Raw genomic sequence first — 288,358 nt, 5'->3', positions numbered from 1 at the left:
TCCCATGCTTACTATTCAACACTGTGTGGTATTTCAGATAGCAGTGTGTAACGCTAACACATTCAACATCACCAAGGCTCATTTCCTTTGCTCTAGTCTAATCACTCACCCAGGTTCGACATGCTCTTGGTCTCAAGTAGCTGTTAGGACATGTGCTCTTTTCTGCCTCTCTAAACTATAAGGAAAATGTGTCAGGCTGTTACAGTAATTATCACTTGCTCTACCCCAGTAGTAAATGTGCTTTGAAATTGCCAATCAAATATGGTTTTCTGCCTAGAATCACACCATGAGTCTGTGTGCACACAGGAATTGTTGTCAGAGATTTAATTTGTGTTGCTTTTGTTCTGTAAGACTTGCACTCGTAGGAAAGGGGCAGCTTGTTTTCTTGAACTGTGATGGTTAGCATTCAGCAGAAATCACTATCTCACAGATGCGAGGCAAATGCTAACACATTTGAAAACAACAGGGTAGATTTTCCTTCCACTCCTGCAATGGGTGAGGTAGTTCCTACATGTTTCAAAGACCAATTAACCCTTACCACATGTGCTCTTACATACATCTATGCAGTCTTCATGCAGTTGTGCAAGTGTCCATGCAGATCTCTCTTGCACCTGACAATACACAGTCTCCAGAAACACACTCTTAGCACACAGCCAGGTGCTTCTCCTGCACTCCCATGCTTAATATTCAGCACTGTGTGGTATTTTAGACAGCAGTGTGTAACTCTAACACATTCAACATTACCAAGGCTCATTTCCTTTGCTCTAGTCTAATCACTCACCCAAGTTCCACATGCTCTTGGTCTCAAGTAGCTGTTAGGACATGTGCTCTTTTCTGCCTCTCTAAACTATAAGGAAAAGGTGTCAGGCTGTTACAGTAATTATCACTTGCTCTACCACGGTAGTAAATGTGCTTTGAAATTGCCAATCAAATATCGTTTTCTGCCTAGAATCACACCATGAGTCTGTGTGCACACAGGAATTGTTGTCAGAGATTTAATTAGTGTTGCTCTTGTTCTGTAAGACTTGCACTCGTAGGAAAGGAGCAGCTTGTTTTCTTGAACTGTGATGGTTAGCATGCAACACACATCACCATCTCACAGATGAGAGGCAAATGCTAACACATTTGAAAACAACAGGGTAGATTTTCCTTCCACTCCTGCAATGGGTGAGGTAGTTCCTACATGTTCAAAAGCCCAATTAACCCTTACCACATGTGCTCTTACATACATGTATGCAGTCTTCATGCAGTTGTGCAAGTGTCCATGCAGATCTCTCTTGCACCTGATAATACACAGTCTCCAGAAACACACTCTTAGCACACAGCCAGGTGCTTCTCCTGCACTCCCATGCTTACTATTCAGCACTGTGTGGTATTTCCGATAGTATTGTGTAATGCTAACTCATTCAACATCACCAAGGCTCATTTCCTTTGCTCTAGTCTAATCACTCACCCAGGTTCCACATGCTCTTGGTCTCAAGTAGCTGTTAGGACATGTGCTCTTTTCTGCCTCTCTAAACTATAAGGAAAATGTGTCAGGCTGTTACACTAATTATCACTTGCTCTACCACAGTAGTAAATGTGCTTTGAAATTGCCAATCAAATATCGTTTTCTGCCTAGAATCACACCATGAGTCTGTGTGCACACAGGAATTGTTGTCAGAGATTTAATTTGTTTTGCTCTTGTTCTGTAAGACTTGCACTCGTAGGAAAGGGGCAGCTTGTTTTCTTGAACTGTGATGGTTAGCATGCAGCACACATCACCATCTCACAGATGAGAGGCAAATGCCAACACATTTGAAAACAACAGGGTAGATTTTCCTTCCACTCCTGCAATGGGTGAGGTAGTTCCTACATGTTCAAAAGCCCAATTAACCCTTACCACATGTGCTCTTACATACATGTATGCAGTCTTCATGCAGTTGTGCAAGTGTCCATGCAGATCTCTCTTGCACCTGACAATACACAGTCTCCAGAAACACACTCTTAGCACACAGCCAGGTGCTTCTCCTGCACTCCCATGCTTACTATTCAACACTGTGTGGTATTTCAGATAGCATTGTGTAACGCTAACACATTCAACATCACCAAGGCTCATTTCCTTTGCTCTAGTCTAATCATTCACCCAGGTTCCACATGCTCTTGGTCTCAAGTAGCTGTTAGGACATGTGCTCTTTTCTGCCTCTCTAAACTATAAGGAAAACGTGTCAGGCTGTTACAGTAATTATCACTTGCTCTACCACAGTAGTAAATGTGCTTTGAAATTGCCAATCAAATATTGTTTTCTGCCTAGAATCACACCATGAGTCTGTGTGCACTCAGGAATTGTTGTCAGAGATTTAATTTGTGTTGCTCTTGTTCTGTAAGACTTGCACTCGTAGGAAAGGGGCAGCTTGTTTTCTTGAACTGTGATGGTTAGCATGCAGCACACATCACCATCTCACAGATGAGAGGCAAATGCTAACACATTTGAAAACAACAGGGTAGATTTTCCTTCCACTCCTGCAATGGGTGAGGTAGTTCCTACATGTTCAAAAGCCCAATTAACCCTTACAACATGTGCTTTTACATATATGTATGCAGTCTTCATGCAGTTGTGCAAGTGTCCATGCAGATCTCTCTTGCACCTGACAATACACAGTCTCCAAAAACACACTCTTAGCACACAGCCAGGTGCTTCTCCTGCACTCCCATGCTTACTATTCAGCACTGTGTGGTATTTCAGATAGCAGTGTGTAACGCTAACACATTCAACATCACCAAGGCTCATTTCCTTTGCTCTAGTCTAATCACTCACCCAGGTTCCACATGCTCTTGGTCTCAAGTAGCTGTTAGGACATGTGCTCTTTTCTGCCTCTCTAAACTATAAGGAAAATGTGTCAGGCTGTTACAGTATTTATCACTTGCTCTACCCCAGCAGTAAATGTGCTTTGAAATTGCCAATCAAATATGGTTTTCTGCCTAGAATCACACCATGAGTCTGTGTGCACACAGGAATTGTTGTCAGAGATTTAATTTGTGTTGCTTTTGTTCTGTAAGACTTGCACTCGTAGGATAGGGGCAGCTTGTTTTCTTGAACTGTGATGGTTAGCATTCAGCAGAAATCACTATCTCACAGATGCGAGGCAAATGCTAACACATTTGAAAACAACAGGGTAGATTTTCCTTCCACTCCTGCAATGGGTGAGGTAGTTCCTATGTGTTTCAAAGACCAATTAACCCTTACCACATGTGCTCTTACATACATCTATGCAGTCTTCATGCAGTTGTGCAAGTGTCCATGCAGATCTCTCTTGCACCTGACAATACACAGTCTCCAGAAACACACTCTTAGCACACAGCCAGGTGCTTCTCCTGCACTCCCATGCTTACTATTCAGCACTGTGTGGTATTTTAGACAGCAGTGTGTAACTCTAACACATTCAACATTACCAAGGCACATTTCCTTTGCTCTAGTCTAATCACTCACCCAAGTTCCACATGCTCTTGGTCTCAAGTAGCTGTTAGGACATGTGCTCTTTTCTGCCTCTCTAAACTATAAGGAAAAGGTGTCAGGCTGTTACAGTAATTATCACTTGCTCTACCACGGTAGTAAATGTGCTTTGAAATTGCCAATCAAATATCGTTTTCTGCCTAGAATCACACCATGAGTCTGTGTGCACACAGGAATTGTTGTCAGAGATTTAATTAGTGTTGCTCTTGTTCTGTAAGACTTGCACTCGTAGGAAAGGGGCAGCTTGTTTTCTGGAACTGTGATGGTTAGCATGCAGCACACATCACCATCTCACAGATGAGAGGCAAATGCTAACACATTTGAAAACAACAGGGTAGATTTTCCTTCCACTCCTGCAATGGGTGAGGTAGTTCCTACATGTTCAAAAGCCCAATTAACCCTTACCACATGTGCTCTTACATACATGTATGCAGTCTTCATGCAGTTGTGCAAGTGTCCATGCAGATCTCTCTTGCACCTGATAATACACAGTCTCCAGAAACACACTCTTAGCACACAGCCAGGTGCTTCTCCTGCACTCCCATGCTTACTATTCAGCACTGTGTGGTATTTCCGATAGTATTGTGTAACGCTAACTCATTCAACATCACCAAGGCTCATTTCCTTTGCTCTAGTCTAATCACTCACCCAGGTTCCACATGCTCTTGGTCTCAAGTAGCTGTTAGGACATGTGCTCTTTTCTGCCTCTCTAAACTATAAGGAAAATGTGTCAGGCTGTTACAGTAATTATCACTTGCTCTACCCCAGTAGTAAATGTGCTTTGAAATTGCCAATCAAATATGGTTTTCTGCCTAGAATCACACCATGAGTCTGTGTGCACACAGGAATTGTTGTCAGAGATTTAATTTGTGTTGCTTTTGTTCTGTAAGACTTGCACTCGTAGGAAAGGGGCAGCTTGTTTTCTTGAACTGTGATGGTTAGCATTCAGCAGAAATCACTATCTCACAGATGCGAGGCAAATGCTAACACATTTGAAAACAACAGGGTAGATTTTCCTTCCACTCCTGCAATGGGTGAGGTAGTTCCTACATGTTCAAAAGCCCAATTAACCCTTACCACATGTGCTCTTACATACATGTATGCAGTCTTCATGCAGTTGTGCAAGTGTCCATGCAGATCTCTCTTGCACCTGACAATACACAGTCTCCAGAAACACACTCTTAGCACACAGCCAGGTGCTTCTCCTGCACTCCCATGCTTACTATTCAGCACTGTGTGGTATTTCCGATAGCATTGTGTAACGCTAACTCATTCAACATCACCAAGGCTCATTTCCTTTGCTCTAGTCTAATCACTCACCCAGGTTCCACATGCTCTTGGTCTCAAGTAGCTGTTAGGACATGTGCTATTTTCTGCCTCTCTAAACTATAAGGAAAATGTGTCAGGCTGTTACAGTAATTATCACTTGCTCTACCATAGTAGTAAATGTGCTTTGAAATTGCCAATCAAATATCGTTTTCTGCCTAGAATCACACCATGAGTCTGTGTGCACACAGGAATTGTTGTCAGAGATTTAATTTGTGTTGCTCTTGTTCTGTAAGACTTGCACTCGTAGGAAAGGGGCAGCTTGTTTTCTTGAACTGTGATGGTTAGCATGCAGCACACATCACCATCTCACAGATGAGAGGCAAATGCTAACACATTTGAAAACAACAGGGTAGATTTTCCTACCACTCCTGCAATGGGTGAGGTAGTTCCTACATGTTCAAAAGCCCAATTAACCCTTACCACATGTGCTCTTACATACATGTATGCAGTCTTCATGCAGTTGTGCAAGTGTCCATGCAGATCTCTCTTGCACCTGACAATACACAGTCTCCAAAAACACACTCTTAGCACACAGCCAGGTGCTTCTCCTGCACTCCCATGCTTACTGTTCAGCACTGTGTGGTATTTTAGACAGCAGTGTGTAACTCTAACACATTCAACATTACCTAGGCGCATTTCCTTTGCTCTAGTCTAATCACTCACCCAGGTTCCACATGCTCTTGGTCTCAAGTAGCTGTTAGGACATGTGCTCTTTTCTGCCTCTCTAAACTATAAGGAAAAGGTGTCAGGCTGTTACAGTAATTATCACTTGCTCTACCACGGTAGTAAATGTGCTTTGAAATTGCCAATCAAATATCGTTTTCTGCCTAGAATCACACCATGAGTCTGTGTGCACACAGGAATTGTTGTCAGAGATTTAATTAGTGTTGCTCTTGTTCTGTAAGACTTGCACTCGTAGGAAAGGGGCAGCTTGTTTTCTTGAACTGTGATGGTTAGCATTCAGCAGAAATCACTATCTCACAGATGCGAGGCAAATGCTAACACATTTGAAAACAACAGGGTAGATTTTCCTTCCACTCCTGCAAGGGGTGAGGTAGTTCCTACATGTTCCAAAGACCAATTAACCCTTACCACATGTGCTCTTACATATATCTATGCAGTCTTCATGCAGTTGTGCAAGTGTCCATGCAGATCTCTCTTGCACCTGACAATACACAGTCTCCAGAAACACACTCTTAGCACACAGCCAGGTGCTTCTCCTGCACTCCCATGCTTACTATTCAGCACTGTGTGGTATTTTAGACAGCAGTGTGTAACTCTAACACATTCAACATTACCAAGGCTCATTTCCTTTGCTCTAGTCTAATCACTCACCCAAGTTCCACATGCTCTTGGTCTCAAGTAGCTGTTAGGACATGTGCACTTTTTTGCCTCTCTAAACTATAAGGAAAAGGTGTCAGGCTGTTACAGTAATTATCACTTGCTCTACCACGGTAGTAAATGTGCTTTGAAATTGCCAATCAAATATTGTTTTCTGCCTAGAATCACACCATGAGTCTGTGTGCACTCAGGAATTGTTGTCAGAGATTTAATTCGTGTTGCTCTTGTTCTGTAAGACTTGCACTCGTAGGAAAGGGGCAGCTTGTTTTCTTGAACTGTGATGGTTAGCATGCAGCACACATCACCATCTCACAGATGAGAGGCAAATGCTAACACATTTGAAAACAACAGGGTAGATTTTCCTTCCACTCCTGCAATGGGTGAGGTAGTTCCTACATGTTCAAAAGCCCAATTAACCCTTACAACATGTGCTTTTACATATATGTATGCAGTCTTCATGCAGTTGTGCAAGTGTCCATGCAGATCTCTCTTGCACCTGACAATACACAGTCTCCAAAAACACACTCTTAGCACACAGCCAGGTGCTTCTCCTGCACTCCCATGCTTACTATTCAGCACTGTGTGGTATTTCCGATAGTATTCTGTAACGCTAACTCATTCAACATCACCAAGGCTCATTTCCTTTGCTCTAGTCTAATCACTCACCCAGGTTCCACATGCTCTTGGTCTCAAGTAGCTGTTAGGACATGTGCTCTTTTCTGCCTCTCTAAACTATAAGGAAAATGTGTCAGGCTGTTACAGTAATTATCACTTGCTCTACCACAGTAGTAAATGTGCTTTGAAATTGCCAATCAAATATCGTTTTCTGCCTAGAATCACACCATGAGTCTGTGTGCACACAGGAATTGTTGTCAGAGATTTAATTTGTTTTGCTCTTGTTCTGTAAGACTTGCACTCGTAGGAAAGGGGCAGCTTGTTTTCTTGAACTGTGATGGTTAGCATTCAGCAGAAATCACTATCTCACAGATGCGAGGCAAATGCTAACACATTTGAAAACAACAGGGTAGATTTTTCTACCACTCCTGCAATGGGTGAGGTAGTTCCTACATGTTCAAAAGCCCAATTAACCTTTACCACATGTGCTCTTACATACATGTATGCAGTTTCATGCAGTTGTGCAAGTGTCCATGCAGATCTCTCTTGCACCTGACAATACACAGTCTCCAGAAACACACTCTTAGCACACAGCCAGGTGCTTCTCCTGCACTCCCATGCTTACTATTCAGCACTGTGTGGTATTTCAGATAGCAGTGTGTAACGCTAACACATTCAACATCACCAAGGCTCATTTCCTTTGCTCTAGTCTAATCACTCACCCAGGTTCCACATGCTCTTGGTCTCAAGTAGATGTTAGGACATGTGCTCTTTTCTGCCTCTCTAAACTATAAGGAAAATGTGTCAGGCCGTTACAGTAATTATCACTTGCTCTACCACAGTAGTAAATGTGCTTTGAAATTGCCAATCAAATATCGTTTTCTGCCTAGAATCACACCATGAGTCTGTGTGCACACAGGAATTGTTGTCAGAGATTTAATTCCTGTTGCTCTTGTTCTGTAAGACTTGCACTCGTAGGAAAGGGGCAGCTTGTTTTCTTGAACTGTGATGGTTAGCATGCAGCACACATCACCATCTCACAGATGAGAGGCAAATGCCAACACATTTGAAAACAACAGGGTAGATTTTCCTTCCACTCCTGCAATGGGTGAGGTAGTTCCTACATGTTCAAAAGCCCAATTAACCCTTACCACATGTGCTCTTACATACATGTATGCAGTCTTCATGCAGTTGTGCAAGTGTCCATGCAGATCTCTCTTGCACCTGACAATACACAGTCTCCAGAAACACACTCTTAGCACACAGCCAGGTGCTTCTCCTGCACTCTCATGCTTACTATTCAACACTGTGTGGTATTTCAGATAGCATTGTGTAACGCTAACCCATTCAACATCACCAAGGCTCATTTCCTTTGCTCTAGTCTAATCACTCACCCAGGTTCCACATGCTCTTGGTCTCAAGTAGCTGTTAGGACATGTGCTCTTTTCTGCCTCTCTAAACTATAAGGAAAACGTGTCAGGCTGTTACAGTAATTATCACTTGCTCTACCACAGTAGTAAATGTGCTTTGAAATTGCCAATCAAATATTGTTTTCTGCCTAGAATCACACCATGAGTCTGTGTGCACTCAGGAATTGTTGTCAGAGATTTAATTTGTGTTGCTCTTGTTCTGTAAGACTTGCACTCGTAGGAAAGGGGCAGCTTGTTTTCTTGAACTGTGATGGTTAGCATGCAGCACACATCACCATCCCACAGATGAGAGGCAAATGCTAACACATTTGAAAACAACAGGGTAGATTGTCCTTCCACTCCTGCAATGGGTGAGGTAGTTCCTACATGTTCAAAAGCCCAATTAACCCTTACCACATGTGCTTTTACATATATGTATGCAGTCTTCATGCAGTTGTGCAAGTGTCCATGCAGATCTCTCTTGCACCTGACAATACACAGTCTCCAAAAACACACTCTTAGCACACAGCCAGGTGCTTCTCCTGCACTCCCATGCTTACTATTCAGCACTGTGTGGTATTTCAGATAGCAGTGTGTAACGCTAACACATTCAACATCACCAAGGCTCATTTCCTTTGCTCTAGTCTAATCACTCACCCAGGTTCCACATGCTCTTGGTCTCAAGTAGCTGTTAGGACATGTGCTCTTTTCTGCCTCTCTAAACTATAAGGAAAATATGTCAGGCTGTTACAGTAATTATCACTTGCTATACCACAGTAGTAAATGTGCTTTGAAATTGCCAATCAAATATCGTTTTCTGCCTAGAATCACACCATGAGTCTGTGTGCACACAGGAATTGTTGTCAGAGATTTAATTTGTGTTGCTTTTGTTCTGTAAGACTTGCACTCGTAGGAAAGGGGCAGCTTGTTTTCTTGAACTGTGATGGTTAGCATGCAGCACACATCACCATCTCACAGATGAGAGGCAAATGCTAACACATTTGAAAACAACAGGGTAGATTTTCCTTCCACTCCTGCAATGGGTGAGGTAGTTCCTACATGTTCAAAAGCCCAATTAACCCTTACCACATGTGCTCTTACATACATGTATGCAGTTTCATGCAGTTGTGCAAGTGTCCATGCAGATCTCTCTTGCACCTGACAATACACAGTCTCCAGAAACACACTCTTAGCACACAGCCAGGTGCTTCTCCTGCACTCCCATGCTTACTATTCAGCACTGTGTGGTATTTCAGATAGCAGTGTGTAACGCTAACACATTCAACATCACCAAGGCTCATTTCCTTTGCTCTAGTCTAATCACTCACCCAGGTTCCACATGCTCTTGGGCTCAAGTAGCTGTTAGGACATGTGCTCTTTTCTGCCTCTCTAAACTATAAGGAAAACGTGTCAGGCTGTTACAGTAATTATCACTTGCTCTACCACAGTAGTAAATGTGCTTTGAAATTGCCAATCAAATATTGTTTTCTGCCTAGAATCACACCATGAGTCTGTGTGCACTCAGGAATTGTTGTCAGAGATTTAATTTGTGTTGCTCTTGTTCTGTAAGACTTGCACTCGTAGGAAAGGGGCAGCTTGTTTTCTTGAACTGTGATGGTTAGCATGCAGCACACATCACCATCTCACAGATGAGAGGCAAATGTTAACACATTTGAAAACAACAGGGTAGATTTTCCTTCCACTCCTGCAATGGGTGAGGTAGTTCCTACATGTTCAAAAGCCCAATTAACCCTTACCACATGTGCTTTTACATATATGTATGCAGTCTTCATGCAGTTGTGCAAGTGTCCATGCAGATCTCTCTTGCACCTGACAATACACAGTCTCCAAAAACACACTCTTAGCACACAGCCAGGTGCTTCTCCTGCACTCCCATGCTTACTATTCAGCACTGTGTGGTATTTCAGATAGCAGTGTGTAACGCTAACACATTCAACATCACCAAGGCTCATTTCCTTTGCTCTAGTCTAATCACTCACCTAGGTTCCACATGCTCTTGGTCTCAAGTAGCTGTTAGGACATGTGCTCTTTTATGCCTCTCTAAACTATAAGGAAAATGTGTCAGGCTGTTACAGTAATTATCACTTGCTCTACCACATTAGTAAATGTGCTTTGAAATTGCCAATCAAATATCGTTTTCTGCCTAGAATCACACCATGAGTCTGTGTGCACACAGGAATTGTTGTCAGAGATTTAATTTGTGTTGCTCTTGTTCTGTAAGACTTGCACTCGTAGGTAAGGGGCAGCTTGTTTTCTTGAACTGTGATGGTTAGCATTCAGCAGAAATCACTATCTCACAGATGCGAGGCAAATGCTAAGACATTTGAAAACAACAGGGTAGATTTTCCTTCCACTCCTGCAATGGGTGAGGTAGTTCCTACGTGTTCAAATGCCCAATTAACCCTTACCACATGTGCTTTTACATATATGTATGCAGTCTTCATGCAGTTGTGCAAGTGTCCATGCAGATCTCTCTTGCACCTGACAATACACAGTCTCCAAAAACACACTCTTAGCACACAGCCAGGTGCTTCTCCTGCACTCCCATGCTTACTATTCAGCACTGTGTGGTATTTCAGATAGCAGTGTGTAACGCTAACACATTCAACATCACCAAGGCTCATTTCCTTTGCTCTAGTCTAATCACTCACCCAGGTTCCACATGCTCTTGGTCTCAAGTAGCTGTTAGGACATGTGCTCTTTTCTGCCTCTCTAAACTATAAGGAAAATATGTCAGGCTGTTACAGTAATTATCACTTGCTATACCACAGTAGTAAATGTGCTTTGAAATTGCCAATCAAATATCGTTTTCTGCCTAGAATCACACCATGAGTCTGTGTGCACACAGGAATTGTTGTCAGAGATTTAATTTGTGTTGCTTTTGTTCTGTAAGACTTGCACTCGTAGGAAAGGGGCAGCTTGTTTTCTTGAACTGTGATGGTTAGCATGCAGCACACATCACCATCTCACAGATGAGAGGCAAATGCTAACACATTTGAAAACAACAGGGTAGATTTTCCTTCCACTCCTGCAATGGGTGAGGTAGTTCCTACATGTTCAAAAGCCCAATTAACCCTTACCACATGTGCTCTTACATACATGTATGCAGTTTCATGCAGTTGTGCAAGTGTCCATGCAGATCTCTCTTGCACCTGACAATACACAGTCTCCAGAAACACACTCTTAGCACACAGCCAGGTGCTTCTCCTGCACTCCCATGCTTACTATTCAGCACTGTGTGGTATTTCAGATAGCAGTGTGTAACGCTAACACATTCAACATCACCAAGGCTCATTTCCTTTGCTCTAGTCTAATCACTCACCCAGGTTCCACATGCTCTTGGGCTCAAGTAGCTGTTAGGACATGTGCTCTTTTCTGCCTCTCTAAACTATAAGGAAAACGTGTCAGGCTGTTACAGTAATTATCACTTGCTCTACCACAGTAGTAAATGTGCTTTGAAATTGCCAATCAAATATTGTTTTCTGCCTAGAATCACACCATGAGTCTGTGTGCACTCAGGAATTGTTGTCAGAGATTTAATTTGTGTTGCTCTTGTTCTGTAAGACTTGCACTCGTAGGAAAGGGGCAGCTTGTTTTCTTGAACTGTGATGGTTAGCATGCAGCACACATCACCATCTCACAGATGAGAGGCAAATGTTAACACATTTGAAAACAACAGGGTAGATTTTCCTTCCACTCCTGCAATGGGTGAGGTAGTTCCTACATGTTCAAAAGCCCAATTAACCCTTACCACATGTGCTTTTACATATATGTATGCAGTCTTCATGCAGTTGTGCAAGTGTCCATGCAGATCTCTCTTGTACCTGACAATACACAGTCTCCAAAAACACACTCTTAGCACACAGCCAGGTGCTTCTCCTGCACTCCCATGCTTACTATTCAGCACTGTGTGGTATTTCAGATAGCAGTGTGTAACGCTAACACATTCAACATCACCAAGGCTCATTTCCTTTGCTCTAGTCTAATCACTCACCTAGGTTCCACATGCTCTTGGTCTCAAGTAGCTGTTAGGACATGTGCTCTTTTATGCCTCTCTAAACTATAAGGAAAATGTGTCAGGCTGTTACAGTAATTATCACTTGCTCTACCACATTAGTAAATGTGCTTTGAAATTGCCAATCAAATATCGTTTTCTGCCTAGAATCACACCATGAGTCTGTGTGCACACAGGAATTGTTGTCAGAGATTTAATTTGTGTTGCTCTTGTTCTGTAAGACTTGCACTCGTAGGTAAGGGGCAGCTTGTTTTCTTGAACTGTGATGGTTAGCATTCAGCAGAAATCACTATCTCACAGATGCGAGGCAAATGCTAAGACATTTGAAAACAACAGGGTAGATTTTCCTTCCACTCCTGCAATGGGTGAGGTAGTTCCTACGTGTTCAAATGCCCAATTAACCCTTACCACATGTGCTCTTACATACATGTATGCAGTCTTCATGCAGTTGTGCAAGTGTCCATGCAGATCTCTCTTGCACCTGACAATACACAGTCTCCAGAAACACACTCTTAGCACACAGCCAGGTGCTTCTCCTGCACTCCCATGCTTACTATTCAGCACTGTGTGGTATTTCAGATAGCAGTGTGTAACGCTCACACATTCAACATCACCAAGGCTCATTTCCTTTGCTCTAGTCTAATCACTCACCCAGGTTCCACATGCTCTTGGTCTCAAGTAGCTGTTAGAACATGCGCTCTTTTCTGCCTCTCTAAACTATAAGGAAAATGTGTCAGGCTGTTACAGTAATTATCACTTGCTCTACCACAGTAGTAAAATATGCTTTGAAATTGCCAATCAAATATCGTTTTCTGCCTAGAATCACACCATGAGTCTGTGTGCACACAGGAATTGTTGTCACAGATTTAATTTGTGTTGCTCTTGTTCTGTAAGACTTGCACTCGTAGGAAAGGGGCAGCTTGTTTTCTTGAACTGTGATGGTTAGCATGCAGCACACATCACCATCTCACAGATGAGATGCAAATGCCAACACATTTGAAAACAACAGGGTAGATTTTCCTTCCACTCCTGCAATTGGTGAGGTAGTTCCTCCATGCTCAAAAGCCCAATTAACCCTTACCACATGTGCTCTTACATACATGTATGCAATCTTCATGCAGTTGTGCAAGTGTCCATGCAGATCTCTCTTGCACCTAACAATACACAGTCTCCAGAAACACACTCTTAGCACACAGCCAGGTGCTTCTCCTGCACTCCCATGCTTACTATTCAACACTGTGTGGTATTTCAGATAGCATTGTGTAACGCTAACACATTCAACATCACCAAGGCTCATTTCCTTTGCTCTAGTCTAATCACTCACCCAGGTTCCACATGCTCTTGGTCTCAAGTAGCTGTTAGGACATGTGCTCTTTTCTGCCTCTCTAAACTATAAGGAAAATGTGTCAGGCTGTTACAGTAATTATCACTTGCTCTACCACAGTAGTAAATGTGCTTTGAAATTGCCAATCAAATATCGTTTTCTGCCTAGAATCACACCATGAGTCTGTGTGCACACAGGAATTGTTGTCAGAGATTTAATTTGTGTTGCTCTTGTTCTGTAAGACTTGCACTCGTAGGTAAGGGGCAGCTTGTTTTCTTGAACTGTGATGGTTAGCATTCAGCAGAAATCACTATCTCACAGATGCGAGGCAAATGCTAAGACATTTGAAAACAACAGGGTAGATTTTCCTTCCACTCCTGCAATGGGTGAGGTAGTTCCTACGTGTTCAAATGCCCAATTAACCCTTACCACATGTGCTCTTACATACATGTATGCAGTCTTCATGCAGTTGTGCAAGTGTCCATGCAGATCTCTCTTGCACCTGACAATACACAGTCTCCAGAAACACACTCTTAGCACACAGCCAGGTGCTTCTCCTGCACTCCCATGCTTACTATTCAGCACTGTGTGGTATTTCAGATAGCAGTGTGTAACGCTCACACATTCAACATCACCAAGGCTCATTTCCTTTGCTCTAGTCTAATCACTCACCCAGGTTCCACATGCTCTTGGTCTCAAGTAGCTGTTAGAACATGCGCTCTTTTCTGCCTCTCTAAACTATAAGGAAAATGTGTCAGGCTGTTACAGTAATTATCACTTGCTCTACCACAGTAGTAAAATATGCTTTGAAATTGCCAATCAAATATCGTTTTCTGCCTAGAATCACACCATGAGTCTGTGTGCACACAGGAATTGTTGTCACAGATTTAATTTGTGTTGCTCTTGTTCTGTAAGACTTGCACTCGTAGGAAAGGGGCAGCTTGTTTTCTTGAACTGTGATGGTTAGCATGCAGCACACATCACCATCTCACAGATGAGATGCAAATGCCAACACATTTGAAAACAACAGGGTAGATTTTCCTTCCACTCCTGCAATTGGTGAGGTAGTTCCTCCATGCTCAAAAGCCCAATTAACCCTTACCACATGTGCTCTTACATACATGTATGCAATCTTCATGCAGTTGTGCAAGTGTCCATGCAGATCTCTCTTGCACCTAACAATACACAGTCTCCAGAAACACACTCTTAGCACACAGCCAGGTGCTTCTCCTGCACTCCCATGCTTACTATTCAACACTGTGTGGTATTTCAGATAGCATTGTGTAACGCTAACACATTCAACATCACCAAGGCTCATTTCCTTTGCTCTAGTCTAATCACTCACCCAGGTTCCACATGCTCTTGGTCTCAAGTAGCTGTTAGGACATGTGCTCTTTTCTGCCTCTCTAAACTATAAGGAAAATGTGTCAGGCTGTTACAGTAATTATCACTTGCTCTACCACAGTAGTAAATGTGCTTTGAAATTGCCAATCAAATATCGTTTTCTGCCTAGAATCACACCATGAGTCTGTGTGCACACAGGAATTGTTGTCAGAGATTTAATTTGTGTTGCTTTTGTTCTGTAAGACTTGCACTCGTAGGAAAGGGGCAGCTTGTTTTCTTGAACTGTGATGGTTAGCATGCAGCACACATCACCATCTCACAGATGAGAGGCAAATGCTAACACATTTGAAAACAACAGGGTAGATATTGCTTCCACTCCTGCAATGGGTGAGGTAGTTCCTACATGTTCAAAAGCCCAATTAACCCTTACCACATGTGCTCTTACATACATGTATGCAGTTTCATGCAGTTGTGCAAGTGTCCATGCAGATCTCTCTTGCACCTGACAATACACAGTCTCCAGAAACACACTCTTAGCACACAGCCAGGTGCTTCTCCTGCACTCCCATGCTTACTATTCAGCACTGTGTGGTATTTCAGATAGCATTGTGTAACGCTAACACATTCAACATCACCAAGGCTCATTTCCTTTGCTCTAGTCTAATCACTCCCCCAGGTTCCACATGCTCTTGGTCTCAAGTAGCTGTTAGGATATGTGCTCTTTTCTGCCTCTCTAAACTATAAGGAAAATGTGTCAGGCTGTTACAGTAATTATCACTTGCTCTACCACATTAGTAAATGTGCTTTGAAATTGCCAATCAAATATCGTTTTCTGCCTAGAATCACACCATGAGTCTGTGTGCACACAGGAATTGTTGTCAGAGATTTAATTTGTGTTGCTCTTGTTCTGTAAGACTTGCACTCGTAGGAAAGGGGCAGCTTGTTTTCTTGAACTGTGATGGTTAGCATGCAGCACACATCACCATCTCACAGATGCGAGGCAAATGCTAACACATTTGAAAACAACAGGGTAGATTTTCCTTCCACTCCTGCAATGGGCGAGGTAGTTCCTACATGTTCAAAAGCCCAATTAACCCTTACCACATGTGCTCTTACATACATGTATGCAGTTTCATGCAGTTGTGCAAGTGTCCATGCAGATCTCTCTTGCACCTGACAATACACAGTCTCCAGAAACACACTCTTAGCACACAGCCAGGTGCTTCTCCTGCACTCCCATGCTTTCTATTCAGCACTGTGTGGTATTTCAGATAGCATTGTGTAACGCTAACACATTCAACATCACCAAGGCTCATTTCCTTTGCTCTAGTGTAATCACTCACCCAGGTTCCACATGCTCTTGGTCTCAAGTAGCTGTTAGGACATGTGCTCTTTTCTGCCTCTCTAAACTATAAGGAAAATGTGTCAGGCTGTTACAGTAATTATCACTTGCTCTACCACAGTAGTAAATGTGCTTTTAAATTGCCAATCAAATATCGTTTTCTGCCTAGAATCACACCATGAGTCTGTGTGCACACAGGAATTGTTGTCAGAGATTTAATTCCTGTTGCTCTTGTTCTGTAAGACTTGCACTCGTAGGAAAGGGGCAGCTTGTTTTCTTGAACTGTGATGGTTAGCATGCAGCACACATCACCATCTCACAGATGAGAGGCAAATGCCAACACATTTGAAAACAACAGGGTAGATTTTCCTTCCACTCCTGCAATGGGTGAGGTAGTTCCTACATGTTCAAAAGCCCAATTAACACTTACCACATGTGCTCTTACACACATGTATGCAGTCTTCATGCAGTTGTGCAAGTGTCCATGCAGATCTCTCTTGCACCTGACAATACACAGTCTCCAGAAACACACTCTTAGCACACAGCCAGGTGCTTCTCCTGCACTCCCATGCTTACTATTCAACACTGTGTGGTATTTCAGATAGCATTGTGTAACGCTAACACATTCAACATCACCAAGGCTCATTTCCTTTGTTCTAGTCTAATCACTCACCCAGGTTCCACATGCTCTTGGTCTCAAGTAGCTGTTAGGACATGTGCTCTTTTCTGCCTCTCTAAACTATAAGGAAAATGTGTCAGGCTGTTACAGTAATTATCACTTGCTCTACCACAGTAGTAAATGTGCTTTGAAATTGCCAATCAAATATTGTTTTCTGCCTAGAATCACACCATGAGTCTGTGTGCACTCAGGAAATGTTGTCAGAGATTTAATTTGTGTTGCTCTTGTTCTGTAAGACTTGCACTCGTAGGAAAGGGGCAGCTTGTTTTCTTGAACTGTGATGGTTAGCATGCAGCACACATCACCATCTCACAGATGAGAGGCAAATGCTAACACATTTGAAAACAACAGGGTAGATTTTCCTTCCACTCCTGCAATGGGTGAGGTAGTTCCTACATGTTCAAATGCCCAATTAACCCTTACCACATGTGCTTTTACATATATGTATGCAGTCTTCATGCAGTTGTGCAAGTGTCCATGCAGATCTCTCTTGCACCTGACAATACACAGTCTCCAAAAACACACTCTTAGCACACAGCCAGGTGCTTCTCCTGCACTCCCATGCTTACTATTCAGCACTGTGTGGTATTTCAGATAGCAGTGTGTAACGCTAACACATTCAACATCACCAAGGCTCATTTCCTTTGCTCTAGTCTAATCACTCACCCAGGTTCCACATGCTCTTGGTCTCAAGTAGCTGTTAGGACATGTGCTCTTTTCTGCCTCTCTAAACTATAAGGAAAATATGTCAGGCTGTTACAGTAATTATCACTTGCTATACCACAGTAGTAAATGTGCTTTGAAATTGCCAATCAAATATCGTTTTCTGCCTAGAATCACACCATGAGTCTGTGTGCACACAGGAATTGTTGTCAGAGATTTAATTTGTGTTGCTTTTGTTCTGTAAGACTTGCACTCGTAGGAAAGGGGCAGCTTGTTTTCTTGAACTGTGATGGTTAGCATGCAGCACACATCACCATCTCACAGATGAGAGGCAAATGCTAACACATTTGAAAACAACAGGGTAGATTTTCCTTCCACTCCTGCAATGGGTGAGGTAGTTCCTACATGTTCAAAAGCCCAATTAACCCTTACCACATGTGCTCTTACATACATGTATGCAGTTTCATGCAGTTGTGCAAGTGTCCATGCAGATCTCTCTTGCACCTGACAATACACAGTCTCCAGAAACACACTCTTAGCACACAGCCAGGTGCTTCTCCTGCACTCCCATGCTTACTATTCAGCACTGTGTGGTATTTCAGATAGCAGTGTGTAACGCTAACACATTCAACATCACCAAGGCTCATTTCCTTTGCTCTAGTCTAATCACTCACCCAGGTTCCACATGCTCTTGGGCTCAAGTAGCTGTTAGGACATGTGCTCTTTTCTGCCTCTCTAAACTATAAGGAAAACGTGTCAGGCTGTTACAGTAATTATCACTTGCTCTACCACAGTAGTAAATGTGCTTTGAAATTGCCAATCAAATATTGTTTTCTGCCTAGAATCACACCATGAGTCTGTGTGCACTCAGGAATTGTTGTCAGAGATTTAATTTGTGTTGCTCTTGTTCTGTAAGACTTGCACTCGTAGGAAAGGGGCAGCTTGTTTTCTTGAACTGTGATGGTTAGCATGCAGCACACATCACCATCTCACAGATGAGAGGCAAATGTTAACACATTTGAAAACAACAGGGTAGATTTTCCTTCCACTCCTGCAATGGGTGAGGTAGTTCCTACATGTTCAAAAGCCCAATTAACCCTTACCACATGTGCTTTTACATATATGTATGTAGTCTTCATGCAGTTGTGCAAGTGTCCATGCAGATCTCTCTTGCACCTGACAATACACAGTCTCCAAAAACACACTCTTAGCACACAGCCAGGTGCTTCTCCTGCACTCCCATGCTTACTATTCAGCACTGTGTGGTATTTCAGATAGCAGTGTGTAACGCTAACACATTCAACATCACCAAGGCTCATTTCCTTTGCTCTAGTCTAATCACTCACCTAGGTTCCACATGCTCTTGGTCTCAAGTAGCTGTTAGGACATGTGCTCTTTTATGCCTCTCTAAACTATAAGGAAAATGTGTCAGGCTGTTACAGTAATTATCACTTGCTCTACCACATTAGTAAATGTGCTTTGAAATTGCCAATCAAATATCGTTTTCTGCCTAGAATCACACCATGAGTCTGTGTGCACACAGGAATTGTTGTCAGAGATTTAATTTGTGTTGCTCTTGTTCTGTAAGACTTGCACTCGTAGGTAAGGGGCAGCTTGTTTTCTTGAACTGTGATGGTTAGCATTCAGCAGAAATCACTATCTCACAGATGCGAGGCAAATGCTAAGACATTTGAAAACAACAGGGTAGATTTTCCTTCCACTCCTGCAATGGATGAGGTAGTTCCTACGTGTTCAAATGCCCAATTAACCCTTACCACATGTGCTCTTACATACATGTATGCAGTCTTCATGCAGTTGTGCAAGTGTCCATGCAGATCTCTCTTGCACCTGAGAATACACAGTCTCCAGAAACACACTCTTAGCACACAGCCAGGTGCTTCTCCTGCACTCCCATGCTTACTATTCAGCACTGTGTGGTATTTCAGATAGCAGTGTGTAACGCTAACACATTCAACATCACCAAGGCTCATTTCCTTTGCTCTAGTCTAATCACTCACCCAGGTTCCACATGCTCTTGGTCTCAAGTAGCTGTTAGGACATGTGCTCTTTTCTGCCTCTCTAAACTATAAGGAAAATGTGTCAGGCTGTTACTGTAATTATCACTTGCTATACCACAGTAGTAAATGTGCTTTGAAATTGCCAATCAAATATCGTTTTCTGCCTAGAATCACACCATGAGTCTGTGTGCACACAGGAATTGTTGTCACAGATTTAATTTGTGTTGCTCTTGTTCTGTAAGACTTGCACTCGTAGGAAAGGGGCAGCTTGTTTTCTTGAACTGTGATGGTTAGCATGCAGCACACATCACCATCTCACAGATGAGATGCAAATGCCAACACATTTGAAAACAACAGGGTAGATTTTCCTTCCACTCCTGCAATTGGTGAGGTAGTTCCTCCATGCTCAAAAGCCCAATTAACCCTTACCACATGTGCTCTTACATACATGTATGCAATCTTCATGCAGTTGTGCAAGTGTCCATGCAGATCTCTCTTGCACCTAACAATACACAGTCTCCAGAAACACACTCTTAGCACACAGCCAGGTGCTTCTCCTGCACTCCCATGCTTACTATTCAACACTGTGTGGTATTTCAGATAGCATTGTGTAACGCTAACACATTCAACATCACCAAGGCTCATTTCCTTTGCTCTAGTCTAATCACTCACCCAGGTTCCACATGCTCTTGGTCTCAAGTAGCTGTTAGGACATGTGCTCTTTTCTGCCTCTCTAAACTATAAGGAAAATGTGTCAGGCTGTTACAGTAATTATCACTTGCTCTACCACAGTAGTAAATGTGCTTTGAAATTGCCAATCAAATATCGTTTTCTGCCTAGAATCACACCATGAGTCTGTGTGCACACAGGAATTGTTGTCAGAGATTTAATTTGTGTTGCTCTTGTTCTGTAAGACTTGCACTCGTAGGTAAGGGGCAGCTTGTTTTCTTGAACTGTGATGGTTAGCATTCAGCAGAAATCACTATCTCACAGATGCGAGGCAAATGCTAAGACATTTGAAAACAACAGGGTAGATTTTCCTTCCACTCCTGCAATGGGTGAGGTAGTTCCTACGTGTTCAAATGCCCAATTAACCCTTACCACATGTGCTCTTACATACATGTATGCAGTCTTCATGCAGTTGTGCAAGTGTCCATGCAGATCTCTCTTGCACCTGACAATACACAGTCTCCAGAAACACACTCTTAGCACACAGCCAGGTGCTTCTCCTGCACTCCCATGCTTACTATTCAGCACTGTGTGGTATTTCAGATAGCAGTGTGTAACGCTCACACATTCAACATCACCAAGGCTCATTTCCTTTGCTCTAGTCTAATCACTCACCCAGGTTCCACATGCTCTTGGTCTCAAGTAGCTGTTAGAACATGCGCTCTTTTCTGCCTCTCTAAACTATAAGGAAAATGTGTCAGGCTGTTACAGTAATTATCACTTGCTCTACCACAGTAGTAAAATATGCTTTGAAATTGCCAATCAAATATCGTTTTCTGCCTAGAATCACACCATGAGTCTGTGTGCACACAGGAATTGTTGTCACAGATTTAATTTGTGTTGCTCTTGTTCTGTAAGACTTGCACTCGTAGGAAAGGGGCAGCTTGTTTTCTTGAACTGTGATGGTTAGCATGTAGCACACATCACCATCTCACAGATGAGATGCAAATGCCAACACATTTGAAAACAACAGGGTAGATTTTCCTTCCACTCCTGCAATTGGTGAGGTAGTTCCTCCATGCTCAAAAGCCCAATTAACCCTTACCACATGTGCTCTTACATACATGTATGCAATCTTCATGCAGTTGTGCAAGTGTCCATGCAGATCTCTCTTGCACCTAACAATACACAGTCTCCAGAAACACACTCTTAGCACACAGCCAGGTGCTTCTCCTGCACTCCCATGCTTACTATTCAACACTGTGTGGTATTTCAGATAGCATTGTGTAACGCTAACACATTCAACATCACCAAGGCTCATTTCCTTTGCTCTAGTCTAATCACTCACCCAGGTTCCACATGCTCTTGGTCTCAAGTAGCTGTTAGGACATGTGCTCTTTTCTGCCTCTCTAAACTATAAGGAAAATGTGTCAGGCTGTTACAGTAATTATCACTTGCTCTACCACAGTAGTAAATGTGCTTTGAAATTGCCAATCAAATATCGTTTTCTGCCTAGAATCACACCATGAGTCTGTGTGCACACAGGAATTGTTGTCAGAGATTTAATTTGTGTTGCTTTTGTTCTGTAAGACTTGCACTCGTAGGAAAGGGGCAGCTTGTTTTCTTGAACTGTGATGGTTAGCATGCAGCACACATCACCATCTCACAGATGAGAGGCAAATGCTAACACATTTGAAAACAACAGGGTAGATATTGCTTCCACTCCTGCAATGGGTGAGGTAGTTCCTACATGTTCAAAAGCCCAATTAACCCTTACCACATGTGCTCTTACATACATGTATGCAGTTTCATGCAGTTGTGCAAGTGTCCATGCAGATCTCTCTTGCACCTGACAATACACAGTCTCCAGAAACACACTCTTAGCACACAGCCAGGTGCTTCTCCTGCACTCCCATGCTTACTATTCAGCACTGTGTGGTATTTCAGATAGCATTGTGTAACGCTAACACATTCAACATCACCAAGGCTCATTTCCTTTGCTCTAGTCTAATCACTCCCCCAGGTTCCACATGCTCTTGGTCTCAAGTAGCTGTTAGGATATGTGCTCTTTTCTGCCTCTCTAAACTATAAGGAAAATGTGTCAGGCTGTTACAGTAATTATCACTTGCTCTACCACATTAGTAAATGTGCTTTGAAATTGCCAATCAAATATCGTTTTCTGCCTAGAATCACACCATGAGTCTGTGTGCACACAGGAATTGTTGTCAGAGATTTAATTTGTGTTGCTCTTGTTCTGTAAGACTTGCACTCGTAGGAAAGGGGCAGCTTGTTTTCTTGAACTGTGATGGTTAGCATGCAGCACACATCACCATCTCACAGATGCGAGGCAAATGCTAACACATTTGAAAACAACAGGGTAGATTTTCCTTCCACTCCTGCAATGGGCGAGGTAGTTCCTACATGTTCAAAAGCCCAATTAACCCTTACCACATGTGCTCTTACATACATGTATGCAGTTTCATGCAGTTGTGCAAGTGTCCATGCAGATCTCTCTTGCACCTGACAATACACAGTCTCCAGAAACACACTCTTAGCACACAGCCAGGTGCTTCTCCTGCACTCCCATGCTTTCTATTCAGCACTGTGTGGTATTTCAGATAGCATTGTGTAACGCTAACACATTCAACATCACCAAGGCTCATTTCCTTTGCTCTAGTGTAATCACTCACCCAGGTTCCACATGCTCTTGGTCTCAAGTAGCTGTTAGGACATGTGCTCTTTTCTGCCTCTCTAAACTATAAGGAAAATGTGTCAGGCTGTTACAGTAATTATCACTTGCTCTACCACAGTAGTAAATGTGCTTTTAAATTGCCAATCAAATATCGTTTTCTGCCTAGAATCACACCATGAGTCTGTGTGCACACAGGAATTGTTGTCAGAGATTTAATTCCTGTTGCTCTTGTTCTGTAAGACTTGCACTCGTAGGAAAGGGGCAGCTTGTTTTCTTGAACTGTGATGGTTAGCATGCAGCACACATCACCATCTCACAGATGAGAGGCAAATGCCAACACATTTGAAAACAACAGGGTAGATTTTCCTTCCACTCCTGCAATGGGTGAGGTAGTTCCTACATGTTCAAAAGCCCAATTAACCCTTACCACATGTGCTCTTACACACATGTATGCAGTCTTCATGCAGTTGTGCAAGTGTCCATGCAGATCTCTCTTGCACCTGACAATACACAGTCTCCAGAAACACACTCTTAGCACACAGCCAGGTGCTTCTCCTGCACTCCCATGCTTACTATTCAACACTGTGTGGTATTTCAGATAGCATTGTGTAACGCTAACACATTCAACATCACCAAGGCTCATTTCCTTTGTTCTAGTATAATCACTCACCCAGGTTCCACATGCTCTTGGTCTCAAGTAGCTGTTAGGACATGTGCTCTTTTCTGCCTCTCTAAACTATAAGGAAAATTTGTCAGGCTGTTACAGTAATTATCACTTGCTCTACCACAGTAGTAAATGTGCTTTGAAATTGCCAATCAAATATTGTTTTCTGCCTAGAATCACACCATGAGTCTGTGTGCACTCAGGAAATGTTGTCAGAGATTTAATTTGTGTTGCTCTTGTTCTGTAAGACTTGCACTCGTAGGAAAGGGGCAGCTTGTTTTCTTGAACTGTGATGGTTAGCATGCAGCACACATCACCATCTCACAGATGAGAGGCAAATGCTAACACATTTGAAAACAACAGGGTAGATTTTCCTTCCACTCCTGCAATGGGTGAGGTAGTTCCTACATGTTCAAAAGCCCAATTAACCCTTACCACATGTGCTTTTACATATATGTATGCAGTCTTCATGCAGTTGTGCAAGTGTCCATGCAGATCTCTCTTGCACCTGACAATACACAGTCTCCAAAAACACACTCTTAGCACACAGCCAGGTGCTTCTCCTGCACTCCCATGCTTGCTATTCAGCACTGTGTGGTATTTCAGATAGCAGTGTGTAACGCTAACACATTCAACATCACCAAGGCTCATTTCCTTTGCTCTAGTCTAATCACTCACCCAGGTTCCACATGCTCTTGGTCTCAAGTAGCTGTTAGGACATGTGCTCTTTTCTGTCTCTCTAAACTATAAGGAAAATGTGTCAGGCTGTCACAGTAATTATCACTTGCTCTACCACATTAGTAAATGTGCTTTGAAATTGCCAATCAAATATCGTTTTCTGCCTAGAATCACACCATGAGTCTGTGTGCACACAGGAATTGTTGTCAGAGATGTAATTTGTGTTGCTCTTGTTCTGTAAGACTTGCACTCGTAGGAAAGGGGCAGCTTGTTTTCTTGAACTGTGATGGTTAGCATTCAGCAGAAATCACTATCTCACAGATGCGAGGCAAATGCTAAGACATTTGAAAACAACAGGGTAGATTTTCCTTCCACTCCTGCAATGGGTGAGGTTGTTCCTACGTGTTCAAATGCCCAATTAACCCTTACCACATGTGCTCTTACATACATGTATGCAGGCTTCATGCAGTTGTGCAAGTGTCCATGCAGATCTCTCTTGCACCTGACAATACACAGTCTCAAGAAACACACTCTTAGCACACAGCCAGGTGCTTCTCCTGCACTCCCATGCTTACTATTCAGCACTGTGTGGTATTTCAGATAGCAGCGTGTAACGCTCACACATTCAACATCACCAAGGCTCATTTCCTTTGCTCTAGTCTAATCACTCACCCAGGTTCCACATGCTCTTGGTCTCAAGTAGCTGTTAGGACATGTGCTCTTTTCTGCCTCTCTAAACTATAAGGAAAATGTGTCAGGCTGTTACAGTAATTATCACTTGCTCTACCCCAGTAGTAAATGTGCTTTGAAATTGCCAATCAAATATGGTTTTCTGCCTAGAATCACACCATGAGTCTGTGTGCACACAGGAATTGTTGTCAGAGATTTAATTTGTGTTGCTTTTGTTCTGTAAGACTTGCACTCGTAGGAAAGGGGCAGCTTGTTTTCTTGAACTGTGATGGTTAGCATTCAGCAGAAATCACTATCTCACAGATGCGAGGCAAATGCTAACACATTTGAAAACAACAGGGTAGATTTTCCTTCCACTCCTGCAATGGGTGAGGTAGTTCCTACATGTCCCAAAGACCAATTAACCCTTACCACATGTGCTCTTACATACATCTATGCAGTCTTCATGCAGTTGTGCAAGTGTCCATGCAGATCTCTCTTGCACCTGACAATACACAGTCTCCAGAAACACACTCTTAGCACACAGCCAGGTGCTTCTCCTGCACTCCCATGCTTACTATTCAGCACTGTGTGGTATTTCAGACAGCAGTGTGTAACTCTAACACATTCAACATTACCAAGGCTCAGTTCCTTTGCTCTAGTCTAATCACTCACCCAGGTTCCACATGCTCTTGGTCTCAAGTAGCTGTTAGGACATATGCTCTTTTCTGCCTCTCTAAACTATAAGGAAAAGGTGTCAGGCTGTTACAGTAATTATCACTTGCTCTACCACGGTAGTAAATGTGCTTTGAAATTGCCAATCAAATATCGTTTTCTGCCTAGAATCACACCACGAGTCTGTGTGCACACAGGAATTGTTGTCAGAGATTTAATTAGTGTTGCTCTTGTTCTGTAAGACTTGCACTCGTAGGAAAGGGGCAGCTTGTTTTCTTGAACTGTGATGGTTAGCATGCAGCACACATCACCATCTCACAGATGAGAGGCAAATGCTAACACATTTCAAAACAACAGGGTAGATTTTCCTTCCACTCCTGCAATGGGTGAGGTAGTTCCTACATGTTCAAAAGCCCAATTAACCCTTACCACATGTGCTCTTACATACATGTATGCAGTCTTCATGCAGTTGTGCAAGTGTCCATGCAGATCTCTCTTGCACCTGACAATACACAGTCTCCAGAAACACACTCTTAGCACACAGCCAGGTGCTTCTCCTGCACTCCCATGCTTACTATTCAGCACTGTGTGGTATTTTAGACAGCAGTGTGTAACTCTAACACATTCAACATTACCAAGGCTCATTTCCTTTGCTCTAGTCTAATCACTCACCCAAGTTCCACATGCTCTTGGTCTCAAGTAGCTGTTAGGACATGTGCTCTTTTCTGCCTCTCTAAACTATAAGGAAAAGGTGTCAGGCTGTTACAGTAATTATCACTTGCTCTACCACGGTAGTAAATGTGCTTTGAAATTGCCAATCAAATATCGTTTTCTGCCTAGAATCACACCATGAGTCTGTGTGCACACAGGAATTGTTGTCAGAGATTTAATTTGTGTTGCTCTTGTTCTGTAAGACTTGCACTCGTAGGTAAGGGGCAGCTTGTTTTCTTGAACTGTGATGGTTAGCATTCAGCAGAAATCACTATCTCACAGATGCGAGGCAAATGCTAAGACATTTGAAAACAACAGGGTAGATTTTCCTTCCACTCCTGCAATGGGTGAGGTAGTTCCTACGTGTTCAAATGCCCAATTAACCCTTACCACATGTGCTCTTACATACATGTATGCAGTCTTCATGCAGTTGTGCAAGTGTCCATGCAGATCTCTCTTGCACCTGACAATACACAGTCTCCAAAAACACACTCTTAGCACACAGCCAGGTGCTTCTCCTGCACTCCCATGCTTACTGTTCAGCACTGTGTGGTATTTTAGACAGCAGTGTGTAACTCTAACACATTTAACATTACCAAGGCTCATTTCCTTTGCTCTAGTCTAATCACTCACCCAGGTTCCACATGCTCTTGGTCTCAAGTAGCTGTTAGGACATGTGCTCTTTTCTGCCTCTCTAAACTATAAGGAAAATGTGTCAGGCTGTTACAGTAATTATCACTTGCTCTACCACAGTAGTAAATGTGCTTTTAAATTGCCAATCAAATATCGTTTTCTGCCTAGAATCACACCATGAGTCTGTGTGCACACAGGAATTGTTGTCAGAGATTTAATTCCTGTTGCTCTTGTTCTGTAAGACTTGCACTCGTAGGAAAGGGGCAGCTTGTTTTCTTGAACTGTGATGGTTAGCATGCAGCACACATCACCATCTCACAGATGAGAGGCAAATGCCAACACATTTGAAAACAACAGGGTAGATTTTCCTTCCACTCCTGCAATGGGTGAGGTAGTTCCTACATGTTCAAAAGCCCAATTAACCCTTACCACATGTGCTCTTACATACATGTATGCAGTCTTCATGCAGTTGTGCAAGTGTCCATGCAGATCTCTCTTGCACCTGACAATACACAGTCTCCAGAAACACACTCTTAGCACACAGCCAGGTGCTTCTCCTGCACTCCCATGCTTACTATTCAACACTGTGTGGTATTTCAGATAGCATTGTGTAACGCTAACACATTCAACATCACCAAGGCTCATTTCCTTTGCTCTAGTCTAATCACTCACCCAAGTTCCACATGCTCTTGGTCTCAAGTAGCTGTTAGGACATGTGCTCTTTTCTGCCTCTCTAAACTATAAGGAAAACGTGTCAGGCTGTTACAGTAATTATCACTTGCTCTACCACAGTAGTAAATGTGCTTTGAAATTGCCAATCAAATATTTTTTTCTGCCTAGAATCACACCATGAGTCTGTGTGCTCTCAGGAATTGTTGTCAGAGATTTAATTTGTGTTGCTCTTGTTCTGTAAGACTTGCACTCGTAGGAAAGGGGCAGCTTGTTTTCTTGAACTGTGATGGTTAGCATGCAGCACACATCACCATCTCACAGATGAGAGGCAAATGCTAACACATTTGAAAACAACAGGGTAGATTTTCCTTCCACTCCTGCAATGGGTGAGGTAGTTCCTACATGTTCCAAAGACCAATTAACCCTTACCACATGTGCTCTTACATACATCTATGCAGTCTTCATGCAGTTGTGCAAGTGTCCATGCAGATCTCTCTTGCACCTGACAATACACAGTCTCCAGAAACACACTCTTAGCACACAGCCAGGTGCTTCTCCTGCACTCCCATGCTTACTATTCAGCACTGTGTGGTATTTTAGACAGCAGTGTGTAACTCTAACACATTCAACATCACCAAGGCTCATTTCCTTTGCTCTAGTCTAATCACTCACCCAAGTTCCACATGCTCTTGGTCTCAAGTAGCTGTTAGGACATGTGCTCTTTTCTGCCTCTCTAAACTATAAGGAAAAGGTGTCAGGCTGTTACAGTAATTATCACTTGCTCTACCACGGTAGTAAATGTGCTTTGAAATTGCCAATCAAATATCGTTTTCTGCCTAGAATCACACCATGAGTCTGTGTGCACACAGGAATTGTTGTCAGAGATTTAATTAGTGTTGCTCTTGTTCTGTAAGACTTGCACTGGTAGGAAAGGGGCAGCTTGTTTTCTTGAACTGTGATGGTTAGCATGCAGCACACATCACCATCTCACAGATGAGAGGCAAATGCTAACACATTTGAAAACAACAGGGTAGATTTTCCTTCCACTCCTGCAATGGGTGAGGTAGTTCCTACATGTTCAAAATCCCAATTAACCCTTACCACATGTGCTCTTACATACATGTATGCAGTCTTCATGCAGTTGTGCAAGTGTCCATGCAGATCTCTCTTGCACCTGACAATACACAGTCTCCAGAAACACACTCTTAGCACACAGCCAGGTGCTTCTCCTGCACTCCCATGCTTACTATTCAGCACTGTGTGGTATTTCCGATAGTATTGTGTAACGCTAACTCATTCAACATCACCAAGGCTCATTTCCTTTGCTCTAGTCTAATCACTCACCCAGGTTCCACATGCTCTTGGTCTCAAGTAGCTGTTAGGACATGTGCTCTTTTCTGCCTCTCTAAACTATAAGGAAAATGTGTCAGGCTGTTACAGTAATTATCACTTGCTCTACCACAGTAGTAAATGTGCTTTGAAATTGCCAATCAAATATCGTTTTCTGCCTAGAATCACACCATGAGTCTGTGTGCACACAGGAATTGTTGTCAGAGATTTAATTTGTTTTGCTCTTGTTCTGTAAGACTTGCACTCGTAGGAAAGGGGCAGCTTGTTTTCTTGAACTGTGATGGTTAGCATTCAGCAGAAATCACTATCTCACAGATGCGAGGCAAATGCTAACACATTTGAAAACAACAGGGTAGATTTTTCTACCACTTCTGCAATGGGTGAGGTAGTTCCTACATGTTCAAAAGCCCAATTAACCCTTACCACATGTGCTCTTACATACATGTATGCAGTTTCATGCAGTTGTGCAAGTGTCCATGCAGATCTCTCTTGCACCTGACAATACACAGTCTCCAGAAACACACTCTTAGCACACAGCCAGGTGCTTCTCCTGCACTCCCATGCTTACTATTCAGCACTGTGTGGTATTTCAGATAGCAGTGTGTAACGCTAACACATTCAACATCACCAAGGCTCATTTCCTTTGCTCTAGTCTAATCACTCACCCAGGTTCCACATGCTCTTGGTCTCAAGTAGCTGTTAGGACATGTGCTCTTTTCTGCCTCTCTAAACTATAAGGAAAATGTGTCAGGCTGTTACAGTAATTATCACTTGCTCTACCACAGAAGTAAATGTGCTTTTAAATTGCCAATCAAATATCGTTTTCTGCCTAGAATCACACCATGAGTCTGTGTGCACACAGGAATTGTTGTCAGAGATTTAATTCCTGTTGCTCTTGTTCTGTAAGACTTGCACTCGTAGGAAAGGGGCAGCTTGTTTTCTTGAACTGTGATGGTTAGCATGCAGCACACATCACCATCTCACAGATGAGAGGCAAATGCCAACACATTTGAAAACAACAGGGTAGATTTTCCTTCCACTCCTGCAATGGGTGAGGTAGTTCCTACATGTTCAAAAGCCCAATTAACCCTTACCACATGTGCTCTTACATACATGTATGCAGTCTTCATGCAGTTGTGCAAGTGTCCATGCAGATCTCTCTTGCACCTGACAATACACAGTCTCCAGAAACACACTCTTAGCACACAGCCAGGTGCTTCTCCTGCACTCCCATGCTTACTATTCAACACTGTGTGGTATTTCAGATAGCATTGTGTAACGCTAACCCATTCAACATCACCAAGGCTCATTTCCTTTGCTCTAGTCTAATCACTCACCCAGGTTCCACATGCTCTTGGTCTCAAGTAGCTGTTAGGACATGTGCTCTTTTCTGCCTCTCTAAACTATAAGGAAAACGTGTCAGGCTGTTACAGTAATTATCACTTGCTCTACCACAGTAGTAAATGTGCTTTGAAATTGCCAATCAAATATTGTTTTCTGCCTAGAATCACACCATGAGTCTGTGTGCACTCAGGAATTGTTGTCAGAGATTTAATTTGTGTTGCTCTTGTTCTGTAAGACTTGCACTCGTAGGAAAGGGGCAGCTTGTTTTCTTGAACTGTGATGGTTAGCATGCAGCACACATCACCATCTCACAGATGAGAGGCAAATGCTAACACATTTGAAAACAACAGGGTAGATTGTCCTTCCACTCCTGCAATGGGTGAGGTAGTTCCTACACGTTCAAAAGCCCAATTAACCCTTACCAAATGTGCTTTTACATATATGTATGCAGTCTTCATGCAGTTGTGCAAGTGTCCATGCAGATCTCTCTTGCACCTGACAATACACAGTCTCCAAAAACACACTCTTAGCACACAGCCAGGTGCTTCTCCTGCACTCCCATGCTTACTATTCAGCACTGTGTGGTATTTCAGATAGCAGTGTGTAACGCTAACACATTCAACATCACCAAGGTTCATTTCCTTTGCTCTAGTCTAATCACTCACCCAGGTTCCACATGCTCTTGGTCTCAAGTAGCTGTTAGGACATGTGCTCTTTTCTGCCTCTCTAAACTATAAGGAAAATGTGTCAGGCTGTTACAGTAATTATCACTTGCTCTACCCCAGTAGTAAATGTGCGTTGAAATTGCCAATCAAATATGGTTTTCTGCCTAGAATCACACCATGAGTCTGTGTGCACACAGGAATTGTTGTCAGAGATTTAATTTGTGTTGCTTTTGTTCTGTAAGACTTGCACTCGTAGGAAAGGGGCAGCTTGTTTTCTTGAACTGTGATGGTTAGCATTCAGCAGAAATCACTATCTCACAGATGCGAGGCAAATGCTAACACATTTGAAAACAACAGGGTAGATTTTCCTTCCACTCCTGCAATGGGTGAGGTAGTTCCTACATGTTCCAAAGACCAATTAACCCTTACCACATGTGCTCTTACATACATCTATGCAGTCTTCATGCAGTTGTGCAAGTGTCCATGCAGATCTCTCTTGCACCTGACAATACACAGTCTCCAGAAACACATTCTTAGCACACAGCCAGGTGCTTCTCCTGCACTCCCATGCTTACTATTCAGCACTGGGTGGTATTTTAGACAGCAGTGTGTAACTCTAACACATTCAACATTACCAAGGCTCATTTCCTTTGCTCTAGTCTAAACACTCACCCAGGTTCCACATGCTCTTGGTCTCAAGTAGCTGTTAGGACATGTGCTCTTTTCTGCCTCTCTAAACTATAAGGAAAAGGTGTCAGGCTGTTACAGTAATTATCACTTGCTCTACCACGGTAGTAAATGTGCTTTGAAATTGCCAATCAAATATCGTTTTCTGCCTAGAATCACACCATGAGTCTGTGTGCACACAGGCATTGTTGTCAGAGATTTAATTAGTGTTGCTCTTGTTCTGTAAGACTTGCACTCGTAGGAAAGGGGCAGCTTGTTTTCTTGAACTGTGATGGTTAGCATGCAGCACACATCACCATCTCACAGATGAGAGGCAAATGCTAACACATTTGAAAACAACAGGGTAGATTTTCCTTCCACTCCTGCAATGGGTGAGGTAGTTCCTACATGTTCAAAAGCCCAATTAACCCTTACCACATGTGCTCTTACATACATGTATGCAGTCTTCATGCAGTTGTGCAAGTGTCCATGCAGATCTCTCTTGCACCTGAGAATACACAGTCTCCAGAAACACACTCTTAGCACACAGCCAGGTGCTTCTCCTGCACTCCCATGCTTACTATTCAGCACTGTGTGGTATTTCAGATAGCAGTGTGTAACGCTAACACATTTAACATCACCAAGGCTCATTTCCTTTGCTCTAGTCTAATCACTCACCCAGGTTCCACATGCTCTTGGTCTCAAGTAGCTGTTAGGACATGTGCTCTTTTCTGCCTCTCTAAACTATAAGGAAAATGTGTCAGGCTGTTACAGTAATTATCACTTGCTATACCACAGTAGTAAATGTGCTTTGAAATTGCCAATCAAATATCGTTTTCTGCCTAGAATCACACCATGAGTCTGTGTGCACACAGGAATTGCTGTCAGAGATTTAATTTGTGTTGCTTTTGTTCTGTAAGACTTGCACTCGTAGGAAAGGGGCAGCTTGTTTTCTTGAACTGTGATGGTTAGCATGCAGCACACATCACCATCTCACAGATGAGAGGCAAATGCTAACACATTTGAAAACAACAGGGTAGATTTTCCTTCCACTCCTGCAATGGGTGAGGTAGTTCCTACATGTTCAAAAGCCCAATTAACCCTTACCACATGTGCTCTTACATACATGTATGCAGTCTTCATGCAGTTGTGCAAGTGTCCATGCAGATCTCTCTTGCACCTGAGAATACACAGTCTCCAGAAACACACTCTTAGCACACAGCCAGGTGCTTCTCCTGCACTCCCATGCTTACTATTCAGCACTGTGTGGTATTTCAGATAGCAGTGTGTAACGCTAACACATTTAACATCACCAAGGCTCATTTCCTTTGCTCTAGTCTAATCACTCACCCAGGTTCCACATGCTCTTGGTCTCAAGTAGCTGTTAGGACATGTGCTCTTTTCTGCCTCTCTAAACTATAAGGAAAATGTGTCAGGCTGTTACAGTAATTATCACTTGCTATACCACAGTAGTAAATGTGCTTTGAAATTGCCAATCAAATATCGTTTTCTGCCTAGAATCACACCATGAGTCTGTGTGCACACAGGAATTGCTGTCAGAGATTTAATTTGTGTTGCTTTTGTTCTGTAAGACTTGCACTCGTAGGAAAGGGGCAGCTTGTTTTCTTGAACTGTGATGGTTAGCATGCAGCACACATCACCATCTCACAGATGAGAGGCAAATGCTAACACATTTGAAAACAACAGGGTAGATTTTCCTTCCACTCCTGCAATGGGTGAGGTAGTTCCTACATGTTCAAAAGCCCAATTAACCCTTACCACATGTGCTCTTACATACATGTATGCAGTTTCATGCAGTTGTGCAAGTGTCCATGCAGATCTCTCTTGCACCTGACAATACACAGTCTCCAGAAACACACTCTTAGCACACAGCCAGGTGCTTTTCCTGCACTCCCATGCTTACTATTCAGCACTGTGTGGTATTTCAGATAGCAGTGTGTAACGCTAACACATTCAACATCACCAAGGCTCATATCCTTTGCTCTAGTCTAATCACTCACCCAGGTTCCACATGCTCTTGGTCTCAAGTAGCTGTTAGGACATGTGCTCTTTTCTGCCTCTCTAAACTATAAGGAAAACGTGTCAGGCTGTTACAGTAATTATCACTTGCTCTACCACAGTAGTAAATGTGCTTTGAAATTGCCAATCAAATATTGTTTTCTGCCTAGAATCACACCATGAGTCTGTGTGCACTCAGGAATTGTTGTCAGAGATTTAATTTGTGTTGCTCTTGTTCTGTAAGACTTGCACTCGTAGGAAAGGGGCAGCTTGTTTTCTTGAACTGTGATGGTTAGCATGCAGCACACATCACCATCTCACAGATGAGAGGCAAATGTTAACACATTTGAAAACAACAGGGTAGATTTTCCTTCCACTCCTGCAATGGGTGAGGTAGTTCCTACATGTTCAAAAGCCCAATTAACCCTTACCACATGTGCTTTTACATATATGTATGCAGTCTTCATGCAGTTGTGCAAGTGTCCATGCAGATCTCTCTTGCACCTGACAATACACAGTCTCCAAAAACACACTCTTAGCACACAGCCAGGTGCTTCTCCTGCACTCCCATGCTTACTATTCAGCACTGTGTGGTATTTCAGATAGCAGTGTGTAACGCTAACACATTCAACATCACCAAGGCTCATTTCCTTTGCTCTAGTCTAATCACTCACCCAGGTTCCACATGCTCTAGGTCTCAAGTAGCTGTTAGGACATGTGCTCTTTTATGCCTCTCTAAACTATAAGGAAAATGTGTCAGGCTGTTACAGTAATTATCACTTGCTCTACCACATTAGTAAATGTGCTTTGAAATTGCCAATCAAATATCGTTTTCTGCCTTGAATCACACCATGAGTCTGTGTGCACACAGGAATTGTTGTCAGAGATTTAATTTGTGTTGCTCTTGTTCTGTAAGACTTGCACTCGTAGGTAAGGGGCAGCTTGTTTTCTTGAACTGTGATGGTTAGCATTCAGCAGAAATCACTATCTCACAGATGCGAGGCAAATGCTAAGACATTTGAAAACAACAGGGTAGATTTTCCTTCCACTCCTGCAATGGGTGAGGTAGTTCCTACGTGTTCAAATGCCCAATTAACCCTTACCACATGTGCTCTTACATACATGTATGCAGTCTTCATGCAGTTGTGCAAGTGTCCATGCAGATCTCTCTTGCACCTGACAATACACAGTCTCCAGAAACACACTCTTAGCACACAGCCAGGTGCTTCTCCTGCACTCCCATGCTTACTATTCAGCACTGTGTGGTATTTTAGATAGCAGTGTGTAACGCTCACACATTCAACATCACCAAGGCTCATTTCCTTTGCTCTAGTCTAATCACTCACCTAGGTTCCACATGCTCTTGGTCTCAAGTAGCTGTTAGGACATGCGCTCTTTTCTGCCTCTCTAAACTATAAGGAAAATGTGTCAGGCTGTTACAGTAATTATCACTTGCTCTACCACAGTAGTAAAATATGCTTTGAAATTGCCAATCAAATATCGTTTTCTGCCTAGAATCACACCATGAGTCTGTGTGCACACAGGAATTGTTGTCACAGATTTAATTCGTGTTGCTCTTGTTCTGTAAGACTTGCACTCGTAGGAAAGGGGCAGCTTGTTTTCTTGAACTGTGATGGTTAGCATGCAGCACACATCACCATCTCACAGATGAGATGCAAATGCCAACACATTTGAAAACAACAGGGTAGATTTTCCTTCCACTCCTGCAATTGGTGAGGTAGTTCCTCCATGTTCAAAAGCCCAATTAACCCTTACCACATGTGCTCTTACATACATGTATGCAATCTTCATGCAGTTGTGCAAGTGTCCATGCAGATCTCTCTTGCACCTAACAATACACAGTCTCCAGAAACACACTCTTAGCACACAGCCAGGTGCTTCTCCTGCACTCCCATGCTTACTATTCAACACTGTGTGGTATTTCAGATAGCATTGTGTAACGCTAACACATTCAACATCACCAAGGCTCATTTCTTTTGCTCTAGTCTAATCACTCACCCAGGTTCCACATGCTCTTGGTCTCAAGTGGCTGTTAGGACATGTGCTCTTTTCTGCCTCTCTAAACTATAAGGAAAATGTGTCAGGCTGTTACAGTAATTATCACTTGCTCTACCACAGTAGTAAATGTGCTTTGAAATTGCCAATCAAATATCGTTTTCTGCCTAGAATCACACCATGAGTCTGTGTGCACACAGGAATTGTTGTCAGAGATTTAATTTGTGTTGCTTTTGTTCTGTAAGACTTGCACTCGTAGGAAAGGGGCAGCTTGTTTTCTTGAACTGTGATGGTTAGCATGCAGCACACATCACCATCTCACAGATGAGAGGCAAATGCTAACACATTTGAAAACAACAGGGTAGATATTGCTTCCACTCCTGCAATGGGTGAGGTAGTTCCTACATGTTCAAAAGCCCAATTAACCCTTACCACATGTGCTCTTACATACATGTATGCAGTTTCATGCAGTTGTGCAAGTGTCCATGCAGATCTATCTTGCACCTGACAATACACAGTCTCCAGAAACACACTCTTAGCACACAGCCAGGTGCTTCTCCTGCACTCCCATGCTTACTATTCAGCACTGTGTGGTATTTCAGATAGCATTGTGTAACGCTAACACATTCAACATCACCAAGGCTCATTTCCTTTGCTCTAGTCTAATCACTCACCCAGGTTCCACATGCTCTTGGTCTCAAGTAGCTGTTAGGACATGTGCTCTTTTCTGCCTCTCTAAACTATAAGGAAAATGTGTCAGGCTGTTACAGTAATTATCACTTGCTCTACCACAGTAGTAAATGTGCTTTTAAATTGCCAATCAAATATCGTTTTCTGCCTAGAATCACACCATGAGTCTGTGTGCACACAGGAATTGTTGTCAGAGATTTAATTCCTGTTGCTCTTGTTCTGTAAGACTTGCACTCGTAGGAAAGGGGCAGCTTGTTTTCTTGAACTGTGATGGTTAGCATGCAGCACACATCACCATCTCACAGATGAGAGGCAAATGCCAACACATTTGAAAACAACAGGGTAGATTTTCCTTCCACTCCTGCAATGGGTGAGGTAGTTCTTACATGTTCAAAAGCCCAATTAACCCTTACCACATGTGCTCTTACATACATGTATGCAGTCTTCATGCAGTTGTGCAAGTGTCCATGCAGATCTCTCTTGCACCTGACAATACACAGTCTCCAGAAACACACTCTTAGCACACAGCCAGGTGCTTCTCCTGCACTCCCATGCTTACTATTCAACACTGTGTGGTATTTCAGATAGCATTGTGTAACGCTAACACATTCAACATCACCAAGGCTCATTTCCTTTGCTCTAGTCTAATCACTCACCCAGGTTCCACATGCTCTTGGTCTCAAGTAGCTGTTAGGACATGTGCTCTTTTCTGCCTCTCTAAACTATAAGGAAAATGTGTCAGGCTGTTACAGTAATTATCACTTGCTCTACCACAGTAGTAAATGTGCTTTGAAATTGCCAATCAAAAATTGTTTTCTGCCTAGAATCACACCATGAGTCTGTGTGCACTCGGTAATTGTTGTCAGAGATTTAATTCGTGTTGCTCTTGTTCTGTAAGACTTGCACTCGTAGGAAAGGGGCAGCTTGTTTTCTTGAACTGTGATGGTTAGCATGCAGCACACATCACCATCTCACAGATGAGAGGCAAATGCTAACACATTTGAAAACAACAGGGTAGATTTTCCTTCCACTCCTGCAATGGGTGGGGTAGTTCCTACATGTTCAAAAGCCCAATTAACCCTTACCACATGTGCTTTTACATATATGTATGCAGTCTTCATGCAGTTGTGCAAGTGTCCATGCAGATCTCTCTTGCACCTGACAATACACAGTCTACAAAAAAACACTCTTAACACAAAGCCAGGTGCTTCTCCTGCACTCCCATGCTTACTATTCAGCACTGTGTGGTATTTCAGATAGCAGTGTGTAACGCTAACACATTCAACATCACCAAGGCTCATTTCCTTTGCTCTAGTCTAATCACTCACCCAGGTTCCACATGCTCTTGGTCTCAAGTAGCTGTTAGGACATGTGCTCTTTTCTGCCTCTCTAAACTATAAGGAAAATGTGTCAGGCTGTTACAGTAATTATCACTTGCTCTACCACATTAGTAAATGTGCTTTGAAATTGCCAATCAAATATCGTTTTCTGCCTAGAATCACACCATGAGTCTGTGTGCACACAGGAATTGTTGTCAGAGATTTAATTTGTGTTGCTCTTGTTCTGTAAGACTTGCACTCGTAGGAAAGGGGCAGCTTGTTTTCTTGAACTGTGATGGTTAGCATTCAGCAGAAATCACTATCTCACAGATGCGAGGCAAATGCTAACACATTTGAAAACAACAGGGTAGATTTTTCTACCACTCCTGCAATGGGTGAGGTAGTTCCTACGTGTTCAAAAGCCCAATTAACCCTTACCACATGTGCTCTTACATACATGTATGCAGTCTTCATGCAGTTGTGCAAGTGTCCATGCAGATCTCTCTTGCACCTGAGAATACACAGTCTCCAGAAATACACTCTTAGCTCACAGCCAGGTGCTTCTCCTGCACTCCCATGCTTACTATTCAGCACTGTGTGGTATTTCAGATAGCAGTGTGTAACGCTAACACATTCAACATCACCAAGGCTCATTTCCATTGCTCTAGTCTAATCACTCACCCAGGTTCCACATGCTCTTGGTCTCAAGTAGCTGTTAGGACATGTGCTCTTTTCTGCCTCTCTAAACTATAAGAAAAATGTGTCAGGCTGTTACAGTAATTATCACTTGCTCTACCACAGTAGTAAATGTGCTTTGAAATTGCCAATCAAATATCGTTTTCTGCCTAGAATCACACCATGAGTCTGTGTGCACACAGGAATTGTTGTCAGAGATTTAATTTGTGTTGCTTTTGTTCTGTAAGACTTGCACTCGTAGGAAAGGAGCAGCTTGTTTTCTTGAACTGTGATGGTTAGCATGCAGCACACATCACCATCTCACAGATGAGAGGCAAATGCTAACACATTTGAAAACAACAGGGTAGATTTTCCTTCCACTCCTGCAATGGGTGAGGTAGTTCCTACATGTTCAAAAGCCCAATTAACCCTTACCACATGTGCTCTTACATACATGTATGCAGTTTCATGCAGTTGTGCAAGTGTCCATGCAGATCTCTCTTGCACCTGACAATACACAGTCTCCAGAAACACACTCTTAGCACACAGCCAGGTGCTTCTCCTGCACTCCCATGCTTTCTATTCAGCACTGTGTGGTATTTCAGATAGCATTGTGTAACGCTAACACATTCAACATCACCAAGGCTCATTTCCTTTGCTCTAGTCTAATCACTCATCCAGGTTCCACATGCTCTTGGTCTCAAGTAGCTGTTAGGACATGTGCTCTTTTCTGCCTCTCTAAACTATAAGGAAAATGTGTCAGGCTGTTACAGTAATTATCACTTGCTCTACCACAGTAGTAAATGTGCTTTTAAATTGCCAATCAAATATCGTTTTCTGCCTAGAATCACACCATGAGTCTGTGTGCACACAGGAATTGTTGTCAGAGATTTAATTCCTGTTGCTCTTGTTCTGTAAGACTTGCACTCGTAGGAAAGGGGCAGCTTGTTTTCTTGAACTGTGATGGTTAGCATGCAGCACACATCACCATCTCACAGATGAGAGGCAAATGCCAACACATTTGAAAACAACAGGGTAGATTTTCCTTCCACTCCTGCAATGGGTGAGGTAGTTCCTACATGTTCAAAAGCCCAATTAACCCTTACCACATGTGCTCTTACACACATGTATGCAGTCTTCATGCAGTTGTGCAAGTGTCCATGCAGATCTCTCTTGCACCTGACAATACACAGTCTCCAGAAACACACTCTTAGCACACAGCCAGGTGCTTCTCCTGCACTCCCATGCTTACTATTCAACACTGTGTGGTATTTCAGATAGCATTGTGTAAAGCTAACACATTCAACATCACCAAGGCTCATTTCCTTTGCTCTAGTCTAATCACTCACCCAGGTTCCACATGCTCTTGGTCTCAAGTAGCTGTTAGGACATGTGCTCTTTTCTGCCTCTCTAAACTATAAGGAAAATGTGTCAGGCTGTTACAGTAATTATCACTTGCTCTACCACAGTAGTAAATGTGCTTTGAAATTGCCAATCAAATATTGTTTTCTGCCTAGAATCACACCATGAGTCTGTGTGCACTCAGGAATTGTTGTCAGAGATTTAATTTGTGTTGCTCTTGTTCTGTAAGACTTGCACTCGTAGGAAAGGGGCAGCTTGTTTTCTTGAACTGTGATGGTTAGCATGCAGCACACATCACCATCTCACAGATGAGAGGCAAATGCTAACACATTTGAAAACAACAGGGTAGATTTTCCTTCCACTCCTGCAATGGGTGAGGTAGTTCCTACATGTTCAAAAGCCCAATTAACCCTTACCACATGTGCTTTTACATATATGTATGCAGTCTTCATGCAGTTGTGCAAGTGTCCATGCAGATCTCTCTTCCACCTGACAATACACAGTCTCCAAAAACACACTCTTAGCACACAGCCAGGTGCTTCTCCTGCACTCCCATGCTTGCTATTCAGCACTGTGTGGTATTTCAGATAGCAGTGTGTAACGCTAACACATTCAACATCACCAAGGCTCATTTCCTTTGCTCTAGTCTAATCACTCACCCAGGTTCCACATGCTCTTGGTCTCAAGTAGCTGTTAGGACATGTGCTCTTTTCTGCCTCTCTAAACTATAAGGAAAATGTGTCAGGCTGTTACAGTAATTATCACTTGCTCTACCACATTAGTAAATGTGCTTTGAAATTGCCAATCAAATATCGTTTTCTGCCTAGAATCAAACCATGAGTCTGTGTGCACACAGGAATTGTTGTCAGAGATGTAATTTGTGTTGCTCTTGTTCTGTAAGACTTGCACTCGTAGGAAAGGGGCAGCTTGTTTTCTTGAACTGTGATGGTTAGCATTCAGCAGAAATCACTATCTCACAGATGCGAGGCAAATGCTAAGACATTTGAAAACAACAGGGTAGATTTTCCTTCCACTCCTGCAATGGGTGAGGTTGTTCCTACGTGTTCAAATGCCCAATTAACCCTTACCACATGTGCTCTTACATACATGTATGCAGTCTTCATGCAGTTGTGCAAGTGTCCATGCAGATCTCTCTTGCACCTGACAATACACAGTCTCAAGAAACACACTCTTAGCACACAGCCAGGTGCTTCTCCTGCACTCCCATGCTTACTATTCAGCACTGTGTGGTATTTCAGATAGCAGTGTGTAACGCTCACACATTCAACATCACCAAGGCTCATTTCCTTTGCTCTAGTCTAATCACTCACCCAGGTTCCACATGCTCTTGGTCTCAAGTAGCTGTTAGGACATGTGCTCTTTTCTGCCTCTCTAAACTATAAGGAAAATGTGTCAGGCTGTTACAGTAATTATCACTTGCTCTACCCCAGTAGTAAATGTGCTTTGAAATTGCCAATCAAATATGGTTTTCTGCCTAGAATCACACCATGAGTCTGTGTGCACACAGGAATTGTTGTCAGAGATTTAATTTGTGTTGCTTTTGTTCTGTAAGACTTGCACTCGTAGGAAAGGGGCAGCTTGTTTTCTTGAACTGTGATGGTTAGCATTCAGCAGAAATCTCTATCTCACAGATGCGAGGCAAATGCTAACACATTTGAAAACAACAGGGTAGATTTTCCTTCCACTCCTGCAATGGGTGAGGTAGTTCCTACATGTTCCAAAGACCAATTAACCCTTACCACATGTGCTCTTACATACATCTATGCAGTCTTCATTCAGTTGTGCAAGTGTCCATGCAGATCTCTCTTGCACCTGACAATACACAGTCTCCAGAAACACACTCTTAGCACACAGCCAGGTGCTTCTCCTGCACTCCCATGCTTACTATTCAGCACTGTGTGGTATTTCAGACAGCAGTGTGTAACTCTAACACATTCAACATTACCAAGGCTCATTTCCTTTGCTCTAGTCCAATCACTCACCCAGGTTCCACATGCTCTTGGTCTCAAGTAGCTGTTAGGACATGTGCTCTTTTCTGCCTCTCTAAACTATAAGGAAAAGGTGTCAGGCTGTTACAGTAATTATCACTTGCTCTACCACGGTAGTAAATGTGCTTTGAAATTGCCAATCAAATATCGTTTTCTGCCTAGAATCACACCACGAGTCTGTGTGCACACAGGAATTGTTGTCAGAGATTTAATTAGTGTTGCTCTTGTTCTGTAAGACTTGCACTCGTAGGAAAGGGGCAGCTTGTTTTCTTGAACTGTGATGGTTAGCATGCAGCACACATCACCATCTCACAGATGAGAGGCAAATGCTAACACATTTGAAAACAACAGGGTAGATTTTCCTTCCACTCCTGCAATGGGTGAGGTAGTTCCTACATGTTCCAAAGACCAATTAACCCTTACCACATGTGCTCCTATATACATCTATGCAGTCTTCATGCAGTTGTGCAAGTGTCCATGCAGATCTCTCTTGCACCTGACAATACACAGTCTCCAGAAACACACTCTTAGCACACAGCCAGGTGCTTCTCCTGCACTCCCATGCTTACTATTCAGCACTGTGTGGTATTTTAGACAGCAGTGTGTAACTCTAACACATTCAACATTACCAAGGCTCATTTCCTTTGCTCTAGTCTAATCACTCACCCAAGTTCCACATGCTCTTGGTCTCAAGTAGCTGTTAGGACATGTGCTCTTTTCTGCCTCTCTAAACTATAAGGAAAATGTGTCAGGCTGTTACAGTAATTATCACTTGCTCTACCACGGTAGTAAATGTGCTTTGAAATTGCCAATCAAATATCGTTTTCTGCCTAGAATCACACCATGAGTCTGTGTGCACACAGGAATTGTTGTCAGAGATTTAATTTGTTTTGCTCTTGTTCTGTAAGACTTGCACTCGTAGGAAAGGGGCAGCTTGTTTTCTTGAACTGTGATGGTTAGCATTCAGCAGAAATCACTATCTCACAGATGCGAGGCAAATGCTAACACATTTGAAAACAACAGGGTAGATTTTTCTACCACTCCTGCAATGGGTGAGGTAGTTCCTACATGTTCAAAAGCCCAATTAACCCTTACCACATGTGCTCTTACATACATGTATGCAGTCTTCATGCAGTTGTGCAAGTGTCCATGCAGATCTCTCTTGCACCTGAGAATACACAGTCTCCAGAAACACACTCTTAGCACACAGCCAGGTGCTTCTCCTGCACTCCCATGCTTACTATTCAGCACTGTGTGGTATTTCAGATAGCAGTGTGTAACGCTAACACATTCAACATCACCAAGGCTCATTTCCTTTGCTCTAGTCTAATCACTCACCCAGGTTCCACATGCTCTTGGTCTCAAGTAGCTGTTAGGACATGTGCTCTTTTCTGCCTCTCTAAACTATAAGGAAAATGTGTCAGGCTGTTACTGTAATTATCACTTGCTATACCACAGTAGTAAATGTGCTTTGAAATTGCCAATCAAATATCGTTTTCTGCCTAGAATCACACCATGAGTCTGTGTGCACACAGGAATTGTTGTCAGAGATTTAATTTGTGTTGCTTTTGTTCTGTAAGACTTGCACTCGTAGGAAAGGGGCAGCTTGTTTTCTTGAACTGTGATGGTTAGCATGCAGCACACATCACCATCTCACAGATGAGAGGCAAATGCTAACACATTTGAAAACAACAGGGTAGATTTTCCTTCCACTCCTGCAATGGGTGAGGTAGTTCCTACATGTTCAAAAGCCCAATTAACCCTTACCACATGTGCTCTTACATACATGTATGCAGTTTCATGCAGTTGTGCAAGTGTCCATGCAGATCTCTCTTGCACCTGACAATACACAGTCTCCAGAAACACACTCTTAGCACACAGCCAGGTGCTTCTCCTGCACTCCCATGCTTACTATTCAGCACTGTGTGGTATTTCAGATAGCAGTGTGTAACGCTAACACATTCAACATCACCAAGGCTCATTTCCTTTGCTCTAGTCTAATCACTCACCCAGGTTCCACATGCTCTTGGTCTCAAGTAGCTGTTAGGACATGTGCTCTTTTCTGCCTCTCTAAACTATAAGGAAAATGTGTCAGGCTGTTACAGTAATTATCACTTGCTCTACCACAGAAGTAAATGTGCTTTTAAATTGCCAATCAAATATCGTTTTCTGCCTAGAATCACACCATGAGTCTGTGTGCACACAGGAATTGTTGTCAGAGATTTAATTCCTGTTGCTCTTGTTCTGTAAGACTTGCACTCGTAGGAAAGGGGCAGCTTGTTTTCTTGAACTGTGATGGTTAGCATGCAGCACACATCACCATCTCACAGATGAGAGGCAAATGCCAACACATTTGAAAACAACAGGGTAGATTTTCCTTCCACTCCTGCAATGGGTGAGGTAGTTCCTACATGTTCAAAAGCCCAATTAACCCTTACCACATGTGCTCTTACATACATGTATGCAGTCTTCATGCAGTTGTGCAAGTGTCCATGCAGATCTCTCTTGCACCTGACAATACACAGTCTCCAGAAACACACTCTTAGCACACAGCCAGGTGCTTCTCCTGCACTCCCATGCTTACTATTCAACACTGTGTGGTATTTCAGATAGCATTGTGTAACGCTAACACATTCAACATCACCAAGGCTCATTTCCTTTGCTCTAGTCTAATCACTCACCCAGGTTCCACATGCTCTTGGTCTCAAGTAGCTGTTAGGACATGTGCTCTTTTCTGCCTCTCTAAACTATAAGGAAAACGTGTCAGGCTGTTACAGTAATTATCACTTGCTCTACCACAGTAGTAAATGTGCTTTGAAATTGCCAATCAAATATTGTTTTCTGCCTAGAATCACACCATGAGTCTGTGTGCACTCAGGAATTGTTGTCAGAGATTTAGTTTGTGTTGCTCTTGTTCTGTAAGACTTGCACTCGTAGGAAAGGGGCAGCTTGTTTTCTTGAACTGTGATGGTTAGCATGCAGCACACATCACCATCTCACAGATGAGAGGCAAATGCTAACAAATTTGAAAACAACAGGGTAGATTTTCCTTCCACTCCTGCAATGGGTGAGGTAGTTCCTACATGTTCAAAAGCCCAATTAACCCTTACCACATGTGCTTTTACATATATGTATGCAGTCTTCATGTAGTTGTGCAAGTGTCCATGCAGATCTCTCTTGCACCTGACAATACACAGTCTCCAAAAACACACTCTTAGCACACAGCCAGGTGCTTCTCCTGCACTCCCATGCTTACTATTCAGCACTGTGTGGTATTTCAGATAGCAGTGTGTAACGCTAACACATTCAACATCACCAAGGCTCATTTCCTTTGCTCTAGTCTAATCACTCACCCAGGTTCCACATGCTCTTGGTCTCAAGTAGCTGTTAGGACATGTGCTCTTTTCTGCCTCTCTAAACTATAAGGAAAATGAGTCAGGCTGTTACAGTAATTATCACTTGCTCTACCCCAGTAGTAAATGTGCTTTGAAATTGCCAATCAAATATGGTTTTCTGCCTAGAATCACACCATGAGTCTGTGTGCACACAGGAATTGTTGTCAGAGATTTAATTTGTGTTGCTTTTGTTCTGTAAGACTTGCACTCGTAGGAAAGGGGCAGCTTGTTTTCTTGAACTGTGATGGTTAGCATTCAGCAGAAATCACTATCTCACAGATGCGAGGCAAATGCTAACACATTTGAAAACAACAGGGTAGATTTTCCTTCCACTCCTGCAATGGGTGAGGTAGTTCCTACATGTTCCAAAGACCAATTAACCCTTACCATATGTGCTCTTACATACATCTATGCAGTCTTCATGCAGTTGTGCAAGTGTCCATGCAGATCTCTCTTGCACCTGACAATACACAGTCTCCAGAAACACACTCTTAGCACACAGCCAGGTGCTTCTCCTGCACTCCCATGCTTACTATTCAGCACTGTGTGGTATTTCAGATAGCATTGTGTAACGCTAACACATTCAACATCACCAAGGCTCATTTCCTTTGCTCTAGTCTAATCACTCACCCAGGTTCCACATGCTCTTGGTCTCAAGTAGCTGTTAGGACATGTGCTCTTTTCTGCCTCTCTAAACTATAAGGAAAATGTGTCAGGCTGTTACAGTAATTATCACTTGCTCTACCACAGAAGTAAATGTGCTTTTAAATTGCCAATCAAATATCGTTTTCTGCCTAGAATCACACCATGAGTCTGTGTGCACACAGGAATTGTTGTCAGAGATTTAATTCCTGTTGCTCTTGTTCTGTAAGACTTGCACTCGTAGGAAAGGGGCAGCTTGTTTTCTTGAACTGTGATGGTTAGCATGCAGCACACATCACCATCTCACAGATGAGAGGCAAATGCCAACACATTTGAAAACAACAGGGTAGATTTTCCTTCCACTCCTGCAATGGGTGAGGTAGTTCCTACATGTTCAAAAGCCCAATTAACCCTTACCACATGTGCTCTTACATACATGTATGCAGTCTTCATGCAGTTGTGCAAGTGTCCATGCAGATCTCTCTTGCACCTGACAATACACAGTCTCCAGAAACACACTCTTAGCACACAGCCAGGTGCTTCTCCTGCACTCCCATGCTTACTATTCAACACTGTGTGGTATTTCAGATAGCATTGTGTAACGCTAACACATTCAACATCACCAAGGCTCATTTCCTTTGCTCTAGTCTAATCACTCACCCAGGTTCCACATGCTCTTGGTCTCAAGTAGCTGTTAGGACATGTGCTCTTTTCTGCCTCTCTAAACTATAAGGAAAACGTGTCAGGCTGTTACAGTAATTATCACTTGCTCTACCACAGTAGTAAATGTGCTTTGAAATTGCCAATCAAATATTGTTTTCTGCCTAGAATCACACCATGAGTCTGTGTGCACTCAGGAATTGTTGTCAGAGATTTAGTTTGTGTTGCTCTTGTTCTGTAAGACTTGCACTCGTAGGAAAGGGGCAGCTTGTTTTCTTGAACTGTGATGGTTAGCATGCAGCACACATCACCATCTCACAGATGAGAGGCAAATGCTAACAAATTTGAAAACAACAGGGTAGATTTTCCTTCCACTCCTGCAATGGGTGAGGTAGTTCCTACATGTTCAAAAGCCCAATTAACCCTTACCACATGTGCTTTTACATATATGTATGTAGTCTTCATGCAGTTGTGCAAGTGTCCATGCAGATCTCTCTTGCACCTGACAATACACAGTCTCCAAAAACACACTCTTAGCACACAGCCAGGTGCTTCTCCTGCACTCCCATGCTTACTATTCAGCACTGTGTGGTATTTCAGATAGCAGTGTGTAACGCTAACACATTCAACATCACCAAGGCTCATTTCCTTTGCTCTAGTCTAATCACTCACCCAGGTTCCACATGCTCTTGGTCTCAAGTAGCTGTTAGGACATGTGCTCTTTTCTGCCTCTCTAAACTATAAGGAAAATGTGTCAGGCTGTTACAGTAATTATCACTTGCTCTACCCCAGTAGTAAATGTGCTTTGAAATTGCCAATCAAATATGGTTTTCTGCCTAGAATCACACCATGAGTCTGTGTGCACACAGGAATTGTTGTCAGAGATTTAATTTGTGTTGCTTTTGTTCTGTAAGACTTGCACTCGTAGGAAAGGGGCAGCTTGTTTTCTTGAACTGTGATGGTTAGCATTCAGCAGAAATCACTATCTCACAGATGCGAGGCAAATGCTAACACATTTGAAAACAACAGGGTAGATTTTCCTTCCACTCCTGCAATGGGTGAGGTAGTTCCTACATGTTCCAAAGACCAATTAACCCTTACCATATGTGCTCTTACATACATCTATGCAGTCTTCATGCAGTTGTGCAAGTGTCCATGCAGATCTCTCTTGCACCTGACAATACACAGTCTCCAGAAACACACTCTTAGCACACAGCCAGGTGCTTCTCCTGCACTCCCATGCTTACTATTCAGCACTGTGTGGTATTTTAGACAGCAGTGTGTAACTCTAACACATTCAACATTACCAAGGCTCATTTGCTTTGCTCTAGTCTAATCACTCACCCAGGTTCCACATGCTCTTGGTCTCAAGTAGCTGTTAGGACATGTGCTCTTTTCTGCCTCTCTAAACTATAAGGAAAAGGTGTCAGGCTGTTACAGTAATTATCACTTGCTCTACCACGGTAGTAAATGTGCTTTGAAATTGCCAATCAAATATCGTTTTCTGCCTAGAATCACACCATGAGTCTGTGTGCACACAGGAATTGTTGTCAGAGATTTAATTAGTGTTGCTCTTGTTCTGTAAGACTTGCACTCGTAGGAAAGGGGCAGCTTGTTTTCTTGAACTGTGATGGTTAGCATGCAGCACACATCACCATCTCACAGATGAGAGGCAAATGCTAACACATTTGAAAACAACAGGGTAGATTTTCCTTCCACTCCTGCAATGGGTGAGGTAGTTCCTACATGTTCAAAAGCCCAATTAACCCTTACCACATGTGCTCTTACATACATGTATGCAGTCTTCATGCAGTTGTACAAGTGTCCATGCAGATCTCTCTTGCACCTGACAATACACAGTCTCCAGAAACACACTCTTAGCACACAGCCAGGTGCTTCTCCTGCACTCCCATGCTTACTATTCAACACTGTGTGGTATTTCAGATAGCATTGTGTAACGCTAACACATTCAACATCACCAAGGCTCATTTCCTTTGCTCTAGTCTAATCACTCACCCAGGTTCCACATGCTCTTGGTCTCAAGTAGCTGTTAGGACATGTGCTCTTTTCTGCCTCTCTAAACTATAAGGAAAACGTGTCAGGCTGTTACAGTAATTATCACTTGCTCTACCACAGTAGTAAATGTGCTTTGAAATTGCCAATCAAATACTGTTTTCTGCCTAGAATCACACCATGAGTCTGTGTGCACTCAGGAATTGTTGTCAGAGATTTAATTTGTGTTGCTCTTGTTCTGTAAGACTTGCACTCGTAGGAAAGGGGCAGCTTGTTTTCTTGAACTGTGATGGTTAGCATGCAGCACACATCACCATCTCACAGATGAGAGGCAAATGCTAACACATTTGAAAACAACAGGGTAGATTTTCCTTCCACTCCTGCAATGGGTGAGGTAGTTCCTACATGTTCAAAAGCCCAATTAACCCTTACCACATGTGCTTTTACATATATGTATGCAGTCTTCATGCAGTTGTGCAAGTGTCCATGCAGATCTCTCTTGCACCTGACAATACACAGTCTCCAAAAACACACTCTTAGCACACAGCCAGGTGCTTCTCCTGCACTCCCATGCTTACTATTCAGCACTGTGTGGTATTTCAGATAGCAGTGTGTAACGCTAACACATTCAACATCACCAAGGCTCATTTCCTTTGCTCTAGTCCAATCACTCACCCAGGTTCCACATGCTCTTGGTCTCAAGTAGCTGTTAGGACATGTGCTCTTTTATGCCTCTCTAAACTATAAGGAAAATGTTTCAGGCTGTTACAGTAATTATCACTTGCTCTACCACATTAGTAAATGTGCTTTGAAATTGCCAATCAAATATCGTTTTCTGCCTAGAATCACACCATGAGTCTGTGTGCACACAGGAATTGTTGTCAGAGATTTAATTTCTGTTGCTCTTGTTCTGTAAGACTTGCACTCGTAGGTAAGGGGCAGCTTGTTTTCTTGAACTGTGATGGTTAGCATTCAGCAGAAATCACTATCTCACAGATGCGAGGCAAATGCTAAGACATTTGAAAACAACAGGGTAGATTTTCCTTCCACTCCTGCAATGGGTGAGGTAGTTCCTACGTGTTCAAATGCCCAATTAACCCTTACCACATGTGCTCTTACATACATGTATGCAGTCTTCATGCAGTTGTGCAAGTGTCCATGCAGATCTCTCTTGCACCTGACAATACACAGTCTCCAGAAACACACTCTTAGCACACAGCCAGGTGCTTCTCCTGCACTCCCATGCTTACTATTCAGCACTGTGTGGTATTTCAGATAGCAGTGTGTAACGCTCACACATTCAACATCACCAAGGCTCATTTCCTTTGCTCTAGTCTAATCACTCACCCAGGTTCCACATGCTCTTGGTCTCAAGTAGCTGTTAGGACATGCGCTCTTTTCTGCCTCTCTAAACTATAAGGAAAATGTGTCAGGCTGTTACAGTAATTATCACTTGCTCTACCACAGTAGTAAAATATGCTTTGAAATTGCCAATCAAATATCGTTTTCTGCCTAGAATCACACCATGAGTCTGTGTGCACACAGGAATTGTTGTCACAGATTTAATTCGTGTTGCTCTTGTTCTGTAAGACTTGCACTCGTAGGAAAGGGGCAGCTTGTTTTCTTGAACTGTGATGGTTAGCATGCAGCACACATCACCATCTCACAGATGAGATGCAAATGCCAACACATTTGAAAACAACAGGGTAGATTTTCCTTCCACTCCTGCAATTGGTGAGGTAGTTCCTCCATGTTCAAAAGCCCAATTAACCCTTACCACATGTGCTCTTACATACATGTATGCAATCTTCATGCAGTTGTGCAAGTGTCCATGCAGATCTCTCTTGCACCTAACAATACACAGTCTCCAGAAACACACTCTTAGCACGCAGGCAGGTGCTTCTCCTGCACTCCCATGCTTACTATTCAGCACTGTGTGGTATTTCAGATAGCAGTGTGTAACACTAACACATTCAACATCACCAAGGCTCATTTCCTTTGCTCTAGTCTAATCACTCACCCAGGTTCCACATGCTCTTGGTCTCAAGTAGCTGTTAGGACATGTGCTCTTTTCTGCCTCTCTAAACTATAAGGAAAATGTGTCAGGCTGTTACAGTAATTATCACTTGCTCTACCACAGTAGTAAATGTGCTTTGAAATTGCCAATCAAATATCGATTTCTGCCTAGAATCACACCATGAGTCTGTGTGCACACAGGAATTGTTGTCAGAGATTTAATTTGTGTTGCTCTTGTTCTGTAAGACTTGCACTCGTAGGAAAGGGGCAGCTTCTTTTCTTGAACTGTGATGGTTAGCATGCAGCACACATCACCATCTCACAGATGAGAGGCAAATGCTAACACATTTGAAAACAACAGGGTAGATTTTCCTTCCACTCCTGCAATGGGTGAGGTAGTTCCTACATGTTCAAAAGCCCAATTAACCCTTACCACATGTGCTCTTACATACATGTATGCAGTCTTCATGCAGTTGTGCAAGTGTCCATGCAGATCTCTCTTGCACCTGACAATACACAGTCTCCAGAAACACACTCTTAGCACACAGCCAGGTGCTTCTCCTGCACTCCCATGCTTACTATTCAGCACTGTGTGGTATTTCCGATAGCATTGTGTAACGCTAACACATTCAACATCACCAAGGCTCATTTCCTTTGCTCTAGTCTAATCACTCACCCAGGTTCCACATGCTCTTGGTCTCAAGTAGCTGTTAGGACATGTGCTCTTTTCTGCCTCTCTAAACTATAAGGAAAATGTGTCAGGCTGTTACAGTAATTATCACTTGCTCTACCACAGTAGTAAATGTGCTTTGAAATTGCCAATCAAATATCGTTTTCTGCCTAGAAGCACACCATGAGTCTGTGTGCACACAGGAATTGTTGTCAGAGATTTAATTTGTGTTGCTTTTGTTCTGTAAGACTTGCACTCGTAGGAAAGGGGCAGCTTGTTTTCTTGAACTGTGATGGTTAGCATTCAGCAAAAATCACTATCTCACAGATGTGAGGCAAATGCTAACACATTTGAAAACAACAGGGTAGATTTTCATACCACTCCTGCAATGGGTGAGGTAGTTCCTACATGTTCAAAAGCCCAATTAACCCTTACCACATGTGCTCTTACATACATGTATGCAGTCTTCATGCAGTTGTGCAAGTGTCCATGCAGGTCTCTCTTGCACCTGACAATACACAGTCTCCAAAAACACACTCTTAGCACACAGCCAGGTGCTTCTCCTGCACTCCCATGCTTACTATTCAGCACTGTGTGGTATTTCAGACAGCAGTGTGTAACTCTAACACATTCAACATCACCAAGTCTCATTTCCTTTGCTCTAGTCTAATCACTCACCCAGGTTCCACATGCTCTTGGTCTCAAGTAGCTGTTAGGACATGTGCTCTTTTCTGCCTCTCTAAACTATAAGGAAAATGTGTCAGGCTGTTACAGTAATTATCACTTGCTCTACCACAGTAGTAAATGTGCTTTGAAATTGCCAATCAAATATCGTTTTCTGCCTAGAATCACACCATGAGTCTGTGTGCACACAGGAATTGTTGTCAGAGATTTAATTTGTGTTGCTCTTGTTCTGTAAGACTTGCACTCGTAGGAAAGGGGCAGCTTGTTTTCTTGAACTGTGATGATTAGCATGCAGCACACATCACCATCTCACAGATGAGAGGCAAATGCTAACACATTTGAAAACAACAGGGTAGATTTTCCTTCCACTCCTGCAATGGGTGAGGTAGTTCCTACATGTTCAAAAGCCCAATTAACCCTTACCACATGTGCTCTTACATACATGTATGCAGTCTTCATGCAGTTGTGCAAGTGTCCATGCAGATCTCTCTTGCACCTGACAATACACAGTCTCCAGAAACATACTCTTAGCACACAGCCAGGTGCTTCTCCTGCACTCCCATGCTTACTATTCAGCACTGTGTGGTATTTCCGATAGCATTGTGTAACGCTAACACATTCAACATCACCAAGGCTCATTTCCTTTGCTCTAGTCTAATCACTCACCCAGGTTCCACATGCTCTTGGTCTCAAGTAGCTGTTAGGACATGTGCTCTTTTCTGCCTCTCTAAACTATAAGGAAAATGTGTCAGGCTGTTACAGTAATTATCACTTGCTCTACCACAGTAGTAAATGTGCTTTGAAATTGCCAATCAAATATTGTTTTCTGCCTAGAAGCACACCATGAGTCTGTGTGCACACAGGAATTGTTGTCAGAGATTTAATTCGTGTTGCTTTTGTTCTGTAAGACTTGCACTCGTAGGAAAGGGGCAGCTTGTTTTCTTGAACTGTGATGGTTAGCATTCAGCAAAAATCACTATCTCACAGATGTGAGGCAAATGCTAACACATTTGAAAACAACAGGGTAGATTTTCCTACCACTCCTGCAATGGGTGAGGTAGTTCCTACATGTTCAAAAGCCCAATTAACCCTTACCACATGTGCTCTTACATACATGTATGCAGTCTTCATGCAGTTGTGCAAGTGTCCATGCAGATCTCTCTTGCACCTGACAATACACAGTCTCCAAAAACACACTCTTAGCACACAGCCAGGTGCTTCTCCTGCACTCCCATGCTTACTATTCAGCACTGTGTGGTATTTCAGACAGCAGTGTGTAACTCTAACACATTCAACATCACCAAGGCTCATTTCCTTTGCTCTAGTCTAATCACTCACCCAGGTTCCACATGCTCTTGGTCTCAAGTAGCTGTTAGGACATGTGCTCTTTTCTGCCTCTCTAAACTATAAGGAAAATGAGTCAGGCTGTTACAGTAATTATCACTTGCTCTACCCCAGTAGTAAATGTGCTTTGAAATTGCCAATCAAATATGGTTTTCTGCCTAGAATCACACCATGAGTCTGTGTGCACACAGGAATTGTTGTCAGAGATTTAATTTGTGTTGCTTTTGTTCTGTAAGACTTGCACTCGTAGGAAAGGGGCAGCTTGTTTTCTTGAACTGTGATGGTTAGCATTCAGCAGAAATCACTATCTCACAGATGCGAGGCAAATGCTAACACATTTGAAAACAACAGGGTAGATTTTCCTTCCACTCCTGCAATGGGTGAGGTAGTTCCTACATGTTCCAAAGACCAATTAACCCTTACCATATGTGCTCTTACATACATCTATGCAGTCTTCATGCAGTTGTGCAAGTGTCCATGCAGATCTCTCTTGCACCTGACAATACACAGTCTCCAGAAACACACTCTTAGCACACAGCCAGGTGCTTCTCCTGCACTCCCATGCTTACTATTCAGCACTGTGTGGTATTTCAGATAGCATTGTGTAACGCTAACACATTCAACATCACCAAGGCTCATTTCCTTTGCTCTAGTCTAATCACTCACCCAGGTTCCACATGCTCTTGGTCTCAAGTAGCTGTTAGGACATGTGCTCTTTTCTGCCTCTCTAAACTATAAGGAAAATGTGTCAGGCTGTTACAGTAATTATCACTTGCTCTACCACAGAAGTAAATGTGCTTTTAAATTGCCAATCAAATATCGTTTTCTGCCTAGAATCACACCATGAGTCTGTGTGCACACAGGAATTGTTGTCAGAGATTTAATTCCTGTTGCTCTTGTTCTGTAAGACTTGCACTCGTAGGAAAGGGGCAGCTTGTTTTCTTGAACTGTGATGGTTAGCATGCAGCACACATCACCATCTCACAGATGAGAGGCAAATGCCAACACATTTGAAAACAACAGGGTAGATTTTCCTTCCACTCCTGCAATGGGTGAGGTAGTTCCTACATGTTCAAAAGCCCAATTAACCCTTACCACATGTGCTCTTACATACATGTATGCAGTCTTCATGCAGTTGTGCAAGTGTCCATGCAGATCTCTCTTGCACCTGACAATACACAGTCTCCAGAAACACACTCTTAGCACACAGCCAGGTGCTTCTCCTGCACTCCCATGCTTACTATTCAACACTGTGTGGTATTTCAGATAGCATTGTGTAACGCTAACACATTCAACATCACCAAGGCTCATTTCCTTTGCTCTAGTCTAATCACTCACCCAGGTTCCACATGCTCTTGGTCTCAAGTAGCTGTTAGGACATGTGCTCTTTTCTGCCTCTCTAAACTATAAGGAAAACGTGTCAGGCTGTTACAGTAATTATCACTTGCTCTACCACAGTAGTAAATGTGCTTTGAAATTGCCAATCAAATATTGTTTTCTGCCTAGAATCACACCATGAGTCTGTGTGCACTCAGGAATTGTTGTCAGAGATTTAGTTTGTGTTGCTCTTGTTCTGTAAGACTTGCACTCGTAGGAAAGGGGCAGCTTGTTTTCTTGAACTGTGATGGTTAGCATGCAGCACACATCACCATCTCACAGATGAGAGGCAAATGCTAACAAATTTGAAAACAACAGGGTAGATTTTCCTTCCACTCCTGCAATGGGTGAGGTAGTTCCTACATGTTCAAAAGCCCAATTAACCCTTACCACATGTGCTTTTACATATATGTATGTAGTCTTCATGCAGTTGTGCAAGTGTCCATGCAGATCTCTCTTGCACCTGACAATACACAGTCTCCAAAAACACACTCTTAGCACACAGCCAGGTGCTTCTCCTGCACTCCCATGCTTACTATTCAGCACTGTGTGGTATTTCAGATAGCAGTGTGTAACGCTAACACATTCAACATCACCAAGGCTCATTTCCTTTGCTCTAGTCTAATCACTCACCCAGGTTCCACATGCTCTTGGTCTCAAGTAGCTGTTAGGACATGTGCTCTTTTCTGCCTCTCTAAACTATAAGGAAAATGTGTCAGGCTGTTACAGTAATTATCACTTGCTCTACCCCAGTAGTAAATGTGCTTTGAAATTGCCAATCAAATATGGTTTTCTGCCTAGAATCACACCATGAGTCTGTGTGCACACAGGAATTGTTGTCAGAGATTTAATTTGTGTTGCTTTTGTTCTGTAAGACTTGCACTCGTAGGAAAGGGGCAGCTTGTTTTCTTGAACTGTGATGGTTAGCATTCAGCAGAAATCACTATCTCACAGATGCGAGGCAAATGCTAACACATTTGAAAACAACAGGGTAGATTTTCCTTCCACTCCTGCAATGGGTGAGGTAGTTCCTACATGTTCCAAAGACCAATTAACCCTTACCATATGTGCTCTTACATACATCTATGCAGTCTTCATGCAGTTGTGCAAGTGTCCATGCAGATCTCTCTTGCACCTGACAATACACAGTCTCCAGAAACACACTCTTAGCACACAGCCAGGTGCTTCTCCTGCACTCCCATGCTTACTATTCAGCACTGTGTGGTATTTTAGACAGCAGTGTGTAACTCTAACACATTCAACATTACCAAGGCTCATTTGCTTTGCTCTAGTCTAATCACTCACCCAGGTTCCACATGCTCTTGGTCTCAAGTAGCTGTTAGGACATGTGCTCTTTTCTGCCTCTCTAAACTATAAGGAAAAGGTGTCAGGCTGTTACAGTAATTATCACTTGCTCTACCACGGTAGTAAATGTGCTTTGAAATTGCCAATCAAATATCGTTTTCTGCCTAGAATCACACCATGAGTCTGTGTGCACACAGGAATTGTTGTCAGAGATTTAATTAGTGTTGCTCTTGTTCTGTAAGACTTGCACTCGTAGGAAAGGGGCAGCTTGTTTTCTTGAACTGTGATGGTTAGCATGCAGCACACATCACCATCTCACAGATGAGAGGCAAATGCTAACACATTTGAAAACAACAGGGTAGATTTTCCTTCCACTCCTGCAATGGGTGAGGTAGTTCCTACATGTTCAAAAGCCCAATTAACCCTTACCACATGTGCTCTTACATACATGTATGCAGTCTTCATGCAGTTGTACAAGTGTCCATGCAGATCTCTCTTGCACCTGACAATACACAGTCTCCAGAAACACACTCTTAGCACACAGCCAGGTGCTTCTCCTGCACTCCCATGCTTACTATTCAACACTGTGTGGTATTTCAGATAGCATTGTGTAACGCTAACACATTCAACATCACCAAGGCTCATTTCCTTTGCTCTAGTCTAATCACTCACCCAGGTTCCACATGCTCTTGGTCTCAAGTAGCTGTTAGGACATGTGCTCTTTTCTGCCTCTCTAAACTATAAGGAAAACGTGTCAGGCTGTTACAGTAATTATCACTTGCTCTACCACAGTAGTAAATGTGCTTTGAAATTGCCAATCAAATACTGTTTTCTGCCTAGAATCACACCATGAGTCTGTGTGCACTCAGGAATTGTTGTCAGAGATTTAATTTGTGTTGCTCTTGTTCTGTAAGACTTGCACTCGTAGGAAAGGGGCAGCTTGTTTTCTTGAACTGTGATGGTTAGCATGCAGCACACATCACCATCTCACAGATGAGAGGCAAATGCTAACACATTTGAAAACAACAGGGTAGATTTTCCTTCCACTCCTGCAATGGGTGAGGTAGTTCCTACATGTTCAAAAGCCCAATTAACCCTTACCACATGTGCTTTTACATATATGTATGCAGTCTTCATGCAGTTGTGCAAGTGTCCATGCAGATCTCTCTTGCACCTGACAATACACAGTCTCCAAAAACACACTCTTAGCACACAGCCAGGTGCTTCTCCTGCACTCCCATGCTTACTATTCAGCACTGTGTGGTATTTCAGATAGCAGTGTGTAACGCTAACACATTCAACATCACCAAGGCTCATTTCCTTTGCTCTAGTCCAATCACTCACCCAGGTTCCACATGCTCTTGGTCTCAAGTAGCTGTTAGGACATGTGCTCTTTTATGCCTCTCTAAACTATAAGGAAAATGTTTCAGGCTGTTACAGTAATTATCACTTGCTCTACCACATTAGTAAATGTGCTTTGAAATTGCCAATCAAATATCGTTTTCTGCCTAGAATCACACCATGAGTCTGTGTGCACACAGGAATTGTTGTCAGAGATTTAATTTCTGTTGCTCTTGTTCTGTAAGACTTGCACTCGTAGGTAAGGGGCAGCTTGTTTTCTTGAACTGTGATGGTTAGCATTCAGCAGAAATCACTATCTCACAGATGCGAGGCAAATGCTAAGACATTTGAAAACAACAGGGTAGATTTTCCTTCCACTCCTGCAATGGGTGAGGTAGTTCCTACGTGTTCAAATGCCCAATTAACCCTTACCACATGTGCTCTTACATACATGTATGCAGTCTTCATGCAGTTGTGCAAGTGTCCATGCAGATCTCTCTTGCACCTGACAATACACAGTCTCCAGAAACACACTCTTAGCACACAGCCAGGTGCTTCTCCTGCACTCCCATGCTTACTATTCAGCACTGTGTGGTATTTCAGATAGCAGTGTGTAACGCTCACACATTCAACATCACCAAGGCTCATTTCCTTTGCTCTAGTCTAATCACTCACCCAGGTTCCACATGCTCTTGGTCTCAAGTAGCTGTTAGGACATGCGCTCTTTTCTGCCTCTCTAAACTATAAGGAAAATGTGTCAGGCTGTTACAGTAATTATCACTTGCTCTACCACAGTAGTAAAATATGCTTTGAAATTGCCAATCAAATATCGTTTTCTGCCTAGAATCACACCATGAGTCTGTGTGCACACAGGAATTGTTGTCACAGATTTAATTCGTGTTGCTCTTGTTCTGTAAGACTTGCACTCGTAGGAAAGGGGCAGCTTGTTTTCTTGAACTGTGATGGTTAGCATGCAGCACACATCACCATCTCACAGATGAGATGCAAATGCCAACACATTTGAAAACAACAGGGTAGATTTTCCTTCCACTCCTGCAATTGGTGAGGTAGTTCCTCCATGTTCAAAAGCCCAATTAACCCTTACCACATGTGCTCTTACATACATGTATGCAATCTTCATGCAGTTGTGCAAGTGTCCATGCAGATCTCTCTTGCACCTAACAATACACAGTCTCCAGAAACACACTCTTAGCACGCAGGCAGGTGCTTCTCCTGCACTCCCATGCTTACTATTCAGCACTGTGTGGTATTTCAGATAGCAGTGTGTAACACTAACACATTCAACATCACCAAGGCTCATTTCCTTTGCTCTAGTCTAATCACTCACCCAGGTTCCACATGCTCTTGGTCTCAAGTAGCTGTTAGGACATGTGCTCTTTTCTGCCTCTCTAAACTATAAGGAAAATGTGTCAGGCTGTTACAGTAATTATCACTTGCTCTACCACAGTAGTAAATGTGCTTTGAAATTGCCAATCAAATATCGATTTCTGCCTAGAATCACACCATGAGTCTGTGTGCACACAGGAATTGTTGTCAGAGATTTAATTTGTGTTGCTCTTGTTCTGTAAGACTTGCACTCGTAGGAAAGGGGCAGCTTCTTTTCTTGAACTGTGATGGTTAGCATGCAGCACACATCACCATCTCACAGATGAGAGGCAAATGCTAACACATTTGAAAACAACAGGGTAGATTTTCCTTCCACTCCTGCAATGGGTGAGGTAGTTCCTACATGTTCAAAAGCCCAATTAACCCTTACCACATGTGCTCTTACATACATGTATGCAGTCTTCATGCAGTTGTGCAAGTGTCCATGCAGATCTCTCTTGCACCTGACAATACACAGTCTCCAGAAACACACTCTTAGCACACAGCCAGGTGCTTCTCCTGCACTCCCATGCTTACTATTCAGCACTGTGTGGTATTTCCGATAGCATTGTGTAACGCTAACACATTCAACATCACCAAGGCTCATTTCCTTTGCTCTAGTCTAATCACTCACCCAGGTTCCACATGCTCTTGGTCTCAAGTAGCTGTTAGGACATGTGCTCTTTTCTGCCTCTCTAAACTATAAGGAAAATGTGTCAGGCTGTTACAGTAATTATCACTTGCTCTACCACAGTAGTAAATGTGCTTTGAAATTGCCAATCAAATATCGTTTTCTGCCTAGAAGCACACCATGAGTCTGTGTGCACACAGGAATTGTTGTCAGAGATTTAATTTGTGTTGCTTTTGTTCTGTAAGACTTGCACTCGTAGGAAAGGGGCAGCTTGTTTTCTTGAACTGTGATGGTTAGCATTCAGCAAAAATCACTATCTCACAGATGTGAGGCAAATGCTAACACATTTGAAAACAACAGGGTAGATTTTCATACCACTCCTGCAATGGGTGAGGTAGTTCCTACATGTTCAAAAGCCCAATTAACCCTTACCACATGTGCTCTTACATACATGTATGCAGTCTTCATGCAGTTGTGCAAGTGTCCATGCAGGTCTCTCTTGCACCTGACAATACACAGTCTCCAAAAACACACTCTTAGCACACAGCCAGGTGCTTCTCCTGCACTCCCATGCTTACTATTCAGCACTGTGTGGTATTTCAGACAGCAGTGTGTAACTCTAACACATTCAACATCACCAAGTCTCATTTCCTTTGCTCTAGTCTAATCACTCACCCAGGTTCCACATGCTCTTGGTCTCAAGTAGCTGTTAGGACATGTGCTCTTTTCTGCCTCTCTAAACTATAAGGAAAATGTGTCAGGCTGTTACAGTAATTATCACTTGCTCTACCACAGTAGTAAATGTGCTTTGAAATTGCCAATCAAATATCGTTTTCTGCCTAGAATCACACCATGAGTCTGTGTGCACACAGGAATTGTTGTCAGAGATTTAATTTGTGTTGCTCTTGTTCTGTAAGACTTGCACTCGTAGGAAAGGGGCAGCTTGTTTTCTTGAACTGTGATGATTAGCATGCAGCACACATCACCATCTCACAGATGAGAGGCAAATGCTAACACATTTGAAAACAACAGGGTAGATTTTCCTTCCACTCCTGCAATGGGTGAGGTAGTTCCTACATGTTCAAAAGCCCAATTAACCCTTACCACATGTGCTCTTACATACATGTATGCAGTCTTCATGCAGTTGTGCAAGTGTCCATGCAGATCTCTCTTGCACCTGACAATACACAGTCTCCAGAAACATACTCTTAGCACACAGCCAGGTGCTTCTCCTGCACTCCCATGCTTACTATTCAGCACTGTGTGGTATTTCCGATAGCATTGTGTAACGCTAACACATTCAACATCACCAAGGCTCATTTCCTTTGCTCTAGTCTAATCACTCACCCAGGTTCCACATGCTCTTGGTCTCAAGTAGCTGTTAGGACATGTGCTCTTTTCTGCCTCTCTAAACTATAAGGAAAATGTGTCAGGCTGTTACAGTAATTATCACTTGCTCTACCACAGTAGTAAATGTGCTTTGAAATTGCCAATCAAATATTGTTTTCTGCCTAGAAGCACACCATGAGTCTGTGTGCACACAGGAATTGTTGTCAGAGATTTAATTCGTGTTGCTTTTGTTCTGTAAGACTTGCACTCGTAGGAAAGGGGCAGCTTGTTTTCTTGAACTGTGATGGTTAGCATTCAGCAAAAATCACTATCTCACAGATGTGAGGCAAATGCTAACACATTTGAAAACAACAGGGTAGATTTTCCTACCACTCCTGCAATGGGTGAGGTAGTTCCTACATGTTCAAAAGCCCAATTAACCCTTACCACATGTGCTCTTACATACATGTATGCAGTCTTCATGCAGTTGTGCAAGTGTCCATGCAGATCTCTCTTGCACCTGACAATACACAGTCTCCAAAAACACACTCTTAGCACACAGCCAGGTGCTTCTCCTGCACTCCCATGCTTACTATTCAGCACTGTGTGGTATTTCAGACAGCAGTGTGTAACTCTAACACATTCAACATCACCAAGGCTCATTTCCTTTGCTCTAGTCTAATCACTCACCCAGGTTCCACATGCTCTTGGTCTCAAGTAGCTGTTAGGACATGTGCTCTTTTCTGCCTCTCTAAACTATAAGGAAAATGTGTCAGGCTGTTACAGTAATTATCACTTGCTCTACCACAGTAGTAAATGTGCTTTGAAATTGCCAATCAAATATCGTTTTCTGCCTAGAATCACACCATGAGTCTGTGTGCACACAGGAATTGTTGTCAGAGATTTAATTTGTGTTGCTCTTGTTCTGTAAGACTTGCACTCGTAGGAAAGGGGCAGCTTGTTTTCTTGAACTGTGATGATTAGCATGCAGCACACATCACCATCTCACAGATGAGAGGCAAATGCTAACACATTTGAAAACAACAGGGTAGATTTTCCTTCCACTCCTGCAATGGGTGAGGTAGTTCCTACATGTTCAAAAGCCCAATTAACCCTTACCACATGTGCTCTTACATACATGTATGCAGTCTTCATGCAGTTGTGCAAGTGCCCATGCAGATCTCTCTTGCACCTGACAATACACAGTCTCCAGAAACACACTCTTAGCACACAGCCAGGTGCTTCTCCTGTACTCCCATGCTTACTATTCAGCACTGTGTGGTATTTCCGATAGCATTGTGTAACGCTAACACATTCAACATCACCAAGGCTCATTTCCTTTGCTCTAGTCTAATCACTCACCCAGGTTCCACATGCTCTTGGTCTCAAGTAGCTGTTAGGACATGTGCTCTTTTCTGCCTCTCTAAACTATAAGGAAAATGTGTCAGGCTGTTACAGTAATTATCACTTGCTCTACCACAGTAGTAAATGTGCTTTGAAATTGCCAATCAAATATCGTTTTCTGCCTAGAAGCACACCATGAGTCTGTGTGCACACAGGAATTGTTGTCAGAGATTTAATTCGTGTTGCTTTTGTTCTGTAAGACTTGCACTCGTAGGAAAGGGGCAGCTTGTTTTCTTGAACTGTGATGGTTAGCATTCAGCAGAAATCACTATCTCACAGATGTGAGGCAAATGCTAACACATTTGAAAACAACAGGGTAGATTTTCCTTCCACTCCTGCAATGGGTGAGGTAGTTCCTACATGTTCAAAAGCCCAATTAACCCTTACCACATGTGCTCTTACATACATGTATGCAGTCTTCATGCAGTTGTGCAAGTGTCCATGCAGATCTCTCTTGCACCTGACAATACACAGTCTCCAGAAACACACTCTTAGCACACAGCCAGGTGCTTCTCCTGCACTCCCATGCTTACTATTCAGCACTGTGTGGTATTTCAGACAGCAGTGTGTAACTCTAACACATTCAACATCACCAAGGCTCATTTCCTTTGCTCTAGTCTAATCACTCACCCAGGTTCCACATGCTCTTGGTCTCAAGTAGCTGTTAGGACATGTGCTCTTTTCTGCCTCTCTAAACTATAAGGAAAATGTGTCAGGCTGTTACAGTAATTATCACTTGCTCTACCACAGTAGTAAATGTGCTTTGAAATTGCCAATCAAATATCGTTTTCTGCCTAGAATCACACCATGAGTCTGTGTGCACACAGGAATTGTTGTCAGAGATTTAATTTGTGTTGCTCTTGTTCTGTAAGACTTGCACTCGTAGGAAAGGGGCAGCTTGTTTTCTTGAACTGTGATGATTAGCATGCAGCACACATCACCATCTCACAGATGAGAGGCAAATGCTAACACATTTGAAAACAACAGGGTAGATTTTCCTTCCACTCCTGCAATGGGTGAGGTAGTTCCTACATGTTCAAAACCCAATTAACCCTTACCACATGTGCTCTTACATACATGTATGCAGTCTTCATGCAGTTGTGCAAGTGTCCATGCAGATCTCTCTTGCACCTGACAATACACAGTCTCCAGAAACACACTCTTAGCACACAGCCAGGTGCTTCTCCTGCACTCCCATGCTTACTATTCAGCACTGTGTGGTATTTCCGATAGCATTGTGTAACGCTAACACATTCAACATCACCAAGGCTCATTTCCTTTGCTCTAGTCTAATCCCTCACCCAGGTTCCACATGCTCTTGGTCTCAAGTAGCTGTTAGGACATGTGCTCTTTTCTGCCTCTCTAAACTATAAGGAAAATGTGTCAGGCTGTTACAGTAATTATCACTTGCTCTACCACAGTAGTAAATGTGCTTTGAAATTGCCAATCAAATATCGTTTTCTGCCTAGAAGCACACCATGAGTCTGTGTGCACACAGGAATTGTTGTCAGAGATTTAATTCGTGTTGCTTTTGTTCTGTAAGACTTGCACTCGTAGGAAAGGGGCAGCTTGTTTTCTTGAACTGTGATGGTTAGCATTCAGCAGAAATCACTATCTCACAGATGTGAGGCAAATGCTAACACATTTGAAAACAACAGGGTAGATTTTCCTACCACTCCTGCAATGGGTGAGGTAGTTCCTACATGTTCAAAAGCCCAATTAACCCTTACCACATGTGCTCTTACATACATGTATGCAGTCTTCATGCAGTTGTGCAAGTGTCCATGCAGATCTCTCTTGCACCTGACAATACACAGTCTCCAGAAACACACTCTTAGCACACAGCCAGGTGCTTCTCCTGCACTCCCATGCTTACTATTCAACACTGTGTGGTATTTCAGATAGCATTGTGTAACGCTAACACATTCAACATCACCAAGGCTCATTTCCTTTGCTCTAGTCTAATCACTCACCCAGGTTCCACATGCTCTTGGTCTCAAGTAGCTGTTAGGACATGTGCTCTTTTCTGCCTCTCTAAACTATAAGGAAAACGTGTCAGGCTGTTACAGTAATTATCACTTGCTCTACCACAGTAGTAAATGTGCTTTGAAATTGCCAATCAAATATTGTTTTCTGCCTAGAATCACACCATGAGTCTGTGTGCACTCAGGAATTGTTGTCAGAGATTTAATTTGTGTTGCTCTTGTTCTGTAAGACTTGCACTCGTAGGAAAGGGGCAGCTTGTTTTCTTGAACTGTGATGGTTAGCATGCAGCACACATCCCCATCTCACAGATGAGAGGCAAATGCTAACACATTTGAAAACAACAGGGTAGATTTTCCTTCCACTCCTGCAATGGGTGAGGTAGTTCCTCCATGTTCAAAAGCCCAATTAACCCTTACCACATGTGCTCTTACATACATGTATGCAATCTTCATGCAGTTGTGCAAGTGTCCATGCAGATCTCTCTTGCACCTAACAATACACAGTCTCCAGAAACACACTCTTAGCACACAGGCAGGTGCTTCTCCTGCACTCCCATGCTTACTATTCAGCACTGTGTGGTATTTCAGATAGCAGTGTGTAACACTAACACATTCAACATCACCAAGGCTCATTTCCTTTGCTCTAGTCTAATCACTCACCCAGGTTCCACATGCTCTTGGTCTCAAGTAGCTGTTAGGACATGTGCTCTTTTCTGCCTCTCTAAACTATAAGGAAAATGTGTCAGGCTGTTACAGTAATTATCACTTGCTCTACCACAGTAGTAAATGTGCTTTGAAATTGCCAATCAAATATCGATTTCTGCCTAGAATCACACCATGAGTCTGTGTGCACATAGGAATTGTTGTCAGAGATTTAATTTGTGTTGCTCTTGTTCTGTAAGACTTGCACTCGTAGGAAAGGGGCAGCTTCTTTTCTTGAACTGTGATGGTTAGCATGCAGCACACATCACCATCTCACAGATGAGAGGCAAATGCTAACACATTTGAAAACAACAGGGTAGATTTTCCTTCCACTCCTGCAATGGGTGAGGTAGTTCCTACATGTTCAAAAGCCCAATTAACCCTTACCACATGTGCTCTTACATACATGTATGCAGTCTTCATGCAGTTGTGCAAGTGTCCATGCAGATCTCTCTTGCACCTGACAATACACAGTCTCCGGAAACACACTCTTAGCACACAGCCAGGTGCTTCTCCTGCACTCCCATGCTTACTATTCAGCACTGTGTGGTATTTCCGATAGCATTGTGTAACGCTAACACATTCAACATCACCAAGGCTCATTTCCTTTGCTCTAGTCTAATCACTCACCCAGGTTCCACATGCTCTTGGTCTCAAGTAGCTGTTAGGACATGTGCTCTTTTCTGCCTCTCTAAACTATAAGGAAAATGTGTCAGGCTGTTACAGTAATTATCACTTGCTCTACCACAGTAGTAAATGTGCTTTGAAATTGCCAATCAAATATCGTTTTCTGCCTAGAAGCACACCATGAGTCTGTGTGCACACAGGAATTGTTGTCAGAGATTTAATTCGTGTTGCTTTTGTTCTGTAAGACTTGCACTCGTAGGAAAGGGGCAGCTTGTTTTCTTGAACTGTGATGGTTAGCATTCAGCAGAAATCACTATCTCACAGATGTGAGGCAAATGCTAACACATTTGAAAACAACAGGGTAGATTTTCCTACCACTCCTGCAATGGGTGAGGTAGTTCCTACATGTTCAAAAGCCCAATTAACCCTTACCACATGTGCTCTTACATACATGTATGCAGTCTTCATGCAGTTGTGCAAGTGTCCATGCAGATCTCTCTTGCACCTGACAATACACAGTCTCCAAAAACACACTCTTAGCACACAGCCAGGTGCTTCTCCTGCACTCCCATGCTTACTATTCAGCACTGTGTGGTATTTCAGACAGCAGTGTGTAACTCTAACACATTCAACATCACCAAGGCTCATTTCCTTTGCTCTAGTCTAATCACTCACCCAGGTTCCACATGCTCTTGGTCTCAAGTAGCTGTTAGGACATGTGCTCTTTTCTGCCTCTCTAAACTATAAGGAAAATGTGTCAGGCTGTTACAGTAAGTATCACTTGCTATACCACAGTAGTAAATGTGCTTTGAAATTGCCAATCAAATATCGTTTTCTGCTTAGAATCACACCATGAGTCTGTGTGCACACAGGAATTGTTGTCAGAGATTTAATTTGTGTTGCTTTTGTTCTGTAAGACTTGCACTCGTAGGAAAGGGGCATCTTGTTTTCTTGAACTGTGATGGTTAGCATGCAGCACACATCACATCTCACAGATGAGAGGCAAATGCTAACACATTTGAAAACAACAGGGTAGATTTTCCTTCCACTCCTGCAATGGGTGAGGTAGTTCCTACATGTTCAAAAGCCCAATTAACCCTTACCACATGTGCTCTTACATACATGTATGCAGTTTCATGCAGTTGTGCAAGTGTCCATGCAGATCTCTCTTGCACCTGACAATACACAGTCTCCAGAAACACACTCTTAGCACACAGCCAGGTGCTTCTCCTGCACTCCCATGCTTACTATTCAGCACTGTGTGGTATTTCAGATAGCAGTGTGTAACGCTAACACATTCAACATCACCAAGGCTCATTTCCTTTGCTCTAGTCTAATCACTCACCCAGGTTCCACATGCTCTTGGTCTCAAGTAGCTGTTAGGACATGTGCTCTTTTCTGCCTCTCTAAACTATAAGGAAAATGTGTCAGGCTGTTACAGTAATTATCACTTGCTCTACCACAGTAGTAAATGTGCTTTTAAATTGCCAATCAAATATCGTTTTCTGCCTAGAATCACACCATGAGTCTGTGTGCACACAGGAATTGTTGTCAGAGATTTAATTCCTGTTGCTCTTGTTCTGTAAGACTTGCACTCGTAGGAAAGGGGCAGCTTGTTTTCTTGAACTGTGATGGTTAGCATGCAGCACACATCACCATCTCACAGATGAGAGGCAAATGCCAACCCATTTGAAAACAACAGGGTAGATTTTCCTTCCACTCCTGCAATGGGTGAGGTAGTTCCTACTTGTTCAAAAGCCCAATTAACCCTTACCACATGTGCTCTTACATACATGTATGCAGTCTTCATGCAGTTGTGCAAGTGTCCATGCAGATCTCTCTTGCACCTGACAATACACAGTCTCCAGAAACACACTCTTAGCACACAGCCAGGTGCTTCTCCTGCACTCCCATGCTTACTATTCAACACTGTGTGGTATTTCAGATAGCATTGTGTAACGCTAACACATTCAACATCACCAAGGCTCATTTCCTTTGCTCTAGTCTAATCACTCACCCAGGTTCCACATGCTCTTGGTCTCAAGTAGCTGTTAGGACATGTGCTCTTTTCTGCCTCTCTAAACTATAAGGAAAACGTGTCAGGCTGTTACAGTAATTATCACTTGCTCTACCACAGTAGTAAATGTGCTTTGAAATTGCCAATCAAATATTGTTTTCTGCCTAGAATCACACCATGAGTCTGTGTGCACTCAGGAATTGTTGTCAGAGATTTAATTCGTGTTGCTCTTGTTCTGTAAGACTTGCACTCGTAGGAAAGGGGCAGCTTGTTTTCTTGAACTGTGATGGTTAGCATGCAGCACACATCACCATCTCACAGATGAGAGGCAAATGCTAACACATTTGAAAACAACAGGGTAGATTTTCCTTCCACTCCTGCAATGGGTGAGGTAGTTCCTACATGTTCAAAAGCCCAATTAACCCTTACCACATGTGCTTTTACATATATGTATGCAGTCTTCATGCAGTTGTGCAAGTGTCCATGCAGATCTCTCTTGCACCTGACAATACACAATCTCCAAAAACACACTCTTAGCACACAGCCAGGTGCTTCTCCTGCACTCCCATGCTTACTATGCTTCTCCTGCACTCCCATGCTTACTATTCAGCACTGTGTGGTATTTCAGATAGCAGTGTGTAACGCTAACACATTCAACATCACCAAGGCTCATTTCCTTTGCTCTAGTCTAATCACTCACCCAGGTTCCACATGCTCTTGGTCTCAAGTAGCTGTTAGGGCATGTGCTCTTTTCTGCCTCTCTAAACTATAAGGAAAATGTGTCAGGCTGTTACAGTAATTATCACTTGCTCTACCACATTAGTAAATGTGATTTGAAATTGCCAATCAAATATCGTTTTCTGCCTAGAATCACACCATGAGTCTGTGTGCACACAGGAATTGTTGTCAGGGATTTAATTTGTTTTGCTCTTGTTCTGTAAGACTTGCACTCGTAGGAAAGGGGCAGCTTGTTTTCTTGAACTTTGATGGTTAGCATTCAGCAGAAATCACTATCTCACAGATGCGAGGCAAATGCTAACACATTTGAAAACAACAGGGTAGATTTTTCTACCACTCCTGCAATGGGTGAGGTAGTTCCTACATGTTCAAAAGCCCAATTAACCCTTACCACATGTGCTCTTACATACATGTATGCAGTCTTCATGCAGTTGTGCAAGTGTCCATGCAGATCTCTCTTGCACCTGAGAATACACAGTCTCCAGAAACACACTCTTAGCACACAGCCAGGTGCTTCTCCTGCACTCCCATGCTTACTATTCAGCACTGTGTGGTATTTCAGATAGCAGTGTGTAACGCTAACACATTCAACATCACCAAGGCTCATTTCCATTGCTCTAGTCTAATCACTCACCCAGGTTCCACATGCTCTTGGTCTCAAGTAGCTGTTAGGACATGTGCTCTTTTCTGCCTCTCTAAACTATAAGGAAAATGTGTCAGGCTGTTACAGTAATTATCACTTGCTATACCACAGTAGTAAATGTGCTTTCAAATTGCCAATCAAATATCGTTTTCTGCCTAGAATCACACCATGAGTCTGTGTGCACACAGGAATTGTTGTCAGAGATTTAATTTGTGTTGCTTTTGTTCTGTAAGACTTGCACTCGTAGGAAAGGGGCAGCTTGTTTTCTTGAACTGTGATGGTTAGCATGCAGCACACATAACCATCTCACAGATGAGAGGCAAATGCTAACACATTTGAAAACAACAGGGTAGATTTTCCTTCCACTCCTGCAATGGGTGAGGTAGTTCCTACATGTTCAAAAGCCCAATTAACCCTTACCACATGTGCTCTTACATACATGTATGCAGTTTCATGCAGTTGTGCAAGTGTCCATGCAGATCTCTCTTGCACCTGACAATACACAGTCTCCAGAAACACACTCTTAGCACACAGCCAGGTGCTTCTCCTGCACTCCCATGCTTACTATTCAGCACTGTGTGGTATTTCAGATAGCAGTGTGTAACGCTAACACATTCAATATCACCAAGGCTCATTTCTTTTGCTCTAGTCTAATCACTCACCCAGGTTCCACATGCTCTTGGTCTCAAGTAGCTGTTAGGACATGTGCTCTTTTCTGCCTCTCTAAACTATAAGGAAAATGTGTCAGGCTGTTACAGTAATTATCACTTGCTCTACCACAGTAGTAAATGTGCTTTGAAATTGCCAATCAAATATTGTTTTCTGCCTAGAATCACACCATGAGTCTGTGTGCACTCAGGAAATGTTGTCAGAGATTTAATTTGTGTTGCTCTTGTTCTGTAAGACTTGCACTCGTAGGAAAGGGGCAGCTTGTTTTCTTGAACTGTGATGGTTAGCATGCAGCACACATCACCATCTCATAGATGAGAGGCAAATGCTAACACATTTGAAAACAACAGGGTAGATTTTCCTTCCACTCCTGCAATGGGTGAGGTAGTTCCTACATGTTCAAAAGCCCAATTAACCCTTACCACATGTGCTTTTACATATATGTATGCAGTCTTCATGCAGTTGTGCAAGTGTCCATGCAGATCTCTCTTGCACCTGACAATGCACAGTCTCCAAAAACACACTCTTAGCACACAGCCAGGTGCTTCTCCTGCACTCCCATGCTTACTATTCAGCACTGTGTGGTATTTCAGATAGCAGTGTGTAACGCTAACACATTCAACATCACCAGGCTCATTTCTTTTGCTCTAGTCTAATCACTCACCCAGGTTCCACATGCTCTTGGTCTCAAGTAGCTGTTAGGATATGTGCTCTTTTCTGCCTCTCTAAACTATAAGGAAAATGTGTCAGGCTGTTACAGTAATTATCACTTGCTCTACCACAGTAGTAAATGTGCTTTTAAATTGCCAATCAAATATCGTTTTCTGCCTAGAATCACACCATGAGTCTGTGTGCACACAGTAATTGTTGTCAGAGATTTAATTCCTGTTGCTCTTGTTCTGTAAGACTTGCACTCGTAGGAAAGGGGCAGCTTGTTTTCTTGAACTGTGATGGTTAGCATGCAGCACACATCACCATCTCACAGATGAGAGGCAAATGCCAACCCATTTGAAAACAACAGGGTAGATTTTCCTTCCACTCCTGCAATGGGTGAGGTAGTTCCTACATGTTCAAAAGCCCAATTAACCCTTACCACATTTGCTCTTACATACATGAATGCAGTCTTCATGCAGTTGTGCAAGTGTCCATGCAGATCTCTCTTGCACCTGACAATACACAGTCTCCAAAAACACACTCTTAGCACACAGCCAGGTGCTTCTCCTGCACTCCCATGCTTACTATTCAACACTGTGTGGTATTTCAGATAGCATTGTGTAACGCTAACACATTCAACATCACCAAGGCTCATTTCCTTTGCTCTAGTCTAATCACTCACCCAGGTTCCACATGCCCTTGGTCTCAAGTAGCTGTTAGGACATGTGCTCTTTTCTGCCTCTCTAAACTATAAGGAAAACGTGTCAGGCTGTTACAGTAATTATCACGTGCTCTACCACAGTAGTAAACGTGCTTTGAAATTGCCAATCAAATATTGTTTTCTGCCTAGAATCACACCATGAGTCTGTGTGCACTCAGGAATTGTTGTCAGAGATTTAATTCGTGTTGCTCTTGTTCTGTAAGACTTGCACTCGTAGGAAAGGGGCAGCTTGTTTTCTTGAACTGTGATGGTTAGCATGCAGCACACATCACCATCTCACAGATGAGAGGCAAATGCTAACACATTTGAAAACAACAGGGTAGATTTTCCTTCCACTCCTGCAATGGGTGAGGTAGTTCCTACATGTTCAAAAGCCCAATTAACCCTTACCACATGTGCTTTTACATATATGTATGCAGTCTTCATGCAGTTGTGCAAGTGTCCATGCAGATCTCTCTTGCACCTGACAATACACAGTCTCCAAAAACACACTCTTAGCACACAGCCAGGTGCTTCTCCTGCACTCCCATGCTTACTATTCAGCACTGTGTGGTATTTCAGATAGCAGTGTGTAACGCTAACACATTCAACATCACCAAGGCTCATTTCCTTTGCTCTAGTCTAATCACTCACCCAGGTTCCACATGCTCTTGGTCTCAAGTAGCTGTTAGGACATGTGCTCTTTTCTGCCTCTCTAAACTATAAGGAAAATGTGTCAGGCTGTTACAGTAATTATCACTTGCTCTACCACAGTAGTAAATGTGCTTTGAAATTGCCAATCAAATATCGTTTTCTGCCTAGAAGCACACCATGAGTCTGTGTGCACACAGGAATTGTTGTCAGAGATTTAATTTGTGTTGCTTTTGTTCTGTAAGACTTGCACTCGTAGGAAAGGGGCAGCTTGTTTTCTTGAACTGTGATGGTTAGCATTCAGCAGAAATCACTATCTCACAGATGTGAGGCAAATGCTAACACATTTGAAAACAACAGGGTAGATTTTCCTACCACTCCTGCAATGGGTGAGGTAGTTCCTACATGTTCAAAAGCCCAATTAACCCTTACCACATGTGCTCTTACATACATGTATGCAGTCTTCATGCAGTTGTGCAAGTGTCCATGCAGATCTCTCTTGCACCTGACAATACACAGTCTCCAGAAACACACTCTTAGCACACAGCCAGGTGCTTCTCCTGCACTCCCATGCTTACTATTCAACACTGTGTGGTATTTCAGATAGCATTGTGTAACGCTAACACATTCAACATCACCAAGGCTCATTTCCTTTGCTCTAGTCTAATCACTCACCCAGGTTCCACATGCTCTTGGTCTCAAGTAGCTGTTAGGACATGTGCTCTTTTCTGCATCTCTAAACTATAAGGAAAAAGTGTCAGGCTGTTACAGTAATTATCACTTGCTCTACCACAGTAGTAAATGTGCTTTGAAATTGCCAATCAAATATTGTTTTCTGCCTAGAATCACACCATGAGTCTGTGTGCACTCAGGAATTGTTGTCAGAGATTTAATTTGTGTTGCTCTTGTTCTGTAAGACTTGCACTCGTAGGAAAGGGGCAGCTTGTTTTCTTGAACTGTGATGGTTAGCATGCAGCACACATCCCCATCTCACAGATGAGAGGCAAATGCTAACACATTTGAAAACAACAGGGTAGATTTTCCTTCCACTCCTGCAATGGGTGAGGTAGTTCCTCCATGTTCAAAAGCCCAATTAACCCTTACCACATGTGCTCTTACATACATGTATGCAATCTTCATGCAGTTGTGCAAGTGTCCATGCAGATCTCTCTTGCACCTAACAATACACAGTCTCCAGAAACACACTCTTAGCACACAGGCAGGTGCTTCTCCTGCACTCCCATGCTTACTATTCAGCGCTGTGTGGTATTTCAGATAGCAGTGTGTAACACTAACACATTCAACATCACCAAGGCTCATTTCCTTTGCTCTAGTCTAATCACTCACCCAGGTTCCACATGCTCTTGGTCTCAAGTAGCTGTTAGGACATGTGCTCTTTTCTGCCTCTCTAAACTATAAGGAAAATGTGTCAGGCTGTTACAGTAATTATCACTTGCTCTACCACAGTAGTAAATGTGCTTTGAAATTGCCAATCAAATATCGATTTCTGCCTAGAATCACACCATGAGTCTGTGTGCACACAGGAATTGTTGTCAGAGATTTAATTTGTGTTGCTCTTGTTCTGTAAGACTTGCACTCGTAGGAAAGGGGCAGCTTCTTTTCTTGAACTGTGATGGTTAGCATGCAGCACACATCACCATCTCACAGATGAGAGGCAAATGCTAACACATTTGAAAACAACAGGGTAGATTTTCCTTCCACTCCTGCAATGGGTGAGGTAGTTCCTACATGTTCAAAAGCCCAATTAATCCTTACCACATGTGCTCTTACATACATGTATGCAGTCTTCATGCAGTTGTGCAAGTGTCCATGCAGATCTCTCTTGCACCTGACAATACACAGTCTCCAGAAACACACTCTTAGCACACAGCCAGGTGCTTCTCCTGCACTCCCATGCTTACTATTCAGCACTGTGTGGTATTTCCGATAGCATTGTGTAACGCTAACACATTCAACATCACCAAGGCTCATTTCCTTTGCTTTAGTCTAATCACTCACCCAGGTTCCACATGCTCTTGGTCTCAAGTAGCTGTTAGGACATGTGCTCTTTTCTGCCTCTCTAAACTATAAGGAAAATGTGTCAGGCTGTTACAGTAATTATCACTTGCTCTACCACAGTAGTAAATGTGCTTTGAAATTGCCAATCAAATATCGTTTTCTGCCTAGAAGCACACCATGAGTCTGTGTGCACACAGGAATTTTTGTCAGAGATTTAATTTGTGTTGCTTTTGTTCTGTAAGACTTGCACTCGTAGGAAAGGGGCAGCTTGTTTTCTTGAACTGTGATGGTTAGCATTCAGCAGAAATCACTATCTCACAGATGTGAGGCAAATGCTAACACATTTGAAAACAACAGGGTAGATTTTCCTACCACTCCTGCAATGGGTGAGGTAGTTCCTACATGTTCAAAAGCCCAATTAACCCTTACCACATGTGCTCTTACATACATGTATGCAGTCTTCATGCAGTTGTGCAAGTGTCCATGTAGATCTCTCTTGCACCTGACAATACACAGTCTCCAAAAACACATGCTTAGCACACAGCCAGGTGCTTCTCCTGCACTCCCATGCTTACTATTCAGCACTGTGTGGTATTTCAGACAGCAGTGTGTAACTCTAACACATTCAACATCACCAAGGCTCATTTCCTTTGCTCTAGTCTAATCACTCACCCAGGTTCCACATGCTCTTGGTCTCAAGTAGCTGTTAGGACATGTGCTCTTTTCTGACTCTCTAAACTATAAGGAAAATGTGTCAGGCTGTTACAGTAATTATCACTTGCTCTACCACAGTAGTAAATGTGCTTTGAAATTGCCAATCAAATATCGTTTTCTGCCTAGAATCACACCATGAGTCTGTGTGCACACAGGAATTGTTGTCAGAGATTTAATTTGTGTTGCTCTTGTTCTGTAAGACTTGCACTCATAGGAAAGGGGCAGCTTGTTTTCTTGAACTGTGATGATTAGCATGCAGCACACATCACCATCTCACAGATGAGAGGCAAATGCTAACACATTTGAAAACAACAGGGTAGATTTTCCTTCCACTCCTGCAATGGGTGAGGTAGTTCCTACATGTTCAAAAGCCCAATTAACCCTTACCACATGTGCTCTTACATACATGTATGCAGTCTTCATGCAGTTGTGCAAGTGTCCATGCAGATCTCTCTTGCACCTGACAATACACAGTCTCCGGAAACACACTCTTAGCACACAGCCAGGTGCTTCTCCTGCACTCCCATGCTTACTATTCAGCACTGTGTGGTATTTCCGATAGCATTGTGTAACGCTAACACATTCAACATCACCAAGGCTCATTTCCTTTGCTCTAGTCTAATCACTCACCCAGGTTCCACATGCTCTTGGTCTCAAGTAGCTGTTAGGACATGTGCTCTTTTCTGCCTCTCTAAACTATAAGGAAAATGTGTCAGGCTGTTACAGTAATTATCACTTGCTCTACCACAGTAGTAAATGTGCTTTGAAATTGCCAATCAAATATCGTTTTCTGCCTAGAAGCACACCATGAGTCTGTGTGCACACAGGAATTGTTGTCAGAGATTTAATTCGTGTTGCTTTTGTTCTGTAAGACTTGCACTCGTAGGAAAGGGGCAGCTTGTTTTCTTGAACTGTGATGGTTAGCATTCAGCAGAAATCACTATCTCACAGATGTGAGGCAAATGCTAACACATTTGAAAACAACAGGGTAGATTTTCCTACCACTCCTGCAATGGGTGAGGTAGTTCCTACATGTTCAAAAGCCCAATTAACCCTTACCACATGTGCTCTTACATACATGTATGCAGTCTTCATGCAGTTGTGCAAGTGTCCATGCAGATCTCTCTTGCACCTGACAATACACAGTCTCCAAAAACACACTCTTAGCACACAGCCAGGTGCTTCTCCTGCACTCCCATGCTTACTATTCAGCACTGTGTGGTATTTCAGACAGCAGTGTGTAACTCTAACACATTCAACATCACCAAGGCTCATTTCCTTTGCTCTAGTCTAATCACTCACCCAGGTTCCACATGCTCTTGGTCTCAAGTAGCTGTTAGGACATGTGCTCTTTTCTGCCTCTCTAAACTATAAGGAAAATGTGTCAGGCTGTTACAGTAAGTATCACTTGCTATACCACAGTAGTAAATGTGCTTTGAAATTGCCAATCAAATATCGTTTTCTGCTTAGAATCACACCATGAGTCTGTGTGCACACAGGAATTGTTGTCAGAGATTTAATTTGTGTTGCTTTTGTTCTGTAAGACTTGCACTCGTAGGAAAGGGGCAGCTTGTTTTCTTGAACTGTGATGGTTAGCATGCAGCACACATCACATCTCACAGATGAGAGGCAAATGCTAACACATTTGAAAACAACAGGGTAGATTTTCCTTCCACTCCTGCAATGGGTGAGGTCGTTCCTACATGTTCAAAAGCCCAATTAACCCTTACCACATGTGCTCTTACATACATGTATGCAGTTTCATGCAGTTGTGCAAGTGTCCATGCAGATCTCTCTTGAACCTGACAATACACAGTCTCCAGAAACACACTCTTAGCACACAGCCAGGTGCTTCTCCTGCACTCCCATGCTTACTATTCAGCACTGTGTGGTATTTCAGATAGCAGTGTGTAACGCTAACACATTCAACATCACCAAGGCTCATTTCCTTTGCTCTAGTCTAATCACTCACCCAGGTTCCACATGCTCTTGGTCTCAAGTAGCTGTTAGGACATGTGCTCTTTTCTGCCTCTCTAAACTATAAGGAAAATGTGTCAGGCTGTTACAGTAATTATCACTTGCTCTACCACAGTAGTAAATGTGCTTTTAAATTGCCAATCAAATATCGTTTTCTGCCTAGAATCACACCATGAGTCTGTGTGCACACAGGAATTGTTGTCAGAGATTTAATTCCTGTTGCTCTTGTTCTGTAAGACTTGCACTCGTAGGAAAGGGGCAGCTTGTTTTCTTGAACTGTGATGGTTAGCATGCAGCACACATCACCATCTCACAGATGAGAGGCAAATGCCAACCCATTTGAAAACAACAGGGTAGATTTTCCTTCCACTCCTGCAATGGGTGAGGTAGTTCCTACTTGTTCAAAAGCCCAATTAACCCTTACCACATGTGCTCTTACATACATGTATGCAGTCTTCATGCAGTTGTGCAAGTGTCCATGCAGATCTCTCTTGCACCTGACAATACACAGTCTCCAGAAACACACTCTTAGCACACAGCCAGGTGCTTCTCCTGCACTCCCATGCTTACTATTCAACACTGTGTGGTATTTCAGATAGCATTGTGTAACGCTAACACATTCAACATCACCAAGGCTCATTTCCTTTGCTCTAGTCTAATCACTCACCCAGGTTCCACATGCTCTTGGTCTCAAGTAGCTGTTAGGACATGTGCTCTTTTCTGCCTCTCTAAACTATAAGGAAAACGTGTCAGGCTGTTACAGTAATTATCACTTGCTCTACCACAGTAGTAAATGTGCTTTGAAATTGCCAATCAAATATTGTTTTCTGCCTAGAATCACACCATGAGTCTGTGTGCACTCAGGAATTGTTGTCAGAGATTTAATTCATGTTGCTCTTGTTCTGTAAGACTTGCACTCGTAGGAAAGGGGCAGCTTGTTTTCTTGAACTGTGATGGTTAGCATGCAGCACACATCACCATCTCACAGATGAGAGGCAAATGCTAACACATTTGAAAACAACAGGGTAGATTTTCCTTCCACTCCTGCAATGGGTGAGGTAGTTCCTACATGTTCAAAAGCCCAATTAACCCTTACCACATGTGCTTTTACATATATGTATGCAGTCTTCATGCAGTTGTGCAAGTGTCCATGCAGATCTCTCTTGCACCTGACAATACACAATCTCCAAAAACACACTCTTAGCACACAGCCAGGTGCTTCTCCTGCACTCCCATGCTTACTATGCTTCTCCTGCACTCCCATGCTTACTATTCAGCACTGTGTGGTATTTCAGATAGCAGTGTGTAACGCTAACACATTCAACATCACCAAGGCTCATTTCCTTTGCTCTAGTCTAATCACTCACCCAGGTTCCACATGCTCTTGGTCTCAAGTAGCTGTTAAGGCATGTGCTCTTTTCTGCCTCTCTAAACTATAAGGAAAATGTGTCAGGCTGTTACAGTAATTATCACTTGCTCTACCACATTAGTAAATGTGATTTGAAATTGCCAATCAAATATCGTTTTCTGCCTAGAATCACACCATGAGTCTGTGTGCACACAGGAATTGTTGTCAGAGATTTAATTTGTTTTGCTCTTGTTCTGTAAGACTTGCACTCGTAGGAAAGGGGCAGCTTGTTTTCTTGAACTTTGATGGTTAGCATTCAGCAGAAATCACTATCTCATAGATGAGAGGCAAATGCTAACACATTTGAAAACAACAGGGTAGATTTTCCTTCCACTCCTGCAATGGGTGAGGTAGTTCCTACATGTTCAAAAGCCCAATTAACCCTTACCACATGTGCTTTTACATATATGTATGCAGTCTTCATGCAGTTGTGCAAGTGTCCATGCAGATCTCTCTTGCACCTGACAATGCACAGTCTCCAAAAACACACTCTTAGCACACAGCCAGGTGCTTCTCCTGCACTCCCATGCTTACTATTCAGCACTGTGTGGTATTTCAGATAGCAGTGTGTAACGCTAACACATTCAACATCACCAGGCTCATTTCCTTTGCTCTAGTCTAATCACTCACCCAGGTTCCACATGCTCTTGGTCTCAAGTAGCTGTTAGGATATGTGCTCTTTTCTGCCTCTCTAAACTATAAGGAAAATGTGTCAGGCTGTTACAGTAATTATCACTTGCTCTACCACAGTAGTAAATGTGCTTTTAAATTGCCAATCAAATATCGTTTTCTGCCTAGAATCACACCATGAGTCTGTGTGCACACAGTAATTGTTGTCAGAGATTTAATTCCTGTTGCTCTTGTTCTGTAAGACTTGCACTCGTAGGAAAGGGGCAGCTTGTTTTCTTGAACTGTGATGGTTAGCATGCAGCACACATCACCATCTCACAGATGAGAGGCAAATGCCAACCCATTTGAAAACAACAGGGTAGATTTTCCTTCCACTCCTGCAATGGGTGAGGTAGTTCCTACATGTTCAAAAGCCCAATTAACCCTTACCACATTTGCTCTTACATACATGAATGCAGTCTTCATGCAGTTGTGCAAGTGTCCATGCAGATCTCTCTTGCACCTGACAATACACAGTCTCCAGAAACACACTCTTAGCACACAGCCAGGTGCTTCTCCTGCACTCCCATGCTTACTATTCAACACTGTGTGGTATTTCAGATAGCATTGTGTAACGCTAACACATTCAACATCACCAAGGCTCATTTCCTTTGCTCTAGTCTAATCACTCACCCAGGTTCCACATGCCCTTGGTCTCAAGTAGCTGTTAGGACATGTGCTCTTTTCTGCCTCTCTAAACTATAAGGAAAACGTGTCAGGCTGTTACAGTAATTATCACGTGCTCTACCACAGTAGTAAACGTGCTTTGAAATTGCCAATCAAATATTGTTTTCTGCCTAGAATCACACCATGAGTCTGTGTGCACTCAGGAATTGTTGTCAGAGATTTAATTCGTGTTGCTCTTGTTCTGTAAGACTTGCACTCGTAGGAAAGGGGCAGCTTGTTTTCTTGAACTGTGATGGTTAGCATGCAGCACACATCACCATCTCACAGATGAGAGGCAAATGCTAACACATTTGAAAACAACAGGGTAGATTTTCCTTCCACTCCTGCAATGGGTGAGGTAGTTCCTACATGTTCAAAAGCCCAATTAACCCTTATCACATGTGCTTTTACATATATGTATGCAGTCTTCATGCAGTTGTGCAAGTGTCCATGCAGATCTCTCTTGCACCTGACAATACACAGTCTCCAAAAACACACTCTTAGCACACAGCCAGGTGCTTCTCCTGCACTCCCATGCTTACTATTCAGCACTGTGTGGTATTTCAGATAGCAGTGTGTAACGCTAACACATTCAACATCACCAAGGCTCATTTCCTTTGCTCTAGACTAATCACTCACCCAGGTTCCACATGCTCTTGGTCTCAAGTAGCTGTTAGGACATGTGCTCTTTTCTGCCTCTCTAAACTATAAGGAAAATGTGTCAGGCTGTTACAGTAATTATCACTTGCTCTACCACATTAGTAAATGTGCTTTGAAATTGCCAATCAAATATCGTTTTCTGCCTAGAATCACACCATGAGTCTGTGTGCACACAGGAATTGTTGTCAGAGATTTAATTTGTGTTGCTCTTGTTCTGTAAGACTTGCACTCGTAGGAAAGGGGCAGCTTGTTTTCTTGAACTGTGATGGTTAGCATTCAGCAGGAATCACTATCTCACAGATGCGAGGCAAATGCTAAGACATTTGAAAACAACAGGGTAGATTTTCCTTCCACTCCTGCAATGGGTGAGGTAGTTCCTACGTGTTCAAATGCCCAATTAACCCTTACCACATGTGCTCTTACATACATGTATGCAGTCTTCATGCAGTTGTGCAAGTGTCCATGCAGATCTTTCTTGCACCTGACAATACACAGTCTCCAGAAACACACTCTTAGCACACAGCCAGGTGCTTCTCCTGCACTCCCATGCTTACTATTCAGCACTGTGTGGTATTTCAGATAGCAGTGTGTAACGCTCACACATTCAACATCACCAAGGCTCATTTACTTTGCTCTAGTCTAATCACTCACCCAGGTTCCACATGCTCCTGGTCTCAAGTAGCTGTTAGGACATGCGCTCTTTTCTGCCTCTCTAAACTATAAGGAAAATGTGTCAGGCTGTTACAGTAATTATCACTTGCTCTACCACAGTAGTAAAATCTGCTTTGAAATTGCCAATCAAATATCGTTTTCTGCCTAGAATCACACCATGAGTCTGTGTGCACACAGGAATTGTTGTCAGAGATTTAATTTGTGTTGCTCTTGTTCTGTAAGACTTGCACTCTTAGGAAAGGGGCAGCTTGTTTTCTTGAACTGTGATGGTTAGCATGCAGCACACATCACCATCTCACAGATGAGATGCAAATGCCAACACATTTGAAAACAACAGGGTAGATTTTCCTTCCACTCCTGCAATTGGTGAGGTAGTTCCTCCATGTTCAAAAGCCCAATTAACCCTTACCACATGTGCTCTTACATACATGTATGCAATCTTCATGCAGTTGTGCAAGTGTCCATGCAGATTTCTCTTGCACCTAACAATACACAGTCTCCAGAAACACACTCTTAGCACACAGCCAGGTGCTTCTCCTGCACTCCCATGCTTACTGTTCAGCACTGTGTGGTATTTCAGACAGCAGTGTGTAACGCTAACACATTCAACATCACCAAGGCTCATTTCCTTTGCTCTAGTCTAATCACTCACCCAGGTTCCACATGCTCTTGGTCTCAAGTAGCTGTTAGGACATGTGCTCTTTTCTGCCTCTCTAAACTATAAGGAAAATGTGTCAGGCTGTTACAGTAATTATCACTTGCTCTACCCCAGTGGTAAATGTGCTTTGAAATTGTCAATCAAATATCGTTTTCTGCCTAGAATCACACCATGAGTCTGTGTGCACACAGGAATTGTTGTCAGAGATTTAATTTGTGTTGCTTTTGTTCTGTAAGACTTGCATTTGTAGGAAAGGGGCAGCTTGTTTTCTTGAACTGTGATGGTTAGCATTCAGCAGAAATCACTATCTCACAGATGCGAGGCAAATGCTAACACATTTGAAAACAACAGGGTAGATTTTCCTTCCACTCCTGCAATGGGTAAGGTAGTTCCTACATGTGCAAAAGCCCAATTAACCTTTACTACATGTGCTCTTACATACATCTATGCAGTCTTCATGCAGTTGAGCAAGTGTCCATGCAGATCTCTCTTGCACCTGACAATACACAGTCTCCAGAAACACACTCTTAGCACACAGCCAGGTGCTTCTCCTGCACTCCCATGCTTACTATTCAGCACTGTGTGGTATTTCAGACAGCAGTGTGTAACTCTAACACATTCAACATCACCAAGTCTCATTTCCTTTGCTCTAGTCTAATCACTCACCCAGGTTCCACATGCTCTTGGTCTCAAGTAGCTGTTAGGACATGTGCTCTTTTCTGCCTCTCTAAACTATAAGGAAAATGTGTCAGGCTGTTACAGTAATTATCACTTGCTCTACCACAGTAGTAAATGTGCTTTGAAATTGCCAATCAAATATGGTTTTCTGCCTAGAATAACACCATGAGTCTGTGTGCACACAGGAATTGTTGTCAGAGATTTAATTTGTGTTGCTTTTGTTCTGTAAGACTTGCACTCGTAGGAAAGGGACAGCTTGTTTTCTTGAACTGTGATGGTTAGCATTCAGCAGAAATCACTATCTCACAGATGCGAGGCAAATGCTAAGACATTTGAAAACAACAGGGTAGATTTTCCTTCCACTCCTGCAATGGGTGAGGTAGTTCCTACATGTTCCAAAGCCCAATTAACCCTTACTACATGTGCTCTTACATACATCTATACAGTCTTCATGCAGTTGTGCAAGTGTCCATGCAGATCTCTCTTGCACCTGACAATACACAGTCTCCAGAAACACACTCTTAGCACACAGCCAGGTGTTTCTCCTGCACTCCCATGCTTACTATTCAGCACTGTGTGGTATTTCCGATAGCATTGTGTAACGCTAACACATTCAACATCACCAAGGCTCATTTCCTTTGCTCTAGTCTAATCACTCACCCAGGTTTCACATGCTCTTGGTCTCAAGTAGCTGTTAGGACATGTGCTCTTTTCTGCCTCTCTAAACTATAAGGAAAATGTGTCAGGCTGTTACAGTAATTATCACTTGCTCTACCACAGTAGTAAATGTGCTTTGAAATTGCCAATAAAATATCGTTTTCTGCCTAGAAGCTCACCATGAGTCTGTGTGCACACAGGAATTGTTGTCAGAGATTTAATTCTTGTTGCTTTTGTTCTGTAAGACTTGCACTCGTAGGAAAGGGGCAGCTTGTTTTCTTGAACTGTGATGGTTAGCATTCAGCAGAAATCACTATCTCACAGATGTGAGGCAAATGCTAACACATTTGAATACAACAGGGTAGATTTTCCTACCACTCCTGCAATGGGTGAGGTAGTTCCTACATGTTCAAAAGCCCAGTTAACCCTTACCACATGTGCTCTTACATACATGTATGCAGTCTTCATGCAGTTGTGCAAGTGTCCATGCAGATCTCTCTTGCACCTGACAATACACAGTCTCCAAAAACACACTCTTAGCACACAGCCAGGTGCTTCTCCTGCACTCCCATGCTTACTATTCAGCACTGTGTGATATTTCAGATAGCAGTGTGTAACGCTAACACCTTCAACATCACCAAGGCTCATTTCCTTTGCTCTAGTCTAATCACTCACCCAGGTTCCACATGCTCTTGGTCTCAAGTAGCTGTTAGGACATGTGCTCTTTTCTGCCTCTCTAAACTATAAGGAAAATGTGTCAGGCTGTTACAGTAATTATCACTTGCTCTACCACAGTAGTAAATGGGCTTTGAAATTGCCAATCAAATATCGTTTTCTGCCTAGAATCACACCATGAGTCTGTGTGCACACAGGAATTGTTGTCAGAGATTTAATTTGTGTTGCTCTTGTTCTGTAAGACTTGCACTCGTAGGAAAGGGGCAGCTTGTTTTCTTGAACTGTGATGGTTAGCATGCAGCACACATCACCATCTCACAGATGAGATGCAAATGCCAACACATTTGAAAAAAACAGGGTAGATTTTCCTTCCACTCCTGCAATTGGTGAGGTAGTTCCTCCATGTTCAAAAGCCCAATTAACCCTTACCACATGTGCTCTTACATACATGTATGCAATCTTCATGCAGTTGTGCAAGTGTCCATGCAGATCTCTCTTGCATCTAACAGTACACAGTCTACAGAAACACACTCTTAGCACACAGCCAGGTGCTTCTCCTGCACTCCCATGCTTACTGTTCAGCACTGTGTGATATTTCAGATAGCAGTGTGTAACACTAACACATTCAACATCACCAAGGCTCATTTCCTTTGCTCTAGTCTAATCACTCACCCAGGTTCCACATGCTCTTGGTCTCAAGTAGCTGTTAGGACATGTGCTCTTTTCTGCCTCTCTAAACTATAAGGAAAATGTGTCAGGCTGTTACAGTAATTATCACTTGCTCTACCCCAGTAGTAAATGTGCTTTGAAATTGTCAATCAAATATCGTTTTCTGCCTAGAATCACACCATGAGTCTGTGTGCACACAGGAATTGTTGTCAGAGATTTAATTTGTGTTGCTTTTGTTCTGTAAGACTTGCATTTGTAGGAAAGGGGCAGCTTGTTTTCTTGAACTGTGATGGTTAGCATGCAGCACACATCACCATCTCACAGATGAGAGGCAAATGCCAACACATTTGAAAACAACAGGGTAGATTTTCCTTCCACTCCTGCAATGGGTGAGGTAGTTCCTACATGTTCAAAAGCCCAATTAACCTTTACCACATGTGCACTTACATATATCTATGCAGTCTTCATGCAGTTGTGCAAGTGTCCATGCAGATCTCTCTTGCACCTGACAATACACAGTCTCCAGAAACACACTCTTAGCACACAGCCAGGTGCTTCTCCTGCACTCCCATGCTTACTATCCAGCACTGTGTGGTATTTCAGACAGCAGTGTGTAACTCTAACACATTCAACATCACCAAGTCTCATTTCCTTTGCTCTAGTCTAATCACTCACCCAGGTTCCACATGCTCTTGGTCTCAAGTAGCTGTTAGGACATGTGCTCTTTTCTGCCTCTCTAAACTATAAGGAAAATGTGTCAGGCTGTTACAGTAATTCTCACTTGCTCTACCACAGTAGTAAATGTGCTTTGAAATTGCCAATCAAATATCGTTTTCTGCCTAGAATCACACCATGAGTCTGTGTGCACACAGGAATTGTTGTCAGAGATTTAATTTCGGTTGCTCTTGTTCTGTAAGACTTGCACTCGTAGGAAAGGGGCAGCTTGTTTTCTTGAACTGTGATGGTTAGCATGCAGCACACATCACCATCTCACAGATGAGAAGCAAATGCTAACACATTTGAAAACAACAGGGTAGATTTTCCTTCCACTCCTGCAATGGGTGAGGTAGTTCCTACATGTTCAAAAGCCCAATTAACCCTTACCACATGTGCTCTTACATACATGTATGCAGTCTTCATGCAGTTGTGCAAGTGTCCATGCAGATCTCTCTTGCACCTGACAATACACAGTCTCCAGAAAAACACTCTTAGCACACAGCCAGGTGCTTCTCCTGCACTCCCATGCTTACTATTCAGCACTGTGTGGTATTTCAGACAGCAGTGTGTAACTCTAACACATTCAACATCACCAAGTCGCATTTCCTTTGCTCTAGTCTAATCACTCACCCAGGTTCCACATGCTCTTGGTCTCAAGTAGCTGTTAGGACATGTGCTCTTTTCTGCCTCTCTAAACTATAAGGAAAATGTGTCAGGCTGTTACAGTAATTATCACTTGCTCTACCACAGTAGTAAATGTGCTTTGAAATTGCCAATCAAATATGGTTTTCTGCCTAGAATCACACCATGAGTCTGTGTGCACACAGGAATTGTTGTCAGAGATTTAATTTGTGTTGCTTTTGTTCTGTAAGACTTGCACTCGTAGGAAAGGGACAGCTTGTTTTCTTGAACTGTGATGGTTAGCATTCAGCAGAAATCACTATCTCACAGATGCGAGGCAAATGCTAAGACATTTGAAAACAACAGGGTAGATTTTCCTTCCACTCCTGCAATGGGTGAGGTAGTTCCTACATGTTCCAAAGCCCAATTAACCCTTACCACATGTGCTCTTACATACATCTATGCAGTCTTCATGCAGTTGTGCAAGTGTCCATGCAGATCTCTCTTGCACCTGACAATACACAGTCTCCAGAAACACACTCTTAGCACACAGCCAGGTGCTTCTCCTGCACTCCCATGCTTACTATTCAGCACTGTGTGGTATTTCGGACAGCAGTGTGTAACTCTAACACATTCAACATTACCAAGGCTCATTTCCTTTGCTCTAGTCTAATCACTCACTCAGGTTCCACATGCTCTTGGTCTCAAGTAGCTGTTAGGGCATGTGCTCTTTTCTGCCTCTCTAAACTATAAGGAAAAGGTGTCAGGCTGTTAAAGTAATTATCACTTGCTCTACCACAGTAGTAAATGTGCTTTGAAATTGCCAATCAAATATCGTTTTCTGCCTAGAATCACACCATGAGTCTGTGTGCACACAGGAATTGTTGTCAGAGATTTAATTTGTGTTGCTCTTGTTCTGTAAGACTTGCACTCGTAGGAAAGGGGCAGCTTGTTTTCTTGAACTGTGATGGTTAGCATGCAGCACACATCACCATCTCACAGATGAGAGGCAAATGCTAACACATTTGAAAACAACAGGGTAGATTTTCCTTCCACTCCTGCAATGGGTGAGGTAGTTCCTACATGTTCAAAAGCCCAATTAACCCTTACCACATGTGCTCTTACATACATGTATGCAGTCTTCATGCAGTTGTGCAAGTGTCCATGCAGATCTTTCTTGCACCTGACAATACACAGTCTCCAGAAACACACACTTAGCACACAGCCAGGTGCTTCTCCTGCACTCCCATGCTTACTATTCAGCACTGTGTGGTATTTCCGATAGCATTGTGTAACGCTAACACATTCAACATCACCAAGGCTCATTTCCTTTGCTCTAGTCTAATCACTCACCCAGGTTCCACATGCTCTTGGTCTCAAGTAGCTGTTAGGACATGTGCTCTTTTCTGCCTCTCTAAACTATAAGGAAAATGTGTCAGGCTGTTACAGTAATTATCACTTGCTCTACCACAGTAGTAAATGTGCTTTGAAATTGCCAATCAAATATCGTTTTCTGCCTAGAAGCACACCATGAGTCTGTGTGCACACAGGAATTGTTGTCAGAGATTTAATTTGTGTTGCTTTTGTTCTGTAAGACTTGCACTCGTAGGAAAGGGGCAGCTTGTTTTCTTGAACTGTGATGGTTAGCATTCAGCAGAAATCAGTATCTCACAGATGTGAGGCAAATGCTAACACATTTGAAAACAACAGGGTAGATTTTCCTACCACTCCTGCAATGGGTGAGGTAGTTCCTACATGTTCAAAAGCCCAATTATCCCTTACCACATGTGCTCTTACATACATGTATGCAGTCTTCATGCAGTTGTGCACGTGTCCATGCAGATCTCTCTTGCACCTGACAATACACAGTCTCCAAAAACACACTCTTAGCACACAGCCAGGTGCTTCTCCTGCACTCCCATGCTTACTATTCAGCACTGTGTGGTATTTCAGATAGCAGTGTGTAACGCTAACACATTCAACATCACCAAGGCTCATTTCCTTTGCTCTAGTCTAATCACTCACCCAGGTTCCACATGCTCTTGGTCTCAGGTAGCTGTTAGGACATGTGCTCTTTTCTTCCTCTCTAAACTATAAGGAAAATGTGTCAGGCTGTTACAGTAATTATCACTTGCTCTACCACAGTAGTAAATGTGCTTTGAAATTGCCAATCAAATATCGTTTTCTGCCTAGAATCACACCATGAGTCTGTGTGCACACAGGAATTGTTGTCAGAGATTTAATTTGTGTTGCTCTTGTTCTGTAAGACTTGCACTCGTAGGAAAGGGGCAGCTTGTTTTCTTGAACTGTGATGGTTAGTATGCAGCACACATCACCATCTCACAGATGAGAGGCAAATGCTAACACATTTGAAAACAACAGGGTAGATTTTCCTTCCACTCCTGCAATGGGTGAGGTAGTTCCTACATGTTCAAAAGCCCAATTAACCCTTACCACATGTGCTCTTAAATACATGTATGCAGTCTTCATGCAATTGTGCAAGTGTCCATGCAGATCTCTCTTGCACCTGACAATACACAGTCTCCAGAAACACACTCTTAGCACACAGCCAGGTGCTTCTCCTGCACTCCCATGCTTACTATTCAGCACTGTGTGGTATTTCCGATAGCATTGTGTAACGCTAACACATTCAACAACACCAAGGCTCATTTCCTTTGCTCTAGTCTAATCACTCACCCAGGTTCCACATGCTCTTGGTCTCAAGTAGCTGTTAGGACATGTGCTCTTTTCTGCCTCTCTAAACTATAAGGAAAATGTGTCAGGCTGTTACAGTAATTATCACTTGCTCTACCACAGTAGTAAATGTGCTTTGAAATTGCCAATCAAATATCGTTTTCTGCCTAGAAGCACACCATGAGTCTGTGTGCACACAGGAATTGTTGTCAGAGATTTAATTCGTGTTGCTTTTGTTCTGTAAGACTTGCACTCGTAGGAAAGGGGCAGCTTGTTTTCTTGAACTGTGATGGTTAGCATTCAGCAGAAATCACTATCTCACAGGTGTGAGGCAAATGCTAACACATTTGAAAACAACAGGGTAGATTTTCCTACCACTCCTGCAATGTGTGAGGTAGTTCCTACATGTTCAAAAGCCCAATTAACCCTTACCACATGTGCTCTTACATACATGTATGCAGTCTTCATGCAGTTGTGCATGTGTCCATGCAGATCTCTCTTGCACCTGACAATACACAGTCTCCAAAAACACACTCTTAGCACACAGCCAGATGCTTCTCCTGCACTCCCATGCTTACTATTCAGCACTGTGTGATATTTCAGATAGCAGTGTGTAACGCTAACACCTTCAACATCACCAAGGCTCATTTCCTTTGCTCTAGTCTAATCACTCACCCAGGTTCCACATGCTCTTGGTCTCAAGTAGCTGTTAGGACATGTGCTCTTTTCTGCCTCTCTAAACTATAAGGAAAATGTGTCAGGCTGTTACAGTAATTATCACTTGCTCTACCACAGTAGTAAATGTGCTTTGAAATTGCCAATCAAATATCGTTTTCTGCCTAGAATCACACCATGAGTCTGTGTGCACACAGGAATTGTTGTCAGAGATTTAATTTGTGTTGCTCTTGTTCTGTAAGACTTGCACTCGTAGGAAAGGGGCAGCTTGTTTTCTTGAACTGTGATGGTTAGCATGCAGCACACATCACCATCTCACAGATGAGAGGCAAATGCTAATACATTGGAAAACAACAGGGTAGATTTTCGTTCCACTCCTGCAATGGGTGAGGTAGTTCCTACATGTTCAAAAGCCCAATTAACCCTTACCATATGTGCTCTTACATACATGTATGCAGTCTTCATGCAGTTGTGCAAGTGTCCATGCAGATCTCTCTTGCACCTGACAATACACAGTATCCAAAACACACTCTTAGCACACAGCCAGGTGCTTCTCCTGCACTCCCATGCTTACTATTCAGCACTGTGTGGTATTTCAGATAGCAGTGTGTAACGCTAACACATTCAACATCACCAAGGGTCATTTCCTTTGCTCTAGTCTAATCACTCACTCAGGTTCCACATGCTCTTGGTCTCAAGTAGCTGTTAGGACATGTGCTCTTTTCTGCCTCTCTAAACTATAAGGAAAAGGTGTCAGGCTGTTAAAGTAATTATCACTTGCTCTACCACAGTAGTAAATGTGCTTTGAAATTGCCAATCAAATATCGTTTTCTGCCTAGAATCACACCATGAGTCTGTGTGCACACAGGAATTGTTGTCAGAGATTTAATTTGTGTTGCTCTTGTTCTGTAAGACTTGCACTCGTAGGAAAGGGGCAGCTTGTTTTCTTGAACTGTGATGGTTAGCATGCAGCACACATCACCATCTCACAGATGAGAGGCAAATGCTAACACATTTGAAAACAACAGGGTAGATTTTCCTTCCACTCCTGCAATGGGTGAGGTAGTTCCTACATGTTCAAAAGCCCAATTAACCCTTACCACATGTGCTCTTACATACATGTATGCAGTCTTCATGCAGTTGTGCAAGTGTCCATGCAGATCTCTCTTGCACCTGACAATACACAGTCTCCAGAAACACACACTTAGCACACAGCCAGGTGCTTCTCCTGCACTCCCATGCTTACTATTCAGCACTGTGTGGTATTTCCGATAGCATTGTGTAACGCTAACACATTCAACATCACCAAGGCTCATTTCCTTTGCTCTAGTCTAATCACTCACCCAGGTTCCACATGCTCTTGGTCTCAAGTAGCTGTTAGGACATGTGCTCTTTTCTGCCTCTCTAAACTATAAAGAAAATGTGTCAGGCTGTTACAGTAATTATCACTTGCTCTACCACAGTAGTAAATGTGCTTTGAAATTGCCAATCAAATATCGTTTTCTGCCTAGAAGCACACCATGAGTCTGTGTGCACACAGGAATTGTTGTCAGAGATTTAATTTGTGTTGCTTTTGTTCTGTAAGACTTGCACTCGTAGGAAAGGGGCAGCTTGTTTTCTTGAACTGTGATGGTTAGCATTCAGCAGAAATCAGTATCTCACAGATGTGAGGCAAATGCTAACACATTTGAAAACAACAGGGTAGATTTTCCTACTACTCCTGCAATGGGTGAGGTAGTTCCTACATGTTCAAAAGCCCAATTAACCCTTACCACATGTGCTCTTACATACATGTATGCAGTCTTCATGCAGTTGTGCACGTGTCCATGCAGATCTCTCTTGCACCTGACAATACACAGTCTCCAAAAACACACTCTTAGCACACAGCCAGGTGCTTCTCCTGCACTCCCATGCTTACTATTCAGCACTGTGTGTTATTTCAGATAGCAGTGTGTAACGCTAACACATTCAACATCACCAAGGCTCATTTCCTTTGCTCTAGTCTAATCACTCACCCAGGTTCCACATGCTCTTGGTCTCAGGTAGCTGTTAGGACATGTTCTCTTTTCTGCCTCTCTAAACTATAAGGAAAATGTGTCAGGCTGTTACAGTAATTATCACTTGCTCTACCACAGTAGTAAATGTGCTTTGAAATTGCCAATCAAATATCGTTTTCTGCCTAGAATCACACCATGAGTCTGTGTGCACACAGGAATTGTTGTCAGAGATTTAATTTGTGTTGCTCTTGTTCTGTAAGACTTGCACTCGTAGGAAAGGGGCAGCTTGTTTTCTTGAACTGTGATGGTTAGTATGCAGCACACATCACCATCTCACAGATGAGAGGCAAATGCTAACACATTTGAAAACAACAGGGTAGATTTTCCTTCCACTCCTGCAATGGGTGAGGTAGTTCCTACATGTTCAAAAGCCCAATTAACCCTTACCACATGTGCTCTTAAATACATGTATGCAGTCTTCATGCAATTGGCAAGTGTCCATGCAGATCTCTCTTGCACCTGACAATACACAGTCTCCAGAAACACACTCTTAGCACACAGCCAGGTGCTTCTCCTGCACTCCCATGCTTACTATTCAGCACTGTGTGGTATTTCCGATAGCATTGTGTAACGCTAACACATTCAACATCACCAAGGCTCATTTCCTTTGCTCTAGTCTAATCACTCACCCAGGTTCCACATGCTCTTGGTCTCAAGTAGCTGTTAGGACATGTGCTCTTTTCTGCCTCTCTAAACTATAAGGAAAATGTGTCAGTCTGTTATAGTAATTATCACTTGCTCTACCACAGTAGTAAATGTGCTTTGAAATTGCCAATCAAATATCGTTTTCTGCCTAGAAGCACACCATGAGTCTGTGTGCACACAGGAATTGTTGTCAGAGATTTAATTCGTGTTGCTTTTGTTCTGTAAGACTTGCACTCGTAGGAAAGGGGCAGCTTGTTTTCTTGAACTGTGATGGTTAGCATTCAGCAGAAATCACTATCGCACAGGTGTGAGGCAAATGCTAACACATTTGAAAACAACAGGGTAGATTTTCCTACCACTCCTGCAATGTGTGAGGTAGTTCCTACATGTTCAAAAGCCCAATTAACCCTTACCACATGTGCTCTTACATACATGTATGCAGTCTTCATGCAGTTGTGCATGTGTCCATGCAGATCTCTCTTGCACCTGACAATACACAGTCTCCAAAAACACACTCTTAGCACACAGCCAGATGCTTCTCCTGCACTCCCATGCTTACTATTCAGCACTGTGTGATATTTCAGATAGCAGTGTGTAACGCTAACACCTTCAACATCACCAAGGCTCATTTCCTTTGCTCTAGTCTAATCACTCACCCAGGTTCCACATGCTCTTGGTCTCAAGTAGCTGTTAGGACATGTGCTCTTTTCTGCCTCTCTAAACTATAAGGAAAATGTGTCAGGCTGTTGCAGTAATTATCACTTGCTCTACCACAGTAGTAAATGTGCTTTGAAATTGCCAATCAAATATCGTTTTCTGCCTAGAATCACACCATGAGTCTGTGTGCACACAGGAATTGTTGTCAGAGATTTAATTTGTGTTGCTCTTGTTCTGTAAGACTTGCACTCGTAGGAAAGGGGCAGCTTGTTTTCTTGAACTGTGATGGTTAGCATGCAGCACACATCACCATCTCACAGATGAGAGGCAAATGCTAATACATTGGAAAACAACAGGGTAGATTTTCCTTCCACTCCTGCAATGGGTGAGGTAGTTCCTACATGTTCAAAAGCCCAATTAACCCTTACCATATGTGCTCTTACATACATGTATGCAGTCTTCATGCAGTTGTGCAAGTGTCCATGCAGATCTCTCTTGCACCTGACAATACACAGTATCCAAAAACACACTCTTAGCACACAGCCAGGTGCTTCTCCTGCACTCCCATGCTTACTATTCAGCACTGTGTGGTATTTCAGATAGCAGTGTGTAACGCTAACACATTCAACATCACCAAGGGTCATTAACTTTGCTCTAGTCTAATTACTCACCCAGGTTCCACATGCTCTTGGTCTCAAGTAGCTGTTAGGACATGTGCTCTTTTCTGCCTCTCTAAACTATAAGGAAAATGTGTCAGGCTGTTACAGTAATTCTCACTTGCTCTACCACAGTAGTAAATGTGCTTTGAAATTGCCAATCAAATATCGTTTTCTGCCTAGAATCACACCATGAGTCTGTGTGCACACAGGAATTGTTGTCAGAGATTTAATTTCGGTTGCTCTTGTTCTGTAAGACTTGCACTCGTAGGAAAGGGGCAGCTTGTTTTCTTGAACTGTGATGGTTAGCATGCAGCACACATCACCATCTCACAGATGAGAGGCAAATGCTAACACATTTGAAAACAACAGGGTAGATTTTCCTTCCACTCCTGCAATGGGTGAGGTAGTTCCTACATGTTCAAAAGCCCAATTAACCCTTACCACATGTGCTCTTACATACATGTATGCAGTCTTCATGCAGTTGTGCAAGTGTCCATGCAGATCTCTCTTGCACCTGACAATACACAGTCTCCAGAAACACACTCTTAGCACACAGCCAGGTGCTTCTCCTGCACTCCCATGCTTACTATTCAGCACTGTGTGGTATTTCAGATAGCAGTGTGTAACGCTAACACCTTCAACATCACCAAGGCTCATTTCCTTTGCTCTAGTCTAATCACTCACCCAGGTTCCACATGCTCTTGGTCTCAAGTAGCTGTTAGGACATGTGCTCTTTTCTGCCTCTCTAAACTATAAGGAAAATGTGTCAGGCTGTTACAGTAATTATCACTTGCTCTACAACAGTAGTAAATGTGCTTTGAAATTGCCAATCAAATATCGTTTTTTGCCTAGAATCACACCATGAGTCTGTGTGCACACAGGAATTGTTGTCAGAGATTTAATTTGTGTTGCTCTTGTTCTGTAAGACTTGCACTCGTAGGAAAGGGGCAGCTTGTTTTCTTGAACTGTGATGGTTAGCATGCAGCACACATCGCCATCTCACAGATGAGAGGCAAATGCTCATACATTGGAAAACAACAGGGTAGATTTTCCTTCCACTCCTGCAATGGGTGAGGTAGTTCCTACATGTTCCAAAGCCCAATTAACCCTTACCACATGTGCTCTTACATACATGTATGCAGTCTTCATGCAGTTGTGCAAGTGTCCATGCAGATCTCTCTTGCACCTGACAATACACAGTCTCCAGAAACACACTCTTAGCACACAGCCAGGTGCTTCTCCTGCACTCCCATGCTTACTATTCAGCACTGTGTGGTATTTCAGATAGCAGTGTGTAACGCTAACACATTCAACATCACCAAGGCTCATTAACTTTGCTCTAGTCTAATCACTCACCCAGGTTCCACATGCTCTTGGTCTCAAGTAGCTGTTAGGACATGTGCTCTTTTCTGCCTCTCTAAACTATACGGAAAATGTGTCAGGCTGTTACAGTAATTCTCATTTGCTCTACCACAGTAGTAAATGTGCTTTGAAATTGCCAATCAAATATCGTTTTCTGCCTAGAATCACACCATGAGTCTGTGTGCACACAGGAATTGTTGTCAGAGATTTTATTTTGGTTGCTCTTGTTCTGTAAGACTTGCACTCGTAGGAAAGGGGCAGCTTGTTTTCTTGAACTGTGATGGTTAGCATGCAGCACACATCACCATCTCACAGATGAGAGGCAAATGCTAACACATTTGAAAACAACAGGGTAGATTTTCCTTCCACTCCTGCAATGGGTGAGGTAGTTCCTACATGTTCAAAAGCCCAATTAACCCTTACCACATGTGCTCTTACATACATGTATGCAGTCTTCATGCAGTTGTGCAAGTGTCCATGCAGATCTCTCTTGCACCTGACAATACACAGTCTCCCGAAACACACTCTTAGCACACAGCCAGGTGCTTCTCCTGCACTCCCATGCTTACTATTCAGCACTGTGTGGTATTTCAGATAGCAGTGTGTAACGCTAACACATTCAACATCACCAAGGCTTATTTCCTTTCCTCTAGTCTAATCACTCACCCAGGTTCCACATGCTCTTGGTCTCAAGTAGCTGTTAGGACATGTGCTCTTTTCTGCCTCTCTAAACTATAAGGAAAATTTTCAGGCTGTTACAGTAACTATCACTTGCTCTACCACAGTAGTAAATGTGCTTTGAAATTGCCAATCAAATATCGTTTTCTGCCTAGAAGCACACCATGAGTCTGTGTGCACACAGGAATTGTTGTCAGAGATTTAATTTGTGTTGCTTTTGTTCTGTAAGACTTGCACTCGTAGGAAAGGGGCAGCTTGTTTTCTTGAACTGTGATGGTTAGCATTCAGCAGAAATCACTATCTCACAGATGCGAGGCAAATGCTAACACATTTGAAAACAACAGGGTAGATTTTCCTTCCACTCCTGCAATGGGTGAGGTAGTTCCTACATGTTCAAAAGCCCAATTAACCCTTACCACATGTGCTCTTACATACATGTATGCAGTCTTCATGCAGTTGTGCAAGTGTCCATGCAGATCTCTCTTGCACCTGACAATACACATTCTCCAGAAACACACTCTTAACACACAGCCAGGTGCTTCTCCTGCACTCCCATGCTTACTATTCAGCACTGTGTGGTATTTCATATAGCAGTGTGTAACGCTAACACATTCAACATCACCAAGGCTCATTTCCTTTGCTCTAGTTTAATCACTCACCCAGGTTCCACATGCTCTTGGTCTCAAGTAGCTGTTAGGACATGTGCTCTTTTCTGCCTCTCTAAACTATAAGGAAAATGTGTCAGGCTGTTACAGTAATTATCACTTGCTCTACCACAGTAGTAAATGTGCTTTGAAATTGCCAATCAAATATCGTTTTCTGCCTAGAAGCACACCATGAGTCTGTGTGCACACAGGAATTGTTGTCAGAGATTTAATTCGTGTTGCTTTTGTTCTGTAAGACTTGCACTCGTAGGAAAGGGGCAGCTTGTTTTCTTGAACTGTGATGGTTAGCATTCAGCAGAAATCACTATCTCACAGATGTGAGGCAAATGCTAACACATTTGAAAACAACAGGGTAGATTTTCCTACCACTCCTGCAATGGGTGAGGTAGTTCCTACATGTTCAAAAGCCCAATTAACCCTTACCACATGTGCTCTTACATACATGTATGCAGTCTTCATGCAGTTGTGCACGTGTCCATGCAGATCTCTCTTGCACCTGACAATACACAGTCTCCAAAAACACACTCTTAGCACACAGCCAGGTGCTTCTCCTGCACTCCCATGCTTACTATTCAGCACTGTGTGGTATTTCAGATAGCAGTGTGTAACGCTAACACATTCAACATCACCAAGGCTCATTTCGTTTGCTCTAGTCTAATCACTCACCCAGGTTCCACATGCCCTTGGTCTCAAGTAGCTGTTAGGACATGTGCTCTTTTCTGCCTCTCTAAACTATAAGGAAAACGTGTCAGGCTGTTACAGTAATTATCACGTGCTCTACCACAGTAGTAAATGTGCTTTGAAATTGCCAATCAAATATTGTTTTCTGCCTAGAATCACACCATGAGTCTGTGTGCACTCAGGAATTGTTGTCAGAGATTTAATTCGTGTTGCTCTTGTTCTGTAGGACTTGCACTCGTAGGAAAGGGGCAGCTTGTTTTCTTGAACTGTGATGGTTAGCATGCAGCACACATCACCATCTCACAGATGAGAGGCAAATGCTAATACATTGGAAAACAACAGGGTAGATTTTCCTTCCACTCCTGCAATGGGTGAGGTAGTTCCTACATGTTCAAAAGCCCAATTAACCCTTACCATATGTGCTCTTACATACATGTATGCAGTCTTCATGCAGTTGTGCAAGTGTCCATGCAGATCTCTCTTGCACCTGACAATACACAGTATCCAAAAACACACTCTTAGCACACAGCCAGGTGCTTCTCCTGCACTCCCATGCTTACTATTCAGCACTGTGTGGTATTTCAGATAGCAGTGTGTAACGCTAACACATTCAACATCACCAAGGGTCATTAACTTTGCTCTAGTCTAATTACTCACCCAGGTTCCACATGCTCTTGGTCTCAAGTAGCTGTTAGGACATGTGCTCTTTTCTGCCTCTCTAAACTATAAGGAAAATGTGTCAGGCTGTTACAGTAATTCTCACTTGCTCTACCACAGTAGTAAATGTGCTTTGAAATTGCCAATCAAATATCGTTTTCTGCCTAGAATCACACCATGAGTCTGTGTGCACACAGGAATTGTTGTCAGAGATTTAATTTCGGTTGCTCTTGTTCTGTAAGACTTGCACTCGTAGGAAAGGGGCAGCTTGTTTTCTTGAACTGTGATGGTTAGCATGCAGCACACATCACCATCTCACAGATGAGAGGCAAATGCTAACACATTTGAAAACAACAGGGTAGATTTTCCTTCCACTCCTTCAATGGGTGAGGTAGTTCCTACATGTTCAAAAGCCCAATTAACCCTTACCACATGTGCTCTTACATACATGTATGCAGTCTTCATGCAGTTGTGCAAGTGTCCATGCAGATCTCTCTTGCACCTGACAATACACAGTCTCCAGAAACACACTCTTAGCACACAGCCAGGTGCTTCTCCTGCACTCCCATGCTTACTATTCAGCACTGTGTGGTATTTCAGATAGCAGTGTGTAACGCTAACACCTTCAACATCACCAAGGCTCATTTCCTTTGCTCTAGTCTAATCACTCACCCAGGTTCCACATGCTCTTGGTCTCAAGTAGCTGTTAGGACATGTGCTCTTTTCTGCCTCTCTAAACTATAAGGAAAATGTGTCAGGCTGTTACAGTAATTATCACTTGCTCTACCACAGTAGTAAATGTGCTTTGAAATTGCCAATCAAATATCGTTTTTTGCCTAGAATCACACCATGAGTCTGTGTGCACACAGGAATTGTTGTCAGAGATTTAATTTGTGTTGCTCTTGTTCTGTAAGACTTGCACTCGTAGGAAAGGGGCAGCTTGTTTTCTTGAACTGTGATGGTTAGCATGCAGCACACATCGCCATCTCACAGATGAGAGGCAAATGCTCATACATTGGAAAACAACAGGGTAGATTTTCCTTCCACTCCTGCAATGGGTGAGGTAGTTCCTACATGTTCCAAAGCCCAATTAACCCTTACCACATGTGCTCTTACATACATGTATGCAGTCTTCATGCAGTTGTGCAAGTGTCCATGCAGATCTCTTTTGCACCTGACAATACACAGTCTCCAGAAACACACTCTTAGCACACAGCCAGGTGCTTCTCCTGCACTCCCATGCTTACTATTCAGCACTGTGTGGTATTTCAGATAGCAGTGTGTAACGCTAACACATTCAACATCACCAAGGCTCATTAACTTTGCTCTAGTCTAATCACTCACCCAGGTTCCACATGCTCTTGGTCTCAAGTAGCTGTTAGGACATGTGCTCTTTTCTGCCTCTCTAAACTATACGGAAAATGTGTCAGGCTGTTACAGTAATTCTCATTTGCTCTACCACAGTAGTAAATGTGCTTTGAAATTGCCAATCAAATATCGTTTTCTGCCTAGAATCACACCATGAGTCTGTGTGCACACAGGAATTGTTGTCAGAGATTTTATTTTGGTTGCTCTTGTTCTGTAAGACTTGCACTCGTAGGAAAGGGGCAGCTTGTTTTCTTGAACTGTGATGGTTAGCATGCAGCACACATCACCATCTCACAGATGAGAGGCAAATGCTAACACATTTGAAAACAACAGGGTAGATTTTCCTTCCACTCCTGCAATGGGTGAGGTAGTTCCTACATGTTCAAAAGCCCAATTAACCCTTACCACATGTGCTCTTACATACATGTATGCAGTCTTCATGCAGTTGTGCAAGTGTCCATGCAGATCTCTCTTGCACCTGACAATACACAGTCTCCCGAAACACACTCTTAGCACACAGCCAGGTGCTTCTCCTGCACTCCCATGCTTACTATTCAGCACTGTGTGGTATTTCAGATAGCAGTGTGTAACGCTAACACATTCAACATCACCAAGGCTCATTTCCTTTCCTCTAGTCTAATCACTCACCCAGGTTCCACATGCTCTTGGTCTCAAGTAGCTGTTAGGACATGTGCTCTTTTCTGCCTCTCTAAACTATAAGGAACATTTTCAGGCTGTTACAGTAACTATCACTTGCTCTACCACAGTAGTAAATGTGCTTTGAAATTGCCAATCAAATATCGTTTTCTGCCTAGAAGCACACCATGAGTCTGTGTGCACACAGGAATTGTTGTCAGAGATTTAATTTGTGTTGCTTTTGTTCTGTAAGACTTGCACTCGTAGGAAAGGGGCAGCTTGTTTTCTTGAACTGTGATGGTTAGCATTCAGCAGAAATCACTATCTCACAGATGCGAGGCAAATGCTAACACATTTGAAAACAACAGGGTAGATTTTCCTTCCACTCCTGCAATGGGTGAGGTAGTTCCTACATGTTCAAAAGCCCAATTAACCCTTACCACATGTGCTCTTACATACATGTATGCAGTCTTCATGCAGTTGTGCAAGTGTCCATGCAGATCTCTCTTGCACCTGACAATACACAGTCTCCAGAAACACACTCTTAGCACACAGCCAGGTGCTTCTCCTGCACTCCCATGCTTACTATTCAGCACTGTGTGGTATTTCATATAGCAGTGTGTAACGCTAACACATTCAACATCACCAAGGCTCATTTCCTTTGCTCTAGTCTAATCACTCACCCAGGTTCCACATGCTCTTGGTCTCAAGTAGCTGTTAGGACATGTGCTCTTTTCTGCCTCTCTAAACTATAAGGAAAATGTGTCAGGCTGTTACAGTAATTATCACTTGCTCTACCACAGTAGTAAATGTGCTTTGAAATTGCCAATCAAATATCGTTTTCTGCCTAGAAGCACACCATGAGTCTGTGTGCACACAGGAATTGTTGTCAGAGATTTAATTCGTGTTGCTTTTGTTCTGTAAGACTTGCACTCGTAGGAAAGGGGCAGCTTGTTTTCTTGAACTGTGATGGTTAGCATTCAGCAGAAATCACTATCTCACAGATGTGAGGCAAATGCTAACACATTTGAAAACAACAGGGTAGATTTTCCTACCACTCCTGCAATGGGTGAGGTAGTTCCTACATGTTCAAAAGCCCAATTAACCCTTACCACATGTGCTCTTACATACATGTATGCAGTCTTCATGCAGTTGTGCACGTGTCCATGCAGATCTCTCTTGCACCTGACAATACACAGTCTCCAAAAACACACTCTTAGCACACAGCCAGGTGCTTCTCCTGCACTCCCATGCTTACTATTCAGCACTGTGTGGTATTTCAGATAGCAGTGTGTAACGCTAACACATTCAACATCACCAAGGCTCATTTCCTTTGCTCTAGTCTAATCACTCACCCAGGTTCCACATGCCCTTGGTCTCAAGTAGCTGTTAGGACATGTGCTCTTTTCTGCCTCTCTAAACTATAAGGAAAACGTGTCAGGCTGTTACAGTAATTATCACGTGCTCTACCACAGTAGTAAATGTGCTTTGAAATTGCCAATCAAATATTGTTTTCTGCCTAGAATCACACCATGAGTCTGTGTGCACTCAGGAATTGTTGTCAGAGATTTAATTCGTGTTGCTCTTGTTCTGTAGGACTTGCACTCGTAGGAAAGGGGCAGCTTGTTTTCTTGAACTGTGATGGTTAGCATGCAGCACACATCACCATCTCACAGATGAGAGGCAAATGCTAACACATTTGAAAACAACAGGGTAGATTTTCCTTCCACTCCTGCAATGGGTGAGGTAGTTCCTACATGTTCAAAAGCCCAATTAACCCTTACCACATGTGCTTTTACATATATGTATGCAGTCTTCATGCAGTTGTGCAAGTGTCCATGCAGATCTTTCTTGCACCTGACAATACACAGTCTCCAGAAACACACTCTTAGCACACAGCCAGGTGCTTCTCCTGCACTCCCATGCTTACTATTCAGCACTGTGTGGTATTTCAGATAGCAGTGTGTAACGCTCACACATTCAACATCACCAAGGCTCATTTACTTTGCTCTAGTCTAATCACTCACCCAGGTTCCACATGCTCCTGGTCTCAAGTAGCTGTTAGGACATGCGCTCTTTTCTGCCTCTCTAAACTATAAGGAAAATGTGTCAGGCTGTTGCAGTAATTATCACTTGCTCTACCACAGTAGTAAAATCTGCTTTGAAATTGCCAATCAAATATCGTTTTCTGCCTAGAATCACACCATGAGTCTGTGTGCACACAGGAATTGTTGTCAGAGATTTAATTCGTGTTGCTCTTGTTCTGTAAGACTTGCACTCTTAGGAAAGGGGCAGCTTGTTTTCTTGAACTGTGATGGTTAGCATGCAGCACACATCACCATCTCACAGATGAGATGCAAATGCCAACACATTTGAAAACAACAGGGTAGATTTTCCTTCCACTCCTGCAATTGGTGAGGTAGTTCCTCCATGTTCAAAAGCCCAATTAACCCTTACCACATGTGCTCTTACATACATGTATGCAATCTTCATGCAGTTGTGCAAGTGTCCATGCAGATCTCTCTTGCACCTAACAATACACAGTCTCCAGAAACACACTCTTAGCACACAGCCAGGTGCTACTCCTGCACTCCCATGCTTACTGTTCAGCACTGTGTGGTATTTCAGATAGCAGTGTGTAACGCTAACACATTCAACATCACCAAGGCTCATTTCCTTTGCTCTAGTCTAATCACCCACCCAGGTTCCACATGCTCTTGGTCTCAAGTAGCTGTTAGGACATGTGCTCTTTTCTGCCTCTCTAAACTATAAGGAAAATGTGTCAGGCTGTTACAGTAATTATCACTTGCTCTACCCCAGTGGTAAATGTGCTTTGAAATTGTCAATCAAATATCGTTTTCTGCCTAGAATCACACCATGAGTCTGTGTGCACACAGGAATTGTTGTCAGAGATTTAATTTGTGTTGCTTTTGTTCTGTAACACTTGCATTTGTAGGAAAGGGGCAGCTTGTTTTCTTGAACTGTGATGGTTAGCATTCAGCAGAAATCACTATCTCACAGATGCGAGGCAAATGCTAACACATTTGAAAACAACAGGGTAGATTTTCCTTCCACTCCTGCAATGGGTGAGGTAGTTCCTACATGTGCAAAAGCCCAATTAACCTTTACTACATGTGCTCTGACATACATCTATGCAGTCTTCATGCAGTTGAGCAAGTGTCCTTGCAGATCTCTCTTGCACCTGACAATACACAGTCTCCAGAAACACACTCTTAGCACACAGCCAGGTGCTTCTCCTGCACTCCCATGCTTACTATTCAGCACTGTGTGGTATTTCAGACAGCAGTGTGTAACTCTAACACATTCAACATCACCAAGTCTCATTTCCTTTGCTCTAGTCTAATCACTCACCCAGGTTCCACATGCTCTTGGTCTCAAGTAGCTGTTAGGACATGTGCTCTTTTCTGCCTCTCTAAACTATAAGGAAAATGTGTCAGGCTGTTACAGTAATTATCACTTGCTCTACCACAGTAGTAAATGTGCTTTGAAATTGCCAATCAAATATGGTTTTCTGCCTAGATTCACACCATGAGTCTGTGTGCACACAGGAACTGTTGTCAGAGATTTAATTTGTGTTGCTTTTGTTCTGTAAGACTTGCACTCGTAGGAAAGGGACAGCTTGTTTTCTTGAACTGTGATGGTTAGCATTCAGCAGAAATCACTATCTCACAGATGCGAGGCAAATGCTAAGACATTTGAAAACAACAGGGTAGATTTTCCTTCCACTCCTGCAATGGGTGAGGTAGTTCCTACATGTTCCAAAGCCCAATTAACCCTTACTACATGTGCTCTTACATACATCTATACAGTCTTTATGCAGTTGTGCAAGTGTCCATGCAGATCTCTCTTGCACCTGACAATACACAGTCTCCAGAAACACACTCTTAGCCTACAGCCAGGTGCTTCTCCTGCACTCCCATGCTTACTATTCAGCACTGTGTGGTATTTCAGACAGCAGTGTGTAACTCTAACACATTCAACATTACCAAGGCTCATTTCCTTTGCTCTAGTCTAATCACTCACTCAGGTTCCACATGCTCTTGGTCTCAAGTAGCTGTTAGGACATGTGCTCTTTTCTGCCTCTCTAAACTATAAGGAAAAGGTGTCAGGCTGTTACAGTAATTATCACTTGCTCTACCACAGTAGTAAATGTGCTTTGAAATTGCCAATCAAATATCGTTTTCTGCCTAGAATCACACCATGAGTCTGTGTGCACACAGGAATTGTTGTCAGAGATTTAATTTGTGTTGCTCTTGTTCTGTAAGACTTGCACTCGTAGGAAAGGGGCAGCTTGTTTTCTTGAACTGTGATGGTTAGCATGCAGCACACATCACCATCTCACAGATGAGAGGCAAATGCTAACACATTTGAAAACAACAGGGTAGATTTTCCTTCCACTCCTGCAATGGGTGAGGTAGTTCCTACATGTTCAAAAGCCCAATTAACCCTTACCACATGTGCTCTTACATACATGTATGCAGTCTTCATGCAGTTGTGCAAGTGTCCATGCAGATCTCTCTTGCACCTGACAATACACAGTATCCAGAAACACACTCTTAGCACACAGCCAGGTGTTTCTCCTGCACTCCCATGCTTACTATTCAGCACTGTGTGGTATTTCCGATAGCATTGTGTAACGCTAACACATTCAACATCACCAAGGCTCATTTCCTTTGCTCTAGTCTAATCACTCACCCAGGTTTCACATGCTCTTGGTCTCAAGTAGCTGTTAGGACATGTGCTCTTTTCTGCCTCTCTAAACTATAAGGAAAATGTGTCAGGCTGTTACAGTAATTATCACTTGCTCTACCACAGTAGTAAATGTGCTTTGAAATTGCCAATAAAATATCGTTTTCTGCCTAGAAGCTCACCATGAGTCTGTGTGCACACAGGAATTGTTGTCAGAGATTTAATTCGTGTTGCTTTTGTTATGTAAGACTTGCACTCGTAGGAAAGGGGCAGCTTGTTTTCTTGAACTGTGATGGTTAGCATTCAGCAGAAATCACTATCTCACAGAAGTGAGGCAAATGCTAACACATTTGAATACAACAGGGTAGATTTTCCTACCACTCCTGCAATGGGTGAGGTAGTTCCTACATGTTCAAAAGCCCAGTTAACCCTTACCACATGTGCTCTTACATACATGTATGCAGTCTTCATGCAGTTGTGCAAGTGTCCATGCAGATCTCTCTTGCACCTGACAATACACAGTCTCCAAAAACACACTCTTAGCACACAGCCAGGTGCTTCTCCTGCACTCCCATGCTTACTATTCAGCACTGTGTGATATTTCAGATAGCAGTGTGTAACGCTAACACCTTCAACATCACCAAGGCTCATTTCCTTTGCTCTAGTCTAATCACTCACCCAGGTTCCACATGCTCTTGGTCTCAAGTAGCTGTTAGGACATGTGCTCTTTTCTGCCTCTCTAAACTATAAGGAAAATGTGTCAGGCTGTTACAGTAATTATCACTTGCTCTACCACAGTAGTAAATGGGCTTTGAAATTGCCAATCAAATATCGTTTTCTGCCTAGAATCACACCATGAGTCTGTGTGCACACAGGAATTGTTGTCAGAGATTTAATTCGTGTTGCTCTTGTTCTGTAAGACTTGCACTCTTAGGAAAGGGGCAGCTTGTTTTCTTGAACTGTGATGGTTAGCATGCAGCACACATCACCATCTCACAGATGAGATGCAAATGCCAACACATTTGAAAACAACAGGGTAGATTTTCCTTCCACTCCTGCAATTGGTGAGGTAGTTCCTCCATGTTCAAAAGCCCAATTAACCCTTACCACATGTGCTCTTACATACATGTATGCAATCTTCATGCAGTTGTGCAAGTGTCCATGCAGATCTCTCTTGCACCTAACAATACACAGTCTCCAGAAACACACTCTTAGCACACAGCCAGGTGCTACTCCTGCACTCCCATGCTTACTGTTCAGCACTGTGTGGTATTTCAGATAGCAGTGTGTAACGCTAACACATTCAACATCACCAAGGCTCATTTCCTTTGCTCTAGTCTAATCACCCACCCAGGTTCCACATGCTCTTGGTCTCAAGTAGCTGTTAGGACATGTGCTCTTTTCTGCCTCTCTAAACTATAAGGAAAATGTGTCAGGCTGTTACAGTAATTATCACTTGCTCTACCCCAGTGGTAAATGTGCTTTGAAATTGTCAATCAAATATCGTTTTCTGCCTAGAATCACACCATGAGTCTGTGTGCACACAGGAATTGTTGTCAGAGATTTAATTTGTGTTGCTTTTGTTCTGTAACACTTGCATTTGTAGGAAAGGGGCAGCTTGTTTTCTTGAACTGTGATGGTTAGCATTCAGCAGAAATCACTATCTCACAGATGCGAGGCAAATGCTAACACATTTGAAAACAACAGGGTAGATTTTCCTTCCACTCCTGCAATGGGTGAGGTAGTTCCTACATGTGCAAAAGCCCAATTAACCTTTACTACATGTGCTCTGACATACATCTATGCAGTCTTCATGCAGTTGAGCAAGTGTCCTTGCAGATCTCTCTTGCACCTGACAATACACAGTCTCCAGAAACACACTCTTAGCACACAGCCAGGTGCTTCTCCTGCACTCCCATGCTTACTATTCAGCACTGTGTGGTATTTCAGACAGCAGTGTGTAACTCTAACACATTCAACATCACCAAGTCTCATTTCCTTTGCTCTAGTCTAATCACTCACCCAGGTTCCACATGCTCTTGGTCTCAAGTAGCTGTTAGGACATGTGCTCTTTTCTGCCTCTCTAAACTATAAGGAAAATGTGTCAGGCTGTTACAGTAATTATCACTTGCTCTACCACAGTAGTAAATGTGCTTTGAAATTGCCAATCAAATATGGTTTTCTGCCTAGATTCACACCATGAGTCTGTGTGCACACAGGAACTGTTGTCAGAGATTTAATTTGTGTTGCTTTTGTTCTGTAAGACTTGCACTCGTAGGAAAGGGACAGCTTGTTTTCTTGAACTGTGATGGTTAGCATTCAGCAGAAATCACTATCTCACAGATGCGAGGCAAATGCTAAGACATTTGAAAACAACAGGGTAGATTTTCCTTCCACTCCTGCAATGGGTGAGGTAGTTCCTACATGTTCCAAAGCCCAATTAACCCTTACTACATGTGCTCTTACATACATCTATACAGTCTTTATGCAGTTGTGCAAGTGTCCATGCAGATCTCTCTTGCACCTGACAATACACAGTCTCCAGAAACACACTCTTAGCCTACAGCCAGGTGCTTCTCCTGCACTCCCATGCTTACTATTCAGCACTGTGTGGTATTTCAGACAGCAGTGTGTAACTCTAACACATTCAACATTACCAAGGCTCATTTCCTTTGCTCTAGTCTAATCACTCACTCAGGTTCCACATGCTCTTGGTCTCAAGTAGCTGTTAGGACATGTGCTCTTTTCTGCCTCTCTAAACTATAAGGAAAAGGTGTCAGGCTGTTACAGTAATTATCACTTGCTCTACCACAGTAGTAAATGTGCTTTGAAATTGCCAATCAAATATCGTTTTCTGCCTAGAATCACACCATGAGTCTGTGTGCACACAGGAATTGTTGTCAGAGATTTAATTTGTGTTGCTCTTGTTCTGTAAGACTTGCACTCGTAGGAAAGGGGCAGCTTGTTTTCTTGAACTGTGATGGTTAGCATGCAGCACACATCACCATCTCACAGATGAGAGGCAAATGCTAACACATTTGAAAACAACAGGGTAGATTTTCCTTCCACTCCTGCAATGGGTGAGGTAGTTCCTACATGTTCAAAAGCCCAATTAACCCTTACCACATGTGCTCTTACATACATGTATGCAGTCTTCATGCAGTTGTGCAAGTGTCCATGCAGATCTCTCTTGCACCTGACAATACACAGTATCCAGAAACACACTCTTAGCACACAGCCAGGTGTTTCTCCTGCACTCCCATGCTTACTATTCAGCACTGTGTGGTATTTCCGATAGCATTGTGTAACGCTAACACATTCAACATCACCAAGGCTCATTTCCTTTGCTCTAGTCTAATCACTCACCCAGGTTTCACATGCTCTTGGTCTCAAGTAGCTGTTAGGACATGTGCTCTTTTCTGCCTCTCTAAACTATAAGGAAAATGTGTCAGGCTGTTACAGTAATTATCACTTGCTCTACCACAGTAGTAAATGTGCTTTGAAATTGCCAATAAAATATCGTTTTCTGCCTAGAAGCTCACCATGAGTCTGTGTGCACACAGGAATTGTTGTCAGAGATTTAATTCGTGTTGCTTTTGTTATGTAAGACTTGCACTCGTAGGAAAGGGGCAGCTTGTTTTCTTGAACTGTGATGGTTAGCATTCAGCAGAAATCACTATCTCACAGAAGTGAGGCAAATGCTAACACATTTGAATACAACAGGGTAGATTTTCCTACCACTCCTGCAATGGGTGAGGTAGTTCCTACATGTTCAAAAGCCCAGTTAACCCTTACCACATGTGCTCTTACATACATGTATGCAGTCTTCATGCAGTTGTGCAAGTGTCCATGCAGATCTCTCTTGCACCTGACAATACACAGTCTCCAAAAACACACTCTTAGCACACAGCCAGGTGCTTCTCCTGCACTCCCATGCTTACTATTCAGCACTGTGTGATATTTCAGATAGCAGTGTGTAACGCTAACACCTTCAACATCACCAAGGCTCATTTCCTTTGCTCTAGTCTAATCACTCACCCAGGTTCCACATGCTCTTGGTCTCAAGTAGCTGTTAGGACATGTGCTCTTTTCTGCCTCTCTAAACTATAAGGAAAATGTGTCAGGCTGTTACAGTAATTATCACTTGCTCTACCACAGTAGTAAATGGGCTTTGAAATTGCCAATCAAATATCGTTTTCTGCCTAGAATCACACCATGAGTCTGTGTGCACACAGGAATTGTTGTCAGAGATTTAATTCGTGTTGCTCTTGTTCTGTAAGACTTGCACTCGTAGGAAAGGGGCAGCTTGTTTTCTTGAACTGTGATGGTTAGCATGCAGCACACATCACCATCTCACAGATGAGATGCAAATGCCAACACATTTGAAAACAACAGGGTAGATTTTCCTTCCACTCCTGCAATGGGTGAGGTAGTTCCTACATGTTCAAAAGCCCAATTAACCCTTACCACATGTGCTTATACATATATGTATGCAGTCTTCATGCAGTTGTGCAAGTGTCCATGCAGATCTCTCTTGCATCTAACAATACACAGTCTACAGAAACACACTCTTAGCACACAGCCAGGTGCTTCTCCTGCACTCCCATGCTTACTGTTCAGCACTGTGTGGTATTTCAGATAGCAGTGTGTAACACTAACACATTCAACATCACCAAGGCTCATTTCCTTTGCTCTAGTCTAATCACTCACCCAGGTTCCACATGCTCTTGGTCTCAAGTAGCTGTTAGGACATGTGCTCTTTTCTGCCTCTCTAAACTATAAGGAAAATGTGTCAGGCTGTTACAGTAATTATCACTTGCTCTACCCCAGTAGTAAATGTGCTTTGAAATTGTCAATCAAATATCGTTTTCTGCCTATAATCACACCATGAGTCTGTGTGCACACAGGAATTGTTGTCAGAGATTTAATTTGTGTTGCTCTTGTTCTGTAAGACTTGCACTCGTAGGAAAGGGGCAGCTTGTTTTCTTGAACTGTGATGGTTAGCATGCAGCACACATCGCCATCTCACAGATGAGAGGCAAATGCTCATACATTGGAAAACAACAGGGTAGATTTTCCTTCCACTCCTGCAATGGGTGAGGTAGTTCCTACATGTTTCAAAGCCCAATTAACCCTTACCACATGTGCTCTTACATACATGTATGCAGTCTTCATGCAGTTGTGCAAGTGTCCATGCAGATCTCTCTTGCACCTGACAATACACAGTCTCCAGAAACACACTCTTAGCACACAGCCAGGTGCTTCTCCTGCACTCCCATGCTTACTATTCAGCACTGTGTGGTATTTCAGATAGCAGTGTGTAACGCTAACACATTCAACATCACCAAGGCTCATTAACTTTGCTCTAGTCTAATCACTCACCCAGGTTCCACATGCTCTTGGTCTCAAGTAGCTGTTAGGACATGTGCTCTTTTCTGCCTCTCTAAACTATAAGGAAAATGTGTCAGGCTGTTACAGTAATTATCACTTGCTCTACCACAGTAGTAAATGTGCTTTGAAATTGCCAATCAAATATCGTTTTCTGCCTAGAATCACACCATGAGTCTGTGTGCACACAGGAATTGTTGTCAGAGATTTAATTTGTGTTGCTCTTGTTCTGTAAGACTTGCACTCGTAGGAAAGGGGCAGCTTGTTTTCTTGAACTGTGATGGTTAGCATGCAGCACACATCGCCATCTCACAGATGAGAGGCAAATGCTCATACATTGGAAAACAACAGGGTAGATTTTCCTTCCACTCCTGCAATGGGTGAGGTAGTTCCTACATGTTCCAAAGCCCAATTAACCCTTACCACATGTGCTCTTACATACATGTATGCAGTCTTCATGCAGTTGTGCAAGTGTCCATGCAGATCTCTCTTGCACCTGACAATACACAGTCTCCAGAAACACACTCTTAGCACACAGCCAGGTGCTTCTCCTGCACTCCCATGCTTACTATTCAGCACTGTGTGGTATTTCAGATAGCAGTGTGTAACGCTAACACATTCAACATCACCAAGGCTCATTAACTTTGCTCTAGTCTAATCACTCACCCAGGTTCCACATGCTCTTGGTCTCAAGTAGCTGTTAGGACATGTGCTCTTTTCTGCCTCTCTAAACTATAAGGAAAATGTGTCAGGCTCTTACAGTAATTCTCACTTGCTCTACCACAGTAGTAAATGTGCTTTGAAATTGCCAATCAAATATCGTTTTCTGCCTAGAATCACACCATGAGTCTGTGTGCACACAGGAATTGTTGTCAGAGATTTTATTTTGGTTGCTCTTGTTCTGTAAGACTTGCACTCGTAGGAAAGGGGCAGCTTGTTTTCTTGAACTGTGATGGTTAGCATGCAGCACACATCACCATCTCACAGATGAGAGGCAAATGCTAACACATTTGAAAACAACAGGGTAGATTTTCCTTCCACTCCTGCAATGGGTGAGGTAGTTCCTACATGTTCAAAAGCCCAATTAACCCTTACCACATGTGCTCTTACATACATGTATGCAGTCTTCATGCAGTTGTGCAAGTTTCCATGCAGATCTCTCTTGCACCTGACAATACACAGTCTCCAGAAACACACTCTTAGCACACAGCCAGGTGCTTCTCCTGCACTCCCATGCTTACTATTCAGCACTGTGTGGTATTTCAGATAGCAGTGTGTAACGCTAACACATTCAACATCACCAAGGCTCATTTCCTTTCCTCTAGTCTAATCACTCACCCAGGTTCCACATGCTCTTGGTCTCAAGTAGCTGTTAGGACATGTGCTCTTTTCTGCCTCTCTAAACTATAAGGAAAATTTTCAGGCTGTTACAGTAACTATCACTTGCTCCACCACAGTAGTAAATGTGCTTTGAAATTGCCAATCAAATATCGTTTTCTGCCTAGAAGCACACCATGAGTCTGTGTGCACACAGGAATTGTTGTCAGAGATTTAATTTGTGTTGCTTTTGTTCTGTAAGACTTGCACTCGTAGGAAAGGGGCAGCTTGTTTTCTTGAACTGTGATGGTTAGCATTCAGCAGAAATCACTATCTCACAGATGCGAGGCAAATGCTAACACATTTGAAAACAACAGGGTAGATTTTCCTTCCACTCCTGCAATGGGTGAGGTAGTTCCTACATGTTCAAAAGCCCAATTAACCCTTACCACATGTGCTCTTACATACATGTATGCAGTCTTCATGCAGTTGTGCAAGTGTCCATGCAGATCTCTCTTGCACCTGACAATACACAGTCTCCAGAAACACACTCTTAGCACACAGCCAGGTGCTTCTCCTGCACTCCCATGCTTACTATTCAGCACTGTGTTGTATTTCATATAGCAGTGTGTAACGCTAACACATTCAACATCACCAAGGCTCATTTCCTTTGCTCTAGTCTAATCACTCACCCAGGTTCCACATGCTCTTGGTCTCAAGTAGCTGTTAGGACATGTGCTCTTTTCTGCCTCTCTAAACTATAAGGAAAATGTGTCAGGCTGTTACAGTAATTATCACTTGCTCTACCACAGTAGTAAATGTGCTTTGAAATTGCCAATCAAATATCGTTTTCTGCCTAGAATCACACCATGAGTCTGTGTGCACACAGGAATTGTTGTCAGAGATTTAATTTGTGTTGCTTTTGTTCTGTAAGACTTGCACTCGTAGGAAAGGGGCAGCTTGTTTTCTTGAACTGTGATGGTTAGCATTCAGCAGAAATCACTATCTCACAGATGTGAGGCAAATGCTAACACATTTGAAAACAACAGGGTAGATTTTCCTACCACTCCTGCAATGGGTGAGGTAGTTCCTACATGTTCAAAAGCCCAATTAACCCTTACCACATGTGCTCTTACATACATTTATGCAGTCTTCATGCAGTTGTGCAAGTGTCCATGCAGATCTCTCTTGCACCTGACAATACACAGTCTCCAAAAACACACTCTTAGCACACAGCCAGGTGCTTCTCCTGCACTCCCATGCTTACTATTCAGCACTGTGTGGTATTTCAGATAGCAGTGTGTAACGCTAACACCTTCAACATCACCAAGGCTCATTTCCTTTGCTCTAGTCTAATCACTCACCCAGGTTCCACATGCTCTTGGTCTCAAGTAGCTGTTAGGACATGTGCTCTTTTCTGCCTCTCTAAACTATAAGGAACATTTTCAGGCTGTTACAGTAATTATCACTTGCTCTGCCACAGTAGTAAATGTGCTTTGAAATTACCAATCAAATATCGTTTTCTGCCTAGAAGCACACCATGAGTCTGTGTGCACACAGGAATTGTTGTCAGAGATTTAATTCGTGTTGCTTTTGTTCTGTAAGACTTGCACTCGTAGGAAAGGGGCAGCTTGTTTCCTTGAACTGTGATGGTTAGCATTCATCAGAAATCACTATCTCACAGATGCAAGGCAAATGCTAACACATTTGAAAAAAACAGGGTAGATTTTCCTTCCACTCCTGCAATGGGTGAGGTAGTTCCTACATGTTAAAAAGCCCAATTAACCCTTACCACATGTGCTCTTACATACATGTATGCAGTCTTCATGCAGTTGTGCAAGTGTCCATGCAGATCTCTCTTGCACCTGACAATACACAGTCTCCAGAAACACACTCTTAGCACACAGCCAGGTGCTTCTCCTGCACTCCCATGCTTACTATTCAGCACTGTGTGGTGTTTCAGATAGCAGTGTGTAACGCTAACACATTCAACATCACCAAGGCTCATTTCCTTTGCTCTAGTCTAATCACTCACCCAGGTTCCAAATGCTCTTGGTCTCAAGTAGCTGTTAGGACATGTGCTCTTTTCTGCCTCTCTAAACTATAAGGAAAATTTTCAGGCTGTTACAGTAATTATCACTTGCTCTACCACAGTAGTAAATGTGCTTTGAAATTGCCAATCAAATATCGTTTTCTGCCTAGAAGCACACCATGAGTCTGTGTGCACACAGGAATTGTTGTCAGAGATTTAATTCGTGTTGCTTTTGTTCTGTAAGACTTGCACTCGTAGGAAAGGGGCACCTTGTTTTCTTGAACTGTGATGGTTAGCATTCAGCAGAAATCACTATCTCACAGATGTGAGGCAAATGCTAACACATTTAAAAACAACAGGGTAGATTTTCCTACCACTCCTGCAATGGGTGAGGTAGTTCCTACCTGTTCAAAAGCCCAATTAACCCTTACCACATGTGCTCTTACATACATTTATGCAGTCTTCATGCAGTTGTGCAAGTGTCCATGCAGATCTCTCTTGCACCTGACAATACACAGTCTCCAAAAACACACTCTTAGCACACAGCCAGGTGCTTCTCCTGCACTCCCATGCTTACTATTCAGCACTGTGTGGTATTTCAGATAGCAGTGTGTAACGCTAATACCTTCAACATCACCAAGGCTCATTTCCTTTGTTCTAGTCTAATCACTCACCCAGGTTCCACATGCTCTTGGTCTCAAGTAGCTGTTAGGACATGTGCTCTTTTCTGCCTCTCTAAACTATAAGGAAAATGTGTCAGGCTGTTACAGTAATTATCACTTGCTCTACCACAGTAGTAAATGTGCTTTGAAATTGCCAATCAAATATCGTTTTCTGCCTTGAATCACACCATGAGTCTGTGTGCACACAGGAATTGTTGTCAGAGATTTAATTTGTGTTGCTTTTGTTCTGTAAGACTTGCACTCGTAGGAAAGGGGCAGCTTGTTTTCTTGAACTGTGATGGTTACCATTCAGCAGAAATCACTATCTCACAGATGCGAGGCAAATGCTAACACATTTGAAAACAACAGGGTAGATTTTCCTTCCACTCCTGCAATGGGTGAGGTAGTTCCTACATGTTCAAAAGCCCAATTAACCCTTACCACATGTGCTCTTACATACATGTATGCAGTCTTCATGCAGTTGTGCAAGTGTCCATGCAGATCTCTCTTGCACCTGACAATACACAGTTTCCAGAAACACACTCTTAGCACACAGCCAGGTGCTTCTCCTGCACTCCCATGCTTACTATTCAGCACTGTGTGGTATTTCAGACAGCAGTGTGTAACTCTAACACATTCAACATCACCAAGGCTCATTTCCTTTGCTCTAGTCTAATCAATCACCCAGGTTTCACATGCTCTTGGTCTCAAGTAGCTGTTAGGACATGTGTTCTTTTCTGCCTCTCTAAACTATAAGGAAAATGTGTCAGGCTGTTACCGTAATTATCACTTGGTCTACCACAGTAGTAAATGTGCTTTGAAATTGCCAATCAAATATCGTTTTCTGCCTAGAATCACACCATGAGTCTGTGTGCACACAGGAATTGTTGTCAGAGATTTAATTTGTGTTGCTCTTGTTCTGTAAGACTTGCACTCGTAGGAAAGGGGCAGCTTGTTTTCTTGAACTGTGATGGTTAGCATGCAGCACACATCACCATCTCACAGATGAGAGGCAAATGCTAACACATTTGAAAACAACAGGGTAGATTTTCCTTCCACTCCTGCAATAGGTGAGGTAGTTCCTACATGTTCAAAAGCCCAATTAACCCTTACCACATGTGCTCTTACATACATGTATGCAGTCTTCATGCAGTTGTGCAAGTGTCCATGCAGATCTCTCTTGCACCTGACAATACACAGTCTCCAGAAACACACTCTTAGCACACAGCCAGGTGCTTCTCCTGCACTCCCATGCTTACTATTCAGCACTGTGTGGTATTTCAGATAGCAGTGTGTAATGCTAACACCTTCAACATCACCAAGGCTCATTTCCTTTGCTCTAGTCTAATCACTCACCCAGGTTCCACATGCTCTTGGTCTCAAGTAGCTGTTAGGACATGTGCTCTTTTCTGCCTCTCCAAACTATAAGGAAAATGTGTCAGGCTGTTACAGTAATTATCACTTGCTCTACCACAGTAGTAAATGTGCTTTGAAATTGCCAATCAAATATCGTTTTTTGCCTAGAATCACACCATGAGTCTGTGTGCACACAGGAATTGTTGTCAGAGATTTAATTTGTGTTGCTCTTGTTCTGTAAGACTTGCACTCGTAGGAAAGGGGCAGCTTGTTTTCTTGAACTGTGATGGTTAGCATGCAGCACACATCGCCATCTCACAGATGAGAGGCAAATGCTCATACATTGGAAAACAACAGGGTAGATTTTCCTTCCACTCCTGCAATGGGTGAGGTAGTTCCTACATGTTCCAAAGCCCAATTAACCCTTACCACATGTGCTCTTACATACATGTATGCAGTCTTCATGCAGTTGTGCAAGTGTCCATGCAGATCTCTCTTGCACCTGACAATACACAGTCTCCAGAAACACACTCTTAGCACACAGCCAGGTGCTTCTCCTGCACTCCCATGCTTACTATTCAGCACTGTGTGGTATTTCAGATAGCAGTGTGTAACGCTAACACATTCAACATCACCAAGGCTCATTAACTTTGCTCTAGTCTAATCACTCACCCAGGTTCCACATGCTCTTGGTCTCAAGTAGCTGTTAGGACATGTGCTCTTTTCTGCCTCTCTAAACTATAAGGAAAATGTGTCAGGCTGTTACAGTAATTCTCACTTGCTCTACCACAGTAGTAAATGTGCTTTGAAATTGCCAATCAAATATCGTTTTCTGCCTAGAATCAAACCATGAGTCTGTGTGCACACAGGAATTGTTGTCAGAGATTTTATTTTGGTTGCTCTTGTTCTGTAAGACTTGCACTCGTAGGAAAGGGGCAGCTTGTTTTCTTGAACTGTGATGGTTAGCATGCAGCACACATCACCATCTCACAGATGAGAGGCAAATGCTAACACATTTGAAAACAACAGGGTAGATTTTCCTTCCACTCCTGCAATGGGTGAGGTAGTTCCTACATGTTCAAAAGCCCAATTAACCCTTACCACATGTGCTCTTACATACATGTATGCAGTCTTCATGCAGTTGTGCAAGTGTCCATGCAGATCTCTCTTGCACCTGACAATACACAGTCTCCAGAAACACACTCTTAGCACACAGCCAGGTGCTTCTCCTGCACTCCCATGCTTACTATTCAGCACTGTGTGGTATTTCAGATAGCAGTGTGTAACGCTAACACATTCAACATCACCAAGGCTCATTTCCTTTCCTCTAGTCTAATCGCTCACCCAGGTTCCACATGCTCTTGGTCTCAAGTAGCTGTTAGGACATGTGCTCTTTTCTGCCTCTCTAAACTATAAGGAAAATTTTCAGGCTGTTACAGTAACTATCACTTGCTCTACCACAGTAGTAAATGTGCTTTGAAATTGCCAATCAAATATCGTTTTCTGCCTAGAAGCACACCATGAGTCTGTGTGCACACAGGAATTGTTGTCAGAGATTTAATTTGTGTTGCTTTTGTTCTGTAAGACTTGCACTCGTAGGAAAGGGGCAGCTTGTTTTCTTGAACTGTGTTGGTTAGCATTCAGCAGAAATCACTATCTCACAGATGCGAGGCAAATGCTAACAAATTTGAAAACAACAGGGTAGATTTTCCTTCCACTCCTGCAATGGGTGAGGTAGTTCCTACATGTTCAAAAGCCCAATTAACCCTTACCACATGTGCTCTTACATACATTTATGCAGTCTTCATGCAGTTGTGCAAGTGTCCATGCAGATCTCTCTTGCACCTGACAATACACAGTCTCCAAAAACACACTCTTAGCACACAGCCAGGTGCTTCTCCTGCACTCCCATGCTTACTATTCAGCACTGTGTGGTATTTCAGATAGCAGTGTGTAACGCTAATACCTTCAACATCACCAAGGCTCATTTCCTTTGTTCTAGTCTAATCACTCACCCAGGTTCCACATGCTCTTGGCCTCAAGTAGCTGTTAGGACATGTGCTCTTTTCTGCCTCTCTAAACTATAAGGAAAATGTGTCAGGCTGTTACAGTAATTATCACTTGCTCTACCACAGTAGTAAATGTGCTTTGAAATTGCCAATCAAATATCGTTTTCTGCCTTGAATCACACCATGAGTCTGTGTGCACACAGGAATTGTTGTCAGAGATTTAATTTGTGTTGCTTTTGTTCTGTAAGACTTGCACTCGTAGGAAAGGGGCAGCTTGTTTTCTTGAACTGTGATGGTTACCATTCAGCAGAAATCACTATCTCACAGATGCGAGGCAAATGCTAACACATTTGAAAACAACAGGGTAGATTTTCCTTCCACTCCTGCAATGGGTGAGGTAGTTCCTACATGTTCAAAAGCCCAATTAACCCTTACCACATGTGCTCTTACATACATGTATGCAGTCTTCATGCAGTTGTGCAAGTGTCCATGCAGATCTCTCTTGCACCTGACAATACACAGTTTCCAGAAACACACTCTTAGCACACAGCCAGGTGCTTCTCCTGCACTCCCATGCTTACTATTCAGCACTGTGTGGTATTTCAGACAGCAGTGTGTAACTCTAACACATTCAACATCACCAAGGCTCATTTCCTTTGCTCTAGTCTAATCACTCACCCAGGTTTCACATGCTCTTGGTCTCAAGTAGCTGTTAGGACATGTGTTCTTTTCTGCCTCTCTAAACTATAAGGAAAATGTGTCAGGCTGTTACCGTAATTATCACTTGCTCTACCACAGTAGTAAATGTGCTTTGAAATTGCCAATCAAATATCGTTTTCTGCCTAGAATCACACCATGAGTCTGTGTGCACACAGGAATTGTTGTCAGAGATTTAATTTGTGTTGCTCTTGTTCTGTAAGACTTGCACTCGTAGGAAAGGGGCAGCTTGTTTTCTTGAACTGTGATGGTTAGCATGCAGCACACATCACCATCTCACAGATGAGAGGCAAATGCTAACACATTTGAAAACAACAGGGTAGATTTTCCTTCCACTCCTGCAATAGGTGAGGTAGTTCCTACATGTTCAAAAGCCCAATTAACCCTTACCACATGTGCTCTTACATACATGTATGCAGTCTTCATGCAGTTGTGCAAGTGTCCATGCAGATCTCTCTTGCACCTGACAATACACAGTCTCCAGAAACACACTCTTAGCACACAGCCAGGTGCTTCTCCTGCACTCCCATGCTTACTATTCAGCACTGTGTGGTATTTTAGATAGCAGTGTGTAACGCTAACACATTCAACATCACCAAGGCTCATTTCCTTTGCTCTAGTCTAATCACTCACCCAGGTTCCACATGCTCTTGGTCTCAAGTAGCTGTTAGGACATGTGCTCTTTTCTGCCTCTCTAAACTATAAGGAAAATGTGTCAGGCTGTTACAGTAATTATCACTTGCTCTACCACAGTAGTAAATGTGCTTTGAAATTGCCAATCAAATATCGTTTTCTGCCTATAATCACACCATGAGTCTGTGTGCACACAGGAATTGTTGTCAGAGATTTAATTTGTGTTGCTTTTGTTCTGTAAGACTTGCGATCGTAGGAAAGGGGCAGCTTGTTTTCTTGAACTGTGATGGTTAGCATTCAGCAGAAATCACTATCTCACAGATGCGAGGCAAATGCTAACACATTTGAAAACAACAGGGTAGATTTTCCTTCCACTCCTGCAATGGGTGAGGTAGTTCCTACATGTTCAAAAGCCCAATTAACCCTTACCACATGTGCTCTTACATACATGTATGCAGTCTTCATGCAGTTGTGCAAGTGTCCATGCAGATCTCTCTTGCACCTGACAATACACAGTCTCCAGAAACACACTCTTAGCACACAGCCAGGTGCTTCTCCTGCACTCCCATGCTTACTATTCAGCACTGTGTGGTATTTCAGACAGCAGTGTGTAACTCTAACACATTCAACATCACCAAGGCTCATTTACTTTGCTCTAGTCTAATCACTCACCCAGGTTCCACATGCTCTTGGTCTCAAGTAGCTGTTAGGACATGTGCTCTTTTCTGCCTCTCTAAACTATAAGGAAAATGTGTCAGGCTGTTATAGTAATTATCACTTGCTCTACCACAGTAGTAAATGTGCTTTGAAATTGCCAATCAAATATCGTTTTCTGCCTAGAAGCAAACCATGAGTCTGTGTGCACACAGGAATTGTTGTCAGAGATTTAATTTGTGTTGCTTTTGTTCTGTAAGACTTGCACTCGTAGGAAAGGGGCAACTTGTTTTCTTGAACTGTGATGGTTAGCATTCAGCAGAAATCACTATCTTACAGATGTAAGGCAAATGCTAACACATTTGAAAACAACAGGGTAGATTTTCCCACCACTCCTGCAATGGGTGAGGTAGTTCCTACATGTTCAAAAGCCCAATTAACCCTTACCACATGCGCTCTTACATACATGTATGCAGTCTTCATGCAGTTGTGCAAGTGTCAATGCAGATCTCTCTTGCACCTGACAATACACAGTCTCTAGAAACACACTCTTAGCACACAGCCAGATGCTTCTCCTGCACTCCCATGCTTACTATTCAGCACTGTGTGGTATTTCAGATAGCAGTGTGTAACGCTAACACATTCAACATCACTAAGGCTCATTTCCTTTGCTCTAGTCTAATCACTCACCCAGGTTCCACATGCTCTTGGTCTCAAGTAGCTGTTAGGACATGTTCTCTTTTCTGCCTCTCTAAACTATAAGGAAAATGTGTCAGGCTGTTATAGTAATTATCACTTGCTCTACTACAGTGGTAAATGTGCTTTGAAATTGCCAATCAAATATCGTTTTCTGCCTAGAAGCACACCATGAGTCTGTGTGCACACAGGAATTGGTGTCAGAGATTTAATTTGTGTTGCTTTTGTTCTGTAAGACTTGCACCCGTAGGAAAGGGGCAGCTTGTTTTCTTGAACTGTGATGGTTAGCATTCAGCAGAAATCACTATCTTACAGATGTAAGGCAAATGCTAACACATTTGAAAACAACAGGGTAGATTTTTCTACCACTCCTGCAGTGGGTGAGGTAGTTCCTACATGTTCAAAAGCCCAATTAACCCTTACCACATGTGCTCTTACATACATGTATGCAGTCTTCATGCAGTTGTGCAAGTGTCCATGCAGATCTCTCTTGCACCTGACAATACACAGTCTCCAGAAACACACTCTTAGCACACAGCCAGGTGCTTCTCCTGCACTCCCATGCTTACTATTCAGCACTGTGTGGTATTTCAGACAGCAGTGTGTAACTCTAACACATTCAACATCACCAAGGCTCATTTCCTTTGCTCTAGTCTAATCACTCACCCAGGTTCCACATGCTCTTGGTCTCAAGTAGCTGTTAGGACATGTGCTCTTTTCTGCCTCTCTAAACTATAAGGAAAATGTGTCAGGCTGTTACAGTAATTATCACTTGCTCTACCACAGTAGTAAATGTGCTTTGAAATTGCCAATCAAATATCATTTTCTGCCTAGAATCACACCATGAGTCTGTGTGCACACAGGAATTGTTGTCAGAGATTTAATTTGTGTTGCTTTTGTTCTGTAAGACTTTCACTCGTAGGAAAGGGGCAGCTTGTTTTCTTGAACTGTGATGGTTAGCATTCAGCAGAAATCACTATCTCACAGATGCGAGGCAAATGCTAACACATTTGAAAACAACAGGGTAGATTTTCCTTCCACTCCTGCAATGGGTGAGGTAGTTCCTACATGTTCAAAAGCCCAATTAACCCTTACCACATGTGCTCTTACATACATCTATGCAGTCTTCATGCAGTTGTGCGAGTGTCCATGCAGATCTCTCTTGCACCTGACAATACACAGTCTCCAGAAACACACTCTTAGCACACAGCCAGGTGCTTCTCCTGCACTCCCATGCTTACTATTCAGCACTGTGTAGTATTTCAGACAGCAGTGTGTAACTCTAACACATTCAACATCACCAAGGCTCATTTCCTTTGCTCTAGTCTAATCACTCACCCAGGTTCCACATGCTCTTGGTCTCAAGTAGCTGTTAGGACATGTGCTCTTTTCTGCCTCTCTAAACTATAAGGAAAATGTGTCAGGCTGTTATGGTAATTATCACTTGCTCTACCACAGTAGTAAATGTGCTTTGAAATTGCCAATCAAATATCGTTTTCTGCCTAGAAGCAAACCATGAGTCTGTGTGCACACATGAATTGTTGTCAGAGATTTAATTTGTGTTGCTTTTGTTCTGTAAGACTTGCACTCGTAGGAAAGAGGCAGCTTGTTTTCTTGAACTGTGATGGTTAGCATTCAGCAGAAATCACTATCTTACAGATGTAAGGCAAATGCTAACACATTTGAAAACAACAGGGTAGATTTTCCTACCACTCCTGCAATGGGTGAGGTAGTTCCTACATGTTCAAAAGCCCAATTAACCCTTACCACATGTGCTCTTACATACATGTATGCAGTCTTCATGCAGTTGTGCAAGTGTCCATGCAGATCTCTCTAGCACCTGACAATACACAGTCTCCAAAAACACACTCTTAGCACACAGCCAGGTGCTCACTCCCATGCTTACTATTCAGCACTGTGTGGTATTTCAGATAGTAGTGTGTAACGCTAACACATTCAACATCACCAAGGCTCATTTCCTTTGCTCTAGTCTAATCACTCACCCAGGTTCCACATGCTCTTGGTCTCAAGTAGCTGTTAGGACATGTGCTCTTTTCTGCCTCTCTAAACTATAAGGAAAATGTGTCAGGCTGTTACAGTAATTATCACTTGCTCTACCACAGTAGTAAATGTGCTTTGAAATTGCCAATCAAATATCGTTTTCTGCCTAGAATCACACCATGAGTCTGTGTGCACACAGGAATTGTTGTCAGAGATTTAATTCGTGTTGCTTTTGTTCTGTAAGACTTGCACTCGTAGAAAAGGGGCAGCTTGTTTTCTTGAACTGTGATGGTTAGCATTCAGCAGAAATCACTATCTCACAGATGCGAGGCAAATGCTAACACATTTGAAAACAACAGGGTAGATTTTCCTTCCACTCCTGCAATGGGTGAGGTAGTTCCTACATGTTCAAAAGCCCAATTAACCCTTACCACATGTGCTCTTACATACATGTATGCAGTCTTCATGCAGTTGTGCAAGTGTCCATGCAGATCTCTCTTGCACCTGACAATACACAGTCTCTAGAAACACACTCTTAGCACACAGCCAGATGCTTCTCCTGCACTCCCATGCTTACTATTCAGCACTGTGTGGTATTTCAGATAGCAGTGTGTAACGCTAACACATTCAACATCACTAAGGCTCATTTCCTTTGCTCTAGTCTAATCACTCACCCAGGTTCCACATGCTCTTGGTCTCAAGTAGCTGTTAGGACATGTACTCTTTTCTGCCTCTCTAAACTATAAGGAAAATGTGTCAGGCTGTTACAGTAATTATCACTTGCTCTACCACAGTAGTAAATGTGCTTTGAAATTGCCAATCAAATATCGTTTTCTGCCTAGAAACACACCATGAGTCTGTGTGCACACAGGAATTGTTGTTAGAGATTTAATTTGTGTTGCTCTTGTTCTTTAAGACTTGCACTCTTAGGAAAGGGCCAGCTTGTTTTCTTGAACTCTGATGGTTAGCATTCATCAGAAATCACTATCTCACAGATGCGAGGCAAATGCTCATACATTTGAAAACAACAGGGTAGATTTTCCTTCCACTCCTGCAATGGGTGAGGTAGTTCCTACATGTTCAAAAGCCCAATTAACCCTTACGACATGTGCTCTTACATACACGTATGCAGTCTTCATGCAGTTGTGCAAGTGTCCATGCAGATCTCTCTTGCACCTGACAATACACAGTCTCCAGAAACACACTCTTAGCACACAGCCAGGTGCTTCTCCTGCACTCCCATGCTTACTATTCAGCACTGTGTGGTATTTCAGATAGCAGTGTTTAACGCTAACACATTCAACATCACCAAGGCTCATTTCCTTTGCTCTAGTCTAATCACTCACCCAGGTTCCACATGCTCTTGGTCTCAAGTAGCTGTTAGGACATGTGCTCTTTTCTGCCTCTCTAAACTATAAGGAAAATGTGTCAGGCTGTTACAGTAATTATCACTTGCTCTACCACAGTAGTAAATGTGCTTTGAAATTGCCAATCAAATATCGTTTTCTGCCTAGAATCACACCATGAGTCTGTGTGCACACAGGAATTGTTGTCAGAGATTTAATTTGTGTTGCTTTTGTTCTGTAAGACTTGCACTCGTAGGAAAGGGGCAGCTTGTTTTCTTGAACTGTGATGGTTAGCATTCAGCAGAAATCACTATCTCACAGATGCGAGGCAAATGCTAACACATTTGAAAACAACAGGGTAGATTTTCCTTCCACTCCTGCAATGGTTGAGGTAGTTCCTACATGTTCAAAAGCCCAATTAACCCTTACCACATGTTCTCTTACATACATCTATGCAGTCTTCATGCAGTTGTGCGAGTGTCCATGCAGATCTCTCTTGCACCTGACAATACACAGTCTCCAGAAACACACTCTTAGCACACAGCCAGGTGCTTCTCCTGCACTCCTATGCTTACTATTCAGCACTGTGTGGTATTTCAGACAGCAGTGTGTAACTCTAACACATTCAACATCACCAAGGCTCATTTCCTTTGCTCTAGTCTAATCACTCACCCAGGTTCCACATGCTCTTGGTCTCAAGTAGCTGTTAGGACATGTGCTCTTTTCTGCCTCTCTAAACTATAAGGAAAATGTGTCAGGCTGTTACAGTAATTATCACTTGCTCTGCCACAGTAGTAAATGTGCTTTGAAATTGCCAATCAAATATCGTTTTCTGCCTAGAATCACACCATGAGTCTGTGTGCACACAGGAATTGTTGTCAGAGATTTAATTTGTGTTGCTTTTGTTCTGTAAGACTTGCGCTCGTAGGAAAGGGGCAGCTTGTTTTCTTGAACTGTGATGGTTAGCATTCAGCAGAAATCACTATCTCACAGATGCGAGGCAAATGCTAACACATTTGAAAACAACAGGGTAGATTTTCCTTCCACTCCTGCAATGGGTGAGGTAGTTCCTACATGTTCAAAAGCCCAATTAACCCTTACCACATGTGCTCTTACATACATCTATGCAGTCTTCATGCAGTTGTGCAAGTGTCGATGCAGATCTCTCTTGCACCTGACAATACACAGTCTCCAGAAATACACTCTTAGCACACAGCCAGGTGCTTCTCCTGCGCTCCCATGCTTACTATTCAGCACTGTGTGGTATTTCGGACAGCAGTGTGTAACTCTAACACATTCAACATCACCAAGGCTCATTTCCTTTGCTCTAGTCTAATCACTCACCCAGGTTCCACATGCTCTTGGTCTCAAGTAGCTGTTAGGACATGTGCTCTTTTCTGCCTCTCTAAACTATAAGGAAAATGTGTCAGGCTGTTATAGTAATTATCACTTGCTCTACCACAGTAGTAAATGTGCTTTGAAATTGCCAATCAAATATCGTTTTCTGCCTAGAAGCACACCATGAGTCTGTGTGCACACAGGAATTGTTGTCAGAGATTTAATTTGTGTTGCTTTTGTTCTGTAAGACTTGCGATCGTAGGAAAGGGGCAGCTTGTTTTCTTGAACTGTGATGGTTAGCATTCAGCAGAAATCACTATCTCACAGATGCGAGGCAAATGCTAACACATTTGAAAACAACAGGGTAGATTTTCCTACCACTCCTGCAGTGGGTGAGGTAGTTCCTACATGTTCAAAAGCTCAATTAACCCTTACCACATGTGCTCTTACATACATGTATGCAGTCTTCATGCAGTTGTGCAAGTGTCCATGCAGATCTCTCTAGCACCTGACAATACACAGTCTCCAGAAACACACTCTTAGCACACAGCCAGGTGCTTCTCCTGCACTCCCATGCTTACTATTCAGCACTGTGTGGTATTTCAGATAGTAGTGTGTAACTCTAACACATTCAACATCACCAAGGCTCATTTCCTTTGCTCTAGTCTAATCACTCACCCAGGTTCCACATGCTCTTGGTCTCAAGTAGCTGTTAGGACATGTGCTCTTTTCTGCCTCTCTAAACTATAAGGAAAATGTGTCAGGCTGTTACAGTAATTATCACTTGCTCTACCACAGTAGTAAATGTGCTTTGAAATTGCCAATCAAATATCGTTTTCTGCCTAGAATCACACCATGAGTCTGTGTGCACACAGGAATTGTTGTCAGAGATTTAATTCGTGTTGCTTTTGTTCTGTAAGACTTGCACTCGTAGGAAAGGGGCAGCTTGTTTTCTTGAACTGTGATGGTTAGCATTCAGCAGAAATCACTATCTCACAGATGCGAGGCAAATGCTAACACATTTGAAAACAACAGGGTAGATTTTCCTTCCACTCCTGCAATGGGTGAGGTAGTTCCTACATGTTCAAAAGCCCAATTAACCCTTACCACATGTGCTCTTACATACATCTATGCAGTCTTCATGCAGTTGTGCGAGTTTCCATGCAGATTTCTCTTGCACCTGACAATACACAGTCTCCAGAAACACACTCTTAGCACACAGCCAGGTGCTTCTCCTGCACTCCTATGCTTACTATTCAGCACTGTGTGGTATTTCAGACAGCAGTGTGTAACTCTAACACATTCAACATCACCAAGGCTCATTTCCTTTGCTCTAGTCTAATCACTCACCCAGGTTCCACATGCTCTTGGTCTCAAGTAGCTGTTAGGACATGTGCTCTTTTCTGCCTCTCTAAACTATAAGGAAAATGTGTCAGGCTGTTACAGTAATTATCACTTGCTCTGCCACAGTAGTAAATGTGCTTTGAAATTGCCAATCAAATATCGTTTTCTGCCTAGAATCACACCATGAGTCTGTGTGCACACAGGAATTGTTGTCAGAGATTTAATTTGTGTTGCTTTTGTTCTGTAAGGCTTGCGCTCGTAGGAAAGGGGCAGCTTGTTTTCTTGAACTGTGATGGTTAGCATTCAGCAGAAATCACTATCTCACAGATGCGAGGCAAATGCTAACACATTTGAAAACAACAGGGTAGATTTTCCTTCCACTCCTGCAATGGGTGAGGTAGTTCCTACATGTTCAAAAGCCCAATTAACCCTCACCACATGTGCTCTTACATACATGTATGCAGTCTTCATGCAGTTGTGCAAGTGTCCATGCAGATCTCTCTTGCACCTGACAATACACAGTCTCCAGAAACACACTCTTAGCACACAGCCAGGTGCTTCTCCTGCACTCCCATGCTTACTATTCAGCACTGTGGGGTATTTTAGATAGCAGTGTGTAACGCTAACACATTCAACATCACCAAGGCTCATTTCCTTTGCTCTAGTCTAATCACTCACCCAGGTTCCACATGCTCTTGGTCTCAAGTAGCTGTTAGGACATGTGCTCTTTTCTGCCTCTCTAAACTATAAGGAAAATGTGTCAGGCTGTTACAGTAATTATCACTTGCTCTACCACAGTAGTAAATGTGCTTTGAAATTGCCAATCAAATATCGTTTTCTGCCTATAATCACACCATGAGTCTGTGTGCACACAGGAATTGTTGTCAGAGATTTAATTTGTGTTGCTTTTGTTCTGTAAGACTTGCGATCGTAGGAAAGGGGCAGCTTGTTTTCTTGAACTGTGATGGTTAGCATTCAGCAGAAATCACTATCTCACAGATGCGAGGCAAATGCTAACACATTTGAAAACAACAGGGTAGATTTTCCTTCCACTCCTGCAATGGGTGAGGTAGTTCCTACATGTTCAAAAGCCCAATTAACCCTTACCACATGTGCTCTTACATACATGTATGCAGTCTTCATGCAGTTGTGCAAGTGTCCATGCAGATCTCTCTTGCACCTGACAATACACAGTCTCCAGAAACACACTCTTAGCACACAGCCAGGTGCTTCTCCTGCACTCCCATGCTTACTATTCAGCACTGTGTGGTATTTCAGACAGCAGTGTGTAACTCTAACACATTCAACATCACCAAGGCTCATTTACTTTGCTCTAGTCTAATCACTCACCCAGGTTCCACATGCTCTTGGTCTCAAGTAGCTGTTAGGACATGTGCTCTTTTCTGCCTCTCTAAACTATAAGGAAAATGTGTCAGGCTGTTATAGTAATTATCACTTGCTCTACCACAGTAGTAAATGTGCTTTGAAATTGCCAATCAAATATCGTTTTCTGCCTAGAAGCAAACCATGAGTCTGTGTGCACACAGGAATTGTTGTCAGAGATTTAATTTGTGTTGCTTTTGTTCTGTAAGACTTGCACTCGTAGGAAAGGGGCAACTTGTTTTCTTGAACTGTGATGGTTAGCATTCAGCAGAAATCACTATCTTACAGATGTAAGGCAAATGCTAACACATTTGAAAACAACAGGGTAGATTTTCCTACCACTCCTGCAATGGGTGAGGTAGTTCCTACATGTTCAAAAGCCCAATTAACCCTTACCACATGCGCTCTTACATACATGTATGCAGTCTTCATGCAGTTGTGCAAGTGTCAATGCAGATCTCTCTTGCACCTGACAATACACAGTCTCTAGAAACACACTCTTAGCACACAGCCAGATGCTTCTCCTGCACTCCCATGCTTACTATTCAGCACTGTGTGGTATTTCAGATAGCAGTGTGTAACGCTAACACATTCAACATCACTAAGGCTCATTTCCTTTGCTCTAGTCTAATCACTCACCCAGGTTCCACATGCTCTTGGTCTCAAGTAGCTGTTAGGACATGTTCTCTTTTCTGCCTCTCTAAACTATAAGGAAAATGTGTCAGGCTGTTATAGTAATTATCACTTGCTCTACTACAGTGGTAAATGTGCTTTGAAATTGCCAATCAAATATCGTTTTCTGCCTAGAAGCACACCATGAGTCTGTGTGCACACAGGAATTGGTGTCAGAGATTTAATTTGTGTTGCTTTTGTTCTGTAAGACTTGCACCCGTAGGAAAGGGGCAGCTTGTTTTCTTGAACTGTGATGGTTAGCATTCAGCAGAAATCACTATCTTACAGATGTAAGGCAAATGCTAACACATTTGAAAACACCAGGGTAGATTTTTCTACCACTCCTGCAGTGGGTGAGGTAGTTCCTACATGTTCAAAAGCCCAATTAACCCTTACCACATGTGCTCTTACATACATGTATGCAGTCTTCATGCAGTTGTGCAAGTGTCCATGCAGATCTCTCTAGCACCTGACAATACACAGTCTCCAAAAACACACTCTTAGCACACAGCCAGGTGCTCACTCCCATGCTTACTATTCAGCACTGTGTGGTATTTCAGATAGCAGTGTGTAACGCTAACACATTCAACATCACTAAGGCTCATTTCCTTTGCTCTAGTCTAATCACTCACGCAGGTTCCACATGCTCTTGGTCTCAAGTAGCTGTTAGGACATGTGCTCTTTTCTGCCTCTCTAAACTATAAGGAAATTGTGTCAGGCTGTTACAGTAATTATCACTTGCTCTACCACAGTAGTAAATGTGCTTTGAAATTGCCAATCAAATATCGTTTTCTGCCTAGAATCACACCATGAGTCTGTGTGCACACAGGAATTGTTGTCAGAGATGTAATTTGTGTTGCTTTTGTTCTGTAAGACTTGCACTCGTAGGAAAGGGGCAGCTTGTTTTCTTTAACTGTGATGGTTAGCATTCAGCAGAAATCACTATCTCACAGATGCGAGGCAAATGCTAACACATTTGAAAACAACAGGGTAGATTTTCCTTCCACTCCTGCAATGGGTGAGGTAGTTCCTACATGTTCAAAAGCCCAATTAACCCTTACCACATGTGCTCTTACATACATCTATGCAGTCTTCATGCAGTTGTGCGAGTGTCCATGCAGATCTCTCTTGCACCTGACAATACACAGTCTCCAGAAACACACTATTAGCACACAGCCAGGTGCTTCTCCTGCACTCCCATGCTTACTATTCAGCACTGTGTGGTATTTCAGACAGCAGTGTGTAACTCTAACACATTCAACATCACCAAGGCTCATTTCCTTTGCTCTAGTCTAATCACTCACCCAGGTTCCACATGCTCTTGGTCTCAAGTAGCTGTTAGGACATGTGCTCTTTTCTGCCTCTCTAAACTATAAGGAAAATGTGTCAGGCTGTTATAGTAATTATCACTTGCTCTACCACAGTAGTAAATGTGCTTTGAAATTGCCAATCAAATATCGTTTTCTGCCTAGAAGCAAACCATGAGTCTGTGTGCACACAGGAATTGTTGTCAGAGATTTAATTTGTGTTGCTTTTGTTCTGTAAGACTTGCACTCGTAGGAAAGGGGCAGCTTGTTTTCTTGAACTGTGATGGTTAGCATTCAGCAGAAATCACTATCTTACAGATGTAAGGCAAATGCTAACACATTTGAAAACAACAGGGTAGATTTTCCTACCACTCCTGCAATGGGTGAGGTAGTTCCTACATGTTCAAAAGCCCAATTAACCCTTACCACATGTGCTCTTACATACATGTATGCAGTCTTCATGCAGTTGTGCAAGTGTCCATGCAGATCTCTCTTGCACCTGACAATACACAGTCTCTAGAAACACACTCTTAGCACACAGCCAGATGCTTCTCCTGCACTCCCATGCTTACTATTCAGCACTGTGTGGTATTTCAGATAGCAGTGTGTAACGCTAACACATTCAACATCACTAAGGCTCATTTCCTTTGCTCTAGTCTAATCACTCACCCAGGTTCCACATGCTCTTGGTCTCAAGTAGCTGTTAGGACATGTGCTCTTTTCTGCCTCTCTAAACTATAAGGAAAATGTGTCAGGCTGTTACAGTAATTATCACTTGCTCTACCACAGTAGTAAATGTGCTTTGAAATTGCCAATCAAATATCGTTTTCTGCCTAGAATCACACCATGAGTCTGTGTGCACACAGGAATTGTTGTCAGATTTAATTTGTGTTGCTTTTGTTCTGTAAGACTTGCACTCGTAGGAAAGGGGCAGCTTGTTTTCTTGAACTGTGATGGTTAGCATTCAGCAGAAATCACTATCTCACAGATGCGAGGCAAATGCTAACACATTTGAAAACAACAGGGTAGATTTTCCTTCCACTCCTGCAATGGTTGAGGTAGTTCCTACATGTTCAAAAGCCCAATTAACCCTTACCACATGTGCTCTTACATACATCTATGCAGTCTTCATGCAGTTGTGCGAGTGTCCATGCAGATCTCTCTTGCACCTGACAATACACAGTCTCCAGAAACACACTCTTAGCACACAGCCAGGTGCTTCTCCTGCACTCCTATGCTTACTATTCAGCACTGTGTGGTATTTCAGACAGCAGTGGGTAACTCTAACACATTCAACATCACCAAGGCTCATTTCCTTTGCTCTAGTCTAATCACTCACCCAGGTTCCACATGCTCTTGGTCTCAAGTAGCTGTTAGGACATGTGCTCTTTTCTGCCTCTCTAAACTATAATGAAAATGTGTCAGGCTGTTACAGTAATTATCACTTGCTCTGCCACAGTAGTAAATGTGCTTTGAAATTGCCAATCAAATATCGTTTTCTGCCTAGAATCACACCATGAGTCTGTGTGCACACAGGAATTGTTGTCAGACATTTAATTTGTGTTGCTTTTGTTCTGTAAGGCTTGAGCTCGTAGGAAAGGGGCAGCTTGTTTTCTTGAACTGTGATGGTTAGCATTCAGCAGAAATCACTATCTCACAGATGTGAGGCAAATGCTAACACATTTGAAAACAACAGGGTAGATTTTCCTTCCACTCCTGCAATGGGTGAGGTAGTTCCTACATGTTCAAAAGCCCAATTAACCCTTACCACATGTGCTCTTACATACATCTATGCAGTCTTCATGCAGTTGTGCAAGTGTCCATGCAGATCTCTCTTGCACCTGACAATACACAGTCTCCAGAAACACACTCTTAGCACACAGCCAGGTGCTTCTCCTGCGCTCCCATGCTTACTATTCAGCACTGTGTGGTATTTCAGACAGCAGTGTGTAACTCTAACACATTCAACATCACCAAGGCTCATTTCCTTTGCTCTAGTCTAATCACTCACCCAGGTTCCACATGTTCTTGGTCTCAAGTAGCTGTTAGGACATGTGCTCTTTTCTGCCTCTCTAAACTATAAGGAAAATGTGTCAGGCTGTTATAGTAATTATCACTTGCTCTACTACAGTAGTAAATGTGCTTTGAAATTGCCAATCAAATATCGTTTTCTGCCTAGAAGCACACCATGAGTCTGTGTGCACACAGGAATTGGTGTCAGAGATTTAATTTGTGTTGCTTTTGTTCTGTAAGACTTGCACTCGTAGGAAAGGGGCAGCTTGTTTTCTTGAACTGTGATGGTTAGCATTCAGCAGAAATCACTATCTTACAGATGTAAGGCAAATGCTAACACATTTGAAAACACAAGGGTAGATTTTTCTACCACACCTGCAGTGGGTGAGGTAGTTCCTACATGTTCAAAAGCCCAATTAACCCTTACCACATGTGCTCTTACATACATGTATGCAGTCTTCATGCAGTTGTGCAAGTGTCCATGCAGATCTCTCTAGCACCTGACAATACACAGTCTCCAAAAACACACTCTTAGCACACAGCCAGGTGCTCACTCCCATGCTTACTATTCAGCACTGTGTGGTATTTCAGATAGTAGTGTGTAATGCTAACACATTCAACATCACCAAGGCTCATTTCCTTTGCTCTAGTCTAATCACTCACCCAGGTTCTACATGCTCTTGGTCTCAAGTAGCTGTTAGGACATGTGCTCTTTTCTGCCTCTCTAAACTATAAGGAAAATGTGTCAGGCTGTTACAGTAATTATCACTTGCTCTACCACAGTAGTAAATGTGCTTTGAAATTGCCAATCAAATATCGTTTTCTGCCTAGAATCACACCATGAGTCTGTGTGCACACAGGAATTGTTGTCAGAGATTTAATTCGTGTTGCTTTTGTTCTGTAAGACTTGCACTCGTAGAAAAGGGGCAGCTTGTTTTCTTGAACTGTGATGGTTAGCATTCAGCAGAAATCACTATCTCACAGATGCGAGGCAAATGCTAACACATTTGAAAACAACAGGGTAGATTTTCCTTCCACTCCTGCAATGGGTGAGGTAGTTCCTACATGTTCAAAAGCCCAATTAACCCTTACCACATGTGCTCTTACATACATGTATGCAGTCTTCATGCAGTTGTGCAAGTGTCCATGCAGATCTCTCTTGCACCTGACAATACACAGTCTCCAGAAACACACTCTTAGCACACAGCCAGGTGCTTCTCCTGCACTCCCATGCTTACTATTCAGCACTGTGTGGTATTTCAGATAGCAGTGTGTAACGCTAACACATTCAACATCACTAAGGCTCATTTCCTTTGCTCTAGTCTAATCACTCACGCAGGTTCCACATGCTCTTGGTCTCAAGTAGCTGTTAGGACATGTGCTCTTTTCTGCCTCTCTTAACTATAAGGAAAATGTGTCAGGCTGTTACAGTAATTATCACTTGCTCTACCACAGTAGTAAATGTGCTTTGAAATTGCCAATCAAATATCGTTTTCTGCCTAGAATCACACCATGAGTCTGTGTGCACACAGGAATTGTTGTCAGAGATGTAATTTGTGTTGCTTTTGTTCTGTAAGACTTGCACTCGTAGGAAAGGGGCAGCTTGTTTTCTTGAACTGTGATGGTTAGCATTCAGCAGAAATCACTATCTCACAGATGCGAGGCAAATGCTAACACATTTGAAAACAACAGGTTAGATTTTCCTTCCACTCCTGCAATTGTTGAGGTAGTTCCTACATGTTCAAAAGCCCAATTAACCCTCACCACATGTGCTCTTACATACATGTATGCAGTCTTCATGCAGTTGTGCAAGTGTCCATGCAGATCTCTCTTGCACCTGACAATACACAGTCTCCAGAAACACACTCTTAGCACACAGCCAGGTGCTTCTCCTGCACTCCCATGCTTACTATTCAGCATTGTGTGGTATTTCAGATAGCAGTGTGTAACGCTAACACATTCAACATCACCAAGGCTCATTTCCTTTGCTCTAGTCTAATCACTCACCCAGGTTCCACATGCTCTTGGTCTCAAGTAGCTGTTAGGACATGTGCTCTTTTCTGCCTCTCTAAACTATAAGGAAAATGTGTCAGGCTGTTACAGTAATTATCACTTGCTCTACCACAGTAGTAAATGTGCTTTGAAATTGCCAATCAAATATCGTTTTCTGCCTAGAATCACACCATGAGTCTGTGTGCACACAGGAATTATTGTCAGAGATTTAATTATGTGTTGCTTTTGTTCTGTAAGACTTGCACTCGTAGGAAAGGGGCAGCTTGTTTTCTTGAACTGTGATGGTTAGCATTCAGCAGAAATCACTATCTCACAGATGCGAGGCAAATGCTAACACATTTGAAAACAACAGGGTAGATTTTCCTTCCACTCCAGCAATGGGTGAGGTAGTTCCTACATGTTCAAAAGCCCAATTAACCCTTACCACATGTGCTCTTACATACATCTATGCAGTCTTCATGCAGTTGTGCGAGTGACCATGCAGATCTCTCTTGCACCTGACAATACACAGTCTCCAGAAACACACTCTTAGCACACAGCCAGGTGCTTCTCCTGCACTCCCATGCTTACTATTCAGCACTGTGTGATATTTCAGACAGCAGTGTGTAACTCTAACACATTCAACATCACCAAGGCTCATTTCCTTTGCTCTAGTCTAATCACTCACCCAGGTTCCACATGCTCTTGGTCTCAAGTAGCTGTTAGGACATGTGCTCTTTTCTGCCTCTCTAAACTATAAGGAAAATGTGTCAGGCTGTTACAGTAATTATCACTTGCTCTGCTACAGTAGTAAATGTGCTTTGAAATTGCCAATCAAATATCGTTTTCTGCCGAGAATCACACCATGAGTCTGTGTGCACACAGGAATTGGTGTCAGAGATTTAATTTGTGTTGCTTTTGTTCTGTAAGACTTGCGATCGTAGGAAAGGGGCAGCTTGTTTTCTTGAACTGTGATGGTTAGCATTCAGCAGAAATCACTATCTTACAGATGTAAGGCAAATGCTAACACATTTGAAAACAACAGGGTAGATTTTCCTACCACTCCTGCAATGGGTGAGGTAGTTCCTACATGTTCAAAAGCCTTATTAACCCTTACCACATGTGCTCTTACATACATGTATGCAGTCTTCATGCAGTTGTGCAAGTGTCCATGCAGATCTCTCTAGCACATGACAATACACAGTCTCCAAAAACACACTCTTAGCACACAGCCAGGTGCTCACTCCCATGCTTACTTTTCAGCACTGTGTGGTATTTCAGATAGTAGTGTGTAACGCTAACACATTCAACATCACCAAGGCTCATTTCCTTTGCTCTAGTCTAATCACTCACCCAGGTTCCACATGCTCTTGGTCTCAAGTAGCTGTTAGGACATGTGCTCTTTTCTGCCTCTCTAAACTATAAGGAAAATGTGTCAGGCTGTTACAGTAATTATCACTTGCTCTACCACAGTAGTAAATGTGCTTTGAAATTGCCAATCAAATATCGTTTTCTGCCTAGAATCACACCATGAGTCTGTGTGCACACAGGAATTGTTGTCAGAGATTTAATTTGTGTTGCTTTTGTTCTGTAAGACTTGCACTCGTAGAAAAGGGTCAGCTTGTTTTCTTGAACTGTGATGGTTAGCATTCAGCAGAAATCACTATCTCACAGATGCGAGGCAAATGCTAACACATTTGAAAACAACAGGGTAGATTTTCCTTCCACTCCTGCAATGGGTGAGGTAGTTCCTACATGTTCAAAAGCCCAATTAACCCTTACCACATGTGCTCTTACATACATGTATGCAGTCTTCATGCAGTTGTGCAAGTGTCCATGCAGATCTCTCTTGCACCTGACAATACACAGTCTCTAGAAACACACTCTTAGCACACAGCCAGATGCTTCTCCTGCACTCCCATGCTTACTATTCAGCACTGTGTGGTATTTCAGATAGCAGTGTGTAACGCTAACACATTCAACATCACTAAGGCTCATTTCCTTTGCTCTAGTCTAATCACTCACCCAGGTTCCACATGCTCTTGGTCTCAAGTAGCTGTTAGGACATGTGCTCTTTTCTGCCTCTCTAAACTATAAGGAAAATGTGTCAGGCTGTTACAGTAATTATCACTTGCTCTACCACAGTAGTAAATGTGCTTTGAAATTGCCAATCAAATATCGTTTTCTGCCTAGAAACACACCATGAGTCTGTGTGCACACAGGAATTGTTGTCAGAGATTTAATTTGTGTTGCTCTTGTTCTGTAAGTCTTGCACTCGTAGGAAAGGGGCAGCTTGTTTTCTTGAACTCTGATGGTTAGCATTCATCAGAAATCACTATCTCACAGATGCGAGGCAAATGCTCATACATTTGAAAACAACAGGGTAGATTTTCCTTCCACTCCTGCAATGGGTGAGGTAGTTCCTACATGTTCAAAAGCCCAATTAACCCTTACGACATGTGCTCTTACATACATGTATGCAGTCTTCATGCAGTTGTGCAAGTGTCCATGCAGATCTCTCTTGCACCTGACAATACACAGTCTCGAGAAACACACTCTTAGCACACAGCCAGGTGCTTCTCCTGCACTCCCATGCTTACTATTCAGCACTGTGTGGTATTTCAGATAGCAGTGTGTAACGCTAACACATTCAACATCACCAAGGCTCATTTCCTTTGCTCTAGTCTAATCACTCACCCAGGTTCCACATGCTCTTGGTCTCAAATAGCTGTTAGGACATGTGCTCTTTTCTGCCTCTCTAAACTATAAGGAAAATGTGTCAGGCTGTTACAGTAGTTATCACTTGCTCTACCACAGTAGTAAATGTGCTTTGAAATTGCCAATCAAATATCGTTTTCTGCCTAGAATCACACCATGAGTCTGTGTGCACACAGGAATTGTTGTCAGAGATTTAATTTGTGTTGCTTTTGTTCTGTAAGACTTGCACTCGTAGGAAAGGGGCAGCTTGTTTTCTTGAACTGTGATGGTTAGCATTCAGCAGAAATCACTATCTCACTGATGCGAGGCAAATGCTAACACATTTGAAAACAACAGGGTAGATTTTCCTTCCACTCCTGCAATGGGTGAGGTAGTTCCTACATGTTCAAAAGCCCAATTAACCCTTACCACATGTGCTCTTACATACATCTATGCAGTCTTCATGCAGTTGTGCGAGTGTCCATGCAGATCTCTCTTGCACCTGACAATACACAGTCTCCAGAAACACACTCTTAGCACACAGCTAGGTGCTTCTCCTGCACTCCTATGCTTACTATTCAGCACTGTGTGGTATTTCAGACAGCAGTGTGTAACTCTAACACATTCAACATCACCAAGGCTCATTTCCTTTGCTCTAGTCTAATCACTCACCCAGGTTCCACATGCTCTTGGTCTCAAGTAGCTGTTAGGACATGTGCTCTTTTCTGCCTCTCTAAACTATAAGGAAAATGTGTCAGGCTGTTACAATAATTATCACTTGCTCTGCCACAGTAGTAAATGTGCTTTGAAATTGCCAATCAAATATCGTTTTCTGCCTAGAATCACACCATGAGTCTGTGTGCACACAGGAATTGTTGTCAGAGATTTAATTTGTGTTGCTTTTGTTCTGTAAGACTTGCGCTCGTAGGAAAGGGGCAGCTTGTTTTCTTGAACTGTGATGGTTAGCATTCAGCAGAAATCACTATCTCACATATGCGAGGCAAATGCTAACACATTTGAAAACAACAGGGTAGATTTTCCTTCCACTCCTGCAATGGGTGAGGTAGTTCCTACATGTTCAAAAGCCCAATTAACCCTTACCACATGTGCTCTTACATACATGTATGCAGTCTTCATGCAGTTGTGCAAGTGTCCATGCAGATCTCTCTTGCACCTGACAATACACAGTCTCCAGAAACACACTCTTAGCACACAGCCAGGTGCTTCTCCTGCACTCCCATGCTTACTATTCAGCATTGTGTGGTATTTCAGATAGCAGTGTGTAACGCTAACACATTCAACATCACCAAGGCTCATTTCCTTTGCTCTAGTCTAATCACTCACCCAGGTTCCACATGCTCTTGGTCTCAAGTAGCTGTTAGGACATGTGCTCTTTTCTGCCTCTCTAAACTATAAGGAAAATGTGTCAGGCTGTTACAGTAATTATCACTTGCTCTACCACAGTAGTAAATGTGCTTTGAAATTGCCAATCAAATATCGTTTTCTGCCTAGAATCACACCATGAGTCTGTGTGCACACAGGAATTATTGTCAGAGATTTAATTATGTGTTGCTTTTGTTCTGTAAGACTTGCACTCGTAGGAAAGGGGCAGCTTGTTTTCTTGAACTGTGATGGTTAGCATTCAGCAGAAATCACTATCTCACAGATGCGAGGCAAATGCTAACACATTTGAAAACAACAGGGTAGATTTTCCTTCCACTCCAGCAATGGGTGAGGTAGTTCCTACATGTTCAAAAGCCCAATTAACCCTTACCACATGTGCTCTTACATACATCTATGCAGTCTTCATGCAGTTGTGCGAGTGACCATGCAGATCTCTCTTGCACCTGACAATACACAGTCTCCAGAAACACACTCTTAGCACACAGCCAGGTGCTTCTCCTGCACTCCCATGCTTACTATTCAGCACTGTGTGATATTTCAGACAGCAGTGTGTAACTCTAACACATTCAACATCACCAAGGCTCATTTCCTTTGCTCTAGTCTAATCACTCACCCAGGTTCCACATGCTCTTGGTCTCAAGTAGCTGTTAGGACATGTGCTCTTTTCTGCCTCTCTAAACTATAAGGAAAATGTGTCAGGCTGTTACAGTAATTATCACTTGCTCTGCTACAGTAGTAAATGTGCTTTGAAATTGCCAATCAAATATCGTTTTCTGCCGAGAATCACACCATGAGTCTGTGTGCACACAGGAATTGGTGTCAGAGATTTAATTTGTGTTGCTTTTGTTCTGTAAGACTTGCGATCGTAGGAAAGGGGCAGCTTGTTTTCTTGAACTGTGATGGTTAGCATTCAGCAGAAATCACTATCTTACAGATGTAAGGCAAATGCTAACACATTTGAAAACAACAGGGTAGATTTTCCTACCACTCCTGCAATGGGTGAGGTAGTTCCTACATGTTCAAAAGCCTTATTAACCCTTACCACATGTGCTCTTACATACATGTATGCAGTCTTCATGCAGTTGTGCAAGTGTCCATGCAGATCTCTCTAGCACATGACAATACACAGTCTCCAAAAACACACTCTTAGCACACAGCCAGGTGCTCACTCCCATGCTTACTATTCAGCACTGTGTGGTATTTCAGATAGTAGTGTGTAACGCTAACACATTCAACATCACCAAGGCTCATTTCCTTTGCTCTAGTCTAATCACTCACCCAGGTTCCACATGCTCTTGGTCTCAAGTAGCTGTTAGGACATGTGCTCTTTTCTGCCTCTCTAAACTATAAGGAAAATGTGTCAGGCTGTTACAGTAATTATCACTTGCTCTACCACAGTAGTAAATGTGCTTTGAAATTGCCAATCAAATATCGTTTTCTGCCTAGAATCACACCATGAGTCTGTGTGCACACAGGAATTGTTGTCAGAGATTTAATTTGTGTTGCTTTTGTTCTGTAAGACTTGCACTCGTAGAAAAGGGTCAGCTTGTTTTCTTGAACTGTGAAGGTTAGCATTCAGCAGAAATCACTATCTCACAGATGCGAGGCAAATGCTAACACATTTGAAAACAACAGGGTAGATTTTCCTTCCACTCCTGCAATGGGTGAGGTAGTTCCTACATGTTCAAAAGCCCAATTAACCCTTACCACATGTGCTCTTACATACATGTATGCAGTCTTCATGCAGTTGTGCAAGTGTCCATGCAGATCTCTCTTGCACCTGACAATACACAGTCTCTAGAAACACACTCTTAGCACACAGCCAGATGCTTCTCCTGCACTCCCATGCTTACTATTCAGCACTGTGTGGTATTTCAGATAGCAGTGTGTAACGCTAACACATTCAACATCACTAAGGCTCATTTCCTTTGCTCTAGTCTAATCACTCACCCAGGTTCCACATGCTCTTGGTCTCAAGTAGCTGTTAGGACATGTGCTCTTTTCTGCCTCTCTAAACTATAAGGAAAATGTGTCAGGCTGTTACAGTAATTATCACTTGCTCTACCACAGTAGTAAATGTGCTTTGAAATTGCCAATCAAATATCGTTTTCTGCCTAGAAACACACCATGAGTCTGTGTGCACACAGGAATTGTTGTCAGAGATTTAATTTGTGTTGCTCTTGTTCTGTAAGTCTTGCACTCGTAGGAAAGGGGCAGCTTGTTTTCTTGAACTCTGATGGTTAGCATTCATCAGAAATCACTATCTCACAGATGCGAGGCAAATGCTCATACATTTGAAAACAACAGGGTAGATTTTCCTTCCACTCCTGCAATGGGTGAGGTAGTTCCTACATGTTCAAAAGCCCAATTAACCCTTACGACATGTGCTCTTACATACATGTATGCAGTCTTCATGCAGTTGTGCAAGTGTCCATGCAGATCTCTCTTGCACCTGACAATACACAGTCTCGAGAAACACACTCTTAGCACACAGCCAGGTGCTTCTCCTGCACTCCCATGCTTACTATTCAGCACTGTGTGGTATTTCAGATAGCAGTGTGTAACGCTAACACATTCAACATCACCAAGGCTCATTTCCTTTGCTCTAGTCTAATCACTCACCCAGGTTCCACATGCTCTTGGTCTCAAATAGCTGTTAGGACATGTGCTCTTTTCTGCCTCTCTAAACTATAAGGAAAATGTGTCAGGCTGTTACAGTAGTTATCACTTGCTCTACCACAGTAGTAAATGTGCTTTGAAATTGCCAATCAAATATCGTTTTCTGCCTAGAATCACACCATGAGTCTGTGTGCACACAGGAATTGTTGTCAGAGATTTAATTTGTGTTGCTTTTGTTCTGTAAGACTTGCACTCGTAGGAAAGGGGCAGCTTGTTTTCTTGAACTGTGATGGTTAGCATTCAGCAGAAATCACTATCTCACTGATGCGAGGCAAATGCTAACACATTTGAAAACAACAGGGTAGATTTTCCTTCCACTCCTGCAATGGGTGAGGTAGTTCCTACATGTTCAAAAGCCCAATTAACCCTTACCACATGTGCTCTTACATACATCTATGCAGTCTTCATGCAGTTGTGCGAGTGTCCATGCAGATCTCTCTTGCACCTGACAATACACAGTCTCCAGAAACACACTCTTAGCACACAGCTAGGTGCTTCTCCTGCACTCCTATGCTTACTATTCAGCACTGTGTGGTATTTCAGACAGCAGTGTGTAACTCTAACACATTCAACATCACCAAGGCTCATTTCCTTTGCTCTAGTCTAATCACTCACCCAGGTTCCACATGCTCTTGGTCTCAAGTAGCTGTTAGGACATGTGCTCTTTTCTGCCTCTCTAAACTATAAGGAAAATGTGTCAGGCTGTTACAATAATTATCACTTGCTCTGCCACAGTAGTAAATGTGCTTTGAAATTGCCAATCAAATATCGTTTTCTGCCTAGAATCACACCATGAGTCTGTGTGCACACAGGAATTGTTGTCAGAGATTTAATTTGTGTTGCTTTTGTTCTGTAAGACTTGCGCTCGTAGGAAAGGGGCAGCTTGTTTTCTTGAACTGTGATGGTTAGCATTCAGCAGAAATCACTATCTCACATATGCGAGGCAAATGCTAACACATTTGAAAACAACAGGGTAGATTTTCCTTCCACTCCTGCAATGGGTGAGGTAGTTCCTACATGTTCAAAAGACCAATTAACCCTTACCACATGTGCTCTTACATACATCTATGCAGTCTTCATGCAGTTGTGCAAGTGTCCATGCAGATCTCTCTTGCACCTGACAATACACAGTCTCCAGAAACACACTCTTAGCACACAGCCAGGTGCTTCTCCTGCACTCCCATGCTTACTATTCAGCACTGTGTGGTATTTCAGACAGCAGTGTGTAACTCTAACACATTCAACATCACCAAGGCTCATTTCCTTTGCTCTAGTCTAATCACTCACCCAGGTTCCACATGCTCTTGGTCTCAAGTAGCTGTTAGGACATGTGCTCTTTTCTGCCCCTCTAAACTATAAGGAAAATGTGTCAGGCTGTTATATTAATTATGACTTGCTCTACCACAGTAGTAAATGTGCTTTGAAATTGCCAATCAAATATCGTTTTCTGCCTAGAAGCACACCATGAGTCTGTGTGCACACAGGAATTGTTGTCAGAGATTTAATTTGTGTTGCTTTTGTTCTGTAAGACTTGTACTCGTAGGAAAGGGGCAGCTTGTTTTCTTGAACTGTGATGGTTAGCATTCAGCAGAAATCACTATCTTACAGATGTAAGGCAAATGCTAACACATTTGAAAACAACAGGGTAGATTTTCCTACCACTCCTGCAGTGGGTGAGGTAGTTCCTACATGTTCAAAAGCCCAATTAACCCTTACCACATGTGCTCTTACATACATGTATGCAGTCTTCATGCAGTTGTGCAAGTGTCCATGCAGATCTCTCTAGCACCTGACAATACACAGTCTCCAAAAACACACTCTTAGCACACAGCCAGGTGCTCACTCCCATGCTTACTATTCAGCACTGTGTGGTATTTCAGATAGTAGTGTGTAATGCTAACACATTCAACATCACCAAGGCTCATTTCCTTTGCTCTAGTCTAATCACTCACCCAGGTTCCACATGCTCTTGGTCTCAAGTAGCTGTTAGGACATGTGCTCTTTTCTGCCTCTCTAAACTATAAGGAAAATGTGTCAGGCTGTTACAGTAATTATCACTTGCTCTACCACAGTAGTAAATGTGCTTTGAAATTGCCAATCAAATATCGTTTTCTGCCTAGAATCACACCATGAGTCTGTGTGCACCCAGGAATTGTTGTCAGAGACTTAATTTGTGTTGCTTTTGTTCTGTAAGACTTGCACTCGTAGAAAAGGGGCAGCTTGTTTTCTTGAACTGTGATGGTTAGCATTCAGCAGAAATCACTATCTCACAGATGCGAGGCAAATGCTAACACATTTGAAAACAACAGGGTAGATTTTCCTTCCACTCCTGCAATGGGTGAGGTAGTTCCTACATGTTCAAAAGCCCAATAAACCCTTACCACATGTGCTCTTACATACATGTATGCAGTCTTCATGCAGTTGTGCAAGTGTCCATGCAGATCTCTCTTGCACCTGACAATACACAGTCTCCAGAAACACACTCTTAGCACACAGCCAGGTGCTTCTCCTGCACTCCCATGCTTACTATTCAGCACTGTGTGGTATTTCAGATAGCAGTGTGTAACGCTAACACATTCAACATCACTAAGGCTCATTTCCTTTGCTCTAGTCTAATCACTCACCCAGGTTCCACATGCTCTTGGTCTCAAGTAGCTGTTAGGACATGTGCTCTTTTCTGCCTCTCTAAACTATAAGGAAAATGTGTCAGGCTGTTACAGTAATTATCACTTGCTCTACCACAGTAGTAAATGTGCTTTGAAATTGCCAATCAAATATCGTTTTCTGCCTAGAATCACACCATGAGTCTGTGTGCACACAGGAATTGTTGTCAGAGATTTAATTTGTGTTGCTTTTGTTCTGTAAGACTTGCACTCGTAGGAAAGGGGCAGCTTGTTTTCTTGAACTGTGATGGTTAGCATTCAGCAGAAATCACTATCTCACAGATGCGAGGCAAATGCTAACACATTTGAAAACAACAGGGTAGATTTTCCTTCCACTCCTGCAATTGTTGAGGTAGTTCCTACATGTTCAAAAGCCCAATTAACCCTCACCACATGTGCTCTTACATACATGTATGCAGTCTTCATGCAGTTGTGCAAGTGTCCATGCAGATCTCTCTTGCACCTGACAATACACAGTCTCCAGAAACACACTCTTAGCACACAGCCAGGTGCTTCTCCTGCACTCCCATGCTTACTATTCAGCACTGTGTGGTATTTCAGATAGCAGTGTGTAACGCTAACACATTCAACATCACCAAGGCTCATTTCCTTTGCTCTAGTCTAATCACTCACCCAGGTTCCACATGCTCTTGGTCTCAAGTAGCTGTTAGGACATGTGCTCTTTTCTGCCTCTCTAAACTATAAGGAAAATGTGTCAGGCTGTTACAGTAATTATCACTTGCTCTACCACAGTAGTAAATGTGCTTTGAAATTGCCAATCAAATATCGTTTTCTGCCTAGAATCACACCATGAGTCTGTGTGCACACAGGAATTGTTGTCAGAGATTTAATTTGTGTTGCTTTTGTTCTGTAAGACTTGCACTCGTAGGAAAGGGGCAGCTTGTTTTCTTGAACTGTGATGGTTAGCATTCAGCAGAAATCACTATCTCACAGATGCAAGGCAAATGCTAACACATTTGAAAACAACAGGGTAGATTTTCCTTCCACTCCTGCAATGGGTGAGGTAGTTCCTACATGTTCAAAAGCCCAATTAACCCTTACCACATGTGCTCTTACATACATCTATGCAGTCTTCATGCAGTTGTGCGAGTGACCATGCAGCTCTCTCTTGCACCTGACAATACACAGTCTCCAGAAACACACTCTTAGCACACAGCCAGGTGCTTCTCCTGCACTCCCATGCTTACTATTCAGCACTGTGTGGTATTTCAGACAGCAGTGTGTAACTCTAACACATTCAACATCACCAAGGCTCATTTCCTTTGCTCTAGTCTAATCACTCACCCAGGTTCCACATGCTCTTGGTCTCAAGTAGCTGTTAGGACATGTGCTCTTTTCTGCCTCTCTAAACTATAAGGAAAATGTGTCAGGCTGTTACAGTAATTATCACTTGCTCTGCTACAGTAGTAAATGTGCTTTGAAATTGCCAATCAAATATCGTTTTCTGCCGAGAATCACACCATGAGTCTGTGTGCACACAGGAATTGGTGTCAGAAATTTAATTTGTGTTGCTTTTGTTCTGTAAGACTTGCGATCGTAGGAAAGGGGCAGCTTGTTTTCTTGAACTGTGATGGTTAGCATTCAGCAGAAATCACTATCTTACAGATGTAAGGCAAATGCTAACACATTTGAAAACAACAGGGTAGATTTTCCTACCACTCCTGCAATGGGTGAGGTAGTTCCTACATGTTCAAAAGCCCAATTAACCCTTACCACATGTGCTCTTACATACATGTATGCAGTCTTCATGCAGTTGTGCAAGTGTCCATGCAGATCTCTCTAGCACCTGACAATACACAGTCTCCAAAAACACACTCTTAGCACACAGCCAGGTGCTCACTCCCATGCTTACTATTCAGCACTGTGTGGTATTTCAGATAGTAGTGTGTAACGCTAACACATTCAACATCACCAAGGCTCATTTCCTTTGCTCTAGTCTAATCACTCACCCAGGTTCCACATGCTCTTGGTCTCAAGTAGCTGTTAGGACATGTGCTCTTTTCTGCCTCTCTAAACTATAAGGAAAATGTGTCAGGCTGTTACAGTAATTATCACTTGCTCTACCACAGTAGTAAATGTGCTTTGAAATTGCCAATCAAATATCGTTTTCTGCCTAGAATCACACCATGAGTCTGTGTGCACACAGGAATTGTTGTCAGAGATTTAATTTGTGTTGCTTTTGTTCTGTAAGACTTGCACTCGTAGAAAAGGGGCAGCTTGTTTTCTTGAACTGTGATGGTTAGCATTCAGCAGAAATCACTATCTCACAGATGCGAGGCAAATGCTAACACATTTGAAAACAACAGGGTAGATTTTCCTTCCACTCCTGCAATGGGTGAGGTAGTTCCTACATGTTCAAAAGCCCAATTAACCCTTACCACATGTGCTCTTACATACATGTATGCAGTCTTCATGCAGTTGTGCAAGTGTCCATGCAGATCTCTCTTGCACCTGACAATACACAGTCTCTAGAAACACACTCTTAGCACACAGCCAGATGCTTCTCCTGCACTCCCATGCTTACTATTCAGCACTGTGTGGTATTTCAGATAGCAGTGTGTAACGCTAACACATTCAACATCACTAAGGCTCATTTCCTTTGCTCTAGTCTAATCACTCACCCAGGTTCCACATGCTCTTGGTCTCAAGTAGCTGTTAGGACATGTGCTCTTTTCTGCCTCTCTAAACTATAAGGAAAATGTGTCAGGCTGTTACAGTAATTATCACTTGCTCTACCACAGTAGTAAATGTGCTTTGAAATTGCCAATCAAATATCGTTTTCTGCCTAGAAACACACCATGAGTCTGTGTGCACACAGGAATTGTTGTCAGAGATTTAATTTGTGTTGCTCTTGTTCTGTAAGACTTGCGCTCGTAGGAAAGGGGCAGCTTGTTTTCTTGAACTGTGATGGTTAGCATTCAGCAGAAATCACTATCTCACATATGCGAGGCAAATGCTAACACATTTGAAAACAACAGGGTAGATTTTCCTTCCACTCCTGCAATGGGTGAGGTAGTTCCTACATGTTCAAAAGCCCAATTAACCCTTACCACATGTGCTCTTACATACATCTATGCAGTCTTCATGCAGTTGTGCAAGTGTCCATGCAGATCTCTCTTGCACCTGACAATACACAGTCTCCAGAAACACACTCTTAGCACACAGCCAGGTGCTTCTCCTGCACTCCCATGCTTACTATTCAGCACTGTGTGGTATTTCAGACAGCAGTGTGTAACTCTAACACATTCAACATCACCAAGGCTCATTTCCTTTGCTCTAGTCTAATCACTCACCCAGGTTCCACATGCTCTTGGTCTCAAGTAGCTGTTAGGACATGTGCTCTTTTCTGCCTCTCTAAACTATAAGGAAAATGTGTCAGGCTGTTATAGTAATTATCACTTGCTCTACCACAGTAGTAAATGTGCTTTGAAATTGCCAATCAAATATCGTTTTCTGCCTAGAAGCACACCATGAGTCTGTGTGCACACAGGAATTGTTGTCAGAGATTTAATTTGTGTTGCTTTTGTTCTGTAAGACTTGCACTCGTAGGAAAGGGGCAGCTTGTTTTCTTGAACTGTGATGGTTAGCATTCAGCAGAAATCACTATCTTACAGATGTAAGGCAAATGCTAACACATTTGAAAACAACAGGGTAGATTTTCCTACCACTCCTGCAGTGGGTGAGGTAGTTCCTACATGTTCAAAAGCCCAATTAACCCTTACCACATGTGCTCTTACATACATGTATGCAGTCTTCATGCAGTTGTGCAAGTGTCCATGCAGATCTCTCTAGCACCTGACAATACACAGTCTCCAAAAACACACTCTTAGCACACAGCCAGGTGCTCACTCCCATGCTTACTATTCAGCACTGTGTGGTATTTCAGATAGTAGTGTGTAATGCTAACACATTCAACATCACCAAGGCTCATTTCCTTTGCTCTAGTCTAATCACTCACCCAGGTTCCACATGCTCTTGGTCTCAAGTAGCTGTTAGGACATGTGCTCTTTTCTGCCTCTCTAAACTATAAGGAAAATGTGTCAGGCTGTTACAGTAATTATCACTTGCTCTACCACAGTAGTAAATGTGCTTTGAAATTGCCAATCAAATATCGTTTTCTGCCTAGAATCACACCATGAGTCTGTGTGCACACAGGAATTGTTGTCAGAGATTTAATTTGTGTTGCTTTTGTTCTGTAAGACTTGCACTCGTAGAAAAGGGGCAGCTTGTTTTCTTGAACTGTGATGGTTAGCATTCAGCAGAAATCACTATCTCACAGATGCGAGGCAAATGCTAACACATTTGAAAACAACAGGGTAGATTTTCCTTCCACTCCTGCAATGGGTGAGGTAGTTCCTACATGTTCAAAAGCCCAATTAACCCTTACCACATGTGCTCTTACATACATGTATGCAGTCTTCATGCAGTTGTGCAAGTGTCCATGCAGATCTCTCTTGCACCTGACAATACACAGTCTCCAGAAACACACTCTTAGCACACAGCCAGGTGCTTCTCCTGCACTCCCATGCTTACTATTCAGCACTGTGTGGTATTTCAGATAGCAGTGTGTAACGCTAACACATTCAACATCACTAAGGCTCATTTCCTTTGCTCTAGTCTAATCACTCACCCAGGTTCCACATGCTCTTGGTCTCAAGTAGCTGTTAGGACATGTGCTCTTTTCTGCCTCTCTAAACTATAGGGAAAATGTGTCAGGCTGTTACAGTAATTATCACTTGCTCTACCACAGTAGTAAATGTGCTTTGAAATTGCCAATCAAATATCGTTTTCTGCCTAGAATCACACCATGAGTCTGTGTGCACACAGGAATTGTTGTCAGAGATTTAATTTGTGTTGCTTTTGTTCTGTAAGACTTGCACTCGTAGGAAAGGGGCAGCTTGTTTTCTTGAACTGTGATGGTTAGCATTCAGCAGAAATCACTATCTCACAGATGCGAGGCAAATGCTAACACATTTGAAAACAACAGGGTAGATTTTCCTTCCACTCCTGCAATTGTTGAGGTAGTTCCTACATGTTCAAAAGCCCAATTAACCCTCACCACATGTGCTCTTACATACATGTATGCAGTCTTCATGCAGTTGTGCAAGTGTCCATGCAGATCTCTCTTGCACCTGACAATACACAGTCTCCAGAAACACACTCTTAGCACACAGCCAGGTGCTTCTCCTGCACTCCCATGCTTACTATTCAGCACTGTGTGGTATTTCAGATAGCAGTGTGTAACGCTAACACATTCAACATCACCAAGGCTCATTTCCTTTGCTCTAGTCTAATCACTCACCCAGGTTCCACATGCTCTTGGTCTCAAGTAGCTGTTAGGACATGTGCTCTTTTCTGCCTCTCTAAACTATAAGGAAAATGTGTCAGGCTGTTACAGTAATTATCACTTGCTCTACCACAGTAGTAAATGTGCTTTGAAATTGCCAATCAAATATCGTTTTCTGCCTAGAATCACACCATGAGTCTGTGTGCACACAGGAATTGTTGTCAGAGATTTAATTTGTGTTGCTTTTGTTCTGTAAGACTTGCACTCGTAGGAAAGGGGCAGCTTGTTTTCTTGAACTGTGATGGTTAGCATTCAGCAGAAATCACTATCTCACAGATGCGAGGCAAATGCTAACACATTTGAAAACAACAGGGTAGATTTTCCTTCCACTCCTGCAATGGGTGAGGTAGTTCCTACATGTTCAAAAGCCCAATTAACCCTTACCACATGTGCTCTTACATACATCTATGCAGTCTTCATGCAGTTGTGCGAGTGACCATGCAGCTCTCTCTTGCACCTGACAATACACAGTCTCCAGAAACACACTCTTAGCACACAGCCAGGTGCTTCTCCTGCACTTCCATGCTTACTATTCAGCACTGTGTGGTATTTCAGACAGCAGTGTGTAACTCTAACACATTCAACATCACCAAGGCTCATTTCCTTTGCTCTAGTCTAATCACTCACCCAGGTTCCACATGCTCTTGGTCTCAAGTAGCTGTTAGGACATGTGCTCTTTTCTGCCTCTCTAAACTATAAGGAAAATGTGTCAGGCTGTTACAGTAATTATCACTTGCTCTGCTACAGTAGTAAATGTGCTTTGAAATTGCCAATCAAATATCGTTTTCTGCCGAGAATCACACCATGAGTCTGTGTGCACACAGGAATTGGTGTCAGAAATTTAATTTGTGTTGCTTTTGTTCTGTAAGATTTGCGATCGTAGGAAAGGGGCAGCTTGTTTTCTTGAACTGTGATGGTTAGCATTCAGCAGAAATCACTATCTTACAGATGTAAGGCAAATGCTAACACATTTGAAAACAACAGGGTAGATTTTCCTACCACTCCTGCAATGGGTGAGGTAGTTCCTACATGTTCAAAAGCCCAATTAACCCTTTCCACATGTGCTCTTACATACATGTATGCAGTCTTCATGCAGTTGTGCAAGTGTCCATGCAGATCTCTCTAGCACCTGACAATACACAGTCTCCAAAAACACACTCTTAGCACACAGCCAGGTGCTCACTCCCATGCTTACTATTCAGCACTGTGTGGTATTTCAGATAGTAGTGTGTAACGCTAACACATTCAACATCACCAAGGCTCATTTCCTTTGCTCCAGTCTAATCACTCACCCAGGTTCCACATGCTCTTGGTCTCAAGTAGCTGTTAGGACATGTGCTCTTTTCTGCCTCTCTAAACTATAAGGAAAATGTGTCAGGCTGTTACAGTAATTATCACTTGCTCTACCACAGTAGTAAATGTGCTTTGAAATTGCCAATCAAATATCGTTTTCTGCCTAGAATCACACCATGAGTCTGTGTGCACACAGGAATTGTTGTCAGAGATTTAATTTGTGTTGCTTTTGTTCTGTAAGACTTGCACTCGTAGAAAAGGGGCAGCGTGTTTTCTTGAACTGTGATGGTTAGCATTCAGCAGAAATCACTATCTCACAGATGCGAGGCAAATGCTAACACATTTGAAAACAACAGGGTAGATTTTCCTTCCACTCCTGCAATGGGTGAGGTAGTTCCTACATGTTCAAAAGCCCAATTAACCCTTACCACATGTGCTCTTACATACATGTATGCAGTCTTCATGCAGTTGTGCAAGTGTCCATGCAGATCTCTCTTGCACCTGACAATACACAGTCTCTAGAAACACACTCTTAGCACACAGCCAGATGCTTCTCCTGCACTCCCATGCTTACTATTCAGCACTGTGTGGTATTTCAGATAGCAGTGTGTAACGCTAACACATTCAACATCACTAAGGCTCATTTCCTTTGCTCTAGTCTAATCACTCACCCAGGTTCCACATGCTCTTGGTCTCAAGTAGCTGTTAGGACATGTGCTCTTTTCTGCCTCTCTAAACTATAAGGAAAATGTGTCAGGCTGTTACAGTAATTATCACTTGCTCTACCACAGTAGTAAATGTGCTTTGAAATTGCCAATCAAATATCGTTTTCTGCCTAGAATCACACCATGAGTCTGTGTGCACACAGGAATTGTTGTCAGAGATTTAATTTGTGTTGCTTTTGTTCTGTAAGACTTGCACTCGTAGGAAAGGGGCAGCTTGTTTTCTTGAACTGTGATGGTTAGCATTCAGCAGAAATCACTATCTCACAGATGCGAGGCAAATGCTAACACATTTGAAAACAACAGGGTAGATTGTCCTTCCACTCCTGCAATGGGTGAGGTAGTTCCTACATGTTCAAAAGCCCAATTAACCCTTACGACATGTGCTCTTACATGCATGTATGCAGTCTTCATGCAGTTGTGCAAGTGTCCATGCAGATCTCTCTTGCACCTGACAATACACAGTCTCCAGAAACACACTCTTAGCACACAGCCAGGTGCTTCTCCTGCACTCCCATGCTTACTATTCAGCACTGTGTGGTATTTCAGATAGCAGTGTGTAACGCTAACACATTCAACATCACCAAGGCTCATTTCCTTTGCTCTAGTCTAATCACTCACCCAGGTTCCACATGCTCTTGGTCTCAAGTAGCTGTTAGGACATGTGCTCTTTTCTGCCTCTCTAAACTATAAGGAAAATGTGTCAGGCTGTTACAGTAATTATCACTTGCTCTACCACAGTAGTAAATGTGCTTTGAAATTGCCAATCAAATATCGTTTTCTGCCTAGAATCACACCATGAGTCTGTGTGCACACAGGAATTGTTGTCAGAGATTTAATTTGTGTTGCTTTTGTTCTGTAAGACTTGCACTCGTAGGAAAGGGGCAGCTTGTTTTCTTGAACTGTGATGGTTAGCATTCAGCAGAAATCACTATCTCACAGATGCGAGGCAAATGCTAACACATTTGAAAACAACAGGGTAGATTTTCCTTCCACTCCTGCAATGGGTGAGGTAGTTCCTACATGTTCAAAAGCCCAATTAACCCTTACCACATGTGCTCTTACATACATCTATGCAGTCTTCATGCAGTTGTGCGAGTGACCATGCAGCTCTCTCTTGCACCTGACAATACACAGTCTCCAGAAACACACTCTTAGCACACAGCCAGGTGCTTCTCCTGCACTCCCATGCTTACTATTCAGCACTGTGTGGTATTTCAGACAGCAGTGTGTAACTCTAACACATTCAACATCACCAAGGCTCATTTCCTTTGCTCTAGTCTAATCACTCACCCAGGTTCCACATGCTCTTGGTCTCAAGTAGCTGTTAGGACATGTGCTCTTTTCTGCCTCTCTAAACTATAAGGAAAATGTGTCAGGCTGTTACAGTAATTATCACTTGCTCTGCTACAGTAGTAAATGTGCTTTGAAATTGCCAATCAAATATCGTTTTCTGCCGAGAATCACACCATGAGTCTGTGTGCACACAGGAATTGGTGTCAGAAATTTAATTTGTGTTGCTTTTGTTCTGTAAGATTTGCGATCGTAGGAAAGGGGCAGCTTGTTTTCTTGAACTGTGATGGTTAGCATTCAGCAGAAATCACTATCTTACAGATGTAAGGCAAATGCTAACACATTTGAAAACAACAGGGTAGATTTTCCTACCACTCCTGCAATGGGTGAGGTAGTTCCTACATGTTCAAAAGCCCAATTAACCCTTACCACATGTGCTCTTACATACATGTATGCAGTCTTCATGCAGTTGTGCAAGTGTCCATGCAGATCTCTCTAGCACCTGACAATACACAGTCTCCAAAAACACACTCTTAGCACACAGCCAGGTGCTCACTCCCATGCTTACTATTCAGCACTGTGTGGTATTTCAGATAGTAGTGTGTAACGCTAACACATTCAACATCACCAAGGCTCATTTCCTTTGCTCTAGTCTAATCACTCACCCAGGTTCCACATGCTCTTGGTCTCAAGTAGCTGTTAGGACATGTGCTCTTTTCTGCCAATCTAAACTATAAGGAAAATGTGTCAGGCTGTTACAGTAATTATCACTTGCTCTACCACAGTAGTAAATGTGCTTTGAAATTGCCAATCAAATATCGTTTTCTGCCTAGAATCACACCATGAGTCTGTGTGCACACAGGAATTGTTGTCAGAGATTTAATTTGTGTTGCTTTTGTTCTGTAAGACTTGCACTCGTAGAAAAGGGGCAGCGTGTTTTCTTGAACTGTGATGGTTAGCATTCAGCAGAAATCACTATCTCACAGATGCGAGGCAAATGCTAACACATTTGAAAACAACAGGGTAGATTTTCCTTCCACTCCTGCAATGGGTGAGGTAGTTCCTACATGTTCAAAAGCCCAATTAACCCTTACCACATGTGCTCTTACATACATGTATGCAGTCTTCATGCAGTTGTGCAAGTGTCCATGCAGATCTCTCTTGCACCTGACAATACACAGTCTCTAGAAACACACTCTTAGCACACAGCCAGATGCTTCTCCTGCACTCCCATGCTTACTATTCAGCACTGTGTGGTATTTCAGATAGCAGTGTGTAACGCTAACACATTCAACATCACTAAGGCTCATTTCCTTTGCTCTAGTCTAATCACTCACCCAGGTTCCACATGCTCTTGGTCTCAAGTAGCTGTTAGGACATGTGCTCTTTTCTGCCTCTCTAAACTATAAGGAAAATGTGTCAGGCTGTTACAGTAATTATCACTTGCTCTACCACAGTAGTAAATGTGCTTTGAAATTGCCAATCAAATATCGTTTTCTGCCTAGAATCACACCATGAGTCTGTGTGCACACAGGAATTGTTGTCAGAGATTTAATTTGTGTTGCTTTTGTTCTGTAAGACTTGCACTCGTAGGAAAGGGGCAGCTTGTTTTCTTGAACTGTGATGGTTAGCATTCAGCAGAAATCACTATCTCACAGATGCGAGGCAAATGCTAACACATTTGAAAACAACAGGGTAGATTGTCCTTCCACTCCTGCAATGGGTGAGGTAGTTCCTACATGTTCAAAAGCCCAATTAACCCTTACGACATGTGCTCTTACATGCATGTATGCAGTCTTCATGCAGTTGTGCAAGTGTCCATGCAGATCTCTCTTGCACCTGACAATACACAGTCTCCAGAAACACACTCTTAGCACACAGCCAGGTGCTTCTCCTGCACTCCCATGCTTACTATTCAGCACTGTGTGGTATTTCAGATAGCAGTGTGTAACGCTAACACATTCAACATCACCAAGGCTCATTTCCTTTGCTCTAGTCTAATCACTCACCCAGGTTCCACATGCTCTTGGTCTCAAGTAGCTGTTAGGACATGTGCTCTTTTCTGCCTCTCTAAACTATAAGGAAAATGTGTCAGGCTGTTACAGTAATTATCACTTGCTCTACCACAGTAGTAAATGTGCTTTGAAATTGCCAATCAAATATCGTTTTCTGCCTAGAATCACACCATGAGTCTGTGTGCACACAGGAATTGTTGTCAGGGATTTAATTTGTGTTGCTTTTGTTCTGTAAGACTTGCACTCGTAGGAAAGGGGCAGCTTGTTTTCTTGAACTGTGATGGTTAGCATTCAGCAGAAATCACTATCTCACAGATGCGAGGCAAATGCTAACACATTTGAAAACAACAGGGTAGATTTTCCTTCCACTCCTGCAATGGGTGAGGTAGTTCCTACATGTTCAAAAGCCCAATTAACCCTTACCACATGTGCTCTTACATACATCTATGCAGTCTTCATGCAGTTGTGCGAGTGTCCATGCAGATCTCTCTTGCACCTGACAATACACAGTCTCCAGAAACACACTCTTAGCACACAGCCAGGTGCTTCTCCTGCACTCCTATGCTTACTATTCAGCACTGTGTGGTATTTCAGATAGCAGTGTGTAACGCTAACACATTCAACATCACTAAGGCTCATTTCCTTTGCTCTAGTCTAATCACTCACCCAGGTTCCACATGCTCTTGGTCTCAAGTAGCTGTTAGGACATGTGCTCTTTTCTGCCTCTCTAAACTATAAGGAAAATGTGTCAGGCTGTTACAGTAATTATCACTTGCTCTACCACAGTAGTAAATGTGCTTTGAAATTGCCAATCAAATATCGTTTTCTGCCTAGAATCACACCATGAGTCTGTGTGCACACAGGAATTGTTGTTTGAGATTTAATTTGTGTTGCTTTTGTTCTGTAAGACTTGCACTCGTAGGAAAGGGGCAGCTTGTTTTCTTGAACTGTGATGGTTAGCATTCAGCAGAAATCACTATCTCACAGATGCGAGGCAAATGCTAACACATTTGAAAACAACAGGGTAGATTTTCCTTCCACTCCTGCAATTGTTGAGGTAGTTCCTACATGTTCAAAAGCCCAATTAACCCTCACCACATGTGCTCTTACATACATGTATGCAGTCTTCATGCAGTTGTGCAAGTATCCATGCAGATCTCTCTTGCACCTGACAATACACAGTCTCCAGAAACACACTCTTAGCACACAGCCAGGTGCTTCTCCTGCACTCCCACGCTTACTATTCAGCACTGTGTGGTATTTCAGATAGCAGTGTGTAACGCTAACACATTCAACATCACCAAGGCTCATTTCCTTTGCTCTAGTCTAATCACTCACCCAGGTTCCACATGCTCTTGGTCTCAAGTAGCTGTTAGGACATGTGCTCTTTTCTGCCTCTCTAAACTATAAGGAAAATGTGTCAGGCTGTTACAGTAATTATCACTTGCTCTACCACAGTAGTAAATGTGCTTTGAATTTGCCAATCAAATATCGTTTTCTGCCTAGAATCACACCATGAGTCTGTGTGCACACAGGAATTGTTGTCAGAGATTTAATTTGTGTTGCTTTTGTTCTGTAAGACTTGCACTCGTAGGAAAGGGGCAGCTTGTTTTCTTGAACTGTGATGGTTAGCATTCAGCAGAAATCACTATCTCACAGATGCGAGGCAAATGCTAACACATTTGAAAACAACAGGGTAGATTTTCCTTCCACTCCTGCAATGGGTGAGGTAGTTCCTACATGTTCAAAAGCCCAATTAACCCTTACCACATGTGCTCTTACATACATCTATGCAGTCTTCATGTAGTTGTGCGAGTGTCCATGCAGATCTCTCTTGCACCTGACAATACACAGTCTCCAGAAACACACTCTTAGCACACAGCCAGGTGCTTCTCCTGCACTCCCATGCTTACTTATTAGCACTGTGTGGTATTTCAGACAGCAGTGTGTAACTCTAACACATTCAACATCACCAAGGCTCATTTCCTTTGCTCTAGTCTAATCACTCACCCAGGTTCCACATGCTCTTGGTCTCAAGTAGCTGTTAGGACATGTGCTCTTTTCTGCCTCTCTAAACTATAAGGAAAATGTGTCAGGCTGTTACAGTAATTATCACTTGCTCTGCCACCGTAGTAAATGTGCTTTGAAATTGCCAATCAAATATCGTTTTCCGCCGAGAATCACACCATGAGTCTGTGTGCACACAGGAATTGTTGTCAGAGATTTAATTTGTGTTGCTTTTGTTCTGTAAGACTTGCGATCGTAGGAAAGGGGCAGCTTGTTTTCTTGAACTGTGATGGTTAGCATTCAGCAGAAATCACTATCTCACAGATGCGAGGCAAATGCTAACACATTTGAAAACAACAGGGTAGATTTTCCTTCCACTCCTGCAATGGGTGAGGTAGTTCCTACATGTTCAAAAGCCCAATTAACCCTTACCACATGTGCTCTTACATACATCTATGCAGTCTTCATGCAGTTGTGCAAGTGTCCATGCAGATCTCTCTTGCACCTGACAATACACAGTCTCCAGAAACACACTCTTAGCACACAGCCAGGTGCTTCTCCTGCACTCCCATGCTTACTATTCAGCACTGTGTGGTATTTCAGACAGCAGTGTGTAACTCTAACACATTCAACATCACCAAGGCTCATTTCCTTTGCTCTAGTCTAATCACTCACCCAGGTTCCACATGCTCTTGGTCTCAAGTAGCTGTTAGGACATGTGCTCTTTTCTGCCTCTCTAAACTATAAGGAAAATGTGTCAGGCTGTTACAGTAATTATCACTTGCTCTACCACAGTAGTAAATGTGCTTTGAAATTGCCAATCAAATATCGTTTTCTGCCTAGAATCACACCATGAGTCTGTGTGCACACAGGAATTGTTGTCAGAGATTTAATTTGTGTTGCTTTTGTTCTGTAAGACTTTCACTCGTAGGAAAGGGGCAGCTTGTTTTCTTGAACTGTGATGGTTAGCATTCAGCAGAAATCACTATCTCACAGATGCGAGGCAAATGCTAACACATTTGAAAACAACAGGGTAGATTTTCCTTCCACTCCTGCAATTGTTGAGGTAGTTCCTACATGTTCAAAAGCCCAATTAACCCTCACCACATGTGCTCTTACATACATGTATGCAGTCTTCATGCAGTTGTGCAAGTATCCATGCAGATCTCTCTTGCACCTGACAATACACAGTCTCCAGAAACACACTCTTAGCACACAGCCAGGTGCTTCTCCTGCACTCCCACGCTTACTATTCAGCACTGTGTGGTATTTCAGATAGCAGTGTGTAACGCTAACACATTCAACATCACCAAGGCTCATTTCCTTTGCTCTAGTCTAATCACTCACCCAGGTTCCACATGCTCTTGGTCTCAAGTAGCTGTTAGGACATGTGCTCTTTTCTGCCTCTCTAAACTATAAGGAAAATGTGTCAGGCTGTTACAGTAATTATCACTTGCTCTACCACAGTAGTAAATGTGCTTTGAATTTGCCAATCAAATATCGTTTTCTGCCTAGAATCACACCATGAGTCTGTGTGCACACAGGAATTGTTGTCAGAGATTTAATTTGTGTTGCTTTTGTTCTGTAAGACTTGCACTCGTAGGAAAGGGGCAGCTTGTTTTCTTGAACTGTGATGGTTAGCATTCAGCAGAAATCACTATCTCACAGATGCGAGGCAAATGCTAACACATTTGAAAACAACAGGGTAGATTTTCCTTCCACTCCTGCAATGGGTGAGGTAGTTCCTACATGTTCAAAAGCCCAATTAACCCTTACCACATGTGCTCTTACATACATCTATGCAGTCTTCATGTAGTTGTGCGAGTGTCCATGCAGATCTCTCTTGCACCTGACAATACACAGTCTCCAGAAACACACTCTTAGCACACAGCCAGGTGCTTCTCCTGCACTCCCATGCTTACTTATTAGCACTGTGTGGTATTTCAGACAGCAGTGTGTAACTCTAACACATTCAACATCACCAAGGCTCATTTCCTTTGCTCTAGTCTAATCACTCACCCAGGTTCCACATGCTCTTGGTCTCAAGTAGCTGTTAGGACATGTGCTCTTTTCTGCCTCTCTAAACTATAAGGAAAATGTGTCAGGCTGTTACAGTAATTATCACTTGCTCTGCCACCGTAGTAAATGTGCTTTGAAATTGCCAATCAAATATCGTTTTCCGCCGAGAATCACACCATGAGTCTGTGTGCACACAGGAATTGTTGTCAGAGATTTAATTTGTGTTGCTTTTGTTCTGTAAGACTTGCGATCGTAGGAAAGGGGCAGCTTGTTTTCTTGAACTGTGATGGTTAGCATTCAGCAGAAATCACTATCTCACAGATGCGAGGCAAATGCTAACACATTTGAAAACAACAGGGTAGATTTTCCTTCCACTCCTGCAATGGGTGAGGTAGTTCCTACATGTTCAAAAGCCCAATTAACCCTTACCACATGTGCTCTTACATACATCTATGCAGTCTTCATGCAGTTGTGCAAGTGTCCATGCAGATCTCTCTTGCACCTGACAATACACAGTCTCCAGAAACACACTCTTAGCACACAGCCAGGTGCTTCTCCTGCACTCCCATGCTTACTATTCAGCACTGTGTGGTATTTCAGACAGCAGTGTGTAACTCTAACACATTCAACATCACCAAGGCTCATTTCCTTTGCTCTAGTCTAATCACTCACCCAGGTTCCACATGCTCTTGGTCTCAAGTAGCTGTTAGGACATGTGCTCTTTTCTGCCTCTCTAAACTATAAGGAAAATGTGTCAGGCTGTTACAGTAATTATCACTTGCTCTACCACAGTAGTAAATGTGCTTTGAAATTGCCAATCAAATATCGTTTTCTGCCTAGAATCACACCATGAGTCTGTGTGCACACAGGAATTGTTGTCAGAGATTTAATTTGTGTTGCTTTTGTTCTGTAAGACTTTCACTCGTAGGAAAGGGGCAGCTTGTTTTCTTGAACTGTGATGGTTAGCATTCAGCAGAAATCACTATCTCACAGATGCGAGGCAAATGCTAACACATTTGAAAACAACAGGGTAGATTTTCCTTCCACTCCTGCAATGGGTGAGGTAGTTCCTACATGTTCAAAAGCCCAATTAACCCTTACCACATGTGCTCTTACATACATCTATGCAGTCTTCATGCAGTTGTGCGAGTGTCCATGCAGATCTCTCTTGCACCTGACAATACACAGTCTCCAGAAACACACTCTTAGCACACAGCCAGGTGCTTCACCTGCACTCCCATGCTTACTATTCAGCACTGTGTGGTATTTCAGACAGCAGTGTGTAACTCTAACACATTCAACATCACCAAGGCTAATTTCCTTTGCTCTAGTCTAATCACTCACCCAGGTTCCACATGCTCTTGGTCTCAAGTAGCTGTTAGGACATGTGCTCTTTTCTGCCTCTCTAAACTATAAGGAAATGTGTCAGGCTGTTATAGTAATTATCACTTGCTCTACCACAGTAGTAAATGTGCTTTGAAATTGCCAATCAAATATCGTTTTCTGCCTAGAAGCAAACCATGAGTCTGTGTGCACACAGGAATTGTTGTCAGAGATTTAATTCGTGTTGCTTTTGTTCTGTAAGACTTGCACTCGTAGAAAAGGGGCAGCTTGTTTTCTTGAACTGTGATGGTTAGCATTCAGCAGAAATCACTATCTTACAGATGTAAGGCAAATGCTAACACATTTGAAAACAACAGGGTAGATTTTCCTACCACTCCTGCAATGGGTGAGGTAGTTCCTACATGTTCAAAAGCCCAATTAACCCTTACCACATGTGCTCTTACATACATGTATGCAGTCTTCATGCAGTTGTGCAAGTGTCCATGCAGATTTCTCTAGCACCTGACAATACACAGTCTCCAAAAACACACTCTTAGCACACAGCCAGGTGCTCACTCCCATGCTTACTATTCAGCACTGTGTGGTATTTCAGATAGTAGTGTGTAACGCTAACACATTCAACATCACCAAGGCTCATTTCCTTTGCTCTAGTCTAATCACTCACCCAGGTTACACATGCTCTTGGTCTCAAGTAGCTGTTAGGACATGTGCTCTTTTCTGCCTCTCTAAACTATAAGGAAAATGTATCAGGCTGTTACAGTAATTATCACTTGCTCTACCACAGTAGTAAATGTGCTTTGAAATTGCCAATCAAATATCGTTTTCTGCCTAGAATCACACCATGAGTCTGTGTGCACACAGGAATTGTTGTCAGAGATTTAATTCGTGTTGCTTTTGTTCTGTAAGACTTGCACTCGTAGAAAAGGGGCAGCTTGTTTTCTTGAACTGTGATGGTTAGCATTCAGCAGAAATCACTATCTCACAGATGCGAGGCAAATGCTAACACATTTGAAAACAACAGGGTAGATTTCCCTTCCACTCCTGCAATGGGTGAGGTAGTTCCTACATGTTCAAAAGCCCAATTAACCCTTACCACATGTGCTCTTACATACATGTATGCAGTCTTCATGCAGTTGTGCAAGTGTCCATGCAGATCTCTCTTGCACCTGACAATACACAGTCTCTAGAAACACACTCTTAGCACACAGCCAGATGCTTCTCCTGCACTCCCATGCTTACTATTCAGCACTGTGTGGTATTTCAGATAGCAGTGTGTAACGCTAACACATTCAACATCACTAAGGCTCATTTCCTTTGCTCTAGTCTAATCACTCACCCAGGTTCCACATGCTCTTGGTCTCAAGTAGCTGTTAGGACATGTGCTCTTTTCTGCCTCTCTAAACTATAAGGAAAATGTGTCAGGCTGTTACAGTAATTATCACTTGCTCTACCACAGTAGTAAATGTGCTTTGAAATTGCCAATCAAATATCGTTTTCTGCCTAGAAACACACCATGAGTCTGTGTGCACACAGGAATTGTTGTCAGAGATTTAATTTGTGTTGCTTTTGTTCTGTAAGACTTGCACTCGTAGAAAAGGGGCAGCTTGTTTTCTTGAACTGTGATGGTTAGCATTCAGCAGAAATCACTATCTCACAGATGCGAGGCAAATGCTTACACATTTGAAAACAACAGGGTAGATTTTCCTTCCACTCCTGCAATGGGTGAGGTAGTTCCTACATGTTCAAAAGCCCAATTAACCCTTACCACATGTGCTCTTACATACATGTATGCAGTCTTCATGCAGTTGTGCAAGTGTCCATGCAGATCTCTCTTGCACCTGACAATACACAGTCTCCAGAAACACACTCTTAGCACACAGCCAGGTGCTTCTCCTGCACTCCCATGCTTACTATTCAGCACTGTGTGGTATTTCAGACAGCAGTGTGTAACTCTAACACATTCAACATCACCAAGGATCATTTCCTTTGCTCTAGTCTAATCACTCACCCAGGTTCCACATGCTCTTGGTCTCAAGTAGCTGTTAGGACATGTGCTCTTTTCTGCCTCTCTAAACTATAAGGAAAATGTGTCAGGCTGTTACAGTAATTATCACTTGCTCTGCCACAGTAGTAAATGTGCTTTGAAATTGCCAATCAAATATCGTTTTCTGCCTAGAATCACACCATGAGTCTGTGTGCACACAGGAATTGTTGTCAGAGATTTAATTTGTGTTGCTTTTGTTCTGTAAGACTTGCGCTCGTAGGAAAGGGGCAGCTTGTTTTCTTGAACTGTGATGGTTAGCATTCAGCAGAAATCACTATCTCACAGATGCGAGGCAAATGCTAACACATTTGAAAACAACAGGGTAGATTTTCTTTCCACTCCTGCAATGGGTGAGGTAGTTCCTACATGTTCAAAAGCCCAATTAACCCTTACCACATGTGCTCTTACATACATCTATGCAGTCTTCATGCAGTTGTGCAAGTGTCCATGCAGATCTCTCTTGCACCTGACAATACACAGTCTCCAGAAACACACTCTTAGCACACAGCCAGGTGCTTCTCCTGCACTCCCATGCTTACTATTCAGCACTGTGTGGTATTTCAGACAGCAGTGTGTAACTCTAACACATTCAACATCACCAAGGCTCATTTCCTTTGCTCTAGTCTAATCACTCACCCAGGTTCCACATGCTCTTGGTCTCAAGTAGCTGTTAGGACATGTGCTCTTTTCTGCCTCTCTAAACTATAAGGAAAATGTGTCAGGCTGTTATAGTAATTATCACTTGCTCTACCACAGTAGTAAATGTGCTTTGAAATTGCCAATCAAATATCGTTTTCTGCCTAGAAGCAAACCATGAGTCTGTGTGCACACAGGAATTGTTGTCAGAGATTTAATTCGTGTTGCTTTTGTTCTGTAAGACTTGCACTCGTAGAAAAGGGGCAGCTTGTTTTCTTGAACTGTGATGGTTAGCATTCAGCAGAAATCACTATCTCACAGATGCGAGGCAAATGCTAACACATTTGAAAACAACAGGGTAGATTTTCCTTCCACTCCTGCAATGGATGAGGTAGTTCCTACATGTTCAAAAGCCCAATTAACCCTTACCACATGTGCTCTTACATACATGTATGCAGTCTTCATGCAGTTGTGCAAGTGTACATGCAGATCTCTCTTGCACCTGACAATACACAGTCTCTAGAAACACACTCTTAGCACACAGCCAGGTGCTTCTCCTGCACTCCCATGCTTACTATTCAGCACTGTGTGGTATTTCAGATAGCAGTGTGTAACGCTAACACATTCAACATCACTAAGGCTCATTTCCTTTGCTCTAGTCTAATCACTCACCCAGGTCCCACATGCTCTTGGTCTCAAGTAGCTGTTGGGACATGTGCTCTTTTCTGCCTCTCTAAACTATAAGGAAAATGTGTCAGGCTGTTACAGTAATTATCACTTGCTCTACCACAGTAGTAAATGTGCTTTGAAATTGCCAATCAAATATCGTTTTCTGCCTAGAAACACACCATGAGTCTGTGTGCACACAGGAATTGTTGTCAGAGATTTAATTTGTGTTGCTCTTGTTCTGTAAGACTTGCACTTGTAGGAAAGGGGCAGCTTGTTTTCTTGAACTCTGATGGTTAGCATTCTGCAGAAATCACTATCTCACAGATGCGAGGCAAATGCTCATACATTTGAAAACAACAGGGTAGATTTTCCTTCCACTCCTGCAATGGGTGAGGTAGTTCCTACATGTTCAAAAGCCCAATTAACCCTTACGACATGTGCTCTTACATACATGTATGCAGTCTTCATGCAGTTGTGCAAGTGTCCATGCAGATCTCTCTTGCACCTGACAATACACAGTCTCCAGAAACACACTCTTAGCACACAGCCAGGTGCTTCTCCTGCACTCCCATGCTTACTATTCAGCACTGTGTGGTATTTCAGATAGCAGTGTGTAACGCTAACACATTCAACATCACCAAGGCTCATTTCCTTTGCTCTAGTCTAATCACTCACCCAAGTTCCACATGCTCTTGGTCTCAAGTAGCTGTTAGGACATGTGCTCTTTTCTGCCTCTCTAAACTATAAGGAAAATGTGTCAGGCTGTTACAGTAATTATCACTTGCTCTACCACAGTAGTAAATGTGCTTTGAAATTGCCAATCAAATATCGTTTTCTGCCTAGAATCACACCATGAGTCTGTGTGCACACAGGAATTGTTGTCAGAGATTTAATTTGTGTTGCTTTTGTTCTGTAAGACTTGCACTCGTAGAAAAGGGGCAGCTTGTTTTCTTGAACTGTGATGGTTAGCATTCAGCAGAAATCACTATCTTACAGATGTAAGGCAAATGCTAACACATTTGAAAACAACAGGGTAGATTTTCCTACCACTCCTGCAATGGGTGAGGTAGTTCCTACATGTTCAAAAGCCCAATTAACCCTTACCACATGTGCTCTTACATACATGTATGCAGTCTTCCTGCAGTTGTGCAAGTGTCCATGCAGATTTCTCTAGCACCTGACAATACACAGTCTCCAAAAACACACTCTTAGCACACAGCCAGGTGCTCACTCCCATGCTTACTATTCAGCACTGTGTGGTATTTCAGATAGTAGTGTGTAACGCTAACACATTCAACATCACCAAGGCTCATTTCCTTTGCTCTAGTCTAATCACTCACCCAGGTTACACATGCTCTTGGTCTCAAGTAGCTGTTAGGACATGTGCTCTTTTCTGCCTCTCTAAACTATAAGGAAAATGTATCAGGCTGTTACAGTAATTATCACTTGCTCTACCACAGTAGTAAATGTGCTTTGAAATTGCCAATCAAATATCGTTTTCTGCCTAGAATCACACCATGAGTCTGTGTGCACACAGGAATTGTTGTCAGAGATTTAATTCGTGTTGCTTTTGTTCTGTAAGACTTGCACTCGTAGAAAAGGGGCAGCTTGTTTTCTTGAACTGTGATGGTTAGCATTCAGCAGAAATCACTATCTCACAGATGCGAGGCAAATGCTAACACATTTGAAAACAACAGGGTAGATTTCCCTTCCACTCCTGCAATGGGTGAGGTAGTTCCTACATGTTCAAAAGCCCAATTAACCCTTACCACATGTGCTCTTACATACATGTATGCAGTCTTCATGCAGTTGTGCAAGTGTCCATGCAGATCTCTCTTGCACCTGACAATACACAGTCTCTAGAAACACACTCTTAGCACACAGCCAGATGCTTCTCCTGCACTCCCATGCTTACTATTCAGCACTGTGTGGTATTTCAGATAGCAGTGTGTAACGCTAACACATTCAACATCACTAAGGCTCATTTCCTTTGCTCTAGTCTAATCACTCACCCAGGTTCCACATGCTCTTGGTCTCAAGTAGCTGTTAGGACATGTGCTCTTTTCTGCCTCTCTAAACTATAAGGAAAATGTGTCAGGCTGTTACAGTAATTATCACTTGCTCTACCACAGTAGTAAATGTGCTTTGAAATTGCCAATCAAATATCGTTTTCTGCCTAGAAACACACCATGAGTCTGTTTGCACACAGGAATTGTTGTCAGAGATTTAATTTGTGTTGCTCTTGTTCTGTAAGACTTGCACTCGTAGGAAAGGGGCAGCTTGTTTTCTTGAACTCTGATGGTTAGCATTCAGCAGAAATCACTATCTCACAGATGCGAGGCAAATGCTCATACATTTGAAAACAACAGGGTAGATTTTCCTTCCACTCCTGCAATGGGTGAGGTAGTTCCTACATGTTCAAAAGCCCAATTAACCCTTACGACATGTGCTCTTACATACATGTATGCAGTCTTCATGCAGTTGTGCAAGTGTCCATGCAGATCTCTCTTGCACCTGACAATACACAGTCTCCAGAAACACACTCTTAGCACACAGCCAGCTGCTTCTCCTGCACTCCCATGCTTACTATTCAGCACTGTGTGGTATTTCAGATAGCAGTGTGTAACGCTAACACATTCAACATCACCAAGGCTCATTTCCTTTCCTCTAGTCTCATCACTCACCCAGGTTCCACATGCTCTTGGTCTCAAGTAGCTGTTAGGACATGTGCTCTTTTCTGCCTCTCTAAACTATAAGGAAAATGTGTCAGGCTGTTACAGTAATTATCACTTGCTCTACCACAGTAGTACATGTGCTTTGAAATTGCCAATCAAATATCGTTTTCTGCCTAGAATCACACCATGAGTCTGTGTGCACACAGGAATTGTTGTCAGAGATTTAATTTGTGTTGCTTTTGTTCTGTAAGACTTGCACTCGTAGAAAAGGGGCAGCTTGTTTTCTTGAACTGTGATGGTTAGCATTCAGCAGAAATCACTATCTCACAGATGCGAGGCAAATGCTAACACATTTGAAAACAACAGGGTAGATTTTCCTTCCACTCCTGCAATGGGTGAGGTAGTTCCTACATGTTCAAAAGCCCAATTAACCCTTACCACATGTGCTCTTACATACATGTATGCAGTCTTCATGCAGTTGTGCAAGTGTCCATGCAGATCTCTCTTGCACCTGACAATACACAGTCTCCAGAAACACACTCTTAGCACACAGCCAGGTGCTTCTCCTGCACTCCCATGCTTACTATTCAGCACTGTGTGGTATTTCAGACAGCAGTGTGTAACTCTAACACATTCAACATCACCAAGGATCATTTCCTTTGCTCTAGTCTAATCACTCACCCAGGTTCCACATGCTCTTGGTCTCAAGTAGCTGTTAGGACATGTGCTCTTTTCTGCCTCTCTAAACTATAAGGAAAATGTGTCAGGCTGTTACAGTAATTATCACTTGCTCTGCCACAGTAGTAAATGTGCTTTGAAATTGCCAATCAAATATCGTTTTCTGCCTAGAATCACACCATGAGTCTGTGTGCACACAGGAATTGTTGTCAGAGATTTAATTTGTGTTGCTTTTGTTCTGTAAGACTTGCGCTCGTAGGAAAGGGGCAGCTTGTTTTCTTGAACTGTGATGGTTAGCATTCAGCAGAAATCACTATCTCACAGATGCGAGGCAAATGCTAACACATTTGAAAACAACAGGGTAGATTTTCTTTCCACTCCTGCAATGGGTGAGGTAGTTCCTACATGTTCAAAAGCCCAATTAACCCTTACCACATGTGCTCTTACATACATCTATGCAGTCTTCATGCAGTTGTGCAAGTGTCCATGCAGATCTCTCTTGCACCTGACAATACACAGTCTCCAGAAACACACTCTTAGCACACAGCCAGGTGCTTCTCCTGCACTCCCATGCTTACTATTCAGCACTGTGTGGTATTTCAGACAGCAGTGTGTAACTCTAACACATTCAACATCACCAAGGCTCATTTCCTTTGCTCTAGTCTAATCACTCACCCAGGTTCCACATGCTCTTGGTCTCAAGTAGCTGTTAGGACATGTGCTCTTTTCTGCCTCTCTAAACTATAAGGAAAATGTGTCAGGCTGTTATAGTAATTATCACTTGCTCTACCACAGTAGTAAATGTGCTTTGAAATTGCCAATCAAATATCGTTTTTTGCCTAGAAGCAAACCATGAGTCTGTTTGCACACAGGAATTGTTGTCAGAGATTTAATTCGTGTTGCTTTTGTTCTGTAAGACTTGCACTCGTAGGAAAGGGGCAGCTTGTTTTCTTGAACTGTGATGGTTAGCATTCAGCAGAAATCACTATCTTACAGATGTAAGGCAAATGCTAACACATTTGAAAACAACAGGGTAGATTTTCCTACCACTCCTGCAATGGGTGAGGTAGTTCCTACATGTTCAAAAGCCCAATTAACCCTTACCACATGTGCTCTTACATACATGTATGCAGTCTTCATGCAGTTGTGCAAGTGTCCATGCAGATCTCTCTAGCACCTGACAATACACAGTCTCCAAAAACACACTCTTAGCACACAGCCAGGTGCTCACTCCCATGCTTACTATTCAGCACTGTGTGGTATTTCAGATAGTAGTGTGTAACGCTAACACATTCAACATCACCAAGGCTCATTTCCTTTGCTCTAGTCTAATCACTCACCCAGGTTCCACATGCTCTTGGTCTCAAGTAGCTGTTAGGACATGTGCTCTTTTCTGCCTCTCTAAACTATAAGGAAAATGTGTCAGGCTGTTACAGTAATTATCACTTGCTCTACCACAGTAGTAAATGTGCTTTGAAATTGCCAATCAAATATCGTTTTCTGCCTAGAATCACACCATGAGTCTGTGTGCACACAGGAATTGTTGTCAGAGATTTAATTTGTGTTGCTTTTGTTCTGTAAGACTTGCACTCGTAGAAAAGGGGCAGCTTGTTTTCTTGAACTGTGATGGTTAGCATTCAGCAGAAATCACTATCTCACAGATGCGAGGCAAATGCTAACACATTTGAAAACAACAGGGTAGATTTTCCTTCCACTCCTGCAATGGGTGAGGTAGTTCCTACATGTTCAAAAGCCCAATTAACCCTTACCACATGTGCTCTTACATACATGTATGCAGTCTTCATGCAGTTGTGCAAGTGTACATGCAGATCTCTCTTGCACCTGACAATACACAGTCTCTAGAAACACACTCTTAGCACACAGCCAGGTGCTTCTCCTGCACTCCCATGCTTACTATTCAGCACTGTGTGGTATTTCAGATAGCAGTGTGTAACGCTAACACATTCAACATCACTAAGGCTCATTTCCTTTGCTCTAGTCTAATCACTCACCCAGGTTCCACATGCTCTTGGTCTCAAGTAGCTGTTGGGACATGTGCTCTTTTCTGCCTCTCTAAACAATAAGGAAAATGTGTCAGGCTGTTACAGTAATTATCACTTGCTCTACCACAGTAGTAAATGTGCTTTGAAATTGCCAATCAAATATCGTTTTCTGCCTAGAAACACACCATGAGTCTGTGTGCACACAGGAATTGTTGTCAGAGATTTAATTTGTGTTGCTCTTGTTCTGTAAGACTTGCACTCGTAGGAAAGGGGCAGCTTGTTTTCTTGAACTCTGATGGTTAGCATTCAGCAGAAATCACTATCTCACAGATGCGAGGCAAATGCTCATACATTTGAAAACAACAGGGTAGATTTTCCTTCCACTCCTGCAATGGGTGAGGTAGTTCCTACATGTTCAAAAGCCCAATTAACCCTTACCACATGTGCTCTTACATACATGTATGCAGTCTTCATGCAGTTGTGCAAGTGTCCATGCAGATCTCTCTTGCACCTGACAATACACAGTCTCCAGAAACACACTCTTAGCACACAGCCAGGTGCTTCTCCTGCACTCCCATGCTTACTATTCAGCACTGTGTGGTATTTCAGACAGCAGTGTGTAACTCTAACACATTCAACATCACCAAGGCTCATTTCCTTTGCTCTAGTCTAATCACTCACCCAGGTTCCACATGCTCTTGGTCTCAAGTAGCTGTTAGGACATGTGCTCTTTTCTGCCTCTCTAAACTATAAGGAAAATGTGTCAGGCTGTCACAGTAATTATCACTTGCTCTACCACAGTAGTAAATGTGCTTTGAAATTGCCAATCAAATATCGTTTTCTGCCTAGAATCACACCACGAGTCTGTGTGCACACAGGAATTGTTGTCAGGGATTTAATTTGTGTTGCTTTTGTTCTGTAAGACTTCCACTCGTAGGAAAGGGGCAGCTTGTTTTCTTGAACTGTGATGGTTAGCATTCAGCAGAAATCACTATCTCACAGATGCGAGGCAAATGCTAACACATTTGAAAACAACAGGGTAGATTTTCCTTCCACTCCTGTAATGGGTGAGGTAGTTCCTACATGTTCAAAAGCCCAATTAACCCTTACCACATGTGCTCTTACATACATCTATGCAGTCTTCATGCAGTTGTGCAAGTGTCCATGCAGATCTCTCTTGCACCTGACAATACACAGTCTCCAGAAACACACTCTTAGCACACAGCCAGGTGCTTACTCCCATGCTTACTATTCAGCACTGTGTGGTATTTCAGATAGTAGTGTGTAACGCTAACACATTCAACATCACCAAGGCTCATTTCCTTTGCTCTAGTCTAATCACTCACCCAGGTTCCACATGCTCTTGGTCTCAAGTAGCTGTTAGGACATGTGCTCTTTTCTGCCTCTCTAAACTATAAGGAAAATGTGTCAGGCTGTTACAGTAATTATCACTTGCTCTACCACAGTAGTAAATGTGCTTTGAAATTGCCAATCAAATATCGTTTTCTGCCTAGAAGCACACCATGAGTCTGTGTGCACACAGGAACTGTTGTCAGAGATTTAATTTGTGTTGCTTTTGTTCTGTAAGACTTGCACTCGTAGAAAAGGGGCAGATTGTTTTCTTGAACTGTGATGGTTAGCATTCAGCAGAAATCACTATCTCACAGATGCGAGGCAAATGCTAACACATTTGAAAACAACAGGGTAGATTTTCCTTCCACTCCTGCAATGGGTGAGGTAGTTCCTACATGTTCAAAAGCCCAATTAACCCTTACCACATGTGCTCTTACATACATGTATGCAGTCTTCATGCAGTTGTGCAAGTGTCCATGCAGATTTCTCTAGCACCTGACAATACACAGTCTCCAAAAACACACTCTTAGCACACAGCCAGGTGCTCACTCCCATGCTTACTATTCAGCACTGTGTGGTATTTCAGATAGTAGTGTGTAACGCTAACACATTCAACATCACCAAGGCTCATTTCCTTTGCTCTAGTCTAATCACTCACCCAGGTTACACATGCTCTTGGTCTCAAGTAGCTGTTAGGACATGTGCTCTTTTCTGCCTCTCTAAACTATAAGGAAAATGTATCAGGCTGTTACAGTAATTATCACTTGCTCTACCACAGTAGTAAATGTGCTTTGAAATTGCCAATCAAATATCGTTTTCTGCCTAGAATCACACCATGAGTCTGTGTGCACACAGGAATTGTTGTCAGAGATTTAATTCGTGTTGCTTTTGTTCTGTAAGACTTGCACTCGTAGAAAAGGGGCAGCTTGTTTTCTTGAACTGTGATGGTTAGCATTCAGCAGAAATCACTATCTCACAGATGCGAGGCAAATGCTAACACATTTGAAAACAACAGGGTAGATTTCCCTTCCACTCCTGCAATGGGTGAGGTAGTTCCTACATGTTCAAAAGCCCAATTAACCCTTACCACATGTGCTCTTACATACATGTATGCAGTCTTCATGCAGTTGTGCAAGTGTCCATGCAGATCTCTCTTGCACCTGACAATACACAGTCTCTAGAAACACACTCTTAGCACACAGCCAGATGCTTCTCCTGCACTCCCATGCTTACTATTCAGCACTGTGTGGTATTTCAGATAGCAGTGTGTAACGCTAACACATTCAACATCACTAAGGCTCATTTCCTTTGCTCTAGTCTAATCACTCACCCAGGTTCCACATGCTCTTGGTCTCAAGTAGCTGTTAGGACATGTGCTCTTTTCTGCCTCTCTAAACTATAAGGAAAATGTGTCAGGCTGTTACAGTAATTATCACTTGCTCTACCACAGTAGTAAATGTGCTTTGAAATTGCCAATCAAATATCGTTTTCTGCCTAGAAACACACCATGAGTCTGTTTGCACACAGGAATTGTTGTCAGAGATTTAATTTGTGTTGCTCTTGTTCTGTAAGACTTGCACTCGTAGGAAAGGGGCAGCTTGTTTTCTTGAACTCTGATGGTTAGCATTCAGCAGAAATCACTATCTCACAGATGCGAGGCAAATGCTCATACATTTGAAAACAACAGGGTAGATTTTCCTTCCACTCCTGCAATGGGTGAGGTAGTTCCTACATGTCCAAAAGCCCAATTAACCCTTACGACATGTGCTCTTACATACATGTATGCAGTCTTCATGCAGTTGTGCAAGTGTCCATGCAGATCTCTCTTGCACCTGACAATACACAGTCTCCAGAAACACACTCTTAGCACACAGCCAGGTGCTTCTCCTGCACTCCCATGCTTACTATTCAGCACTGTGTGGTATTTCAGACAGCAGTGTGTAACTCTAACACATTCAACATCACCAAGGATCATTTCCTTTGCTCTAGTCTAATCACTCACCCAGGTTCCACATGCTCTTGGTCTCAAGTAGGTGTTAGGACATGTGCTCTTTTCTGCCTCTCTAAACTATAAGGAAAATGTGTCAGGCTGTCACAGTAATTATCACTTGCTCTACCACAGTAGTAAATGTGCTTTGAAATTGCCAATCAAATATCGTTTTCTGCCTAGAATCACACCATGAGTCTGTGTGCACACAGGAATTGTTGTCAGAGATTTAAATTGTGTTGCTTTTGTTCTGTAAGACTTGCACTCATAGGAAAGGGGCAGCTTGTTTTCTTGAACTGTGATGGTTAGCATGCAGCAGAAATCACTATCTCACAGATGCGAGGCAAATGCTAACACATTTGAAAACAACAGGGTAGATTTTCCTTCCACTCCTGCAATGGGTGAGGTAGTTCCTACATGTTCAAAAGCCCAATTAACCCTTACCACGTGTGCTCTTACATACATCTATGCAGTCTTCATGCAGTTGTGCGAGTGTCCATGCAGATCTCTCTTGCACCTGACAATACACAGTCTCCAGAAACACACTCTTAGCACACAGCCAGGTGCTTCTCCTGCACTCCCATGCTTACTATTCAGCACTGTATGGTATTTCAGACAGCAGTGTGTAACTCTAACACATTCAACATCACCAAGGCTCATTTCCTTTGCTCTAGTCTAATCACTCACCCAGGTTCCACATGCTCTTGGTCTCAAGTAGCTGTTAGGACATGTGCTCTTTTCTGCCTCTCTAAACTATAAGGAAAATGTGTCAGGCTGTTACAGTAATTATCACTTGCTCTGCCACAGTAGTAAATGTGCTTTGAAATTGCCAATCAAATATCGTTTTCTGCCTAGAATCACACCATGAGTCTGTGTGCACACAGGAATTGTTGTCAGAGATTTAATTTGTGTTGCTTTTGTTCTGTAAGACTTGCGCTCGTAGGAAAGGGGCAGCTTGTTTTCTTGAACTGTGATGGTTAGCATTCAGCAGAAATCACTATCTCACAGATGCGAGGCAAATGCTAACACATTTGAAAACAACAGGGTAGATTTTCTTTCCACTCCTGCAATGGGTGAGGTAGTTCCTACATGTTCAAAAGCCCAATTAACCCTTACCACATGTGCTCTTACATACATCTATGCAGTCTTCATGCAGTTGTGCAAGTGTCCATGCAGATCTCTCTTGCACCTGACAATACACAGTCTCCAGAAACACACTCTTAGCACACAGCCAGGTGCTTCTCCTGCACTCCCATGCTTACTATTCAGCACTGTGTGGTATTTCAGACAGCAGTGTGTAACTCTAACACATTCAACATCACCAAGGCTCATTTCCTTTGCTCTAGTCTAATCACTCACCCAGGTTCCACATGCTCTTGGTCTCAAGTAGCTGTTGGGACATGTGCTCTTTTCTGCCTCTCTAAACTATAAGGAAAATGTGTCAGGCTGTTACAGTAATTATCACTTGCTCTACCACAGTAGTAAATGTGCTTTGAAATTGCCAATCAAATATTGTTTCTGCCTAGAATCACACCATGAGTCTGTGTGCACACAGGAATTGTTGTCAGAGATTTAATTTGTGTTGCTTTTGTTCTGTAAGACTTGCACTCGTAGAAAAGGGGCAGCTTGTTTTCTTGAACTGTGATGGTTAGCATTCAGCAGAAATCACTATCTCACAGATGCGAGGCAAATGCTAACACATTTGAAAACAACAGGGTAGATTTTCCTTCCACTCCTGCAATGGGTGAGGTAGTTCCTACATGTTCAAAAGCCCAATTAACCCTTACCACATGTGCTCTTACATACATGTATGCAGTCTTCATGCAGTTGTGCAAGTGTACATGCAGATCTCTCTTGCACCTGACTATACACAGTCTCTAGAAACACACTCTTAGCACACAGCCAGGTGCTTCTCCTGCACTCCCATGCTTACTATTCAGCACTGTGTGGTATTTCAGATAGCAGTGTGTAACGCTAACACATTCAACATCACTAAGGCTCATTTCCTTTGCTCTAGTCTAATCACTCACCCAGGTTCCACATGCTCTTGGTCTCAAGTAGCTGTTGGGACATGTGCTCTTTTCTGCCTCTCTAAACTATAAGGAAAATGTGTCAGGCTGTTACAGTAATTATCACTTGCTCTACCACAGTAGTAAATGTGCTTTGAAATTGCCAATCAAATATCGTTTTCTGCCTAGAAACACACCATGAGTCTGTGTGCACACAGGAATTGTTGTCAGAGATTTAATTTGTGTTGCTCTTGTTCTGTAAGACTTGCACTCGTAGGAAAGGGGCAGCTTGTTTTCTTGAACTCTGATGGTTAGCATTCAGCAGAAATCACTATCTCACAGATGCGAGGCAAATGCTCATACATTTGAAAACAACAGGGTAGATTTTCCTTCCACTCCTGCAATGGGTGAGGTAGTTCCTACATGTTCAAAAGCCCAATTAACCCTTACGACATGTGCTCTTACATACATGTATGCAGTCTTCATGCAGTTGTGCAAGTGTCCATGCAGATCTCTCTTGCACCTGACAATACACAGTCTCCAGAAACACACTCTTAGCACACAGCCAGGTGCTTCTCCTGCACTCCCATGCTTACTATTCAGCACTGTGTGGTATTTCAGATAGCAGTGTGTAACGCTAACACATTCAACATCACCAAGGCTCATTTCCTTTGCTCTAGTCTAATCACTCACCCAAGTTCCACATGCTCTTGGTCTCAAGTAGCTGTTAGGACATGTGCTCTTTTCTGCCTCTCTAAACTATAAGGAAAATGTGTCAGGCTGTTACAGTAATTATCACTTGCTCTACCACAGTAGTAAATGTGCTTTGAAATTGCCAATCAAATATCGTTTTCTGCCTAGAATCACACCATGAGTCTGTGTGCACACAGGAATTGTTGTCAGAGATTTAATTTGTGTTGCTTTTGTTCTGTAAGACTTGCACTCGTAGAAAAGGGGCAGCTTGTTTTCTTGAACTGTGATGGTTAGCATTCAGCAGAAATCACTATCTCACAGATGCGAGGCAAATGCTAACACATTTGAAAACAACAGGGTAGATTTTCCTTCCACTCCTGCAATGGGTGAGGTAGTTCCTACATGTTCAAAAGCCCAATTAACCCTTACCACATGTGCTCTTACATACATGTATGCAGTCTTCATGCAGTTGTGCAAGTGTCCATGCAGATCTCTCTTGCACCTGACAATACACAGTCTCCAGAAACACACTCTTAGCACACAGCCAGGTGCTTCTCCTGCACTCCCATGCTTACTATTCAGCACTGTGTGGTATTTCAGACAGCAGTGTGTAACTATAACACATTCAACATCACCAAGGCTCATTTCCTTTGCTCTAGTCTAATCACTCACCCAGGTTCCACATGCTCTTGGTCTCAAGTAGCTGTTAGGACATGTGCTCTTTTCTGCCTCTCTAAACTATAAGGAAAATGTGTCAGGCTGTCACAGTAATTATCACTTGCTCTACCACAGTAGTAAATGTGCTTTGAAATTGCCAATCAAATATCGTTTTCTGCCTAGAATCACACCACGAGTCTGTGTGCACACAGGAATTGTTGTCAGGGATTTAATTTGTGTTGCTTTTGTTCTGTAAGACTTCCACTCGTAGGAAAGGGGCAGCTTGTTTTCTTGAACTGTGATGGTTAGCATTCAGCAGAAATCACTATCTCACAGATGCGAGGCAAATGCTAACACATTTGAAAACAACAGGGTAGATTTTCCTTCCACTCCTGTAATGGGTGAGGTAGTTCCTACATGTTCAAAAGCCCAATTAACCCTTACCACATGTGCTCTTACATACATCTATGCAGTCTTCATGCAGTTGTGCAAGTGTCCATGCAGATCTCTCTTGCACCTGACAATACACAGTCTCCAGAAACACACTCTTAGCACACAGCCAGGTGCTCACTCCCATGCTTACTATTCAGCACTGTGTGGTATTTCAGATAGTAGTGTGTAACGCTAACACATTCAACATCACCAAGGCTCATTTCCTTTGCTCTAGTCTAATCACTCACCCAGGTTCCACATGCTCTTGGTCTCAAGTAGCTGTTAGGACATGTGCTCTTTTCTGCCTCTCTAAACTATAAGGAAAATGTGTCAGGCTGTTACAGTAATTATCACTTGCTCTACCACAGTAGTAAATGTGCTTTGAAATTGCCAATCAAATATCGTTTTCTGCCTAGAAGCACACCATGAGTCTGTGTGCACACAGGAATTGTTGTCAGAGATTTAATTTGTGTTGCTTTTGTTCTGTAAGACTTGCACTCGTAGAAAAGGGGCAGCTTGTTTTCTTGAACTGTGATGGTTAGCATTCAGCAGAAATCACTATCTCACAGATGCGAGGCAAATGCTAAAACATTTGAAAACAACAGGGTAGATTTTCCTTCCACTCCTGCTATGGGTGAGGTAGTTCCTACATGTTCAAAAGCCCAATTAACCCTTACCACATGTGCTCTTACATACATGTATGCAGTCTTCATGCAGTTGTGCAAGTGTCCATGCAGATCTCTCTTGCACCTGACAATACACAGTCTCCAGAAACACACTCTTAGCACACAGCCAGGTGCTTCTCCTGCACTCCCATGCTTACTATTCAGCACTGTGTGGTATTTCAGACAGCAGTGTGTAACTCTAACACATTCAACATCACCAAGGATCATTTCCTTTGCTCTAGTCTAATCACTCACCCAGGTTCCACATGATCTTGGTCTCAAGTAGGTGTTAGGACATGTGCTCTTTTCTGCCTCTCTAAACTATAAGGAAAATGTGTCAGGCTGTCACAGTAATTATCACTTGCTCTACCACAGTAGTAAATGTGCTTTGAAATTGCCAATCAAATATCGTTTTCTGCCTAGAATCACACCATGAGTCTGTGTGCACACAGGAATTGTTGTCAGAGATTTAAATTGTGTTGCTTTTGTTCTGTAAGACTTGCACTCATAGGAAAGGGGCAGCTTGTTTTCTTGAACTGTGATGGTTAGCATGCAGCAGAAATCACTATCTCACAGATGCGAGGCAAATGCTAACACATTTGAAAACAACAGGGTAGATTTTCCTTCCACTCCTGCAATGGGTGAGGTAGTTCCTACATGTTCAAAAGCCCAATTAACCCTTACCACGTGTGCTCTTACATACATCTATGCAGTCTTCATGCAGTTGTGCGAGTGTCCATGCAGATCTCTCTTGCACCTGACAATACACAGTCTCCAGAAACACACTCTTAGCACACAGCCAGGTGCTTCTCCTGCACTCCCATGCTTACTATTCAGCACTGTATGGTATTTCAGACAGCAGTGTGTAACTCTAACACATTCAACATCACCAAGGCTCATTTCCTTTGCTCTAGTCTAATCACTCACCCAGGTTCCACATGCTCTTGGTCTCAAGTAGCTGTTGGGACATGTGCTCTTTTCTGCCTCTCTAAACTATAAGGAAAATGTGTCAGGCTGTTACAGTAATTATCACTTGCTCTACCACAGTAGTAAATGTGCTTTGAAATTGCCAATCAAATATCGTTTTCTGCCTAGAAACACACCATGAGTCTGTGTGCACACAGGAATTGTTGTCAGAGATTTAATTTGTGTTGCTCTTGTTCTGTAAGACTTGCACTCGTAGGAAAGGGGCAGCTTGTTTTCTTGAACTCTGATGGTTAGCATTCAGCAGAAATCACTATCTCACAGATGCGAGGCAAATGCTCATACATTTGAAAACAACAGGGTAGATTTTCCTTCCACTCCTGCAATGGGTGAGGTAGTTCCTACATGTTCAAAAGCCCAATTAACCCTTACGACATGTGCTCTTACATACATGTATGCAGTCTTCATGCAGTTGTGCAAGTGTCCATGCAGATCTCTCTTGCACCTGACAATACACAGTCTCCAGAAACACACTCTTAGCACACAGCCAGGTGCTTCTCCTGCACTCCCATGCTTACTATTCAGCACTGTGTGGTATTTCAGATAGCAGTGTGTAACGCTAACACATTCAACATCACCAAGGCTCATTTCCTTTGCTCTAGTCTAATCACTCACCCAAGTTCCACATGCTCTTGGTCTCAAGTAGCTGTTAGGACATGTGCTCTTTTCTGCCTCTCTAAACTATAAGGAAAATGTGTCAGGCTGTTACAGTAATTATCACTTGCTCTACCACAGTAGTAAATGTGCTTTGAAATTGCCAATCAAATATCGTTTTCTGCCTAGAATCACACCATGAGTCTGTGTGCACACAGGAATTGTTGTCAGAGATTTAATTTGTGTTGCTTTTGTTCTGTAAGACTTGCACTCGTAGAAAAGGGGCAGCTTGTTTTCTTGAACTGTGATGGTTAGCATTCAGCAGAAATCACTATCTCACAGATGCGAGGCAAATGCTAACACATTTGAAAACAACAGGGTAGATTTTCCTTCCACTCCTGCAATGGGTGAGGTAGTTCCTACATGTTCAAAAGCCCAATTAACCCTTACCACATGTGCTCTTACATACATGTATGCAGTCTTCATGCAGTTGTGCAAGTGTCCATGCAGATCTCTCTTGCACCTGACAATACACAGTCTCCAGAAACACACTCTTAGCACACAGCCAGGTGCTTCTCCTGCACTCCCATGCTTACTATTCAGCACTGTGTGGTATTTCAGACAGCAGTGTGTAACTCTAACACATTCAACATCACCAAGGCTCATTTCCTTTGCTCTAGTCTAATCACTCACCCAGGTTCCACATGCTCTTGGTCTCAAGTAGCTGTTAGGACATGTGCTCTTTTCTGCCTCTCTAAACTATAAGGAAAATGTGTCAGGCTGTCACAGTAATTATCACTTGCTCTACCACAGTAGTAAATGTGCTTTGAAATTGCCAATCAAATATCGTTTTCTGCCTAGAATCACACCACGAGTCTGTGTGCACACAGGAATTGTTGTCAGGGATTTAATTTGTGTTGCTTTTGTTCTGTAAGACTTCCACTCGTAGGAAAGGGGCAGCTTGTTTTCTTGAACTGTGATGGTTAGCATTCAGCAGAAATCACTATCTCACAGATGCGAGGCAAATGCTAACACATTTGAAAACAACAGGGTAGATTTTCCTTCCACTCCTGTAATGGTTGAGGTAGTTCCTACATGTTCAAAAGCCCAATTAACCCTTACCACATGTGCTCTTACATACATCTATGCAGTCTTCATGCAGTTGTGCAAGTGTCCATGAAGATCTCTCTTGCACCTGACAATACACAGTCTCCAGAAACACACTCTTAGCACACAGCCAGGTGCTCACTCCCATGCTTACTATTCAGCACTGTGTGGTATTTCAGATAGTAGTGTGTAACGCTAACACATTCAACATCACCAAGGCTCATTTCCTTTGCTCTAGTCTAATCACTCACCCAGGTTCCACATGCTCTTGGTCTCAAGTAGCTGTTAGGACATGTGCTCTTTTCTGCCTCTCTAAACTATAAGGAAAATGTGTCAGGCTGTTACAGTAATTATCACTTGCTCTACCACAGTAGTAAATGTGCTTTGAAATTGCCAATCAAATATCGTTTTCTGCCTAGAAGCACACCATGAGTCTGTGTGCACACAGGAATTGTTGTCAGAGATTTAATTTGTGTTGCTTTTGTTCTGTAAGACTTGCACTCGTAGAAAAGGGGCAGCTTGTTTTCTTGAACTGTGATGGTTAGCATTCAGCAGAAATCACTATCTCACAGATGCGAGGCAAATGCTAACACATTTGAAAACAACAGGGTAGATTTTCCTTCCACTCCTGCAATGGGTGAGGTAGTTCCTACATGTTCAAAAGCCCAATTAACCCTTACCACATGTGCTCTTACATACATGTATGCAGTCTTCATGCAGTTGTGCAAGTGTCCATGCAGATCTCTCTTGCACCTGACAATACACAGTCTCCAGAAACACACTCTTAGCACACAGCCAGGTGCTTCTCCTGCACTCCCATGCTTACTATTCAGCACTGTGTGGTATTTCAGACAGCAGTGTGTAACTCTAACACATTCAACATCACCAAGGATCATTTCCTTTGCTCTAGTCTAATCACTCACCCAGGTTCCACATGATCTTGGTCTCAAGTAGGTGTTAGGACATGTGCTCTTTTCTGCCTCTCTAAACTATAAGGAAAATGTGTCAGGCTGTCACAGTAATTATCACTTGCTCTACCACAGTAGTAAATGTGCTTTGAAATTGCCAATCAAATATCGTTTTCTGCCTAGAATCACACCATGAGTCTGTGTGCACACAGGAATTGTTGTCAGAGATTTAAATTGTGTTGCTTTTGTTCTGTAAGACTTGCACTCATAGGAAAGGGGCAGCTTGTTTTCTTGAACTGTGATGGTTAGCATGCAGCAGAAATCACTATCTCACAGATGCGAGGCAAATGCTAACACATTTGAAAACAACAGGGTAGATTTTCCTTCCACTCCTGCAATGGGTGAGGTAGTTCCTACATGTTCAAAAGCCCAATTAACCCTTACCACGTGTGCTCTTACATACATCTATGCAGTCTTCATGCAGTTGTGCGAGTGTCCATGCAGATCTCTCTTGCACCTGACAATACACAGTCTCCAGAAACACACTCTTAGCACACAGCCAGGTGCTTCTCCTGCACTCCCATGCTTACTATTCAGCACTGTATGGTATTTCAGACAGCAGTGTGTAACTCTAACACATTCAACATCACCAAGGCTCATTTCCTTTGCTCTAGTCTAATCACTCACCCAGGTTCCACATGCTCTTGGTCTCAAGTAGCTGTTAGGACATGTGCTCTTTTCTGCCTCTCTAAACTATAAGGAAAATGTGTCAGGCTGTTACAGTAATTATCACTTGCTCTGCCACAGTAGTAAATGTGCTTTGAAATTGCCAATCAAATATCGTTTTCTGCCTAGAATCACACCATGAGTCTGTGTGCACACAGGAATTGTTGTCAGAGATTTAATTTGTGTTGCTTTTGTTCTGTAAGACTTGCGCTCGTAGGAAAGGGGCAGCTTGTTTTCTTGAACTGTGATGGTTAGCATTCAGCAGAAATCACTATCTCACAGATGCGAGGCAAATGCTAACACATTTGAAAACAACAGGGTAGATTTTCTTTCCACTCCTGCAATGGGTGAGGTAGTTCCTACATGTTCAAAAGCCCAATTAACCCTTACCACATGTGCTCTTACATACATCTATGCAGTCTTCATGCAGTTGTGCAAGTGTCCATGCAGATCTCTCTTGCACCTGACAATACACAGTCTCCAGAAACACACTCTTAGCACACAGCCAGGTGCTTCTCCTGCACTCCCATGCTTACTATTCAGCACTGTGTGGTATTTCAGACAGCAGTGTGTAACTCTAACACATTCAACATCACCAAGGCTCATTTCCTTTGCTCTAGTCTAATCACTCACCCAGGTTCCACATGCTCTTGTTCTCAAGTAGCTGTTGGGACATGTGCTCTTTTCTGCCTCTCTAAACTATAAGGAAAATGTGTCAGGCTGTGACAGTAATTATCACTTGCTCTACCACAGTAGTAAATGTGCTTTGAAATTGCCAATCAAATATTGTTTCTGCCTAGAATCACACCATGAGTCTGTGTGCACACAGGAATTGTTGTCAGAGATTTAATTCGTGTTGCTTTTGTTCTGTAAGACTTGCACTCGTAGAAAAGGGGCAGCTTGTTTTCTTGAACTGTGATGGTTAGCATTCAGCAGAAATCACTATCTCACAGATGCGAGGCAAATGCTAACACATTTGAAAACAACAGGGTAGATTTTCCTTCCACTCCTGCAATGGGTGAGGTAGTTCCTACATGTTCAAAAGCCCAATTAACCCTTACCACATGTGCTCTTACATACATGTATGCAGTCTTCATGCAGTTGTGCAAGTGTACATGCAGATCTCTCTTGCACCTGACAATACACAGTCTCTAGAAACACACTCTTAGCACACAGCCAGGTGCTTCTCCTGCACTCCCATGCTTACTATTCAGCACTGTGTGGTATTTCAGATAGCAGTGTGTAACGCTAACACATTCAACATCACTAAGGCTCATTTCCTTTGCTCTAGTCTAATCACTCACCCAGGTTCCACATGCTCTTGGTCTCAAGTAGCTGTTGGGACATGTGCTCTTTTCTGCCTCTCTAAACTATAAGGAAAATGTGTCAGGCTGTTACAGTAATTATCACTTGCTCTACCACAGTAGTAAATGTGCTTTGAAATTGCCAATCAAATATCGTTTTCTGCCTAGAAACACACCATGAGTCTGTGTGCACACAGGAATTGTTGTCAGAGATTTAATTTGTGTTGCTCTTGTTCTGTAAGACTTGCACTCGTAGGAAAGGGGCAGCTTGTTTTCTTGAACTCTGATGGTTAGCATTCAGCAGAAATCACTATCTCACAGATGCGAGGCAAATGCTCATACATTTGAAAACAACAGGGTAGATTTTCCTTCCACTCCTGCAATGGGTGAGGTAGTTCCTACATGTTCAAAAGCCCAATTAACCCTTACGACATGTGCTCTTACATACATGTATGCAGTCTTCATGCAGTTGTGCAAGTGTCCATGCAGATCTCTCTTGCACCTGACAATACACAGTCTCCAGAAACACACTCTTAGCACACAGCCAGGTGCTTCTCCTGCACTCCCATGCTTACTATTCAGCACTGTGTGGTATTTCAGATAGCAGTGTGTAACGCTAACACATTCAACATCACCAAGGCTCATTTCCTTTGCTCTAGTCTAATCACTCACCCAAGTTCCACATGCTCTTGGTCTCAAGTAGCTGTTAGGACATGTGCTCTTTTCTGCCTCTCTAAACTATAAGGAAAATGTGTCAGGCTGTTACAGTAATTATCACTTGCTCTACCACAGTAGTAAATGTGCTTTGAAATTGCCAATCAAATATCGTTTTCTGCCTAGAATCACACCATGAGTCTGTGTGCACACAGGAATTGTTGTCAGAGATTTAATTTGTGTTGCTTTTGTTCTGTAAGACTTGCACTCGTAGAAAAGGGGCAGCTTGTTTTCTTGAACTGTGATGGTTAGCATTCAGCAGAAATCACTATCTCACAGATGCAAGGCAAATGCTAACACATTTGAAAACAACAGGGTAGATTTTCCTTCCACTCCTGCAATGGGTGAGGTAGTTCCTACATGTTCAAAAGCCCAATTAACCCTTACCACATGTGCTCTTACATACATGTATGCAGTCTTCATGCAGTTGTGCAAGTGTCCATGCAGATCTCTCTTGCACCTGACAATACACAGTCTCCAGAAACACACTCTTAGCACACAGCCAGGTGCTTCTCCTGCACTCCCATGCTTACTATTCAGCACTGTGTGGTATTTCAGACAGCAGTGTGTAACTATAACACATTCAACATCACCAAGGCTCATTTCCTTTGCTCTAGTCTAATCACTCACCCAGGTTCCACATGCTCTTGGTCTCAAGTAGCTGTTAGGACATGTGCTCTTTTCTGCCTCTCTAAACTATAAGGAAAATGTGTCAGGCTGTCACAGTAATTATCACTTGCTCTACCACAGTAGTAAATGTGCTTTGAAATTGCCAATCAAATATCGTTTTCTGCCTAGAATCACACCACGAGTCTGTGTGCACACAGGAATTGTTGTCAGGGATTTAATTTGTGTTGCTTTTGTTCTGTAAGACTTCCACTCGTAGGAAAGGGGCAGCTTGTTTTCTTGAACTGTGATGGTTAGCATTCAGCAGAAATCACTATCTCACAGATGCGAGGCAAATGCTAACACATTTGAAAACAACAGGGTAGATTTTCCTTCCACTCCTGTAATGGGTGAGGTAGTTCCTACATGTTCAAAAGCCCAATTAACCCTTACCACATGTGCTCTTACATACATCTATGCAGTCTTCATGCAGTTGTGCAAGTGTCCATGCAGATCTCTCTTGCACCTGACAATACACAGTCTCCAGAAACACACTCTTAGCACACAGCCAGGTGCTCACTCCCATGCTTACTATTCAGCACTGTGTGGTATTTCAGATAGTAGTGTGTAACGCTAACACATTCAACATCACCAAGGCTCATTTCCTTTGCTCTAGTCTAATCACTCACCCAGGTTCCACATGCTCTTGGTCTCAAGTAGCTGTTAGGACATGTGCTCTTTTCTGCCTCTCTAAACTATAAGGAAAATGTGTCAGGCTGTTACAGTAATTATCACTTGCTCTACCACAGTAGTAAATGTGCTTTGAAATTGCCAATCAAATATCGTTTTCTGCCTAGAAGCACACCATGAGTCTGTGTGCACACAGGAATTGTTGTCAGAGATTTAATTTGTGTTGCTTTTGTTCTGTAAGACTTGCACTCGTAGAAAAGGGGCAGCTTGTTTTCTTGAACTGTGATGGTTAGCATTCAGCAGAAATCACTATCTCACAGATGCGAGGCAAATGCTAACACATTTGAAAACAACAGGGTAGATTTTCCTTCCACTCCTGCAATGGGTGAGGTAGTTCCTACATGTTCAAAAGCCCAATTAACCCTTACCACATGTGCTCTTACATACATGTATGCAGTCTTCATGCAGTTGTGCAAGTGTCCATGCAGATCTCTCTTGCACCTGACAATACACAGTCTCCAGAAACACACTCTTAGCACACAGCCAGGTGCTTCTCCTGCACTCCCATGCTTACTATTCAGCACTGTGTGGTATTTCAGACAGCAGTGTGTAACTCTAACACATTCAACATCACCAAGGATCATTTCCTTTGCTCTAGTCTAATCACTCACCCAGGTTCCACATGATCTTGGTCTCAAGTAGGTGTTAGGACATGTGCTCTTTTCTGCCTCTCTAAACTATAAGGAAAATGTGTCAGGCTGTCACAGTAATTATTACTTGCTCTACCACAGTAGTAAATGTGCTTTGAAATTGCCAATCAAATATCGTTTTCTGCCTAGAATCACACCATGAGTCTGTGTGCACACAGGAATTGTTGTCAGAGATTTAAATTGTGTTGCTTTTGTTCTGTAAGACTTGCACTCATAGGAAAGGGGCAGCTTGTTTTCTTGAACTGTGATGGTTAGCATGCAGCAGAAATCACTATCTCACAGATGCGAGGCAAATGCTAACACATTTGAAAACAACAGGGTAGATTTTCCTTCCACTCCTGCAATGGGTGAGGTAGTTCCTACATGTTCAAAAGCCCAATTAACCCTTACCACGTGTGCTCTTACATACATCTATGCAGTCTTCATGCAGTTGTGCGAGTGTCCATGCAGATCTCTCTTGCACCTGACAATACACAGTCTCCAGAAACACACTCTTAGCACACAGCCAGGTGCTTCTCCTGCACTCCCATGCTTACTATTCAGCACTGTATGGTATTTCAGACAGCAGTGTGTAACTCTAACACATTCAACATCACCAAGGCTCATTTCCTTTGCTCTAGTCTAATCACTCACCCAGGTTCCACATGCTCTTGGTCTCAAGTAGCTGTTGGGACATGTGCTCTTTTCTGCCTCTCTAAACTATAAGGAAAATGTGTCAGGCTGTTACAGTAATTATCACTTGCTCTACCACAGTAGTAAATGTGCTTTGAAATTGCCAATCAAATATCGTTTTCTGCCTAGAAACACACCATGAGTCTGTGTGCACACAGGAATTGTTGTCAGAGATTTAATTTGTGTTGCTCTTGTTCTGTAAGACTTGCACTCGTAGGAAAGGGGCAGCTTGTTTTCTTGAACTCTGATGGTTAGCATTCAGCAGAAATCACTATCTCACAGATGCGAGGCAAATGCTCATACATTTGAAAACAACAGGGTAGATTTTCCTTCCACTCCTGCAATGGGTGAGGTAGTTCCTACATGTTCAAAAGCCCAATTAACCCTTACGACATGTGCTCTTACATACATGTATGCAGTCTTCATGCAGTTGTGCAAGTGTCCATGCAGATCTCTCTTGCACCTGACAATACACAGTCTCCAGAAACACACTCTTAGCACACAGCCAGGTGCTTCTCCTGCACTCCCATGCTTACTATTCAGCACTGTGTGGTATTTCAGATAGCAGTGTGTAACGCTAACACATTCAACATCACCAAGGCTCATTTCCTTTGCTCTAGTCTAATCACTCACCCAAGTTCCACATGCTCCTGGTCTCAAGTAGCTGTTAGGACATGTGCTCTTTTCTGCCTCTCTAAACTATAAGGAAAATGTGTCAGGCTGTTACAGTAATTATCACTTGCTCTACCACAGTAGTAAATGTGCTTTGAAATTGCCAATCAAATATCGTTTTCTGCCTAGAATCACACCATGAGTCTGTGTGCACACAGGAATTGTTGTCAGAGATTTAATTTGTGTTGCTTTTGTTCTGTAAGACTTGCACTCGTAGAAAAGGGGCAGCTTGTTTTCTTGAACTGTGATGGTTAGCATTCAGCAGAAATCACTATCTCACAGATGCGAGGCAAATGCTAACACATTTGAAAACAACAGGGTAGATTTTCCTTCCACTCCTGCAATGGGTGAGGTAGTTCCTACATGTTCAAAAGCCCAATTAACCCTTACCACATGTGCTCTTACATACATGTATGCAGTCTTCATGCAGTTGTGCAAGTGTCCATGCAGATCTCTCTTGCACCTGACAATACACAGTCTCCAGAAACACACTCTTAGCACACAGCCAGGTGCTTCTCCTGCACTCCCATGCTTACTATTCAGCACTGTGTGGTATTTCAGACAGCAGTGTGTAACTCTAACACATTCAACATCACCAAGGCTCATTTCCTTTGCTCTAGTCTAATCACTCACCCAGGTTCCACATGCTCTTGGTCTCAAGTAGCTGTTAGGACATGTGCTCTTTTCTGCCTCTCTAAACTATAAGGAAAATGTGTCAGGCTGTCACAGTAATTATCACTTGCTCTACCACAGTAGTAAATGTGCTTTGAAATTGCCAATCAAATATCGTTTTCTGCCTAGAATCACACCACGAGTCTGTGTGCACACAGGAATTGTTGTCAGGGATTTAATTTGTGTTGCTTTTGTTCTGTAAGACTTCCACTCGTAGGAAAGGGGCAGCTTGTTTTCTTGAACTGTGATGGTTAGCATTCAGCAGAAATCACTATCTCACAGATGCGAGGCAAATGCTAACACATTTGAAAACAACAGGGTAGATTTTCCTTCCACTCCTGTAATGGTTGAGGTAGTTCCTACATGTTCAAAAGCCCAATTAACCCTTACCACATGTGCTCTTACATACATCTATGCAGTCTTCATGCAGTTGTGCAAGTGTCCATGCAGATCTCTCTTGCACCTGACAATACACAGTCTCCAGAAACACACTCTTAGCACACAGCCAGGTGCTCACTCCCATGCTTACTATTCAGCACTGTGTGGTATTTCAGATAGTAGTGTGTAACGCTAACACATTCAACATCACCAAGGCTCATTTCCTTTGCTCTAGTCTAATCACTCACCCAGGTTCCACATGCTCTTGGTCTCAAGTAGCTGTTAGGACATGTGCTCTTTTCTGCCTCTCTAAACTATAAGGAAAATGTGTCAGGCTGTTACAGTAATTATCACTTGCTCTACCACAGTAGTAAATGTGCTTTGAAATTGCCAATCAAATATCGTTTTCTGCCTAGAAGCACACCATGAGTCTGTGTGCACACAGGAATTGTTGTCAGAGATTTAATTTGTGTTGCTTTTGTTCTGTAAGACTTGCACTCGTAGAAAAGGGGCAGCTTGTTTTCTTGAACTGTGATGGTTAGCATTCAGCAGAAATCACTATCTCACAGATGCGAGGCAAATGCTAACACATTTGAAAACAACAGGGTAGATTTTCCTTCCACTCCTGCAATGGGTGAGGTAGTTCCTACATGTTCAAAAGCCCAATTAACCCTTACCACATGTGCTCTTACATACATGTATGCAGTCTTCATGCAGTTGTGCAAGTGTCCATGCAGATCTCTCTTGCACCTGACAATACACAGTCTCCAGAAACACACTCTTAGCACACAGCCAGGTGCTTCTCCTGCACTCCCATGCTTACTATTCAGCACTGTGTGGTATTTCAGACAGCAGTGTGTAACTCTAACACATTCAACATCACCAAGGATCATTTCCTTTGCTCTAGTCTAATCACTCACCCAGGTTCCACATGATCTTGGTCTCAAGTAGGTGTTAGGACATGTGCTCTTTTCTGCCTCTCTAAACTATAAGGAAAATGTGTCAGGCTGTCACAGTAATTATCACTTGCTCTACCACAGTAGTAAATGTGCTTTGAAATTGCCAATCAAATATTGTTTTCTGCCTAGAATCACACCATGAGTCTGTGTGCACACAGGAATTGTTGTCAGAGATTTAAATTGTGTTGCTTTTGTTCTGTAAGACTTGCACTCATAGGAAAGGGGCAGCTTGTTTTCTTGAACTGTGATGGTTAGCATGCAGCAGAAATCACTATCTCACAGATGCGAGGCAAATGCTAACACATTTGAAAACAACAGGGTAGATTTTCCTTCCACTCCTGCAATGGGTGAGGTAGTTCCTACATGTTCAAAAGCCCAATTAACCCTTACCACGTGTGCTCTTACATACATCTATGCAGTCTTCATGCAGTTGTGCTAGTGTCCATGCAGATCTCTCTTGCACCTGACAATACACAGTCTCCAGAAACACACTCTTAGCACACAGCCAGGTGCTTCTCCTGCACTCCCATGCTTACTATTCAGCACTGTATGGTATTTCAGACAGCAGTGTGTAACTCTAACACATTCAACATCACCAAGGCTCATTTCCTTTGCTCTAGTCTAATCACTCACCCAGGTTCCACATGCTCTTGGTCTCAAGTAGCTGTTAGGACATGTGCTCTTTTCTGCCTCTCTAAACTATAAGGAAAATGTGTCAGGCTGTTACAGTAATTATCACTTGCTCTGCCACAGTAGTAAATGTGCTTTGAAATTGCCAATCAAATATCGTTTTCTGCCTAGAATCACACCATGAGTCTGTGTGCACACAGGAATTGTTGTCAGAGATTTAATTTGTGTTGCTTTTGTTCTGTAAGACTTGCGCTCGTAGGAAAGGGGCAGCTTGTTTTCTTGAACTGTGATGGTTAGCATTCAGCAGAAATCACTATCTCACAGATGCGAGGCAAATGCTAACACATTTGAAAACAACAGGGTAGATTTTCTTTCCACTCCTGCAATGGGTGAGGTAGTTCCTACATGTTCAAAAGCCCAATTAACCCTTACCACATGTGCTCTTACATACATCTATGCAGTCTTCATGCAGTTGTGCAAGTGTCCATGCAGATCTCTCTTGCACCTGACAATACACAGTCTCCAGAAACACACTCTTAGCACACAGCCAGGTGCTTCTCCTGCACTCCCATGCTTACTATTCAGCACTGTGTGGTATTTCAGACAGCAGTGTGTAACTCTAACACATTCAACATCACCAAGGCTCATTTCCTTTGCTCTAGTCTAATCACTCACCCAGGTTCCACATGCTCTTGGTCTCAAGTAGCTGTTGGGACATGTGCTCTTTTCTGCCTCTCTAAACTATAAGGAAAATGTGTCAGGCTGTTACAGTAATTATCACTTGCTCTACCACAGTAGTAAATGTGCTTTGAAATTGCCAATCAAATATTGTTTCTGCCTAGAATCACACCATGAGTCTGTGTGCACACAGGAATTGTTGTCAGAGATTTAATTCGTGTTGCTTTTGTTCTGTAAGACTTGCACTCGTAGAAAAGGGGCAGCTTGTTTTCTTGAACTGTGATGGTTAGCATTCAGCAGAAATCACTATCTCACAGATGCGAGGCAAATGCTAACACATTTGAAAACAACAGGGTAGATTTTCCTTCCACTCCTGCAATGGGTGAGGTAGTTCCTACATGTTCAAAAGCCCAATTAACCCTTACCACATGTGCTCTTACATACATGTATGCAGTCTTCATGCAGTTGTGCAAGTGTACATGCAGATCTCTCTTGCACCTGACAATACACAGTCTCTAGAAACACACTCTTAGCACACAGCCAGGTGCTTCTCCTGCACTCCCATGCTTACTATTCAGCACTGTGTGGTATTTCAGATAGCAGTGTGTAACGCTAACACATTCAACATCACTAAGGCTCATTTCCTTTGCTCTAGTCTAATCACTCACCCAGGTTCCACATGCTCTTGGTCTCAAGTAGCTGTTGGGACATGTGCTCTTTTCTGCCTCTCTAAACTATAAGGAAAATGTGTCAGGCTGTTACAGTAATTATCACTTGCTCTACCACAGTAGTAAATGTGCTTTGAAATTGCCAATCAAATATCGTTTTCTGCCTAGAAACACACCATGAGTCTGTGTGCACACAGGAATTGTTGTCAGAGATTTAATTTGTGTTGCTCTTGTCCTGTAAGACCTGCACTCGTAGGAAAGGGGCAGCTTGTTTTCTTGAACTCTGATGGTTAGCATTCAGCAGAAATCACTATCTCACAGATGCGAGGCAAATGCTCATACATTTGAAAACAACAGGGTAGATTTTCCTTCCACTCCTGCAATGGGTGAGGTAGTTCCTACATGTTCAAAAGCCCAATTAACCCTTACGACATGTGCTCTTACATACATGTATGCAGTCTTCATGCAGTTGTGCAAGTGTCCATGCAGATCTCTCTTGCACCTGACAATACACAGTCTCCAGAAACACACTCTTAGCACACAGCCAGGTGCTTCTCCTGCACTCCCATGCTTACTATTCAGCACTGTGTGGTATTTCAGATAGCAGTGTGTAACGCTAACACATTCAACATCACCAAGGCTCATTTCCTTTGCTCTAGTCTAATCACTCACCCAAGTTCCACATGCTCTTGGTCTCAAGTAGCTGTTAGGACATGTGCTCTTTTCTGCCTCTCTAAACTATAAGGAAAATGTGTCAGGCTGTTACAGTAATTATCACTTGCTCTACCACAGTAGTAAATGTGCTTTGAAATTGCCAATCAAATATCGTTTTCTGCCTAGAATCACACCATGAGTCTGTGTGCACACAGGAATTGTTGTCAGAGATTTAATTTGTGTTGCTTTTGTTCTGTAAGACTTGCACTCGTAGAAAAGGGGCAGCTTGTTTTCTTGAACTGTGATGGTTAGCATTCAGCAGAAATCACTATCTCACAGATGCGAGGCAAATGCTAACACATTTGAAAACAACAGGGTAGATTTTCCTTCCACTCCTGCAATGGGTGAGGTAGTTCCTACATGTTCAAAAGCCCAATTAACCCTTACCACATGTGCTCTTACATACATGTATGCAGTCTTCATGCAGTTGTGCAAGTGTCCATGCAGATCTCTCTTGCACCTGACAATACACAATCTCCAGAAACACACTCTTAGCACACAGCCAGGTGCTTCTCCTGCACTCCCATGCTTACTATTCGGCACTGTGTGGTATTTCAGACAGCAGTGTGTAACTCTAACACATTCAACATCACCAAGGCTCATTTCCTTTGCTCTAGTCTAATCACTCACCCAGGTTCCACATGCTCTTGGTCTCAAGTAGCTGTTAGGACATGTGCTCTTTTCTGCCTCTCTAAACTATAAGGAAAATGTGTCAGGCTGTTACAGTAATTATCACTTGCCCTACCACAGTAGTAAATGTGCTTTGAAATTGCCAATCAAATATCGTTTTCTGCCTAGAATCACACCATGAGTCTGTGTGCACACAGGAATTGTTGTCAGAGATTTAATTTGTGTTGCTTTTGTTCTGTAAGACTTGCACTCTTAGGAAAGGGGCAGCTTGTTTTCTTGAACTGTGATGGTTAGCATTCAGCAGAAATCACTATCTCACAGATGCGAGGCAAATGCTAACACATTTGAAAACAACAGGGTAGATTTTCCTCCCACTCCTGCAATGGGTGAGGTAGTTCCTACATGTTCAAAAGCCCAATTAACCCTTACCACATGTGCTCTTACATACATCTATGCAGTCTTCATGCAGTTGTGCAAGTGTCCATGCAGATCTCTCTTGCACCTGACAATACACAGTCTCCAGAAACACACTCTTAGCACACAGCCAGGTGCTTCTCCTGCACTCCCATGCTTACTATTCAGCACTGTGTGGTATTTCAGACAGCAGTGTGTAACTCTAACACATTCAACATCACCAAGGCTCATTTCCTTTGCTCTAGTCTAATCACTCACCCAGGTTCCACATGCTCTTGGTCTCAAGTAGCTGTTAGGACATGTGCTCTTTTCTGCCTCTCTAAACTATAAGGAAAATGTGTCAGGCTGTTACAGTAATTATCACTTGCTCTACCACAGTAGTAAATGTGCTTTGAAATTGCCAATCAAATATCGTTTTCTGCCTAGAATCACACCATGAGTCTGTGTGCACACAGGAATTGTTGTCAGGGATTTAATTTGTGTTGCTTTTGTTCTGTAAGACTTGCACTCGTAGGAAAGGGGCAGCTTGTTTTCTTGAACTGTGATGGTTAGCATTCAGCAGAAATCACTATCTCACAGATGCGAGGCAAATGCTAACACATTTGAAAACAACAGGGTAGATTTTCCTTCCACTCCTGCAATCGGTGAGGTAGTTCCTACATGTTCAAAAGCCCAATTAACCCTTACCACATGTGCTCTTACATACATCTATGCAGTCTTCATGCAGTTGTGCAAGTGTCCATGCAGATCTCTCTTGCACCTGACAATACACAGTCTCCAGAAACACACTCTTAGCACACAGCCAGAGTGCTTCTCCTGCACTCCCATGCTTCCTATTCAGCACTGTGTGGTATTTCAGACAGCAGTGTGTAACTCTGACACATTCAACATCACCAAGGCTCATTTCCTTTGCTCTAGTCTAATCACTCACCCAGGTTCCACATGCTCTTGGTCTCAAGTAGCTGTTAGGACATGTGCTCTTTTCTGCCTCTCTAAACTATAAGGAAAATGTGTCAGGCTGTTATAGTAATTATCACTTGCTCTACCACAGTAGTAAATGTGCTTTGAAATTGCCAATCAAATATCGTTTTCTGCCTAGAAGCACACCATGAGTCTGTGTGCACACAGGAATTGTGGTCAGAGATTTAATTTGTGTTGCTTTTGTTCTGTAAGACTTGCACTCGTAGGAAAGGGGCAGCTTGTTTTCTTGAACTGTGATGGTTAGCATTCAGCAGAAATCACTATCTTACAGATGTGAGGCAAATGCTAACACATTTGAAAACAACAGGGTAGATTTTCTTACCACTCCTGCAATGGGTGAGGTAGTTCCTACATGTTCAAAAGCCCAATTAACCCTTACCACATGTGCTCTTACATACATGTATGCAGTCTTCATGCAGTTGTGCAAGTGTCCATGCAGATCTCTCTAGCACCTGACAATACACAGTCTCCAAAAACACACTCTTAGCACACAGCCAGGTGCTCACTCCCATGCTTACTATTCAGCACTGTGTGGTATTTCAGATAGTAGTGTGTAACGCTAACACATTCAACATCACCAAGGCTCATTTCCTGTGCTCTAGTCTAATCACTCACCCAGGTTCCACATGCTCTTGGTCTCAAGTAGATGTTAGGACATGTGCTCTTTTCTGCCTCTCTAAACTATAAGGAAAATGTGTCAGGCTGTTACAGTAATTATCACTTGCTCTACCACAGTAGTAAATGTGCTTTGAAATTGCCAATCAAATATCGTTTTCTGCCTAGAATCACACCATGAGTCTGTGTGCACACAGGAATTGTTGTCAGAGATTTAATTTGTGTTGCTTTTGTTCTGTAAGACTTGCACTCGTAGGAAAGGGGCAGCTTGTTTTCTTGAACTGTGATGGTTAGCATTCAGCAGAAATCACTATCTCACAGATGCGAGGCAAATGCTAACACATTTGAAAACAACAGGGTAGATTTTCCTACCACTCCTGCAATGGGTGAGGTAGATCTTACATGTTCAAAAGCCCAATTAACCCTTACCACATGTGCTCTTACATACATGTATGCAGTCTTCATGCAGTTGTGCAAGTGTCCATGCAGATCTCTCTTGCACCTGACAATACACAGTCTCCAGAAACACACTCTTAGCACACAGCCAGGTGCTTCTCCTGCACTCCCATGCTTACTATTCAGCACTGTGTTGTATTTCAGATAGCAGTGTGTAACGCTAACACATTCAACATCACCAAGGCTCATTTCCTTTGCTCTTGTCCAATCACTCACCCAGGTTCCACATGCTCTTGGTCTCAAGTAGCTGTTAGGACATGTGCTCTTTTTTGCCTCTCTAAACTATAAGGAAAATGTGTCAGGCTGTTACAGTAATTATCACTTGCTCTACCACAGTAGTAAATGTGCTTTGAAATTGCCAATCAAATATCGTTTTCTGCCTAGAAACACACCATGAGTCTGTGTGCACACAGGAATTGTTGTCAGAGATTTAATTTGTGTTGCTCTTGTTCTGTAAGACTTGCACTCGTAGGAAAGGGGCAGATTGTTTTCTTGAACTCTGATGGTTAGCATTCAGCAGAAATCACTATCTCACAGATGCGAGGCAAATGCTCATACATTTAAAAACAACAGGGTAGATTTTCCTTCTACTCCTGTAATGGGTGAGGTAGTTCCTACATGTTCAAAAGCCCAATTAACCCTTACCACATGTGCTCTTACATACATCTATGCAGTCTTCATGCAGTTGTGCAAGTGTCCATGCAGATCACTCTTGCACCTGACAATACACAGTCTCCAGAAACACACTCTTAGCACACAGCCAGGTGCTCACTCCCATGCTTACTATTCAGCACTGTGTGGTATTTCAGATAGTAGTGTGTAATGCTAACACATTCAACATCACCAAGGCTCATTTCCTTTGCTCTAGTCTAATCACTCACCCAGGTTCCACATGCTCTTGGTCTCAAGTAGCTGTTAGGACATGTGCTCTTTTCTGCCTCTCTAAACTATAAGGAAAATGTGTCAGGCTGTTACAGTAATTATCACTTGCTCTACCACAGTAGTAAATGTGCTTTGAAATTGCCAATCAAATATCGTTTTCTGCCTAGAAGCACACCATGAGTCTGTGTGCACACAGGAACTGTTGTCAGAGATTTAATTTGTGTTGCTTTTGTTCTGTAAGACTTGCACTCGTAGAAAAGGGGCAGCTTGTTTTCTTGAACTGTGATGGTTAGTATTCAGCAGAAATCACTATCTCACAGATGCGAGGCAAATGCTAACACATTTGAAAACAACAGGGTAGATTTTCCTTCCACTCCTGCAATGGGTGAGGTAGTTCCTACATGTTCAAAAGCCCAATTAACCCTTACCACATGTGCTTTTACATACATGTATGCAGTCTTCATGCAGTTGTGCAAGTGTCCATGCAGATCTCTCTTGCACCTGACAATACACAGTCTCCAGAAACACACTCTTAGCACACAGCCATGTGCTTCTCCTGCACTCCCATGCTTACTATTCAGCACTGTGTGGTATTTCAGATAGCAGTGTGTAACGCTAACACATTCAACATCACTAAGGCTCATTTCCTTTGCTCTAGTCTAATCACTCACCCAGGTTCCACATGCTCTTGGTCTCAAGTAGCTGTTAGGACATGTGCTCTTTTCTGCCTCTCTAAACTATAAGGAAAATGTGTCAGGCTGTTACAGTAATTATCACTTGCTCTACCACAGTAGTAAATGTGCTTTGAAATTGCCAATCAAATATCGTTTTCTGCCTAGAAACACACCATGAGTCTGTGTGCACACAGGAATTGTTGTCAGAGATTTAATTTGTGTTGCTCTTGTTCTGTAAGACTTGCACTCGTAGGAAAGGGGCAGCTTGTTTTCTTGAACTCTGATGGTTAGCATTCAGCAGAAATCACTATCTCACAGATGCGAGGCAAATGCTCATACATTTGAAAACAACAGGGTAGATTTTCCTTCCACTCCTGCAATGGGTGAGGTAGTTCCTACATGTTCAAAAGCCCAATTAACCCTTACGACATGTGCTCTTACATACATGTATGCAGTCTTCATGCAGTTGTGCAAGTGTCCATGCAATCTCTCTTGCACCTGACAATACACAGTCTCCAGAAACACACTCTTAGCACACAGCCATGTGCTTCTCCTGCACTCCCATGCTTACTATTCAGCACTGTGTGGTATTTCAGATAGCAGTGTGTAACGCTAACACATTCAACATCACTAAGGCTCATTTCCTTTGCTCTAGTCTAATCACTCACCCAGGTTCCACATGCTCTTGGTCTCAAGTAGCTGTTAGGACATGTGCTCTTTTCTGCCTCTCTAAACTATAAGGAAAATGTGTCAGGCTGTTACAGTAATTATCACTTGCTCTACCACAGTAGTAAATGTGCTTTGAAATTGCCAATCAAATATCGTTTTCTGCCTAGAAACACACCATGAGTCTGTGTGCACACAGGAATTGTTGTCAGAGATTTAATTTGTGTTGCTCTTGTTCTGTAAGACTTGCACTCGTAGGAAAGGGGCAGCTTGTTTTCTTGAACTCTGATGGTTAGCATTCAGCAGAAATCACTATCTCACAGATGCGAGGCAAATGCTCATACATTTGAAAACAACAGGGTAGATTTTCCTTCCACTCCTGCAATGGGTGAGGTAGTTCCTACATGTTCAAAAGCCCAATTAACCCTTACGACATGTGCTCTTACATACATGTATGCAGTCTTCATGCAGTTGTGCAAGTGTCCATGCAATCTCTCTTGCACCTGACAATACACAGTCTCCAGAAACACACTCTTAGCACACAGCCAGGTGCTTCTCCTGCACTCCCATGCTTACTATTCAGCACTGTGTGGTATTTCAGATAGCAGTGTGTAACGCTAACACATTCAACATCACCAAGGGTCATTTCCTTTGCTCTAGTCTAATCACTCACCCAGGTTCCACATGCTCTTGGTCTCAAGTAGCTGTTAGGACATGTGCTCTTTTCTGCCTCTCTAAACTATAAGGAAAATGTGTCAGGCTGTTACAGTAATTATCACTTGCCCTACCACAGTAGTAAATGTGCTTTGAAATTGCCAATCAAATATCGTTTTCTGCCTAGAATCACACCATGAGTCTGTGTGCACACAGGAATTGTTGTCAGAGATTTAATTTGTGTTGCTTTTGTTCTGTAAGACTTGCACTCTTAGGAAAGGGGCAGCTTGTTTTCTTGAACTGTGATGGTTAGCATTCAGCAGAAATCACTATCTCACAGATGCGAGGCAAATGCTAACACATTTGAAAACAACAGGGTAGATTTTCCTCCCACTCCTGCAATGGGTGAGGTAGTTCCTACATGTTCAAAAGCCCAATTAACCCTTACCACATGTGCTCTTACATACATCTATGCAGTCTTCATGCAGTTGTGCAAGTGTCCATGCAGATCTCTCTTGCACCTGACAATACACAGTCTCCAGAAACACACTCTTAGCACACAGCCAGGTGCTTCTCCTGCACTCCCATGCTTACTATTCAGCACTGTGTGGTATTTCAGATAGTAGTGTGTAACGCTAACACATTCAACATCACCAAGGCTCATTTCCTGTGCTCTAGTCTAATCACTCACCCAGGTTCCACATGCTCTTGGTCTCAAGTAGCTGTTAGGACATGTGCTCTTTTCTGCCTCTCTAAACTATAAGGAAAATGTGTCAGGCTGTTACAGTAATTATCACTTGCTCTACCACAGTAGTAAATGTGCTTTGAAATTGCCAATCAAATATCGTTTTCTGCCTAGAATCACACCATGAGTCTGTGTGCACACAGGAATTGTTGTCAGAGATTTAATTTGTGTTGCTTTTGTTCTGTAAGACTTGCACTCGTAGGAAAGGTGCAGCTTGTTTTCTGGAACTGTGATGGTTAGCATTCAGCAGAAATCACTATCTCACAGATGCGAGGCAAATGCTAACACATTTGAAAACAACAGGGTAGATTTTCCTACCACTCCTGCAATGGGTGAGGTAGTTCTTACATGTTCAAAAGCCCAATTAACCCTTACCACATGTGCTCTTACATACATGTATGCAGTCTTCATGCAGTTGTGCAAGTGTCCATGCAGATCTCTCTTGCTCCTGACAATACACAGTCTCCAGAAACACACTCGTAGCACACAGCCAGGTGCTTCTCCTGCACTCCCATGCTTACTATTCAGCACTGTGTGGTATTTCAGATAGCAGTGTGTAACGCTAACACATTCAACATCACCAAGGCTCATTTCCTTTGCTCTTGTCCAATCACTCACCCAGGTTCCACATGCTCTTGGTCTCAAGTAGCTGTTAGGACATGTGCTCTTTTTTGCCTCTCTAAACTATAAGGAAAATGTGTCAGGCTGTTACAGTAATTATCACTTGCTCTACCACAGTAGTAAATGTGCTTTGAAATTGCCAATCAAATATCGTTTTCTGCCTAGAAAGACACCATGAGTCTGTGTGCACACAGGAATTGTTGTCAGAGATTTAATTTGTGTTGCTCTTGTTCTGTAAGACTTGCACTCGTAGGAAAGGGGCAGCTTGTTTTCTTGAACTCTGATGGTTAGCATTCAGCAGAAATCACTATCTCACAGATGCGAGGCAAATGCTCATACATTTGAAAACAACAGGGTAGATTTTCCTTCCACTCCTGCAATGGGTGAGGTATTTCCTACATGTTCAAAAGCCTAATTAACCCTTACCACATGTGCTCTTACATACATGTATGCAGTCTTCATGCAGTTGTGCAAGTGTCCATGCAGATCTCTCTTGCACCTGACAATACACAGTCTCCAGAAACACACTCTTAGCACACAGCCAGGTGCTTCTCCTGCACTCCCATGCTTACTATTCAGCACTGTGTGGTATTTCAGATAGCAGTGTGTAACGCTAACACATTCAACATCACCAAGGCTCATTTCCTTTGCTCTAGTCTAATCACTCACCCAGGTTCCACATGCTCTTGGTCTCAAGTAGCTGTTAGGACATGTGCTCTTTTCTGCCTCTCTAAACTATAAGGAAAATGTGTCAGGCTGTTACAGTAATTATCACTTGCTCTACCACAGTAGTAAATGTGCTTTGAAATTGCCAATCAAATATCGTTTTCTGCCTAGAAGCACACTATGAGTCTGTGTGCACACAGGAATTGTTGTCAGAGATTTAATTTGTGTTGCTCTTGTTCTGTAAGACTTGCACTCGTAGGAAAGGGGCAGCTTGTATTCTTGAACTGTGATGGTTAGCATGTAGCACACATCACCATCTCACAGATGAGAGGCAAATGCTAACACATTTGAAAACAACAGGGTACATTTTCCTTCCACTCCTGCAATGGGTGAGGTAGTTCCTACATGTTCAAAAGCCCAATTAACCCTTACCACATGTGCTCTTACATACATGTATGCAGTCTTCATGCAGTTGTGCAAGTGTCCATGCAGATCTCTCTTGCACTTGACAATACACAGTCTCCAGAAACACACTCTTAGCACACAGCCAGGTGCTTCTCCTGCACTCCAATGCTTACTATTCAGCACTGTGTGGTATTTCAGATAGCAGTGTGTAACGCTAACACATTCAACATCACCAAGGATCATTTCCTTTGCTCTAGTCTAATCACTCACCCAGGTTCCACATGCTCTTGGTCTCAAGTAGCTGTTAGGACATGTGCTCTTTTCTGCCTCTCTAAACTATAAGGAACATTTTCAGGCTGTTACAGTAATTATCACTTGCTCTACCACAGTAGTAAATGTGCTTTGAAATTGCCAATCAAATATCGTTTTCTGCCTAGAAGCAAACCATGAGTCTGTGTGCACACAGGAATTGTTGTCAGAGATTTAATTTGTGTTGCTTTTGTTCTGTAATACTTGCACTCGTAGGAAAGGGGCAGCTTGTTTTCTTGAACTGTGATGGTTAGCATTCAGCAGAAATCACTATCTCACAGATGCGAGGCAAACGCTAACACATTTGAAAACAACAGGGTAGATTTTCCTTCCACTCCTGCAATGGGTGAGGTAGTTCCTACATGTTCAAAAGCCCAATTAACCCTTACCACATGTGCTCGTACATACATCTATGCAGTCTTCATGCAGTTGTGCAAGTGTCCATGCAGATCTCTATTGCACCTGACAATACACAGTCTCCAGAAACACACTCTTAGCACACAGCCAGAGTGCTTCTCCTGCACTCCCATGCTTCCTATTCAGCACTGTGTGGTATTTCAGACAGCAGTGTGTAACTCTGACACATTCAACATCACCAAGGCTCATTTCCTTTGCTCTAGTCTAATCACTCACCCAGGTTCCACATGCTCTTGGTCTCAAGTAGCTGTTAGGACATGTGCTCTTTTCTGCCTCTCTAAACTATAAGGAAAATGTGTCAGGCTGTTATAGTAATTATCACTTGCTCTACCACAGTAGTAAATGTGCTTTGAAATTGCCAATCAAATATCGTTTTCTGCCTAGAAGCACACCATGAGTCTGTGTGCACACAGGAATTGTGGTCAGAGATTTAATTTGTGTTGCTTTTGTTCTGTAAGACTTGCACTCGTAGGAAAGGGGCAGCTTGTTTTCTTGAACTGTGATGGTTAGCATTCAGCAGAAATCACTATCTTACAGATGCGAGGCAAATGCTAACACATTTGAAAACAACAGGGTAGATTTTCTTACCACTCCTGCAATGGGTGAGGTAGTTCCTACATGTTCAAAAGCCCAATTAACCCTTACCACATGTGCTCTTACATACATGTATGCAGTCTTCATGCAGTTGTGCAAGTGTCCATGCAGATCTCTCTAGCACCTGACAATACACAGTCTCCAAAAACACACTCTTAGCACACAGCCAGGTGCTCACTCCCATGCTTACTATTCAGCACTGTGTGGTATTTCAGATAGTAGTGTGTAACGCTAACACATTCAACATCACCAAGGCTCATTTCCTGTGCTCTAGTCTAATCACTCACCCAGGTTCCACATGCTCTTGGTCTCAAGTAGCTGTTAGGACATGTGCTCTTTTCTGCCTCTCTAAACTATAAGGAAAATGTGTCAGGCTGTTACAGTAATTATCACTTGCTCTACCACAGTAGTAAATGTGCTTTGAAATTGCCAATCAAATATCGTTTTCTGCCTAGAATCACACCATGAGTCTGTGTGCACACAGGAATTGTTGTCAGAGATTTAATTTGTGTTGCTTTTGTTCTGTAAGACTTGCACTCGTAGGAAAGGGGCAGCTTGTTTTCTTGAACTGTGATGGTTAGCATTCAGCAGAAATCACTATCTCACAGATGCGAGGCAAATGCTAACACATTTGAAAACAACAGGGTAGATTTTCCTACCACTCCTGCAATGGGTGAGGTAGTTCTTACATGTTCAAAAGCCCAATTAACCCTTACCACATGTGCTCTTACATACATGTATGCAGTCTTCATGCAGTTGTGCAAGTGTCCATGCAGATCTCTCTTGCACCTGACAATACACAGTCTCCAGAAACACACTCGTAGCACACAGCCAGGTGCTTCTCCTGCACTCCAATGCTTACTATTCAGCACTGTGTGGTATTTCAGATAGCAGTGTGTAACGCTAACACATTCAACATCACCAAGGCTCATTTCCTTTGCTCTTGTCCAATCACTCACCCAGGTTCCACATGCTCTTGGTCTCAAGTAGCTGTTAGGACATGTGCTCTTTTTTGCCTCTCTAAACTATAAGGAAAATGTGTCAGGCTGTTACAGTAATTATCACTTGCTCTACCACAGTAGTAAATGTGCTTTGAAATTGCCAATCAAATATCGTTTTCTGCCTAGAAAGACACCATGAGTCTGTGTGCACACAGGAATTGTTGTCAGAGATTTAATTTGTGTTGCTCTTGTTCTGTAAGACTTGCACTCGTAGGAAAGGGGCAGCTTGTTTTCTTGAACTCTGATGGTTAGCATTCAGCAGAAATCACTATCTCACAGATGCGAGGCAAATGCTCATACATTTGAAAACAACAGGGTAGATTTTCCTTCCACTCCTGCAATGGGTGAGGTATTTCCTACATGTTCAAAAGCCCAATTAACCCTTACCACATGTGCTCTTACATACATGTATGCAGTCTTCATGCAGTTGTGCAAGTGTCCATGCAGATCTCTCTTGCACCTGACAATACACAGTCTCCAGAAACACACTCTTAGCACACAGCCAGGTGCTTCTCCTGCACTCCCATGCTTACTATTCAGCACTGTGTGGTATTTCAGATAGCAGTGTGTAACGCTAACACATTCAACATCACCAAGGCTCATTTCCTTTGCTCTAGTCTAATCACTCACCCAGGTTCCACATGCTCTTGGTCTCAAGTAGCTGTTAGGACATGTGCTCTTTTCTGCCTCTCTAAACTATAAGGAAAATGTGTCAGGCTGTTACAGTAATTATCACTTGCTCTACCACAGTAGTAAATGTGCTTTGAAATTGCCAATCAAATATCGTTTTCTGCCTAGAAGCACACTATGAGTCTGTGTGCACACAGGAATTGTTGTCAGAGATTTAATTTGTGTTGCTCTTGTTCTGTAAGACTTGCACTCGTAGGAAAGGGGCAGCTTGTATTCTTGAACTGTGATGGTTAGCATGTAGCACACATCACCATCTCACAGATGAGAGGCAAATGCTAACACATTTGAAAACAACAGGGTACATTTTCCTTTCACTCCTGCAATGGGTGAGGTAGTTCCTACATGTTCAAAAGCCCAATTAACCCTTACCACATGTGCTCTTACATACATGTATGCAGTCTTCATGCAGTTGTGCAAGTGTCCATGCAGATCTCTCTTGCACCTGACAATACACAGTCTCCAGAAACACACTCTTAGCACACAGCCAGGTGCTTCTCCTGCACTCCAATGCTTACTATTCAGCACTGTGTGGTATTTCAGATAGCAGTGTGTAACGCTAACACATTCAACATCACCAAGGATCATTTCCTTTGCTCTAGTCTAATCACTCACCCAGGTTCCACATGCTCTTGGTCTCAAGTAGCTGTTAGGACATGTGCTCTTTTCTGCCTCTCTAAACTATAAGGAACATTTTCAGGCTGTTACAGTAATTATCACTTGCTCTACCACAGTAGTAAATGTGCTTTGAAATTGCCAATCAAATATCGTTTTCTGCCTAGAAGCAAACCATGAGTCTGTGTGCACACAGGAATTGTTGTCAGAGATTTAATTTGTGTTGCTCTTGTTCTGTAAGACTTGCACTCGTAGGAAAGGGGCAGCTTGTTTTCTTGAACTCTGATGGTTAGCATTCAGCAGAAATCACTATCTCACAGATGCGAGGCAAATGCTCATACATTTGAAAACAACAGGGTAGATTTTCCTTCCACTCCTGCAATGGGTGAGGTAGTTCCTACATGTTCAAAAGCCCAATTAACCCTTACGACATGTGCTCTTACATACATGTATGCAGTCTTCATGCAGTTGTGCAAGTGTCCATGCAATCTCTCTTGCACCTGACAATACACAGTCTCCAGAAACACACTCTTAGCACACAGCCAGGTGCTTCTCCTGCACTCCCATGCTTACTATTCAGCACTGTGTGGTATTTCAGATAGCAGTGTGTAACGCTAACACATTCAACATCACCAAGGGTCATTTCCTTTGCTCTAGTCTAATCACTCACCCAGGTTCCACATGCTCTTGGTCTCAAGTAGCTGTTAGGACATGTGCTCTTTTCTGCCTCTCTAAACTATAAGGAAAATGTGTCAGGCTGTTACAGTAATTATCACTTGCCCTACCACAGTAGTAAATGTGCTTTGAAATTGCCAATCAAATATCGTTTTCTGCCTAGAATCACACCATGAGTCTGTGTGCACACAGGAATTGTTGTCAGAGATTTAATTTGTGTTGCTTTTGTTCTGTAAGACTTGCACTCTTAGGAAAGGGGCAGCTTGTTTTCTTGAACTGTGATGGTTAGCATTCAGCAGAAATCACTATCTCACAGATGCGAGGCAAATGCTAACACATTTGAAAACAACAGGGTAGATTTTCCTCCCACTCCTGCAATGGGTGAGGTAGTTCCTACATGTTCAAAAGCCCAATTAACCCTTACCACATGTGCTCTTACATACATCTATGCAGTCTTCATGCAGTTGTGCAAGTGTCCATGCAGATCTCTCTTGCACCTGACAATACACAGTCTCCAGAAACACACTCTTAGCACACAGCCAGGTGCTTCTCCTGCACTCCCATGCTTACTATTCAGCACTGTGTGGTATTTCAGATAGTAGTGTGTAACGCTAACACATTCAACATCACCAAGGCTCATTTCCTGTGCTCTAGTCTAATCACTCACCCAGGTTCCACATGCTCTTGGTCTCAAGTAGCTGTTAGGACATGTGCTCTTTTCTGCCTCTCTAAACTATAAGGAAAATGTGTCAGGCTGTTACAGTAATTATCACTTGCTCTACCACAGTAGTAAATGTGCTTTGAAATTGCCAATCAAATATCGTTTTCTGCCTAGAATCACACCATGAGTCTGTGTGCACACAGGAATTGTTGTCAGAGATTTAATTTGTGTTGCTTTTGTTCTGTAAGACTTGCACTCGTAGGAAAGGTGCAGCTTGTTTTCTGGAACTGTGATGGTTAGCATTCAGCAGAAATCACTATCTCACAGATGCGAGGCAAATGCTAACACATTTGAAAACAACAGGGTAGATTTTCCTACCACTCCTGCAATGGGTGAGGTAGTTCTTACATGTTCAAAAGCCCAATTAACCCTTACCACATGTGCTCTTACATACATGTATGCAGTCTTCATGCAGTTGTGCAAGTGTCCATGCAGATCTCTCTTGCTCCTGACAATACACAGTCTCCAGAAACACACTCGTAGCACACAGCCAGGTGCTTCTCCTGCACTCCCATGCTTACTATTCAGCACTGTGTGGTATTTCAGATAGCAGTGTGTAACGCTAACACATTCAACATCACCAAGGCTCATTTCCTTTGCTCTTGTCCAATCACTCACCCAGGTTCCACATGCTCTTGGTCTCAAGTAGCTGTTAGGACATGTGCTCTTTTTTGCCTCTCTAAACTATAAGGAAAATGTGTCAGGCTGTTACAGTAATTATCACTTGCTCTACCACAGTAGTAAATGTGCTTTGAAATTGCCAATCAAATATCGTTTTCTGCCTAGAAAGACACCATGAGTCTGTGTGCACACAGGAATTGTTGTCAGAGATTTAATTTGTGTTGCTCTTGTTCTGTAAGACTTGCACTCGTAGGAAAGGGGCAGCTTGTTTTCTTGAACTCTGATGGTTAGCATTCAGCAGAAATCACTATCTCACAGATGCGAGGCAAATGCTCATACATTTGAAAACAACAGGGTAGATTTTCCTTCCACTCCTGCAATGGGTGAGGTATTTCCTACATGTTCAAAAGCCTAATTAACCCTTACCACATGTGCTCTTACATACATGTATGCAGTCTTCATGCAGTTGTGCAAGTGTCCATGCAGATCTCTCTTGCACCTGACAATACACAGTCTCCAGAAACACACTCTTAGCACACAGCCAGGTGCTTCTCCTGCACTCCCATGCTTACTATTCAGCACTGTGTGGTATTTCAGATAGCAGTGTGTAACGCTAACACATTCAACATCACCAAGGCTCATTTCCTTTGCTCTAGTCTAATCACTCACCCAGGTTCCACATGCTCTTGGTCTCAAGTAGCTGTTAGGACATGTGCTCTTTTCTGCCTCTCTAAACTATAAGGAAAATGTGTCAGGCTGTTACAGTAATTATCACTTGCTCTACCACAGTAGTAAATGTGCTTTGAAATTGCCAATCAAATATCGTTTTCTGCCTAGAAGCACACTATGAGTCTGTGTGCACACAGGAATTGTTGTCAGAGATTTAATTTGTGTTGCTCTTGTTCTGTAAGACTTGCACTCGTAGGAAAGGGGCAGCTTGTATTCTTGAACTGTGATGGTTAGCATGTAGCACACATCACCATCTCACAGATGAGAGGCAAATGCTAACACATTTGAAAACAACAGGGTACATTTTCCTTCCACTCCTGCAATGGGTGAGGTAGTTCCTACATGTTCAAAAGCCCAATTAACCCTTACCACATGTGCTCTTACATACATGTATGCAGTCTTCATGCAGTTGTGCAAGTGTCCATGCAGATCTCTCTTGCACTTGACAATACACAGTCTCCAGAAACACACTCTTAGCACACAGCCAGGTGCTTCTCCTGCACTCCAATGCTTACTATTCAGCACTGTGTGGTATTTCAGATAGCAGTGTGTAACGCTAACACATTCAACATCACCAAGGATCATTTCCTTTGCTCTAGTCTAATCACTCACCCAGGTTCCACATGCTCTTGGTCTCAAGTAGCTGTTAGGACATGTGCTCTTTTCTGCCTCTCTAAACTATAAGGAACATTTTCAGGCTGTTACAGTAATTATCACTTGCTCTACCACAGTAGTAAATGTGCTTTGAAATTGCCAATCAAATATCGTTTTCTGCCTAGAAGCAAACCATGAGTCTGTGTGCACACAGGAATTGTTGTCAGAGATTTAATTTGTGTTGCTTTTGTTCTGTAATACTTGCACTCGTAGGAAAGGGGCAGCTTGTTTTCTTGAACTGTGATGGTTAGCATTCAGCAGAAATCACTATCTCACAGATGCGAGGCAAACGCTAACACATTTGAAAACAACAGGGTAGATTTTCCTTCCACTCCTGCAATGGGTGAGGTAGTTCCTACATGTTCAAAAGCCCAATTAACCCTTACCACATGTGCTCGTACATACATCTATGCAGTCTTCATGCAGTTGTGCAAGTGTCCATGCAGATCTCTATTGCACCTGACAATACACAGTCTCCAGAAACACACTCTTAGCACACAGCCAGAGTGCTTCTCCTGCACTCCCATGCTTCCTATTCAGCACTGTGTGGTATTTCAGACAGCAGTGTGTAACTCTGACACATTCAACATCACCAAGGCTCATTTCCTTTGCTCTAGTCTAATCACTCACCCAGGTTCCACATGCTCTTGGTCTCAAGTAGCTGTTAGGACATGTGCTCTTTTCTGCCTCTCTAAACTATAAGGAAAATGTGTCAGGCTGTTATAGTAATTATCACTTGCTCTACCACAGTAGTAAATGTGCTTTGAAATTGCCAATCAAATATCGTTTTCTGCCTAGAAGCACACCATGAGTCTGTGTGCACACAGGAATTGTGGTCAGAGATTTAATTTGTGTTGCTTTTGTTCTGTAAGACTTGCACTCGTAGGAAAGGGGCAGCTTGTTTTCTTGAACTGTGATGGTTAGCATTCAGCAGAAATCACTATCTTACAGATGCGAGGCAAATGCTAACACATTTGAAAACAACAGGGTAGATTTTCTTACCACTCCTGCAATGGGTGAGGTAGTTCCTACATGTTCAAAAGCCCAATTAACCCTTACCACATGTGCTCTTACATACATGTATGCAGTCTTCATGCAGTTGTGCAAGTGTCCATGCAGATCTCTCTAGCACCTGACAATACACAGTCTCCAAAAACACACTCTTAGCACACAGCCAGGTGCTCACTCCCATGCTTACTATTCAGCACTGTGTGGTATTTCAGATAGTAGTGTGTAACGCTAACACATTCAACATCACCAAGGCTCATTTCCTGTGCTCTAGTCTAATCACTCACCCAGGTTCCACATGCTCTTGGTCTCAAGTAGCTGTTAGGACATGTGCTCTTTTCTGCCTCTCTAAACTATAAGGAAAATGTGTCAGGCTGTTACAGTAATTATCACTTGCTCTACCACAGTAGTAAATGTGCTTTGAAATTGCCAATCAAATATCGTTTTCTGCCTAGAATCACACCATGAGTCTGTGTGCACACAGGAATTGTTGTCAGAGATTTAATTTGTGTTGCTTTTGTTCTGTAAGACTTGCACTCGTAGGAAAGGGGCAGCTTGTTTTCTTGAACTGTGATGGTTAGCATTCAGCAGAAATCACTATCTCACAGATGCGAGGCAAATGCTAACACATTTGAAAACAACAGGGTAGATTTTCCTACCACTCCTGCAATGGGTGAGGTAGTTCTTACATGTTCAAAAGCCCAATTAACCCTTACCACATGTGCTCTTACATACATGTATGCAGTCTTCATGCAGTTGTGCAAGTGTCCATGCAGATCTCTCTTGCACCTGACAATACACAGTCTCCAGAAACACACTCGTAGCACACAGCCAGGTGCTTCTCCTGCACTCCAATGCTTACTATTCAGCACTGTGTGGTATTTCAGATAGCAGTGTGTAACGCTAACACATTCAACATCACCAAGGCTCATTTCCTTTGCTCTTGTCCAATCACTCACCCAGGTTCCACATGCTCTTGGTCTCAAGTAGCTGTTAGGACATGTGCTCTTTTTTGCCTCTCTAAACTATAAGGAAAATGTGTCAGGCTGTTACAGTAATTATCACTTGCTCTACCACAGTAGTAAATGTGCTTTGAAATTGCCAATCAAATATCGTTTTCTGCCTAGAAAGACACCATGAGTCTGTGTGCACACAGGAATTGTTGTCAGAGATTTAATTTGTGTTGCTCTTGTTCTGTAAGACTTGCACTCGTAGGAAAGGGGCAGCTTGTTTTCTTGAACTCTGATGGTTAGCATTCAGCAGAAATCACTATCTCACAGATGCGAGGCAAATGCTCATACATTTGAAAACAACAGGGTAGATTTTCCTTCCACTCCTGCAATGGGTGAGGTATTTCCTACATGTTCAAAAGCCCAATTAACCCTTACCACATGTGCTCTTACATACATGTATGCAGTCTTCATGCAGTTGTGCAAGTGTCCATGCAGATCTCTCTTGCACCTGACAATACACAGTCTCCAGAAACACACTCTTAGCACACAGCCAGGTGCTTCTCCTGCACTCCCATGCTTACTATTCAGCACTGTGTGGTATTTCAGATAGCAGTGTGTAACGCTAACACATTCAACATCACCAAGGCTCATTTCCTTTGCTCTAGTCTAATCACTCACCCAGGTTCCACATGCTCTTGGTCTCAAGTAGCTGTTAGGACATGTGCTCTTTTCTGCCTCTCTAAACTATAAGGAAAATGTGTCAGGCTGTTACAGTAATTATCACTTGCTCTACCACAGTAGTAAATGTGCTTTGAAATTGCCAATCAAATATCGTTTTCTGCCTAGAAGCACACTATGAGTCTGTGTGCACACAGGAATTGTTGTCAGAGATTTAATTTGTGTTGCTCTTGTTCTGTAAGACTTGCACTCGTAGGAAAGGGGCAGCTTGTATTCTTGAACTGTGATGGTTAGCATGTAGCACACATCACCATCTCACAGATGAGAGGCAAATGCTAACACATTTGAAAACAACAGGGTACATTTTCCTTTCACTCCTGCAATGGGTGAGGTAGTTCCTACATGTTCAAAAGCCCAATTAACCCTTACCACATGTGCTCTTACATACATGTATGCAGTCTTCATGCAGTTGTGCAAGTGTCCATGCAGATCTCTCTTGCACCTGACAATACACAGTCTCCAGAAACACACTCTTAGCACACAGCCAGGTGCTTCTCCTGCACTCCAATGCTTACTATTCAGCACTGTGTGGTATTTCAGATAGCAGTGTGTAACGCTAACACATTCAACATCACCAAGGATCATTTCCTTTGCTCTAGTCTAATCACTCACCCAGGTTCCACATGCTCTTGGTCTCAAGTAGCTGTTAGGACATGTGCTCTTTTCTGCCTCTCTAAACTATAAGGAACATTTTCAGGCTGTTACAGTAATTATCACTTGCTCTACCACAGTAGTAAATGTGCTTTGAAATTGCCAATCAAATATCGTTTTCTGCCTAGAAGCAAACCATGAGTCTGTGTGCACACAGGAATTGTTGTCAGAGATTTAATTTGTGTTGCTTTTGTTCTGTAATACTTGCACTCGTAGGAAAGGGGCAGCTTGTTTTCTTGAACTGTGATGGTTAGCATTCAGCAGAAATCACTATCTCACAGATGCGAGGCAAACGCTAACACATTTGAAAACAACAGGGTAGATTTTCCTTCCACTCCTGCAATGGGTGAGGTAGTTCCTACATGTTCAAAAGCCCAATTAACCCTTACCACATGTGCTCGTACATACATCTATGCAGTCTTCATGCAGTTGTGCAAGTGTCCATGCAGATCTCTCTTGCACCTGACAATACACAGTCTCCAGAAACACACTCTTAGCACACAGCCAGGTGCTTCTCCTGCACTCCCATGCTTACTATTCAGCACTGTGTGGTATTTCAGACAGCAGTGTGTAACTCTAACACATTCAACATCACCAAGGCTAATTTCCTTTGCTCTAGTCTAATCACTCACCCAGGTTCCACATGCTCTTGGTCTCAAGTAGCTGTTAGGACATGTGCTTTTTTCTGCCTCTCTAAACTATAAGGAAAATGTGTCAGGCTGTTACAGTAATTATCACTTGCTCTACCACAGTAGTAATTGTGCTTTGAAATTGCCAATCAAATATTGTTTTCTGCCTAGAATCACACCATGAGTCTGTGTGCACACAGGAATTGTTGTCAGAGATTTAATTTGTGTTGCTTTTGTTCTGTAAGACTTGCACTCGTAGGAAAGGGGCAGCTTGTTTTCTTGAACTGTGATGGTTAGCATTCAGCAGATATCACTATCTCACAGATGCGAGGCAAATGCTAACACATTTGAAAACAACAGGGTAGATTTTCCTTCCACTCCTGCAATGGGTGAGGTAGTTCCTACATGTTCAAAAGCAAAATTAACCCTTACCACATGTGCTCTTACATACATCTATGCAGTCTTTATGCAGTTGTGCATGTGTCCATGCAGATCTCTCTTGCACCTGACAATAAACAGTCTCCAGAAACACACTCTTAGCACACAGCCAGGTGCTTCTCCTGCACTCCCATGCTTACTATTCAGCACTGTGTGGTATTTCAGATAGCAGTGTGTAACGCTAACACATTCAACATCACCAAGGCTCATTTCCTTTGCTCTAGTCTAATCACTCACCCAGGATCCACATGCTCTTGGTCTCAAGTAGCTGTTAGGACATGTGCTCTTTTCTGCCTCTCTAAACTATAAGGAAAATGTGTCAGGCTGTTACAGTAATTATCACTTGCTCTACCACAGTAGTAAATGTGCTTTGAAATTGCCAATCAAATATCGTTTTCTGCCTAGAAACACACCATGAGTCTGTGTGCACACAGGAATTGTTGTCAGAGATTTAATTTGTGTTGCTCTTGTTCTGTAAGACTTGCACTCGTAGGAAAGGGGCAGCTTGTTTTCTTGAACTCTGATGGTTAGCATTCAGCAGAAATCACTATCTCACAGATGCGAGGCAAATGCTCATACATTTGAAAACAACAGGGTAGATTTTCCTTCCACTCCTGCAATGGGTGAGGTAGTTCCTACATGTTCAAAAGCCCAATTAACCCTTACGACATGTGCTCTTACATACATGTATGCAGTCTTCATGCAGTTGTGCAAGTGTCCATGCAGATCTCTCTTGCACCTGACAATACACAGTCTCCAGAAACACACTCTTAGCACACAGCCAGGTGCTTCTCCTGCACTCCCATGCTTACTATTCAGCACTGTGTGGTATTTCAGATAGCAGTGTGTATTGCTAACACATTCAACATCACCAAGGTTCATTTCCTTTGCTCTAGTCTAATCACTCACCCAGGTTCCACATGCTCTTGGTCTCAAGTAGCTGTTAGGACATGTGCTCTTTTCTGCCTCTCTAAACTATAAGGAAAATGTGTCAGGCTGTTACAGTAATTATCACTTGCTCTACCACAGTAGTAAATGTGCTTTGAAATTGCCAATCAAATATCGTTTTCTGCCTAGAAGCACACTATGAGTCTTTGTGCACACAGGAATTGTTGTCAGAGATTTAATTTGTGTTGCTCTTGTTCTGTAAGACTTGCACTCGTGGGAAAGGGGCAGCTTGTATTCTTGAACTGTGATGGTTAGCATGTAGCACACATCACCATCTCACAGATGAGAGGCAAATGCTAACACATTTGAAAACAACAGGGTACATTTTCCTTCCACTCCTGCAATGGGTGAGGTAGTTCCTACATGTTCAAAAGCCCAATTAACCCTTACCACATGTGCTCTTACATACATGTATGCAGTATTCATGCAGTTGTGCAAGTGTCCATGCAGATCTCTCTTGCACCTGACAATACACAGTCTCCAGAAACACACTCTTAGCACACAGCCAGGTGCTTCTCCTGCACTCCAATGCTTACTATTCAGCACTGTGTGGTATTTCAGATAGCAGTGTGTAACGCTAACACATTCAACATCACCAAGGATCATTTCCTTTGCTCTAGTCTAATCACTCACCCAGGTTCCACATGCTCTTGGTCTCAAGTAGCTGTTAGGACATGTGCTCTTTTCTGCCTCTCTAAACTATAAGGAAAATGTGTCAGGCTGTTACAGTAATTATCACTTGCCCTACCACAGTAGTAAATGTGCTTTGAAATTGCCAATCAAATATCGTTTTCTGCCTAGAAACACACCATGAGTCTGTGTGCACACAGGAATTGTTGTCAGAGATTTAATTTGTGTTGCTCTTGTTCTGTAAGACTTGCACTCGTAGGAAAGGGGCAGCTTGTTTTCTTGAACTGTGATGGTTAGCATTCAGCAGATATCACTATCTCACAGATGCGAGGCAAATGCTAACACATTTGAAAACAACAGGGTAGATTTTCCTTCCACTCCTGCAATGGGTGAGGTAGTTCCTACATGTTCAAAAGCCCAATTAACCCTTACCACATGTGCTCTTACATACATCTATGCAGTCTTTATGCAGTTGTGCATGTGTCCATGCAGATCTCTCTTGCACCTGACAATAAACAGTCTCCAGAAACACACTCTTAGCACACAGCCAGGTGCTTCTCCTGCACTCCCATGCTTACTATTCAGCACTGTGTGGTATTTCAGATAGCAGTGTGTAACGCTAACACATTCAACATCACCAAGGCTCATTTCCTTTGCTCTAGTCTAATCACTCACCCAGGATCCACATGCTCTTGGTCTCAAGTAGCTGTTAGGACATGTGCTCTTTTCTGCCTCTCTAAACTATAAGGAAAATGTGTCAGGCTGTTACAGTAATTATCACTTGCTCTACCACAGTAGTAAATGTGCTTTGAAATTGCCAATCAAATATCGTTTTCTGCCTAGAAACACACCATGAGTCTGTGTGCACACAGGAATTGTTGTCAGAGATTTAATTTGTGTTGCTCTTGTTCTGTAAGACTTGCACTCGTAGGAAAGGGGCAGCTTGTTTTCTTGAACTCTGATGGTTAGCATTCAGCAGAAATCACTATCTCACAGATGCGAGGCAAATGCTCATACATTTGAAAACAACAGGGTAGATTTTCCTTCCACTCCTGCAATGGGTGAGGTAGTTCCTACATGTTCAAAAGCCCAATTAACCCTTACGACATGTGCTCTTACATACATGTATGCAGTCTTCATGCAGTTGTGCAAGTGTCCATGCAGATCTCTCTTGCACCTGACAATACACAGTCTCCAGAAACACACTCTTAGCACACAGCCATGTGCTTCTCCTGCACTCCCATGCTTACTATTCAGCACTGTGTGGTATTTCAGATAGCAGTGTGTAACGCTAACACATTCAACATCACTAAGGCTCATTTCCTTTGCTCTAGTCTAATCACTCACCCCGGTTCCACATGCTCTTGGTCTCAAGTAGCTGTTAGGACATGTGCTCTTTTCTGCCTCTCTAAACTATAAGGAACATTTTCAGGCTGTTACAGTAATTATCACTTGCTCTACCACAGTAGTAAATGTGCTTTGAAATTGCCAATCAAATATCGTTTTCTGCCTAGAAGCAAACCATGAGTCTGTGTGCACACAGGAATTGTTGTCAGAGATTTAATTTGTGTTGCTTTTGTTCTGTAATACTTGCACTCGTAGGAAAGGGGCAGCTTGTTTTCTTGAACTGTGATGGTTAGCATTCAGCAGAAATCACTATCTCACAGATGCGAGGCAAACGCTAACACATTTGAAAACAACAGGGTAGATTTTCCTTCCACTCCTGCAATGGGTGAGGTAGTTCCTACATGTTCAAAAGCCCAATTAACCCTTACCACATGTGCTCTTACATACATCTATGCAGTCTTCATGCAGTTGTGCAAGTGTCCATGCAGATCTCTCTTGCACCTGACAATACACAGTCTCCAGAAACACACTCTTAGCACACAGCCAGGTGCTTCTCCTGCACTCCCATGCTTACTATTCAGCACTGTGTGGTATTTCAGACAGCAGTGTGTAACTCTAACACATTCAACATCACCAAGGCTCATTTCCTTTGCTCTAGTCTAATCACTCACCCATGTTCCACATGCTCTTGGTCTCAAGTAGCTGTTAGGACATGTGCTTTTTTCTGCCTCTCTAAACTATAAGGAAAATGTGTCAGGCTGTTACAGTAATTATCACTTGCTCTACCACAGTAGTAAATGTGCTTCGAAATTGCCAATCAAATATTGTTTTCTGCCTAGAATCACACCATGAGTCTGTGTGCACACAGGAATTGTTGTCAGAGATTTAATTTGTGTTGCTTTTGTTCTGTAAGACTTGCACTCGTAGGAAAGGGGCAGCTTGTTTTCTTGAACTGTGATGGTTAGCATTCAGCAGATATCACTATCTCACAGATGTGAGGCAAATGCTAACACATTTGAAAACAACAGGGTAGATTTTCCTTCCACTCCTGCAATGGGTGAGGTAGTTCCTACATGTTCAAAAGCCCATTTAACCCTTACCACATGTGCTCTTACATACATCTATGCAGTCTTTATGCAGTTGTGCATGTGCCCATGCAGATCTCTCTTGCACCTGACAATAAACAGTCTCCAGAAACACACTCTTAGCACACAGCCAGGTGCTTCTCCTGCACTCCCATGCTTACTATTCAGCACTGTGTGGTATTTCAGATAGCAGTGTGTAACGCTAACACATTCAACATCACCAAGGCTCATTTCCTTTGCTCTAGTCTAATCACTCACCCAGGATCCACATGCTCTTGGTCTCAAGTAGCTGTTAGAACATGTGCTCTTTTCTGCCTCTCTAAACTATAAGGAAAATGTGTCAGGCTGTTACAGTAATTATCACTTGCTCTACCACAGTAGTAAATGTGCTTTGAAATTGCCAATCAAATATCGTTTTCTGCCTAGACTCACACCATGAGTCTGTGTGCACACAGGAATTGTTGTCAGAGATTTAATTTGTGTTGCTTTTGTTCTGTAAGACTTGCACTCGTAGAAAAGGGGCAGCTTGTATTCTTGAACTGTGATGGTTAGCATTCAGCAGAAATCACTATCTCACAGATGCGAGGCAAATGCTAACACATTTCAAAACAACAGGATAAATTTTCCTACCACTCCTGCAATGGGTGAGGTAGTTCCTACATGTTCAAAAGCCCAATTAACCCTAACCACATGTGCTCTTACATACATGTATGCAGTCTTCATGCAGTTGTGCAAGTGTCCATGCAGATCTCTCTTGCACCTGACAATACACAGTCTCCAAAAACACACTCTTAGCACACAGCCAGGTGCTTCTCCTGCACTCCCATGCTTACTATTCAGCACTGTGTGGTATTTCAGACAGCAGTGTGTAACTCTAACACATTCAACATCACCTTGGCTCATTTCCTTTGCTCTAGTCTAATCACTCACCCAGGTTCCACTTGCTCTTGGTCTCAAGTAGCTGTTAGGACATGTGCTCTTTTCTGCCTCTCTAAACTATAAGGAAAATGTGTCAGGCTGTTACAGTAATTATCACTTGCTCTACCACAGTAGTAAATGTGCTTTGAAATTGCCAATCAAATATCGTTTTCTGCCTAGAATCACACCATGAGTCTGTGTGCACACAGGAATTGTTGTCAGAGATTTAATTTGTGTTGCTCTTGTTCTGTAAGACTTGCACTCGTAGGAAAGGGGCAGCTTGTTTTCTTGAACTGTGATGGTTAGCATTCAGCAGAAATCACTATCTCACAGATGCGAGGCAAATGCTAACATATTTGAAAACAACAGGGTAGATTTTCCTTCCACTCCTGCAATGGGTGAGGTAGTTCCTACATGTTCATAAGCCCAATTAACCCTTACCACATGTGCTCTTACATACATGTATGCAGTCTTCATGCAGTTGTGCAAGTGTCCATGCAGATCTCTCTAGCACCGGACAATACACAGTCTCCAAAAACACACTCTTAGCACACAGCCAGGTGCTCACTCCCATGCTTACTATTCAGCACTGTGTGGTATTTCAGATAGTAGTGTGTAACGCTAACACATTCAACATCACCAAGGCTCATTTCCTTTGCTCTGGTCTAATCACTCACCCAGGTTCCACATGCTCTTGGTCTCAAGTAGCTGTTAGGACATGTGCTCTTTTCTGCCTCTCTAAACTATAAGGAAAATGTGTCAGGCTGTTACAGTAATTATCACTTGCTCTACCACAGTAGTAAATGTGCTTTGAAATTGCCAATCAAATATCGTTTTCTGCCTAGAAACACACCATGAGTCTGTGTGCACACAGGAATTGTTGTCAGAGATTTAATTTGTGTTGCTTTTGTTCTGTAAGACTTGCACTCGTAGGAAAGGGGCAGCTTGTTTTCTTGAACTGTGATGGTTAGCATTCAGCAGAAATCACTATCTCACAGATGCGAGGCAAATGCTAACATATTTGAAAACAACAGGGTAGATTTTCCTTCCACTCCTGCAATGGGTGAGGTAGTTCCTACATGTTCATAAGCCCAATTAACCCTTACCACATGTGCTCTTACATACATGTATGCAGTCTTCATGCAGTTGTGCAAGTGTCCATGCAGATCTCTCTTGCACCTGACAATACACAGTCTCCAAAAACACACTCTTAGCATACAGCCAGGTGCTTCTCCTGCACTCCCATGCTTACTATTCAGCACTGTGTGGTATTTCAGACAGCAGTGTGTAACTCTAACACATTCAACATCACCTTGGCTCATTTCCTTTTCTCTAGTCTAATCACTCACCCAGGTTCCACTTGCTCTTGGTCTCAAGTAGCTGTTAGGACATGTGCTCTTTTCTGCCTCTCTAAACTATAAGGAAAATGTGTCAGGCTGTTACAGTAATTATCACTTGCTCTACCACAGTAGTAAATGTGCTTTGAAATTGCCAATCAAATATCGTTTTCTGCCTAGAAGCAAACCATGAGTCTGTGTGCACACAGGAATTGTTGTCAGAGATTTAATTTGTGTTGCTTTTGTTCTGTAATACTTGCACTCGTAGGAAAGGGGCAGCTTGTTTTCTTGAACTGTGATGGTTAGCATTCAGCAGAAATCACTATCTCACAGATGCGAGGCAAACGCTAACACATTTGAAAACAACAGGGTAGATTTTCCTTCCACTCCTGCAATGGGTGAGGTAGTTCCTACATGTTCAAAAGCCCAATTAACCCTTACCACATGTGCTCTTACATACATCTATGCAGTCTTCATGCAGTTGTGCAAGTGTCCATGCAGATCTCTCTTGCACCTGACAATACACAGTCTCCAGAAACACACTCTTAGCACACAGCCAGGTGCTTCTCCTGCACTCCCATGCTTACTATTCAGCACTGTGTGGTATTTCAGACAGCAGTGTGTAACTCTAACACATTAAACATCACCAAGGCTCATTTCCTTTGCTCTAGTCTAATCACTCACCCATGTTCCACATGCTCTTGGTCTCAAGTAGCTGTTAGGACATGCGCTCTTTTCTGCCTCTCTAAACTATAAGGAAAATGTGTCAGGCTGTTACAGTAATTATCACTTGCTCTACCACAGTGCTCTTACATACATGTATGCAGTCTTCATGCAGTTGTGCAAGTGTCCATGCAGATCTCTCTAGCACCGGACAATACACAGTCTCCAAAAACACACTCTTAGCACACAGTCAGGTGCTCACTCCCATGCTTACTATTCAGCACTGTGTGGTATTTCAGATAGTAGTGTGTAACGCTAACACATTCAACATCACCAAGGCTCATTTCCTTTGCTCTGGTCTAATCACTCACCCAGGTTCCACATGCTCTTGGTCTCAAGTAGCTGTTAGGACATGTGCTCTTTTCTGCCTCTCTAAACTATAAGGAAAATGTGTCAGGCTGTTACAGTAATTATCACTTGCTCTACCCCAGTAGTAAATGTGCTTTGAAATTGCCAATCAAATAACGTTTTCTGCCTAGAAGCACACCATGAGTCTGTGTGCACACAGGAATTGTTGTCAGAGATTTAATTCGTGTTGCTTTTGTTCTGTAAGACTTGCACTCGTAGGAAAGGGGCAGCTTGTTTTCTTGAACTGTGATGGTTAGCATTCAGCAGAAATCACTATCTCACAGATGCGAGGCAAATGCTAACACATTTGAAAACAACAGGGTAGATTTTCCTTCCACTTCTGCAATGGGTGAGGTAGTTCCTACATGTTCAGACGCCCAATTAACCCTTACCACATGTGCTCTTACATATATGTATGCAGTCTTCATGCAGTTGTGCAAGTGTCCATGCAGATCTCTCTTGCACCTGACAATACACAGTCTCCAAAAACACACTCTTAGCACACAGCCAGGTGCTTCTCCTGCACTCCCATGCTTACTATTGAAGTACTGGGTATTTTAGACCCAGCGGTGCAGGGGCACACACCCTATGACTTCTGGGTTCACCCTGTTCCAGACCTACAGAAACACAGAGTCTTCTAGGTGAAGTCAAATATTCATTTATTGGCTGCAGACCAATTACAGGTATCCTAGAAGTACAACAGCATGTATGTTCTCAGGAGACTGCTGAAAATCATAGAAACAGACTTCATCTTAAATACACTTTTTCCTGCCTCAAGCATACATTCCTAGGTTTTATGATACAGCAATAAACAAGTGTACATTTCAAACGAACAAGCGGAGTCATGATGACCACCCCACATTCCAATTCGGCCAGCCCACAATGATTTACACAGCAAGGTTCAGATCCCACATTAGATAATCGATAGGCCCCAATAAACATGAGCATCTCCTGTTTTGGGAAACAAGCCATAAAGCAGGAACAAGCAGGTGCGAAAGTGATTAGCCGGAGGCTTGTGTGTGATGAAAGGACTTTATGGTGCGCTGAGCTCTGATGCTAATCACAGGTGGCCGGAGGAAGGGGAGCTCGTGAGACCAGTTTGACCTGGGGCAGCAGAGCCAAGCTGCCCAGGTCACAGAAGAGTCAAGGAAAGGCACATGCATTGCAAGGCCCGTAGTTGCTTCATTATAGCCTATGTGAGGGCAATCACAAGATGGCCACTGCTTCCAAAATGGAACCCGCGTAGTGAAGCAGAATAACGTGTACACAGTGCATTCATAGCTAGAACGATATATAAAGCACTCGTACATACCGCATTAACCATTTGCGGTTTGCTAATACCAGGATAGTCAGTGGTGGGGCCCTGTCCCCTACGCGGTAACAGAGATTAAAGTACGACAGACCCTCCTTTTGCCCTTACATAGGCAATCACTATACTCATCTTAATCAGAGTCTAGGTCAATGTTCACGAAGTCATGGAGATGTTGCTGTAGCATCATCCTATTACTTAGCTCGTCCCTCGATACAGGTTTCCTTACACATAAGGTAGCACAGAGGCCACTCATCGCAGGAGCACACTGTATGCACAGACAGAACAGGAAAAGAATGGCTAAGATCATTCCAATGACCATTAGAACTTTCCAACCCCAGGTAGATATCAGTTCCCAGAACCACCCCACCAGTGACCAGTCTCCCTTATCCACGTGTATGGTTTCAGATATTTTATGGAGTTTGGAGATGGCTTGATAGACTGTTGGAGCGTTATCTGGTATGAAAATGCAACAACTGGATTGGATAACCTTACATACCCCACCGCGGTCTGCAAGAATAACGTCTAGAACCATACGGTTCTGCAAAGTCATAAGGCGATCCGCTTGGAGCTCAGCTGTCAAATTACCAAGGGCACCAGCCGTCACATTGACAGTGGACTCAACCACACGAGTCAGTTGTCTCAGGTTCCTACTATTTACCATAGGTCCCCAAAATGGCAGGAAACCCAAGAAGAAGTCTCCTGCTTCCTGACCGGCAGTATCCTCCTTACTAATCACGCCCCTCACAACTCTGGTCTTGTGATAGTCAGCGGCAGCAGTAAATGTTGGCGGTAGCAAGTTCGCAATATAACATGTGCCCGAGAAGTCAGGGGGCAACCATGTATATGCTCGGTCATTGCAGATGAAATATGTACCCTTGGCAGCCAAAAACGCAGGGGAAAACTGCGACGGGAAAGTGTACGTTTCAGTACAGTCACTTCTCCCCAGTTGAGCTCTAGGATTCTGACCATTACCCTGTAAGCAGAACCGACCTATGTGGGGTACGACCCAGATTGGAGATGAGATTTTTCGCTGTCTTTCACCCAGACTAATACTATACCCCGTCGCGTTCCACCCTACATAAGCTCTCAGTTCTTCTTTGGGAATGGATGAGTATGCATCAATATCCCTACTCATATCGGCAATTCCTCTCACTAAGGCTTTATTATTTGTACTAGGTCTGATGGAACGCGGTTGTAGCGGGGAGTAGGCATCTAGAGCGTAGAGGAACATGGTCTGGAATGCCCATGACGATCCATTGTAACTAAAGGGCAGCACCAAATAGGGAATACCCTTGTTAATGGTATGTGGCATTAACCCACAGACCCAGCAATTGGTTGTATTCATTACTAGTTGGTGCTGGTGCAAGAGCTGGATAAACGAGTTATTTACAAACTCTGATCGTCTGGTCTGTTCGTGCTCAGGCAGAGGGTGAAAAGAGTGAGAGGAGGCAGTAGAAAGAGGTATAGGCTGTACAGTGGGCGCAATGGTCTTTTGAGAGGAGAAAAACACAAATCCTACGATGAACATTACTATACTACACAGTGTAAATAGGCACAAAAATACAAAACATTTACTTTTTACAATTCTACACATCCTTGCTTTAAAGTTCATTTCCTCAACGGGTCTCTCCGTCTTAAAAAACTCCATCCTCTAATCGGGCCGCTCGCGGCGGATGAGTTTCTTCTGCTAAGGAGTACGCCTGTCAGTCCAGGGAAACGCCCTAGACCAACCAGAACCGTTGACCTAACGTCTTCGGCCTGTACCCCAAAGTCTTGGCACCGCGACCCTGCGGCTGAACCCGGATGGTGGTTCGAAAAACAAAAATCAAGAAAGTCCTTCAGATGGGAGAGCTAAAATGTCGAAAAGGAAATAGTAAGGAAATCTTTATTTGTCCATAGGCCTTGGTCTCAAATTATAGCGGAGACGGCCAGGTGCTGTTTGGTCTTGGAACAAAAGTTCAGGCTCTGTGGTGTCCAATCGATTTGACAGTGGCACAGCTTCTTGTAAAATATCGTCACTCTCTTGGTCTGAAACTGTGCCTTTTATGCGTGCATCACTGAATGATACAAAACGAGGTACAGTGTCTGTCTCAGAGTCGGCGATACCCTCCTGGACCCACCGGTCATATGGCAGGGGCAAGGGAACTACCTTGCAGTGGGTGCCGTGGATCCAGTGTTTCTTCCCCTTCACTCGCACCGCTGATCTTGTTGATAAAAGGACAAGGTGAGGGCCGATCCAGCGAGGCTCGTCGTTGCTCTTGCGCTGGAAGTTTCTAATCAACACCCATGTGCCAGGGTCGATAGGGTGTCCAGGAGTTTCAGAAGCTTGAGGAAGAGTATCACGTACCTGTCGGTGCAAAACATGCAGTTTAACAGTCAAATCATACAGGTAATCGAGTAGTACTGGATACTCGATCTCACTAAATTTCGTAGGCCTTGGCACGCCCCATACATTAGCCAGGCGGCCAAAGACGACCTCATAGGGACTGAGTCCCACTCGTGAGTGTATGGTCATTCTGGTGGACAGGAGTGCTAAGGGTAGGGCGTCAGGCCATTTAAGACCGGTGCTCGCCTAGATTTTGGCCAGCTTAAGTTTTAGAGCACCGTTGTAGCGCTCTACTAATCCAGCTGATTGAGGGTGATTTGCGGCGTGGAACTTTTGCTTTATACCTAGCCCTTCACACACATTCTTCATCACTTTACCCACGAACTCACTTCCATTATCACACCACACCATTCTTGGCATTCCAAACCTGGGAAAAAACTCCTTCACAAGAGCTTTGGCTGTGGACAGGGCAGTGTTATCTTTCAGAGGATAAGCCTCTATCCACTTCGAGAAAGCACAAACAACCACCAACACATATTTCAGGTTGTTGCACCTTTCCATGTGAATAACGTCCAGCTGCAAAACTTCAAATGGACATGATGGGGGTGCAAAGTGACCAGCTGGAGTTGGGGTTCCCCTACCAGGGTTGTATTTCAAGCATACCATGCAATTCTTGACCACATTCTCTGCACACTTGGGAATCCCAGCATTCTGCCATACTGGAGCCAACAACTTACAAATTCCTTTCGTACTGATATGTGCCATCCCATGTGCCATTGTAACTACTGGAAGCACATATGCATCGGGCAACAACCATCGCCTATGTTCTGTCAGATCAATCCAACAACCATTCTCATCTAACTTACCCACACTTTCTCTCCACTTGCTTAATTCTTTCTCTGTAGCTTCAGCTTGAAGCGACTTCACACTCTCTATTGTGTTTTCACACATCCCAACATCATCAACCCATCTTGCGGGGCCTGCAATATACATTCTAGTCTTTACATTCTGTGCTGTTTCTTTCGCGATCTCATCAGCAAACGCATTCCCACGTCCAACATCATCTGTGATTTTCCTGTGCGCACTGCATTTCATAATCGCAACTTGTAATGGTAGGGTCAGTGATTCAAGGAGATCATTCACTAACTTGCCATTCTGAATTTTAGCTCCATGTGACGTCAGGAACCCACGTTCCTTCCACAGTCGTCCAAAATTGTGAGCCACGCCAAAGGCGTACTGGCTATCCGTGTATATATTCACTCTCATTCCTTCAGACAACACGCACGCTCTCGTGAGGGCGATTAATTCTGCTGCTTGGGCCGAATTATGTGGCACTCGTGCAGTTTCCACGACCGTGTGTAACGTCGTGATAGCATATGCAGCAGTCGTATCACCATTAGGGAGCTTGAAACATGAACCATCCACCCATAAAGTACCATCACACTCAGTCAGGGGAGTATCTTTTAGATCTACTCTCCCTTTCGTCTCTTCTTCTGTTCTGAACAGACAGTCATGTTGCTCATTCTCATCTAGGTCTGCTGGAATTGGCAATAACGTAGCTGGATTCAGCGTATTGCATCTCTTTATGTGTATGTGGTTTGCTAACAGTGTGAGCTCATAGCCTGATAATTGCGCACTAGTCAAGTGTTGTGTCTTGGTTCTGTTTAATAATGTGTCTACAGCATGTGGAACCATAACGATCAATGTGTTGTCCATTACCAAACCAGCAGATTGTCGGATAGACATAGCTGCAGCAGCTGTCGCTCTCAGACAGCTTGGCAATGCCCTCGCTACAGGGTCCAAGGTTGATGAAAAATATGCGCATGGGCGCGGTCTGTCACCGAAAGGCTGTGTTAACACTGATAATGCGCAACCATCTTTCTCGTGAACATACAATGTAAAAGGCTTGCTGTAGTCAGGAGTGCCCAACACAGGTGCTGAACACAATGCATTGCGCAATTCCACAAAACTTTTCTGGCACTCTTCAGACCATGGGATAGGATTCGGTGTGTCTTTGCATGTTAAGGCTAACAAAGGTTTTGCCAACAAGGAAAAATTTGGGATCCAGTGCCTACAGTATGAGGTAATGCCCAAGAAAGCACGCACTTCTCTTTGTGTTCTTGGCACACTCAACTGCGCAATGGCTTGAATTCTTTCTGGGGTCAGTTTCCTTCCCTCCTTCGATAAGAGATGACCTAAGTAGGTCACTTCTTGTCGACAATATTGCAGCTTGGAGAGAGACACTTTATGATGGAAAGCAGATAAATGGCGCAACAATGACAATGTGGCTTCTTTGCAGATCTTTTCAGTATCCGCGGCGATTAGTAAATCGTCCACGTACTGAATCAGAATAGCGCCACTAGGTAAAACAAGTGCATCAAGCTGCGCTTTCAAAGCTTGACTGTATATGGATGGACTCTCACAGTAGCCCTGGGGAGCGCATTTGAAGCGGAAGCTTCGGCCTCCCAAACTAAAGCCAAAAATGTCTCTGCTCTCTTCTGCAATTGGGATGCTAAAGAAAGCATTCTTTAAATCGATCACTGAAAACCATGCAGCAGAGGCTGGAATCATCGTTAACAAGGCAGTTATATCAGGGACAACTGGAAACTGTGGCACAACAATCTTATTAACCTCTCTAAGATCAATCATAAATCTGTAAACAGGTGGCTGTGAAGGGTCCGTTCGTTTTAAAACAGGTAAAATCGGGCTGTTGCAAACGTTGCCTCTTGTCTCTTCAATTACACCCTTATTAATCAAATCGCTGACAATGTCTAACAATGCTTTCTGGCCTTCATTAGAGATCTTGTACTGGGGAATACGTGGCAGTCTGACATTAGCCTTTAAAGTTACCACGTATAGCGGTATCTCCAAGAGGCCCACATCATTGGGACCAGTAGCCCAAAGGACATCCGGAAGGGATGACAATTCCGGCGGCATTGTATTTTTAGACAAGTACATCGGGGAAATCACTTACCTGCCTAATGTAAGTTGTACCCCTGACGGTGAACAATACAGTGTAGCATGTAATCTTTTCAACAAATCTAATCCTAGCAAATTCTCACCACAACCTGTTGTTAGAATCAGGGGTGCTTTCAGCTCGCAAGGTCCAATAGAAAGTGACATGGGACTAGAAATCGGGTTTCTAACTGGGGCGCCAGAAAAACCTACTGAAACATTTATATAGCCAGACAAAGGTGCGCCAGGGAGTTTGGAATGCATAATTGAACTCTTTGCAGCACCAGTGTCTAGCAGAAAGGGCTCCGTTACATTTGCTGTAGTCACCTCAACATACGGTCCGCTCTGATCCACTGGCACTGAAACAACTCCCTCTCTCTGTCTACGGCTGTCCTAGTAACCGTTATTTTCTGCATCGCCGTCCTCTGCATAATAATCATTATTGTAGTACTGAGCTGTATTACTAGTCGCGTTAGCTTGCTGGTCAAAACTATTGATGGTGTTTTGAGGCGGCAGAGGACGCGCGTTCTGGGGAGCATTTCCACGCCCTCTGCCTCTAGGAGCTTGCTGACCACCCCTCCCTCTTGCGCCATAAGCATTACCGTTCCGCTGCATTAATTTAGGGCAACTATATTTAAAATGACCTTCCTCTTTGCAGTATGAACATTGGTTGGGACCTACAGGGACACGTGGTTGATAATACCCATTAATTTGCTGATTGTTCTGAAATTGTTGGGGTTGGTGATAGACACCTTGGGGTTGCCTATAATTATTCTGACCTCCACGTGGCGGATAGGCCTGCTGCAAAAGGACCTTTGTCTTTAATTCCTTTGTTTTCTTATCTGTTCTATCTTTCTCATCTTTATCTCTGTTCTCGTAATACTGTGCAGTAGCCAGTATTTGCGCTGAAGAGGAAACAGCCCAAGAACTTTCTGAATCTTTTAACTTTTTACACAGGTCAGGAAGTAAATTCTGCACAAATTTATCCACAAATAACCGTTGGCCACCCTCAGTACTCATATCTTGCCCACTGTGATCAATAAACGTTTCTTCAAACCTGGTAAAGAAGTCTGACACTGTTTCATCTTTCTTCTGCTTGCATGCAGATAGCTTGTCCCAATTTACGCGCATCGCGGGCATTATGGTCTTCATATACGTGATGATTCTACCAGGGAGTTCTGCTATTAATGGCTCAGGTTTCGCGCCACCAGTTTGTCTAGCGTCAGCGGCAATAATGTCAGCCCATGTAGCACCTAGTTCTGCATCGTGATCTGCATTACGAATTGATCCCCATAGGGGCTGTGGAACAACATTACCAAACAACATGTCTATGTCGGCCAGATTCATAACGCATGACCCTGCCGTCTGTGACAACTCTTTATAATATCCTGCAGGGTTTTTACGGGGATCAGGCAATGTCTGCTTAAGCGCTAACACCTCAGAACGCTTTCATGGAACATGCACCCAAACACGCTGGAAATGCGCTGACACAGCAGCGATACCGGCACCGGCATCAGCTGCAACTGCTTCCTTCCATACCGGGGGAACTTCTCTCATGGGGTATTGTCGCGCTTTTACCTTTTTCCCCACAAGGACATCTTGTTCAAACAATGACTGTTGACAATCATCATTCCTGAAGGACAATACAACTGCAACTGCTTTATCTACCTCGCGATCCACAATTGTACCAGTTCCAAAATCAAACCTCACTCTACACAACTCCTGCGGGCTCGGGTCTTTACCACTATCCTCCAATTCTTCACAGAGAATTTCGCACATTTTCTCAAACACATATCTCTGTTTTGGGGCATCCCATTGATGGAAAATGTTGACAACTGATTCCACATCATACAGTGAAGGGAAAACAATCCATCTACGCGCCATGCGATCTATTACCTTTTTCTCATCGGGGTTAGGCAATTGACTGCGCAATTGCTTACGCTGTAAACCAGGAGTCGCACCAGATGACTCAAAGAGAGGAGACATTAATGTAGTAACCACATTAGCTAAGCGCTGTCGCGCTGAAGGAGAAGCTGAGGCGAAAACAGGGGGATAAACAGAGGGGAGAAAAGAGGATGCAGAAACAGGTACTGGAGTGGTGCAAGGAAGAGTATCAGGGGAGGCAGTCAATATGCTAGGCAAAGTCGCAGGAAGCGCGGGGGCAGTTGGAAACACAACTGGCGACCCTTGAAAAGGCTGCGCTATAGGGATAGGAGCCGGCTGCAAAGCAGCTGGCGGTAGCGGCAAGGCTTGCAGTATATTGACTGGAGGTGGCATATTCACAAGCTGTGGAGGCGCAGTGGCATTCTGAGCATACGGGGGTGGCGAAATCAACAAATGCGACATCAGGGGATCTTTCTCCTTTTCTTCTAACTCATTCTGTTTAGAGTGCGGTAAAGCTGGGTAACATTTGTCGATCCCTAACTTACGCTGCCTGTGCAATTGCTCATTCATCTGCTCCTCCTCATTGTCTTTGAATTGTACAGCTGCTTGCATTACTGTCATACCTCTCTCCCTTTTATTCTTTTTCGCTAGCTTAATTTCCTTCTGTTTGGCTTCCTTTCGCCATAAGCTGAAAGAATCAAACATCGCCGGCCGGGCTTTCTTTTGAAACAATTTAATTTCCAAATTATCTAAAATATCGGTATCGAAACTACCATTTTGGGGCCATTTTAAAACACCGTCTTTTCTGGTGTAGTGGATCCACACTTCGTTATATGCAATAGGGCCTACGCCATGTTTTACATAGAGCTCATAAGTTGGAGTTCCAACCGGAGGAACCGGACATGATTCCTCCAGCTGGAAATCTCTTCCACAACCCAAACAAAATATTCTACCAAATATTCTAGAACCAGGCATCTTCGCTCACTAGTCTAGATCTAAACGTCAGAGGATTATCGATTACGATAGTCTCGTGAATACACGAGTCCTCTGGCTTTGGCGTTTGCAAATTCCAAATTTCCAAATCAAAACGATCCCGAGGGATACCAAACAAATGGGAGACGCTCCACTTATACTTAACTGAATATTGCTGATCGATGGCGTCACCAGAAGACTCTCTCAATTGTTTCGCTCTCTCAAAACTCGTCAAGGGTCCAAAACAGGTCGATTAATCAGGGCAGCAGTCCTTCGTAGCCGTCGGGACGCGGAGAACCTCGCAGAAAAGACTTTCGGACCACGTCGACATGCAGGGGTCGATGAAGTGGCGGCCTTCCTCCAGAATTTCCACACGAAGCTCCTCACGAACCTCTAGCTTGGACCGGTACCGCTGAAATCGTCCCGAGTTGGGCGCCAAACTGAAGTACTGGGTATTTTAGACCCAGCGGTGCAGGGGCACACACCCTATGACTTCTGGGTTCACCCTGTTCCAGACCTACAGAAACACAGAGTCTTCTAGGTGAAGTCAAAGATTCATTTATTGGCTGCAGACCAATTACAGGTATCCTAGAAGTACAACAGCGTGTATGTTCTCAGGAGACTGCTGAAAATCATAGAAACGGACTTCATCTTAAATACACTTTTTCCTGCCTCAAGCATACATTCCTAGGTTTTATGATACGGCAATAAACAAGTGTACATTTCAAACGAACGAGCGGAGTCATGATGACCATCCCACATTCCAATTCGGCCAGCCCACAATGATTTACACAGCAAGGTTCAGATCCCACATTAGATAATCGATAGGCCCCAATAAACATGAGCATCTCCTGTTTTGGGAAACAAGCCATAAAGCAGGAACAAGCAGGTGCGAAAGTGATTAGCCGGAGGCTTGTGTGTGATGAAAGGACTTTATGGTGCGCTGAGCCCTGATGCTAATCACAGGTGGCCGGAGGAAGGGGAGCTCGTGAGACCAGTTTGACCTGGGGCAGCAGAGCCAAGCTGCCCAGGTCACAGAAGAGTCAAGGAAAGGCACATGCATTGCAAGGCCCGTAGTTGCTTCATTATAGCCTATATGAGGGCAATCACAAGATGGCCACTGCTTCCAAAATGGAACCCGCGTAGTGAAGCAGAATAACGTGTACACAGTACATTCATAGCTAGAACGATATATAAAGCACTCGTACATACCGCATTAACCATTTGCGGTTTGCTAATACCAGGATAGACAGTGGTGGGGCCCTGTCCCCTACGCGGTAACAGAGATTAAAGTACGACACTATTCAGCACTGTGTGGTATTTCAGATAGCAGTGTGTAACGCTAACACATTCAACATCACCAAGGCTCATTTCCTTTGCTCTAGTCTAATCACTCACCCAGGTTCCACATGCTCTTGGTCTCAAGTAGCTGTTAGGACATGTGCTCTTTTCTGCCTCTCTAAACTATAAGGAAAATGTGTCAGGCTGTTACAGTAATTATCACTTGCTCTACCACAGTAGTAAATGTGCTTTGAAATTGCCAATCAAATATCGTTTTCTGCCTAGAAGCACACCATGAGTCTGTGTGCACACAGGAATTGTTGTCAGAGATTTAATTTGTGTTGCTTTTGTTCTGTAAGACTTGCACTCGTAGGAAAGGGGCAGCTTGTTTTCTTGAACTGTGATGGTTAGTATTCAGCAGAAATCACTATCTCACAGATGTGAGGCAAATGCTAACACATTTGAAAACAACAGGGTAGATTTTCCTACCACTCCTGCAATGGGTGAGGTAGTTCCTACTTGTTCAAAAGCCCAATTAACCCTTACCACATGTGCTCTTACATACATGTATGCAGTCTTCATGCAGTTGTGCAAGTGTCCATGCAGATCTCTCTTGCACCTGACAATACACAGTCTCCAGAAACACACTCTTAGCACACAGCCAGGTGCTTCTCCTGCACTCCCATGCTTACTATTCAGCACTGTGTGGTATTTCAGATAGCAGTGTGTAACGCTAACACATTCAACATCACCAAGGCTCATTTCCTTTGCTCTAGTCTAATCACTCACCCAGGTTCCACATGCTCTTGGTCTCAAGTAGCTGTTAGGACATGTGCTCTTTTCTGCCTCTCTAAACTATAAGGAAAATGTGTCAGGCTGTTACAGTAATTATCACTTGCTCCACCACAGTAGTAAATGTGCTTTGAAATTGCCAATCAAATATCGTTTTCTGCCTAGAATCACACCATGAGTCTGTGTGCACACAGGAATTGTTGTCAGGGATTTAATATGTGTTGCTCTTGTTCTGTAAGACTTGCACTCGTAGGAAAGGGGCAGCTTGTTTTCTTGAACTGTGATGGTTAGCATTCAGCAGAAATCACTATCTCACAGATGCGAGGCAAATGCTAACACATTTGAAAACAACAGGGTAGATTTTCCTTCCACTCCTGAAATGGGTGAGGTAGTTCCTACATGTTCAAACGCCCAATTAACCCTCACCACATATGCTCTTACATACATGTATGCAGTCTTCATGCAGTTGTGCAAGTGTCCATGCAGATCTCTCTTGCACCTGACAATACACAGTCTCCAAAAACACACTCTTAGCACACAGCCAGGTGCTTCTCCTGCACTCCCATGCTTACTATTCAGCACTGTGTGGTATTTCAGATAGCAGTGTGTAACACTAACACATTCAACATCACCAAGGCTCATTTCCTTTGCTCTAGTCTAATCACTCACCCAGGTTCCACATGCTCTTGGTCTCAAGTAGCTGTTAGGACATGTGCTCTTTTCTGCCTCTCTAAACTATAAGGAAAATGTGTCAGGCTGTTACAGTAATTATCACTTGCTCTACCACAGTAGTAAATGTGCTTTGAAATTGCCAATCAAATATCGTTTTCTGCCTAGAATCACACCATGAGTCTGTGTGCACACAGTTATTGTTGTCAGGGATTTAATTTGTGTTGCTCTTGTTCTCTAAGACTTGCACTCATAGGAAAGGGGCAGCTTGTTTTCTTGAACTGTGATGGTTAGCATTCAGCAGAAATCACTATCTCACAGATGCGAGGCAAATGCTAACACATTTGAAAACAACAGGGTAGATTTTCCTTCCACTCCTGCAATGGGTGAGGTAGTTCCTACATGTTCAAACACCCAATTAACCCTTACCACATGTGCTCTTACATACATGTATGCAGTCTTCATGCAGTTGTGCAAGTGTCCATGCAGATCTCTCTTGCACCTGACAATACACAGTCTCCAAAAACACACTCTTAGCACACAGCCAGGTGCTTCTCCTGCACTCCCATGCTTACTATTCAGCACTGTGTGGTATTTCAGATAGCAGTGTGTAACGCTAACACATTCAACATCACCAAGGCTCATTTCCTTTGCTCTAGTCTAATCACTCACCCAGGTTCCACATGCTCTTGGTCTCAAGTAGCTGTTAGGACATGTGCTCTTTTCTGCCTCTCTAAACTATAAGGAAAATGTGTCAGGCTGTTACAGTAATGATCACTTGCTCTACCACAGTAGTAAATGTGCTTTGAAATTGCCAATCAAATATCATTTTCTGCCTAGAATCACACCATGAGTCTGTGTGCACACAGGAATTGTTGTCAGAGATTTAATTTGTGTTGCTCTTGTTCTGTAAGACTTGCACTCGTAGGAAAGGGGCAGCTTGTTTTCTTGAACTGTGATGGTTAGCATTCAGCAGAAATCACTATCTCACAGATGCGAGGCAAATGATAACACATTTGAAAACAACAGGGTAGATTTTCCTTCCACTCCTGCAATGGGTGAGGAAGTTCCTACATGTTCAAAAGCCCAATTAACCCTTACCACATGTGCTCTTACATACATGTATGCAGACTTCATGCAGTTATGCAAGTGTCCATGCAGTACTCTCTTGCACCTGACAATACACAGTCTCCAGAAACACACTCTTAGCACACAGCCAGGTGCTTCTTCTGCACTCCCATGCTTACTATTCAGCACTGTGTGGTATTTCAGACAGCAGTGTGTAACTCTAACACATTCAACATCACCTAGGCTCATTTCCTTTGCTCTAGTCTAATCACTCACCCAGGTTCCACATGCTCTTGGTCTCAAGTAGCTGTTAGGACATGTGCTCTTTTCTGCCTCTCTAAACCTTTAAGGAAAATGTGTCAGGCTGTTACAGTAATTATCACTTGCTCTACCACAGTAGTAAATGTGCTTTGAAATTGCCAATCAAATATCGTTTTCTGCCTAGAAGCACACCATGAGTCAGTGTGCACACAGGAATTGTTGTCAGAGATTTAATTTGTGTTGCTTTTGTTCTGTAAGACTTGCACTCGTAGGAAAGGGGCAGCTTGTTTTCTTGAACTGTGATGGTTAGTATTCAGCAGAAATCACTATCTCACAGATGTGAGGCAAATGCTAACACATTTGAAAACAACAGGATAGATTTTCCTACCACTCCTGCAATGGGTGAGGTAGTTCTTACATGTTCAAAAGCCCAATTAACCCTTACCACATGTGCTCTTACATACATGTATGCAGTCTTCATGCAGTTGTGCAAGTGTCCATGCAGATCTCTCTTGCACCTGACAATACACAGTCTCCAAAAACACACTCTTAGCACACAGCCAGGTGCTTCTCCTGCACTCACATGGTTACTATTCAGCACTGTGTGGTATTTCAGATAGCAGTGTGTAACGCTAACACATTCAACATCACCAAGGCTCATTTCCTTTGCTCTAGTCTAATCACTCACCCAGGTTCCACATGCTCTTGGTCTCAATTAGCTGTTAGGACATGTGCTCTTTTCTGCCTCTCTAAACTATAAGGAAAATGTGTCAGGCTGTTACAGTAATTATCACTTGCTCTACCACAGTAGTAAATGTGCTTTGAAATTTCCAATCAAATATCGTTTTCTGCCTAGAATCACACCATGAGTCTGTGTGCACACAGGAATTGTTGTTAGAGATTTAATTTGTGTTGCTTTTGTTCTGTGAGACTTGCACTCGTAGGAAAGGGGCAGCTTGTTTTCTTGAACTGTGATGGTTAGCATTCAGCAGAAATCACTATCTCACAGATGCTAGGCAAATGCTAACACATTTGAAAAGAACAGGGTAGATTTTCCTTCCACTCCTGCAATGGGTGAGGTAGTTTCTACATGTTCAAAAGCCCAATTAACCCTTACCACATGTGCTCTTACATGCATCTATGCAGTCTTCATGCAGTTGTGCAAGTGTCCATGCAGATCTCTCTTGCACCTGACAATACACAGTCTCCAGAAACCCACTCTTAGCACACAGCCAGGTGCTTCTCCTGCACTCCCATGCTTACTATTCAGCACTGTGTGGTATTTCAGACAGCAGTGTGTAACTCTAACACATTCAACATCACCTAGGCTCATTTCCTTTGCTCTAGTCTAATCACTCACCCAGGTTCCACATGCTCTTGGTCTCAAGTAGCTGTTAGGACATGTGCTCTTTTCTGCCTCTCTAAACTATAAGGAAAATGTGTCAGGCTGTTACAGTAATTATCACTTGTTCTACCACAGTAGTAAATGTGCTTTGAAATTGCCAATCAAATATCGTTTTCTGCCTAGAAGCACACCATGAGTCTGTGTGCACACAGGAATTGTTGTCAGAGATTTAATTCGTGTTGCTTTTGTTCTGTAAGACTTGCACTCGTGTGAAAGGGGCAGCTTGTTTTCTTGAACTGTGATGGTTAGTATTCAGCAGAAATCACTATCTCACAGATGTGAGGCAAATGCTAACACATTTGAAAACAACAGGGTAGATTTTCCTACCCCTCCTGCAATGGGTGAGGTAGTTCCTACATGTTCAAAAGCCCCATTAACCCTTACCACATGTGCTCTTACATACATGTATGTAGTCTTCATGCAGTTGTGCAAGTGTCCATGCAGATCTCTCTTGCACCTGACAATACACAGTCTCTAAAACACACTCTTAGCACACAGCCAGGTGCTTCTCCTGCACTCCCATGCTTACTATTCAGCACTGTGTGGTATTTCAGATAGCAGTGTGTAACGCTAACACATTCAACATCACCAAGGCTCATTTCCTTTGCTCTAGTCTAATCACTCACCCAGGTTCCACATGCTCTTGGTCTCAAGTAGCTGTTAGGACATGTGCTCTTTTCTGCCTCTCTAAACTATAAGGAAAATGTGTCAGGCTGTTACAGTAATTATCACTTGCTCTACCACAGTAGTAAATGTGCTTTGAAATTGCCAATCAAAAATCGTTTTCTGCCTAGAAGCACACCATGAGTCTGTGTGCACACAGGAATTGTTGTCAGAGATTTAATTCGTGTTGCTTTTGTTCTGTAAGACTTGCACTCGTAGGAAAGGGGCAGCTTGTTTTCTTGAACTGTGATGGTTAGTATTCAGCAGAAATCACCATCTCACAGATGTGAGGCAAATGCTAACACATTTGAAAACAACAGGGAAGATTTTCCTACCACTCCTGCAATGGGTGAGGTAGTTCCTACATGTTCAAAAGCCCAATTAACCCTTACCAAATGTGCTCTTACATACATGTATGCAGTCTTCATGCAGTTGTGCAAGTGTCCATGCAGATCTCTCTTGCACCTGACAATACACAGTCTCCAAAAACACATTCTTAGCACACAGCCAGGTGCTTCTCCTGCACTCCCATGCTTACTATTCAGCACTGTGTGGTATTTCAGATAGCAGTGTGTAACGCTAACACATTCAACATCACCAAGGCTCATTTCCTTTGCTCTAGTCTAATCACTCACCCAGGTTCCACATGCTCTTGGTCTCAAGTACCTGTTAGGACATGTGCTCTTTTCTGCCTCTCTAAACTATAAGGAAAATGTGTCAGGCTGTTACAGTAATTATCACTTGTTCTACCACAGTAGTAAATGTGCTTTGAAATTGCCAATCAAATATCGTTTTCTGCCTAGAATCACACCATGAGTCTGTGTGCACACAGGAATTGTTGTTAGAGATTTAATTTGTGTTGCTTTTGTTCTGTAAGACTTGCACTCGTAGGAAAGGGGCAGCTTGTTTTCTTGAACTGTGATGGTTAGCATTCAGCAGAAATCACTATCTCACAGATGCTAGGCAAATGCTAACACATTTGAAAACCACAGGGTAGATTTTCCTTCCACTCCTGCAATGGGTGAGGTAGTTTCTACATGTTCAAAAGCCCAATTAACCCTTACCACATGTGCTCTTACATACATCTATGCAGTCTTCATGCAGTTGTGCAAGTGTTCATGCAGATCTCTCTTGCACCTGACAATACACAGTCTCCAAAAACACACTCTTAGCACACAGCCAGGTGCTTCTCCTGCACTCCCATGCTTACTATTCAGCACTGTGTGGTATTTCAGACAACAGTGTGTAACTCTGACACATTCAACATCACCAAGGCTCATTTCCTTTGCTCTAGTCTCATCACTCACCCAGGTTCCACATGCTCTTGGTCTCAAGTAGCTGTTAGGACATGTGCTCTTTTCTGCCTCTCTAAACTATAAGGAAAATGTGTCTGGCTGTTACAGTAATTATCACTTGCTCCACCACAGTAGTAAATGTGCTTTGAAATTGCCAATCAAATATCGTTTTCTGCCTAGAAGCACACCATGAGTCTGTGTGCACACAGGAATTGTTGTCAGGGATTTAATTTGTGTTGCTCTTGTTCTGTAAGACTTGCACTCGTAGGAAAGGGGCAGCTTGTTTTCTTGAACTGTGATGGTTAGCATTCAGCAGAAATCACTATCTCACAGATGCGAGGCAAATGCTAACACATTTGAAAACAACAGGGTAGATTTTCCTTCCACTCCTGAAATGGGTGAGGTAGTTCCTACAAGTTCAAACGCCCAATTAACCCTCACCACATGTGCTCTTACATACATGTATGCAGTCTTCATGCAGTTGTGCAAGTGTCCATGCAGATCTCTCTTGCACCTGACAATACACAGTCTCCAAAAACACACTCTTAGCACACAGCCAGGTGCTTCTCCTGCACTCCCATGCTTACTATTCAGCACTGTGTGGTATTTCAGATAGCAGTGTGTAACGCTAACACATTCAACATCACCAAGGCTCATTTCCTTTGCTCTAGTCTAATCACTCACCCAGGTTCCACATGCTCTTGGTCTCAAGTAGCTGTTAGGACATGTGCTCTTTTCTGCCTCTCTAAACTATAAGGAAAATGTGTCAGGCTGTTACAGTAATTATCACTTGCTCTACCACAGTAGTAAATGTGCTTTGAAATTGCCAATCAAATATCGTTTTCTGCCTAGAATCACACCATGAGTCTGTGTGCACACAGTTATTGTTGTCAGGGATTTAATTTGTGTTGCTCTTGTTCTGTAAGACTTGCACTCATAGGAAAGGGGCAGCTTGTTTTCTTGAACTGTGATGGTTAGCATTCAGCAGAAATCACTATCTCACAGATGCGGGGCAAATGCTAACACATTTGAAAACAACAGGGTAGATTTTCCTTCCACTCCTGCAATGGGTGAGGTAGTTCCTACATGTTCAAAAGCCCAATTAACCCTTACCACATGTGCTCTTACATACATGTATGCAGTCTTCATGCAGTTGTGCAAGTGTCCATGCAGATCTCTCTTGCACCTGACAATACACAGTCTCCAAAAACACACTCTTAGCACACAGCCAGGTGCTTCTTCTGCACTCCCATGCTTACTATTCAGCACTGTGTGGTATTTCAGATAGCAGTGTGTAACGCTAACACATTCAACATCACCAAGGCTCATTTCCTTTCCTCTAGTCTAATCACTCACCCAGGTTCCACATGCTCTTGGTCTCAAGTAGCTGTTAGGACACGTGCTCTTTTCTGCCTCTCTAAACTATAAGGAAAATGTGTCAGGCTGTTACAGTAATGATCACTTGCTCTACCACAGTAGTAAATGTGCTTTGAAATTGCCAATCAAATATCATTTTCTGCCTAGAATCACACCATGAGTCTGTGTGCACACAGTAATTGTTGTCAGAGATTTAATTTGTGTTGCTCTTGTTCTGTAAGACTTGCACTCGTAGGAAAGGGGCAGCTTGTTTTCTTGAACTGTGATGGTTAGCATTCAGCAGAAATCACTATCTCACAGATGCGAGGCAAATGCTAACACATTTGAAAACAACAGGGTAGATTTTCCTTCCACTCCTGCAATGGGTGAGGAAGTTCCTACATGTTCAAAAGTCCAATTAACCCTTACCACATGTGCTCTTACATACATGTATGCAGACTTCATGCAGTTATGCAAGTGTCCATGCAGATCTCTCTTGCACCTGACAATACACAGTCTCCAGAAACACACTCTTAGCACACAGCCAGGTGCTTCTTCTGCACTCCCATGCTTACTATTCAGCACTGTGTGGTATTTCAGACAGCAGTGTGTAACTCTAACACATTCAACATCACCTAGGCTCATTTCCTTTGCTCTAGTCTAATCACTCACCCAGGTTCCACATGCTCTTGGTCTCAAGTAGCTGTTAGGACATGTGCTCTTTTCTGCCTCTCTAAACTATAAGGAAAATGTGTCAGGCTGTTACAGTAATTATAACTTGCTCTACCACAGTAGTAAATGTGCTTTGAAATTGCCAATCAAATATCGTTTTCTGCCTAGAAGCACACCATGAGTCAGTGTGCACACAGGAATTGTTGTCAGAGATTTAATTTGTGTTGCTTTTGTTCTGTAAGACTTGCACTCGTAGGAAAGGGGCAGCTTGTTTTCTTGAACTGTGATGGTTAGTATTCAGCAGAAATCACTATCTCACAGATGTGAGACAAATGCTAACACATTTGAAAACAACAGGATAGATTTTCCTACCACTCCTGCAATGGGTGAGGTAGTTCTTACATGTTCAAAAGCCCAATTAACCCTTACCACATGTGCTCTTACATACATGTATGCAGTCTTCATGCAGTTGTGCAAGTGTCCATGCAGATCTCTCTTGCACCTGACAATACACAGTCTCCAAAAACACACTCTTAGCACACAGCCAGGTGCTTCTCCTGCACTCCCATGCTTACTATTCAGCACTGTGTGGTATTTCAGATAGCAGTGTGTAACGCTAACACATTCAACATCACCAAGGCTCATTTCCTTTGCTCTAGTCTAATCACTCACCCAGGTTCCACATGCTCTTGGTCTCAATTAGCTGTTAGGACATGTGCTCTTTTCTGCCTCTCTAAACTATAAGGAAAATGTGTCAGGCTGTTACAGTAATTATCACTTGCTCTACCACAGTAGTAAATGTGCTTTGAAATTGCCAATCAAATATCGTTTTCTGCCTAGAATCACACCATGAGTCTGTGTGCACACAGGAATTGTTGTTAGAGATTTAATTTGTGTTGCTTTTGTTCGGTAAGACTTGCACTCGTAGGAAAGGGGCAGCTTGTTTTCTTGAACTGTGATGGTTAGCATTCAGCAGAAATCACTATCTCACAGATGCTAGGCAAATGCTAACACGTTTGAAAACAACAGGGTAGATTTTCCTTCCACTCCTGCAATGGGTGAGGTAGTTTCTACATGTTCAAAAGCCCAATTAACCCTTACCACATGTGCTCTTACATGCATCTATGCAGTCTTCATGCAGTTGTGCAAGTGTCCATGCAGATCTCTCTTGCACCTGACAATACACAGTCTCCAGAAACCCACTCTTAGCACACAGCCAGGTGCTTCTCCTGCACTCCCATGCTTACTATTCAGCACTGTGTGGTATTTCAGACAGCAGTGTGTAACTCTAACACATTCAACATCACCTAGGCTCATTTCCTTTGCTCTAGTCTAATCACTCACCCAGGTTCCACATGCTCTTGGTCTCAAGTAGCTGTTAGGACATGTGCTCTTTTCTGCCTCTCTAAACTATAAGGAAAATGTGTCAGGCTGTTACAGTAATTATCACTTGTTCTACCACAGTAGTAAATGTGCTTTGAAATTGCCAATCAAATATCGTTTTCTGCCTAGAAGCACACCATGAGTCTGTGTGCACACAGGAATTGTTGTCAGAGATTTAATTCGTGTTGCTTTTGTTCTGTAAGACTTGCACTCGTGTGAAAGGGGCAGCTTGTTTTCTTGAACTGTGATGGTTAGTATTCAGCAGAAATCACTATCTCACAGATGTGAGGCAAATGCTAACACATTTGAAAACAACAGGGTAGATTTTCCTACCACTCCTGCAATGGGTGAGGTAGTTCCTACATGTTCAAAAGCCCAATTAACCCTTACCACATGTGCTCTTACATACATGTATGCAGTCTTCATGCAGTTGTGCAAGTGTCCATGCAGATCTCTCTTGCACCTGACAATACACAGTCTCCAAAAACACACTCTTAGCACACAGCCAGGTGCTTCTCCTGCACTCCCATGCTTACTATTCAGCACTGTGTGGTATTTCAGATAGCAGTGTGTAACGCTAACACATTCAACATCACCTAGGCTCATTTCCTTTGCTCTAGTCTAATCACTCACCCAGGTTCCACATGCTCTTGGTCTCAAGTAGCTGTTAGGACATGTGCTCTTTTCTGCCTCTCTAAACTATAAGGAAAATGTGTCAGGCTGTTACAGTAATTATCACTTGCTCTACCACAGTAGTAAATGTGCTTTGAAATTGCCAATCAAATATCGTTTTCTGCCTAGAATCACACCATGAGTCTGTGTGCACACAGGAATTGTTGTCAGAGATTTAATATGTGTTGCTCTTGTTCTGTAAGACTTGCACTCGTAGGAAAGGGGCAGAATGTTTTCTTGAACTGTGATGGTTAGCATTCAGCAGAAATCACTATCTCACAGATGCGAGGCAAATGCTAACACATTTGAAAACAACAGGGTAGATTTTCCTTCCACTCCTGCAATGGGTGAGGTAGTTCCTACATGTTCAAAAGCCCAATTAACCCTTACCACATGTGCTCTTACATACATGTATGCAGTCTTCATGCAGTTGTGCAAGTGTCCATGCAGATCTCTCTTGCACCTGACAATACACAGTCTCCAGAAACACACTCTTAGCACACAGCCAGGTGCTTCTTCTGCACTCCCATGCTTACTATTCAGCACTGTGTGGTATTTCAGACAGCAGTGTGTAACTCTAACACATTCAACATCACCTTGGATCATTTCCTTTGCTCTAGTCTAATCACTCACCCAGGTTCCACATGCTCTTGGTCTCAAGTAGCTGTTAGGACATGTGCTCTTTTCTGCCTCTCTAAGCTATAAGGAAAATGTGTCAGGCTGTTACAGTAATTATCACTTGCTCTACCACAGTAGTAAATGTGCTTTGAAATTGCCAATCAAATATCGTTTTCTGCCTAGAATCACACCATGAGTCTGTGTGCACACAGGAATTGTTGTCAGAGATTTAATTTGTGTTGCTCTTGTTCTGTAAGACTTGCGCTCGTAGGAAAGGGGCAGCTTGTTTTCTTGAACTGTGATGGTTAGCATTCAGCAGAAATCACTATCTCACAGATGCGAGGCAAATGCTAACACATTTGAAAACAACAGGGTAGATTTTCCTTCCACTCCTGCAATGGGTGAGGTAGTTCCTACATGTTCAAAAGCCCAATTAACCCTTACCACATGTGCTCTTACATACATGTATGCAGTCTTCATGCAGTTGTGCAAGTGTCCATGCAGATCTCTCTTGCACATGACAATACACAGTCTCCAGAAACACACTCTTAGCACACAGCCAGGTGCTTCTCCTGCACTCCCATGCTTACTATTCAGCACTGTGTGGTATTTCAGATAGCAGTGTGTAACGCTAACACATTTAACATCACCAAGGCTCATTTCCTTGGCTCTAGTCTAATCATTCACCCAGGTTCCACATGCTCTTGGTCTCAAGTAGCTGTTAGGACATGTGCTCTTTTCTGCCTCTCTAAACTATAAGGAAAATGTGTCAGGCTGTTACAGTAATGATCACTTGCTCTACCACAGTAGTAAATGTGCTTTGAAATTGCCAATCAAATATCGTTTTCTGCCTAGAATCACACCATGAGTCTGTGTGCACACAGGAATAGTTGTCAGAGATTTAATTTGTGTTGCTTTTGTTCTGTAAGACTTGCACTCGTAGGAAAGGGGCAGCTTGTTTTCTTGAACTGTGATGGTTAGCATTCAGCAGAAATCACTATCTCACAGATGCTAGGCAAATGCTAACATATTTAAAAACAACAGGGTAGATTTTCCTTCCACTCCTGCAAAGGGTGAGGTAGTTTCTACATGTTCAAAAGCCCAATTAACCCTTACCACATGTGCTCTTACATACATCTATGCAGTCTTCATGCAGTTGTGCAAGTGTCCATGCAGATCTCTCTTGCACCTGACAATACACAGTCTCCAGAAACACACTCTTAGCACACAGCCAGGTGCTTCTCTTGCACTCCCATGCTTACTATTCAGCACTGTGTGGTATTTCAGACAGCAGTGTGTAACTCTGACACATTCAACATCACCAAGGCTCATTTCCTTTGCTCTAGTCTAATCACTCACCCAGGTTCCACATGCTCTTGGTCTCAAGTAGCTGTTAGGACATGTGCTCTTTTCTGCCTCTCTAAACTATAAGGAAAATGTGTCAGGCTGGTACAGTAATTATCACTTGCTCTACCACAGTAGTAAATGTGCTTTGAAATTGCCAATCAAATATCGTTTTCTGCCTAGAAGCACCTCATGAGTCTGTGTGCACACAGGAATTGTTGTCAGAGATTTAATTTGTGTTGCTTTTGTTCTGTAAGATTTGCACTCGTAGGAAAGGGGCAGCTTGTTTTCTTGAACTGTGATGGTTAGCATTCAGCAGAAATCACTATCTCACAGATGCGAGGCAAATGCTAACACATTTGAAAACAACAGGGTAGATTTTCCTTCCACTCCTGCAATGGGTGAGGTAGTTCCTACATGTTCAAAAGCCCAATTAACCCTTACCACATGTGCTCTTACATACATGTATGCAGTCTTCATGCAGTTGTGCAAGTGTCCATGCAGATCTCTCTTGCACATGACAATACACAGTCTCCAGAAACACACTCTTAGCACACAGCCAGGTGCTTCTCCTGCACTCCCATGCTTACTATTCAGCACTGTGTGGTATTTCAGATAGCAGTGTGTAACGCTAACACATTTAACATCACCAAGGCTCATTTCCTTGGCTCTAGTCTAATCATTCACCCAGGTTCCACATGCTCTTGGTCTCAAGTAGCTGTTAGGACATGTGCTCTTTTCTGCCTCTCTAAACTATAAGGAAAATGTGTCAGGCTGTTACAGTAATGATCACTTGCTCTACCACAGTAGTAAATGTGCTTTGAAATTGCCAATCAAATATCGTTTTCTGCCTAGAATCACACCATGAGTCTGTGTGCACACAGGAATAGTTGTCAGAGATTTAATTTGTGTTGCTTTTGTTCTGTAAGACTTGCACTCGTAGGAAAGGGGCAGCTTGTTTTCTTGAACTGTGATGGTTAGCATTCAGCAGAAATCACTATCTCACAGATGCTAGGCAAATGCTAACATATTTAAAAACAACAGGGTAGATTTTCCTTCCACTCCTGCAATGGGTGAGGTAGTTTCTACATGTTCAAAAGCCCAATTAACCCTTACCACATGTGCTCTTACATACATCTATGCAGTCTTCATGCAGTTGTGCAAGTGTCCATGCAGATCTCTCTTGCACCTGACAATACACAGTCTCCAGAAACACACTCTTAGCACACAGCCAGGTGCTTCTCTTGCACTCCCATGCTTACTATTCAGCACTGTGTGGTATTTCAGACAGCAGTGTGTAACTCTGACACATTCAACATCACCAAGGCTCATTTCCTTTGCTCTAGTCTAATCACTCACCCAGGTTCCACATGCTCTTGGTCTCAAGTAGCTGTTAGGACATGTGCTCTTTTCTGCCTCTCTAAACTATAAGGAAAATGTGTCAGGCTGGTACAGTAATTATCACTTGCTCTACCACAGTAGTAAATGTGCTTTGAAATTGCCAATCAAATATCGTTTTCTGCCTAGAAGCACCTCATGAGTCTGTGTGCACACAGGAATTGTTGTCAGAGATTTAATTTGTGTTGCTTTTGTTCTGTAAGATTTGCACTCGTAGGAAAGGGGCAGCTTGTTTTCTTGAACTGTGATGGTTAGTATTCAGCAGAAATCACTATCTCACAGATGTGAGGCAAATGCTAACACATTTGAAAACAACAGGATAGATTTTCCTACCACTCCTGCAATGGGTGAGGTAGATCCTACATGTTCAAAAGCCCAATTAACCCTTACCACATGTGCTCTTACATACATGTATGCAGTCTTCATGCAGTTGTGCAAGTGTCCATGCAGATCTCTCTTGCACCTGACAATACACAGTCTCCAAAAACACACTCTTAGCACACAGCCAGGTGCTTCTCCTGCACTCCCATGCTTCCTATTCAGCACTGTGTGGTATTTCAGATAGCAGTGTGTAACGCTAACACATTCAACATCACCAAGGCTCATTTCCTTTGCTCTAGTCTAATCACTCACCCAGGTTCCACATGCTCTTGGTCTCAAGTAGCTGTTAGGACATGTGCTCTTTTCTGCCTCTCTAAACTATAAGGAAAATGTGTCAGGCTGTTACAGTAATTATCACTTGCTCTACCACAGTAGTAAATGTGCTTTGAAATTGCCAATCAAATATCGTTTTCTGCCTAGAATCACACCATGAGTCTGTGTGCACACAGGAATTGTTGTCAGAGATTTAATTTGTGTTGCTCTTGTTCTGTAAGACTTGCACTCGTAGGAAAGGGGCAGCTTGTTTTCTTGAACTGTCATGGTTAGCATTCAGCAGAAATCACTTTCTCACAGATTCGAGGCAAATGCTAACACATTTGAAAACAACAGGGTGGATTTTCCTTCCACTCCTGCAATGGGTGAGGTAGTTCCTACATGTTCAAAAGCCCAATTAACCCTTACCACATGTGCTCTTACATACATGTATGCAGTCTTCATGCAGTTGTGCAAGTGTCCATGCAGATCTCTCTTGCACCTGACAATACACAGTCTCCAGAAACACACTCTTAGCACACAGCCAGGTGCTTCTTCTGCACTCCCATGCTTACTATTCAGCACTGTGTGGTATTTCAGACAGCAGTGTGTAACTCTAACACAATCAACATCACCTAGGCTCATTTCCTTTGCTCTAGTCTAATCACTCACCCAGGTTCCACATGCTCTTGGTCTCAAGTAGCTGTTAGGACATGTGCTCTTTTCTGCCTCTCTAAACTATAAGGAAAATGTGTCAGGCTGTTACAGTAATTATCACTTGTTCTACCACAGTAGGAAATGTGCTTTGAAATTGCCAATCAAATATCGTTTTCTGCCTAGAAGCACACCATGAGTCTGTGTGCACGCAGGAATTGTTGTCAGAGATTTAATTCGTGTTGCTTTTGTTCTGTAAGACTTGCACTCGTAGGAAAGGGGCAGCTTGTTTTCTTGAACTGTGATGGTTAGTATTCAGCAGAAATCACTATCTCACAGATGTGAGGCAAATGCTTACACATTTGAACACAACAGGGTAGATTTTCCTACCACTCCTGCAATGGGTGAGGTAGTTCCTACATGTTCAAAAGCCCAATTAACCCTTACCACATGTGCTCTTACATACATGTATGCAGTCTTCATGCAGTTGTGCAAGTGTCCATGCAGATCTCTCTTGCACCTGACAATACACAGTCTCCAAAAACACACTCTTAGCACACAGCCAGGTGCTTCTCCTGCACTCCCATGCTTACTATTCAGCACTGTGTGGTATTTCAGATAGCAGTGTGTAACGCTAACACATTCAACATCACCAAGGCTCATTTCCTTTGCTCTAGTCTAATCACTCACCCAGGTTCCACATGCTCTTGGTCTCAAGTAGCTGTTAGGACATGTGCTCTTTTCTGCCTCTCTAAACTATAAGGAAAATGTGTCAGGCTGTTACAGTAATTATCACTTGCTCTACCACAGTAGTAAATGTGCTTTGAAATTGCCAATCAAATATCGTTTTCTACCTAGAAGCACACCATGAGTCTGTGTGCACACAGGAATTGTTGTCAGAGATTTAATTTGTGTTGCTTTTGTTCTGTAAGACTTGCACTCGTAGGAAAGGGGCAGCTTGTTTTCTTGAACTGTGATGGTTAGCATTCAGCAGAAATCACTATCTCACAGATGCTAGGCAAATGCTAACACATTTGAAAACAACAGGGTAGATTTTCCTTCCACTCCTGCAATGGGTGAGGTAGTTTCTACATGTTCAAAAGCCCAATTAACCCTTACCACATGTGCTCTTACATACATCTATGCAGTCTTCATGCAGTTGTGCAAGTGTCCATGCAGATCTCTCTTGCACCTGACAATACACAGTCTCCAGAAACACACTCTTAGCACACAGCCAGGTGCTTCTCCTGCACTCCCATGCTTACTATTCAGCACTGTGTGGTATTTCAGACAGCAGTGTGTAACTCTGACACATTCAACATCACCAAGGCTCATTTCCTTTGCTCTAGTCTCATCACTCACCCAGGTTCCACATGCTCTTGGTCTCAAGTAGCTGTTAGGACATGTGCTCTTTTCTGCCTCTCTAAACTATAAGGAAAATGTGTCAGGCTGTTACAGTAATTATCACTTGCTCTACCACAGTAGTAAATGTGCTTTGAAATTGCCAATCAAATATCGTTTTCTGCCTAGAATCACACCATGAGTCTGTGTGCACACAGGAATTGTTGTCAGGGATTTACTTTGTGTTGCTCTTGTTCTGTAAGACTTGCACTCATAGGAAAGGGGCAGCTTGTTTTCTTGAACTGTGATGGTTAGCATTCAGCAGAAATCACTATCTCACAGATGTGAGGCAAATGCTAACACATTTGAAAACAACAGGGTAGATTTTCCTTCCACTCCTGCAATGGGTGAGGAAGTTCCTACATGTTCAAAAGCACAATTAACCCTTACCACATGTGCTCTTACATACATGTATGCAGTCTTCATGCAGTTGTGCAAGTGTCCATGCAGATCTCTCTTGCACCTGACAATACACAATCTCCAAAAACACACTCTTAGCACACAGCCAGGTGCTTCTCCTGCACTCCCATGCTTACTATTCAGCACTGTGTGGTATTTCAGATAGCAGTGTGTAACGCTAACACATTCAACATCACCAAGGCTCATTTCCTTTGCTCTAGTCTAATCACTCACCCAGGTTCCACATGCTCTTGGTCTCAAGTACCTGTTAGGACATGTGCTCTTTTCTGCCTCTCTAAACTATAAGGAAAATGTGTCAGGCTGTTACAGTAATTATCACTTGTTCTACCACAGTAGTAAATGTGCTTTGAAATTGCCAATCAAATATCGTTTTCTGCCTAGAATCACACCATGAGTCTGTGTGCACACAGGAATTGTTGTTAGAGATTTAATTTGTGTTGCTTTTGTTCTGTAAGACTTGCACTCGTAGGAAAGGGGCAGCTTGTTTTCTTGAACTGTGATGGTTAGCATTCAGCAGAAATCACTATCTCACAGATGCTAGGCAAATGCTAACACATTTGAAAACCACAGGGTAGATTTTCCTTCCACTCCTGCAATGGGTGAGGTAGTTTCTACATGTTCAAAAGCCCAATTAACCCTTACCACATGTGCTCTTACATACATCTATGCAGTATTCATGCAGTTGTGCAAGTGTCCATGCAGATCTCTCTTGCACCTGACAATACACAGTCTCCAGAAACACACTCTTAGCACACAGCCAGGTGCTTCTCCTGCACTCCCATGCTTACTATTCAGCACTGTGTGGTATTTCAGACAGCAGTGTGTAACTCTGACACATTCAACATCACCAAGGCTCATTTCCTTTGCTCTAGTCTAATCACTCACCCAGGTTCCACATGCTCTTGGTCTCAAGTAGCTGTTAGGACATGTGCTCTTTTCTGCCTCTCTAAACTATAAGGAAAATGTGTCAGGCTGTTACAGTAATTATCACTTGCTCTACCACAGTAGTAAATGTGCTTTGAAATTGCCAATCAAATATCATTTTCTGCCTAGAATCACACCATGAGTCTGTGTGCACACAGGAATTGTTGTCAGAGATTTAATTTGTGTTGCTCTTGTTCTGTAAGACTTGCACTCGTAGGAAAGGGGCAGCTTGTTTTCTTGAACTGTGATGGTTAGCATTCAGCAGAAATCACTATCTCACAGATGCGAGGCAAATGCTAACACATTTGAAAACAACAGGGTAGATTTTCCTTCCACTCCTGCAATGGGTGAGGAAGTTCCTACATGTTCAAAAGCCCAATTAACCCTTACCACATGTGCTCTTACATACATGTATGCAGTCTTCATGCAGTTGTGCAAGTGTCCATGCAGATCTCTCTTGCACCTGACAATACACAGTCTCCAGAAACACACTCTTAGCACACAGCCAGGTGCTTCTTCTGCACTCCCATGCTTACTATTCAGCACTGTGTGGTATTTCAGACAGCAGTGTGTAACTCTAACACATTCAACATCACCTAGGCTCATTTCCTTTGCTCTAGTCTAATCACTCACCCAGGTTCCACATGCTCTTGGTCTCAAGTAGCTGTTAGGACATGTGCTCTTTTCTGCCTCTCTAAACTATAAGGAAAATGTGTCAGGCTGTTACAGTAATATCACTTGCTCTACCACAGTAGTAAATGTGCTTTGAAATTGCCAATCAAATATCGTTTTCTGCCTAGAAGCACACCACGAGTCAGTGTGCACACAGGAATTGTTGTCAGAGATTTAATTTGTGTTGCTTTTGTTCTGTAAGACTTGCACTCATAGGAAAGGGGCAGCTTGTTTTCTTGAACTGTGATGGTTAGTATTCAGCAGAAATCACTATCTCACAGATGTGAGGCAAATGCTAACACATTTGAAAACAACAGGATAGATTTTCCTACCACTCCTGCAATGGGTGAGGTAGTTCCTACATGTTCAAAAGCCCAATTAACCCTTACCACATGTGCTCTTACATACATGTATGCAGTCTTCATGCAGTTGTGCAAGTGTCCATGCAGATCTCTCTTGCACCTGACAATACACAGTCTCCAAAAACACACTCTTAGCACACAGCCAGGTGCTTCTCCTGCACTCCCATGCTTACTATTCAGCACTGTGTGGTATTTCAGATAGCAGTGTGTAACGCTAACACATTCAACATCACCAAGGCTCATTTCCTTTGCTCTAGTCTAATCACTCACCCAGGTTCCACATGCTCTTGGTCTCAATTAGCTGTTAGGACATGTGCTCTTTTCTGCCTCTCTAAACTATAGGGAAAATGTGTCAGGCTGTTACAGTAATTATCACTTGCTCTACCACAGTAGTAAATGTGCTTTGAAATTGCCAATCAAATATCGTTTTCTGCATAGAATCACACCATGAGTCTGTGTGCACACAGGAATTGTTGTTAGAGATTTAATTTGTGTTGCTTTTGTATTGTAAGACTTGCACTCGTAGGAAAGGGGCAGCTTGTTTTCTTGAACTGTGATGGTTAGCATTCAACAGAAATCACTATCTCACAGATGCTAGGCAAATGCTAACACATTTGAAAACAACAGGGAAGATTTTCCTTCCACTCCTGCAATGGGTGAGGTAGTTTCTACATGTTCAAAAGCCCAATTAACCCTTACCACATGTGCTCTTACATACATCTATGCAGTCTTCATGCAGTTGTGCAAGTGTCCATGCAGATCTCTCTTGCACCTGACAATACACAGTCTCCAGAAACACACTCTTAGCACACAGCCAGGTGCTTCTCCTGCACTCCCATGCTTACTATTCAGCACTGTGTGGTATTTCAGACAGCAGTGTGTAACTCTGACACATTCAACATCACCAAGGCTCATTTCCTTTGCTCTAGTCTAATCACTCACCCAGGTTCCACATGCTCTTGGTCTCAAGTAGCTGTTAGGACATGTGCTCTTTTCTGCCTCTCTAAACTATAAGGAAAATGTGTCAGGCTGTTACAGTAATTATCACTTGCTCTACCACAGTAGTAAATGTGCTTTGAAATTGCCAATCAAATATCGTTTTCTGCCTAGAAGCACACCATGAGTCTGTGTGCACACAGGAATTGTTGTCAGAGATTTAATTTGTGTTGTTTTTGTTCTGTAAGACTTGCACTCGTAGGAAAGGGGCAGCTTGTTTTCTTGAACTGTGATGGTTAGTATTCAGCAGAAATCACTATCTCACAGATGTGAGGCAAATGCTAACACATTTGAAAACAACAGGGTAGATTTTCCTACCACTCCTGCAATGGGTGAGGTAGTTCCTACATGTTCAAAAGCACAATTAACCCTTACCACATGTGCTCTTACATACATGTATGCAGTCTTCATGCAGTTGTGCAAGTGTCCATGCAGATCTCTCTTGCACCTGACAATACACAGTCTCCAAAAACACACTCTTAGCACACAGCCAGGTGCTTCTCCTGCACTCCCATGCTTACTATTCAGCACTGTGTGGTATTTCAGATAGCAGTGTGTAACGCTAACACATTCAACATCACCAAGGCTCATTTCCTTTGCTCTAGTCTAATCACTCACCCAGGTTCCACATGCTCTTGGTCTCAAGTACCTGTTAGGACATGTGCTCTTTTCTGCCTCTCTAAACTATAAGGAAAATGTGTCAGGCTGTTACAGTAATTATCACTTGTTCTACCACAGTAGTAAATGTGCTTTGAAATTGCCAATCAAATATCGTTTTCTGCCTAGAATCACACCATGAGTCTGTGTGCACACAGGAATTGTTGTTAGAGATTTAATTTGTGTTGCTTTTGTTCTGTAAGACTTGCACTCGTAGGAAAGGGGCAGCTTGTTTTCTTGAACTGTGATGGTTAGCATTCAGCAGAAATCACTATCTCACAGATGCTAGGCAAATGCTAACACATTTGAAAACCACAGGGTAGATTTTCCTTCCACTCCTGCAATGGGTGAGGTTGTTTCTACATGTTCAAAAGCCCAATTAACCCTTACCACATGTGCTCTTACATACATCTATGCAGTCTTCATGCAGTTGTGCAAGTGTCCATGCAGATCTCTCTTGCACCTGACAATACACAGTCTCCAGAAACACACTCTTAGCACACAGCCAGGTGCTTCTCCTGCACTCCCATGCTTACTATTCAGCACTGTGTGGTATTTCAGACAGCAGTGTGTAACTCTGACACATTCAACATCACCAAGGCTCATTTCCTTTGCTCTAGTCTAATCACTCACCCAGGTTCCACATGCTCTTGGTCTCAAGTAGCTGTTAGGACATGTGCTCTTTTCTGCCTCTCTAAACTATAAGGAAAATGTGTCAGGCTGTTACAGTAATTATCACTTGCTCTACCACAGTAGTAAATGTGCTTTGAAATTGCCAATCAAATATCATTTTCTGCCTAGAATCACACCATGAGTCTGTGTGCACACAGGAATTGTTGTCAGAGATTTAATTTGTGTTGCTCTTGTTCTGTAAGACTTGCACTCGTAGGAAAGAGGCAGCTTGTTTTCTTGAACTGTGATGGTTAGCATTCAGCAGAAATCACTATCTCACAGATGCGAGGCAAATGCTAACACATTTGAAAACAACAGGGTAGATTTTCCTTCCACTCCTGCAATGGGTGAGGAAGTTCCGACATGTTCAAAAGCCCAATTAACCCTTACCACATGTGCTCTTACATACATGTATGCAGTCTTCATGCAGTTGTGCAAGTGTCCATGCAGATCTCTCTTGCACCTGACAATACACAGTCTCCAGAAACACACTCTTAGCACACAGCCAGGTGCTTCTTCTGCACTCCCATGCTTACTATTCAGCACTGTGTGGTATTTCAGACAGCAGTGTGTAACTCTAACACATTCAACATCACCTAGGCTCATTTCCTTTGCTCTAGTCTAATCACTCACCCAGGTTCCACATGCTCTTGGTCTCAAGTAGCTGTTAGGACATGTGCTCTTTTCTGCCTCTCTAAACTATAAGGAAAATGTGTCAGGCTGTTACCGTAATATCACTTGCTCTACCACAGTAGTAAATGTGCTTTGAAATTGCCAATCAAATATCGTTTTCTGCCTAGAAGCACACCACGAGTCAGTGTGCACACAGGAATTGTTGTCAGAGATTTAATTTGTGTTGCTTTTGTTCTGTAAGACTTGCACTCGTAGGAAAGGGGCAGCTTGTTTTCTTGAACTGTGATGGTTAGTATTCAGCAGAAATCACTATCTCACAGATGTGAGGCAAATGCTAACACATTTGAAAACAACAGGATAGATTTTCCTACCACTCCTGCAATGGGTGAGGTAGTTCCTACATGTTCAAAAGCCCAATTAACCCTTACCACATGTGCTCTTACATACATGTATGCAGTCTTCATGCAGTTGTGCAAGTGTCCATGCAGATCTCTCTTGCACCTGACAATACACAGTCTCCAAAAACACACTCTTAGCACACAGCCAGGTGCTTCTCCTGCACTCCCATGCTTACTATTCAGCACTGTGTGGTATTTCAGATAGCAGTGTGTAACGCTAAAACATTCAACATCACCAAGGCTCATTTCCTTTGCTCTAGTCTCATTACTCACCCATGTTCCACATGCTCTTGGTCTCAAGTAGCTGTTAGGACATGTGCTCTTTTCTGCCTCTCTAAACTATAAGGAAAATGTGTCAGGCTGTTACAGTAATTAACACTTGCTCTACCACGGTAGTAAATGTGCTTTGAAATTGCCAATCAAATATCGTTTTCTGCCTAGAATCACACCATGAGTCTGTGTGCACACAGGAATTGTTGTTAGAGATTTAATTTGTGTTGCTTTTGTTCTGTAAGACTTGCACTCGTAGGAAAGGGGCAGCTTGTTTTCTTGAACTGTGATGGTTAGCATTCAGCAGAAATCACTATCTCACAGATGCTAGGCAAATGCTAACACATTTGAAAACAACAGGGTAGATTTTCCTTCCACTCCTGGAATGGGTGAGGTAGTTTCTACATGTTCAAATGCCCAATTAACCCTTACCACATGTGCTCTTACATACATCTATGCAGTCTCCATGCAGTTGTCCAAGTGTCCATGCAGATCTCTCTTGCACCTGACAATACACAGTCTCCAGAAACCCACTCTTAGCACACAGCCAGGTGCTTCTCCTGCACTCCCATGCTTACTATTCAGCACTGTGTAGTATTTCAGACAGCAGTGTGTAACTCTAACACATTCAACATCACCTAGGCTCATTTCCTTTGCTCTAGTCTAATCACTCACCCAGGTTCCACATGCTCTTGGTCTCAAGTAGCTGTTAGGACATGTGCTATTTTCTGCCTCTCTAAACTATAAGGAAAATGTGTCAGGCTGTTACAGTAATTATCACTTGCTCTACCACAGTAGTAAATGTGCTTTGAAATTGCCAATCAAATATCGTTTTCTGCCTAGAAGCACACCATGAGTCTGTGTGCACACAGGAATTGTTGTCAGAGATTTAATTTGTGTTGCTTTTGTTCTGTAAGACTTGCACTCGTAGGAAAGGGGCAGCTTGTTTTCTTGAACTGTGATGGTTAGTATTCAGCAGAAATCACTATCTCACAGATGTGAGGCAAATGCTAACACATTTGAAAACAACAGGGTAGATTTTCCTACCACTCCTGCAATGGGTGAGGTAGTTCCTACATGTTCGAAAGCCCAATTAGCCCTTACCACATGTGCTCTTACATACATGTATGCAGTCTTCATGCAGTTGTGCAAGTGTCCATGCAGATCTCTCTTGCACCTGACAATACACAGTCTCCAAAAACACACTCTTAGCACACAGCCAGGTGCTTCTCCTGCACTCCCATGCTTACTATTCAGCACTGTGTGGTATTTCAGATAGCAGTGTGTAACGCTAACACATTCAACATCACCAAGGCTCATTTCCTTTGCTCTAGTCTAATCACTCACCCGTGTTCCACATGCTCTTGGTCTCAAGTAGCTGTTAGGACATGTGCTCTTTTCTGCCTCTCTAAACTATAAGGAAAATGTGTCAGGCTGTTACAGTAATTATCACTTGCTCTACCACAGTAGTAAATGTGCTTTGAAATTGCCAATCAAATATCGTTTTCTGCCTAGAAGCACACCATGAGTCTGTGTGCACACAGGAATTGTTGTCAGAGATTTAATTCGTGTTGTTTTTGTTCTGTAAGACTTGCACTCGTAGGAAAGGGGCAGCTTGTTTTCTTGAACTGTGATGGTTAGTATTCAGCAGAAATCACTATCTCACAGATGTGAGGCAAATGCTAACACATTTGAAAACAACAGGGTAGATTTTCCTACCACTCCTGGAATGGGTGAGGTAGTTTCTACATGTTCAAATGCCCAATTAACCCTTACCACATGTGCTCTTACATACATCTATGCAGTCTTCATGCAGTTGTCCAAGTGTCCATGCAGATCTCTCTTGCACCTGACAATACACAGTCTCCAGAAACCCACTCTTAGCACACAGCCAGGTGCTTCTCCTGCACTCCCATGCTTACTATTCAGCACTGTGTGGTATTTCAGACAGCAGTGTGTAACTCTAACACATTCAACATCACCTAGGCTCATTTCCTTTGCTCTAGTCTAATCACTCACCCAGGTTCCACATGCTCTTGGTCTCAAGTAGCTGTTAGGACATGTGCTATTTTCTGCCTCTCTAAACTATAAGGAAAATGTGTCAGGCTGTTACAGTAATTATCACTTGCTCTACCACAGTAGTAAATGTGCTTTGAAATTGCCAATCAAATATCGTTTTCTGCCTAGAAGCACACCATGAGTCTGTGTGCACACAGGAATTGTTGTCAGAGATTTAATTTGTGTTGCTTTTGTTCTGTAAGACTTGCACTCGTAGGAAAGGGGCAGCTTGTTTTCTTGAACTGTGATGGTTAGTATTCAGCAGAAATCACTATCTCACAGATGTGAGGCAAATGCTAACACATTTGAAAACAACAGGGTAGATTTTCCTACCACTCCTGCAATGGGTGAGGTAGTTCCTACATGTTCGAAAGCCCAATTAGCCCTTACCACATGTGCTCTTACATACATGTATGCAGTCTTCATGCAGTTGTGCAAGTGTCCATGCAGATCTCTCTTGCACCTGACAATACACAGTCTCCAAAAACACACTCTTAGCACACAGCCAGGTGCTTCTCCTGCACTCCCATGCTTACTATTCAGCACTGTGTGGTATTTCAGATAGCAGTGTGTAACGCTAACACATTCAACATCACCAAGGCTCATTTCCTTTGCTCTAGTCTAATCACTCACCCGTGTTCCACATGCTCTTGGTCTCAAGTAGCTGTTAGGACATGTGCTCTTTTCTGCCTCTCTAAACTATAAGGAAAATGTGTCAGGCTGTTACAGTAATTATCACTTGCTCTACCACAGTAGTAAATGTGCTTTGAAATTGCCAATCAAATATCGTTTTCTGCCTAGAAGCACACCATGAGTCTGTGTGCACACAGGAATTGTTGTCAGAGATTTAATTCGTGTTGTTTTTGTTCTGTAAGACTTGCACTCGTAGGAAAGGGGCAGCTTGTTTTCTTGAACTGTGATGGTTAGTATTCAGCAGAAATCACTATCTCACAGATGTGAGGCAAATGCTAACACATTTGAAAACAACAGGGTAGATTTTCCTACCACTCCTGCAATGGGTGAGGTAGTTCCTACATGTTCAAAAGCACAATTAACCCTTACCACATGTGCTCTTACATACATGTATGCAGTCTTCATGCAGTTGTGCAAGTGTCCATGTAGATCTCTCTTGCACCTGACAATACACAGTCTCCAAAAACACACTCTTAGCACACAGCCAGGTGCTTCTCCTGCACTCCCATGCTTACTATTCAGCACTGTGTGGTATTTCAGATAGCAGTGTGTAACGCTAACACATTCAACATCACCAAGGCTCATTTCCTTTGCTCTAGTCTAATCACTCACCCAGGTTCCACATGCTCTTGGTCTCAAGTACCTGTTAGGACATGTGCTCTTTTCTGCCTCTCTAAACTATAAGGAAAATGTGTCAGGCTGTTACAGTAATTATCACTTGTTCTACCACAGTAGTAAATGTGCTTTGAAATTGCCAATCAAATATCGTTTTATGCCTAGAATCACACCATGAGTCTGTGTGCACACAGGAATTGTTGTTAGAGATTTAATTTGTGTTGCTTTTGTTCTGTAAGACTTGCACTCGTAGGAAAGGGGCAGCTTGTTTTCTTGAACTGTGATGGTTAGCATTCAGCAGAAATCACTATCTCACAGATGCTAGGCAAATGCTAACACATTTGAAAACCACAGGGTAGATTTTCCTTCCACTCCTGCAATGGGTGAGGTAGTTTCTACATGTTCAAAAGCCCAATTTACCCTTACCACATGTGCTCTTACATACATGTATGCAGTCTTCATGCAGTTGTGCAAGTGTCCATGCAGATCTCTCTTGCACCTGACAATACACAGTCTCCAGAAACACACTCTTAGCACACAGCCAGGTGCTTCTTCTGCACTCCCATGCTTACTATTCAGCACTGTGTGGTATTTCAGACAGCAGTGTGTAACTCTAACACATTCAACATCACCTAGGCTCATTTCCTTTGCTCTAGTCTAATCACTCACCCATGTTCCACATGCTCTTGGTCTCAAGTAGCTGTTAGGACATGTGCTCTTTTCTGCCTCTCTAAACTATAAGGAAAATGTGTCAGGCTGTTACAGTAATTATCACTTGCTCTACCACAGTAGTAAATGTGCTTTGAAATTGCCAATCAAATATAGTTTTCTGCCTAGAAGCACACCACGAGTCAGTGTGCACACAGGAATTGTTGTCAGAGATTTAATTTGTGTTGCTTTTGTTCTGTAAGACTTGCACTCGTAGGAAAGGGGCAGCTTGTTTTCTTGAACTGTGATGGTTAGTATTCAGCAGAAATCACTATCTCACAGATGTGAGGCAAATGCTAACACATTTGAAAACAACAGGATAGATTTTCCTACCACTCCTGCAATGGGTGAGGTAGTTTCTACATGTTCAAAAGCCCAATTAACCCTTACCACATGTGCTCTTACATACATCTATGCAGTCTTCATGCAGTTGTGCAAGTGTCCATGCAGATCTCTCTTGCACCTGACAATACACGGTCTCCAGAAACCCACTCTTAGCACACAGCCAGGTGCTTCTCCTGCACTCCCATGCTTACTATTCAGCACTGTGTGGTATTTCAGACAGCAGTGTGTAACTCTTACACATTCAACATCACCTAGGCTCATTTCCTTTGCTCTAGTCTAATCACTCACCCCGGTTCCACATGCTCCTGGTCTCAAGTAGCTGTTAGGACATGTGCTCTTTTCTGCCTCTCTAAACTATAAGGAAAATGTGTCAGGCTGTTACAGTAATTATCACTTGTTCTACCACAGTAGTAAATGTGCTTTGAAATTGCCAATCAAAGATCGTTTTTTGCCTAGAAGCACACCATGAGTCTGTGTGCACATAGGAATTGTTGTCAGGGATTTAATTTGTGTTGCTTTTGTTCTGTAAGACTTGCACTCGTAGGAAAGGGGCAGCTTGTTTTCTTGAACTGTGATGGTTAGCATTCAGCAGAAATCACTATCTCACAGATGCTAGGCAAATGCTAACACATTTGAAAACAACAGGGTAGATTTTCCTTCCACTCCTGCAATGGGTGAGGTAGTTCCTACATGTTCAAAAGCCTAATTAACCCTTACCACATGTGCTCTTACATACATGTATGCAGTCTTCATGCAGTTGTGCAAGTGTCCATGCAGATCTCTCTTGCACCTGACAATACACAGTCTCCAAAAACACACTCTTAGCACACAGCCAGGTGCTTCTCCTGCACTCCCATGCTTACTATTCAGCACTGTGTGGTATTTCAGATAGCAGTGTGTAACGCTAACACATTCAAGATCACCAAGGCTCATTTCTTTTGCTCTAGTCTAATCACTCACCCAGGTTCCACATGCTCTTGGTCTCAAGTAGCTGTTAGGACATGTGCTCTTTTCTGCCTCTCTAAACTATAAGGAAAATGTGTCAGGCTGTTACAGTAATTATCACTTGCTCTACCACAGTAGTAAATGTGCTTTGAAATTGCCAATCAAATATCGTTTTCTGCCTAGAATCACACCATGAGTCTGTGTGCACACAGGAATTGTTGTTAGAGATTTAATTTGTGTTGCTTTTGTTCTGTAAGACTTGCACTCGTAGGAAAGGGGCAGCTTGTTTTCTTGAACTGTGATGGTTAGCATTCAGCAGAAATCACTATCTCACAGATGCTAGGCAAATGCTAACGCATTTGAAAACAACAGGGTAGATTTTCCTTCCACTCCTGGAATGGGTGAGGTAGTTTCTACATGTTCAAAAGCCCAATTAACCCTTACCACATGTGCTCTTACATACATCTATGCAGTCTTCATGCAGTTGTGCAAGTGTCCATGCAGATCTCTCTTGCACCTGACAATACACAGTCTCCAGAAACCCACTCTTAGCACACAGCCAGGTGCTTCTCCTGCACTCCCATGCTTACTATTCAGCACTGTGTGGTATTTCAGACAGCAGTGTGTAACTCTAACACATTCAACATCACCTAGGCTCATTTCCTTTGCTCTAGTCTAATCACTCACCCAGGTTCCACATGCTCTTGGTCTCAAGTAGCTGTTAGGACATGTGCTATTTTCTGCCTCTCTAAACTATAAGGAAAATGTGTCAGGCTGTTACAGTAATTATCACTTGCTCTACCACAGTAGTAAATGTGCTTTGAAATTGCCAATCAAATATCGTTTTCTGCCTAGAAGCACACCATGAGTCTGTGTGCACACAGGAATTGTTGTCAGAGATTTAATTTGTGTTGCTTTTGTTCTGTAAGACTTGCACTCGTAGGAAAGGGGCAGCTTGTTTTCTTGAACTGTGATGGTTAGTATTCAGCAGAAATCACTATCTCACAGATGTGAGGCAAATGCTAACACATTTGAAAACAACAGGGTAGATTTTCCTACCACTCCTGCAATGGGTGAGGTAGTTCCTACATGTTCGAAAGCCCAATTAGCCCTTACCACATGTGCTCTTACATACATGTATGCAGTCTTCATGCAGTTGTGCAAGTGTCCATGCAGATCTCTCTTGCACCTGACAATACACAGTCTCCAAAAACACACTCTTAGCACACAGCCAGGTGCTTCTCCTGCACTCCCATGCTTACTATTCAGCACTGTGTGGTATTTCAGATAGCAGTGTGTAACGCTAACACATTCAACATCACCAAGGCTCATTTCCTTTGCTCTAGTCTAATCACTCACCCAGGTTCCACATGCCCTTGGTCTCAAGTAGCTGTTAGGACATGTGCTCTTTTCTGCCTCTCTAAACTATAAGGAAAATGTGTCAGGCTGTTACAGTAATTATCACTTGCTCTACCACAGTAGTAAATGTGCTTTGAAATTGCCAATCAAATATCGTTTTCTGCCTAGAAGCACACCATGAGTCTGTGTGCACAGAGGAATTGTTGTCAGAGATTTAATTCGTGTTGTTTTTGTTCTGTAAGACTTGCACTCGTAGGAAAGGGGCAGCTTGTTTTCTTGAACTGTGATGGTTAGTATTCAGCAGAAATCACTATCTCACAGATGTGAGGCAAATGCTAACACATTTGAAAACAACAGGGTAGATTTTCCTACCACTCCTGCAATGGGTGAGGTAGTTCCTACATGTTCAAAAGCACAATTAACCCTTACCACATGTGCTCTTACATACATCTATGCAGTCTTCATGCAGTTGTGCAAGTGTCCATGCAGATCTCTCTTGCACCTGACAATACACAGTCTCCAGAAACCCACTCTTAGCACACAGCCAGGTGCTTCTCCTGCACTCCCATGCTTACTATTCAGCACTGTGTGGTATTTCAGACAGCAGTGTGTAACTCTAACACATTCAACATCACCTAGGCTCATTTCCTTTGCTCTAGTCTAATCACTCACCCAGGTTCCACATGCTCTTGGTCTCAAGTAGCTGTTAGGACATGTGCTATTTTCTGCCTCTCTAAACTATAAGGAAAATGTGTCAGGCTGTTACAGTAATTATCACTTGCTCTACCACAGTAGTAAATGTGCTTTGAAATTTCCAATCAAATATCGTTTTCTGCCTAGAAGCACACCATGAGTCTGTGTGCACACAGGAATTGTTGTCAGAGATTTAATTCGTGTTGTTTTTGTTCTGTAAGACTTGCACTCGTAGGAAAGGGGCAGCTTGTTTTCTTGAACTGTGATGGTTAGTATTCAGCAGAAATCACTATCTCACAGATGTGAGGCAAATGCTAACACATTTGAAAACAACAGGGTAGATTTTCCTACCACTCCTGCAATGGGTGAGGTAGTTCCTACATGTTCAAAAGCACAATTAACCCTTACCACATGTGCTCTTACATACATGTATGCAGTCTTCATGCAGTTGTGCAAGTGTCCATGTAGATCTCTCTTGCACCTGACAATACACAGTCTCCAAAAACACACTCTTAGCACACAGCCAGGTGCTTCTCCTGCACTCCCATGCTTACTATTCAGCACTGTGTGGTATTTCAGATAGCAGTGTAACGCTAACACATTCAACATCACCAAGGCTCATTTCCTTTGCTCTAGTCTAATCACTCACCCAGGTTCCACATGCTCTTGGTCTCAAGTACCTGTTAGGACATGTGCTCTTTTCTGCCTCTCTAAACTATAAGGAAAATGTGTCAGGCTGTTACAGTAATTATCACTTGTTCTACCACAGTAGTAAATGTGCTTTGAAATTGCCAATCAAATATCGTTTTATGCCTAGAATCACACCATGAGTCTGTGTGCACACAGGAATTGTTGTTAGAGATTTAATTTGTGTTGCTTTTGTTCTGTAAGACTTGCACTCGTAGGAAAGGGGCAGCTTGTTTTCTTGAACTGTGATGGTTAGCATTCAGCAGAAATCACTATCTCACAGATGCTAGGCAAATGCTAACACATTTGAAAACCACAGGGTAGATTTTCCTTCCACTCCTGCAATGGGTGAGGTAGTTTCTACATGTTCAAAAGCCCAATTTACCCTTACCACATGTGCTCTTACATACATCTATGCAGTCTTCATGCAGTTGTGCAAGTGTCCATGCAGATCTCTCTTGCACCTGACAATACACAGTCTCCAGAAACACACTCTTAGCACACAGCCAGGTGCTTCTCCTGCACTCCCATGCTTACTATTCAGCACTGTGTGGTATTTCAGACAGCAGTGTGTAACTCTGACACATTCAACATCACCAAGGCTCATTTCCTTTGCTCTAGTCTAATCACTCACCCAGGTTCCACATGCTCTTGGTCTCAAGTAGCTGTTAGGACATGTGCTCTTTTCTGCCTCTCTAAACTATAAGGAAAATGTGTCAGGCTGTTACAGTAATTATCACTTGCTCTACCACAGTAGTAAATGTGCTTTGAAATTGCCAATCAAATATCATTTTCTGCCTAGAATCACACTATGAGTCTGTGTGCACACAGGAATTGTTGTCAGAGATTTAATTTGTGTTGCTCTTGTTCTGTAAGACTTGCACTCGTAGGAAAGGGGCAGCTTGTTTTCTTGAACTGTGATGGTTAGCATTCAGCAGAAATCACTATCTCACAGATGCAAGGCAAATGCTAACACATTTGAAAACAACAGGGTAGATTTTCCTTCCACTCCTGCAATGGGTGAGGAAGTTCCTACATGTTCAAAAGCCCAATTAACCCTTACCACATGTGCTCTTACATACATGTATGCAGTCTTCATGCAGTTGTGCAAGTGTCCATGCAGATCTCGCTTGCACCTGACAATACACAGTCTCCAGAAACACACTCTTAGCACACAGCCAGGTGCTTCTTCTGCACTCCCATGCTTACTATTCAGCACTGTGTGGTATTTCAGACAGCAGTGTGTAACTCTAACACATTCAACATCACCTAGGCTCATTTCCTTTGCTCTAGTCTAATCACTCACCCATGTTCCACATGCTCTTGGTCTCAAGTAGCTGTTAGGACATGTGCTCTTTTCTGCCTCTCTAAACTATAAGGAAAATGTGTCAGGCTGTTACAGTAATTATCACTTGCTCTACCACAGTAGTAAATGTGCTTTGAAATTGCCAATCAAATATCGTTTTCTGCCTAGAAGCACACCATGAGTCAGTGTGCACACAGGAATTGTTGTCAGAGATTTAATTTGTGTTGCTTTTGTTCTGTAAGACTTGCACTCGTTGGAAAGGGGCAGCTTGTTTTCTTGAACTGTGATGGTTAGTATTCAGCAGAAATCACTATCTCACAGATGTGAGGCAAATGCTAACACATTTGAAAACAACAGGATAGATTTTCCTACCACTCCTGCAATGGGTGAGGTAGTTTCTACATGTTCAAAAGCCCAATTAACCCTTACCACATGTGCTCTTACATACATGTATGCAGTCTTCATGCAGTTGTGCAAGTGTCCATGCAGATCTCTCTTGCACCTGACAATACACAGTCTCCAAAAACACACTCTTAGCACACAGCCAGGTGCTTCTCCTGCACTCCCATGCTTACTATTCAGCACTGTGTGGTATTTCAGATAGCAGTGTGTAACGCTAACACATTCAACATCACCAAAGCTCATTTCCTTTGCTCTAGTCTAATCACTCACCCAGGTTCCACATGCTCTTGGTCTCAAGTAGCTGTTAGGACATGTGCTCTTTTCTGCCTCTCTAAACTATAAGGAAAATGTGTCAGGCTGTTACAGTAATTATCACTTGCTCTACCACAGTAGTAAATGTGCTTTGAAATTGCCAATCAAATATCGTTTTCTGCCTAGAAGCACACCATGAGTCTGTGTGCACACAGGAATTGTTGTCAGAGATTTAATTTGTGTTGTTTTTGTTCTGTAAGACTTGCACTCGTAGGAAAGGGGCAGCTTGTTTTCTTGAACTGTGATGGTTAGTATTCAGCAGAAATCACTATCTCACAGATGTGAGGCAAATGCTAACACATTTGAAAACAACAGGGTAGATTTTCCTACCACTCCTGCAATGGGTGAGGTAGTTCCTACATGTTCAAAAGCACAATTAACCCTTACCCCATGTGCTCTTACATACATGTATGCAGTCTTCATGCAGTTGTGCAAGTGTCCATGCAGATCTCTCTTGCACCTGACAATACACAGTCTCCAAAAACACACTCTTAGCACACAGCCAGGTGCTTCTCCTGCACTCCCATGCTTACTATTCAGCACTGTGTGGTATTTCAGATAGCAGTGTGTAACGCTAACACATTCAACATCACCAAGGCTCATTTCCTTTGCTCTAGTCTAATCACTCACCCAGGTTCCACATGCTCTTGGTCTCAAGTACCTGTTAGGACATGTGCTCTTTTCTGCCTCTCTAAACTATAAGGAAAATGTGTCAGGCTGTTTCAGTAATTATCACTTGTTCTACCACAGTAGTAAATGTGCTTTGAAATTGCCAATCAAATATCGTTTTCTGCCTAGAATCACACCATGAGTCTGTGTGCACACAGGAATTGTTGTTAGAGATTTAATTTGTGTTGCTTTTGTTCTGTAAGACTTGCACTCGTAGGAAAGGGGCAGCTTGTTTTCTTGAACTGTGATTGTTAGCATTCAGCAGAAATCACTATCTCACAGATGCTAGGCAAATGCTAACACATTTGAAAACCACAGGGTAGATTTTCCTTCCACTCCTGCAATGGGTGAGGTAGTTTCTACATGTTCAAAAGCCCAATTAACCCTTACCACATGTGCTCTTACATACATCTATGCAGTCTTCATGCAGTTGTGCAAGTGTCCATGCAGATCTCTCTTGCACCTGACAATACACAGTCTCCAGAAACACACTCTTAGCACACAGCCAGGTGCTTCTCCTGCACTCCCATGCTTACTATTCAGCACTGTGTGGTATTTCAGACAGCAGTGTGTAACTCTGACACATTCAACATCACCAAGGCTCATTTCCTTTGCTCTAGTCTAATCACTCACCCAGGTTCCACATGCTCTTGGTCTCAAGTAGCTGTTAGGACATGTGCTCTTTTCTGCCTCTCTAAACTATAAGGAAAATGTGTCAGGCTGTTACAGTAATTATCACTTGCTCTACCACAGTAGTAAATGTGCTTTGAAATTGCCAATCAAATATCATTTTCTGCCTAGAATCACACCATGAGTCTGTGTGCACACAGGAATTGTTGTCAGAGATTTAATTTGTGTTGCTCTTGTTCTGTAAGACTTGCACTCGTAGGAAAGGGGCAGCTTGTTTTCTTGAACTGTGATGGTTAGCATTCAGCAGAAATCACTATCTCACAGATGCGAGGCAAATGCTAACACATTTGAAAACAACAGGGTAGATTTTCCTTCCACTCCTGCAATGGGTGAGGAAGTTCCTACATGTTCAAAAGCCCAATTAACCCTTACCACATGTGCTCTTACATACATGTATGCAGTCTTCATGCAGTTGTGCAAGTGTCCATGCAGATCTCTCTTGCACCTGACAATACACAGTCTCCAGAAACACACTCTTAGCACACAGCCAGGTGCTTCTTCTGCACTCCCATGCTTACTATTCAGCACTGTGTGGTATTTCAGACAGCAGTGTGTAACTCTAACACATTCAACATCACCTAGGCTCATTTCCTTTGCTCTAGTCTAATCACTCACCCAGGTTCCACATGCTCTTGGTCTCAAGTAGCTGTTAGGACATGTGCTCTTTTTTGCCTCTCTAAACTATAAGGAAAATGTGTCAGGCTGTTACAGTAATATCACTTGCTCTACCACAGTAGTAAATGTGCTTTGAAATTGCCAATCAAATATCATTTTCTGCCTAGAAGCACACCACGAGTCAGTGTGCACACAGGAATTGTTGTCAGAGATTTAATTTGTGTTGCTTTTGTTCTGTAAGACTTGCACTCATAGGAAAGGGGCAGCTTGTTTTCTTGAACTGTGATGGTTAGTATTCAGCAGAAATCACTATCTCACAGATGTGAGGCAAATGCTAACACATTTGAAAACAACAGGATAGATTTTCCTACCACTCCTGCAATGGGTGAGGTAGTTCCTACATGTTCAAAAGCCCAATTAACCCTTACCACATGTGCTCTTACATACATGTATGCAGTCTTCATGCAGTTGTGCAAGTGTCCATGCAGATCTCTTGCACCTGACAATACACAGTCTCCAAAAACACACTCTTAGCACACAGCCAGGTGCTTCTCCTGCACTCCCATGCTTACTATTCAGCACTGTGTGGTATTTCAGATAGCAGTGTGTAACGCTAACACATTCAACATCACCAAGGCTCATTTCCTTTGCTCTAGTCTAATCACTCACCCAGGTTCCACATGCTCTTGGTCTCAATTAGCTGTTAGGACATGTGCTCTTTTCTGCCTCTCTAAACTATAGGGAAAATGTGTCAGGCTGTTACAGTAATTATCACTTGCTCTACCACAGTAGTAAATGTGCTTTGAAATTGCCAATCAAATATCGTTTTCTGCATAGAATCACACCATGAGTCTGTGTGCAGACAGGAATTGTTGTTAGAGATTTAATTTGTGTTGCTTTTGTATTGTAAGACTTGCACTCGTAGGAAAGGGGCAGCTTGTTTTCTTGAACTGTGATGGTTAGCATTCAGCAGAAATCACTATCTCACAGATGCTAGGCAAATGCTAACACATTTGAAAACAACAGGGAAGATTTTCCTTCCACTCCTGCAATGGGTGAGGTAGTTTCTACATGTTCAAAAGCCCAATTAACCCTTACCACATGTGCTCTTACATACATCTATGCAGTCTTCATGCAGTTGTGCAAGTGTCCATGCAGATCTCTCTTGCACCTGACAATACACAGTCTCCAGAAACACACTCTTAGCACACAGCCAGGTGCTTCTCCTGCACTCCCATGCTTACTATTCAGCACTGTGTGGTATTTCAGACAGCAGTGTGTAACTCTGACACATTCAACATCACCAAGGCTCATTTCCTTTGCTCTAGTCTAATCACTCACCTAGGTTCCACATGCTCTTGGTCTCAAGTAGCTGTTAGGACATGTGCTCTTTTCTGCCTCTCTAAACTATAAGGAAAATGTGTCAGGCTGTTACAGTAATTATCACTTGCTCTACCACAGTAGTAAATGTGCTTTGAAATTGCCAATCAAATATCGTTTTCTGCCTAGAAGCACACCATGAGTCTGTGTGCACACAGGAATTGTTGTCAGAGATTTAATTTGTGTTGTTTTTGTTCTGTAAGACTTGCACTCGTAGGAAAGGGGCAGCTTGTTTTCTTGAACTGTGATGGTTAGTATTCAGCAGAAATCACTATCTCACAGATGTGAGGCAAATGCTAACACATTTGAAAACAACAGGGTAGATTTTCCTACCACTCCTGCAATGGGTGAGGTAGTTCCTACATGTTCAAAAGCACAATTAACCCTTACCACATGTGCTCTTACATACATGTATGCAGTCTTCATGCAGTTGTGCAAGTGTCCATGCAGATCTCTCTTGCACCTGACAATACACAGTCTCCAAAAACACACTCTTAGCACACAGCCAGGTGCTTCTCCTGCACTCCCATGCTTACTATTCAGCACTGTGTGGTATTTCAGATAGCAGTGTGTAACGCTAACACATTCAACATCACCAAGGCTCATTTCCTTTGCTCTAGTCTAATCACTCACCCAGGTTCCACATGCTCTTGGTCTCAAGTACCTGTTAGGACATGTGCTCTTTTCTGCCTCTCTAAACTATAAGGAAAATGTGTCAGGCTGTTACAGTAATTATCACTTGTTCTACCACAGTAGTAAATGTGCTTTGAAATTGCCAATCAAATATCGTTTTCTGCCTAGAATCACACCATGAGTCTGTGTGCACACAGGAATTGTTGTTAGAGATTTAATTTGTGTTGCTTTTCTTCTGTAAGACTTGCACTCGTAGGAAAGGGGCAGCTTGTTTTCTTGAACTGTGATGGTTAGCATTCAGCAGAAATCACTATCTCACAGATGCTAGGCAAATGCTAACACATTTGAAAACCACAGGGTAGATTTTCCTTCCACTCCTGCAATGGGTGAGGTTGTTTCTACATGTTCAAAAGCCCAATTAACCCTTACCACATGTGCTCTTACATACATCTATGCAGTCTTCATGCAGTTGTGCAAGTGTCCATGCAGATCTCTCTTGCACCTGACAATACACAGTCTCCAGAAACACACTCTTAGCACACAGCCAGGTGCTTCTCCTGCACTCCCATGCTTACTATTCAGCACTGTGTGGTATTTCAGACAGCAGTGTGTAACTCTGACACATTCAACATCACCAAGGCTCATTTCCTTTGCTCTAGTCTAATCACTCACCCAGGTTCCACATGCTCTTGGTCTCAAGTAGCTGTTAGGACATGTGCTCTTTTCTGCCTCTCTAAACTATAAGGAAAATGTGTCAGGCTGTTACAGTAATTATCACTTGCTCTACCACAGTAGTAAATGTGCTTTGAAATTGCCAATCAAATATCATTTTCTGCCTAGAATCACACCATGAGTCTGTGTGCACACAGGAATTGTTGTCAGAGATTTAATTTGTGTTGCTCTTGTTCTGTAAGACTTGCACTCGTAGGAAAGGGGCAGCTTGTTTTCTTGAACTGTGATGGTTAGCATTCAGCAGAAATCACTATCTCACAGATGCGAGGCAAATGCTAACACATTTGAAAACAACAGGGTAGATTTTCCTTCCACTCCTGCAATGGGTGAGGAAGTTCCTACATGTTCAAAAGCCCAATTAACCCTTACCACATGTGCTCTTACATACATGTATGCAGTCTTCATGCAGTTGTGCAAGTGTCCATGCAGATCTCTCTTGCACCTGACAATACACAGTCTCCAGAAACACACTCTTAGCACACAGCCAGGTGCTTCTTCTGCACTCCCATGCTTACTATTCAGCACTGTGTGGTATTTCAGACAGCAGTGTGTAACTCTAACACATTCAACACCACCTAGGCTCATTTCCTTTGCTCTAGTCTAATCACTCACCCAGGTTCCACATGCTCTTGGTCTCAAGTAGCTGTTAGGACATGTGCTCTTTTCTGCCTCTCTAAACTATAAGGAAAATGTGTCAGGCTGTTACAGTAATATCACTTGCTCTACCACAGTAGTAAATGTGCTTTGAAATTGCCAATCAAATATCGTTTTCTGCCTAGAAGCACACCACGAGTCAGTGTGCACACAGGAATTGTTGTCAGAGATTTAATTTGTGTTGCTTTTGTTCTGTAAGACTTGCACTCATAGGAAAGGGGCAGCTTGTTTTCTTGAACTGTGATGGTTAGTATTCAGCAGAAATCACTATCTCACAGATGTGAGGCAAATGCTAACACATTTGAAAACAACAGGATAGATTTTCCTACCACTCCTGCAATGGGTGAGGTAGTTCCTACATGTTCAAAAGCCCAATTAACCCTTACCACATGTGCTCTTACATACATGTATGCAGTCTTCATGCAGTTGTGCAAGTGTCCATGCAGATCTCTCTTGCACCTGACAATACACAGTCTCCAAAAACACACTCTTAGCACACAGCCAGGTGCTTCTCCTGCACTCCCATGCTTACTATTCAGCACTGTGTGGTATTTCAGATAGCAGTGTGTAACGCTAACACATTCAACATCACCAAGGCTCATTTCCTTTGCTCTAGTCTAATCACTCACCCAGGTTCCACATGCTCTTGGTCTCAATTAGCTGTTAGGACATGTGCTCTTTTCTGCCTCTCTAAACTATAGGGAAAATGTGTCAGGCTGTTACAGTAATTATCACTTGCTCTACCACAGTAGTAAATGTGCTTTGAAATTGCCAATCAAATATCGTTTTCTGCATAGAATCACACCATGAGTCTGTGTGCACACAGGAATTGTTGTTAGAGATTTAATTTGTGTTGCTTTTGTATTGTAAGACTTGCACTCGTAGGAAAGGGGCAGCTTGTTTTCTTGAACTGTGATGGTTAGCATTCAGCAGAAATCACTATCTCACAGATGCTAGGCAAATGCTAACACATTTGAAAACAACAGGGAAGATTTTCCTTCCACTCCTGCAATGGGTGAGGTAGTTTCTACCTGTTCAAAAGCCCAATTAACCCTTACCACATGTGCTCTTACATACATCTATGCAGTCTTCATGCAGTTGTGCAAGTGTCCATGCAGATCTCTCTTGCACCTGACAATACACAGTCTCCAGAAACACACTCTTAGCACACAGCCAGGTGCTTCTCCTGCACTCCCATGCTTACTATTCAGCACTGTGTGGTATTTCAGACAGCAGTGTGTAACTCTGACACATTCAACATCACCAAGGCTCATTTCCTTTGCTCTAGTCTAATCACTCACCCAGGTTCCACATGCTCTTGGTCTCAAGTAGCTGTTAGGACATGTGCTCTTTTCTGCCTCTCTAAACTATAAGGAAAATGTGTCAGGCTGTTACAGTAATTATCACTTGCTCTACCACAGTAGTAAATGTGCTTTGAAATTGCCAATCAAATATCGTTTTCTGCCTAGAAGCACACCATGAGTCTGTGTGCACACAGGAATTGTTGTCAGAGATTTAATTTGTGTTGTTTTTGTTCTGTAAGACTTGCACTCGTAGGAAAGGGGCAGCTTGTTTTCTTGAACTGTGATGGTTAGTATTCAGCAGAAATCACTATCTCACAGATGTGAGGCAAATGCTAACACATTTGAAAACAACAGGGTAGATTTTCCTACCACTCCTGCAATGGGTGAGGTAGTTCCTACATGTTCAAAAGCACAATTAACCCTTACCACATGTGCTCTTACATACATGTATGCAGTCTTCATGCAGTTGTGCAAGTGTCCATGCAGATCTCTCTTGCACCTGACAATACACAGTCTCCAAAAACACACTCTTAGCACACAGCCAGGTGCTTCTCCTGCACTCCCATGCTTACTATTCAGCACTGTGTGGTATTTCAGATAGCAGTGTGTAACGCTAACACATTCAACATCACCAAGGCTCATTTCCTTTGCTCTAGTCTAATCACTCACCCAGGTTCCACATGCTCTTGGTCTCAAGTACCTGTTAGGACATGTGCTCTTTTCTGCCTCTCTAAACTATAAGGAAAATGTGTCAGGCTGTTACAGTAATTATCACTTGTTCTACCACAGTAGTAAATGTGCTTTGAAATTGCCAATCAAATATCGTTTTCTGCCTAGAATCACACCATGAGTCTGTGTGCACACAGGAATTGTTGTTAGAGATTTAATTTGTGTTGCTTTTCTTCTGTAAGACTTGCACTCGTAGGAAAGGGGCAGCTTGTTTTCTTGAACTGTGATGGTTAGCATTCAGCAGAAATCACTATCTCACAGATGCTAGGCAAATGCTAACACATTTGAAAACCACAGGGTAGATTTTCCTTCCACTCCTGCAATGGGTGAGGTTGTTTCTACATGTTCAAAAGCCCAATTAACCCTTACCACATGTGCTCTTACATACATCTATGCAGTCTTCATGCAGTTGTGCAAGTGTCCATGCAGATCTCTCTTGCACCTGACAATACACAGTCTCCAGAAACACACTCTTAGGACACAGCCAGGTGCTTCTCCTGCACTCCCATGCTTACTATTCAGCACTGTGTGGTATTTCAGACAGCAGTGTGTAACTCTGACACATTCAACATCACCAAGGCTCATTTCCTTTGCTCTAGTCTAATCACTCACCCAGGTTCCACATGCTCTTGGTCTCAAGTAGCTGTTAGGACATGTGCTCTTTTCTGCCTCTCTAAACTATAAGGAAAATGTGTCAGGCTGTTACAGTAATTATCACTTGCTCTACCACGGTAGTAAATGTGCTTTGAAATTGCCAATCAAATATCATTTTCTGCCTAGAATCACACCATGAGTCTGTGTGCACACAGGAGTTGTTGTCAGAGATTTAATTTGTGTTGCTCTTGTTCTGTAAGACTTGCACTCGTAGGAAAGGGGCAGCTTGTTTTCTTGAACTGTGATGGTTAGCATTCAGCAGAAATCACTATCTCACAGATGCGAGGCAAATGCTAACACATTTGAAAACAACAGGGTAGATTTTCCTTCCACTCCTGCAATGGGTGAGGAAGTTCCTACATGTTCAAAAGCCCAATTAACCCTTACCACATGTGCTCTTACATACATGTATGCAGTCTTCATGCAGTTGTGCAAGTGTCCATGCAGATCTCTCTTGCACCTGACAATACACAGTCTCCAGAAACACACTCTTAGCACACAGCCAGGTGCTTCTTCTGCACTCCCATGCTTACTATTCAGCACTGTGTGGTATTTCAGACAGCAGTGTGTAACTCTAACACATTCAACATCACCTAGGCTCATTTCCTTTGCTCTAGTCTAATCACTCACCCAGGTTCCACATGCTCTTGGTCTCAAGTAGCTGTTAGGACATGTGCTCTTTTCTGCCTCTCTAAACTATAAGGAAAATGTGTCAGGCTGTTACAGTAATATCACTTGCTCTACCACAGTAGTAAATGTGCTTTGAAATTGCCAATCAAATATCGTTTTCTGCCTAGAAGCACACCACGAGTCAGTGTGCACACAGGAATTGTTGTCAGAGATTTAATTTGTGTTGCTTTTGTTCTGTAAGACTTGCACTCGTAGGAAAGGGGCAGCTTGTTTTCTTGAACTGTGATGGTTAGTATTCAGCAGAAATCACTATCTCACAGATGTGAGGCAAATGCTAACACATTTGAAAACAACAGGAGAGATTTTCCTACCACTCCTGCAATGGGTGAGGTAGTTCCTACATGTTCAAAAGCCCAATTAACCCTTACCACATGTGCTCTTACATACATGTATGCAGTCTTCATGCAGTTGTGCAAGTGTCCATGCAGATCTCTCTTGCACCTGACAATACACAGTCTCCAAAAACACACTCTTAGCACACAGCCAGGTGCTTCTCCTGCACTCCCATGCTTACTATTCAGCACTGTGTGGTATTTCAGATAGCAGTGTGTAACGCTAAAACATTCAACATCACCAAGGCTCATTTCCTTTGCTCTAGTCTCATTACTCACCCATGTTCCACATGCTCTTGGTCTCAAGTAGCTGTTAGGACATGTGCTCTTTTCTGCCTCTCTAAACTATAAGGAAAATGTGTCAGGCTGTTACAGTAATTAACACTTGCTCTACCACGGTAGTAAATGTGCTTTTAAATTGCCAATCAAATATCGTTTTCTGCCTAGAATCACACCATGAGTCTGTGTGCACACAGGAATTGTTGTCAGGGATTTAATTTGTGTTGCTCTTGTTCTGTAAGACTTGCACTCGTAGGTAAGGGGCAGCTTGTTTTCTTGAACTGTGATGGTTAGCATTCAGCAGAAATCACTATCTCACAGATGCTAGGCAAATGCTAACACATTTGAAAACAACAGGGTAGATTTTCCTTCCACTCCTGCAATGGGTGAGGTAGTTCCTACATGTTCAAAAGCCTAATTAACCCTTACCACATGTGCTCTTACATACATGTATGCAGTCTTCATGCAGTTGTGCAAGTGTCCATGCAGATCTCTCTTGCACCTGACAATACACAGTCTCCAAAAACACACTCTTAGCACACAGCCAGGTGCTTCTCCTGCACTCCCATGCTTACTATTCAGCACTGTGTGGTATTTCAGATAGCAGTGTGTAACGCTAACACATTCAACATCACCAAGGCTCATTTCCTTTGCTCTAGTCTAATCACTCACCCAGGTTCCACATGCTCTTGGTCTCAAGTAGCTGTTAGGACATGTGCTCTTTTCTGCCTCTCTAAACTATAAGGAAAATGTGTCAGGCTGTTACAGTAATTATCACTTGCTCTACCACAGTAGTAAATGTGCTTTGAAATTGCCAATCAAATATCGTTTTCTGCCTAGAATCACACCATGAGTCTGTGTGCACACAGGAATTGTTGTTAGAGATTTAATTTGTGTTGCTTTTGTTCTGTAAGACTTGCACTCGTAGGAAAGGGGCAGCTTGTTTTCTTGAACTGTGATGGTTAGCATTCAGCAGAAATCACTATCTCACAGATGCTAGGCAAATGCTAACACATTTGAAAACAACAGGGTAGATTTTCCTTCCACTCCTGGAATGGGTGAGGTAGTTTCTACATGTTCAAAAGCCCAATTAACCCTTACCACATGTGCTCTTACATACATCTATGCAGTCTTCATGCAGTTGTGCAAGTGTCCATGCAGATCTCTCTTGCACCTGACAATACACAGTCTCCAGAAACCCACTCTTAGCACACAGCCAGGTGCTTCTCCTGCACTCCCATGCTTACTATTCAGCACTGTGTGGTATTTCAGACAGCAGTGTGTAACTCTAACACATTCAACATCACCTAGGCTCATTTCCTTTGCTCTAGTCTAATCACTCACCCAGGTTCCACATGCTCTTGGTCTCAAGTAGCTGTTAGGACATGTGCTATTTTCTGCCTCTCTAAACTATAAGGAAAATGTGTCAGGCTGTTACAGTAATTATCACTTGCTCTACCACAGTAGTAAATGTGCTTTGAAATTGCCAATCAAATATCGTTTTCTGCCTAGAAGCACACCATGAGTCTGTGTGCACACAGGAATTGTTGTCAGAGATTTAATTTGTGTTGCTTTTGTTCTGTAAGACTTGCACTCGTAGGAAAGGGGCAGCTTGTTTTCTTGAACTGTGATGGTTAGTATTCAGCAGAAATCACTATCTCACAGATGTGAGGCAAATGCTAACACATTTGAAAACAACAGGGTAGATTTTCCTACCACTCCTGCAATGGGTGAGGTAGTTCCTACATGTTCGAAAGCCCAATTAGCCCTTACCACATGTGCTCTTACATACATGTATGCAGTCTTCATGCAGTTGTGCAAGTGTCCATGCAGATCTCTCTTGCACCTGACAATACACAGTCTCCAAAAACACACTCTTAGCACACAGCCAGGTGCTTCTCCTGCACTCCCATGCTTACTATTCAGCACTGTGTGGTATTTCAGATAGCAGTGTGTAACGCTAACACATTCAACATCACCAAGGCTCATTTCCTTTGCTCTAGTCTAATCACTCACCCAGGTTCCACATGCTCTTGGTCTCAAGTAGCTGTTAGGACATGTGCTCTTTTCTGCCTCTCTAAACTATAAGGAAAATGTGTCAGGCTGTTACAGTAATTATCACTTGCTCTACCACAGTAGTAAATGTGCTTTGAAATTGCCAATCAAATATCGTTTTCTGCCTAGAAGCACACCATGAGTCTGTGTGCACACAGGAATTGTTGTCAGAGATTTAATTCGTGTTGTTTTTGTTCTGTAAGACTTGCACTCGTAGGAAAGGGGCAGCTTGTTTTCTTGAACTGTGATGGTTAGTATTCAGCAGAAATCACTATCTCACAGATGTGAGGCAAATGCTAACACATTTGAAAACAACAGGGTAGATTTTCCTACCACTCCTGCAATGGGTGAGGTAGTTCCTACATGTTCAAAAGCACAATTAACCCTTACCACATGTGCTCTTACATACATGTATGCAGTCTTCATGCAGTTGTGCAAGTGTCCATGTAGATCTCTCTTGCACCTGACAATACACAGTCTCCAAAAACACACTCTTAGCACACAGCCAGGTGCTTCTCCTGCACTCCCATGCTTACTATTCAGCACTGTGTGGTATTTCAGATAGCAGTGTGTAACGCTAACACATTCAACATCACCAAGGCTCATTTCCTTTGCTCTAGTCTAATCACTCACCCAGGTTCCACATGCTCTTGGTCTCAAGTACCTGTTAGGACATGTGCTCTTTTCTGCCTCTCTAAACTATAAGGAAAATGTGTCAGGCTGTTACAGTAATTATCACTTGTTCTACCACAGTAGTAAATGTGCTTTGAAATTGCCAATCAAATATCGTTTTATGCCTAGAATCACACCATGAGTCTGTGTGCACACAGGAATTGTTGTTAGAGATTTAATTTGTGTTGCTTTTGTTCTGTAAGACTTGCACTCGTAGGAAAGGGGCAGCTTGTTTTCTTGAACTGTGATGGTTAGCATTCAGCAGAAATCACTATCTCACAGATGCTAGGCAAATGCTAACACATTTGAAAACCACAGGGTAGATTTTCCTTCCACTCCTGCAATGGGTGAGGTAGTTTCTACATGTTCAAAAGCCCAATTTACCCTTACCACATGTGCTCTTACATACATGTATGCAGTCTTCATGCAGTTGTGCAAGTGTCCATGCAGATCTCTCTTGCACCTGACAATACACAGTCTCCAGAAACACACTCTTAGCACACAGCCAGGTGCTTCTTCTGCACTCCCATGCTTACTATTCAGCACTGTGTGGTATTTCAGACAGCAGTGTGTAACTCTAACACATTCAACATCACCTAGGCTCATTTCCTTTGCTCTAGTCTAATCACTCACCCATGTTCCACATGCTCTTGGTCTCAAGTAGCTGTTAGGACATGTGCTCTTTTCTGCCTCTCTAAACTATAAGGAAAATGTGTCAGGCTGTTACAGTAATTATCACTTGCTCTACCACAGTAGTAAATGTGCTTTGAAATTGCCAATCAAATATCGTTTTCTGCCTAGAAGCACACCACGAGTCAGTGTGCACACAGGAACTGTTGTCAGAGATTTAATTTGTGTTGCTTTTGTTCTATAAGACTTGCACTCGTAGGAAAGGGGCAGCTTGTTTTCTTGAACTGTGATGGTTAGTATTCAGCAGAAATCACTATCTCACAGATGTGAGGCAAATGCTAACACATTTGTAAACAACAGGATAGATTTTCCTACCACTCCTGCAATGGGTGAGGTAGTTAATACATGTTCAAAAGCCCAATTAACCCTTACCACATGTGCTCTTACATACATCTATGCAGTCTTCATGCAGTTGTGCAAGTGTCCATGCAGATCTCTCTTGCACCTGACAATACACGGTCTCCAGAAACCCACTCTTAGCACACAGCCAGGTGCTTCTCCTGCACTCCCATGCTTACTATTCAGCACTGTGTGGTATTTCAGACAGCAGTGTGTAACTCTTACACATTCAACATCACCTAGGCTCATTTCCTTTGCTCTAGTCTAATCACTCACCCCGGTTCCACATGCTCCTGGTCTCAAGTAGCTGTTAGGATATGTGCTCTTTTCTGCCTCTCTAAACTATAAGGAAAATGTGTCAGGCTGTTACAGTAATTATCACTTGTTCTACCACAGTAGTAAATGTGCTTTGAAATTGCCAATCAAATATCGTTTTCTGCCTAGAATCACACCATGAGTCTGTGTGCACACAGGAATTGTTGTCAGGGATTTAATTTGTGTTGCTCTTGTTCTGTAAGACTTGCACTCGTAGGAAAGGGGCAGCTTGTTTTCTTGAACTGTGATGGTTAGCATTCAGCAGAAATCACTATCTCACAGATGCTAGGCAAATGCTAACACATTTGAAAACAACAGGGTAGATTTTCCTTCCACTCCTGCAATGGGTGAGGTAGTTCCTACATGTTCAAAAGCCTAATTAACCCTTACCACATGTGCTCTTACATACATGTATGCAGTCTTCATGCAGTTGTGCAAGTGTCCATGCAGATCTCTCTTGCACCTGACAATACACAGTCTCCAAAAACACACTCTTAGCACACAGCCAGGTGCTTCTCCTGCACTCCCATTCTTACTATTCAGCACTGTGTGGTATTTCAGATAGCAGTGTGTAACGCTAACACATTCAACATCACCAAGGCTCATTTCCTTTGCTCTAGTCTAATCACTCACCCAGGTTCCACATGCTCTTGGTCTCAAGTAGCTGTTAGGACATGTGCTCTTTTCTGCCTCTCTAAACTATAAGGAAAATGTGTCAGGCTGTTACAGTAATTATCACTTGCTCTACCACAGTAGTAAATGTGCTTTGAAATTGCCAATCAAATATCGTTTTCTGCCTAGAATCACACCATGAGTCTGTGTGCACACAGGAATTGTTGTTAGAGATTTAATTTGTGTTGCTTTTGTTCTGTAAGACTTGCACTCGTAGGAAAGGGGCAGCTTGTTTTCTTGAACTGTGATGGTTAGCATTCAGCAGAAATCACTATCTCACAGATGCTAGGCAAATGCTAACACATTTGAAAACAACAGGGTAGATTTTCCTTCCACTCCTGGAATGGGTGAGGTAGTTTCTACATGTTCAAAAGCCCAATTAACCCTTACCACATGTGCTCTTACATACATCTATGCAGTCTTCATGCAGTTGTGCAAGTGTCCATGCAGATCTCTCTTGCACCTGACAATACACAGTCTCCAGAAACCCACTCTTAGCACACAGCCAGGTGCTTCTCCTGCACTCCCATGCTTACTATTCAGCACTGTGTGGTATTTCAGACAGCAGTGTGTAACTCTAACACATTCAACATCACCTAGGCTCATTTCCTTTGCTCTAGTCTAATCACTCACCCAGGTTCCACATGCTCTTGGTCTCAAGTAGCTGTTAGGACATGTGCTATTTTCTGCCTCTCTAAACTATAAGGAAAATGTGTCAGGCTGTTACAGTAATTATCACTTGCTCTACCACAGTAGTAAATGTGCTTTGAAATTGCCAATCAAATATCGTTTTCTGCCTAGAAGCACACCATGAGTCTGTGTGCACACAGGAATTGTTGTCAGAGATTTAATTTGTGTTGCTTTTGTTCTGTAAGACTTGCACTCGTAGGAAAGGGGCAGCTTGTTTTCTTGAACTGTGATGGTTAGTATTCAGCAGAAATCACTATCTCACAGATGTGAGGCAAATGCTAACACATTTGAAAACAACAGGGTAGATTTTCCTACCACTCCTGCAATGGGTGAGGTAGTTCCTACATGTTCGAAAGCCCAATTAGCCCTTACCACATGTGCTCTTACATACATGTATGCAGTCTTCATGCAGTTGTGCAAGTGTCCATGCAGATCTCTCTTGCACCTGACAATACACAGTCTCCAAAAACACACTCTTAGCACACAGCCAGGTGCTTCTCCTGCACTCCCATGCTTACTATTCAGCACTGTGTGGTATTTCAGATAGCAGTGTGTAACGCTAACACATTCAACATCACCAAGGCTCATTTCCTTTGCTCTAGTCTAATCACTCACCCAGGTTCCACATGCTCTTGGTCTCAAGTAGCTGTTAGGACATGTGCTCTTTTCTGCCTCTCTAAACTATAAGGAAAATGTGTCAGGCTGTTACAGTAATTATCACTTGCTCTACCACAGTAGTAAATGTGCTTTGAAATTGCCAATCAAATATCGTTTTCTGCCTAGAAGCACACCATGAGTCTGTGTGCACACAGGAATTGTTGTCAGAGATTTAATTCGTGTTGTTTTTGTTCTGTAAGACTTGCACTCGTAGGAAAGGGGCAGCTTGTTTTCTTGAACTGTGATGGTTAGTATTCAGCAGAAATCACTATCTCACAGATGTGAGGCAAATGCTAACACATTTGAAAACAACAGGGTAGATTTTCCTACCACTCCTGCAATGGGTGAGGTAGTTCCTACATGTTCAAAAGCACAATTAACCCTTACCACATGTGCTCTTACATACATCTATGCAGTCTTCATGCAGTTGTGCAAGTGTCCATGCAGATCTCTCTTGCACCTGACAATACACAGTCTCCAGAAACCCACTCTTAGCACACAGCCAGGTGCTTCTCCTGCACTCCCATGCTTACTATTCAGCACTGTGTGGTATTTCAGACAGCAGTGTGTAACTCTAACACATTCAACATCACCTAGGCTCATTTCCTTTGCTCTAGTCTAATCACTCACCCAGGTTCCACATGCTCTTGGTCTCAAGTAGCTGTTAGGACATGTGCTATTTTCTGCCTCTCTAATCTATAAGGAAAATGTGTCAGGCTGTTACAGTAATTATCACTTGCTCTACCACAGTAGTAAATGTGCTTTGAAATTGCCAATCAAATATCGTTTTCTGCCTAGAAGCACACCATGAGTCTGTGTGCACACAGGAATTGTTGTCAGAGATTTAATTTGTGTTGCTTTTGTTCTGTAAGACTTGCACTCGTAGGAAAGGGGCAGCTTGTTTTCTTGAACTGTGATGGTTAGTATTCAGCAGAAATCACTATCTCACAGATGTGAGGCAAATGCTAACACATTTGAAAACAACAGGGTAGATTTTCCTACCACTCCTGCAATGGGTGAGGTAGTTCCTACATGTTCGAAAGCCCAATTAGCCCTTACCACATGTGCTCTTACATACATGTATGCAGTCTTCATGCAGTTGTGCAAGTGTCCATGCAGATCTCTCTTGCACCTGACAATACACAGTCTCCAAAAACACACGCTTAGCACACAGCCAGGTGCTTCTCCTGCACTCCCATGCTTACTATTCAGCACTGTGTGGTATTTCAGATAGCAGTGTGTAACGCTAACACATTCAACATCACCAAGGCTCATTTCCTTTGCTCTAGTCTAATCACTCACCCAGGTTCCACATGCTCTTGGTCTCAAGTAGCTGTTAGGACATGTGCTCTTTTCTGCCTCTCTAAACTATAAGGAAAATGTGTCAGGCTGTTACAGTAATTATCACTTGCTCTACCACAGTAGTAAATGTGCTTTGAAATTGCCAATCAAATATCGTTTTCTACCTAGAAGCACACCATGAGTCTGTGTGCACACAGGAATTGTTGTCAGAGATTTAATTCGTGTTGTTTTTGTTCTGTAAGACTTGCACTCGTAGGAAAGGGGCAGCTTGTTTTCTTGAACTGTGATGGTTAGTATTCAGCAGAAATCACTATCTCACAGATGTGAGGCAAATGCTAACACATTTGAAAACAACAGGGTAGATTTTCCTACCACTCCTGCAATGGGTGAGGTAGTTCCTACATGTTCAAAAGCACAATTAACCCTTACCACATGTGCTCTTACATACATGTATGCAGTCTTCATGCAGTTGTGCAAGTGTCCATGCAGCTCTCTCTTGCACCTGACAATACACAGTCTCCAAAAACACACTCTTAGCACACAGCCAGGTGCTTCTCCTGCACTCCCATGCTTACTATTCAGCACTGTGTGGTATTTCAGATAGCAGTGTGTAACGCTAACACATTCAACATCACCAAGGCTCATTTCCTTTGCTCTAGTCTAATCACTCACCCAGGTTCCACATGCTCTTGGTCTCAAGTACCTGTTAGGACATGTGCTCTTTTCTGCCTCTCTAAACTATAAGGAAAATGTGTCAGGCTGTTACAGTAATTATCACTTGTTCTACCACAGTAGTAAATGTGCTTTGAAATTGCCAATCAAATATCGTTTTATGCCTAGAATCACACCATGAGTCTGTGTGCACACAGGAATTGTTGTTAGAGATTTAATTTGTGTTGCTTTTGTTCTGTAAGACTTGCACTCGTAGGAAAGGGGCAGCTTGTTTTCTTGAACTGTGATGGTTAGCATTCAGCAGAAATCACTATCTCACAGATGCTAGGCAAATGCTAACACATTTGAAAACCACAGGGTAGATTTTCCTTCCACTCCTGCAATGGGTGAGGTAGTTTCTACATGTTCAAAAGCCCAATTTACCCTTACCACATGTGCTCTTACATACATCTATGCAGTCTTCATGCAGTTGTGCAAGTGTCCATGCAGATCTCTCTTGCACCTGACAATACACAGTCTCCAGAAACACACTCTTAGCACACAGCCAGGTGCTTCTCCTGCACTCCCATGCTTACTATTCAGCACTGTGTGGTATTTCAGACAGCAGTGTGTAACTCTGACACATTCAACATCACCAAGGCTCATTTCCTTTGCTCTAGTCTAATCACTCACCCAGGTTCCACATGCTCTTGGTCTCAAGTAGCTGTTAGGACATGTGCTCTTTTCTGCCTCTCTAAACTATAAGGAAAATGTGTCAGGCTGTTACAGTAATTATCACTTGCTCTACCACAGTAGTAAATGTGCTTTGAAATTGCCAATCAAATATCATTTTCTGCCTAGAATCACACTATGAGTCTGTGTGCACACAGGAATTGTTGTCAGAGATTTAATTTGTGTTGCTTTTGTTCTGTAAGACTTGCACTCGTAGGAAAGGGGCAGCTTGTTTTCTTGAACTGTGATGGTTAGCATTCAGCAGAAATCACTATCTCACAGATGCTAGGCAAATGCTAACACATTTGAAAACAACAGGGTAGATTTTCCTTCCACTCCTGCAATGGGTGAGGTAGTTCCTACATGTTCAAAAGCCCAATTAACCCTTACCACATGTGCTCTTACATACATGTATGCAGTCTTCATGCAGTTGTGCAAGTGTCCATGCAGATCTCTCTTGCACCTGACAATACACAGTCTCCAAAAACACACTCTTAGCACACAGCCAGGTGCTTCTCCTGCACTCCCATGCTTACTATTCAGCACTGTGTGGTATTTCAGATAGCAGTGTGTAACGCTAACACATTCAACATCACCAAGGCTCATTTCCTTTGCTCTAGTCTAATCACTCACCCAGGTTCCACATGCTCTTGGTCTCAAGTAGCTGTTAGGACATGTGCTCTTTTCTGCCTCTCTAAACTATAAGGAAAATGTGTCAGGCTGTTACAGTAATTATCACTTGCTCTACCACAGTAGTAAATGTGCTTTGAAATTGCCAATCAAATATCGTTTTCTGCCTAGAATCACACCATGAGTCTGTGTGCACACAGGAATTGTTGTTAGAGATTTAATTTGTGTTGCTTTTGTTCTGTAAGACTTGCACTCGTAGGAAAGGGGCAGCTTGTTTTCTTGAACTGTGATGGTTAGCATTCAGCAGAAATCACTATCTCACAGATGCTAGGCAAATGCTAACACATTTGAAAACAACAGGGTAGATTGTCCTTCCACTCCTGGAATGGGTGAGGTAGTTTCTACATGTTCAAAATCCCAATTAACCCTTACCACATGTGCTCTTACATACATCTATGCAGTCTTCATGCAGTTGTGCAAGTGTCCATGCAGATCTCTCTTGCACCTGACAATACACAGTCTCCAGAAACCCACTCTTAGCACACAGCCAGGTGCTTCTCCTGCACTCCCATGCTTACTATTCAGCACTGTGTGGTATTTCAGACAGCAGTGTGTAACTCTAACACATTCAACATCACCTAGGCTCATTTCCTTTGCTCTAGTCTAATCACTCACCCAGGTTCCACATGCTCTTGGTCTCAAGTAGCTGTTAGGACATGTGCTCTTTTCTGCCTCTCTAAACTATAAGGAAAATGTGTCAGGCTGTTACAGTAATTATCACTTGCTCTACCACAGTAGTAAATGTGCTTTGAAATTGCCAATCAAATATCGTTTTCTGCCTAGAATCACACCATGAGTCTGTGTGCACACAGGAATTTTTGTTAGAGATTTAATTCGTGTTGCTTTTGTTCTGTAAGACTTGCACTCGTAGGAAAGGGGCAGCTTGTTTTCTTGAACTGTGATGGTTAGTATTCAGCAGAAATCACTATCTCACAGATGTGAGGCAAATGCTATCACATTTGAAAACAACAGGGTAGATTTTCCTACCACTCCTGCAATGGGTAAGGTAGTTCCTACATGTTCGAAAGCCCAATTAGCCCTTACCACATGTGCTCTTACATACATGTATGCAGTCTTCATGCAGTTGTGCAAGTGTCCATGCAGATCTCTCTTGCACCTGACAATACACAGTCTCCAAAAACACACTCTTAGCACACAGCCAGGTGCTTCTCCTGCACTCCCATGCTTACTATTCAGCACTGTGTGGTATTTCAGATAGCAGTGTGTAACGCTAACACATTCAACATCACCAAGGCTCATTTCCTTTGCTCTAGTCTAATCACTCACCCAGGTTCCACATGCTCTTGGTCTCAAGTAGCTGTTAGGACATGTGCTCTTTTCTGCCTCTCTAAACTATAAGGAAAATGTGTCAGGCTGTTACAGTAATTATCACTTGCTCTACCACAGTAGTAAATGTGCTTTGAAATTGCCAATCAAATATCGTTTTCTGCCTAGAAGCACACCATGAGTCTGTGTGCACACAGGAATTGTTGTCAGAGATTTAATTCGTGTTGTTTTTGTTCTGTAAGACTTGCACTCGTAGGAAAGGGGCAGCTTGTTTTCTTGAACTGTGATGGTTAGTATTCAGCAGAAATCACTATCTCACAGATGTGAGGCAAATGCTAACACATTTGAAAACAACAGGGTAGATTTTCCTACCACTCCTGCAATGGGTGAGGTAGCTCCTACATGTTCAAAAGCACAATTAACCCTTACCACATGTGCTCTTACATACATGTATGCAGTCTTCATGCAGTTGTGCAAGTGTCCATGTAGATCTCTCTTGCACCTGACAATACACAGTCTCCAAAAACACACTCTTAGCACACAGCCAGGTGCTTCTCCTGCACTCCCATGCTTACTATTCAGCACTGTGTGGTATTTCAGATAGCAGTGTAACGCTAACACATTCAACATCACCAAGGCTCATTTCCTTTGCTCTAGTCTAATCACTCACCCAGGTTCCACATGCTCTTGGTCTCAAGTACCTGTTAGGACATGTGCTCTTTTCTGCCTCTCTAAACTATAAGGAAAATGTGTCAGGCTGTTACAGTAATTATCACTTGTTCTACCACAGTAGTAAATGTGCTTTGAAATTGCCAATCAAATATCGTTTTATGCCTAGAATCACACCATGAGTCTGTGTGCACACAGGAATTGTTGTTAGAGATTTAATTTGTGTTGCTTTTGTTCTGTAAGACTTGCACTCGTAGGAAAGGGGCAGCTTGTTTTCTTGAACTGTGATGGTTAGCATTCAGCAGAAATCACTATCTCACAGATGCTAGGCAAATGCTAACACATTTGAAAACCACAGGGTAGATTTTCCTTCCACTCCTGCAATGGGTGAGGTAGTTTCTACATGTTCAAAAGCCCAATTTACCCTTACCACATGTGCTCTTACATACATCTATGCAGTCTTCATGCAGTTGTGCAAGTGTCCATGCAGATCTCTCTTGCACCTGACAATACACAGTCTCCAGAAACACACTCTTAGCACACAGCCAGGTGCTTCTCCTGCACTCCCATGCTTACTATTCAGCACTGTGTGGTATTTCAGACAGCAGTGTGTAACTCTGACACATTCAACATCACCAAGGCTCATTTCCTTTGCTCTAGTCTAATCACTCACCCAGGTTCCACATGCTCTTGGTCTCAAGTAGCTGTTAGGACATGTGCTCTTTTCTGCCTCTCTAAACTATAAGGAAAATGTGTCAGGCTGTTACAGTAATTATCACTTGCTCTACCACAGTAGTAAATGTGCTTTGAAATTGCCAATCAAATATCATTTTCTGCCTAGAATCACACTATGAGTCTGTGTGCACACAGGAATTGTTGTCAGAGATTTAATTTGTGTTGCTCTTGTTCTGTAAGACTTGCACTCGTAGGAAAGGGGCAGCTTGTTTTCTTGAACTGTGATGGTTAGCATTCAGCAGAAATCACTATCTCACAGATGTGAGGCAAATGCTAACACATTTGAAAACAACAGGATAGATTTTCCTACCACTCCTGCAATGGGTGAGGTAGGTTCTACATGTTCAAAAGCCCAATTAACCCTTACCACATGTGCTCTTACATACATGTATGCAGTCTTCATGCAGTTGTGCAAGTGTCCATGCAGATCTCTCTTGCACCTGACAATACACAGTCTCCAAAAACACACTCTTAGCACACAGCCAGGTGCTTCTCCTGCACTCCCATGCTTACTATTCAGCACTGTGTGGTATTTCAGATAGCAGTGTGTAACGCTAACACATTCAACATCACCAAAGCTCATTTCCTTTGCTCTAGTCTAATCACTCACCCAGGTTCCACATGCTCTTGGTCTCAAGTAGCTGTTAGGACATGTGCTCTTTTCTGCCTCTCTAAACTATAAGGAAAATGTGTCAGGCTGTTACAGTAATTATCACTTGCTCTACCACAGTAGTAAATGTGCTTTGAAATTGCCAATCAAATATCGTTTTCTGCCTAGAAGCACACCATGAGTCTGTGTGCACACAGGAATTGTTGTCAGAGATTTAATTTGTGTTGTTTTTGTTCTGTAAGACTTGCACTCGTAGGAAAGGGGCAGCTTGTTTTCTTGAACTGTGATGGTTAGTATTCAGCAGAAATCACTATCTCACAGATGTGAGGCAAATGCTAACACATTTGAAAACAACAGGGTAGATTTTCCTACCACTCCTGCAATGGGTGAGGTAGTTCCTACATGTTCAAAAGCACAATTAACCCTTACCACATGTGCTCTTACATACATGTATGCAGTCTTCATGCAGTTGTGCAAGTGTCCATGCAGATCTCTCTTGCACCTGACAATACACAGTCTCCAAAAACACACTCTTAGCACACAGCCAGGTGCTTCTCCTGCACTCCCATGCTTACTATTCAGCACTGTGTGGTATTTCAGATAGCAGTGTGTAACGCTAACACATTCAACATCACCAAGGCTCATTTCCTTTGCTCTAGTCTAATCACTCACCCAGGTTCCACATGCTCTTGGTCTCAAGTACCTGTTAGAACATGTGCTCTTTTCTGCCTCTCTAAACTATAAGGAAAATGTGTCAGGCTGTTACAGTAATTATCACTTGTTCTACCACAGTAGTAAATGTGCTTTGAAATTGCCAATCAAATATCGTTTTCTGCCTAGAATCACACCATGAGTCTGTGTGCACACAGGAATTGTTGTTAGAGATTTAATTTGTGTTGCTTTTGTTCTGTAAGACTTGCACTCGTAGGAAAGGGGCAGCTTGTTTTCTTGAACTGTGATGGTTAGCATTCAGCAGAAATCACTATCTCACAGATGCTAGGCAAATGCTAACACATTTGAAAACCACAGGGTAGATTTTCCTTCCACTCCTGTAATGGGTGAGGTAGTTTCTACATGTTCAAAAGCCCAATTAACCCTTACCACATGTGCTCTTACATACATCTATGCAGTCTTCATGCAGTTGTGCAAGTGTCCATGCAGATCTCTCTTGCACCTGACAATACACAGTCTCCAGAAACACACTCTTAGCACACAGCCAGGTGCTTCTCCTGCACTCCCATGCTTACTATTCAGCACTGTGTGGTATTTCAGACAGAAGTGTGTAACTCTGACACATTCAACATCACCAAGGCTCATTTCCTTTGCTCTAGTCTAATCACTCACCCAGGTTCCACATGCTCTTGGTCTCAAGTAGCTGTTAGGACATGTGCTCTTTTCTGCCTCTCTAAACTATAAGGAAAATGTGTCAGGCTGTTACAGTAATTATCACTTGCTCTACCACAGTAGTAAATGTGCTTTGAAATTGCCAATCAAATATCATTTTCTGCCTAGAATCACACCATGAGTCTGTGTGCACACAGGAATTGTTGTCAGAGATTTAATTTGTGTTGCTCTTGTTCTGTAAGACTTGCACTCGTAGGAAAGGGGCAGCTTGTTTTCTTGAACTGTGATGGTTAGCATTCAGCAGAAATCACTATCTCACAGATGCGAGGCAAATGCTAACACATTTGAAAACAACAGGGTAGATTTTCCTTCCACTCCTGCAATGGGTGAGGAAGTTCCTACATGTTCAAAAGCCCAATTAACCCTTACCACATGTGCTCTTACATACATGTATGCAGTCTTCATGCAGTTGTGCAAGTGTCCATGCAGATCTTTCTTGCACCTGACAATACACAGTCTCCAGAAACACACTCTTAGCACACAGCCAGGTGCTTCTTCTGCACTCCCATGCTTACTATTCAGCACTGTGTGGTATTTCAGACAGCAGTGTGTAACTCTAACACATTCAACATCACCTAGGCTCATTTCCTTTGCTCTAGTCTAATCACTCACCCAGGTTCCACATGCTCTTGGTCTCAAGTAGCTGTTAGGACATGTGCTCTTTTCTGCCTCTCTAAACTATAAGGAAAATGTGTCAGGCTGTTACAGTAATATCACTTGCTCTACCACAGTAGTAAATGTGCTTTGAAATTGCCAATCAAATATCGTTTTCTGCCTAGAAGCACACCACGAGTCAGTGTGCACACAGGAATTGTTGTCAGAGATTTAATTTGTGTTGCTTTTGTTCTGTAAGACTTGCACTCATAGGAAAGGGGCAGCTTGTTTTCTTGAACTGTGATGGTTAGTATTCAGCAGAAATCACTATCTCACAGATGTGAGGCAAATGCTAACACATTTGAAAACAACAGGATAGATTTTCCTACCACTCCTGCAATGGGTGAGGTAGTTCCTACATGTTCAAAAGCCCAATTAACCCTTACCACATGTGCTCTTACATACATGTATGCAGTCTTCATGCAGTTGTGCAAGTGTCCATGCAGATCTCTCTTGCACCTGACAATATACAGTCTCCAAAAACACACTCTTAGCACACAGCCAGGTGCTTCTCCTGCACTCCCATGCTTACTATTCAGCACTGTGTGGTATTTCAGATAGCAGTGTGTAACGCTAACACATTCAACATCACCAAGGCTCATTTCCTTTGCTCTAGTCTAATCACTCACCCAGGTTCCACATGCTCTTGGTCTCAATTAGCTGTTAGGACATGTGCTCTTTTCTGCCTCTCTAAACTATAGGGAAAATGTGTCAGGCTGTTACAGTAATTATCACTTGCTCTACCACAGTAGTAAATGTGCTTTGAAATTGCCAATCAAATATCGTTTTCTGCATAGAATCACACCATGAGTCTGTGTGCACACAGGAATTGTTGTTAGAGATTTAATTTGTGTTGCTTTTGTATTGTAAGACTTGCACTCGTAGGAAAGGGGCAGCTTGTTTTCTTGAACTGTGATGGTTAGCATTCAGCAGAAATCACTATCTCACAGATGCTAGGCAAATGCTAACACATTTGAAAACAACAGGGAAGATTTTCCTTCCACTCCTGCAATGGGTGAGGTAGTTTCTACATGTTCAAAAGCCCAATTAACCCTTACCACATGTGCTCTTACATACATCTATGCAGTCTTCATGCAGTTGTGCAAGTGTCCATGCAGATCTCTCTTGCACCTGACAATACACAGTCTCCAGAAACACACTCTTAGCACACAGCCAGGTGCTTCTCCTGCACTCCCATGCTTACTATTCAGCACTGTGTGGTATTTCAGACAGCAGTGTGTAACTCTGACACATTCAACATCACCAAGGCTCATTTCCTTTGCTCTAGTCTAATCACTCACCCAGGTTCCACATGCTCTTGGTCTCAAGTAGCTGTTAGGACATGTGCTCTTTTCTGCCTCTCTAAACTATAAGGAAAATGTGTCAGGCTGTTACAGTAATTATCACTTGCTCTACCACAGTAGTAAATGTGCTTTGAAATTGCCAATCAAATATCGTTTTCTGCCTAGAAGCACACCATGAGTCTGTGTGCACACAGGAATTGTTGTCAGAGATTTAATTTGTGTTGTTTTTGTTCTGTAAGACTTGCACTCGTAGGAAAGGGGCAGCTTGTTTTCTTGAACTGTGATGGTTAGTATTCAGCAGAAATCACTATCTCACAGATGTGAGGCAAATGCTAACACATTTGAAAACAACAGGGTAGATTTTCCTACCACTCCTGCAATGGGTGAGGTAGTTCCTACATGTTCAAAAGCACAATTAACCCTTACCACATGTGCTCTTACATACATGTATGCAGTCTTCATGCAGTTGTGCAAGTGTCCATGCAGATCTCTCTTGCACCTGACAATACACAGTCTCCAAAAACACACTCTTAGCACACAGCCAGGTGCTTCTCCTGCACTCCCATGCTTACTATTCAGCACTGTGTGGTATTTCAGATAGCAGTGTGTAACGCTAACACATTCAACATCACCAAGGCTCATTTCCTTTGCTCTAGTCTAATCACTCACCCAGGTTCCCCATGCTCTTGGTCTCAAGTACCTGTTAGGACATGTGCTCTTTTCTGCCTCTCTAAACTATAAGGAAAATGTGTCAGGCTGTTACAGTAATTATCACTTGTTCTACCACAGTAGTAAATGTGCTTTGAAATTGCCAATCAAATATCGTTTTCTGCCTAGAATCACACCATGAGTCTGTGTGCACACAGGAATTGTTGTTAGAGATTTAATTTGTGTTGCTTTTCTTCTGTAAGACTTGCACTCGTAGGAAAGGGGCAGCTTGTTTTCTTGAACTGTGATGGTTAGCATTCAGCAGAAATCACTATCTCACAGATGCTAGGCAAATGCTAACACATTTGAAAACCACAGGGTAGATTTTCCTTCCACTCCTGCAATGGGTGAGGTTGTTTCTACATGTTCAAAAGCCCAATTAACCCTTACCACATGTGCTCTTACATACATCTATGCAGTCTTCATGCAGTTGTGCAAGTGTCCATGCAGATCTCTCTTGCACCTGACAATACACAGTCTCCAGAAACACACTCTTAGCACACAGCCAGGTGCTTCTCCTGCACTCCCATGCTTACTATTCAGCACTGTGTGGTATTTCAGACAGCAGTGTGTAACTCTGACACATTCAACATCACCAAGGCTCATTTCCTTTGCTCTAGTCTAATCACTCACCCAGGTTCCACATGCTATTGGTCTCAAGTAGCTGTTAGGACATGTGCTCTTTTCTGCCTCTCTAAACTATAAGGAAAATGTGTCAGGCTGTTACAGTAATTATCACTTGCTCTACCACAGTAGTAAATGTGCTTTGAAATTGCCAATCAAATATCATTTTCTGCCTAGAATCACACCATGAGTCTGTGTGCACACAGGAATTGTTGTCAGAGATTTAATTTGTGTTGCTCTTGTTCTGTAAGACTTGCACTCGTAGGAAAGGGGCAGCTTGTTTTCTTGAACTGTGATGGTTAGCATTCAGCAGAAATCACTATCTCACAGATGCGAGGCAAATGCTAACACATTTGAAAACAACAGGGTAGATTTTCCTTCCACTCCTGCAATGGGTGAGGAAGTTCCTACATGTTCAAAAGCCCAATTAACCCTTACCACATGTGCTCTTACATACATGTATGCAGTCTTCATGCAGTTGGGCAAGTGTCCATGCAGATCTCTCTTGCACCTGACAATACACAGTCTCCAGAAACACACTCTTAGCACACAGCCAGGTGCTTCTTCTGCACTCCCATGCTTACTATTCAGCACTGTGTGGTATTTCAGACAGCAGTGTGTAACTCTAACACATTCAACATCACCTAGGCTCATTTCCTTTGCTCTAGTCTAATCACTCACCCAGGTTCCACATGCTCTTGGTCTCAAGTAGCTGTTAGGACATGTGCTCTTTTCTGCCTCTCTAAACTATAAGGAAAATGTGTCAGGCTGTTACAGTAATATCACTTGCTCTACCACAGTAGTAAATGTGCTTTGAAATTGCCAATCAAATATCGTTTTCTGCCTAGAAGCACACCACGAGTCAGTGTGCACACAGGAATTGTTGTCAGAGATTTAATTTGTGTTGCTTTTGTTCTGTAAGACTTGCACTCGTAGGAAAGGGGCAGCTTGTTTTCTTGAACTGTGATGGTTAGTATTCAGCAGAAATCACTATCTCACAGATGTGAGGCAAATGCTAACACATTTGAAAACAACAGGATAGATTTTCCTACCACTCCTGCAATGGGTGAGGTAGTTCCTACATGTTCAAAAGCCCAATTAACCCTTACCACATGTGCTCTTACATACATGTATGCAGTCTTCATGCAGTTGTGCAAGTGTCCATGCAGATCTCTCTTGCACCTGACAATACACAGTCTCCAAAAACACACTCTTAGCACACAGCCAGGTGCTTCTCCTGCACTCCCATGCTTACTATTCAGCACTGTGTGGTATTTCATATAGCAGTGTGTAACGCTAAAACATTCAACATCACCAAGGCTCATTTCCTTTGCTCTAGTCTCATTACTCACCCATGTTCCACATGCTCTTGGTCTCAAGTAGCTGTTAGGACATGTGCTCTTTTCTGCCTCTCTAAACTATAAGGAAAATGTGTCAGGCTGTTACAGTAATTAACACTTGCTCTACCACGGTAGTAAATGTGCTTTGAAATTGCCAATCAAATATCGTTTTCTGCCTAGAATCACACCATGAGTCTGTGTGCACACAGGAATTGTTGTCAGGGATTTAATTTGTGTTGCTCTTGTTCTGTAAGACTTGCACTCGTAGGAAAGGGGCAGCTTGTTTTCTTGAACTGTGATGGTTAGCATTCAGCAGAAATCACTATCTCACAGATGCTAGGCAAATGCTAACACATTTGAAAACAACAGGGTAGATTTTCCTTCCACTCCTGGAATGGGTGAGGTAGTTTCTACATGTTCAAAAGCCCAATTAACCCTTACCACATGTGCTCTTACATACATCTATGCAGTCTTCATGCAGTTGTGCAAGTGTCCATGCAGATGTCTCTTGCACCTGACAATACACAGTCTCCAGAAACCCACTCTTAGCACACAGCCAGGTGCTTCTCCTGCACTCCCATGCTTACTATTCAGCACTGTGTGGTATTTCAGACAGCAGTGTGTAACTCTAACACATTCAACATCACCTAGGCTCATTTCCTTTGCTCTAGTCTAATCACTCACCCAGGTTCCACATGCTCTTGGTCTCAAGTAGCTGTTAGGACATGTGCTATTTTCTGCCTCTCTAAACTATAAGGAAAATGTGTCAGGCTGTTACAGTAATTATCACTTGCTCTACCACAGTAGTAAATGTGCTTTGAAATTGCCAATCAAATATCGTTTTCTGCCTAGAAGCACACCATGAGTCTGTGTGCACACAGGAATTGTTGTCAGAGATTTAATTTGTGTTGCTTTTGTTCTGTAAGACATTCGCACTCGTAGGAAAGGGGCAGCTTGTTTTCTTGAACTGTGATGGTTAGTATTCAGCAGAAATCAATATCTCACAGATGTGAGGCAAATGCTAACACATTTGAAAACAACAGGGTAGATTTTCCTACCACTCCTGCAATGGGTGAGGTAGTTCCTACATGTTCGAAAGCCCAATTAGCCCTTACCACATGTGCTCTTACATACATGTATGCAGTCTTCATGCAGTTGTGCAAGTGTCCATGCAGATCTCTCTTGCACCTGACAATACACAGTCTCCAAAAACACACTCTTAGCACACAGCCAGGTGCTTCTCCTGCACTCCCATGCTTACTATTCAGCACTGTGTGGTATTTCAGATAGCAGTGTGTAACGCTAACACATTCAACATCACCAAGGCTCATTTCCTTTGCTCTAGTCTAATCACTCACCCAGGTTCCACATGCTCTTGGTCTCAAGTAGCTGTTAGGACATGTGCTCTTTTCTGCCTCTCTAAACTATAAGGAAAATGTGTCAGGCTGTTACAGTAATTATCACTTGCTCTACCACAGTAGTAAATGTGCTTTGAAATTGCCAATCAAATATCGTTTTCTGCCTAGAAGCACACCATGAGTCTGTGTGCACACAGGAATTGTTGTCAGAGATTTAATTCGTGTTGTTTTTGTTCTGTAAGACTTGCACTCGTAGGAAAGGGGCAGCTTGTTTTCTTGAACTGTGATGGTTAGTATTCAGCAG

Source organism: Triturus cristatus, chromosome 1_1 (assembly GCF_964204655.1).
Source record: "Triturus cristatus chromosome 1_1, aTriCri1.1, whole genome shotgun sequence".
NCBI classification, from domain to species: domain Eukaryota; kingdom Metazoa; phylum Chordata; class Amphibia; order Caudata; family Salamandridae; genus Triturus; species Triturus cristatus.
This window is presented reverse-complemented; position numbering follows the sequence as displayed.